At 44.6% G+C, this 286,244-nt stretch overlaps 6 protein-coding genes, 1 long non-coding RNA gene and 3 other non-coding genes across 17 annotated transcripts; 5 read left to right on the plus strand and 5 right to left on the minus strand.

Moving 5' to 3' along the window:
• Nucleotides 1-15,095: 15,095 nt before the first annotated feature.
• LOC141418796 (uncharacterized) lies at nucleotides 15,096-23,721 on the minus strand. 3 transcript variants are annotated; one of them, XR_012443439.1, is made up of 4 exons: nucleotides 23,641-23,721; nucleotides 20,191-20,232; nucleotides 16,757-16,850; nucleotides 15,096-15,732 (listed from the first exon to the last, which is right to left on the minus strand). It is a non-coding gene; the product is annotated as an uncharacterized lncRNA (long non-coding RNA). The 3 variants fall into 3 exon arrangements; XR_012443440.1 differs by having other exon boundaries at nucleotides 15,096-16,659; XR_012443438.1 differs by having other exon boundaries at nucleotides 15,096-16,850.
• Nucleotides 23,722-66,707: 42,986 nt separating this feature from the next.
• Cldn5 (claudin 5) lies at nucleotides 66,708-68,156 on the plus strand. The gene has a single exon (XM_020160632.2). It carries the CDS (start codon nucleotides 66,891-66,893, stop codon nucleotides 67,545-67,547), a length of 657 nt encoding a protein of 218 aa, XP_020016221.1. The 5' UTR covers nucleotides 66,708-66,890; the 3' UTR covers nucleotides 67,548-68,156.
• A 2,424-nt stretch (nucleotides 68,157-70,580) lies between these two features.
• On the minus strand, nucleotides 70,581-102,700 carry Cdc45 (cell division cycle 45). Of its 2 annotated transcripts, XM_020160634.2 has the most exons (20): nucleotides 102,564-102,700; nucleotides 101,771-102,004; nucleotides 101,587-101,646; nucleotides 100,907-100,999; nucleotides 99,550-99,687; nucleotides 97,772-97,915; nucleotides 92,373-92,428; nucleotides 88,894-88,942; nucleotides 86,631-86,692; nucleotides 85,132-85,182; nucleotides 83,673-83,792; nucleotides 82,755-82,886; nucleotides 82,405-82,503; nucleotides 81,614-81,775; nucleotides 76,513-76,651; nucleotides 76,291-76,374; nucleotides 74,443-74,561; nucleotides 74,191-74,267; nucleotides 72,200-72,266; nucleotides 70,581-70,708 (listed from the first exon to the last, which is right to left on the minus strand). In XM_020160634.2, exons 2-19 carry the CDS (start codon nucleotides 101,819-101,821, stop codon nucleotides 72,202-72,204), a joined length of 1,701 nt encoding a protein of 566 aa, XP_020016223.1. In that variant the 5' UTR covers nucleotides 101,822-102,004; nucleotides 102,564-102,700; the 3' UTR covers nucleotides 70,581-70,708; nucleotides 72,200-72,201. The 2 variants fall into 2 exon arrangements, with proteins under 2 accessions (XP_020016223.1, XP_073917316.1); XM_074061215.1 differs by lacking the exon at nucleotides 81,614-81,775.
• Nucleotides 75,504-75,579, minus strand: Trnaa-agc (transfer RNA alanine (anticodon AGC)). The gene has a single exon. It is a non-coding gene; the product is annotated as a tRNA-Ala (tRNA).
• On the plus strand, nucleotides 89,433-89,505 carry Trnaa-agc (transfer RNA alanine (anticodon AGC)). Its single transcript has one exon. It is a non-coding gene; the product is annotated as a tRNA-Ala (tRNA).
• On the plus strand, nucleotides 102,622-123,775 carry Ufd1 (ubiquitin recognition factor in ER associated degradation 1). Of its 3 annotated transcripts, none has more exons than XM_020160699.2 (12): nucleotides 102,622-102,747; nucleotides 105,821-105,953; nucleotides 106,285-106,317; nucleotides 109,101-109,222; nucleotides 112,276-112,406; nucleotides 114,584-114,656; nucleotides 117,715-117,783; nucleotides 118,558-118,623; nucleotides 118,874-118,921; nucleotides 120,400-120,488; nucleotides 121,227-121,308; nucleotides 123,653-123,775. In XM_020160699.2, exons 1-12 carry the CDS (start codon nucleotides 102,745-102,747, stop codon nucleotides 123,725-123,727), a joined length of 924 nt encoding a protein of 307 aa, XP_020016288.1. In that variant the 5' UTR covers nucleotides 102,622-102,744; the 3' UTR covers nucleotides 123,728-123,775. The 3 variants fall into 3 exon arrangements, with proteins under 3 accessions (XP_020016288.1, XP_073917318.1, XP_073917317.1); XM_074061217.1 differs by lacking the exon at nucleotides 102,622-102,747 and adding an exon at nucleotides 108,701-108,757 and having other exon boundaries at nucleotides 105,877-105,927; XM_074061216.1 differs by lacking the exons at nucleotides 102,622-102,747; nucleotides 105,821-105,953 and adding an exon at nucleotides 105,962-106,072.
• On the minus strand, nucleotides 116,647-116,719 carry Trnat-agu (transfer RNA threonine (anticodon AGU)). Its single transcript has one exon. It is a non-coding gene; the product is annotated as a tRNA-Thr (tRNA).
• A 2,098-nt stretch (nucleotides 123,776-125,873) lies between the features above and the next one.
• On the plus strand, nucleotides 125,874-129,925 carry C18H22orf39 (chromosome 18 C22orf39 homolog). The gene is made up of 3 exons (XM_020160702.2): nucleotides 125,874-126,208; nucleotides 126,337-126,504; nucleotides 128,491-129,925. Exons 1-3 carry the CDS (start codon nucleotides 126,185-126,187, stop codon nucleotides 128,617-128,619), a joined length of 321 nt encoding a protein of 106 aa, XP_020016291.1. The 5' UTR covers nucleotides 125,874-126,184; the 3' UTR covers nucleotides 128,620-129,925.
• Hira (histone cell cycle regulator) lies at nucleotides 128,799-231,539 on the plus strand. 3 transcript variants are annotated; one of them, XM_074061213.1, is made up of 26 exons: nucleotides 128,799-128,962; nucleotides 130,261-130,316; nucleotides 167,341-167,403; nucleotides 169,689-169,799; nucleotides 170,988-171,078; nucleotides 172,495-172,589; nucleotides 178,551-178,646; nucleotides 179,829-179,989; nucleotides 181,108-181,275; nucleotides 183,475-183,588; nucleotides 187,015-187,085; nucleotides 187,605-187,710; nucleotides 190,265-190,480; nucleotides 191,940-192,025; nucleotides 198,177-198,371; nucleotides 200,262-200,423; nucleotides 211,493-211,697; nucleotides 212,073-212,177; nucleotides 213,632-213,780; nucleotides 215,663-215,824; nucleotides 216,365-216,423; nucleotides 216,754-216,859; nucleotides 218,830-218,952; nucleotides 219,452-219,615; nucleotides 221,100-221,188; nucleotides 230,740-231,539. In XM_074061213.1, the coding sequence occupies exons 1-26, from the start codon at nucleotides 128,799-128,801 to the stop codon at nucleotides 230,854-230,856; spliced, it is 3,234 nt and encodes a 1,077-aa protein (XP_073917314.1). In that variant the 3' UTR covers nucleotides 230,857-231,539. The 3 variants fall into 3 exon arrangements, with proteins under 3 accessions (XP_073917314.1, XP_020016295.1, XP_073917315.1); XM_074061214.1 differs by lacking the exons at nucleotides 128,799-128,962; nucleotides 130,261-130,316 and adding exons at nucleotides 143,682-143,821; nucleotides 152,921-152,966; XM_020160706.2 differs by lacking the exons at nucleotides 128,799-128,962; nucleotides 130,261-130,316 and adding an exon at nucleotides 143,666-143,821.
• Nucleotides 139,718-142,825, minus strand: Mrpl40 (mitochondrial ribosomal protein L40). The gene is made up of 4 exons (XM_020160700.2): nucleotides 142,614-142,825; nucleotides 142,207-142,287; nucleotides 140,992-141,150; nucleotides 139,718-140,160 (listed from the first exon to the last, which is right to left on the minus strand). The coding sequence occupies exons 1-4, from the start codon at nucleotides 142,664-142,666 to the stop codon at nucleotides 139,836-139,838; spliced, it is 618 nt and encodes a 205-aa protein (XP_020016289.1). The 5' UTR covers nucleotides 142,667-142,825; the 3' UTR covers nucleotides 139,718-139,835.
• Nucleotides 231,540-286,244: the final 54,705 nt, after the last annotated feature.

Consider the following 286,244-nt stretch of genomic DNA (forward strand, 5'->3'; position numbering starts at 1 on the left):
TCTCCTGAGGAAATCACAGCACTACTGAGTGACTATGGTATCCTGTTGAGAACTTCAGTCTTTGGTTGTGGTGGTAAGAGCTTGCCTGTATTTTCCTACATTCCCTCTGTTTATGTATTTTTTTTTATTTTTTGGTGGTACCACCGGAGTTTGAACTCAGGGCCTTGCACTTGCTAGGCAAAAGCTCTATCACTTGAGCCACACCTCCAGCCCTTTTTGCTTTAGTTATTTTTAAAAAAGCATCTTGAGTTTATGCCTAGGGCCAGCTAGATCTCCATTACAATTTCCACATAGCTGGGACAGGCATGCATCACCACACCCAATTTTTTATTGGTTAAGATGGGTTCTCTCAAGCTTTTTGCCTAGAGTGGCCTTGAACCACGATCTTCCTGATATCTAATTGTGAGCCATCTGCCAGCCTCCTTTTGCTCAGTTTTGCTGATTCTGCTTTTTTTTAGGGGGTGGGGGTGGGACTGGGGGGTTTCAGGGCTTCATGCTTGTAAAGCAGACACTTTACCTCTTGAGCCACATCTCCACCCGATTCTGCTTTTGTGTGCATTGCAACGAATCAACTTATTCATAAACTATCTTTGCCTCACTTGACTTGTCATTGAATTAAAGGATAAAAAGACCCACACAGCTTGCAAGCAACATAATCCATGAAGATAAGTTAAGGTTAAATTGTCACCAGCTGTTGGGAAACCGGGCCACCCTAGCCCGGATTTGTCACAAAAGGCCACCAAGGAGGACAATGCGTGACTATTATTCGCCACTTCTTTACCTCCACAAGGCCCCCTGAGCCCTTCTCCAGCCAGGCACAACTTGTGTTGAGAACCTGTCTACCAGCTCCTACTGTGTGCTTATTCACCTGTGGGTAAGCACAAGTGCTCCACCTTTGGGTCCCTCTCCTGTCCCTGTCTCTCTCCCATTGGAACAGAATGCACCCTCTCTGGCTTTCTCCTTCATCCTCCTGTCTGTCTGGGGAAGTTCACGCCTTTCCACAACCTCCACTTCTACCTCTAAGTCAGTGGACCCCTGAAATTGCACTGCTGGGATCCACTGTTTCAAACTCTCTGTTTTTCCAACTATCCCTTAGATACCTTGCAAGAACTCTTAACCCAAAACAACACATTCTGCACTCAGCTGGCTTTTTACCTTGTCCAATATAATTGACCACATTTGTGTGGGGCTGTTTCTGGCCTCTGAATGAACACCGATTTTGCCAGTGATCTATGTGCCTGTCTCTTCTCTGATGCCACCCTATCTGGATGTTGTAGCTCTGCTGGAAGCCTTGAAGTCAGATGGCCTGTGTCCTCCAGCCACATTCTTCCTCCAAGTTGTTTGTCTATACTAGCTTCTTACCTTCCTCTGAGTTTTAGAATTCACTTGTCAATGTCTACAGTAAAGCCTGCTGGGATTTTGAATGGGAACGACTCCCCCAAAGGCCCAAGTGGTAACGGTAAAGCCTTGGCCCCAAAAAGGTATTATTGGGAGGTGAGGCCTAGGGGGAGGTCTTTAGGTCATTGGGGTTTGCCTTGGCAAGGATTGCGGGACCCCAGTCTCCTCTCTCTCTCTCTTCTCCGCAATGAGATGGGGTGAGCCAGTGTGTTCCACCAGGAACCTCCCACCACATATGCTGCCTTACCATAGGCGCAAATGCAATGGGGCCAAACTGGTCATAGACCAGAACCTCCAAAACTATGAGCCGAAATAACTCTTTTCTTGTTTTCTTGTTGTAAGTTGAACATCTCAGGTATTGTTACAGTAATAGAAAATTGACCCACACAAAAGCTCTCTTTTTACTTTTTTTTTATTCATATGTGCATACAAGGCTTGGGTCATTTCTCCCCCCCTCCCCTCACCCCCTCCCTTACCACCCGCCCCACCTCCTCCCTCTCTCCCCCACCACCTCAATACCCAGCAGAAACTATTTTGCCCTTATTTCTAATTTTGTTGAAGAGAGAGTATAAGCAATAATAGGAAGGAACAAGGGTTTTTGCTGGTTGAGATAAGGATAGCTATACAGGGCATTGACTCACATTGATTTCCTGTGCGTGGGTGTTACCTTCTAGGTTAATTCTTTTTGATCTAACCTTTTCTCTAGTACCTGTTCCCCTTCTCCTATTGGCCTCAGTTGCTTTTAAGGTATCTGCTTTAGTTTCTCTGCATTAAGGGCAACAAATGCTAGCTAGTTTTTTAGGTGTCTTACCTATCCTCACCCCTCCCTTGTGTGCTCTCACTTTTATCATGTGCTCATAGTCCAATCCCCTTGTTGTGTTTACCCTTGATCTAATGTCCACATATGAGGGAGAACATACGATTTTTGGTCTTTTGGGCCAGGCTAACCTCACTCAGAATGATGTTCTCCAATTCCATCCATTTACCAGCAAATGGTAACATTTCGTTCTTTTTCATGGTTGCATAAAATTCCATTGTGTATAGATGCCACATTTTCTTAATCCATTCGTCAGTGGTGGGGCATCTTGGCTGTTTCCATAACTTGGCTATTGTGAGTAGTGCCGCAATAAACATGGATGTGCAGGTGCCTCTAGAGTAACCTGTGTCACAGTCTTTTGGGTATATCCCCAAGATGCTATTGATGGATCAAATGGTAGATCAATGTCTAGCTTTTTAAGTAGCCTCCAAATTTTTTTCCAGAGTGGTTGTACTAGTTTACATTCCCACCAGCAGTGTAAGAGGGTTCCTTTTTCCCTGCATCCTTGCCAAAAAGCTCTTTTTCCCTTTTTTCCCTCCTCCTCTTTCTTTCTCTCCTCTCTCTCTCTCTCTCTCTCTCTGTCTCTCTCCCCTTCCCTCCCTCCCCCCCACTCCACCCCTTGCAGGATCTTGCTATGTAGTCCAGGTTGGCCTCAAACTCAGAAAATCTTCTAGCCTCAGCCTCCTGAGTGCTGGGATTATAGGCATCATATTCCCGCCAATTTCTCTCCATTTAAGGGGAATCCCTCAATTTCTTTCATCAGTGTTTTATAGTTTTCAGAATATATTTCTTGCACATATTTTGCAGGATTTATACCCAAATAGTCCATGTTTTTTGGTGCTATTGTAAATAGGAATATTTCTTATTTTAATTTTTAATATTTTTTGCAAACAGTTAAATTCACTTGTGGCTTTTAGTAGCTTCTGTACAGATTTTCCCACAGAGAAAATCATGCCATTTGCAAATAAACATGATTTTGTTCCTTCCTGTCCAATCTGTATGCCTTTGTTTTCTTGCCTTCTGCCCTTGCTGAAATCTCCAGTACAGTAGTAAACAGAAGCAGTGAGGGTGGACATCTTGACTTATTCCAAATCTTAGAGGAAAAGCTTTCAGTATCCCAACATGAAGCAGGGCACTAGCTGTAGGAACTGTGCAGATGCTTTTGTCGGGTTAAGGGATGAAAATGACGTTTATGAAGAAAGCTGAGCAGAGAGCTCCTGAAACACCCAGATACAGTGAGCCCAACAATGTACAACATGCATTATCAGGAGAAAAGTCTAGAAGAAAGTCTGTAGAAATGAAAATGGTAGGAAAATGAGTGCCATTCTTTTCCAGTTTTTCCAAAGTGGCCATAATAAACCTGTATTAATTTAAAAACAACAACAACAAGTTTTAGAGAAACCACCTCTTGCCAGCAGTCTGTACTATTCAACCTTGACAAACAATAATAGACTGAAAGGACCGGGAAGTAGTCCCCCCAGTTCCCACGAGGGCCAAAGCAAAGCCCTTCTTGGCATACTTCCTGTGGACCTGCCAGGCAGGCACAAAGACTGTGACCTCAAAGCAAATGCATTAGGACTGAAGAGCCCTGGGATCATCCACGACACAGCACAGCACAGCACCCATGTTTCTTTTTTATGATTTTCATTTGTGACTTATTGTTTGGGTGCTGGGGATGGAACCCAGAGCTTGGTGCATGCTGGGCATGCAGTCCCCCACCTGACCATATGTTCATAGGAAAATCTCTACTGCTGAGGACTTGGCAGTTTACAGGAACAGCTTCTCTTTGAACAGAGCACAGGGAACAGCACGACATTGAGGACAATGGCACAGGTGCTGTGATGTGGAGATCTTGAGGAATGCAGATTTTCTGTGATGAGACAGCCAGATAAGGACCCAGGCTCAGACACAGGCAGGGACATCTGAGTTTTTGGGGTGCTTGCTCTTGCCCAATTCCACCACTTTGCACACCTCCCGCTGCCTGCAGGGCCTCGGACAGCAGGTGTGAAAGGGAAGGCCATATTGTCACAGGAAGTGAGAGCTCCAGGGCTCTTGCAGCCTCACATTCCTGGTCCCTATGATAAAGGGAATGCCTTGCCGGATGTGATGTCCAAAGCCAGCTGTCTCTGTTATGTGCCCCTGCCACCACGCCTCCCCTTCTGTCAGTCTGCAGTGCTACATGTCTGTCTGTCCTTATCTGCACGGGCTCATCTGACTCAGCCTCAGCTTCTGGCTGCTGTCTATGGCTTTTGCCCTTTGACTACAGCCCAAGGAGCCCAGGGAGACCCTGGTGAGCGGTGTGGGTGGAGAAGTTTGCAGATTTCAGATGTCCTGATTTTCAGAGATTGTGAGGACGGCGAAGGTGATGCCAGCTGGCACTTATTATTACAGCAGTCATGCTCACCAGCCTTGACTCCGAGTTGTTTGTTCATTTAAACTCCACACTCACCCTTCAAGTGACAATACTATTGTCACCTCCATTTTGGAGGCAAGGAAGCAGAGGCACAAAAGCCTAAGTTGCTCACAACTGAAACAGGTAGCCATTGAAATCCACATTCTCTCTCTCTCTCTCTCTCTCCCTCTCTCTCCCTCTCTTTCTTTGACCATGGACTAGAATCTCCAAAACTATGAGTCAAAATAAACCTTGTAACACAAGATCTCCTTTCCTTTTCTTTCTTTCTTTCTTTTTCTCTCTCTCTCTTTCTTTCCTTCCTTCCTTCCTTCCCTCTTTCCCTCCCTCCCTCCCTCCCTTCCTTCTTTCTTTCTTTCTCTCTCTCTGTTTTTGACTTTGTTTCCTTTTTTTATTTTTTTGGACAGGATCTTATTTTGTAGCCCAGACTGGCCTTGAACTCATGATCTTCCAGCCTCAGCCTCCTGAGTGCTGGGATTAAGGTGTGAACTGCCCTGATCCCCCCCACCCCCCCACACATACACACACAGAGTTTAAACCCAAACCCATCACTGTTGCCTATTCGTGCACTGCTTGTGGGGACGTAAAGTGTACAGTCACTGTGGAAAACGTGCATTCTCAAAAATATAAACATGAGTGGACTTGCCCAGCAATTCCACTCCAAAGTGAAAGCAGGGACGCAGACAGATGCTTGTCACACACCGATGTTCATAGTAACATTATTCACAATAGCCAAGAGGTAGAAGCGGTCCAAGTGTCCATCCACAGATGAATGAATAAACAGAATATGCAATGGTACATGCCATGGAATATTACTCAGCTTCAAAAAAGGAAGGAAAATCCCAACACATGCGCAGCAGGGATTAACCCTGAAAACACTGTGCTAAGTGTTTGTTTGGGGCCAGACACGAAAGGACAAATGTTGTATGAGTCCATTTACATAGGTACCTAGAGCAGTCAAATTTGTAGAGATGAAAAGTAGTTTCTCTACAGCGGTTTCGGGGTTGGGGAGAGGGGCCATGGGGAGTTAGTGTGTAATGGGTATGGAGTTTCTGTTTGTGGTGATGACAAAGTCCCCCTTGTCCATAGGGACTGGTTCTAGGATTGTCCCTCAGATACCAAAATGATTATACTTCCATGGTATGAATTACACAGAACCTACAAACATCCTCTACCTCCAGAACTCTTATGATACCTAGTACGACGCCAGAGCTGTGTAAATAGTTGCTATGCTCTATTGTTTAGGGAAAATGACAAGGGAAAAGGCCTCTGGGTGCTCAGCACAGACACGAAAATACTTTCAGCCTGAAGTTGAATCATGAATGCCAAAGCCATGGACGTAAGAGACCAGCTGCACATATGGAGAACGACCGAGGCAGGCTCCGTTCAGTAAGACCATTCTGGTGTGAAGGCCAGAATGGAGATCAAAAAGAAAGAAAAGCTGGGTGTGGTGCCTCACGCCTGTAATCCTAGTTACTCAGGAGACAGAGATCAGGAGGATCGAAGCCAGCTCCGGGTAAGAGCCTATCTTGAAAAAACCCATCACAAAAGAAAGGACTGGTGGAGTGGCTCAAGTGATAAAGTGCCTACCTAGCAAGTGTGAGGCCCTGAGTTCAAATCCCAAAACCAAAAAAACACTGTGAGAAGGTACCAGGCAAGAAATAGAATATAGGGAACAATTCCATTTATAAGAAACTCTAAAAGATAAGTCTAGTTCCCAGAAGCTTGCTGGGTTTCTGTTTGTTTTTGAGATAGGGTTTCACTATGTAGCCCAGACTGCCCTTGAACTCCACATCCTCCTGCCTCAGCCTCTCAAGGGCCGGGATTACAAAAGTGCACCACCACCCCCAGCTCCCTAGTGACAGAAATCTGATCAGTGTTTGCCTGGGGCTGTGAGTGAGGGGAATGAGGGAGACTGGGCTACAAAGAAAGTTCCATTTCGATGGTGATGCAATTACATTGACCTGTTCACTTAAAATGCATTTCCTTGTGTGTGGATTATATTCCAGTAAATTCAATTTTACAAAGTAAAAAGAAGATTAGAATTTTGAAATGGTGGCCTACCCTACAGAGGTTCACAGACACCATCCAGAACAGTTTCATTATCCCAAACTCAAACCCATTAAACTGTTACTTCCCCTCTGCCTTCTTCCAGCCCCTGCTAACCTCTATTCTACTTTCTGTCTCTGTCATTGTGACTTCTCTAGGTGACACAGACAAGTGGAATCAGACAGAGTTTGTCCTGTGTGTCTGCCTTATGTCCCTTAGCATAATGTCTTCAAGATCCATCCATGGTGCAGTGGGTCAGAATTTCCTTCCTTTTTAAGGCTGAATACTATTCCTTTGCAGGTACATGTCACATTTTGCTTATCTATTCATCTGTGGACTTTGGGTTACTTCCGCCTTTTGGCTATTGGGAACCATGGCTAGGAAGACTTGTGTGCATGTATCTGAGTCCTCACTCTAAGTTCTTTGGGGTGTATACTAGGAGCGGCATTTCCGGGTCACATGGTAATTTTACCTGTGCTGGTCCCACTTGGATGTCTGCTGTGCTGTCTTCCACAGTGGCCACACCATTTGGCACTAGTAAAGCACTAAGGTTGCAACTTGTCTACATCCTGTTCACCAATTGCTCTTTTCTGTGTTCCGAGTTTTTGTTTGTTCAATTTTGGGTTTTTTAGACTGTGTTTGAAGCCTTTTTTTTTTTTTGGCAGTACCAGAAGTTGAACTCAGGGCTGGTGCTCTACCACTTGAGCCACACCACCAGCCCTTTTTTGCTTTGGTTATTTTGGAGATGGGGTTTCATTTCATGCCCACGATGCTCCTATTTACGCTTCCTGTGTACCTGGGATGACATGTGTGCATCACTATTCCCAGCCACTGGTTGAGATGGCGTCCTGTGAACTTTTTGCCTGGACTGGCCTTAAACCTTCATCCTCCTGATCTCCAAGTCCTGAGTGGCGAGGATTACAGACTTGAGCCACCTTACTCAGTCTTGGCCTTGCACTCAATCTTCCTGCCTCAGCCTCCTGAGTGCAGGCATTTTAGGAATACACCACCATACCCTGTCTTCTGTTTTGTTTTGAGCTTTAGAAGCAGAAAGAAAAAAAAGTTGTGCTCAAACACATGTTCCTTTTTTCCAGTCCTCTCCATAATTGCTTAACACAATTCTACTTGGGTGAATGAATAAATGGAGATTTCCATTTTTCTCCATAATCCATGAAATACTCCATGGAAAGCCTTTTTCAGCAATTAGCAGTGCAGCAGAGAACAACTTGGGTCTAATCTCCAAATGAAAATCTCCCAGATTCCTTGTACTCTGCCTGCTCTCCTTGACTTACGGGTATCCATCATCTCAGGCCATGCTTCCTTATAAATATATGACATCACCTTTCATGGTAAGTGCACGGTTATCAGATCGAAGACCCTCTCTTCCTCTCAGTTTCAAAACAGGGACAGGAAATGGAAAAAGGGAAAACACCTCAGAGCTGGTGACCATGCCCCTGGCCAGCACGGGAAGGAAATGACTGCTGGGACACCTGTGCAGTGGCCAGAGCCAGGCTGGCCTCATTCGGATGTCATGCAAACAGGGGTGGGTAACTATGACCTCACGCTGAGTACTGTCCCCACCCAGGCCTGGCTGAATGTGGGCCCTAGCGGTTCACCTACTTCTCGGCCTTTTCTTCCAGAGCTTCTTTTTGGATACAAACTGAAATATTTACGAATGGCATGATATCATATCTGGGGTGTGTATCCAGTTCATCCAGGAGTGGGGGCTCCAACCAGACAAAACAAGGTGGTATTGAATGACCTTTTGGGGCTGGGGGATGGGCTAGGGAGGAGGGAGTATCAATATACTCTTCTATTTGTGTCTACATTTGTATTTTTCCATAATAAAGTTGGGTTGTTTTTTTTTTTTCAAAAAGAAGACACATTATCGCGCTGGTGCTCACGCCTGTAATCCTAGCTACTCAGGAGGCAGAGATCAGAAGGATCAAGCCAGCCTGGGCAAATAGTTGGAAAGACCCTATCTTGAAAAACCCTATCACGAAAAAAATAAAAGGGCTGGTAGAGTGGCTCAAAGTGTAGGCTCTGAGTTCAATCCCTCCCCAACCCTCCCCCACCCAAAAAAAGAAAAAAAGTAGCATCTGAGCACTCTTGGAGGAAGTGAACTGGGCCAAACCCATTCCAGAAGGACCAGCCAGTACAAAGGCCCTGAGGCAGGAGTGAGCCTGGTTTTTGGGGACCAAGTGGCCAGTGTGAGTGGGGAAGGAGCAAGAGAAGGGATAATCACTGGGTCTCACGATCCATGGCCACCCTAGGAGTGAATGGGAGCCACAGCAGAGTATGGAGCAGAGGAAAGACATAATCCATTTTTTATCTCAAACACCACTGGGGAGAAGGTCCCTGAATGACAGCTGTGTGACTTTCTCCTATTTCTCACAGGGCTTCCCTGGTGCAGCCCCTGCATGACAAGTCCTAGAGCCCATGCATGACCTCCTCCCCCACTTTGTTTTTTGTGTGGCACTGGGAACCACATGGACCCAGACCTCATGCTTGCTAGGCAAATGCTTTACCACACGAACCACACTGTGATCCCTTTGTTTTTTGTTATTTTTTTTTACTATCTTTTATCAAGCATATATAAACAGTACAAGGGGTTTCTCATTGTGACATTGCCACACATGTGTATGGTGAATCTTGAATAAGTTTACCCCCTGTTTTTGTTTGGTTTTGATTTTTTTTTTTTTGGTTGGTTGGTTGGTTTTGGGCAGAACTAGCATTTGAACTCAGGGCTTTGGACTTACTAGGCAGGTGCTCTACCACTTAAGCTATGCCTTTGATCTTTTTGCTCTTGTCTCTTTTTAGATAGGGTCTCATTTTTTGCCTGGGCTTACCTGGAGCTCCTGTTTATGCTTCCCATAGTACCAGAGATGATAGGCATGCTGCCATGCCCAGGTTTTTCTTTTGAAATGGGGTCTTGCAAACTTTTTCCCAGGCTGGCCCAGAACAGAGATGCTCTTGATCTCTGCCTCCCAAGTAGCTAGGATTGCAGGTGTGACCCATTGGCACTTTGTTTTATTTTGTTTGTGAGATAGGATCTCACTACTTTTTGTCTCCAGGCTAGTCTGGAGATCCTCCTGCCTCCACCTCCTGAGAAACTGGGATTATAGGCTTGTACCACTGTGCCTGGCTTCTCATTATCTATTTTTTTTTTTTTTTGGTGGGACTGGGGTTTGAACTCAGGGCTTCAAACCTGCAAAGCAGGCATTCTACCTCTTGAACTACTCCTCCAGTCCATTTCGCTCTGGTTTATAGATGGGGATCTCACACTATTTGCCTAGGCTGGTCTCATCTCAGCCTCCCAAGTAGGTAGGATTACAGGCGTGAGCCATCAGCACCTGTGCATCTTAACTACCTCTTTTTTTTGGAGGTCCTGGGGCTTGAACTCAGGGCTTTGCACTTGCTAGGCAGGCACTCTACCACTTGAGTCATGCCTCTAGTCCTCTCATTACCTTTTGAGGGAAATTATCAAAAGGAATGTAATTGTGGACTTCCAAGCTTATCAAATCAATGTCTTTGAGTTGTTAAGAATAAAGTACCTGGCTAGGTGTGGTGGTGGATGCTTGTAATCCCAGCAGTCAGAACACAGAAATAGGATTGTGAGTCCAAGGCTAGCCTTAGTCACATCACAGAACCCTGTCTCAAACACCCAAGGGCTGGGGACATGGCTCAGTGGCGGAGCACTTGCTCAAGTTCCAGGTCTCTAGAATACAGGGTCCAGAGCTCCCACACAGCTGTTGCTCTGACCACTGACTACCAGTCTACCCCAGGTCTTGCCCGATCCAGTCTGTGGATGTTCCAACCCCAAGGTGACCATCAAACCACCCAGGATGACTGCGACTCATCAGGGCTCAGCTGGATCCATGTCCTGCCCCGGATGCTTGGCTCTAGAGACTCAGTACTGGGAATTCCTAGCTCATGGCCCCACCCAGGCATGATCCCACCCAGCCCTGACTAAACTGACCTGTGACCAGACTTCACAGTCTGACGTTAAGCTGCCTGGCCTCTGTTCTCCACTTAGAAACCAAAGGACACATTTGTGAATCCACTGAAATGAAATGTCTGCAAAAGGCAAATGGATAGGAACAGAAAGTAGATGAGTGGTTGCTTAAGATTGATTGGTGGTGAGGGTTGCACAACTCTGAAGATACTGAAAAACACTAAGGTCCAGAGTAGAGCTGGGTAAACTAAATGGTGTATAAAGCATCTCTCAATAAAGCTGTCACAAAATAAATAAAACAAGTAGAGAAAGAAGAGAGCAATAGAAAAGGCTGACAGTATCCAGAACCAGGGCCTGAGTGGTTGTGGTATACACCCTGAGAACTAGTGTCAACTATTAAATAATATATTTTTTTCCAAGTAAAGGGAAAGAGGAACCAGGGCAGCCTCCGGTACATCAGAAGAACAAAGGACAGTGAGGTTTTATTGGGCAAAGAGAAAAGCTATGTAACAGCTGGGCCTGGTGGTGCACCCTTGTAATCCCAGCACTCAGAAGGCTGAGGCAGGAGAATCATGAGTTTGAGGACAGTCTCAAAAAAAAACAACTCAAAAATACAAAAAAAGGAAGAAAAGCTATGGAATTTGGTGCCATAGTGTCCCTTCAGGAGTTGGCACTCTCTGATTAGTGGGGCCACTTTACTCTTGAAGCTGTAACAGACTGGTTGAATTGGGCTGACAGACAGTGTTGGGGCATGCGTTCTTGTCTAATGTGCTAGCTGTCTGTGTGTGATTCATGTAGTAAGCTGTGATTGGGAAAAATTTCTTGTGATCCTGTTATCAGTTAAATCACAAATGACAGCCCTCCTTTCATGGCCTTCTCCAACTCCATTTTGCCAAAGTTTGACCTAAGTGACTCCATTTTTGGATCTGACAACTGTCACACAAAAGATGGGAGGGGAGGGCCAATGTCACACTGAGAGGCACAGGGAGGGACAGCCTGGACATCCCCTAGTCCTGGGGCTTCTGGCTAAACACCAGAAGCATGGGGTCCCAAGCAGTGCCTAAGACTTTGGTGATGACCAGGATCATAGACACCTCACCTCCTAACAAAACCCAGAGAGAAGTGACCAGGAGAGAAAACACGCTCAGGAAAATCACTCCCGTTCCTGCTTGTCCTGCCACAGACCTCTATACCAGGAACCTTCCAGAAATGACTCACACCTTCCTGAATCGTCAGACTTCACAACTTCTGTTCAATATGAAAGACTCCCCCAGGGTCTCAAAGCACAGGTGATTGGAATGTCCCCTGTATTCCCCAGAACTGTAGTGTACGTGTTCAAAAGAATGTCTTTGTGAAGTATTGATAGTCATTCTTTTCCATTCATGGTCATATGGGAAAATGAGGAGAGGCCAGGCTTGTGATACCAACATGGAGGTGTCCCCAAATGCTCCCCAGTGTCGGCTCTACATTGACTGCCACATGGTTTGAAACTATTGTATAATCAAAGCCAAGTGATGCCCCTGACTGCTGCCGGGTAGGTCACCTCACATGTCAGGCACCTTGCAGGGCTCTGAAGACACTTCAGAGAGCTGGGCGCCAGTGGCTGATACCTGTAATCCTAGCCACTCCAGAGGATCAAGGTTTGAAGCCAGCCTGGGCAAATAGTTCTTTGAGACCCTATCTTGAAAAACCCATCATGAAAATAGGGCTGATGACACTCCACCTGAAGGTGTAGGCCCTGAGTTCAAACCCTAGCACCACAAAAAAATAAAAAGGATATTTAGTGCAGCATTGTTTTTAACAGCAGAAAATCTATAGACATCCTTCAACAGAGGAATGATTGAATAAGCAATGACGCATCCAGGCGATAAAATAGAGGAAAAATTGAAGAAAGATGGGACTTTTAGGAGCGGACTTACATTAAAACTTTGTATTATGTTCATAAAAAAAATCTTCAAAAGGAAACTAGTTGCTAGGGTGATGGTATGGTCTCATTCATGCAAAATAAAGAACGAGGTATATGCTTGTGTCCATGTGTGTAGCTATATAGAAAAGGTCTGAATCTGTACTTCCTAGCATTGGTTTAAAAACATTACAATGATCAAACTCAAATATAACTTGGCTATTTTTAGTTGTAGGGATTGAACCGTTGGATGTTCTAGGCAAGAACTCCACCACTGAGCTACACCCCCAGCCCTAACTTATTTAATTATTAAAAAAAAAAAAGAGAAGAACCCAAGCTGACTGTGCTGGAGCTATCTGCCAGCTCGTACATCTCCCTAAACAAGCTCCTCCACCTGCTTGTCATCATCTCCATGCTGGGGAGTCCTCCAGGCTCCTGTCCCTCAGCCAGATGTCTCCTGTGAGCTCCAAGCCTGCTTAACCAATCATTTTCGCAATAGCTCCCTCCAGCTGCACCCAAGATACACACAGGACTCCATCCCACTGTTCTAGGGTCGCCTTTCTGCAAATGACCCAACTCCATGCCTTCCACCCATGCATCTTTCTCAAACATGCCTTTATTCCCACCTCTGCCACCACCCCAGGAAGCCTCAGTCTGGGGAGCTGGTATGTCTGATTGGATACCAACCCCTGCTTCTGCCCCCAGCAGTCACATGGCAGCAAAGAACAGGAAAATGATTGGCAGTTAGACACTTCAATGGATGCCCCCACACCCAGGATCAAGGCTAATCCCTCACCAAGACTCAGAAACGCCCTGCTGTGGTTTGGATATAAAATGTCCCCTGAAGGCTCATGTGTCAAAGGCATGGTCCCCAGTGCAATATTGACAGGTAGGGCTTTGGAGGAGTGACTGAGTCATGAGGGCTCTGACTTAATCAATGCATTGATCCGTTGATGGGTTTGTGGTTGAATGAGAGGTGCTGGGAACTGTGAAAGGTGGGGTCTGATTGGAGAAGGGAGGCCACTGGGAGTATGCCTTCGAAGGATCTCATTCCCGGCCCCTTCCTCTGTCTCTCTGCTTCCTGGCAGCTTTCTTCAGCCATGTTCTGCTTCCACAGTTTCCTGCCTTGCCACAGGACTAGAAGCAATGGCATGGATTGAAACCATGAACCAATATAAATCTTTCCTTCTTTAGGTTTTCTCAGGTATTTTGTCATAGTGACCAAAAGATGTAACTAACACACACCCCAAGCCACTTTCTCCTTCCTCTGGGCCCCATCACCCTGACCCCCTCACCCAGGTAGCCAATGACACCCTAGTTGTCCCTCCAACCCCAGCTCAGCCCTCGATTCCAAGGTAAAGCCTACCCTACCCCTCTGATGGCTCCTACCCTTCTGGCATTGCACTCTGTGTGAATTCAGTCCCGGTGTATGTTAAATCAATGCCTATCCCACCCCCAGCTCTAAGAGCATCATCGCTGTGCCTAAATCCTCAGCTCAATGTCTGCACAAAGCAGCAGTGCAATATAGTCAATGAATTATCCATGAATTTATGCAGATAAAAGCTTGCACACTTCTACGGCCTAAATGCTTCCAAATTCACATGTTCATATTTAATCCTTAATATGATTGAAGGTGAAGCCCCCATGAATGAAATTAATGACCTTAAAAAAGGGCTGGAGGGATTTGGCTGGGCCCGTATAGCCATTCAAACCGTCTGCCATGTGTGAACATAGCACTTACTCCTTCTGCCATCTGAAGATGTAGCCAGACGGTCCACATCAGACCTGAAATGCTCACCCCTAACCTCAGGACTGGGATGAAGAAATTTCTGTGGTTTATAAATTACTGCTATAGTTTGGATTTTAAGTGTTCCCCAAAGGCCCATGTGGTAAAGGCTTGCTCCCCAGGGTGGTGCTATTGGGAGGTGGTGGAGCCTGTAGGAGATGGGGCCTAGTGGGAGGTCTTTAGGTCATTGGGTGGGGTGTCCTTGAAAAAGATTGAGTGATGCTGGTCCTTTCCTCTTTCTTTCTCTCTCGCTCTCTGAACTCAGGTACTGAGTTTTGAACTCAGGGCTTCGAGCTTGCTAGGCAGTCACTTACCACCACAGCCACTCCACCAGCCATGAAAGTGAGCTCTTGTCATGATGCTTGGCCTGTCTCAGACACAGAAGCAACAGGGTCAGTTATGGACTGGAACCTCTAAAACTGTGAACCAAGATGAACCTTTTCTCTTTAAAAGTTGATGACCTCAGATATTTGTCCTAGCTAACACAATTACCCAGTCTCAAGAATTTTGTTACAGTGACACAAAAACGGACCTAGACACATCACGCATAATTTCCCTGGTACTGGGACTGAACCCAGAGCTTCAGGCATGCGAGGTAAGCCTCTAACACTTGATCCACGCTTGTCCTCAGCCCTTTTGTTTTTCTTTTGTGCAGTAGGGTTTCACTAACTTTACCCAGGCCTGGCATTGGACTGCCTGTCAAGTCACTGAAATGAAGGTGTGCACCAACCACTTTTTTTTTAAAGCTTTTTATTTTGGAAATGTTCTAATGCACACAAAAGTAATGAGAAGAAAAAAAAAGTGAGAAAGGAAAAAAGAAAGTAGTGAGAAGAGATTAATGAACCTCAATATCTCCATTCCCTGGGTTTGACAGCTATGAAAATTCTGTTGTTTTCTTTGTATATCTGCCTCTTGTTCCTTTTTCTTGTGCTATTCATAAAAAATCTTCAGTATGTAAACAGATATACTTTTGCCATCTGAGTGCATTAACAGGAGGGACTCTGTATGTATCAAAGGCCAAAGGGGTCCCTGAAACACACACAAACAATTGGTCATGCTATGAATCAGGGGTAATTTGTGGAGGGTTCAAGCAGCACTTCTGGAACCCCAAAGGAATGGCAGTGTGAAGGAACTGCCTCATAGCTCAGGTGGTAAAGTTATTTGGCCAGGGGCCGAGTCTCTTCCCACATGCTGTCACACCCTTCCCGGCCTGAACAAACACAAAGAGATGCATCCCACCAAGCCACCCACTTGGCTGAACTGTGCACCTGGTAACCTCCTTGAAAGCTCCCTTTACGGGTATTTTTCTCTCCTATACAAAGTGCCTGTGACATAAATTGAGAATGACAAAAACAGGAAAGTCCATGCTTGCGAACGTCTACGTGGTCACGGGGCCCAAATCCGTCACTCTGACCTGAGAGAAAACAAAGGATGGCCTTTAGTCTGTGTCCACTTTGACATGGAGAAAGGCAGTGAGGAGAGTGTAACACAATTGCAAATTAGAACTTTTAGCACTTGCTGATCAGAAAATGCAAAGGGACAAATACACTTATCTGAAGCAGAATCACAAATCATTTCACAGCTGTTATTTCTGGCATGATCTGGTGGGCTCATGGTATATTACTGTCACCTCCAGCAAAGGCACATTTGTCATCTTCAGGAAAAATATGTTCGAGGGCTAAGACCTTTTTAATAGTAAATATTTAAAAGTACCTGAAAGGTGTAATAAATTCAAAGGTTTATTATACCAACACCTTATCTACTTATCTCTCCAGATCACATGACCATTTCTAATTGCCTTACTCCATTGGACTTACTGATCAGAAAACTGCACAAGAGCCAGCACTGGTGGCTCATGCCTGTAATCCTAGTTACTCAGGAAGCAGAAATCAGGAGGATCGTGGTTCAAAGCCAGCCCAAGCAAATAGTTCTAGAGACCCTACCTCAAAAAAACCCATCACAACAAAGGGCTGGTGGAGTAGCTCAAGGTGTAGACACTGCATTCAAACCTCAGTACCTCAAAAAAAAAAAAAAAGAAAGAAAAGAAAGAAACCTGTACAAAATACTATAAGAGAAAACCAAGGTTGACAGAGTTGAGCCTTTTCCTGCCTCTTTGAGCTCTGCCTATGACGAACTAGCTACCTCCAGCCCTCCCTCTTCCTCTCCCTCATCTCCCTTCTGTAACTCTGTATCTCCCTTCTGTAGACTCTTCCACAATGATCACGTGTGTTCCAGCTGTACCTTCTCAGGTTCCTGAAGGTCAGAGATTCAAACAATAGGAACTCAGTTTGAGAGGGGGAGGAAGTCAGGTGACATCAGCCAGCCTATGCAAAGCCAGAATCTGAGAAACCCAAAGATGCTTAGGTTACCATATCTCATTTTTCAGAAAAGAACTGAATTTAGAAAAGTTATCATCTGCCAGGCATGGTGGCACTCACCTGTAATCCCAGCTACTTGGTAGGTAGAGATAGGAAGATCACAGTCCAAGGCTAGCCCAGGCAAAAGTGCATGAGACTTTATCTGAAAAATAAACTAAAGCAAAAAGGGTTAAGGACACAGCTCAAGTAGTAAAGTGCTTGCATAGCAAGCATGAGAAACTGAGTTCAAACTCCAGTTCCATGCCCCCCACAAAAAGATATCCTCTATGCACATGTCAAATCAGTCTTCAGGAGTGGTGAGATTTGCCTCTGGCCCCCACCCTCTGACACTTGTTCTGCTGCCCTCCTGTGATGCCATCTCAACCATCTCTTGTGCTGTCCTCCCTAGGGCAGAGGCCAAAGCTAACTACTCCCTCAGCACACAGCACAAGTGACACAATTTGTGTGACCTCTCAGCTCCCCCAGTAAACTTTCCATTTCAGAAAATGGAAGAGAAAAGTTGCCCCATACTCAACTCAGATAAGAAGGGTAATAGAAAGTGTGCAAGCACAGTGCTGGTGGCTCACGCCTGTAATCCCAGCTACTCAGGAGGCAGAAATCAGGAGGATTGTGGTTTGAAACCAGCCCAGGCAAACAGTTCACAAGACCCTGTCTCAAAAAAACCCATCACAAAAAAGGGCTGGCAGAGTGACTCACAGGGTAGACTGCCTGCCTAACAAGTGTGAGGTACTGAGTTCAAACCCCAGTACCAGTACTGCGAGAGACAGAGAGAAAGACAGAGAGAGAGAGAGAGAGACAGAAAGAGAGAGAAGGTGTGTGTAAAGACAATCCCAAATCTTAAAAGTTAACAGTTTTGGATGCTGAATTATAGCTGATCCAGTAAGATATCAAAAACAAAGTAAGAGGAAAGATGCCCAGTGGTCAAGAGCTAACCTTCTGGGCCTAAAACTTGCCTCTCAGTCACTGAATGGTCATTACTGGGAGGTGGTAGGAAGTGGGGCCTGGATGGAGCCAGGCCCCGTCCTGTCTCTCTCAGTTCCTGGCTGCCATGAGGTGTTCATCAGCCTTGTCCTTCTGCCATGATGTTCTGCCTCACCGCAGCCCAGAAACAACGGAGCCAGCTGACCATGAGCTAAAACCTCTGAAACTGGGAGCCAAAATAAATCTTTGCTCCTTTTAAGTTGTTTATGTCAGGAGTTTTGTCACAGAGACAAAAGGTTGACCTAAACACCAACATTAGCTGGAGGAGTGGCTCATGTGGGTAGAGGACCTGTCTAGCAAGTTCACCCAGACCTACTGACCTCTCCAACCTGACCACCTAATACCATCTTCCCTCACCTGTTCTACTTCAACTCTGTCCACTTTGCTCTGCCCTGCTCCAAACTTACTCCAGCTGATTGTCATTAATATGGTGCTGCCCATACCTAACTCATTGGAAGTTGTGGGCATTCAATAAGAAAATAGACATAAAGCACTCAATAAATATCAACAACTAAAAAAAAATTTTTGGTGGGACTGGGGTTTGAACTCAGGTCTTTGTGCTTGCAAAGCAGGTGCTCTACCGCTTGAGCCACACCTGCAATCCTTTTAGTTTTTTGTGACAGGGCCTCAATATGTATCTTAGGCTTTTCTTAAACTTATGAACCTCCTGCCTCTTCCTCCTAAGGGCTGGGATTACAAACATGCACTATCATGCCTTGCTCAATATTAACAACTTTTTATTAGCCTTTGAAGATTTTATTTCTTTCTTTATTATTTATTTATTTACTTTTGTGGCCCTGGGGCTTGAACTCAGGGCCTTCACCTTGAGCCACTCTACCAGCCCTTTTTGTGATGGGTTTTTTGAGATAGGGTCTATTTGTCTGGGCTGGATTCGAACCATGATCCTCCTGATCTCTGCCTCCCAAGTAGCTAGAATTACAGATGTGAGCCCGGCACCTGACATCTTTGAAGATTTTAAACTTGGTTAAAAATTGAATAGAATTTCAGATTCAAATGGCCAAATAACACATGAAAAAATGCTCATCATCTCTAGCAATAAAGGAAATGCAAATTAAAACCACACTAAGATTCCACCTCACCCCTGTTAGAATAGCCATCATCAGCAACACCACCACCAACAGGTGTTGGCGAGGATGCGGGGAAAAAGGAACCCTCTTACACTGTTGGTGGGAATGTAGACTAGTACAACCACTCTGGAAAAAAATTTGGAGGCTACTTGAAAAGCTAGACATTGATCTACCATTTGATCCATCAATAGCACTCTTGGGGATATACCCAAAAGACTGTGACACAGGTTACTCCAGAGGCACCTGCACACCCATGTTTATTGCAGCACTATTCACAATAGTCAAGTTATAGAAACAGCCAAGATGCCCCAGCACTGACGAATGGATTAAGAAAATGTGGTATCTATACACAATGGAATTTTATGCAGCCATGAAGAAGAACGAAATGTTATCATTCGCTGGTAAATGGATGGAACTGGAGAACATCATTCTGAGTGAGGTTAGCCTGGCCCAAAAGACCAAAAATCGTATGTTCTCCCTCATATGCGGACATTAGATCAAGGGCAAACACAACAAGGGGATTGGACTTTGAGCACATGATAAAAGTGAGAGCACACAAGGGAGGGGTGAGGATAGGTAAGACACCTAAAAAACTAGCTAGCATTTGTTGCCCTCAACACAGAGAAACTAAAGCAGATACTTTAAAGCAACTGAGGTCAATAGGAGAAGGGGACCAGGAACTAGAGAAAAGGTTAGATCAAAAAGAATTAACCTAGAAGGCAACACACATGCATAGGAAATCAATGCGAGTCAACTCCCTGTATAGCTATCCTTATCTCAACCAGCAAAAACCCTTGTTCCTTCCTATTATTGCTTATACTCTCTCTACAACAAAATTAGAAATAAAGACAAAATAGTTTCTGCCGGGTATTGAGGGGGTGAGGGGGAGAGGGAGGAGGTTGGGGGTAATGGAGGGGGTGGGGGAAGGGGGAAAGAAATGACCCAAGCATTGTATGCATATATGAATAAAATAAAATTTTTTAAAAAATTGAATAGAATTTCAGCTTTATTTACAAATGAATTCAGGGTAAACTATTATTGCTACTTCATTTTTAATAAAATATTAATTTCCCAGGCACAGTGACTCATTCCTATAAGCCCAGCTACTAAGGAGGCAGAGATTGAGAGGATTGTAGTTGAAGGCCAGATGCAGCAAAAAGTTAATGAGACCCTGTCTCAATCAATAAGCTGGACATGGTGGTGCATGCCTGTAATCCCAGCTTCGAAGGAGGCACAGGTTGGAACATCATGGTCTCAGGCCAGCCCAAGCAAAAAGTGAGAACTTATCTGAAAATAACCTAAAAGAAAAAGGGACTGGAGGTATGGATCAAGAAGAGTGCCTGACTATCAAGCACAAGATCCTGAGTTCAAACCCCAGTATCGCCAAAAAAATAATTACAATAAAAACACTAATTTGCTGTTTACCTGGCTCTCCCTGCAGCTGTGAAGTACTTCTGAGACACAGCTCTGTGGAGGAAAAGAAAACATCTTTCATTTAACTGTGTAGCCTGTGGCAAGGCACTTAATCTTATCAGGCCTTCTTTTTTTGTTGTTGTTTATTTTAGTTCTTTAGACAAGGCCTTGCTATATTGCCCAGCCTGGTTCTTAACTCCTAGGTTCAAGTGCTCCTCCTGCCTCAGCCTTCCAGGAGCTGGGAGCACAGGTACATAGCACCATGCCCAGCAAAAACAAAACAAAACAAAACAAAAACCTATTTTGTTTTTGGTGGCACTGTGGTTTGATAGGCAAGTACTCTTACTACTTGAACCACTCCATCAGCCCTTTTTTTGTGATGGGTTTTTCGAAATAGGATCTTGAGAACTATTTGCCTAGGCTGGCTTTGAACTACAATCCTCCTGATCTCTGTCTCCTGAGTAGCTAGGATTCCAGGCGTGAGCCACCAGTGCTCCACCAGACCCTATTCTTCACAACTACAAAATAACTAACCTATTCTCAGAAGCCAGGACATAACATTTATTAAGACGGAACAAAAGGTGCTGCTCTGCCCACACGCAAGTTGCAAATGTACTTCCTTGATGATATTTGCTTTGTGTTGAAAACCACCCAGAAGAGAAGTTGGGAGGTGAGCAGGCCCGTTCCAGACTTGGTCATCCCATGAGACCCCAGACTCTTGGGTCTGTGTGGCTGAACTCTCACAAACTGAGGTATTCAGGGGAGCCCCAGAAGTATGGCAACAGCACAAGGACTTAGAGAGCCCAAACGATCACGTAAAGATGCACCGTGAAGTTCAAAGACTCCCAGGCATGGAAGTGGGATGTAGCTCAGCAGTAGAGCGCTTGCCTAGCATGCACAGGTGTGCGGCCCTGGTTTTGACCCGAAACACTGCCCAAAACAAACCCCAATACAGACACACACAGCCTTTCTGTCTTGCCCTGCAGCTGGGGGATTCGTACCCATGGCTCTGCTCCCCCTTTTCTGGAAGCAACACCGTGAATGACAAATCCGTACCTCTAATTGGCCTCTAGTTAGCTCCACCTGTTTCCTGGGTATTTTCTGCTGCCGCACTCCAGCCTTCATCCCAGCTGCTGAGGAACTAGTTGGGAATCTCTCCATCACTATGAGATAGGTCCTGTCATCCCCATTTTCCATGTCACCACATCACCAAGTTGAATGAAGTGAATGGCACCCAGATCACTTGGCTAGCAAACTGTCACTGTCATTAGGTATCTTCACTAGGATGACGGACCCCCCACACCACTCTTGTCTCCTCCTCGTCCTTCACTTGCCCACCCTGATGCTCCCCACATCACTCTCCTTCCTGGGCTCCCTATGCTGGCTACTGCTCCTACCATCACTCCTCAGTTTACCCCCTCTCTTCCCAGTGCTTCCGCAACCACCTTTCCCTGTGAGCTTCTCCCCCTACAACTGCTCTCTGTGATGCACCAAGTATAAGCCATCCAAATCCCAAATCTGAACAAGCCCTGCTGGCGTAAGGCCTCAGGGATGACTCCCCACCCACTGGAGAATATAACGTAAACTCCTCTTTCACATTCACTCCAGCATCCACGCCTGATCCTTTTAAGCATGTCACAACCTCCCTAGCCTCCCAGTTCACCTGCCTTCTGTGCCATTTCCTTAAAGCTTAGCCTCTCTCCTCCAGGAAGCCCTCCATGCCTTTAACATCACTCTGTCTTTAGCAGGGACACCTGTAATTCTTTGCACCACAAGCATACAATTAGGTAAGTATGTGTCCATCTGTCCTAGTCAACTACAAACGCCTTGAGGACAGAGACTAGCCTTTATCTATTTTGTTTATTTATTTATTTTTGCAGTACTGGGCTTACACGCAAGGCCTACACCTTGAGGCATTCCACCAGCACTATTTTGTGATGGGTTTGTTCGAGATAGGGTCTCCAGAAGTATTTGCCCAGGCTGACTTCGAACTGCAATCCTCCTGATCCTGATCTCTGCCTCCTTAGTAGCTAGGATTATAGGTGTGAGCCACTGGCAGCCAGCTATTTATTTATTTATGCTGGAGACTGAACTCAGTGATTGCTACACTTGAACCAAGCCCCTAGCCCTTTTGTTTTCATTTTTTTTGCAAGACAGGGCCTCCTTATCTTTTTGCCCCAGCTGGTCTCCAACTCAAGATCCTCTTGCCTCTGCCTCCCAACTAGCTGGGATCACAGGCCTGCACACACTACACCCCGTTTATTTTTATTTACTTTTTAATCTTTGGATGCTGAGTGCCTGGGACAAGGGCTGCATTTGGCAGACACGGTTTGTGGGGTTTGGGGGGGAGGGCAATACTGGGGATTGAACTCAGGGCCTCATGCTTGCTAGGCAGGGGCTCTACCACTTGAGTCACGTGGCAGTCCCACTTAAATGTTTTAATGATTGCCAGGAATGTTCAAACATGTGGTAACGCTCTATCTCCCCAACCATGGTGACAAATCATCCCAGACTCCACTTTACCCTGGAGCCACAGAAGCCTGGCAAGCACCATCTCCCAAATCTCTCTGGGATCTTGCTTCCTTCTCTGCCCCACTACATCCCCAAGATGGGGCCTTCATTATTCCCGGAAGTATGAGATTAACCTTCTTCCTCCAACATTCCCTTTGTACGATTATAATTCCTGTCTGCTTCCTGCCAGAGTGACTTTCCTGAAACACACATCTCATGGAAGTTCCACGCCTGAACACTCTCTATGAGCGACATTTTCATAGCCTGCAGGTGAAGGGGATTTCGGAGGTCTCCACTCTCCTTCCCCACCTCCTTCTCCAAGCCCACCTGTATCCTCCCACAGCTGCAAAACCGTTCTAGTAGCCATCCCAGAACTCTCCAGGCACCTCCACGCTCCATGGGAGCACTCCACTCCCACCTCACCCTTCCAGATCAAGCTCAGAGGACATCTCCATGATGAAACCTACTGCTTGATGACTGGTGGCAGCAGAACTTCCCCTCACCTCCCCTATCGCACTGTCAGCACTATTCATGACACCTCTCCCCTAACCCTCCTGGCCCCGGGGCAGCAGCACCCAATGCAAGCGCGTGCAAGGAGTCACTCGAGTGGCCATCCGTTTCCTTCCATTTAATAATTTGCAGCGTTTAACACGTTGCGCGCCCTCCTATTTTAACAATGGGAATCAAGAGCTTCAGGAATATGACGTGCTTGGCCCTGAGCCACACTGGTCCTAGACTTTCCGATTAGAAATCTTATTTGTCCAAAGCACTTAGCGCGTGGGACTGCAAGTGAGGAACCACAGGGGACCCAGGCGGGAGGGGGACAGAGGAGGGCGTGCCAGCTGTTTCCGCCCATCTCCTGAGTATTCAGTCCCCTTCAGCTATTCTCTTTCCACAGCTGCTACAAGAACTCGGGGTGGGGGTGGGGTGGCAGTGGGGGCTGCTGTTTACCATTCTGCATTTGCCAGGAGATGCCTGCGCCAGCCACCGCTCACCTGGGCCAGCTGTTTTCTCTGGCGGCCCCACTTCCCCCGCGCGCGCATGCGCCATCCCGCTGCGCACGCCACCACGCAAGCTATGCGCATGCGCGGCCTCCCCTCGCGCACGTGGCTTGTGACTGACTCTTAGCCTGGGGTCGAGGCGTGGCCGGGTGATGTTCCAAGTGCGTCCTGATGGGGGAAGTGGTGGGATCCCTGGCAGTTGAGATGAGGATTGACTGCGCTGTCCTATTCCCTGCATGTGCCTACTGGGTGTCTTTGAGACCGTGCTGGCAAGGGGGTGCTGGGCAGGCAGCAAGGGGTAGCAGGCTACAGAAGGGGACATCTGCTGAGTGCCAGGAGAGTCACACCACCACCATCACTATTGTTGCAGGACTCTCAAGCTGAGATATGGGGCACTGAGGCTGCTTAGCAGGAAACAACGTTCTATTGTGCTGGCACAGACTCAGTGGACTCGTGTCCAAAGGCTGAGCCTCAAGAACAAAGGGGGTCTCACCTTATATACCCTTGCAAGCAGGTTACAGAGGCAAAAAGCAAAGCTCAACCCACATATGGATGCATGTGACTTCATTGGCTGTTTCATTTTCCCAGTGTTATGTGTCCTTCATGTTTCAATTCTTCAAGTTTTATCCCTCTGCTTTGCCATCCCTTCCACCTGCTACTTTATCAGAACTCGGGCCTGTCTGTTTTTCTTCTAATCCTCCTCCCTGCTACATCATTCCCCCCTTTGGTGCTCAGACCCACGTAGGCTCAAAGAGCATCATCTTGATTTAGGGGTTTATATTTTCATAGCATCATTACATGTGCAGCTGTTTTTCTTTCTATAGTAGCCTTCATAATGGTTCTGACCAGGGGAACCAGGCAGGGTAGTATTAAGCATGCTTCTAGGATAAGGCCCATCGTCCCTATTAGGGTTTTAAATCTGCCCAAGACAGAGAACCAGCCCCCAAACAGGTCACTGGGATCCCATACTCTTCAAGTCTGGATGGGGACATGGGTAAGCTTTCTCATTCTGTCTTGTGATCTCTTCTATGACCTTTCCTGCATCATTAGTCTGCAGGCAGCAGTTGCTCAGGTTAAATTTTCCACAAACTCCTCCCTCAGAGGCCAGCAAATAGTCTAAGGTCAAGTGGTTCTGATAGATGGCATTGCACGTCTTAGTGCTTTGTTTTGCCAGCAAATTGAGAGCTCTTGCAGTTTCATTAGTTATAATTTCGACAACCACCTACAGCCTGATGATGCAGTTGAGCATATATATAGGGCTGCAGTAGCCCCTGGAACCAGTCTTCTGCTCAAGTGGCAGGACCATAGTACTGGATGATTTGTTCAGGAGGCCATTCGTTATCTTTCCAATTGCCAATTTGTGAGGCACCCCGTTTTTGTCTATTTAATTTTTCTTCATATATGGGGACTCCCAGTTTTTCACCTTGTCTGAGGGGAAGCAAGAAGAAGAATGGTCTGATTGAGCCCAGTACACAAGACCCAAACCAGCTGCTAGGCAGCTCCGTATAAGTTTGCTTCCCACAGATCCAATATAACCTCCTGGGTGCAATCTATGTTTGCGGTAAGATTGCCCCAAGATTTTTGAGATTAGAGAAGTTGGCCAGTGGGTGGGGATGGGGCTGAAGCAGATATGCTGGTTACCATGGGAGCACACTGAATAGGTGGTATGGTTGTGAGTGTGTGACCCGATGACAGTGCCTGCACAGGAATAGTAAGAATGGAAAAGCAAAGTCCTAGTGACAACACTTCCTGCCCAAGTAAAATGCATACAAAAGTCACAAGATGAGGCTTCTGGGACCTTGAGGGGAAACCAGATCAGTAACAATAGACAGTAGTTATGCATCCTGGGCAATTGTTGCATCTCCCTTCTGGTGCCCTCAGCCCATGCAGGGTCCAGCAGTTCGAGGATTTCCTGCCCATACTGATACTTTTTCTTCCCGAGTTTGTGCAGCAAGCAGGAGGTCATCTACATACTGGAGGAGCATGCAGCCATGCTGTTTGGCTAAGAAGGTTTTTAGGTTAGATGCCAGTTCCGAAAATAGTGGACAAATTTTTGAAACCTTGTGGCAACCAAGTCCAGGTTAGTTGCTCCTTTTCCTCAGTGTTGGGATTTTCCCATTGGAAGGCAAAAATAGGCTGGCTCTGTGGGGCCAGGCGGATGCAGAAGAATGCATCTTTAAGATCTAGGCAGGTAAAAAACTTTGCCTCAGCTGGGACGAGGCCTAAAAGCATGTATGGATTTGGGACTATGGGGTACAAGGTGACAGTTGCTGAATTTACTGCCTGGAGGTCCTGAACTGGCTTGAAATCCTCAGTCCCCGGTTTCTGGAGTGGTAATAAGGAGGTGTTCCAGGGTGACTGACAAGGTCAGAGGATCCCATATTTTAAGAGTCAATCAAAGTGTTTTTGAATTCCAACCCCAGCTTTGTGGGGAATGAAATACTGATTTTGGCTGACAGGGGTGGTTTCTGTCTTTAGTCCCATCACTACTGGGGGCACATTTCAGGGCCGACCTGGGGGTTATCTTCAGCCCATACACCAGGAATCTTGAAGGGAAGCTCAGGGTTTCAAGAGGCCTCCCTTCAGGGGCTTAGAGCCGCCATTCCTCCTCTTCTGCAATCGTGAGGATTAGAGTCTCTGCCTCAGGTCCTCTCAAATTTAAGGCTGTTATGCCATCCGAATCAAAGGTTATCTGTGCCCTCCGTTTACATAACAAGTCCCTGCCCATCAGGCGCACAGAGCAATCAGGGAGATAGAGGAATTCATGCCTTACTTCATGACTCCCAAGCTTGCATCATCTAGCCATTAAGAAGGGGTGGTGGACCCTGTCCTCTGAAGCCCCAATAATAGTTGTATGCTTGCTGGAAAGAGGACCCACTGGCTGGGTCACAACTGAATGTTTTGCACCTGTGTCCACCATGAGATCAGCGGGATACCCCCGTTTTCATTCAGACCACAGGCTCCTGGGGGCCCAGTAGAATGGAGCCCTGTCTGTCCTAGTCCTCCTCATAGCCTTCCAGGCCTGCCAGTTCAACAGTGTTTTCCTCCCAGGGGCTGGCTCCCCTGCAGTGGGCTGATATTTTCCTTCAACAACTTGTTCTCTGGCTCTGGTCTGGGGGGTGTTTTGGGAGTCTCTGGCCTGTTGAGGACATTCATTCTTCCAGTGCCCTTCCTGATGACAGTAGGTACATTGATTTCACCCTAGTTCCTGCCTGGGGACTGTCCTGGGGGCATTTGTTGCCGTCCTTGGGGATTGCCTTTGCCTCTGCCTGGATTAGCTCATCGGGGCCCATCTGACTGTCCAGCAAGAGCTGCTGCAAGAAGGTCCACTTTCCTTTTCATCTTCCTGTTGGCCTTCCGCCTAGCCTCCTGATCTCGATTGACAAAATTCTTTGTGGCCACCTCCAGAAGCTGGCTGACATTCATTTCAGTGAATCCCTCCAGGTTCTGCAATTTTCACCTTCTGTCTCCCTGAGCCTGGCCAACAAAAGCAGTGTTGATCATCTGCTGGTTTTCAGTGGCTTCCGGGTCAGAGGTGGTGTACAAATGGAAGGCCTCATACAAGTGCTCATAGAACTGGCAGGGACTGTCATCTGGTCCCTGGAGAACTTCTGATGTTTTGCTCATGTTTGTGGCCTTTGTCCCTCCTTCCTTCATGCTTCCCAATAGTGCCTCCTGATACCGTTCAAGTCACTGGTAATCCTGGCTATTATTGGGGTCCCAATGGGGGTCTTTCTTGGAGAAATAGGCCTGAGGATATGCTTGGGTGTTTAGAGTGCTTTCAGGGGCGTGATCTTCTAACCCCTTTAGAGCTGCCAGCATTACACAGCATCACTCTTCAGTATTAAATAGTGTCAGGAGAAGCTGTTGACAGTCTGTCCAGGTAGGTTTGTGAGTCTGGATAATAGACTGCATCAAATCAGTCAGAGCCTGAGGTTTTTCCTTGAGGAGGTCTGTGGTGGTAAAGGGCTGATAGACAAATACCCATCCTCCTCCTTGTATTTGGCCTTCCTGGGCATAATACATGGGGCTCTGGACTTCCCTCAGGGGCATCTGCAAGGAAACAGGAGTCCGAGGAGAAGAGGGGTCCTCACAGAGACTGGTTAGATGTTCCTGATCAAGTGGGGGATGTGGGATGAGCACTGGAGGACTTGGAGTAGGTATGGGGTCCATAGGACTCAGGGAGGTCAGGGGAGTTGAGGCCCCAGATGCTTCCAAACAAGATTTTACAGTTATGACCATCCCTCAAGTTTCCCCATCCGACATTGGAGGTGGGGGTGTGGAACGGGGCACAGGTGGCAGAGGTGGATACAGAGGCACACAGGGCAATGGTACCTCCTCAGGTTCGTCAGCCAGTATAGGTTCCTTTGTTTTTGCCCTTTCTTGGACATTGTGACCACCCTAGCTAACATAACTCTACAGGCCTCTTCCAGACAGGGCCTTAGCCAGGTGGACTGGCTGAGAACAGCATCCTGCCAGCAATCAATATAGGGAAATTGTTCTGGGTGCCCAGGCTTTCCTACAATTACTCCATAAACTTCATCAACCACAGTTTTATGTAGTGATCCTTCCATGGGCCACCCTGCACCAAAAGCAGGCCAATCTACTTCACAAAAGGCCTTAAGTGTGTTAGGAGTTAATTTATCTCCATAATCTCCATTAAATCCCTTTTTAAAGTTTTTAACCATGCACTCCAAGGGAGTGCTTGTACTCTGCTTTCCACCCATCTCCTCCCATTACCAGATGGCAAGACAGACACAGAGGGAGAGGGGTTTTGGAGGAGAGGTAAGGGGTCCTCTTCTTTGACACACAGGGAAGAACAATTACACCCATTATCAATGACCTGGACGTGGTTGCCTGGCCAGGAACTGCACCTACACAGGGTCCTCACTTGCTTCATCCTGTAGCCACTCCCCTCATGGGGATTTAGGCATCTGTTGACTGTAGTGAGTCCATATAAACCCCAGACCAGAGGCCCTGTTATGGCTTACCCTAGACCATATGAGTTCACCACAGACCTGCAGATCGGGACTCTCACTTGCTTTGCAGCTGAGCTGCATCTCAGGCTTGCATTCTCATACACTCCCTGAACCTAAGAGACACTGTTTCACCCTGAAAGGCAGTTACTAGGGTGTCTCATTGACTGGGAGTTGATCAGACTACCCTTCTGCCTCTTGAGGCAGGCCTGAATTCAAGCCTGAGTTCTTATCAGTCTGACAAGCAGTGCTGCCCTCCCCTCACTGGTTCCTGCACTTCACTGGGTTCCATTGTGCATCTGAGTCCTTCACCCCGACTCACCAGGAGGATGAGTCCTTCCTCCAGATCAAACTGTCCATTGGCGCCTGGCAGGATCACTTCTCCTAGCAGTCCAGGGGAATACACCCGAGCAACAAGGTAACAAATTACCATCTCCACTATCCTGGCAGTGAGCCCCCAAGAAATGTTGCAGGAATCTCAAGCTGAGATACAAGACACTGAGGCAGTTTAGCAGGAAGCAACGTTTTATTGTGCCAGCACAGACTCAGCAGATTTGTGTCCAAAGGCTGAGCCTCAAGAACAAAGGGGTCTCACCTTATACACCCTTGAAAGCAGGTTGCAGAAGCAAAAAGCAAAGCTCAACCCACATATGGCTACATGTGACTTTATTGGCTATTTCATTCCCCCAGTGCTCTGTGACTTTCTTTATGTTTAATTCTTTAAGTTTTATCTCTGCTATGCCATCCCTTCCCCCTGCCTCATTATCAGAACACAAACTTGTCTGTTTTTTTTCTGGTCCTTCTCCCTGCTACACTATCACAAACTGGAGGTGTGTGTAGGGAAGGGGTCACTCAGAGATAGAAATGGCTACCTGAGATGTGTACCATCTCCTTGGGCAACAGGCACTTAAACTGCTTTGATGAAAAGTACTGACTCCTTAGTTGGGCCTACAAATTAACTGAAAGCAAGAAAAACTTGGCAGATCTGTATCTATTTTGTATCTTGGTTCTAAGCCATTTCTCTTGCAGTCACCTTTAAATCCAGGAAGAACAGGACTGATTGATAACATAATTAAGAGGAAGGACAGAGAAAACTACTCCTAAGGGTGGGAACTACAGAGTCTCCCCAGGACAGAACACCCTCCAGGCAACAACTTGCTTATTCTGATCAGATTGCTCCCCTCAAATGATGACAATGATAAGAAACCCCTGGCAAAACAAGGACTGAGATGATGATCCATCAGAACAAACCTGTGGACAGAGACACTCAAATTATGCATACCATCCCCTGTCCCCAATCCGTTTTTTTTTTTTTTTTTTTTTTGGTGGTACTGGAGTTTGAAATCAGGGCCTCTCACACTTGGTAGACAAGCACTGTACCACTTGGGCTGCTCCACTAGCCCTTTTTGTGTGTGTGTATATTGGGTATTTTCTTTCTTTCTTTCCCTTTTGCATTACTGGGATTTGAACTAGGGCCTTCACCTTGAACCACTCCACCAGCCCTATTTTTGTGAAGGGTTTTTTGAGATATGTCTTATGGAACTATTTGCCCAGGCTGGCTTCAAACCATGATCCTCCTGATCGCTGCCTCCTGAGTAGCTAGGATTATAGGTGTGAGCCACTAGAGCCTGGCTAATAATGTCTTTGTGGGGTTTTTTTGTGTGTGTGTGGTACTGGGATTTGAACTCAGGACCTTGAGCTTTGCTAGGCAAGCACTCTACCACTTAAGCCATGTCCCCTGTCCTGAGTATTTTCAATACAGGGTCTGTCCAACTTTTGCCCAGGCTGGCCTTAAACCTCAATCCTCCTGATCCCTACCTCAGAAGAATCTAGGCCCAATTCTTTCTCTATTTTATTTACCCCAAAGATGGCTGAAGATGGGCTGAAGGGCTTATTTTGCCTGTCTCACAGCGGGCACAAGCTACTTAATAAATCTTTCACTGCCTTTCACCACTTTATTTGGTGTGATGGAGTGAGTGACTAGACCTGACATGTGCAACCCCTGGAGTTTGGGGCCGAGACCTAAAACTGTAATTTCACTTGCCCCCAGTCATTGCATTCATTATTCCTGCATGGTTTCAAATAAATTTGCAGCCGATGCCAAGGCTGTTAAACACACAGTTTTCCTCTGCACAGTGTGTTTTCTGGCAGGGCAAACTCCAGCCAGACTCCCTGAGTCAGGTTGTAGGGCTCTGACTCACGAGCCCTGTAAATTTGGGCAGGTCACATCCTCTGTGCTCCGTTTCCTTAGCTGCAAAATGTTATGGATCCTACTTCACAGGACAGCTGTTGTGAAGAGAAAATGAGTTAATGTGAGTAGAAAAGGAGATTGTGCCTGGCAAGCACTACCTGAATGGTTTTCATATTATTATTATGGTTTTTATTTGAAGTGTGTGATGAGTTGATGCAGTGGTACACACCTGTATTCCCAGCACTGAGGAGGCTGAAACAGGAGGATGGGGTGTTGGAGGACATCCTGGGCAACAGAAGTGACTTGCCAGATTCTTCTGGCACTCAGTGGATGTCCCCTTCCGCAGCCTGCTACCCCTTGCTGCTGTCTCAAAAAGCAAAAACACACAAATAACAAGAAAAAGAACACAATGTGTAAGTGGAGTGTTTAATGAGCCTTTTCCTGTTACCCTGGAATTGTTGAGTCAGGGCACAAGGGTGAGGACCCAGAGAAATTTAGTACCCACGCTGTAAAGTGAATCCCCAAGGGCTGGGGGAGTGGCTCAAGTGGTAGTATGCCTGCCTAGCAAGCATGAAGCCCTGAGTTCAAATCTCAATATCACCAAAAAAAAAAAAAACCCAAAAAGAGGTCCCCAATGTAGAAGCACCCTGAGATGCTTATTGTAAGGCTTCAGAATCAGCCTTGCCATCCTAACCACACCACCACCCTACCCTCAGCTTACATAACTGGACAGTGGGAAGAAATAAGGCAGGAGGAAGTATAGAAATTTCCCTCAGCAGCCTTGTGAATATAGAATTGAGAGGGTAATGTGTACTATCAAAGCCAAAAGAGTGTTATCTCCAAGAGAGTTACTGTGACGGTCTCAGATGCCTAAAAAAGACAGACTAAGCAGGGAATAGTGGTGTACACCTGTAATCCCAGAACTAGGAAGGCTGAGGCAGGGGGAGCTCAAGTTCCAGGCTAGCCCAGACTACATATAGTGAGACCCTATCTCAAAAAAAAAAAGAAAAGAAAAGGATTTAAAAACTAGGCTGGCATCTATTCCCCGATTGAATGTCTACTCCAGACCATGGGAACTTGCTAGCTTGCCCCTGAACTTGGTTTTGAAGGAGTCTAGTAAAGTTGAGAGGCTAAGCAGAGGGGCTGCAGCAGACAGACCTATCACTGCTGTGTTCTCCAGTGCTAGCATCCCAACCAGTAGGCTATGGGCTCAGGAGCAAGAGGCACAGGGGGTGCCACAGATGACAGGAGCTGCTTGGTATTGGGAGTTCAGTTTCCCATGTCAGAGGACTGTGCACCAAGCACACTACAGGGCCTGGGTAGGACCTCGTATAAGCTTCCATGAAAGAAAGTCAGCATCCAGATAAAGTCCCAGAGATCAGAAGCAGCTAGTTGTAAGACAAGGCTACCTGGTTTCAAGACTTAGCATACAGCTCCAGTAATCTAGACACAGACCAGTGGAAAAGAATAGAATCCAGAAAGGCCCACACATATATGGTCAACTGATTTTTTTAATGAAGGTGCCAAGGAAAGGTTAGTCTTTGTAGTGAATGGGGTCGGAAAACGTCCCCGCACTCATAAGTCTCCATCCTTACTGCAAACCGTAATAGAAAATTTTGAAACAGATCATAGACATAAATGCAAAAGTGAAAACTATAAAATCTCTAGGGGAAAAATCATCATGACCATGTATTTAGCAAAGATTACTCAGCTACTTCTACACAAGCCGTAATGCTATGATTTGAATGCTATGAGTTTCTCCAAAATTCTGTGTTTAATTATAATCACCAATGTGACAGTGTTAAGAGGTGGGGCCTTTAAAAGGTGACTTGTCACTGGGGACTAAGGTAGAAAAGAGAAAAATGGAGGGGATGAACCAATTCAGGATATAATAAATAAATAAATAAATAAATATGCATATATATATATAGTCATAATGAAACTCTCTGCATAGATATCTCAAACAAACAAAACGTCTTTTTTTTTTCAAAAATGGAGGACAGGACAGGAGGTGTGGCTCAAGTGGTGGAGAGCTTGCTTTGCAAGCATGAAGCCCTGAGTTTGAACCTCAGTCTCAACAAAAAACAGGGAAAAGAACAAAAATCATACTGAAAAAGAAGTACCTATGGCAATAATAAAAAATCCTCAAAAATTAAAAAAAAAAAAAAGAAAAAAACAAAGAACAATGCCAGGCACCAGTGGCTCACGCCTGTAATCCTAGTTACTAAGGAGACAGAGATCAGGAAGATCACAGCTCGAAGCCAGCCCGGGCAAGTAGTTTGAAAGACCATATCTCAAAAAAACCCTTCACAAAAATAGGACTGGTGGAGTGGCTCAAGGTGAAGGCCCTGAGTTCAAGCCCCAATACACCAAAAAAAAGACAGAGGACAGGAAGGTAAAACAGGTTCTGTTTGGAAGTTGGTATCAGTGGAAGCAGGGGAGGATATAAGGAAAGGGTGTAGGAAGGTGAATATGGTGGAAATATGTACTCATGTATGAAAATGGAAAAATGAGACCTGTTAAACTATTCTAAGAACGGGGATGGGGGATAAAGGAGAATGATGGAGAGGGATGAATTTAACTAAGATATAGTGTAAGCACTGTTGTAAATGTCACAATGCACACCCTGTACAACAGTATGACCATAAAAATTCTTTTTAAAAAGGTGATTTGTCATGAGGGCTTCTCTCGTGAGTGGAAGCAGGAGTCCTTATAAAAGAACTTGAGTTGGCTGGGGTGCAGCTCAGTGGTACAGCAGTTGCTTACTATGCACAAGATCCTGGATTCAATCTCCAGCACCACATAAAAGAAGAATTTTTTAAAAAGGACTTGAGAAAACTAGTTATCCCCTTTTCCCTTCTATCCCTGTCCGCCATGTGAGGACACAGAACCTGTCTCCTCCAGACAATGCAATAGCGAGGCACCATCCTGGAGGCAAAGCCTGGGCCCTCACCAGACAAATAAGCCTGCTGGCTTCCCAGCCTCCAGAACTATGAGAAACAAACTTCTGTTGTTTATAAATTGCTTAGTCTCAGGTATTTTGTTATAACAGCACAAACAGACTAAGACACATGATAAAGAATATATTGATTAATTGGACTGCATCAAATTTTAAAACTTTGCACTTCAAAAAACTGTTAGACCAGGGGTGGGATAGGGGATTGACTAGGGAAGGGTGTGGGCAATTTGGGGAGCAAGCAGATCTGTTCTATATGTTGATTATAGTGGTAGAATTCACAGAACTACACCTAAAAGAAGATAAATGTTAATTATACTCCAATAAACCTAAAGAAAATTAATTTTAAAGACCCCAGTAAGGACATGAAATGCAAAGCACAGACTGGGAGAAAAATCAAAACACATATCTGATAAAAAGACTTCTAACCAGAATACGTGAAGAACTCATTCAAACCTATAATAAAATTAACAAACAGAATAGATACTTGGCTGGTGGAGTGGCTCAAGTGCTAGAGCACCTGCCTAGCAAGCGTGAGGCCCTGAGTTCAAATCCCAGTACTGCCATAAGTAAATAAATTAATAAGTAAAATGAATCAAAAATAAAGTGTCTGCTCTAATTTGGATTTTGAGTTTCCCCAGACACCCATGTGTTGAAGACTTGCTTCTCAGCCTGTGGTGCTGTTGGAAGATGGTGGAACCTTTAGGATGTAGAGCCTAGGGAGAGAAAGTTAGGTCACTGGGGGCTTGCCCTTGTGGAGGATATAGGGATTCCAGCTCCTTCCTTACCCTCTTTTGCTTCCCAGTCACCACGTGAATAGGTGGAGACCACCACACACTCCAATCGTGATATACTATGCCACCACAGGCCCAAAACAACAAGGCCAAGTGACCATAGACTGAAACCGCTAAAACAATAAGCCAAAGCGAACCTTTCCTCCTTTTAAGTTGATTGTCTCAGGTATTTTATTATAGTAATACAAAGCTGAATAGCACAGTGTCCTAATCCATATATCAGCTGGTGAGGGGAGTGGACAAAGCTTTACCTTATATTTGATTTTTTTTTTGTACTGGGTTTTGAACTCAGGGCTTTGAGCCTGCTAGACAGGTACTCTACATTTTTGTTTTTTAAGACACTCACCTATTGCTCAGGTTAGTCTCAAACTCCTGGCTCAAGCAGTCTCCCCACCTCAGCCTCCCAAGTAGCTGGTACTACAAGCCTTTGCCACAATGCCAGGCTTTACCTTGTGTTTAAGATTGAACTGCCTGGACTTTGAGTAAGGGCTATGCCTTGGAAATGTATGGGATCTGCCCGAAGTGCAGTTAAGGAGCATATGGGAAATTTGACAGAGATCGATGAAGGCAGCCTTTAAGGGAAAGTACTTTGTATCTCCTGAGATGAGATAGCTCAGCAATTTACATTTGTCATTCAAGTAGCAAATAAACCTTGCACGCAGCATATGCACTCATTCCTCAGCGTCCATGGGAGGCTGGTGCCAGGAACCCCTATGGATACCAAAATCCATGGATACTCAAGTCCCGTACATAGAAAGTGGCAAATAACCTATATGCACCCTGCTCTGTCGTTATTTATTTATTTGGTGGTACTGGGGTGTGGACTCGGGGTCCTGTGGACTATTTTACCTGGGCTGGCCTCGAACCACAAGCCTCCTGAGTAACTAGCATTACAGGTGTGAGCCACTGGTACCAGCTGGTTACTTTGTTTGTTTGCTTATTATTTTTGCAGTGCTAGGGATGGAACCCAGGGCCTCAGGCATGTCAGTCAAGTGGTCTACCAGTGAACTTCATCACCAGCCCTTCCTGTACACTTTCAATCGTCTATAGACGATTTATTGAACCTAACACGATGCAAATGTGACCTAGAGTTCTATATTGTATTGTTTAGGGAATCCTGACAAGGAAAAGTATGTACATATTTAATACAGACACAATTTAGTGATTCTATGAGCTGACAGATATGGAGTCTAACTAGACTGTATCCCTCAGGCAGGATACAGAAGCCATAATGGCCTTTTGTTATTATGTATTTTCTTTGTTTTTATTTGTTTGGTTTGGTTTGGTTTTTTGAGACAGGGTCTCACTATGTAGCCCAGGCTGACCTCGAACTTGTGTTTCTCCTACCTCAGCCTCCCTGGTGCCGGGAATACAAATGTGCACATTACACATGGCTTGTTCCTATGTGTTTTCTTCATGAGCAGTTCCTGAAAGTTTAATGCCTCTCTGTGGATGTCCCCAAATTTTTGCCTGTGAAAAGGAATTGGAGCTAGGCATCAGTTGCTCACACCTGTAATCCTAGCTACTTAGGAGGCAGAGATCAGGAGGATCGAGGTGTGAAGGCAGCCCAGGAAAATAGGTCTCAAGACCCTGTCTTGAAAAAAAGGGCTGGTGGAGTGGTTCAAGGTGAAGGCCTTGAGTTCAAGCCCCAGTACCACAAAAAAAAAGGAGAAAGGAATGGGATGGAGCTGCTGGAGATTGGAAGACATAAAACAGGACGGGAGAACCAGGATAAGGGCTGGGATTTGCACACTACAAATGAAGGGCTTTTTGAGAAATAAGGAATTAGAGAAACTGGCTCTAACTCTAAGCACAGCCTGACCTGCTGCCCTTGTGGGCCCCAAATGGACCGACCAGCTTCTCATCTGGCACAAACCTGGGCAGGCAGAGCAGCAGGATAGCTCCAGACAGCCACCCCTCCCCTCTTCACTTACACCTGTTACTTCCTTATGAGTAAGCTGGGCCAGATCTATGACTGCAGACTCCGGGTGACAGTGGAGGTGTGAATACATTTTGTTCCTTTCCAAAATTCCCCTAATGACTGAAAGTCACAGGTGTGGGGATTGAAGTAGCAGCCAGCCACCCGACACTCTGACACCCAGCAGCAGACAAGAGATTACTGACAGTCTCTGAATTAATCAAGGTAGAAAAAACGGCAAGAGATGCTGCCAGACCTCAAACTCAGACGATCAGCAGGAATGAAGCAGTGTGTGAAATACTGAAAAAGAGCAAATCTCAACTCTGTGTGCAGCCCAAAAGTGAGGCCTCACTCAGGGAGGCATTGCTCCTGTGCTCCTGCGGCCTGCTCCAGCCTCACCAGGTCACAGCCTGATCGGTCTGATTAGAGCCCACTGTGGATCCCACTGCCATGGCAGGCAGAGGTCCACACCTGTGGCTTCTTTGTGACCTACGGGGAGTAGTAGCATTTCACTAGTCCTGAGCACAGAGGCCATCACCCCCTGCCTTCCCCAGCAGCAGGCCCTACCCATGTGTCAAGCCACAAGGAAAAAGTCAAATGGTCATCTCTTCATTTGCCATCACCCCCAAGCTGCACCAAGCCTTCCCTGGAGAAATGGCTATTTAGAAACTTTTTGAGAGAAAATACAGAGCCCAGATGTGACCAGTGCTGGTGCATCTGTCATCAAAAGACTTCCAAATTCTTTGTGTCCCACAGGGAAGACTCCAACACAGGACACGTGGGTATATAAATGGAGTTTATAAAAAGTTAGGAAGGGAAATACAAAAGGGAGCATGGTGGGCACAGATGGAATCTGGAGGCAGAGTGTGATTCTCTTCTCCAGGTGCTTTTAAAACCTATGTGAGCTGGGTGCCAGGGGCTCATGCCAGTAATCATAGCTACTGAGAAGGCAGAGATCATGAGGATTGTGGTACAAAGCCAGCCCCAGGATAATAGTTCACAAGAACCTATCTTGAAAATACCTAACACAAAAAGGGCTGGTGGAGTGGCTCAAGGTGTAGGACCTGAGTTCAAGTCCGAGTACCAAAAAAAAAAAAAAGAAAGAAAGAAGGAAGGAGAGAAAGGTAAGAAGGAGAAGAAGGAAGGAGAAGAGAGGAGGGAAGGAAGGAAGGAAGGAAGGAAAAGGAAAACCTACACTAACCTATGGGAAGGGAGGAACCAGGTGATTCCATCCAATACTCAATGAGTGGATGGAAGGCATGCTTGGTTTCTGCCCAGGTGAGGGTGGTCCTTGAGTCAAACATGGTTAATCTGAGATGTAATATTTTTCTATGAGTCCCTAACTTTTCCTAATTTTAGCCTGCCTCACAGGGACTCCCATCTGCCTTCTACACCTCACTCCTTAATGGACATAAAATTTTCCTGTGAAGTAGTAGCTAGAGATATGGCTGATGGAATACAGAGAGGTCAATGTCACTGAGAAAACTGATGTCTGACATTTCCCAAGAGAAGGGGACATATCAAGCCACACAGTGGCAACAGGAGAAACATCAAGGCCAGGAGGCAAGGACAAGAGCAAGGAGAAAGCTCAAATAGAAAAAACAAATTTTTTTCTTTTTTTGCAGTCCTGGGCTTTGAACTCAGGGCCTACACCTTGAGCCACCCCACCAGCCCTTTTTTTTTTTCTCAAGATAGGGTCTTGAGAACTATTTTCCCAGGGCTGGATTTGAACCACGATCTTCCTGGTCTTTGCTTCCTGAGTAGCTAGGATTACAGGTGTGAGCCACCGGCGCCCAGCAAGAAAAAAATTTTGAATAGGCTTGATTGAACAATTCTAGCGGGCTTTGAGATTTGGGGTGGTTTCTAGTTGCCATGTACCTGACTCTTAGATGGTTCAGGACAGAAGGGAATTAGCAAGAGGTAAGGAGGCAGTCATGGGTACAGACAATGGATCCTTTCATTCACATGTGAAAGGTGTGTTGCCCGAAAGTTGATATTTCTCTGGAATTAACTAGCCCTAGGAAAGGCTCTCTCTCCCTGGTCAGAAAGCCCTCAAGTACCAGAGCATCAAGCATATAGAAAATAAAAAAATACATGGCTGTCTTGGTGGCTCAAGTCTGTAATCCCAGCTACTTGGGAAGCTGAGTTCAGGAGGAACACAGTTTGTGGCCAGTCCAGGCAAAAAATTTAGCAAGGCCCTGTCTCAGAAAACAAACCAGGCATAATGATTCAGACTGCACAGGAAGCACAGGTAGGAGACCAGCTCAAGCAAAAAGCAAGAGACACATCTGAAAAATCACAAGTTGCCAGTTACTGAAACCCCAAATTCCCAATCTTTGTCTTCAAGTAAGATCTCTCTTGTCTGCAAAATCCTTGCCAGAACTTAGTAGTTTCACTGTCACCATGCCCAACACTGGGGTCCCAGCCTTTGTACAAGTAGGTGTGACAGACCCATTACCCACACCACTCCCTGCAAAACTGAAATTTTGAGTGGTTCCTGGGGCACTCCGAGGACAGAGTCCAAAGCTTCTAGCTGGACATTGATGGGCAGGTCCAGTGCTGGCCTCCAGGGAGTCTTCAGTCTTCCTCTTTCTGGCCTCCAGCTCAGGTTTTACCCTGCCACAGTCCAGCTGAATCTCCGGCACCCACTGCACCCTCTACACATTTGTTGGGTGAATCACTTCAATGTTATGAGAAAGGTACTGTCACTTCATTTTGCATAGAAAGAGACAAATTCAATTGCACTTAGCTAGTAAGCATTGTAATTGTGTATGTGACATGTGTGTGTCCCTAAGATTACAAGCACTGTGCTCAAAGCCTCTGAAACATGCAGATGGCCCAAATCAGAAGTAGGATGCAGTGTGTCTGCCGGATGTGGAGATGTGCTTAGAAGGCAGAGTAGCAAAAGCAGGGAGGAAGGGAGGGATCCTTTAAGCCCAGCTCCTGGCAGGAAGCCACAAGGTAATGGCATGTCTTGGCCATGATACAGGAAAAGAAAGCAGCCTGCACCACTGCCAGGGCCACAGACAAGCTTGCAAGGGAAGGGAACATACAATTCTTAGTGTCCAAGACTGCAGGGCAGCTGCAGGCCAGGCCCTAACAGGACACCAAGGACTCCAAAGGGAGATCCAGGCTCTATGCCTACTGACCCAGTGCAGGGCAGAGGCTGGCTCATCCTCTGTGCCAGGAGGTCCAGCTCCCCAGCCAGACTCAGCTCCCCCTGCCACAGGAGAGCCACTCACCTGCCTGTAAACATAAATCAATCCACCTTTTCAAATCCGGTGGAAAATTCAGTCATGACCATGGTCGTGCCGAGGTGTAACGGTTTGTAGGATGTTTATCCTAAACACACCCAGACATATTCTTTAAAAGACTCATATTTGGGGCTGGGTACAGTGCTTGCCTATAAAGTGCAAAGCTCTGGTTTGGTCCCCACCACTGCCAAAAGAAAGAAAGAAAGACTCATATTTGAAAAAACAAAAACAGGCAATTATAAAAGCACATTTTTTTAAACTTCTGCTTTCTTTACTGATTTCCCAAAAACATGGTGTATAGTTTTTCTGAAATTTAAGAGTTAATAAATTAAGACTCTCCAGATTATAACATTCAGGAAGAAAGACCTTGAGCCTGAGAACATTCTCTACTTTGTCACTGTGAGAAGGACCTGTCATTGTTTTGCGAGCATATTGATGTTGGAGGGGTCACCCCACACCCTGGCTCCATGTGTTGATCACATGCACCCCAGGAACACCGTGTGCTCTTCTGTTGTTATGAAAGACCAGCTTTTTGGCCAGATCTGGGCTTCCTTTTTTAAGTGGGCAGTAGTCTGTTTATTGCTGATAGCTCTCTCTGCATTAGCATCCTTAAAAAATTACTATTCACTGAGCCTAATTTCTAAACCACAGCAGTAGGTAGAACACTAAAGCTGACCCCCCGGCCCCAATATTCTGTCCCCTGCATTCAAACACTAATCTTGGTACTGCTGAGAAGGTACTTTGAATATAGCAGCTGACCTTAAATTGGAGAAAGCATCTTGGTTCACCTGGGTGGACCCAATGGAATCACATGAGCCTGTAGTCAGCTTTCTGTTGCTACAATAAAATACCTGAGGTAACTAATTTTACAAAGAGAAAAGTTTTGTTCAGTTCACCATTGGGAAGACTCAAAGTACAAGATGAAGCAACTCCATTGACTTGAGATTTGGTGAAGGAAGTAGACAGCCTCATGGTGAGAGTATGTATAGGAGCAGAACAGTCCATGTGGAATGAGAGAGAGAGAGAGAGAGAAAGAAAGAAGGAGAGAGAAAGGTTGAGAGGAGAAAGAGAGGGCAGGAGGGAGGGAGGGTGAAGAAGGAAGGGAGGAAGGGAAAGACAGTCTCACTTCAAGTTCCCACATTCTCCTTCAAGGGCACATGCCCAATAACCTAAAAACCTCCCACTGGGCCCCATCTCCTAAAGGTTCCATGACTTCCCAGTAGCACCACCTGGGAACCCAGCCTTTAACACATGGGCTTTGGGGGAACGTTTAACATCTAAACCATAGTGAGTCTTTCAAAGTAGAAGCTGAGCTAGGTGCTGGTAGCTCACACCTATAATCCCAGCTACTCAGGAGGCAGAGATCAGGAGGATCATGGTTCTAAGCCAACCCCAGGCAAATAGTTTGCGAGACCCTATCTCGAAAATATCCATCAGAAAAAAGGGCTAGTGCATGGCTCAAGGTGTAGGCCCTGAGTTCAAATCCCAGTACTGAAAAAAAAAAAAAAGAAACCTAACTACTGTAAATACATATTTCTAGGTCCCACCACAAATTCCAAAATTTTTTCCCAGGGCCAGGGAATCTGTATTTTCAGCAGGTGATCATAGTTCCTTTTTGACCCTGGATTAGCAGAACTAAAAGTAATAAGCAGGGGCTAGGAATATAGTTAGTGGCAAAACACTTACATACATGTGCAAGGCCCTGGGTTCCATCCCCAGCACTGCAAAATAATAATAAATTTTTAAAAAGAAATGAAAGTAACAAACCAGTTGGGAGGGTGAAAGGAGAGGAGTTGCATTAATGTATGCATTTCTCATTTTTCATAGAATCAGCCAAGAGAAACTGTACACTGTGGGTGAACTGAAGATGTGGAGTGTATGTTTGAGTTAGAGAGTTACCCACAGAAACTGCTAGAAACACAAGGAGGCCATTTCCAGAGCCAAGATGGCCTGAGACAGGCAAACTTGTACTTTTTTCTTTTTTCTTTACAGTTTGAACTTCTTCAAATGCAACTTTCTTTTTCCTTCCTTCCTTCCTTCCTTCCTTCCTTCCTTCCTTCCTTCCTTCCTTCCTTCCTTCCTTCCTTCCTTTCTTTGTCTCTCCCTCCCTTCTCCTCTCTCTCTTGCCCTCTCTCTCTTCCCTTTCTCTCCTCTCTCTCTCTTTCTCTCTCTCTCTCTCTCTCTCTCTCTCTCTCTCTCTCTCTCTTCCCCCCGCCTTCCAAAAGTTTCGCCACCCCACTGTGTACCTGCTGCAGAGTTGGCATCTGTGGCCATTGGGGATGGATCAGAATGTTGTTCAAAAGAAAGCAAGCCAGACCCAAAATTTAACCGCCTGGTGCCAACACACTTTTGTTCATACAATTTCGTGTTTTCGTGTTTCTTATGTATTCAATCTCCCAGCATGCATTAGAATGCATAAATTTGTATTCTAACAATTTGATATGACAATATGAAAAGGACGTGAGGAAGGACATGACCCGAGGAAGAGAAAAGGGAGAACCCTTACCACAGTGAAAATAAATACACTCGTCCTCAACCGTGTAAGACAGAATCCATTTAAGGTTCCTCCTCCTGAAAGCTCCCCTCAGAGAGGGACAACAGGAAATAGTTTAACTGTGGTCCACCTATCTGTTAGCTTAAGGACAGTCACACTGCACACAATCGTTCAAAAACACATGTAAATTAAAAAATACACTCATTTGTTACTTCATTCTAAAACTGGCATCACTGTTCTGTCATTCTCTCCTTTTCAACCTGGGAACCCTCTGTTGGTTTGGTTTCTAAAATCCTCAGCACCTTCGTGATCCTTCCTGGCAGCCTCAGCAGCATCTGCTTAGGCAGGCTTTCTCTCTTTTCAGCTCGTGATGTCAGGAGTGACATGACCCATGTCTGCTTCTAGAAGCTGAGTTTGTACTTCTGCTGCATCTGATTTACTTGTTCAACACGTTGCAGGTGCCAGTGGATAGCTACTTGGGAAACTGAGATTTGGAAGATGGTGGTTTGAGGCCAGCCTGGGCAAAATAGTTCATGAGACCCCCATCTCCAAAAGAACCAGTGCAAAATGGACTGGAGGTGTGGCTCAAGCGGTAAAGCACCTGCTTTGCAAGTACAAAATCTTGAGTTCAAATCCCAGTCCCACCAAAAAAAAAATCATGTATGGATCTCTTCCAAATGTCCTTGTCCAGTGTAAATTTGACCCACTTCTAGATAACTCAATTGGTCCTGCTCTGGAAGCTCACTAACAGGTGACTCGTGCTCTTAGCCATCCTTGAGCAGTCGCTTGTGCCAAATCCACCTGGACCTGAAGCAATGCCACCATGTGTGCCTTCCCAACTTGTTCTGTGCTGATCATTGATGTCACTGAGTCACTTTGCACATGTGTGTCTCCTAAAAGGACTTCTTCAGTTACTAGATGCTCTGAAATATTGTGATCATTCTCCATTCATTTCTTTGCGTGGTAACCATAGTGACATAGCGAAGGGACACTGTTCAAAGTGAAATGAGTTGGATCACATAGCTGTTTTGAGGCTCCAAGGATCAATAACAAGGTGGGATCATCAGTTCAAGGTCGGACAGGCAGGTGAGAAGTTTTTTGGGGTAAAGTTGCGGTAGCCTTTGTGCAAGGTCAGGGTCTGGCAGTCTTTGGTGAGGTTTAAGTTGTCAGTCATGCACAAGATCTCCTCCTTCACCACTTCCTGGCTATGTTTTAAAAATTTTTTTAATTAGGGTTTGACAAAGTGACTCCATTTTGATTCTGACATCTCTCATGGGGTATGGGAAGGCAGTGACACATTTCTGCTTTGCTCCAATAGACAGGAAGAGGCAGTGATGTGACACGCCCTACTCAGGCCAGTCTTGCCATCCCTTTAGGAGGCACCACCCCCAGTTAACACCAGTACTGAACACACCTAGAGGCCCCCATGAGGTCACCATTTAAAAACAGCCTATGTCTTTGTTGATGTTACTTCTTCTGTTCAGAGACAGGGGTGAGAAGCAGCTTTGCCTCCTCACTTGTTCCGGTCCAGATGTGAGGCAGCTCCTCCACATTCAGCTTCTTTCCACAGGTTAGTTCTTATGTCCACTGAAGTTCAAGTGTCGCCATCTTCATACTTTCCTTTGTAACTAAAGTTCTCGTCTTTTGGGATGTTTTTCTGTTCAATCAGAAACCCACTGAGTGATATCAGTGAAAATGGAGGAGTAAGGAAATTCAAATGCCATCTCTCCATAAAAGCAATGAAAAATATTGACAAAATCAACTTTTCTAGGACTTTGGAGATTAAGCAAAGGCCTGCAGTAAACTGGGGAAAACATTTTTTAAAAATGGCTGATTCTCAGTAAGTAATTGTGGATTAAATTTTCCCAAAGTTGATGAATTTTTGTTAGTAGTAAAGAAAAGCCCAGGACCAGATATGCTGGTGAATTCTACCAAATGTGTCTAGAAGGTTTATTATTAACACTTTCAAATACTTCCAAAAAATAGAAGAGAAATGAATAGTTCTACCTCATGTTTTGAAGCCAGTGTTAGCCTACACCAAAGAAAGGCACAACAAGAAAAATATAGGCCAATATCCCATATAAATAAGGATGCAAAAATGCTCAAAAACCCAGGTACCCTCATATCTGTAATCCTAGCTACTCAGGAAGCAGAAATCAGGAGGATTGCAGTTCAAAGCCAGCCTGGGGAAATAGTTCTGGAGACCCTATCTTGAAAATACCCTTCATAAAAAAGGGCTGGCAGTAACTCAAGTGGTGGAGTGCCTGCCTAGGGAGCATGAGGCTCTGAGTTCAAATCCCAGTACCACTAAAAAAAACCCATAGAAATAAATATAACCAAAGATGTATAAGGCTTATACGCTAAAAACTATTGAAAGAAAATGGAAAGACACCCTGCATTCATAGACTGAAAGACTTGGTATTAAAGTCTTCACATATAACGCAATCCATGTCCAAATTCCAACTGCTTTGTTTTCTTTTTTAAAAAGAAACTGATAAGCTTATTCTAAAATGTGCATGGAATTCAAGGGACCCAGAACAACCAAAACACTTGTTTTGGAAATGCTCGCTTCCTGATGTCACAAATTACTACAAAATTGCACTAATCAAGACTAAATGAGGCCGGGCATCAGTGACTCATGCCTGTAATCCCAGCTATTCAGGAGGCAGAGATCAGGAGGATCGTGGTTTGAAGCCAGCCCAGGCAAATAGTTCTAGAGATGAGACCTTATCTCAAAAAACCCTTCACAAAAAAAGGGCTTGGTGGAGTGGCTCAAGGTGAAGGCTCTGAGTTCAAGCCCCAGCACTGAAAGGAGACTAAATGACTCTTATCTGAGTATAGATATACAGACCCATGGAGTAGAATTGAAAGTCCAGAAATGAATCTATACATTTTTGTTTAATTAATTTTGACGAGGTTGCCAGGGACATTCAATGGGGAAAGAATAGTGTTTTCCACAAAGAGTTCTGGGAAAACTAGATATCCACATGCCAAGAAATAAACCCCTACCTCGAACCATATAGGAAAATTAACTCAAAGTGGACTAGATACCTAAATGTAAGAAGCAAACACTGCAAAACTCTTAGAAGAAGACATAGGTGGACATCTGTTGAGTTTAGATCAGATGATAGTTTCTAAGAGTAGATAAATTAGACCCAATCAGAATTCAAAACCTTGCCTTACCTGTAATCCTAGCTACGCAGGAGGCAGAGATGAGGAGGATCAAAGGTTCAAGACAACCCATGCAAATAGTTCATGAAATGCTATTTCAAAAAAAAAAAAAATCCATGACAAAAAAAGGGTTAGCAGAGTGACTCAAGTGGTAGAGCACCTACCTAGCAAGTGTGAGACCTTGAGTTCAAACCCCAGTAACATCAAAAAAAAAAAAAATCAAAACCACTAATGCAGGATAGTACACTACAAACCAGTGATAGGTGTCATTTTCACAGAGGAATTTATGTGTCTCTACCCTCAGGGAATTCCATCCACCACTTGACTTACACCTTGAGCCACTCCACTTAATATCACCACACTGTGGACCAAGCTTCCAACACACGGACCCTTGGAGAACCCACTCAAACTGTAGCACTTGGACACCCAGCCGAAGATTACAGTTCACCTTTCGTGACAGTTTTTGGGAAACTTTAACTTCATGATAACCTGGGACCTCAGCCTTGAACCTGTGAGCTCTCTCCCTGGCTACCACCCAGACTCTTCCCAGTGACACCAGCGCCCTCAACATTGTTCTGTTGTTGTCCCACCCCCACCTCCCAGTGTTTGCTACTGGTCTAATCCAAGGTCTCCCCTTTCCTGGAAGCCTACTCCAACCATTGCCTTGGTGAACTCCTATTCAGTCCTCAGAACCCACTGTGAGGGGCAGCTAGGCCATGTTCCCTAGCTTGCATCTCTTTTCCAGTAGGAAGCAAACAGGGGGGAGTTGGGGAGCAATGGACAAATATGTGCTCTCCAGAGTGCAAGCAGGCAGGGAGTTACACCACACCCTTCCAGGGTAGCTTGGCTGCCCAAGAGCAAATCCTGGGAAGGGCCACAAGCCTGAGAGAGCGTCCTTCTCTTCTTGGCATGGTCTGGCCTCGCCCTGATGGCCAGCTCTGGCTTGCTCCTTGTTTGGGCAAATGCTGACCCAAGCCAGGTCTGAATGCCAAGTCCTGATAGCTGGACAAAGGCAGGGGAGAGCCAGATAGGATCTGAGGACCAGCTCCTGGGAACAGTGTGGGTGCCCGCCCTGTGTTTACAACAGCTTCCTGCTCCTGGGCTCTCTGTCTGGCAAGCTGGGTGCGGCCCCAGACTGAGGCAGGCAAGGAGGTCGGGGGAAGAGAGAGCACCTTCTCCCAGGCCTCCTGCTGAACTCTGCACACCAGGCCCAGCTAAGGCAGCACTGGGCAGCAACAGTGTACGATAGGATTAAACCCCCCGAGCTTCTGATATCGGGTGGGAAGAGGGCAAAGATATTCAATTCAGATCCACTCACCTTAGAGGATGGCCACTGAACTACACACAGGACATGCAATTGGCAAAAGGGTAGAAGGGAAAACAGGGAATAAGAAAAAGACATGTTCAAAAGATGTAAAGGAGGGGTGAATATAAGATATTACAAATAATGGGCTCGAGTGGTACAGCAACTGCCTTGCAAACATGAAGCCCTGGGTTCAAACCCCAGTACCACACACGTACACAAGAAAACGATTACAAATAAATAATATATACTTGATAAATATAATAAATAAATAAATAATATAATATACTTGATAAGGTACTTTTATATACGATTACAAATAAATAATATATACTTGATAAATATAATAAATAAATAAATAATATAATATACTTGATAAGGTACTTTTAACTGGACCAAGTGCTCCAGGTCAAGAAAAAGATTGTCACATTGTATGCAAGGGGTATAACTAGCTGTATGCAATATACTTGGTTCATTTCGTGTTGCCAGAATAGAACACCCGACACTGGGTAATTTATAAAGAAAAGAGGTTTATTTTGGTTCATGGTTCTGGAAGCCCAAAGAGCACAGCATCAGCATGTGCTTGCCTTCTTGGGAAGGCTTTATGTGGCTTTAATTCGTAGCAGAAAGAGGAAGGGCGATGTGTGCATGCACAAGGACAAACACGAGGGGTGACCTTGCTTTATGCTGCCTCGTGGTGACCAATCCAGTCCTAAGAGAGTGAGTGCGCACTGCTTCCTGAGACGGTCCAAAAACATTTTTAAAAGTTAAAGGTCAGAGCCAGGTGCTGGTGGCTCACGCCTGTAATCCTAACTACTTGAGAGGCAGAGATCAGGTGGATTGTGGTTCTAAGCCAGCCAGGGAAAATAGTTCGGGAGACCCTATCTCAAAAAAAAAAAAAAATCCAACACAAACCAGGCACCAGTGGCTCACACCTGCAATCCTAAATACTCAGGAGGCAGCGATCAGGAAGATCACTGTTCAAAGCCAGCCCGGGGAAATAATTAGTGAGCCCCTATCTCAAAAAATAGGGCTGGTGGAGTGGCTCAAGGTGAAGACCCTGAGTTCAAGCCCCAGTACCTCAAAAAAAAATTGAATGTCAAAGGAGAGAAAGATATACCATGAAAATACTGGCTAAGAGAAAACATGGTAGCATCTGTCAATATCAGATTAAACAAACTGTAAGGCAGTAAGAATATTATATTGACTTGTTGGAAATACAAATATAACACCAAGTTTCTGGAAGTATTAATAAGAAAAAGAGAAGGCACAAATTTTTTTGTGGTACTGGGGCTTGAACTCAGGGCTTACACCTTGAGCCACTCCACCAGCCCTTTTTGTTTTTTTGGGTTTTTTTCTCCCCCCTGCCCCCACCCCCTCCCTTACCCCCCACTCCGCCCCCTCCTTCTCCCCCCTCAATACCCAGCAGAAACTATTTTGCCCTTATCTCTAATTTTGTTGAAGAGAGAGTATAAGCAATAATAGGAAGGAACAAGTGTTTTTGCTGGTTGAGATAAGGATAGCTATACAGGGAGTTGACTCACATTAATTTCCTGTGCGTGGGTGTTACCTTCTAGGTTAATTCTTTTTGATCTAACCTTTTCTCTAGTTTCTGGTCCCCTTTTCCTGTTGGCCTCAGTTGCTTTTAAGGTATCTGCTTTAGTTTCTCTGCGTTGAGGGCAACAAATGCTAGCTAGTTTTTTAGGTGTCTTACCTATCCTCACCCCTCCCTTGTGTGCTCTCGCTTTTATCATATGATCAAAGTCCAATCCCCTTGTGTTTGCCCTTGATCTAATGTCCACATATGAGGGAGAACATACGATTTTTGGTCTTTTGGGTCAGACAAACCTCACTCAGAATGATGTTCTCCAATTCCATCCATTTACCAGCGAATGATAACATTTCGTTCTTCTTCATGGCTGCATAAAATTCCATTGTGTATAGATACCACATTTTCTTAATCCATTCGTCAGTGGTGGGGCATCTTGGCTGTTTCCATAACTTGGCTATTGTGAATCGTGCTGCAATAAACATGGGTGTGCAGGTGCCTCTGGAGTAACCTGTGTCACAGTCTTTTGGGTATATCCCCGAGGGTGGTATTGACCAGCCCTTTTTGTGATGGGTTTTTTCCTAACTGTTTGCCTGGGCTGGCTTCAAACCAAGATCACCTGATCTCTGCCACCCAGGTAGCTAGGATTACAGGCTTGAGCCACTGGCACCTGCCTTGAGTTTTTTTGAGATGGGAGACTCACTATGTTGACCTTGAACTCCTGTGCTAAAGTAATTCTTCTCCCTCAGCCTGTGGAGTAGCTGGGACTCGTAGAGTTATACAATGCTCTTTTATTTTTCTTTCTTTCTTTTTCTTTCTTTCTTCTTTCTTTCTCTTTCTTCTTTCTTTCTCTCTCTCTCTCTCTCTCTCTCTTTCTTTCCCTTCCTTCCTCCCTCTCTCCCTCCCTTCCTTCCTTTCTTTTGCAGTACTGGGGCTTGAACTCAGGGCCTACACCTTGAGCCACTCCACCAGCCCTTTTTTGTGTTGGGTATTTTTGAGATAGGATCTCACGAACTCTGTGCTGGCTTTGAGCCTTGATCCTCCTGATCGCTGCCTCTTGAGTAGCTAGGATTACCGGCATGAGCCACAGGTGCCTGACAGTGCACCCCCGCTCTTTAAGAAGATTTAACCACAGATGCATAAGTGAACTGAAATGCAAGAAACTATTATGTTAGCCAGGCGCCCGTGGCTCATACCTGTAATCCTAGCTACTTGGAAAGCTTGAGATCACGAGGATCGCAGTTCCAGGCCAGCTCAGGTCAATAGTTTTTAAGATCCCATCCCCCCCAAAATAACCAGAACAAAATGGATCAGAGGTTTGGCTTAAGCAGTAGAACACCTGCTTTGCAAACTCAAAGCCCAGAGTTCAAACCCCAGTCTCAACAAAAGCAAGCAAACAATTATCATTTCAACTTTTTGCCAACAAATTTGAAAAGTAGATGAACAGGATTTCTTGGAAAACATGATTTTCAAGAACAGGATCAATCTAACATAATTTTTCAAGATGTGATTGTTTTATAATTATAGAAATATAATCAATGATTTCTATGCTCCACCACAGATACCACACAAAATATTTAAGTAACTTTATAAGCAAATTCCGCCTTTTAAGAAACTGGCAATTCCAAACTTGTTCAAATTAATTCAGAAAATAGAAATGTAGGAAATTCTCTCATTTCATGTTTGAAAGCTAACATGCTTTCACAGGCAAACTGAACAAGAAAAAAACAAAAACTAAATTTTTTGGTAAATCTCACAAGCAGAGATGCAAACTGAACCCAACAGTGTATAAACACTGTCGAGGTGGATTTATCCCAAAAAAATGCAAGGTTGGTATTAGCATTATAGAATTATATAATTCAAACTGCTATGTTAACAAAATAAAAGAGAACCAGCGGTATGGCTCATATGGTAAAGAGCTTGCTAAACAAGAGTGAGGTCCTGAGTTCAAACCCTGGCACTGCAAAAAACAAAAACAAAAAAAAAAAACTAATCCAAAACAAAATAAAAGAGAAAAACTACACGAGGACTTCAATAGATGCAGAAAACCCACCTAATGAAATTAACACTCATCTATATTAAATAAATAATGAAAAAGGGAATAGAAGCTAATAGAATCTACTAAGAAATAATGAAAGCTGTCTTTCAGAGGCCTGAAATTTGATGGAAATGCCCGCTATCAAGAGTACTGTAGAATGGGCTACAAGAGATTCTAGCCAGTACAATTAAATAAGAAAAGGAAATAAAGATACAAGGACTTAGAAAGGAAAAACCTCCAAAACTTTCATTCTTTGCAGATGATATAATTATCTACATGAGGAACCCAAAGGTTTTATAAATAATATTTTATAAATAAAATATTAGAATGAGATAAACTTGCTGGATTCCAAATTAAATTTGTTTTCACTTCCATACAAAAAAAAGGTATTATGTAAAATGCAGATTGAACACACCTTCTCCAAAATCCAAATTCTTAAAAGTATAGAAACCCATCATTGTGATGCTCAAGAAGTTTTGGATTTCACGGGGCTGACAGCTTAGCTCAAGTGGTTGAGTAGCAAGTGCAAGGCCCTGAGTGCTGCAAAAAACAATGTAAATAAAACAAACAAAAATTTTTGGGTATCAGATTTTCAGATTAGGGATAGTTAACCAATTATGTCTATGCAAATATTCCAAAACCAAAACAAATAAACCTGATTATTAATATATATACTAATAAAAACAAATCTGAAGCTGGGCACCAATGGCTCATGCCTGTAATCCTAGCTACTGGGGAGGCAAAGATCAGGAGGATCATAGTTTGAGGCCAACTCAAGCAAATAGTTCACAAGACCCCCATCTCCAAAATAACCAGAGCAAAATGGACTGGAGTTGTGGCTCAAGTGGTAGAGCTCCTTCTTTGCACATATGAAGCCCTGAGTTCAAATCCCAGTCCCCCCCCCACACAAAGACACAATAGCACAAAGTAAATAGCATTTCCATTCCAAAAGGGAGAAACAAGATCATAGAAAGGAGGGACAGACTGGGGTGTAGATCAAGTGGTAGAGCTCGCCCAGCAGGTGGGAGGCCCTGAGTTCAACCTCCAGTACAGGAAAGATAAAGAGAGAAAGAGAGAGACAGAGACACAGAAAGGAACAGAGAGATGACAGAAAGAAGAAGGGAAGAAGGGAGCAAGGAAGGAAGACCAAACCTCAGCAGCTCGACATTAAATCCTGTAGCTCCTGGTCCTACATCTGAGGCACACTATGGCCTTGCTGGTTGCAGCCCACACGGCCTCTCTCTTGAGCTGGTTCTACTCATCACCTGTGACTTTCAGCAGATGTTCCACGTTCCTGGTATCTGCAATATTTTGGGGTCTGCCTTGTAGCTCAGATTTCACACTAACAGCTTCACTCAATGCTCTTTCAAGGGCTGCCTCCAGGGACTCCTACCCTGTCACACATTGCCTGGCCTCCCAGGCTTTCCTTTGAAATCTGGGTGGAAGCCTCCATAATTCTTACCTTTTGTATGTCTGCAAAGCCAGCATCACGTGGATGACACCAATGTCTATTGCTAGGCCAAGTGATAGTGTGGTCTCTTGGACCATAGCCACATTGACCTCTGAGTACCTGGGCAGCTAAGCATGGTGAAATGAATCCTGAGGAAACAACTTCCTAGGAGCTCTGTGCAAACAGAGTGACTTGGAGATGTTCTCTTCTCAAAAGAAAGTCTTTCAAATTAATTTAGTCTTTTAAGCCTGGCACTGGTAGCTCATGCCTGTAATCCCAGCTACTTAGGAGGCAGAGATCAGGAGGATCTCAGTTCAAAACCAGCCTGGGCAAATAATTCATGAGACCCTATCTTGAAAAACTCCTCACAAAAATAGGACAGGGGGAGTAGCTCAAGTTGAAGGCCCTGAGTTCAAGCCCTAGTACCTCAAAAAAGATGAATTTAATATTTTATATCCTTGAGCCTGTGTTGGGTGAGGTGTGACCAATTCCTGAGATGCCCCTAAGGCATCCTTCCTATTGTGCCAGTGCAAAGTGTGTGGTTTCTTTTTAATGACACCGATCTCTCAGAAACCACACCTTCCTCACCCCCGCTGTACACTGACTTTTGTGATCAAATTGCAAGTGTTTCAAATTTCTCTGCTCTGCCCTTTTCTGTCATTTCTCACTATAAACGTGACTAAAAGCAGCCAGCAATAACCATGCTATATCCTGAATAACTGGACTGCCTTGAATTTTCCAATGCCAGATAAATTAGTCCACCATCTTTGTGTGTGTGTGTGTGTGTGTGTGTGTGTGTGTGTGTATGTGTGTGTGTGTGTGTGTGGTAGGACTGGGGTTTGAACCCATGGCTTTGTGATCACAAAGCAGGCACTTTACCACTTGAGCCACACTTCCAGTCCATTTCACTCTGGTTATTTTGGAGATGGGGTCTCTCAAACTATCAGCTCAGTCTGACCTCGAATCACACACTTCTCCCAATCTCAGCCTCCCGAGTAGCTAGGATTATAGGCGTGATCCACCAGCACTTAGCTTTTTAAAACACTTTAAGTATACAGTTCAATAGCATTAAGTCATTCCTGCTGCTACACTGCCATCACCACCCTCCATCTCCAGGACTCGTAATCATCTCTCACTGGAACTCTGTTCCCATTAAACACTTAACTCCTCATTCCCTCTCCTGCCACCATCCTACCTTCTGTCTCTATGAATTTATGTAACTGCAATTCTGCAATATTTGTCTTTGTGTTTGCTTCTTTCGTTAGCACTATGTCCTCAGGTTTCACCCATGTTGTAGCATGGATCAGATTTTCCTTCTTTTTAAAAGCCAAATAATGTCCTGTTGCAAGGACAGATGGCTGTTATATTGATTTATTTATCTGTTCATCCATCACTGAGCCTGTGGGTCGTTCCACCTTGTGACTGCTATGAACAAATAGTTGTTTGAGCTCCAGCTTCCATTTTTTTTTGGTCACTGATTTGCTTTTGCAACTATCTCAAAAAGCCCTTTACAAAAAAGGGGAGTGTCACAAAAAGGGGAGGGGGTCTGGTAGAATGGCTCAAGGTATAGACCCTGAGTTTAAACATCAGTACTGAAAACTAATTTTAAAAAAAGAAGTGACCATTGATTTTTGTACAGTGATCTCAAATCCTGTATGGTGCTAAATTCGGTTATTGGTTGCAAGGCTTTTAGAAAAAGATTCCATAGGAAATGCTACATAAACAACCATGCCATCTGTAAGTAGCTCTTCCTTTCTGATTGGTATCTCTTTTGTTTCCTTTTCTTGTCTTTTTGCATAGCTGGAACTTCCAACAGGATACTGAGTAGGAGTGGTGAAAGACTTGTCCCTGTCCTTGGAGGAAAGGATTCAGTCTTTCACCAGTAGGTATTCTGTTAGCTATAGGTGTTTTGTAGGAGTCCTTTATCAGGTTGGGAAGGTGTCTCTCTGTTCCTAGTTACAAATTTAATATGAATGGGTGTTGAATTTTGCTAAATGCTTCTTCTGTGTCAAGGTAAAATCAGGTCATTTTTCTTCTTTAGCTTACATTGATTTTTCAATGTTGAACTAGTTTTGTATACATGAAATAAATCTCATTTGATCATGGTGTCTAATGATTTTATATATTGCTGAGTCTATTTTACACATTTTTGTTATGAACGTTTTCTGCGAGCAGTGGCTCACACCTGTAATCCTATGTACTTGGGAAGCTGAACTCTGGAAGATCAAGCCAGCTGGGGAAAATAGTTCACGAGACCCCCCCCCCCCGCCCATTTCCAAAATAACCAAGACTGGTGACAGAGCAAATGATTTGCAAGTGTGAAGCCCTGAGTTCAAAACTCCCTAGTTCCACACACACACACACAAAATCTTTGTGTCATGCTAGATGTGGTGGTGTGTGCCTGTAATCCCAGCACCTGGGAGGCTAACACTGGGGGATCATGAGTTTGAGGCTAGCCTGGGCTACATTGTGTGCCAGCTAAAAAAAAAAAAACAGAAAAGGTTATACAGAATTAGTGTTAATTCTTCTTTAAATGTTTTGTAGAATTTTAGGAAAATGGTCTGGACCAGGTTTCTTTTCTGAGAATTTTTTGGGGTTTTTTAATGATTGTGACTTGACTATCTTTTTGTTTTTAAATGTGCTAAATTACACAGAGCAGAACATCTACTGTCTTAAGCATCTTTAAGTGTACAGTTAGGTAGTTTACGTATATTGCTACCATTGTGCAACAGATTTCCAGAGCTTGGACGTCTTGCAAAAGTGAAACTGTATCTGTTAAACAACTCCCACTTTCCTCTCTCCTAGTGCCTGGCAACCACTCTTTTTTTTTTTCAGTACTGGGATTTGAACTCAGGGCCTTCACCTTGAGCCACTCCACCAGTCCTGTTTTTGTGATGGCTTTTTTCAAGATAGGGTCTCATAAACTATTTTGTTCAGGCTGGATCTTCCTGATCTCTGCCTCCAGAGTAGCTAGGATTACAGGCGTGAGCCACCGAACACCCTGCTACTTTTTATTTCTATGACTCTGACTGCTCTTAAGCACCTCAAATCAGTGGAACCATAGTATCTGTCCTTTTGTGACTGAGTCATTTCATGAGCCTAAAGTCCTCAGGTTCATGATGTGCCAGAATTTCATACCTTGGCATTGTGTTCATCTGTTCATCCATCGACAGACATGTGGGTTGTTTCTACCTCCCGGTTAACCCGGTGTATGAATCTCTTGGAGACACTGCTTCCAGTTCCTTTCGAACTACACTCAGAATTGGAATTGCTGGATCACATGGTAATTAACTCTTTCCTTTTCTCAAAAGCCATCCTACTTTTTTCCATAGTGACAGCAGCATTTTACATTTCCTCCAGAAGGGCCACAAGGTCCAATTTCTCTATGTTTTCTGTATTTTTTTCCCCAAAAGATTATTTTAATTGTTTGTCCAGGATTTACAATATACATCTTTACAGAGACCATCTTCAAACAATATTATACTAGTATCCAGGTAGAATAAGGATCTCCGTGCTTTCCCTGCTCCTCCTTCCCTTTCTTTGAGCATTTATCATACAGTGTTTTGTTACTTTTATTTATTTATTTATTTTTATTAACTTATATTACAAAAGGCTTTCATTCTGATCCTTCCACACACACATACAAGTACCTTGATCAAACTCAACCCCTCTACCCCTCCCCTCCCCCTTTCCCCACGATCTTCTGGTTTTTTGAAAGCGGCCATCCTGGTGGCTTTGAGGGGACATTGTGACTTTGATTGGTATCTTTCTAGTGGTTAATGTATTCATTACTTTTGTGTTGCCAGGACCAAAACACCCAACAGAAGGGCTGGTAGAGTGGCTCAAATGGTAGAGCGCCTGCTTAGCAAGCGTGGGGCCCTGAGTTCAAACCTCAGTACCACCAAAAACAAAACAAAACAAAACAAAAAAACACAGAACAAAAACAAGCTAAGGAGGGAGGACTTATTTTTGCTCATGATGATAGAGAGGTGATGGTGTGCCAGGCACGAAGCCCAGAAAAGAAATATAAAAAGGCATGGAGTGTGAACAAGATATGACTGCCCAACTCCCGCCCCCTCCAGTGACCTACTTCCTCCAGCTAAGGCCTCACCTCCTAAAGTTTCTAGAACCTCCCAAAATAGGGCCACCAAGTTTTGAGCACATGAGTCTGTGGAGGACATTTCAAATTCAAATTATAACAATAACATTTAACATTTTTTCATGTTTGTTTGGCATTTGCACATCGTATTAGAGATGTCTATTCGAGTCCTGTGCCCAGTTTTTTTGTAATTTTGTTTGTTTTCAATATTTATTTATTTATTGTGGGGCTGGGGTTTGAACCCGGGGCTTTACACTTGCAAAGCAGACGCTCTACCACTTGAGCCACACCTTCAGTCCACTTTGCTCTGGTTATTTTGGAGATGGAGTCTCTTGATCTGTGGGCCTGGACTGGCTTCAAACTTCAGTCCTCCTGATTTCAGTCTCCCAAGTAACTAGGATTACAGACGTGAGCCACTGGTGCCTGGCTCTGTGTTTCTTTTTAGCTGACACAGTGTGACATTGCAATCAATGTGTGACACCAGGCCAAGGTAACTGGCTTTTCATCTCAGATATTTATCATTTCTTTCTGCTGCCTTTGCTTACTTTTAGTTGGGTTATATATTTGTTGTTGATCTGTTTGTTTGTTTGTTTAATTATCATTTCAAGGGCTGGCAGAGGGGCTCAAGTGGTAGAACACCTGCTTTAGCAAGTATGAGGCCCTGAGTTCAAATCCCAGTACTTCTAAAACAATTATGATTTCAATTGCCTTAATTGGTATTAGGCTATTCAAATTAGTTATTTCATGATGTGGAGTTGTGTTTTTGAGATGTTCCACTTTTTTCACAGGCCACACACAGATCTGTGTGTGCAGTGCTGTTCTCAGTGTTTATTCCCTATTCCCTCATTGTTCTTTTTTTTTTCTGTACTGAGGTTTGAACTTAGGACCTACACTTCGAGCCACTCCACCAGCCCTTTTTTGTGATGGGTTTTTTCTAGAGTCTCAGGAACTCTTTGCCCAGGCTGACTTTGAGCCACGATCCTCCTGATCTCTGCCTCCTGAGTAGCTAGGATTACAGGCATGAGCCACTGGCACCAGCCCTCATTGCTCTTTTGATAGATGCATGCTATGATAGCTCACTCTCTTTCTAATTTTGGTAACTTGTGTGTTTTCTCTATCTGTGTCAGTATTACTAGAGGTTTGCCAATTTTACTAGCCATTCAAAGGCCCAGTGTTTTGTTTCTCTCATTTCTATGCTCATTGATTTCTGCTTTTTATTATTCCCTGAATTGTACTTGTTTTGTGTTTATTTGTTCTCCTTTCCTACTTTCTTTACATGAGCATTTAGGCTAATAATGTTAGACTTTTTTCTTCTTTGCTAATGTCAACATCTAATGCTATAAATTTACCTCTTAGCAGCTGGTGGTTCATGTCTGTAATCACAGCTACTCAGAGATTGGGAGGATCTCCAGGGCAAATAGTTTGGGAGACCCTATCTTGAAAAAAAGCCCATCCAAAAACGGGCTGGTGGAGTGGCTCAAGGTGTAGGCCCTGAGTTCAAACCCCAATGCCTCAAAAAAAAAAATTTACCCCTTAGTATTGCTGGAATTTTGTCCCACAGCTTTTCCCTTCCCTCCCCTCCCCTCCCCTCTCCTCTCTATTTTCTTTTTTCTTCCTTTCTTCCTTCCCCTCCTTCCTTCCTTCCTTCCTTCCTTCCTTCCTCTCTCTCTCTCTGTCTCTCTCTCTCTCTCTCAGCAGGTCTTGCTATGTAGCTCAGGCTGGCCTTGAACTCATGATTCTTTGCTTCTGTCTCCTTAGTGCTGGGATTATAGGTGTGTACTTCCATACTTAGCTATTTCTGTAATTTCTATCATTCTTCTAGTTTCAATGTCATTGATGTCTACCCTTTATTATTTCCTGCCTACCACTTGTTTGGTGTTTATTTTTTAGTTTCTTTAGGTGAGAATCATGACTCCATCATGGTTAGAAAAGAGATCTGTATAATTAAATTTCTTTTAAATTTGTTGAGGAATTTTTCATGATTAAAAATTACATGTTCTAAGCCAGGACCTAATGGCTCATGACTGTAATCCTAGCTAATTGAGAGGCTGAGATCAGGAGGATTATGTTTTGAGGTCAGTCCAGGCAAATAGCTCACTAGACCCCACCTCCAAAATAACCAGAGCAAAATGGACTGGAGTCTCACTCAAGCATCAAGCAATACAGCACCTACTTTGCAAACCTTGGGTTCAAACCCCAGTCTCACCTCCCCCAAAAAACATTTGCTTGCTTTATTCTACTCTTTTGCAAACAGTATCCCAGACATAAAGCTCACATATCTTGTAATTCACCTATTTAAAATAGATTTGGGAGCCAGGCATGGTGGTACATGTCTGTAATCCCAGCGCTCAACAGACTGAGAGGCAGGAAGATCAAGAGTTCCAAGCCAGCCTGAGCTACATAGTGTCTTAAAGAAAAGTAGACAATTTGGTTGATTTTAGCCTATTCCCAACAGAATTGTGCCACAATTTTAGAATATTTTTATTACTCCAAGTGAAACTATGGTACCCATTAATGTTACTTTTCAATGGGTCCCCATTCCCACCTGGCTCTCTCTGTTATACTTTCTTTATACATATAGATTAGTGACATTTCATGTAAATGGTATCACAGAATCTATGAGCCTTTGGGCCTAACTTCTTCCACTTCCCATGTTTTCAAGGCTCATTCATGCTGTACCTATGTGTCTCATTCCTTTTTATGATTGAATGGTTGATGTTCTGTTGTTTGGTGCATACACGTTTACGATTGTTATGTCTCCTTGGTGAATTGGCCCTTTTATCCTTATGTAATGACTTTCTCTGTCCCTGGCAATTTTCTTAATGAATTCTATTTGATATAAAAGGAGCCACTGCCAAGCGCCGGTGGCTCACGCCTAGAATCCCAGCTACTCAGGAGGCAGAGATCAGGAGGATTGCTGTTTGAAGCCAGCCTGGGCAAATAGTTCTCGAAACCCTACTCAAAAAAAAAAAAAAAACCATCACAAAAAAGGGCCTGGTGGAGTGGCTCAAGGTGTAGGCCCTGCGTTCAAACCCCAGTACCACAAAATAATATAACAACAATAATAATAAAAGTAGCCACTTTTTTATTCATTTGGTTAATGTTGGTATGATGTATTTTTTTCATCCTTTTTGCTTCCAATCTACATATTTCATTACATTTGAAGTGAGTTTCTTTTAAATAGCATATTTGGGTCAGATGATTTGGTCTACCAGCCTCTGTCATTAATTATTGCATGTAGATAATTTACAATTTTTAAATTTATTTTTATTTTTGGCAGTACTGGGGTTTGAACTCTACCTCACTCTTGCTAGGCAGGTGTTCTACCACTTGAGCTTGTCTGCCAGCCCTGTTTTGTGTTGGTTTTTTTCAAGATAAGGTCTTATGAACTGTTTGCCAGGGCTGGCTTGTAACCTCGATTCTCCTGATCTTTACCTCTTAAGTAGCTAGGATTACAGGCATGAGTCACAAGTGCCCTGCTTATATCATTTACATTTAATGTAATTACTGATATGGTGAGACTTACGTTTGCCAGTTTATTTTTTTATTGTATATTCTCTCTCCTACCCTCCCTCCCCCTCTTAGCCTACCTGTCTCTCTATGCCTCTCTCTCTCTCTCTCTCTCTCTCTCTCTCTTGCTTTCTGCTTACTTTGGTCTACCTTCCTGTGGTTTACTTGAACATTTTCTAAAATTCCATTTTGAATTATCTGAAGTATGTAGAGTGTATCTCTGTAAAGCTTTTTAGTGGTTACTCTAGGATTGCACTCTGTACACATAACTCAGCAGAATTTCTTGGTGTAGACATCTTATTAGTTACAACCAAGTATAAAAACTTTATTTCCATTTATCCTTCCCTATAATTACCTTACTTTTTTTAATTTTAATTTTTTGCTGGTAGTGGGGTTTGAACTCAGGGCCTCCTGCTTGCTAGGCAGGTGCTCTACCACTTGAGCCACTCCACCAGTCCCTATAATTATCTTAGATATTTCCTCTGCATACATTGAGAAGCACTTTAGGCAGTGTATTCATTTTTTTTTGATTCAATCATCAAACATAATTTAGAAAACAAAAAAAAAGGAAAGTCTATAGTTTTTAACCAATATTTTCTTTTTTTTTTTTGCTCCTGATATTTGAAGATTCCTTCTTTTATCATTTCCTTTCTGTTTAAGGAATGTTCTTTAGCCATTCTTCTAGGTTATATCTGTTAGTGGCAAATTGGTTTTCCTTTTTTCTAAGCATATATATTTCCCCCTTCATTTTTTTTTTTGAACTAGGAATTGAAACCAGGGTCTTGCATTGCTAGACAATTGCTCCACCACTTGAAATATATCCCCTGTCCCTCCCCACTTCAATCCTACAGAATGTATTAAATAGACATAGAATTTCTGGCTGACAGTGTCTTTTTCTTTTAGAACTCTTAAAAAACTATGCTACCTTCTTCTGGTCTCTATGGTTTCTGGTGAGAAATTCTCTATCATTCATTAGTTTTTCCCCTATAGCTGAGATGTCATTTTTCTCTGGTTACATTCAATATTTTTCTTTAGTTCAGAAGTTTAACTACAATATCTTGGTGTGGATTTGGGGGCAGAATTATTATGATTGAGAGTCACTTATTCTTTTTGCTAAGTTTAGGAAATTCCTTGCTATTATTTGAGCTTTTTGTTTTTTGTGGTACTGGGGTTTGAACTCAGGGCCTATACCTTGAGCTACCCCACCAGTCCTTTTTTGTGATTTTTTTTGAGATAGTGTTGTGGGGTATAGGGGGGCTGCTCCAGGGGCCTTGTCCTTGCTGGGCTTAGGAATAAGCTCATGAGACACGGATAACGCACACCCAGGTAGATTTACTAGAGAAAGAAAAGGCTGCAGCTGGAGCAGTGCAGCGGAGCCCAGAAACTGGTGGCTCCCCACTGAGGTGAAGGCTGGGGCTTTTTATGTACACTTTAACTCTGGGTTAGGGTAAGGGTTAGGAGGGTTTTTTCCATTGGCTATGGATTCACATGTGTGGGCTCTCTTCCATGAGCTGGTCTGTTTGCCCTTTATTGTGGGGTAACAACCTTGAGAGCCTTCTGTTTATCAGTCCTGTGGCAGATTTATGAGACCATGTAACTTCCTCTCAGGGTGCAGGGCTCATAGTGCTCTCTGGGGGGGATGGGATACTGACTTACCCATCTGTTCTTTAGGTTCCCACACCCAACAATTCCCCCCTCTGAGACGAGTACCCAACTGCTGTTGGGGAGATGGGAGATGACTCTTCCAGCTGCTTCTTGCTGACAATGGGGAGATAGGGGTAAGTGTGGTGGTACTTGTCTCAGGGGTTGACCCTTGTACTCTCCAGAGGCCCCCGATAGAACTGGATGGAAGGCTCATGCAAGGGCAGAGGTGAGTATTCCTTGACTAAGAGCTGGAATTTGATCTATTGGACCTGTTGAGATATGAATCTGGAGAGAGCATTTATTATACAAGGCCCAAATAGGAATATTAGAAGGAGCATAAAAAGGGGCCAGCCAGAGGTAGTGCCCAAGGAGCCCAGCTCCATACGTTGTTCCAGAAGGACCATAAGCTGGCTAGCTCTTGTCTCCTTTTTGTAATGCATTCTCTTAACTGTCAGCCCACATCTCTGACCACCCCAGATTTGTTAGTATAAAAGCAACATTCCTCATTTAGGAAGAGGCACATTCCACCCTTTTCAGCAGTTAATAGGTCAAGTGCATGTCAATTTTGAAGCACTACTGACACAAGTGAATCTACCTGGTGTTGTAAAGCCTCTAGGACTGTGTGACCTGTTCTATGTCATTAGAAAATTCTCTTGACAGCTTTTGATAAGCATGGACAGATGAGGAGATGCCTCCGATACCGGTACCTATTCCAGCAGTGATCCTCATGGCTATCAGTAGGGGAATGACTTGGATAGTTCTCTTTGATTAAGTGTAGGCTGCTAGAGGAATAAGAAGAAACTGGTTACCAGGGACAACACCAGTTTGTGGGGTTATGAGAGCCTTAGTACAGATTCCCTTCCAGCCGGGAGGTAGGCAAGTGTAGGTGGCAGTTCCACAAACAAAGTAAGTTCCAGGAGAAAACAAGCATTGAGTGTTGTTCCTTGACTGTGTGATATTGACTCAAAGGCTCTTGGAGACTTCCCCCAGTGGAATTGACCCTTATAAATTTTGGAGGCATTGGGGAGCAGGATGGGTTAGTTTTATATTGGTATTTGAATCAGGAGGGCTGTTTTTGCTCGCCCTACAGTCATTCTAACAGTCTACACTGTGGGATCTACTTGTTCCCAAAGAAGGGGGCATCAGGGATAGTCCCCTGGTGGGGGGGGGCGGAATTTGAGCTGTTAGTTGAGATAACAAATCCTGTCCCAGAAGGGGCACTGGAGGCTCAGGGACTATGAGAAAAGAATGACAGAAGTGGAGGTCTCCCCAAGAGCAGGCCAGAGGCTGAGTAAAATAGTGTTCTAGGGGTTTACCAGATATGCCCCGAGTGATAATCTTGTTATTGGACTGGGGACCAGGAGAGAATGGTAAGACAGGGTAATGGGCTAGGAAGAAGATGACCTTTTACTTCTCTACAATTATGGCTACCTCAACATTGATGTTAAGAAATGGAGCCTGGACAGGAGGCCCCAGGACCCATAAAACCCTTTCTGTGAAGGTTTTTTTCGAGATAGGGTCTCTCAAACTGTTTGCCCTGGCTGGTTTCGAACTGCGATCCTCCTGATCGCTGCCTTCTGAGTTGCTAGGATTACACTTGGGAGCCACTGGTGCCCTGCAAAGGCTTATATTTTAGCAGGCCTCCTCTGAAACCATTCTGCTGAGTGGAGGAGGACACTTTTTTTTTTTTGGTGGTGGGGGGATTTGAACTCTGGGCCTTGAAGTTGCTAGGCAAGCACTATACCAAGGCTGGGCACGCCTCAGTGCTCCTCACAGCTCTGCAAGTGCTTGTGGCCCTTCCACACTGGCCTCCTGACCCCACAGGCAGCAACATAGGCTGCTGCCCTTGATCCTCCAGTAGCATAGGCTCTCAGCTCCCAAGAATGGGCTCTGGCCAGCAAGGGCTCTGTTCAGTAAACATCTGCTTACTTAGAGGGAAACAGCCTCAACTGCTTCAAAGCCAAAAGATAGAAGGAATGTTGTTTTTTCACTTCCCCTGAAACAAATCTCTGTACTAGGAGCTTCCCAAACTCCAAGCCCCAGGAACCTGGAGGTCAGATTTAGATTGCCCTTCCAAGGTCAACGGATCCCCCACCTGGGGCAGGGTCAGCCAGCAGCTGCTCAAGATAAACTTTGCTTTTCTGCAAACTCAGGCCTTTCTCTCACACAATTCATGAGATCCTGTGGCACTTCCCCTGGGAAAGCAGAACAATAGCTGTGAATGAGCAGGTGGCCTTGGCCAGGCCTGCCTGGCACGCCCCTTACCAGAGATCAGGGATTTGTGTACCTATGCAGCCCAGGCTACTCTCACATCCTGGCCGACTGGGGATGAGCCTTGTTCCACATCTAGGAATTAATTAATTTATTATTACCGAGCTACATCTACATTCCTAGCACAAAATGCACTCTTCAATTCTAGGATCTCTTTTTTTTTTTGCCAGTACTGGGGCTTGAACTCAGGGCCTTCACCTTGAGCCACTTCACCTTGAGCCACTCCACCAACCCTATTTTTGTGAAGGGTTTTTTGACGTAGGGTCTCGCATCTCACGGAACTATTTGTCCAAGCTGATCTCTGCCTCCTGAGTAGCTAGGATTACAAGCGTGAACCACTGGTGCTGGACCAGGATCTTTTTTTATAAGTAAAATTTTTAGGGCTGGCGGAGTGGCTCAAGAGGTAGAGTGCCTGCCAAACAAGTGTGAGGCCCTGAGTTCAAACCCCAGTACGGCAAAAAAAAAAAAAAGGCTTTTTTCTTTTTTTTATAAAATTGGATACCGGTGTCCCACACCTGCTGCTGCTTGGAAGGCTGACAGTGTGAGGATTGTGGTTCGAGGCCAGCTTGAATCACGTTTGTTCAGATAGTTAGTTTGTGAGCCCCCCAATCTCTGAAATAACCAGAGCAAAATAGACTTGGAGGTGTGGCTTGAGTGATAGAGCTCCTGCTTCAACCCCAGTCTCACCAAAAAAATCTAAATAAATAATAACATACACATATCTGCATATATATTTTAAATTTTATTTATTATTTACTTTGCAGTACTGGGGATTGAACTCAAGGCCTTCAGCTGTGAAACCATGCTTCCAGTTCTTTGGTTTTTCATTTATTCCTTAGTTAGAGTCTTACACTTTTGCCAAGAGCCAGCCTCTGACCACAATCCTCCTACCTCTGCCTCCCTAATAGTGCCCAGCCTCCCATCTGCAGGATCTTCCACCAGCATTTCCTTCTGCTCTGCTGATCCTTCTTTCCTGCATCCTGCTGAATGTCACCTCTTCAGAGAGTGTCACTGTCTTCAGCGTGGCTGATGGCTTATCATGAACCCTTTAAGCTTCCTGTGCTGTGTGTTCCGGTGGAAGCCACTCCTAGTGCACAGTAGATGGTTAGATGGTCAAGAAAGACAAGGTGCCCCTCTTGGATCTGGGCTGGGCCACTTGGAGCCACCCTCAATCTGGGGTGGGTTCTAAGTGGCCTGGATCAGCCCTGGCTGCTCTCTTCGGGCTCTGGTTACACTGCTGGCTGAACCACATGAAGTCTAAGATTCTACCACAAGGTCCCCGGGATACTCTGAGGTTATCGTTAAAGAGACATAAGCTCACCAGGCCACCCTGGGATGTCAGGCTTGGGATGGACCCAAAGTGGTGAAGGGATGGAGGTCAGGTGGGCAGGTAAATGGGGACAGCTTTGTGTTGGTTGCAGCCCAAGCTGTCTGGAGGGGCAGCAAGCAACCTAACATGTGGGGCAGATAATGACAATCACTGCATTGAGGCTCCTCCCTGGATACCAGTGGGGAAAACAATAAGCAAAGATCACCCTAGTTTTGACCTGTGGGAGCTATGCTGGGCAATAGGTACAGAGAGGTGTCATGGGATGTATCCAGCAATGCAACTTAGCAAGCAACCAGAACCTAAGCACAGAGAGGAGGCTGTAGGTGGAAAATGGACCAGTTCAAAGCCTAGAGGAAAGTGAGTGTGGTCAGAGTGTATGCCCGTGGCCATGCCAAGCCTAGCAGCGGGACTGGCCAGTTCTGCTGAGGAGGCTGCAGCAGTCATCCCAGGAAAATGGTGATATGGGGTGGGGGAGTTGGGGAAGGTCCTTGGATGGGGCTGTTTGTGGGGGTGCTGGATTGAGAGGGCTGGCCCCTGGAATGGATGGTGATGGAATGGGGAAAGGCCTATGGAGAATCCAAGCAAACTTGCCCCTTGCACCTTCTTGTGTGAGATGAACAGCCACCAGCCTTACTGCCTTTATCTCCGTCAAAGCCATGTCAAGAGGGAGAAGCCTTGAAAGGAGAGGTTCACCAAATCTCCCATGTCTGTGACTGGCCTGAACAACACCACACTTTCTGGAGGCCCCAGCACTCTGGACCAGAGTGGGGGGGGAAAAAAAACCAACCTGGTGGCTTTATTCCAGGGCTGGGAATTCAGATTTAGCTGGAAACAAAGGGGTTGTAGGCGAATGGGGAGGAAGGGACTGGTGCCCTTATGGGGTTGTGGGCTGAGGGGCTTGGTGCCCCCCACCAGAGCCTCAGGGGGCCCAGAGCGTCCACCCCTGTGGACCTTTCAAGAAATGGCTGGGCCATTGTGCAGAAGAATGTCCGGAAATCCCGTGCCTCCCTCCTCCAGTGAGGATGGGGGCTCTTCCTCCTGGCCAGGAAACTCCAAGTTGGCTTCCGGAGGGCAGCCTGGGGGCTGGGGTGGCAGGGCACCACTGCCACTGATGGGAGGGCAGGGTACAGTCCCTTTGTGTCTCTCTTGTCTAAAGACCAGAGTAGGCTGCGCAGTCTGGAACCATCACTAGCAGGTGACAGTGGAGCACAGCCTGAGTTGGGTCACTGGCGAACACTGGGGCCTTCCAGAAGCCCTTTCTCCTGACACCACTGGGCCTCTGAGTATGGGGGATGGACAGCATCACCACGGGAAGAGGAGCAGACCAGACTGAGGGGTCTGGGAAGCACCGCCCCCAAAAGAAACAACCAAACAGCAACAGGGCTGTTGTGCGGTCACCTAGGAAAGCTCTTGTGCTGCCCACGTTGTGCCAGGGCCCGAGGCTCCGGGGAGGCGGTGCGTCATGTAGTGCTGGTGTTGGACAGGACCATGGCTGAGGTTGGGATCCTGGCCTGACCCCCACAAGGCATCTCTGCTTGGTCCTTCTCAGGACTCGAGGGGCACTGAGGAGAGGATGAGCCTGGGCTTGGACTCCAGGGTAGGAGGATTTCTGAAGGGAGGCCTTAGGTGTTTGTCTCACCTGAGCAAAAGGGCTGCGAGACACCCCATCCCCCACTCCAGGCCTCTTTACGCGGGAATGTTGCGGGGGGGTGGGGGGGTGCTTGGTCCAGGATCCTAATGTAGGGAGGCTGGGGGGCGGGAGGGGGGTCATAACTCATAAAGAGGAGGAGGCCTGGAGAGTGCGCGCACCCGCCCCATGTCGGCCCAGAATGCGCTCAGCCGCGATTACAACAACCGGCTGATGGGGACTCGGTGAGTGCGCCTGGCTGCAATAGATCCCCGCGCCCTCCTCTACCTCAAAGCGCTGTTGTTTCCCTAACTCAGCTGCCAGGGAATGGGATAGGGTGGGTGGGGCTGAGGGCCTTTGGCGCGTGGATTGGCTGCTCTAGCCCGGGGGGGCTGGGTTCGAGGGGTAGAGTCCGCCCCCCGAGACTTCAAATATGAAGCCCCCAAGAAGCGCGGGTAGATCGGAGGTAGGGCAGCTGTCCCTCGGGGGGCTGAGTGGACTGCTGGTGGTGAGTGGGACGAGCGGACGCAAAGGCACCAGGAGCAGCTGAGTCGCCCAGCTAAAGCACCGCCGCGCGCGCCGGGAGGCCCAAGGGGCCATCGGGCGCGCATCTCCGCGTTCAGCTATGGGGTCAGCAGCGTTGGAAATCCTGGGTCTGGTGCTGTGCCTGGTGGGTTGGGTGGGCCTGATCCTGGCGTGCGGGCTGCCCATGTGGCAGGTGACCGCCTTTCTGGACCACAACATCGTGACAGCGCAGACCACCTGGAAGGGGCTGTGGATGTCGTGCGTGGTACAGAGCACCGGGCACATGCAATGCAAGGTGTATGAGTCAGTGCTGGCGCTGAGCGCCGAGGTGCAGGCGGCGCGGGCGCTCACCGTGGGCGCCGTGCTCTTGGCGCTGGTTGCGCTCTTTGTGACCCTGACCGGCGCGCAGTGCACAACCTGCGTGGCCCCGGGCCCGGCTAAGGCGCGCGTGGCCCTCACTGGCGGCGCGCTTTATGCGCTCTGCGGGCTGCTGGCACTCGTGCCGCTCTGCTGGTTCGCCAACATCGTCGTCCGCGAGTTCTACGACCCCGCGGTGCCAGTGTCTCAGAAGTACGAGCTAGGCGCAGCGCTGTACATCGGCTGGGCGGCCTCCGCGCTGCTCATGTGCGGCGGCGGCCTCGTGTGCTGCGGCGCCTGGGTCTGTGCGGGTCGCCCGGACCTCAGTTTCCCCGTCAAGTACTCGGCACCGCGGCGGCCCACGACTAGTGGCGACTACGATAAGAAGAACTATGTCTAAAGGGCGCGGGGCACAGCGGGGTCGCTCCCGGCAGCCAAGCCCGGGAGCCGGAGAATCGGCCTGAGAAGCCGCTCGTGGATGGCGGCCACCGCTGTGTCACGCAGCGCAGACTCCGAGGAACACTGGGCTAAGAGAACTGACCAGACCTGCCCGCGCCGGCAGCCCGGCTTCTCTGACCACCGCCAGCCATACTTAGGAGGACTCGATTGGTTTTCTTTTCTGTGCGCAGCACTGGCCAGGACGCGGGTGGGACTCTCGAATTCTCTCACGCGTGGGCACCAGATCGCACGTGCCAACTCTTACCCTGACCCTGGATGAATCCTGAATGCTGCCTTACTTTCACGGTGGTTCCTGATGACCTAGGAGGGACAGACGGAGAGCTTAGGGGCCCCAACTTGAGATGCTGGAGAGATGAGGATAAACCGCCATTTCCTTCTCAGCAGGGCCAGAGCCCAAACCAAGACTTGGTCTGGGCTTCCTTGTCTCACCCACCAGCTCCCAGGGGAGTCGTTTGGCCATCAGAGCCGAACATAGGGCTGGGGCGCTGCCCTCCTCGCAGGTTGGGGGTGGGGAGGTTAAGAATTTGCTTAGTAAAGGGTTTGAGCACTCCCACGGTGTCCTGTCCTCTGTTCACTCGTCCCTGTGTCCAGCAATGCTACTTCCACCTGCCAACCCTTCCCGGAAGGCTCCTGTGGGGCTCTCAGGGCTGGCCTTGTCCCATGAACAGTGGGAGAGGCTCAGCCACAGCTAGCTGCAAGCCAGGAAAGTGGGAAGAAAAGCCCCAGACTGAGGGATAAGTGGGAGGGGTGGAGGCAGACCCCAGCAGAGGCTCCGGTTGGGGCTGCCAGTAGAATATCAGCATGCGGGAAGAGCTGAGGGGTGAGCAGCCAAGCTGCTGGCTTCTCCCGAAAAGGGCCAGGCAGGTGATGTTTCCACTAAACTTGGAGTACCATCAAGTGGTCGCAGAGCAGACCCTCCACAATAGTGGGGTGGAGCAGGGGTGAATTCAGGATGTGTGCCCCGTCCAGCAGGGCTTGGTTCAGTCCACAACAGCGTTGCCATGGGGAGGAGAGGCTGGTTGCCCAGAGTGCCTTGGCTCTGCTCTAGCCCCTTGTCCTGGTTCCTCTGTCAGTCATGGTGTGGTTCTCCACAGGGTTTGTGCCCACCCTGCTGGCCTGGCAGCCAGCCCACACTGGTGCTGACCATCAGCACCTCTGTACTGACACCTACTGGGGGCAGCTGGTGTGAGAATCCTGCGAGGGAGAAGGGTAGCAGGGTTGGGAGGGGGCTCCCTCTAGGTGGACAGGAAACAGAGTAGGGAAGAGCTCATTGTTTCCAGACCTGTCCTAGACACTTGAAATTAGCACATTTCTATCTTTTGCCAAAAGGCCAGGAGCAGAAGAGTAGTGGATGGGGGAGGGGGCTGCAAATAGGTATGCAAGCCCAGTCAGCAGGAAGACTTGGCATCTGCCCCCAACCCTGACCTCCAGAGCTCTGCTCAGAACTGAGCCACATCCAGTAGCAGGGAGTGTCCTAGGCCTGGCCAAGTTCCCCACCGCGTGGAAGGGGGAGAACCCTGAGGAGGTGGGCTCAGATGGGCTTAGGATAGATTCTGGTGGGTCACAGGGGAGCCAGCAGGTGGGACTTCCAGGAAGGCTCACCTTTCAGGTAGTCCAAGATTCCAACAATGGAATGAGCTACAGCAACCAAGGACCCCAACATGGAGAGGTCTTCAGCAGGGCTTGCACTTGTAGCCCTGCCTGGGCTGTGCAACAGCGACCAAGAACAGCTGAGCTTGGAAGCTTGTGATCCTACAGCTGTGGCCCAGGGCAGGGCTGAAGCGAGGGTCCTTAATACTAGTACACCTGTTGGCTGGGGCTAGACAGAGCCAGAGCCCAGGGTTCAGCCAGAAGCTGAGCCCAGATTGCACCTGGGGGGCGTCTCATTCCACATAGATCCTTTTCCCAAGTGCAGAGCACAGAAAGACAGCTGCATTTGAGTTTTCCCAAATGGCTAGGGTGGGGAGGTTGAGGGCCCCGGGGAGCCAGTCACCACCTGCCTGATCCACGCTGTTTTAGTGTTTGCAGGGGCAAACACTAACTCTGTGGCACACTGGAAGCCAGGGCAGAAGAGCCGGCCTCCAATTTAGCTCCAAACCCACAGTGCTCTCCCCTTTCCCAAGGGCCTCCCCAGTCACTTGGGTACTCTTTTCCAAGCCACTTTCTGGGCTTTCCCTGCATGGATTCAAAACCTACCACCTGCAACCAGGAGGCCACGGCAGAAGGATCGTGAATTTAAGTCCAGATTAGGCTACATAGTGAGACTTTGTCTCAAAAACCTACCCAGACTACTTCTGTCTTCAAGGACTATGTCCAACACTGCCTCCCCCAGGAGTCCAGCCTTTACAGGTGGACACCACCATCCTCACCTTCCAACACTCACTGCATTCAGGAAACATCTGGGAGGGGTGGGACTGCTGACCACCTTCCCCCACCCCCCAACTAGAAAGGCTGCACTTCTCTGAAGCCTGGGAAGTTGCTGAGGTTCAAACGACGTGGACCTTCTATGACCAGGATATGGGTGACGCTGACAGCAGGGTCTAGTGCCTCCACCTGCTCAGCTAGCCAGGCTCTTGCCCACCTAAGCCCTTCTCCTTGCTGTTTTTCTCTTTGGCAGAGCACGGTGCTCACTGTGTGTGGAGAGACAGGGACACCTGGACAGGTGCTGAATGGTGAGATGAGGGCCAGGGGGGGTGTGGGGGGAAGCAGTCAAGGCCAGAAGGAAGTGGTAGGCAGGCAGAGGTCAGCACAGGTGCTATAGGGAGACCCAGGGTTGAAGGGTTTAGCCTCTGTCCACTTCCACTGGGAGCCTGGAGGCAGGGTGGGGAGACTTTGTCCTTAGGGCTGAACAGTGGCCACACCCCTGTGCTTCCTGTCTGGCCTGGAGGATGCCAGAGGCATGCGGGACCCAGGGAAGGCTCAGAGTACACCCAGTGCTCACCCCAAGAGCAGAGGCATCATGGGGAACAGAACCTAAAACAAGCACTTTATTCCAGTAAAAGCCAGTTTCTGCATTTCAAACTTTGCCCATAACTTACAATCTAAATAAAAGCCAGTCAATATAAATAAGGAGAAGGAGGTCATTTCTGAAGAAATCAAGTTCTGCAAAAGAAAAAAAGTTGTAAACAATCTGATGTCTCCCTAAATGTAGCAAACTGAAGCAAGACCTTTCCTCTGCTGCTGCTAAGCAGCTTCAACCTTGGGGTGAGGGGTGGGCACCCACTGTCCTCACTATGTCCCCTGCTGGGGTCCGAGCTGTCCACAAGAATCCCCAATGCTCTTGCTATTCCTAGAATCTATCCACTCAAGAGGAACTTGCCCAGCTGCTTGTCCTGCCAGAGTCGCTCCCCTTCCTTTCCTGGACAGTCTCTACCTCTGTCACTCAGCATGCAGTTCCTCCCCCTCCTACCAGGCTGCCTCCACCACTGCTTGGGTGACTGACACAAGCAGTGGTACTGGCATCAGACTGCAGGGGAGAGGTTTATCTCCAATGCAGCCTCACTGCCTGAGATCCCTAGCATTACCTTACACCTCTGTCCACCTGAGGGGCCCAGTGTTGACATCCACAGTGACACACCTGCTGTCTGAGGATGGTATTGACCCCATTTTTAGAATCAGACTCGACTCTATTTGGTACCTGGCCCTAGGTCACTGCTTAAGACTCAAAGCATCCAACCTAGAGCCCCTTGCCTAACATGGCTCTGTGCACCCAGGTCACCCTGAAAGATGGGCTACGAGGTCCTTGAGGCCCCCTAGGCTATTCTGGTGCCTATTACCCTGTAGCTTGAAGATCATCCTGCATGGGGCAGTGGGAGAGGTGGCCATGGCCTAAGGGGACCCCTGCACCAGAGCCTTGGCAGGACTGCCTGTCAAAGCAATGGCCTCCAGCCTAGGCCTCAGGGAGAGGCAAGGCTGGGCGTGCCCACTCACTGTGGCACCCTGGGCTGAGGTAGTCACACAGACACAAGGCAGGCCCCCTATCTCCATTTCTTAATGGTCCCTCAAGAAAGAGGCAGGTTAGTGGGAAGGGTCTGGTTGAGGAGGTTTTCTGGCTCACAATGGGCCTCCCAGGACAGCCACACTGGTAAAAGCTCAGGCAGAGCTGACATTTTGTGATTTGCAGCTGGGTAGCTGCCAACTGTTTTGCTTTCTCAAAGGTCGGGCAGACAAAAGCCCAGAGAGTTGGTTTAGCGGCTCCAGCCTGAAGCCTGACATGAAGGCTGTGGGGGCAGGAGGCTCCCAGGTAGCCTCTGAAGGAAGCGCCAGGGAGTCTGTGTGTCACACGCATCACACACACGATGCCCAGCCCCACAGTGTGGTCAGTGGAGGGTGAATGCCAAGTCTTTCTGAGGGGATCAAAGGGGCTTAATGAAATTAGCTTCCTCAAAAACTCCCCATTGTGGCCCTGCTGGCAGGCTCAGGACAGACATTCTTGGGAAAAATGCGTTGTCCCCAAATCTCCTTAAGACTCTGCTCTGATCTGAAACCTGAGTAAAAGCCTCTGTTGAGGGAGGACAATGGTCAGAGTCAAGGTCAGGATGGGAGGAGGCAGGCCGGCAGGCCACCCGCAAACCCCGCCCTCCCCCAGCTCACCCTCAGGACAGCAGGGATACGAGGGCATCCAGGAACTTGCTCCGGTCCTCAGCTTTCAGTTCAATTACTAAAGTAATGAAAGACAAACATCTTGTGAGAAGGGAGGAGTGAGAAAAACAAGGCAGAGCACATGAACTCCTTCGTCCTGACCCCCTAACTGGATCAACCCTCTACTGCATTCCAAACCACACAGGACTTTTACAGCCTGGAATCCTCTGGAATATTTGTTATCATCTCTCTGTCCCACTGTATTGAATCCTCAGATCTGTTGGCTACACTGTGGAGAGGCCAAAGCCTCTGGGCCAGATGCTCTGGGCAGTCAGGAACCAGCAATGACATCCGGTAGAGGGGATACAGGGGATGTGAAAACTCACAGAGATACAGTCTTGGAGGGGAACAGGCCTTCCCATCCTGCCTGGCATAGACACTCCCACAGTGGGTATGGGAAGCATGAGGCAGAGGCCACTTCAGCCCTGTTCTGCCCAGTGCCTCAGCTTCAGTGTCCTCTTCTGAAAGAGGGGACATGATATAAACTGCCTGGATCTTAGACAGCCATCAGGTTCAACCAGGCACATGGATTCTCACTAGATGGAGCAAAACGAGGTCCTCCAACAGGGCCGAGCTGGCCTGGCCTTGGGAGCCGGTCATGCTGCTGTCGCCTCCACAGCTTCCTTGCTGTGTAACTAAGGTGGGGTGTTCTACGAGCACCTGGAGTCAACCTTCCCACATCCTGGGTGTGCAAAGGGAAGCCGGGGCTGCTGCTCAGGGTCCAGCACCTCAGAGTGCCACAGCCATGACAGTCCTGGCACTAGGAGGCCCGCCTTGAGCCAGCCAAGCAACCTGAATACAGACTGGGTCTCTCTGGACAGACTTGTTAGGGAATCAGTGGTGCCGATGTCCTTTCTAAGAGATGCAGATGAAATACTGAGAGGTGTTATGGGCCAAACTATACTCTCTCACATTTCTATGTTGAAACCCTAACCCCAGCACCTCAGAATGGGACTGTATTTGGAGTTGGGACCTCCAAAAACGTGAATAAGGTAAACTAGGCTGTCAGGGTGAGTCCTAATCCAGTGGACTGGTGTCCTTCTAAGAGGAGATCAGGACCCAGATGGAAAGGAAAGACCATGTGAGGTTTCAGGGAAATGATGGCCAACTAGCCAAGGAGAGAGGCCACAGAAGGGCCAACCCTGCTGAAACCTTGATCTCAGGCTTTCAGCCAGAGGACTGGGAGGAAATAACTTTCAATCCATGCTGTTTTCCCCCAGCAAATCAGTGGGGGAAGAGCATTGATAAGTTTGTTTTACTTTAAAAAATGTCAACAAGAGTAAAAACGGTAGACTGGGCATGGTAGTACCCATCTGCAATCCCAGCACTTGGAGGCTGAGGGCAGGAAGAGGCAGAGTTGGAGGCCGGCCTGAGTTACATATGATACCCTGTCTCAAAACCAACCAACCAAAAAACCCCTAAAAGAATGAAAAAGATAAATACAGCTAAACATGAAGCATACTCTGTGCTGGTGTCTGGTGAAGATGCTACTGGGCAGAACCCTTCAACTCTCTGAGCTCATCCAGCACGTAAGCAGGGCCAGTGTCAAGCTGCAACACAGGAGGCTGTGGCCTCAGGCAGGACTCTCTATGATAATGCAGGTTTTGGCCTGGGGTGGTGGTATTCCTACTCTTTGGGTCATCATGGCCCTGTTTTTTCTTCTCCCACACTGGAGAGAGGACCTTGACTGGTGGGGCTGAGGTCTTTGAGGCATCAGCTGACATTCCTCTGGGTCTGGTGGGAGAATGAGCTCCATGGTGGGACCCTCAGGCCAAGGCCAGGGCTCCAGCTGCCCAAGCTACAGAGAGCAGCTTTGCCTGGGGCTGCTCCAAGAGGACAAAAGGGCTGCTGGCCCCAGGCACCTCAGCTTGTCTCATTCTGGGGCCAGTGCTGACCTCGAGGGTCAGAGAACAGAACTGTGGCCAAATGTCAAGGACTCTTACCTGAAAGGTCAAAGTGGTTGTGCAGGGTCCGGGAACTGGTGCTTTCTGCCGCCTTCTCAAAGGCCCTCCCAAAAAAGCTGTGGACACAGGACAGACACATTGGGACCAGGATACCTGTAATGGACCCTTCTCATCCTGGCCCGTGATAGATACTGGAGGGTGAATGTCACTTGACTCAGTGGACCAACATGCTGATTGATACCCCCAAGGCTTCCCTCCCACACTGTCCCAGGACAAGTGGAAGCCACTCACTTCTTTCTATCTGAGCTGTCAGTCTCTGGAGGAATGCCCACCATGGTCACCGTGCCCTGCTCCACACTCAGGGGGGCAGCCATCACCAGGGGCAGCAGCTTGCAGCGCCGGTTCTTAGTCTGTGAAGACAAGGATGCTCTTTAGTCCTGGTAGAAACACTACTCACTGCTCACAAGCCCCAGTAGCCAGGACACTCCCCCCAAAACCTGCAAGGACTGTCATCAGAGTATATGCTAGAGTTCCAGCATGACACTTTGGCTCCCTGTTCCTTGGCTGTTCCCATCACCTCCTTCAGGTCCTGCTGCAGCTGGCATCTTCTCTAGGAGCCCCCAGCATTCTAGCCTTATCCTTTCTTTCTGTGGTACGTGCCTCTAAATTAAACCGCATGCATTCACTCCTCATGTGGTCCACTCCTGCAGGCACACTGCCTCAGGATGGAGTCCCTGAGGGTTTCCCTTAATGCTGTACCCACATCCCCACACCCTGCAACTGTGGGTATAAAGCTGTGCTTTATACACAGCTGAGGGGTGTGCCAGTGGGTGAAAGGGGACAGCTGATCACTATGAAAACAGGCCCTGGTGGATGGTGGGTGTTCAATCAATGTTTGATAATTAAGTGGGTCCTGAAGTGGCTGCTCATTCATCCATTCTACAAATGAGCAAAGAGGCTGAGATCCAAAATTCTACCTCACATCATACACATGATAAATGAGGTTGAGATGTGAACAAAGCCTAGAGGACTTCAATGCTCATGTTTGGTCCCTAGTTTATCTTTTGACATTTTAGTCACTCCTAGGTATCCACAGGGCATTGGTCCCAGGACTCCCCATGGATACCAAAACCCGAGGATGCTTAAGTCCCTTAATGAAATAGTACAGTATTTGCATAGAATCTTTTCAATCCTCTCAAATACTTCATCTTAGACTACTATTATACCTAACACAATGCCTACACATCATTTCATATGCACAGATTCAGTATAGTACTCAGTGTACAACAAATTCAAGTTTTACTTGTTGGAACTTTCTGGAATTTTTTATCTGAAAAAAAAAATAGGTTTTTTGGCTATGCTGGGGATGGAACCCAGGGCCTCTTGCATGCTAGACAAGTGCTCTACCACTGAGCTACATCTCCAGCCTTTCTAAAATTATTTTTGATTCCAAGGTGGTTGAATCCAAAGTAGCAGAATCCACAGACACAGAGCTGTACTTGATCAGCTTCAGAACACTCAGGTGATCGTTTTACTGGTTAGTTCATAGCATAAGTAAATCTTAAGCTCCTGTTCCACATTTTGTGTAGAATAGCCCCTGACATGAACCTTATCTTGAAGAGATTAAGACTTGATTACTGACATATGCAGGGACCATTCTCTGTGCAGTCACACCTTGGAGGAGTCAGGTGGGTAAGGACCCCTGCCTGAATAACAGCTAAGTTAGAAATGTGCGCCAAACCAAAGCAAAGAAGGGTGTTAGGTCACAAATCCACTTAAGAAAAGTTAGCCTATAAGACAAACTTTTGCAGAGAAGCAAGTCTGTACTCCTTTTCCTTCTTTGCCTGATTTGCCATAGCTGAATATGAACCCCAGTCCTACTGCTGCGTGTGCCCCTCCCCTCTACTTGTCTGAGCGATTTGGACAGCAAGTCATCACTTGATTCAGCAACCAGAGCTTGGGGGAAGTGAAAGGTTCCTAGAGGTCAGCTGAGTAAAATGCAGCCCAGAAAAGCAAGGGATCTGCCCAGGCCCAAAGCTGGTGAATAGCCATGGGTACCCCGCCATCGTCTCGCACTTAGTCCACAACATGGATCGTCTGTCCTCCTGCACCCAGGGCCCTGCCCACCCAGCTCCTCACCGAACACACAAAGGACTTGAGCAGGTGTCTGCTGAGCAGGCTCAGAGATGCAGGCTTGGAAAACAGCATGACATCTGGAGTGCCCTAGGGGAGGGGACAGTCAGAGAAATATTAGCAGGCATGGTCTACACTGTGCCTTGGGCCCTAGCGGGGGGACAGATGGTCAGAGGAGGCACAGACAGGGGTGGCCTAATGCTGACCATTAAGGGAAGCCTGCCTGACCTCCATGAGGGAGCAGTAGAGGAAAGGTCCCTGGGAGATGACGAGGTTGGTGCAGAGACAACTAGCAATGGTCTGCTGGGTGGCTCTCAGCTGCTTCTTGGCAAGTTCCAGGCCCAGGTACAGCTTGTCCAGGTTACTCCTGAAACAGGGTGAACACTTGGTTTTCTTGTCAGGAGCTCTTGATAAAATGCCGATCATAGACAGATTGCTTGATTCCTGGTTCAGAATGGGGTCTACGGATAAGAGTTGATCTTTTTTCCTTCCTGAGGTCCCCTTCACATGAAGGAAGGCATAAAAACCATATAAACCCACAACAACAGAGGGAGAGGTGGGAAAGGGTGCTTGTGTCAGAAGACGGGAAACTAAAGATACCATAAAGAAAGTCCCAAGAAGGTGCCTGGAGGGTTCCCCTGACAAGAGGGGAGGCTTGGACAAGGGCTGGGGGGAAGCATGGGGACTTCCCCTCTGAATACATGAAATGAACTTTCTGAAGAAACAGACATTCAAGCACAGCCTCTATGTCCATCAAGTAGGAAGCCTAAAGTGTCACAGTCAATTCCCTGCCTGCCATGCTATGCCTAGACATTCCTGGCTCAGTCAAGATTCCATAACCTCCTTCCTAAATACAAAAGACACCAGACCATTTTGAGAAACACTTATGGCTCCTGGAGTAAATAGATAATTGGAGAAGAAATGAAATTTAAAATGAAACCTAGTATCTTTAGAGAGATTTGACAGCAATTACATTCCTAAACCAAGAACAGGATACTATGAAGAAAAGAACAGAAATCAGAAAGTGTTGGTGGAAATTAAAATAATTAGAAGAAAGAAAATATTCACTCAAAGGCTAGAGGATAAAGTCAAGGAAAATATCGATCACTAAAAAGGGCTGGTGGAATGGCTCAAGTGGTAGAGCGCTGCCTGGCAAGTGTAAAGCTCTGAGTTCAAACCCCAGTACCACCAAACAAACAAACAAAAAAAACAGAAAATGGGTTCCATCATCAGGAAATGACCTTCAACTCTGAGTTCCATATAAGCTAAACCAGAAATCATATGAGGGTAAAAAAAAAAAGAAACTGTCAAACACAGAACTCAGAATGTTTATCACATATACACCCTTTTTTGAAAATTGAGAATTGTGCTCTAAGGGTAGACAAGGAACATCTATGATGACTGTGGGCAACAGGCTTAAAAAAGCTACAGGTCCAGACTCAGGAAGTAAGACAGAGCCCTAGGTTCTCTCAGGAAAATGGACTAAGAGAGTCCTGCTGGGAAGAGAACTGGGGGGGACGTTAAAATGGATATGATAAAGGAAGCAAATCTGGGTGTGGTGGTACATGCCTGTAATCCTAGCTACTCAGGAAGCAGAGCAAGAGGATCATGAGTTCAAGGCCAGCCTGGGCAAAGGTATTGGTGAGATCCTATCTCAAAAACAAAATAAGCTGGGCGCCAGTGGCTCATGCCTATAATCCCAGCTACTCAGGAGGCAGAGATCAGGAGGCTCATGGCTCGAAGCCAATCTGGGCTAATAGTTCATGAGACCCTATCTCGAAAAAACCCATCACAGAAAAGGGCTGGTGGTGTGGCTCAAGGTATAGTTCAAGCCCCAGTACCGCAAAAAAAGCATAAATAAAGGGCTGGGGCGTAGCTGAAGTGGTAGGGTGCTCCCCTAGCATAGGGAAAGCCCTGAGTATTATCCACAGCACCACAAACAAACAAACGCAAACAACAAAAAGGAGGCAATTAAAAATCCCAAGAAAAACAAAGAGCTGTGCCAGAAAGTAATATATCTCTGTACATTATTGCTGCTGGAATAGATGACTAGTATAATAAGGTAAAACTACTCATTGACTTTCATCTTATAAAAAACAACCTAAAGCCAAAAAATGAGATAACTCACATGCTTTCTTGTGAAATACTTAAGTCTAAGTATTATCAACCTTGAAAATAAAAAAGCATAGACTTCAGAAATTAGTATTATGGCCCAGGAAAGCAAAAGAGCAAAGTAGGGATATTAACATCCTTTTCTTACAAAGTAGGGAGACAATGGTGATAGATAAAGATTGAGGTATTTTAAAGTATGAAAGAGTTAAAAACGGTATAACTGTACTGACAGGAGGGGAAGCAGGACAAGAAAGGAATAAATGCTCTTTTGTCCTAACAGAAAGTTAGTAGACAGTATCTAAAACTGGTCCATAAGTGCTGGGAAGATGGCAGCAGTAGTGGGAGGATAGATTTTTAATCTTCCCATTCATAGATAAAAACATATCAAGTAGATTGTAAAACCAAAATCTTAGGATCCACACTTGCAAGAAAACAAAGGAATAAGGGACCAGTACAAACCCCAAAATACAGCAGGTAGGAAGGGACCATTAAAAGCCACAAGACTGTCACATTGCCAAGATCAGTATGGAAAAAACAAGAGAGGTAGCAAGACTTAAGAACAATGAAAAGAGTCAGGGATGGTGGTGCATGCCTGTAATTCTAACACTGGAGAGGCTGAAGCATGATGTGAGTTTGAGATTAGCTTGGGCTATACAGCAAGACCCTGTCTCAAAAAAAAGGTAGGGAGGGGAGGGGGAAGGAACAATGAAAACTCCAGGCAACAGAAAAACAGTGGCCAAAACTCAGAGAGGGTTTTGGCCCATTCAAGAGCAGGTGAGTGCAATAGGCCAAGACAATATGCAAGCAGCAGAGGTAAAACGCAAGGGACCATGGTAAAGTATAAGGAACCAGAGCAGTCCAGTTCCTAGGGATACCACCCAAGCTTCTTCCCACAGTCCCCTCACTAAGGAGAAACTGCCAAGAATGGAGTACCAACAGAGCAGAAGGGGGATGGACAATAAAGAAAGGGAAGTGATAGAGATGTGGCTCAAGTGGTAGAGCGCCTACCTAGCAAGTGCTAAGTCCCAAACCCCAGTACTGCTTAAAAAAAAAAAAAAGGAAAGAAAGATGGAAGGAAGGAAGAAGAAAATAAAGGAGAGAAAAGAAAACAAAAGAGTGGGGTTGGGGTATAGCTCAGTGACAAAGCATATGCTTAGTATACATAAGGCTTTGGGTTTGTACTGGAGGTTCCAGCCAGGGCAGCTGGGCCAGAAAATTCAATAAAAGGGACTCCAGATTGGAAAGCAAGAAGTAAAATTATATTTGTAGATTATATGATCTTAAATATACAAAGGTTTAAGGAATCCACTCTAAATACTATTAGAACTGATCAACGAATTCAGCAAGTTTGCAGGTGTAGGATACACACTCAATACACAAAAATCTCATTGCGGTAGCAATGAGAAAACTAAATGTGAAATTAAGAAAACAAGTCCAACTATTTAGGAATAAAGTAAATATTAAGAATAAATCTAACAAAAGAAGTATTAAGTATATAGTCTCTTAAAATGGCAATAGTTCCCCAATTCAACCCAGGAATTGACTTCTTTATAGGAACTGAGGAGCTGATCTGAAAATTTATGTGGACATTCAAGTTACCTAGAATAGGTAAAGCACTCTTGGAAAAGATGAAAATTGGAGGGGTCATATTTTCCAGTTTCAAAACTTGCCACAAAGCTACAGTAAAGCATGACAATGTGGTACTGTCAGAAAGATAGACACATAGATGAATGGAAGAGAATTGAGAGTCTAGAAATAAATCTTTGAATTTATGTTGAATTGATTCTGAACATGAGTTTCAAAATACTTTCAGTAGGGAAACAGTTTTTTCATGTGCCAGAGAATAAAGTTGGATCTCTTCATTATACTAAACAAAAACTAACCTCAAATGAATCATACATCTAATGCAAGAGCTAGAATTACAAAATTCTACCAGAACTTTGCAAAACATCACACATCCTGTGAAATCTAGAATTAGGCAATGGTTTCTTACAAATGGCAGAAGTAAAAGAAAAAAACAGATAATCTAGACATCATCAAAATTACAAACTTTTGTGCTTCAAAGGACACAAAGTGAAAAGTCAACCCACAGGATGGGAGAAAATAAGAAGCAGAATAAGATCCTTCTCTGACAAAGAAAGAACACTACGCACTGACGCCAACACCTCCGCACTACAAGCAATCCTATACAACCGAATCGGAGACATTGGATTCATCCTATCAATAGCATGATTCTTAATTTACTCCAACTCATGGGACCTACAACAACTATTCATAGACCCTAAAATAACAATCCCCCTACTAGGCAGAAAGACATGTCCTCAAAGATCAAAGCCAGCACCTTCTATCTCAAGATACAGGACATTTCTTCCCAGAAGTGAGAAGATAGGATTACAAATAAAATAACTGCGAAATGAAGACTGAATTAGAAGAACAACAAGAATGAGGGCTGCAGACATGGGTCAAGTGGTAGGCACTAGCAAGTGCAAGGCACTGAGCTCAAACCCCATTACCATCAGAGGGGGAGAAAAAAAGAAAATCAAGAATGAATGAATGAAAAACCACAACAAATAATACCTTAAGAGGTATAGAAGGTCAGTGGGCACTGGTGACTCACACCTGTACGCCTACCTACTTGGGAGGCAGAAGTCAGAAGGATCACAGTTTGAAGCCAGCCCAGGCAAATAGCTGCAAAACCCTATCTTGAAAATACCCAACACAAAAAAGGGCTGGCAGAGTGGCTCAAGAGGTAGAGTGCCTGCCTAGGAAGTGCAAGGCCCTGATTTCAAGCCCTAGTGCCACCAAAATAAAAAAGAGAAAGAGAAAGGAAGGGAGGGAAGGAGAGAGAGAGAGAAAAGAAAAAAATTTAAATTGGAAAGAAAAAAGAAGGGATGAAAAGGACTCAAGATAGCTGGGTGTGGCAGTGCATGTCTGCAATCACAGAACTCTGGAGGCTAAGGCAGGAGGATCATAAGTTCCTAGTCAGTCTGGATTACATAGTGAGACCTGGTCTCAGAATGATGAATGGAGATGGGTCAGCAGTATGTCAGGTACACCCTGCTCCAGTGATTATGATTCTGATTCACACTTTCAGTTTCTGCAAGACACAGTCATTTGCAAATCCAAGGAGTCCTGGCAACTGGCCTCCCTGTACAGTGTGAAGCTGAGGACTAGAGGCAGGTCTCAAAGAGAAAGCTGCCCTGGCCACACCCACTACCTGGAGAGACTGTCCAGAGCCTGGATGAAGTGATCCGTCCCTGAGCTGTCCTTCTCAGGGCTCTCCATCAGAGACATGGTAGCAAAGACCACGTCACTGGCCAGGAACTTATGCTTGAACCCAAAATGGATGCTGAAGGTCTGAACACGCATGCCCTTCATCCTGTCACGGTAGGAAGCAATGCAACTATTACTCTCGCATCACAGGAAAGCACTGGCAGTCAGACCAGGCCAGAAGATATCCTAATGTTTCTCCTGGGTCCCCAATAATACTCTCACTATGACCACTCTGCTTAAAGGATGTGGCAGTCAGCCACAGACATGCCAGCCCCGCAGCCCAGAGCAGGTCATCACCTTGTCCACAGTTGCTTGGTCGGGGCAGAGCAATAAGAAGTCAGTGGGCTTGGGCGTGTGCAGGGCCCTCTTCAATGTCCCTGAAGGCCAGCTGGCCAAGGCAGGAGATGCCAGACACAGGGTTCCAAGGATCTGGTAGAGCACAGCTCACCTGAACCTATTCCTGGAGGCCCATTTCCTATCTCCAGTGAGGAAGGAGTTCGGTCAGTCTTTCAGGTCTGTACCACAGCCTCAGATTAAGGGGCTAAACATCGTGGGCATGCTAAGAAGGTGCGTTTTTACTCAAAAAGAGAAATCAAAACCTCAGGAATGGCCAGACTAAAGTCATGCTTGCTTGTACCTTCTTGGGGTTATTTACTTAATTTTTACATTATTTTAGGAGCATGGGTAAAGCAGAAGCCCAAACTTTAAAGCAGCTTAATCCAAAGATTTGTTTACCCAAATTTATTTGCAGACTCTTCAATCATTTCCCGCAAGTTCTCCTTCAAGGAGATGTCCATGGACTGAAACTTCTGCTTCACTTGTTTCAGGGGAAGCCTAGAAAGAGCAAGCCCAAGTCACATGAATGAGATGGCTGCGACACAAGCAGGATAACAAGAAGTGTGCAACGAAGTCACTGTAGAGACTTCGCTGTGACTCAGTAGTAAAATGCAGCTGTCGCCCGTTCCACCAGGAGTTCCTCCCTTTAGATACTAGAATGTCCTGCCAGGACATCCCTGGCTGACCTGCACAGTGACTGGGAGGGAGGACAGGATGGTGGGGGGCTGCAGACCAAGATGGCCACTCACCCCATGTCTGCGAGGAACTCCTGAAGCTGCTTCTGCCCGTGCACAGACCAGAGCTTGAATCTGGCTGCGGTGTAGCTGGTATTGCATAGGCTGTCATGGAGGGACCAGTGCTGGTAGAGTGCCAGGCAGAGGCTGGGCCAAGGTCAAGGAGCACATGTGCCTGCTGCCTATCACCTGCCTAGAACTGCACAAGGCCTTGGCAGTGCATGGCCCTACCCACAATTCACATTTGGCCACTCTGCTCATAGAGCTTTCCGTTGCTGGGGCCTGTCTACACAGCCAGATAAGGGCTACCTGGACAAAAGTGTAGGGAGCCTGAGGTCCTGGGCATACACCATTATCCCCCTTTGATCAACCAAGACAGTGAGGTGCAGGGGCTTTGCAGAACCCTAAACTGGTCACAGAGAGCAGACTAGCCACACAGACATGGGAGGCTGAGTATTACCAGCCCAGACTGCCAACCCATCCTGCCCTCCAGTGGCCAACCAAGCTCAGCCCATCCACTCCCAATCCTTGAAGTTCCCCATTCTCACCCCTCTTCTTAAAATGACTGTGGCCCCTTGGGTATGACTATGACAATGGATGGTCCCCTCCACAGGCCTCTCCTCCATAAGATTCAGGCTGGCACTACTTGCTGCCTATGGACAAACTGGCACCTTGCCACCACTCTGCTGAACACTCAGTAGCTCCTGTTTTCACTGCCCTCCTAAGCCCTGAGGACTGCTGTCCTCCTTCCTCACCAGCTTCTCAAACAGCCCAGACAACTCTGTGGCTGGTGAACATGCCATGGGCACACCATCCACAGGGGACATGGGCAGGAGCCTCATACACAGTGACTGAGTGAACAGCACCTGCTGAGCAACACACTGGAGGCGGGGGCGGCTGCTTGCATCCCGAGGGCCTGAGCTGCAAGGATACTCATACTCAAAGGAGATCCGGGTGCAGTCCACAGAAAGGGTGTTCTCCTCATCCTCATTTCGGTGGTTGTGTCGGGACACATGGCGTTGCAGGATGCCAACATCAGTCACGTACTTCATTCTGGAAAGAAAATACCACAGGCTGGGCTCCCTCTTACCCTTGTCCTTGTATAAGGACTGAGGAAGCTTGGATGCTTCTGCATAGAAACCAAGTAGCCAGGAGAATGACAGAGGCAGAGATGGGCAGGGTGGGCTCTGGCCTAGCCACTTTCCCATCCTTAGTATTTGACCCTCTTTAAAGCAGCACCTCAGAGGCATGGCCAGGCCTACCAGTCCACACAGTCAAGTAGCCAGCCCCCATAAGTGACAGGAATCTACAGTAGAGTGTAAAGACCTGCAGAGAAACTGCCAGCAAGTGCAATGGGGTTGTAGGGAGGGAAGGTCCCACTCCAGGTTCCAAAGGACCACCAACCAGGATAGTGACAGCAGGGTCTCACATGAGGCCACAGATCAGGGATAGGGCCCAGCACCACATGTCCTGTTGTGTTTCTAGACTCCATGTTACCCCTGAACATGCCGGGTGCTATCCTAAACAGAGGGACTGGTAGGCTGTGCCATGCAGCAGTCCAGGCAGCAGCCCCAAGTCTGAGGCTTGAACCCTTCAAATTCCCTGGGCTACTCAGCAGGACCCAGATGGGATGGCAGGAGAGGCAGGACACAGGGGGCACATGGGCCTCTGAAAACTGCATGAGGAATGTGGTACCAAGTGGAAGCTATGCTAGGTGACGACAGCTTAGGGACATCTGTGTCGGTCCCCTGTGAGAGGATTAGCACTTCAGAGTTGTCTTAGATATCCCACTTATGGTCAGAGGAGGTAAACTGCCTCATGAGGGAGAGGGGATGAGAGAAGATGCTACTCGATGCCATTCAAGGCTCTGCCCTCACCAGTCCCCACCATAGGCAGGCAGCCTTTCAGCTCAGTCAGAGTGCAAGAGAAGAGGAGCCTGCCAAAGGCACTGAGGGACAAAAAGAAACAACTTCATACCAGTTCCTTCTTAGTCTTCTTACCTCTGTGATCAAACCCACACTCCCTGGCAGGCACCCAGGGTCCTCACTCCCCTCCCCACCCCATCTGCATCTGTGTTTCCTCCTCAGCCCCCACCACTAGGCACAGGCTAGTGGATCAGCTTCTAAGCTCCAGCATGAGAAAAGGAGACTGAGCCACTCCTCTCACAACTGGCTCCATCTAGTGGACTTCTTGGGGTGATGAAGAGGCTGGCAGAGGTCCTGTTATTACCCTTGGTGACAAGAGCCCAGCCCATGGTAGAGAGCCACTCCTCTGCCTTTCTCCATAGGATCCTACAGTGACACTGCTTCCCATCTTCCTGCTACAAACTCAGGGAATGTCACGTGCACATGGCACAGGGCTGACCCCAGGAAGTAAGGGAGCACATCCTTACTGGGTAATCTTGTCTTGAACCCACTGGTCTGTCAGTCCAACGATGGCCCACCTGGAAGGAAAAAAGGAAATGGACCAGCTACAGACCACCTGGGCTTGGCAGGGCCTGTAGTGTGAAGTCAGGTGATAGGACAGGCAGCCCAGGCTCAACACTCCCGGGAATATCCCACTAGCGTGGCCTCCTGACTCATTGAGTCCTCCCTGGCCACTATCTGTAAGTAATAATCTTGAAACTTCTTTTCTGTTGCAATGACAACATTTTGAATTTGCACCTTTTACCTAAAGAATCAGGGGCTACTAAGGCCAAGTAACCCCCGGGTATTGGGGGAAACACAAGATTGGTCTCCCAGCACCAGAGCAATATTTGGGCAGGCATAAACTAGATAGACATGGGTCAGACAACAGTTACCAGGGCATCTGCCAGTATAAAAAAGTTTCCTGTGTAAGGAACCTATAGTCATGGGTAGGACTTTAAGGCATTAGGCCAAAGTATTTCACGAAAGGCATATTGCAAGCATGTCTAGATCCCCGTCATTTCCCATTAGGGCTAGGTTGCTAGTGATTCTGGTTAGGGACCCCAACTTGGCTTGAATCTCAAAATAACATGGCAGTCAGGTACCAGGTCATCACTACAGGGCTCCTACCTGACCTTACTGCAGGTCCCTCCATGTTAGACTCCAATCTCAGTCCCAGGCAGTAGGATTTACTACTTCAGGACTGAGCCATCTGACCGAGGACAATTGCTGGACACATGGCTGCGTGCTGGCTCACAGTACAGGGATGAAAGCTGAGGACTGGCAGAAGCCTACAGGCTAGCACATCCAGGCAATGACAGAGAACCCTTGTGGCCAGTGGAGACCCTGCACAGCCCCCTAGCTGTCCTGAAGCTGTGATTCCATGAAGATCAATTTAGTTACCACTGTGGGTAGTCAGAGCTGGGAGGGGTCTTGGCATCTTGCAGAGGAGAAAACAAGGACCCCAATCAGAAGGCCAAGTAGCTGGAGCCAGGCCAGATCTACTTCCTCTCACTTAGGAAGACTATATTTTCTTTCTAGATCAAACCAAACTGGCAGTGACTGACATTGCCTACTGGTCTGTGTGCTGAAGGCCCTGCCTACAACCTACCTAGAAAAGTGAGAAGTGGGGACCGTTTCTCTATATCAGATTTTACCATGTGCCAGAGTTGCAAGGATGCCTGCAAAGGGCTGTCATGTTGAAATCTCACACTGCTTTGGCTGTCTGAATTTACTGGGTACAGAGTGAAGTGTCATGAGTGGGAAGAGGGGAGCTGCACTTGAGGCCACCATTCATGCCATGACTTTGTGTGAAGCACCCAGAGCCTCACACCTGACCTTAGGAAGACCAGGGTCATGCATAATTCCAGACAGGGACTGCATCAGATATTCCTGGAAGAGACAAGGAGTGCCCATGTGGCAGTGACCTTAGCTGGTGGCAGGACTCCCAACATGGAGGACTCAGTGAGGGGTGGGGACTACATACCACAGCATGTCATTCAGGTCCTTCGACATCATCCACGCTAGGTCAAACATTACCATGGCTGACTGAAAGGAAGAAGAGGGACCTGAGGTCAAAGGCAGCTTATGCTCATGGGAGAGGCAATATAGTTGGGCAGCCCTGAGCCAGGGTGGATTCCAGCCTGACATGAGAAGCAAGCCCACACTAAGGCAAGTGGAGGAAGACCAAGAGAATGCAGTTGACCTGCATGTTCTCCTCCACTATCTAAAGTCATTTCTATCTTTGTACTTTATCGTGTGGTAACAGGAAAAAAATGTTGCCTGAGGGGGCAGTCCAGGTGCAGCACTGGGCAGGGACCTCTATACATCTCACAGGGTGGTGTCCAAGGCAGGCATTGATGCCTGGAGGTCAGGACACCCAGCTGTCTACCTGTCCTGCCATCTGGGCTCCTCTTGCTTGACTGGCAGCCTCAAACACATTCCTAGGAAATCTAGGTGAGGCAGGGCTCCAGTTCCAGTTATCTGGGTATTAAGGAAGGAGGGGCTTCAGAACCACCATGAGGAAGGTCTTTCCAACAGAGCTGTCCATGGACAGAAGCATTTAGCAAAGGGGTTGGTAGGAGACTGCAAGGGGGATCAGTGTCTCACCAGAAGACTCTAAAGTACTCTTAGCCATGAGATGCTGGGCTTCCTCCTCAGGGAGGATTTCTAAGGGAACCATCCACATATCTGGAGGGAGATAGGCATCATCTCTGAGCAAACATCAATACCCTTCATACCCACTGCTTAGAATTTTCCATTTGCAAGGCTTGAGCAGAGAGGGCCAAAGGAAGATGAATCTTGATGACAAAAAGGTCATGGGAAACATGCCAAGGTCAAAGGGTCAAAGTCTAAGATTGAATACTACTAGATGTTTTAGTGAAAACTTACTTTCCAACTTTCCAGGGCTGGTTAAGGCCCTGAGTTCTGCTCAACACAAAAGAGTTGACATAGTAAGTTTTCCTTACTAAATTCTGTTTTATCACACACACACACACACACACACACACACACACACGCGCGCGCGCGCAGAGTATCAGTTGTTTCTTGTGACCTCCTGACTGACCAGGAGCTTCAGGCTGCTGTGCTGCCCAGCATGGTCAGAGTATCACTAGCCTGGGAAAGATCAAAATTCAAAATTTAAAGTACCAGAAACACACACTCTATTTTATGGATGAAGCTTGCTTGTTCTAGATTTAAAAATAATTAAAAATGGGGCTTGGGGTGTAGCTCAGTGGTAGTACATAAGGCCTGGTGTTCCATCCCCATGACCATGCCAAAAAAAAAAAAAAAATCAAACTCAATTGTGATTTTTATTTTTTGGCGGTACTAGGGTTTGAAGTCAGGCCCTCATCCTTGCTAGGCAGCACTCTAACACTTGAGCCACTCTGTCAGCCCTTTTTGATTGGGTACTTTTCCAGATGGGGTCTCGAGAACTATTTGTCTAGGGTAGCCTTGAACCGGGATCCTCCTGATCTCTGCCCTGAATAGCTAAGATTATAGCTGTAAGCCACCAGCACCCGGCTGCCAATTATTATCTTAAAAAAAAAAAAAAAAGTGCCAGGCACAGAGGTATATAACTATAGCCCCAGCTACTCAGGAAGCAGGAAGATCACCTGAGCTCAGGAGTTCCAGGCCAGCCAGGGCAGCATAATAAATCCTTGTCTTAAAAAAATAAAAACAAAAAAAATTCAGTTTTCTCTGAACATGTATCACTTTTACACCATCACATCAAAAAATCATACAACACATGCCTGTAATCTCAGCCACTTAAGAGGCAGAAGCAGAAGGATCAAGGTTCAAGGCTGATCAGGGCAAAAATTAAGGAGACCCTATCTTAAAAATAAGCCAGGTATACTGGTTCACACTTGTGGTCCCAGCTACTCAGGAGGTGGTAGGATCATAGTTAGAGGCCAGCACCAACAAAGTTAACCAGACCCTGTCAGAAAAATGAAGGACAAACAAAAAACAAGAATTGGAGGCACGGCTCAAGTAAGTAATAAGCGTGCTTGCCTAGCAAGTGTGAGACCGAGTTTAAGTCCTAGTGCTCCACCCTCCCCACTCCAGAAAAAGTCAAGGAGGCTCAGAGAGGCTATACCACCTGCCCAAGATCACACAGTGGGAAAGTGTGGACCTCTGGTTCAAGCCAGGTTTTCGTGGCTATAAAGCCTTTGTTCCTTCCTCGTGTTTTAGGACACTGACCTCCTAGAGTGAGAAGTTCATGATGAATCAAACCTATTTGAACTTACCGATGTCCCGTGATATTCATACTGCTCGTAGTCAAACAGGATGTCTCTTCTGTAAAGACAGAAAATGTGGGGTTTCAACTGGAAACAGCAGGACAGGAAGCATTTAGAAAAATGCTAAAACCTTACCATTTTACTGAAAGTAAAATTAAATCGTGGTACCATCTGTTCTCATTTAATCATTCTTTAGCAGAATGTGTGCACACAACCCTGGGAAGGGAGTGAAAGCCCTATGAATTGCTTGTGACAATGCATGAAGTAAAATGCTCAGGCCTTAGAATCTCACTTCTGAGAAATTATCTCAAAAACAATTGAAAGGAAAAGCCAGGCAAAACTTGCAGTGTACGCAAAGTTGTTAATTGCAACAAGAAGACACTGGAAATAAACTGCAGTGCAAGCCGGGTGCTGGTGGCTTACGCCTATAATCCTAACTACTCAGGAGGCAGAGATCAGGAGGATCGAGGTTCAAAGCCAGCAAGAGTTCGTGAGATCCTATCTTGAAAATATCCAACACAAAAAAGGCTTGGCAGAGTGGCTCAAGCGGTAGAGTGGCTCAAGCGGTAGAGTGCCTGCCTAGCAAGCAAGAGGCCCTGAGTTCAAACCTCAGTGCTACCAAAAACACAAAATTTCAGTTCAAAAAGGAGTAAAAAGGGCTGGGCATGGTGGTACATGTTCCAGCACTCCAAAGGCTGAAATGGAGTGAGCTTTCTCTCGCTCCTGGTTATTACTGAACCTAACTGGGGCTAACTGGGGGTGAATGGAGATGCAGAAAGAACAAAGGATAAACAGATAGACAGAAAGTTGGGGCTAGGTGTGTTGGGCGCTTCAGTAGAGACACACAATCCTCATTGCTTCTTTTCTCTATTCCTTTCTTCACTTACTCTGCTTCTTTTCTCTATCTTTATTCTTTAAGGCCTTACTCCACTACAGTTCTTTAAAACCTTGCTTTAAAGTCTTCTTTAAAACTTTGCTTCACTATTCTCTAAAACCTCTTTTCTTAGACTCACACTGTCCCATGTTTTCTCTTAGCTTTTCTTTAGCATAATCTCTCTTAAAGTCTTTGCCCCCAGACTTGCAGTGTCCCATGTTCTCTCTTTAGGTTTCTTGAAGTCTCAGTGCTCAGATTTGCACTGTCCCATGTTCTCTTTAGCTTTTCTTTAGCTTAGCTTTTCTAAAGCCTATGTATAAAGTTCTCGGTGCAGACTTTCTATCAACCCCTCTTTAGCAATTCTTTTCACTTCAGCAATCTCCCTCCAGCACTTTCCCTTCAGCACTACTTCTTTTCCCTTCCAAAGCCTCCCACATCAAAAAGCCTTCCTTCAACCAAAAGCCAAAAGCCTCCCTTCACCCAAAAAGCAAAAGCCTCGTGTCCTCCTTCAGTGAGTCTTTTATATCCAGTGGTAAACAGGGTGGAGCAACGGTTCTCTGAGAGGGGCATGACATTGTAACAGGAGAAACCTGCGTTCCTGCTTCTCTGAACATAAACAATTTAGGAGAAGCAGCTGTGCTGCATTTTCCTCTTCTGTGGCTGGGGTTGTGCCAATCTCAGCCTACAGGTAAACATCTTAAGAAAAGCAGTTGAGCTGCATCTCGCCTTGCTTATGTCCAGTTCTCATAGGCATCTCATAATCCACTCTCCACACTGAAGCAGAAAGATTGCAAGCCAGCCTGGGTTACAGACAGACCATGTCTCAAAAAAACCCAAAAGAAACCACAAGAGAGATACCTGAATACCCACGTTTATTGAGCTCTGTTCACTATATCTAAGCTGTGAAATTAGCTGATGTGCCCAACAACTGATGAATGGATAAAGAAAATATGGTATATGTTTACCATGTAGTACTCAGTTATAAAGAAAAATGGAATTATGTCATTTTCAAAATGGTCCTCAGATCATCATATCGGGTGAGATAAGCTAATATCAAAAAGGCAAACATTGCATGTGCTCATTACTTGTGGAACCTAGACCTAAAATGATGATGAGGGTAATAAAAATAATAATGGGACATGAATGGGGGCAGTCTGAGGGGAGATCACCAGGACGGGGAAGGGGAATGGAAAGGATACTGAAGAGGGAAGGGTATCAAAATATATTAATGTGTATGCATATTTTATTCAAAGACAGCATAATGAAACCCAGGAAATACTGTTTAAAAAAGCAGGGAGGAGAAAGGAAGGAATGGGAGTATAATGGAGGAGGAAAATTTGTTCAAGTACACTGTATGCATGTATGGAATCACCAAAATGAAACTCCCTCATATCACTAATGTATACTAATTCAAAAGTATAGTAAAAGTATTTTTAAAAAGGCAAATCCTTATTTTCAGCCAAAAAAGCAAAACTACATATATACATATGTATATACATATATATGTGTGTGTGTGTATATACATATACACACACTTGGAGGGGGCAGGACTGGGGGTTGAACTCAGGACTTTGTGCTTACAGGGCAGGTGCTCTACCATTTGAGACATGCCTCCAGCTCCTATCTATGCATATTTTGATTATGTGAAATGTGTAGAACTCAAGCAGAGAAACCCAAATCCAGAACCTCTCTGAACTAGGTGGTGAGCTTATGGATTATTTCCCCTTGTCTTTCCTTACACTTCCAGAAATTGTTTCACATTGTCTTTTTATAGGAGAGAAGTGCATGCTCTCAGCTGGAGAACAGCAGCTGAAAGGCCCAGTGAGGCCTTTAATGAGGGATCCAGCAAGGACTGCTGTGCCCACTTCAACAGCACAGCTGTGTGTTCACCTTCCAATATTTCCACCTTAAAACACTAACAGTTTTTCTTACTCTTGCAACAAGAAGAGGAATTATGGATAATTTAGTTTTTGTTCACACTTTTTTCTATTAAAAGTTTTACACAACTGGCATTTACTGTTTACGAAGATTTTTACAAATGCAAGTATTTACATCTGAAAAATCTGATAAAAGTAAAGAACCAGGCAGACACTGGTGGCTTACACTTGTAATCCTAGCTACTCGGGAGGCAGAGATCAGGAGGATCTTGGTTTGAAACCAGCCTGTGCAAATAGTTCGAGACCCTATTTCAAAAAAAAAACCCATCACAAAAAAGGGCTGGTGGCGTGGCTCAAGATGTAGGCCCTAAGTTCAAACCCCAGTACCACAAAAAAAAAAAAAAAGGTGCTGGGGGACATCATCCTAACAGATGCCATGGATTTGGGAGACCTTTGGGTCTGTCCTGTCACTCTTGGAACCAGAGGGCAAAAGATAAGGTGACTCAGGCAGTCACCTTATCTGACTTTCTGAGGCAGTGGTCACATGTTCACTCCCGGAGCTGCTAGCCCTGAGATTCTAAACTAAAGGCATTTTCCTAAGATGGAAAACAAAACAAACAAGCAAAAACCAAAAGAATATCATGCAGCATTCAAGAAACACAAAAGGTATCATTGGTACCACGGAGCCTAGGGAGAATGGGCTTCTGGCACAGGGAGCTGCTCAACTTAAGACTCACCTCCGGGCCTCCCACTCTCTCCGCTGCCTCCTCTTCATGGTTTGCTCCACTATCTCCTGACATAGGGAAAAGAGAGCAAAAGGCTAAGTGAATGTAGGAATAACCCATCCCCACAGCCTGAGAAGCTTCCAGCTCAGACCCCTGAGGGAGAATGAGGGCCATCTTGGTGCCTTGAGCACAGCCTACTTTTGGAGAAGGGAGAAGCTGAGGCAAGGGATGGCTGGGTTCCTTCTGGCCTTCTGGCACTGTGGATGGCAGGGACATGGTGCTGTCTGATACCCACAGCACCATGGGATCCAGGATAAACCCACATTGTAGTCCACCTGTCTCCATCAGATGAATGTTTCTTATATCCCCCCATGGGCCAGCAACAATTCTAATTTTATATGCACAATTTCATTTAATCCTTACTACAAAAGCATGGGGTAGTGTGGGATTTTTTAAACACCATGGTCCTTAGACTTCTATTTCCAGGAAGACAGATGTCTTTCCCCCAGTATGTCTGCTAGGTATACCTAAAACACCTGGACATTATAGAGAAAGTAAGATTCTGAAAGGTGGGACAGAAGGCAGAGTAGGCAGCAACCAGCATGGCACCCTGGGTTTTCCTTCTCACTCACATATTCAAAAATACAGAGCTCAAGAAGCTGACAACTTGGAAAACTGAGAGAGGCAGAACAAAAAGGCCCCAACAAAAGCTGCCCTCTTGAGCCAAAGGACCAGGAAAGAACAACTCTGGCAAGGCAGAAAACTCTCAGACAATAACCACTCTACCCTAGCCAACACTACCAAACACATCCCATCGTCTCTCTCAAAGGCTAACTAGGGGCCTAGACAATAACCCTTGGAAAGCTGATACAAGGCACCCGACCTCTCTGCTGGGGGGATGTCAGAGAAGCCAAGGAAGAAGCCAAGACTGCCACCCCTCCCCGCTGACTAGCAATAAGCCCACATCCTGTCCACCCCCCACCAAAGGTAGGTTAACTAGGACTTTCACCCTCACCTGCCAGCAGGGAGGCCCCTTCCCACTCCCTGCTGAAGGGTGACAGAAGAGGCAAAGCAGGATGCCTGAACCTTCATTACCCAGTAGTAAGAAGGAGCCATTCCTATCTATGTTTTGGAGGTCAAGTGTGAAACCTGAATTATCTGTTTGGTGTCACTCAGTCCCTATATGCCAGAGAAGCATCAGAGAAAGCCAGCTAAAACAGGAGCTTTAAATAGGACCAAGAACCTCGTAACAAAATGTCAACGTGTCCAGGCTTCACCTGAAACTCACTCATTATACCAAGAATATGAAAAGTGACAACCCACAGTCTCCAGCACCAACATAACAGAGGTGCTAGAAATGTCTGACAAAGATTTTAAGGCAGTTATCATAAAATGCCTTGAAAAGTGATTGTAAACACAACTGAAATAAAGGAAAAATAGGAAGTCTCAACAAAGAAACAGAAGACAGAAAGAACCTAATGGAAAATTTAGAACCAAAAATACAATTACTGGAATGTTAACTCAGTGAATGGGCCTGAAAGGAGGAAAGGGCCAGAGGAAGAATTGGTGAAGTGGAGTACAGAGATTACCTAGTCTGAACAAGAAAGATAAAACACACACACACAAAAAAAAACCCACAAACAATTAACAGAGCTGCAGAAACCTGTTTTTAAAAATCCAACATCTTTGTTGTCCTAGAAGAAAAACTAGGTGGACTGAATAGATACTTGAAGAAATAATGTTGAAAATTTAGCAAAAGACACAATATACAGACTCAAGAAGCTGTGTGAGCTGGACATGGTGTGCACGCCTATAATTCCAACTACTCCAGAAAAAAAAAGGGCTGAAGTGGCTCAAGGTGTAGGATCTGAGTACAAACCCCAGAACCACCAAAAAAAAAAAAAAAAAAGATTATTTGTAATCTGTCATTTCTAAACCCCTTTGAGTGCTAATATGGTTTAGATATGAAGCCAAAAGGCTCATGTGTTGAAGGGTTGGTCCCCAACACTGTCTGCCAGAGGTGGGGCTTTTGGGAAGTGAGTGGATCATGAAGGCACTGACCTAACCGATGGACCAGTCCACTGATAGATTCATAATTGAATGGACTGTTCAGGGAGGGTGGCAACTGTGGACCCTGGAACCTGACTAGAAGAAGACTGCTAGCGGGTGCCTTGGAAGGAAACATCTCATCCCCTTCTCTTCCTGGTGTCTCTCTGCTTCCTGGCAGCCATGAGGTGAGCAGCTTTCCTCCATCATTCCTTCAGCCATGTTTCTGTCTTCCCACAGGTCTAAAAGCAACAGAGCCAGCCAACCATGGACTAAAACCATGAGCCAAAATAAATCCTTTTTCTTTTCAGTTGTTTTCTCTGGTATTTTGTCACAGTGAAGAAAAGCAAAACAAGTATGCACCCCTATTACTAAAAATATACCTCTATTACACTTATACTTACTTATAAATCAAGCACGATTTTATTTTATTTTTTAACTTTTATTTATTTTGAGACAGTGTTTCATTATATAGTCCAGGATGGCCTTGAACTCTTGATTTTCCTGTCCTAGACTCCTGAGTACTAGGATTACATGTATTTGTCACTACCCTACCAAGCACAGATTTTGACTACATAGAAGTATTTTTCTCAAAAATGCTTAATCTTAATAAAATCAAGCCTCTAGACTTATCTTACAGATTCTAGAAAATGCAGAGATAGAGGAGCAAGTTAAATTGCTCCACAAAGAAACAAGTGATAGCCAGGTATAGTGGCACATGCCAGGAGCCCAGCACTTAGGAGGCTGGGGCAAAGGATCATGAGTTCAAGACCAGCCAGGGCTACTAGGCTACATAAATTTCTCTCTCTCTTTCTCTCTCTCTCTCTCTCTCTCTCTCTCTCTCTCTCTCACACACACACACACACACACACACGCACACACAAAGTAATAATAATAAAACAATGCCTAGTATTTATGTATAGCCTAGGTTCGATCCCCAGACTGCCAAAAACAGTAACAACAAAAACAGGACCAGCTTCCAATGTCATTTTAAAAAATGGGATAATGTTGTAGATTAAAAGACTATAAAGAGAAATAATAATGTGTCAGCCTTGATGGGAGGATGGTTTAGAAATAAACAGGGCCACAAATGTATTTTTGTGATCATCTAAAAAACTTAATACAGGAATAGTAGATGAAAAAGGACACAAATATGGCAAAATGTGAGTAGTCGGTGACTCGACAGACGGCATAAAATGGTTGCTATAATGTCACTTTTCTTTTTTGGTGGTCTTGGGATGGAACCCAGATCCTCACACGTTAGACAAGTGTTCTACCACTGAGCCACATCCCCAGCCCCACAACACTATCACTCCAAACACTCTATGAGTTTCAAAAAAATTTCAAAATAAAAAGTGAGTGTGGTGCACACCATGAGGGCATGCCAGCACTCATGAGGCTGAGGCAGAAGAATTGCAAGTTCGAGGCCAGACTTGGCTTCATAGCCAGACCTTGTCTCAAAAAGAAAAAACAGAGTCAGTGGGAAATGATGCTTCTTATATATCATGAGTATCATGAAAAGCATTTACAAACAAGATTCCAATAGATGTATGATGCACGTAGACGGAAGCTCTATGTTCTCATATCTCATCAAGAATCTTACATCTCTTTGTTGCCAAACCTACTGGTGTTAGTTCTTATTTGCCCATAGGTCTCACGCTGATAACCAAGATCCCCTCAAAACCTGTCTTCCCACCTCAGTGTCTTGTGTCTGTAGATGTCTTTGCCTGGCCATCTTCCTCATTCAGTCTCTGCACATGAGACCAGCTACCCGTTTTCTAACTAGCCCTTTACCTTGTTTTTATACCTGAAACTATTCACTAATTGTACTCATTTACCTATTTATGATTAGTGTCCTCCACTGGAAAGTAACCTTCCCAAAGACAGGACTTGGTTTTCCCCTCATGCCCTAGGGCTTATCTGATAACTGGCACATGTTAGCAGGTGCTTTTAAGAATATGTTTTTTTGGTGGAGTAGCTCAAGTGGTAGCATGACTGTCTAGTAAGCATGAGGCCCTGAGTTTAAACCCCAGTACTGTCAAAGAAAAAAGAAATTTAAGAATGTTTAGACTAGAGCTGTAGCTCAGTGGTAAAGCACAGGCTTAACATGAGGAAGAAGACCCTGGGTTCAATCCCCAGCCACTGCCAAAGAAAAACAAAACAAAATAAACAAAAGAACTCATACTCACACATACATATACACATACATATATGTATTAGAGTGGAGAATTCCAAATCTCTTAGCTTCAGAGCATGGCTATTTCCAAGGAAAATCCCACTGGACACTGTTTTTTGGGACCCAGTGAAAAGCAGCTCATCAAGATAAAGGGATGCTGTTGGGCATATTGGTACAGACTTATAATCCCAGCTACTTAGTAGGATGAGGCAGGAGGATAACCTGAGCTCAGGAGTTTGAGGCCAGTCTGGGCAATACAGGAAGACACTGTGTCAAAAAAACAAAAAAAAGTTAAAAGAATGCTGTAAAAAAGGAGCGTTCAGAACAGAAAAGAGCTATTAGAAAATAAAGACCGAATAGTCTGCAAGAAAGTAGAACAGATGAGCTGAATTTGAAGGGCACGGACCCTACCCCAGCCAGAGAGCATGTTCGGAATGTCCCAAATGTGGCTGGAAAGGGGTTCATTAAAGCCCATGTCAGGCCAAGGATGAAGGGAGACCCTAAGACATTCCAGAGGCAAATTCCAAGTTGCACAGCAAGGACCAGGAGCCAGAGGGCATTGGCTTCCTCAATAGCAATGCTGAACACTAGGACAAAAATGGCCCTCTGTGCTAGAGGGATAGCCATCTCCCACCATTCTGTTTCTAGCAGAAATCAGTGCTGGGCAGACCCGTTACGTTGGCCAAGCCCTAGACCACAAAGCAGCTCAGACCCAAGCCCCACACAGCAAAAGCCACTCATGTCTTCATACACAGATGCCTATCCTGGAATGAGTGTGCAGGACCATGCCTGGCCAAGGATTGCAAACCCACAGGACACCTCCCTGGTGCCGACCCCATGAGTAGTGCTGTGAGGGGAGTGGAGAGGGAAAGAATGTTTGTACTATTTAATGTTTCCCATATCATTTTTTTTTTAAATGTTTGCTACCCTTACCATTAGGGCTGAGCTGTCCTAAGTTTCATTTTATCTGACAGGCTCCTGCTGTGCAGGTAAAGAAGTTGTAACTCAGAGAGAGGTCTAGTAGTAATAATCTGTCTGAGGCCACAAAGCCAGAAGATCCCAGAACTCAGGGTCTATACCTACATCTGCTAACTCCCCCACTTTTCAGTCCCACTATGCCTGGATCCTGCAGGCTCTGACCTCTGGGAATGCAAGTTTCCCGAGAATGCCTCGATAGGCCCAAACACACCTCTTCTAGCCGTGTGCGCTTCTCAGAAGGCTCTGACCCATCGCTGTCATTTCCCGAATGGTCTTCATCCTCTTCTTCATCCCTAAAGATGTCATCATAGGCAGGAACTTCAAGGTCATCATCTTGTTTAATGAGTAATTTGATCTGAGTTTAGGACAAAAAGCAATCAAGTCTCTCAACAGAAAACTATGAATCATGATGTGTTTTTCTCCTATAGAATCTTATCATTTCCTAATTAGCAGACTCATAAGTTTCCTACACAGACAAATAGCCACCTGTCTGAGTTCCAGATTTCTCATACATTTTCTTGTTTTTCGTTGCCTCTCTATGAGGCAATAGAGGTGCCACATGGTATGCAGAAATTCTGAAAATCTGAAAGCAATTTTTGCTTGAGCCACTCTACCAGCCCTTGAAAGCAATTTTTGAAAACCACCTATAGGCTACTGCAACTTTGGAAAAAGAGTTTCCTCTTATGCTACATATCGACAAAACGAATGTCCCACAACTCGGCTTCTGACAGAAGATGTGAAAATGCTGCTGTGGTTTGTCTCCCAAAGGTTCATATGCTAACAGCTTGCTCCCCTTTATGGTGGTGTTGAGGTGGTAGACCCATTAAGAGGTGGGGCTTAGTGGAAGGTGACTCATTCATTAGGAGCTCCACCTTGCCAGTGAATAATACTTACTTCTATCAGAAGTAAGTCAGGTTTCCTAGGGCTGGATTAGTTCCTGTGAGCTTGGGCTGTTACAAAGCTTCCTTAGCTTGCTGTCTTGCTTTCTGTCTCGTCATGGGATCTGTCTCTTCCTCTGCTCTCACACGTACTCCTGCCGTTGTGAGTATGTGTAATCACACATACCGACTCTGAGGACCTTACTAGAGTCAAGATGTTACCACCATGCTCTTGAATTTTCAAAACAGTGACTCAAACAAAACTCTTTTCTTTATAAGGTACCCAGTCTCACATATTTTCTTTCTTTTTTTTGTTTTTTTTCCAGTGCTGGGGTTTGAACGTGGGGCCTACACTTTGGGCCATCAGCCCTATTTTTGTGATGGCTTTTTTCAAGATAGGGTCTAGTGAACTATTTGCCAGGGCTGGCTTTGAACCATGATCCTCTTGATCTCTGCCTCTTGAATAGCTAGGATTATAGGTGTGAGCCATCGGTGCCCAGCTTCACTTATTTTCTTATAGCAACACAAAACAGACTCAGACAGATGTGAACCCCTAAAATGAATACAATTCCTGGCTTTAAAAAAAGCATTTGCAGGCTGATTGCTGTTGGAGAGATTCCTCCAATGAGAATTTCAGGGCCTGACATCTTGAGGATAAGAGATCAAATCAAAGAATGCTTAGGTGACTGCTCTGAGCCAGTATACATGCTTAATGCTCAGGGGTTCAAGTACAGTTACAGCCACTTTTGGCTATAAAGTTCTGATCCCTATACTTTCAGGGCTAAGCAAATTCCACAAATGCATTCTGCCCATGTCCAAGGGATAGATGCCACACTTCTCATCAAAGATGGACAAGAACAGGCTCTTTACTGAGGCTACTCCCAATGCCACAAGGGAGTTGGACACACCTTGCCAAGATCAGGTATAATGTTGTGACATAAAAAAGGTGCAGACAAGGCCAGCAAGAGTGGCTCAAATGCTAGAGTGGCTGCCTAGTTAGCCTGAGGCCCTAAGTTTGAACCCCAATACTGCCAAGGGGGATGAGGGGGAAGAGGTGCAGACAATTTGAGAGCAAAGCACATAGGAGGGGAGGCCCAAAAGGCCTGGGTACCTGTGTGTCATTGTACACATTTACGACGTTGACTGGCCTGTGGGTATCACATACAAAGAATACAGTATCTTCATCAGGTTGAAGGATATCCAATAGGTCTACATTAGCTCCACAGTTTATGAGAACAAAATAACGGAACTGAAAAAAGAGGAGACACACAGTAATGTAACTGCATCAAGTAAGTCCCTTCCTTTTTACCCCCTAGGACGCTGAGCCCTTCTGCTGAGACATATTGAGCCCTTGACATATAGCAAGTTCCAGAAGGAACGGCCCAGGGCTTGAAAACTGGCCATGGCTGGCTTGTGCTAAGTGCTTTATACGCTACAGGTGATTTCTTTTCCAAGATGGCACTGTGAGGTAGGCTCTGAGGCTCTTCTCGCTTTCCAAGGAGCACACTGGGGCTGAGCAAATCGAGTCTCCTGCACAGGTCAAGGAGCTAAGGAGGAGCAGACTGAGACATCAAACAAATAACAGGGTCTCGCCACATCTTGGTGCTCTGTACTGTGCTGCCTCACCACGCTAACAGTGTTGGAAAAGTTTAGCTTTTTAGCAAATCTTGGGCAGTCCACATTTTATGATCATGTAAATATTAAGTCCTTTATCTCACTCTGTCACTATGGCAAAACCTTTCCTTAATATCCAACTGGCACAGGTCCCTCAGGTTATGTCCAAAACTCCAAGGGAGGATTTATCTCTGCCAAAACCATCCTAGAAGTGGTCAAGGCACTCCAAAGACCCTCTTCCATGCTCCAGCTCCATGCCTGAGGGACCCACAATGTCCCATTGCTCATTTGGCTCCATGCAGAGGTGGGAGGTGTGGTGACCTCTACTTTTTAAATTCAAATGGGAAAATATGTGTTCATAAATTTCAAGCCTGAAGGATCTTACAGAATTCATCTTCTTGGGGAGAAAACAGAAAATAGTGGTATATTCTATAATTGTATTAATAAGGCTCTATTAAAGGAACTTACAATCAAATTTCTGCAAAATATGTTCAAACAGGTGCTGTCAACATTCAGTGATTGTTTTTAAGGTATCAAAAGGCCACTTCACTGAAGCCAGCTATAGAGCCCAGGCTGCCCTCAAACTTGAGATCCTCCTGTCCCAGCTTCCTGAGTACTGGGATTACAGGTGTGCACCACAATACCTGGCTGCATTATTTTTTTTAAGTGATTCTGCCTCTACAACTTGAAGCTAAGTCACCAATATACATAGCATGTTTTTCTGTTTCATGTTGCCTGACAAGGTTGACACTTAAATATGCACCCAACTTATTTTGGAACTAGGAAGAATGGTAAGTGTTAAGAAACTTTGATTGTGTAAACAGCCCAATTAGTCTAAAACGCATCTTTCAAACCTGTTCTTTATGCTCAAGAAAAGCAGTTTCAAGTTCTTGCCACCCAGAAACTGGAACTAGCGTGTACTGCACGTGGTCACACTGAAACAGGGCCTGGAGAGAGAGGATTTTCGAAGCCTTATTTAGCATTTTTCAAATTACCTTGAAATACACCAGGAAAAAAAGCTAGCTGGGTGGAGACAAAAGACTGGGCTACGAGAAGGTTAGTAATACATTCACGGGAGAAGCTAAGTGGTAGAGATGAGTTTTCAAGGTATGACGTTATCAATTTTGCAGAATTTGTAAAAATTGCCAAAGTAAAACTGGGAGAAAAACTGATCTAACTTCCAGGCATTATGAAAAGTTCCTGATCCCAGTTCATTAAAAAACTGCACTATAATCAAAATCAAACTAATGGTCTCCCCCAGTAGACTAGGGGTTCCTGTACTTCCAGCACTGACGATGACACCACTCTCTCGGTTGTCACAGATCCTCCCTCTCCCCAAACCCCATGTCCCCCACCAAGGGAAACCACCTTCCCACTAATCACTCTCCTCGCCCTTTACCCGATCCTTTCTGAACCCCAACACCGTGCAGACAGGTGACCCGCGAGTGTCCCCGCCCCCGCCCCCTCCCGGCCACCTCCGCCTCCACCTCCTGCGGGTTCCGCGCCGGCCCGCCCTCCCAGGGTCCGCAGTCACCTGAAGGATCTTGCAAGCGCACAGAGCGTCCACGTCCGAGGCCACGAAGAGCAGGACCCTCTGCGGGGGAAAGCGCGGGCGGACTGAGCCCGGGGGCTCCCGCCCTCCCAACCCACCCACCGCCGCTCGCCCAAATTCCTCCCCTCAGATCAGGATGCGACCAGAGTCCCGCACTGGGCGTCACCTGGCTCTGGACCAGCTCGTAGAACTCCCTGCGGAAATCCGACACGAACATAGCCACGGCGGTCGGACACCTAGCGCGAGCGCTGAGACACCAATCGCCCCCGCGGCGGTCAAGACTCCCGCCAAATCACGGCCCTTCCGATTGGTTCTGACCTCCAACCAATAGATCGCTGTCTTTCCTCTTTTCTGATTGGGTCATATTGGGGGCGGAGCAATAGCGCTCCGCCCTTCCCGACTGGAAAAGTCCAATCAAAAAGAAGCATCATCTTTGCAGCAGGACGCAAACACAGTGGCACCCTTCAACTTTGACTCCCATTTACCCAGAATCCCTCACTCTCGGTGGACATTTTTACCTTGGGAAGAGACGCCTACCTACACCGGGGCCCCAGGCAAAAAAACTTCAAAGCATAAATTTAATTCAGTTACACATCGATTAGAAGGGCTGGGGGCGTGGCTAAAAAGTAGGGCGTCTACCTAGCGCGCACAACGATTGAATATGGCAGTCACGTTTTCAATAGGCAATTGGTCGGGTTGGAAGGCGGATTATGCAGTTTACTTCCGCCCGAGTTTAAGATGGCTGAAGCACAGGCCGGAAGTTCTAAGAATGCATTCTGGATATCGTAGTCAGTAAGGAGAATAGACCTAACCAAATGTGTTTGGAGGGGAGTCCAATCAAAACATAATTTAAAACGATTTAAAAATTATCTCCAAACGGAAAATAAATTACGAAATCATATTTAATATGTCTTTAATAAAATTTAGATCCCAGAGGCTTTATATGGCTTTTTTTTTACCTTTTGCAGCTGATTCTCGGACTCTACATCCCCCCCCCGCCGCATGTGAGATCCGACACTTCCGGTGAGCCTGACGGAGGGATTCTGGGTTTCAGTGCGGCGGCCTCCGTGAAGACAAGTAGCCGAGGGCTTCAAACGTAACGTTCTTGAGAGAAGCGGCGTCTAAAAAGCGGTGTCCATCATGGTAAGCTGGGTCAGGGTCGGGAGCTGGGGCTGAAGGCAGGGCTCAAGCTGAAGCCCGGCGGGGCGGGACCGGAGCGGACGGCGGCGGAGATGCCGAGTCACCCGGGCCTGAGTCCGTCCCGTCTGCCCATCCGGGGCGAGTCGGACCTTGGACTGTGCCGTGCGTGCCTCTGTGCGGGTCCGCTTGGCACGGGCACGGTTCGCATTCCTCCCAGCTGCACTTGAGCCCATTGAGGGTAAAAAGGAACGTCTACTTTTGTGCCCATGGGTCTCCCAAGTGCTCGATACGCAACAGGTCTCCATAAACTTGGAGTTAATTTGGAAAGTTCTTGGGGATGGGGAGTAGAATCAGGCGCCCTCCATGGGGGATCCCGGGGGACAGTGCCCTAGGCGGGGATGCCTGGCTGTTTGCCCAAGTTCCGTGAGCTCTGTGCAAATGGGCTCACGCCTTCCGATCTATGCAGTGATGCTGTGTTGGTTACACAGTTTTTCTTTAACGGCTACAGTCCCTAACACACCCATCCCCTTCGATTCCTACAAAGGTGGTAATTATCATTTTAACCGTGAGGGAACTAAGGTTTAGAAAGAGGACACAAAAGTGAGGCGTGGAGATTTGAAGCCAAGTCCACGTGGCTGCAAAGCTGTCGTATTACCACTGTAAATAGCACTGCTTCTGCGTTAAAAACAAGGGATGGGCCGGGCGCCGGTGACTCACGCCTGGAATCCTAGCTAGTTAGGAGGCAGAGATCAGGAGGATCGTGGCTCAGAGCCACCCCGGGCAAAGAAATCTCCAGACCCTATCTCGAAAAAACTCATCACAACAAGGGGGTGGGGCCTAGTGGAGTGGCTCAAGGTGTAGGCCTTGAGTTCAAACCCCAGTACCACAAAAAAAAAAAAAAAAAAACAAGGAATGGTTATTAGATTTTATCCCAGTGTGTCACTGTCGAATCATATTTCTGTTTCCAAGTTCATCCATGAAACAGACACCCAATACCTGATCTATGCCATGCGATGTGCTGGGCATGGAGATTAATAAAGGGAAAAGACACGGGGGGGGGGGCAGAAGTTCATGTTCATGGGTGAGTGAATTAGAGGCAGGTTTTAAGGGCTTTGCATACTTTGTGCTCAGATGAGGTGGCATAGTGGGGAGGAGTTTGAGGATGCCCCCACTCCTGGCTTCCATCATAAAGGGTTTCCTTCCTGTGCGTCTAACCAAAACTAAGTTAAACAGAATTCTAGTGCTTAAAAGAAGAAAGAGACGAAAGATTGAAAACTACTGGGCTAGAGTTCTGTAGACTAAAGAACCATCTAATAGTTTAAGCAGGATTGTGCTATATCTGCATTTTAGGAAGATAGTTGATTTAGTTTGCTACTTTTGGAATTCCTAGTAAACTACCAGTAGGTGGCTTTCCTACTACTTAATGCATTTTTGGAATCAAGTCAAGTAATATTTGCTATAATACCTTACTGTGGTGAAGAACATCCAAATTTTACCATCTTAACCATTTTTAAGTGGACAGTTCAGTAGTGTTAACCGTATTCACATTGTTTTATAATAGATGTCCAAAATATTTTTTATCCCGAAAAAGAAAAAAAAAAGTGAAATGCTATTACCACTAAATGATAATTCTCCATTTCCCCTTCCCCACTGTCCCTTTGGTAAACACCATTCCACTTTATGAATTTGATTACTACAGGTACCTCATTTAAGTGAAATCATATTGTTAAGTCCTTTTGTAACTGGCTTATTTCTCTTAGCATAATGTTCTCAAGGTTCATCCATGTTGTAGCATATGACAGGATTTCCTATTAAGGCTGAACAATGTAATATGCATTATATACATTATATGTATATGCCACATTTTGTTCAGTCATCTGTCAACGGACATTGGGTTGCTTCCCTTATGGCTATTTTAATAATTCTGCTGGGAGCCCAGGATCTTTTCAAGATCCTGCTTTCAGTATTTTTGCATATATACCCCTTATGAAACTTAATATTCTCTTTTTAAACATCCTAGTGATTGCAATATTTTGAGAAGTCCTCAAATTATCTCTAACATGTTGCTAAAGCCTCATCTAGCATAAGAGCTGGGATCTTACTTTTTTATTGACACCATGTCTTGACTTTGCCTATGATGTGAGAAAGAACCATGGTGTAGTGAAATATGCATGCCTACTCTGTGCTGTGAGAGTCCCCACCCATGGTGGAGCAAGGGACAGGATGGTAACTAGAAGCCAGGAGAGGGAGTACACACACCTGGGCACCTACTCCTCCTGCTGCCTAGAATGCCTCATCTGGTTTCCTACCTGGTTTTCTCATGCAGAGAGTCCCTTCCTGAAGACTTGTTTAAAATATATTGCCAGGAGCGTTCTGTCCCCTTGTCCCTCTTGTCTGTAAAACTACTGGATACACAGGTGTTTTCTTTTGAATATCTCTCTTGTCTTAAAAATCAGATCCACCAGCGCAGCAGGTTTCATTAGTGAACAAACACCACAAAAGTGATGTTACCTAGTTGAGATCAGATCCTGGATGGTACTGAATAGCAGAAATTTTTATTATCAATTAACAAGTATCTTTGAATTCAGAGTAGCAGGAATTGGGTTCCAGGTAAAGGAACTAGTGTAGGCGTGAAATAGCAGGTTAGGAGACTGGGGCTATCAGTAGCAAGTCTCTGAGGTGTATGGAAAGTCCATCCTTGATCCTGAGGATGGGGGCACCCTTGTAAAACATTAGGGCGGGTTTGAGGTGGCCAGTTTTATATTTTAGTAAGATCATGCTGTGTAAAATGGTGGAGACTAGATCTCAGGGGTGAACCTGTGTGAGACATAGGATTTGAGGTTCACCGTGCTGACCAGGAAGTCAAAACCTTCTGGCTGATGGAGATTCCAGCGTACTGTGTTCTTCAAGCGCTTTTAGCAGCATTAATGAGCCTGACCTGTTTTGTCTCTGGCATGAAGAAATGTGCCCTTGAGCCCAAGAATTTGAGATCATCCTGGGCAGCACAGCAAGAGTCTTGTCTCCAAAAGAGAAAAAAAGTGCCTTTGTTCTAATATCGGCCTCTCTTTCCTTCTAGTTCTCCTTCAACATGTTTGACCACCCAGTCCCCCGGGTCTTCCAGAACCGGTTCTCCACGCAGTACCGCTGCTTCTCTGTGTCCATGCTCGCAGGGCCTAATGACAGGTCAGATGTGGAGAAAGGAGGGAAGAGTATGTGCTTGTTTCTACTTTGAACAGCAGCCTTTCCGCCGAGCCCGCGAAGCCTGTAGCCTCCCAGCCCTTACTGAAGCCAGCACTGCACTAAAACCCACCCGTCCCACACTTGCCAAGCGCGTAGTGCTGGGAGCGGGATTGGGATTGAGTTTACGACTGGGAGCCATCCAGTCCCAAATGCATTACATCAAATAAGAGTCTTTATGAAGTCTGGCCACCCTGAAAATACTGCTTAAACCTTTTTAAAAATAGCAGACAGTACAGCTTGCCTTTGGTCACTGTTTTCTGTTTTTATTTTCTTAATATTTCTTAAATATTCTTTCCACAGTAATTATGCCGCCCTCAGCCCTTGATCAACTCAGTAAGTACAATTTGACACCTTAAGGAATATGAGTGTGGACACTAAGAATTATCATAAGCTCTTTCTTACGCTGGACATACGTGTGTCCAGGCACAGCTGACTTTTGGTAACATTTGGTTAGGAATTGTCTCTGGAAGGTGCATGCCTGAAAACCAGGACCACAAATGCCCAGAGCAAGGTGATGTGTGGTGGTGGCCCTCTGTACAGGCCAGAGCTCATGAACATTTGGTTTTCCCATTTCCCCCTGTAAAAGGAGTACCCCTCCCTGTCCTTCCACCTCAGCTCATCTCAGGAATCTGTCAGGATTAAATAAAGGTACAAAGATGAAGTGCTTCGCACAGTGCCATTGGATGGGCTTACTAGATTGTCTCCTGTAGGAAGAAATGGTTCGTCACAGGAGGACGATGTGAGGCAGGTTCCCCATCTCCCCTCCAATCTCTTTCTTGAGCCCTAGGTCCCTGCATTTTTCTCTCCAAGTGTGCTGTTGCCTCCTAAGCATGTCAAAGATTGAACTATCATCTTCTCTCCTCTTGTTGGGGTGGATAAGGCCACTGTAAGAGCGCCTTGCTCTTCCTTTTTCTGCCAACCCCTTATCTCAAGACCGCAACCTAAAGATCTCATGACCCAGACACTGAAAACTCTGATCATGGGGAGTCTTTCCTTTTAAGATTTGGGAGTATTTCCACTTTGAGTTCCTCTTTTGGAGGAGGAGCCTGGAGACTGGTCATGGGGACATGGTAGTAGCTTGCAGAAAACAGGTGTCAGCTCTGGTGTTGCTGTATTCTGGCTCTATACCTTTCCTGACTTGATGCTAGACTAGTGGTTTACCTTCTCTGGAGCTCAGTGTCATCTTCCTTATCCAGGGACAGTCCACAGCTCCTGCATTGGAATTTCCACAGTGTGTGTGTGAACAACTGAAGTCTGACTGATTTCAGCCAGTAGGAGGAGGCTCTAGCTGAAGCCATACCCAATGGAGGCCTCTACTCACCCAGCGGGTGATTTGATTACTGACACAAGTAATGTTCACAGACCTATCACTACAGAGGGAATAGGCCCCCAAAGAGGCCTTGCTTTGGGGGTGAACTGACTCAGGAGCCAGGCACCAAGTGTGACCCTGAGTACAGTTGTGCAAGAAGATATTCAGGGATTTGGGTCGATGGGATTTAGGTCAGATCAGTGTTGTTCAGACTTTACTTTTTGTTTTGAAACAGCCTCTCAGTGTGTAGCCCAGGCTGGTCTTGAACTCAGGATCCTCTGGCCTCTCTAGAGTGCTGGAATCACAGGCATGCACCACCACAACCAGCTTTTCAGACCTCTTAGGTAGGGGAGGAAACTCAGTTATGTCCAGCTAAATTGTGTAGGATGGCCAGGTGTGATGGTACATACCTGTGGTCTCATCTACTGGTTCAAGGCCAGCCTTAGCAAAATTAGTGCAAGAACTTTTCTGAAAAGCAAATTAAAAGCCAAAGGACGTGACTCAAGAGATAGAGTGCATGAAGCCCTGAGTCCAATTCCCAATGCCGTAAAAAAAAGAAAGAAAAGAAAAATTGTAGCGGGAGTCCTAATTTTCAAAATACAGGGTCACTGCTGCAATTGAAGAAGGTGAGGGGCACAGAGAACTTGGGGGCCCCAAGGTGCTCCTCTAAATGACAAATTACAGTCTGTGAGTCAGTGGACCGAGGAACATTGGAGTCATTCCCAGCTGTAGCTGTCTTGGATCCATGGCCGGAGCCTGGTCCAGATCATCCCAGACCAGCTGTGGGTTAACTTCTGGCTTCCATGTCTCGAGGTGCTTTGGAGACAGCAGGCTTGGCCTCTGGGATGCCACCCAGTCACCCTTGTGATAGTAGGGACACCCCTTCCCTGTCCCCTATACCTCTGTGGTAAGATGCTGAATTCCTGCCCAAACCTCTTCACTTGATTGGCTTTATTAGACTTTTTAGGGAGAGCCCAGAGGCCTGTTTTACCTCCTAGTGCTAAATGAATTTCTGTTAATATGTTTGCCTGATCTGATGGGCTCTTGCTATCCCAAGAGCTGAGTCCCCAGATTTCAGCCAGCAGCCTAGGTTTGGACCCAGCATGACCACTCCTGAGCTGTGTGATCCAGGGCATGTTATATCACCCATGTGCCTCAGTTTCCTCATGTGGATTTCTTCACCTGTTCTGGGAAGATTGGCAAACACCGTCAGTACCTTCTTAGCCCTCTTCTCAGGACCTTGAACTCCTGGTCTTCCCTATCATGTGGCCAGCCCCTCCTTTCTGTGCCCCCTGTGTCTCCGGAGTCATTGGGCCAGCAGTCCTGTTTGCTGGTTGCTGGCCTGGAGAGCTGGGTCTACAGGAGCCTGTCCACCAGCCCTTCTCCTTCCACCCTCCCTCTCTGCAGCATCCGGTTATTCACGTTTGTTTGCTTTCTCACCTTTCTAAATGGAAAACTTTGAAGGTAAGGATTTTTGTCACATGGTTGGCACTTAAATTATTGATGAATAAATGGATGAACTTGTCACTTTTTAAAATTGTGATTTCCGAAAATTACAAATCTCTGCTGGTGCCACATGACTAAGTCACCAGACATTCCCAAGCTCCTCCTCTGGGCCACATGCTGTACTCAAGCAGTAGGAGGCTAGTGGGGTCCAGGCACTCAGGTCCAGGGGACAGGGCCACAATGAGTGACAGAGAGGCTTCTTCTAGGGGAAGACGTTGAGTGACTAGTTCTCTCCCTTTATAGGATCTGTACCTTGTGGTACTTACCGATTCCTGCCTCATGGCCTGTTTCTTCTTCTTAGGCCGACTTAACATTACCTATCCCATGCTGTTCAAGCTGACCAATAAGAATTCGGACCGCATGACGCACTGTGGTGTGCTGGAGTTTGTGGCTGATGAAGGCATCTGCTACCTCCCCCACTGGGTAAGTGGGACCAGCAGGGTCTCTGGTGAGGCCCATGTGTGTGCATGCTTGAGAGTTCTGCCTCCAAGCAGAGTGACCCAGTAGGGGGTCCAAAACACTATGCCATGCTGTGCCATGCCTTAAACATTGTGCTTGATTATGTACATACAGGTCAAGTTGACTTGAAGGATGTCACCAGGCATCAAGGACACAAGAGCTTCCAGAGCTTGCCCTGGGGCTGGACACCTCAAAGGCCAACAGAACTTAGTGTTGTAGGAAGAAGCCCAAGGTGGCAAGCACTGTGCCTGGGTGGCTCCTCCTTGCCCCTACCCTCCCCCCTTCCTTTCCACCCTTAGTCTGACCCTCTCTCCAGTTCTGACATGCTTAGCTTTGGGAAGTTCACAGAGAGAAGTGTGTGTCTTTCTCTTTGTGCTTTAGTTATATCAGGTGTACTAAATCCCCTGGGTGGACTGTCAGCGGGGCTGGGAACACAACAGCTGTGTACCTTGAGGCTCTGCTGTCATCAGGCCAATGTTCTGAAGCTCAGCCCACCTCCTGCTGGTTTCTATCATGTTGGTGATGTGCTAATGGTGGAGTTCTTGGTAATTGTCATAATTCAAAGAGGTGGCCTTTCCTCTTTCTGAGGTTACATGTGAGTACAAGTTCAGAAGGCCCCTTCCCTCTTACAGAGGGCAACTTTGCCCATGCCACTATAGGGGTGGCTGTCCTCTTCAGGTGGGTCAGGCCCAGCTCTCTGATGGCCTTTGCTCACTGCTCCCCCACAGGAGTCCTGTGCTTGCACCTCCTGCTGCCTGGCTTTTCTGTACTGTCTGCTTGCCCAGACTTACTGGGCTTCAGGTCTGTGAGAGCTCTTGTCTCAAAGCCAAGACCCAGCTTGCTTCCCTCCTCATTTGCCCTTCTGAGCATTTGCCACTCAACTTACTGTCATATGTGTCTGCAGGTGCACAAGTCCATGTCTCCTCTGGTAGAGCAACTGGTCACCGAAGCCACTCTGGGTGACTGAAGTGTCTCTCAGTGACTTACTCTCTGGTCTTTTGTTCCTACAGAGGCCCTTCTGTGGCTCATTGTAGAGATAAAAGTGGAGGTGGTGGCACGGGAGGAGACGCTACCCTGAAGGTTCTCTTCCATCCCATACTTGGGAGTTTTGGTGGCCACTTGTCCAAGCTCTTTGACCACTTTGGACCAATTTAATGCCTTTCTCTGAGTAGCCTTGTGGTCTTGTGTGGCTGCCGGGCCTACCTCTTCCTGGACTGGCCTTTCAGCTCCTGATGTGAGCAGGCAGTGTCTCTCTGCTCTATCAGGCAGTGGAGTACATGAGCAAGTGCTTTCCTTTGGCTAATTGGTGGATTTCATCCTACCCAGAGCTATGAGGTTTTTCAGGGGGAGTCAGTTTGGAACAAGTGCTGACCTGTCTTCTAGCTGCCAGGCCTCATCTGCTGATCTAGACTTTGGTCCTTGCATGGGTCTGTTTGCGAGCGCTGGGATATGCATTATCAGGCTACCTATGCACCACAGTACCCACTGGCAGACTGGGCATAGGGCAAGATCTCAGTTCCTCCTGCCTCCTCATTGCCCTCAGCGCTCTTCCAATAGTCCATTTGATCCTGACTCCTGTTTCTCCTTATGCTGCCTATGGCTTGTGCTGCCTCTGGCTGAGGAAGCTGCCCCTTCCTTTCCCCACACACATACCAGGCTTCTCTCAGGCCGGTGGTGGAAACCTTGCTCTGTGTGCTGCAAGACTTCACACCACAATTATCCTCCTTCACCTCACTGACACGTTTCTCAAAAACTCTGCCTGGGGGACTGCCATGGTATTCAGCAGGCCGACTTTGTCCCATGGAGCACTTCTATCCATAGGGTCATAGAGCCCTCAGTTGCCAAAGCCAGCTGCCTCACCAGCCTGCTGTGCTGTGTGTGGCTTTTAGAGGAGCATCCTCCCTTCTGTTTCTATCATTCCCTAGCCCAATGAGCACCTTTCAGCACAAGTGTGCTAGTACCTCTGCAAGCTTATCCAGTGCCTACTCATGTTCTAGTTATAGCCGTGCCTCTTGGCATGCCTTTCTTGCCACTGAGCTCCCCTTTTACCTGCACCAAGGCCCTCTTCCCCCTCTTCTTGAGGTATTAGAGTCATCTCCTAATTACTGCCCTTGGTGAAGCATTCTTGAAAGGATGGAATACCTGGGAATCATTTTAGGGGCAATTGAGTAGGGGGTAGACTGGGGAGTGGGGCACTGATAGATAAGACAAGCAGCATCATATCTTGATTACTATTGAACTGTCAGGGCAGGGTATACAGAGACTTGCTCTGCTGTTCTCTTTACTCATGCATATGTCCGACAGTATCTTCAAAAGGTTTGAAATAAGAAAAGCAAAAAATCCATTCCAGGACACACAGGATCCCTTTCCTGGCTATTTCTAACTGCCTTGCTTCTGACCTGAGTCTCAACTACACTGTGACATCCTGGCTCCCCGCATGCCAGATTCTCACAGATTTTGGTTAGGTCTTTATGTTTCTGTTCTCAGCCATTGTCTGCCTTGCTGGCATAGGAGTGTGTGTGTGTGTGGGGGGGGGGGGTGCCTCTCAGTGTTTATAACTCTGTAGCAGACATCTCTGGGGCTTCATCACAACCTCATAGCCTTCAGCCATGGTGGGCTGCTCCTTGGAGGTTAGCCTCACCTTCTGCTATCATCATTCTACCTGAAGTGTGGCCCTATTTGCCCAGGGCCTTGTAAGCTGCTTGTCGGACAGCTTGGAAGCCTGGAGGAGAACATCCTAGGGAAATGCCGTTCAGGAGCCTTCAAGCTAGTGCCCCATGCAGATGTCCTGGCAGAGACACATCACATTGCCAGATGTAGCTGCCTCAGTTATGCTCCTCTCTTGTCCTTTTTCCTTCCATCTATTTCCCTCAATTGATTTTCCCTCCTTTGTGACATTGTATCTTCATCTCAGGGGACATAAGTACGACTTTGGCCTGTCCAGTGTACTGGTAATGGCAGCTGTGGTGGTCACTTAATTTCCAAGGAGCCTCACACACCCTCCTTCTTCCTTTTAGATGATGCAGAATTTGCTGTTGGAAGAAGGGGGCCTGGTTCAGGTGGAGAGCGTCAACCTTCAAGTGGCTACATATTCCAAATTCCAGCCTCAGAGCCCAGATTTCCTGGATATCACCAACCCCAAAGCAGTGTATCCTTTTGAAATAAGTTACCTCTGGCCAGCTGCTGGTGGCTCACACCTATAATCCTAGCTATTCAAGAGGCAGAGATCAGAAAGATTGAAGTTCACAGCTAGACCCTATCTCAAAAATACCTAACACAGAAAAGGGCTAGTGGAGTGGCTCAAGTGGTAGAGTGCCTGCCTAGCAAGTGTGAGGCCCTGAGTTCAAACCCCAGTACCACCAAAGAAAAAATAAAAAATGAAGGGTTCCTCTGTAAGAGAAGGCTGCTTGGTGGTCATTAAACAGCAGGTGCTTTGTTAAACCTGTACCTGTTCTGGGGACCACACATTTTTTTTGTCGTTGAAGTTGTAATCTGTGAACCACAGCATTTAGCCAGCACTTCCTCCTGACTCCTGGCCTTGACCAAGTGCACTGAGTGTGGCCCTCCTCTTCCAGATACTTCCTGGAGTCCAAAGTAGACCCTTCTTTCATTTGGACTATGCCACCTAGCAAAAACCCCAGGGTATGCAGTGTGTCCAGCAGAAGAAGGTGATCACTCATCTTCCAGTCTTTCTGTGGCTGCTTGGCCCCCTAACTCAGCCACATGAACTAGTCAGTTGGACCTACTTGGTGCTCAGGTTTAGAGGGCTCATTCACTCTAAGCCAGTGGGTAATGTTGACTAAGTACATTTTCTGTCTCTCAGCAAACAGAAAGCAAGTGGTTTAGGTTCTAGTGATTTTTTTTTTTTTCGTGGTGCTGGGGCTTGTACTCAGGGCCTACACCTTGAGCCACTCCACCAGCCTTTTTTTGGGATGGGGTTTTTTTGAGATAGGGTCTCATGAACTGTTTGCCCAGGCTGGCTTCAAACAGCAATCCTTCTCATCTCTGCCTCCTGAGTAGCTAGGATTACAGGCATGAGCCACCATCGCTTGGCTTTTTTTTTTTTTTTTCTTTTAAATGTTTGCCTCTGAGCTTAAGCCAGGCGTATGTGTTTATAATATAAAGGAGTGTTCACTGTGGTTGAGGGACATTCTGTGTGTGGGCTGTGATGAAAATCTCTACAAGATCTCTAGCTTAATGGCCCCAGTTGGTTGGTTAAGACCATAATGCAGCTGGGCGCCAATGGCTGACACCTGTAGTCCTAGCTACTGAGGAGGCAAGAGATCAGGAGGATCATGTTCAAAGCTAACCCAGGGCAAGAAGTTCATGAGACCCTATCTTGAAAATAACCAACACAAAACTAGGCTGATGGAATGAATGAAGTGGTAGAGCACCAGCCTAGCAAGCATGAGGCCCTGAGTTCAAATCCCAGTACCAATAACAACGACAACAACAAAGACCGTAGTACATAAGGGTGTCCACTTCATTTTGGGATTTTTGTTTGTTTGGTTGGTTGGTTTTTAGTTTTGTTTTTTTGCCATGCTGGGGGATCAAACTCAGTGTCTTATATCTAATAAACAAGTGCTCTACCATTGAACTACATCCCCAGACCTATTTATTTTTTAAAATGCATGCTTAAAAGAAAACCCAAACAAGCAAAAGAACAGATCCATCGCTTCCTTTTCCATCTGCTCACTCTCTTCAGGCTCATTTTCAGTAACTATTGGTTATGTCCTGCATGCAAATGAGACATGTTAAGTCCTTTGCTAACTGTATTCTGGACACAGTGGTCATATTGAGCCCCCTTACTGGTTAGTGATGGACTAGGGGGCAGTGTTGAACACTGCCCACAGCTCAGTCAGTGGTGAATGCGCATTATGCAAACTGAACATGGGATTGCTTTCTAAGGCTGTTCCTGTAGTTAACTTGTTAGTGGGGAGGAAAGGGTGTCACTTTTGTCAGCTAAGAGTCAGCTTGGTATTCCCAGGTCTGACTGATGGTTAGGATGAAGATAGTCTTAGCACAGAACAGGGAAGGTGGAGATCTGGCCACAGCATGTGCCGGCTGCACAGAGCCGATGCAGGGAGCCAGCAGTGCGCTTAGAGGCCAAATGGCCCTGGACTCAGTGCTCAGCTCAGGACAGCTCTTCCATCTGTTTAAGTGAAAGTCACTCCCTCACGAGGTCACTGGAGTAATACTCCATTGTACTAAAGCTGTGAGGTTTTAGTCCCAGCATGCCACTCTGTCTTCCAGTTCCTCACATACACTTGTTTCAGATTGAAGGTATGTGCTTTGCCATGTTGCCTTGACTGTATGTGTCTGCAGACTGGAAAACGCATTGAGAAACTTTGCCTGTCTGACCACTGGGGATGTGATCGCCATCAACTACAATGAGAAGGTAGGTGAGCCCAGCATAGCCTACATCGTATCTAAAGAGCACCAGCATTGCCCATTCTGGTGTTTACATGAGGCTTCTTTTTTAAGCAGGGTCTGCCTGGATCGAATGCCCTGATCACTGCCTGCTTTTTGCTTTATAAAATCTTTATGGGTTCACATTTACAGCCCTACTTCACTCAGCAACTCTGCGTTAAGGATTGATTGCATTTATAGTTGAAGAAACTTAATGTTATTTACTTATTAATCATACCTCTGTGTATGGTGGCAACAAGGCTGTCAGTTCTGCCTTTGTTGAAAATGTCTTCACTGGCTGGGCACGGTGGCACTTTTCTATACTACCAGCACCTTTAAGAGGCTAAGGCAGCAGAATTGCAAGTTTGAGGCCAGCTTGGGATACATGCAAGATCCTGTCTCAAAAAAAAAAAAACTGGTCTTTACTGTACCTGTTATTTAAGAAAGCTAAAGTTAAGACCTTTGCTGCTAATGCTGAGAGGAACTGGAAACAACCTATCTGTGTCCTTGTCCTTGTCCTTGCCCTTGTGATGCCCTCCCCTAGAAGCAGGCAGGTCTTTGATAAGCTGTTCCTGCAGAGGTCTGAAAGCTGTGGTTGTTGCTCACCTTGAAAGCAGAGGTTGGCTCTGCCTGAGGACAGTGCCTCCTGGGATTACTTCTTCTCCTCACAGGAGCCCACCTTTTATTTTCCCCTGTGGGACTGCTATTGAACTCAGGACTGCACTTTCAGAGCAGGTGCTCTACTGTTTGAACCCTATCTCCGGTCCATCTTGCTCTGGTTAATTTGGAGATGGAGTCTCAGGAACTATTTTCCCAGTCTGGCCTCAGAATTGCATTCCTGCAGATCACAGGCCTCCCAAGTAGCTAGGATTACAGGCGTGAGCCACTGGTGCCCAGCTCACATTTTCTTTAACTTCAGTTTTCCTTTAAGCGGCTTCTCTGGGCTTGACCCTGCCTGATAGGTCTTTGAGAGTGAATGCCTCTGATGTTCATCCATGATACTGTGCTTCGTAGGTGTCTGAGTCCTAACAATTTAGCTATAAAGTGAAATGACAAATGAGTTCCCGAAAAATTCAAGAAGGCGTTCACTTTCCCATTTTCCAAGGAAGCATGTCTAAAGGAGAATGTGATTGGAAATCTTGCTGCTAAACTGCCATACCCATAAGTGGAGCACAGCAGTGTGGGTGCCTCTCATCTACTATGATAGTAGATGATTGACCCTCATGGTGCTGCTGCCAAGGCTGACCTCCAGTGTTCAGGAGTGACTCCAGCCTGGCTTGGCCTGGCTTTCTGAGACCAATACTCAGTTTCTCACGACACATTGGTCCCTTTAGACTGGAGTCCCCACACCTGGTGTCATAGAAGCTTGTGGGTCACTTAGTTCCTCCCTTGCAGAATCTAGAGGCCAGTTACTCACTCAGAGTTGGTATAGGGATCCAGTCTCTGACAGTTTCTTTACATTTGAGGCACCCGATGTTGATAATCCTTACTTTCTTCCTCTTTTGTGGGTTTCAGATCACACTTTTTCTTTTTTTAACAGTACTGGGATTTGAACTGAAAGCTTCTTGTTTGCCAGGCAAGCACTTTTACCACTTGAGCCATGTGCCCAGCCCACTTTTTCTTTGTATAAGCTAAGAAATGTTTTTGTATTTAGTATCATGGAGAATATTCTAGGTATTACCTACTTTAAATATTTTAAACTTTTATAATTTATAGGGAGGCAAGATGCCAATGGCCCACTCCTGTAATCCTAGCTGCTCAGTAGGCATAGATCAGGATTGCAGTTCAAAGCCAGCCCCAGACAAATAGTTTACGAGACCCTATCTCAAAAATGCCCAACACAAAAAGGGCTTGTGGAGTGGCTCAAGTAGTAAGAGCACCTGCCTAGCAAGTGTGAAGCCCTGAGTTCAAACCCCAGTGCTACCAGAAACAATAATGATTTATAGGCAACTTTTTGGTTTGTTTTTTATTGTTGTTTTTGGCAGTACTGGGGTTTGAACTCAGGGCCTCATGCTTACTAGGCAGGTACTCTACCACTTGAGCTACTCTGCCAGCCATTTCTTGTGTATTTTTGAGATAGGGTCTTACAAATCATTTGCCTGGGCTGGCTTTGAACTGCAATCTTCCAGCTTTCAGCTGTTCATTTTTTTCTTTTTATGGTGCTGGGATTTGAACTCAGGGTCTACACCTTGAGCCACCCTTCCAGCCCTTTTTTGTGATAGGTCTTTTCGAGATAGGGTCTCGTGAACTGTTTGCCTGGGCTGGCTTCGAACCACAATCCTCCTGATCCCTGCCTCCTGAATAGCTAGGATTGTAGGTATGAGCCACTGGCGCCTGGCTGTTCACTTGTTTTGATGCAGGTTCTTTCTATGTAGCCCAGACTGGCCTCAAAAAAATTGGTTTTTTTTTTTGGTTTTTTTTGGGTTTTTGTTTTTTTTTTTTTGGTTATATTGGGGTTTAAACTGAAGGTCTTACACTTACTAGACAGGCACTCTAATGCTTGAGTCAGTTCCCAGCCCTTTTGTGTTGGGTATTTTCAAGATAGGGTCTCACAAACTATTTGCCCAGGGCTGGTTTTGATCCACCATCCTTCTGATTTCTGCCTCCTGAGTAGCTAGGATGACAGGCATGAGCCTGGTGTGGCCTCAGACTCTTAATCTCTCTGAACCCACCTCCCAAGTGAGGTGCTGCCATGCCTGGCCCAATTTTTTAGATATATAAATAAGTTCAGTTACCTAACTTATCTGTTGATAGGCATGTTGAGTATACACAATTGTTAGCAATGTTGGAGTATACATTCTTAAAGGTACTTAGCTAATTATTTACTTAGAGCTCCCTGAACCAAACATGATGAGTCTTCAACATAACAGTATCACTTGAGCAATGATCATAAAGGCAGCCTACCCTGCAGCAGCATTGTGGATGTTGAGAGATGGTATGGAGGTTGTAGCCACAGGAGTCAGGTAGAGAGCCACAGAAACAGGGATGGTGCCAGCCCTCAGTACTGCCTCAAAACTGTCCAGTTGATTTCTGTGTTCTTTCCACAGATCTACGAACTTCGGGTGATGGAGACCAAACCCGACAAGGCTGTGTCCATCATCGAGTGTGACATGAATGTGAGTGGGTTTTGGTTTTTTTGTTTGTTTGTTTGTTTTTTCAGTTTTAGTGAGGTCAGGCCAGGATTCCAGGAGGGTGTCACAACCCCTGGCACTATTTGGGTGAAGAGAACGATGCTGTCGGGACATCGTGAGGAAGCCGTTCACATTGTGATCCATTGCATGGAGTGGTGGTAGACTTTGCTGCCAGCACTGAGGTGGCTGAATCCACGGTCATCTCAGCCCTGCCAAGGAATGGAATAACTGTTCATAAGAGCCGAGGAGACCTTCTCAGTTCTCTGAGTAGGAGCATACTATTAATACACACAGCTTTCTGGATGCCAAGCAAAAAAGCTAAAAAAATTAGTCTGCTTTCATCTATATGACATTCTTGCTGTGTTTCAACTTTAGAAACAAGACAAATTAGTGGTTGCCGCAAACACAGGGGATCCTTATGGTGTTGGGACTGTTTAGTACCTCAGCTGTGGTGATGGATACACAGACCTCCATGGTAATGACACAGTATAGAACCAATTCTTTACACACAGAAATAAGTACACATAGAACCTGGGAGCTCTGTGTAAGAGCAGGGTGTCTGTCAATGCCGATATTCTGGCAGTTATGCCACATAATTTCTAAAGTGTTGCCATTAGGAAAACTGGGCAAAGTACAAGGCATATCTTTCAGTATAATTTCTTAAAAATATATGAATCTATAGTTGTCTCAATTTAAACAGATAAGGAAGTTGAGTTATTGCCATGTCTCAGAATTTTACCTTTCATCTTGGAAACACAGGTGGACTTTGATGCTCCCCTGGGCTACAAAGAACCTGAAAGACAAGTCCAGCATGAAGAGTCAACGGTAAGTGGGTTTTCCCCACCTCCCTTCCAAGCCATCACATGCTTGCTCTTTCTTTGTACTGGTGCTTCTTTGTGTAGGGTCTCTGCTGGGGCTGGCCCAGTCACATTCTGCTTCTCTTCCACCCCACCTCCTGGAGGAACAGAATTTCCTAGCTAAAGGGACTGGGGGCAGCAGTAGAAATGGGAGGCTCAGGAAAAAGCTGGCACTCCTGCTGAATAGCTCACTTCCTGTTTCTCTGTCTCCCTGTCAGGAGGGCGAAGCTGACCACAGTGGCTATGCTGGAGAGCTGGGTTTCCGCGTGAGTATCAGGCAATATGTCTTAACTCCCTGCTCCTTCAAACTATTCCCTCCATGACAAGCTGGTCTCTGTGACACTCTGCAGAGGTTAGACTCTGGGTATCTGTGCACATATAAATCAAGCACTTGCTCAGTTACTATATACCCTTTTATATTCACTTGTTTGGGAATCCTAACAATCCAGTAAGGTGACCAACTTTTGCACTTTTCAAAACTTACTAATCTAGGGCTGGGATGTAGCTCAGTGGTAGAGCACTTGCCTAGCATGTGCAAGGCCCTGGGCATGATCCCCACCACTAAAAAACAAAAACAAAAAGCAAAAACCATTTCTAACCTCCCACAAAGTCAAAGTACAATACACACATACATCCCACATACTCTCTTTCTTTAGGTTCACCTGTTACGACATTTTCTTGATCTCTCTCTGAAAGCAGAACCCATTTTTCTTTGCCTGTATGATGTAAAGTAAGCTACAGACTGAGGATGTCACAGAAGTGGTAGAGTCCTTGCCCAGCAAGCATGTGACCCTGTGTTCAATCCCTAGTACCCCCACCAAAAAAAAACAACAAAACTTTGGAGCTGAGCAAGGTGAAGCATGTCTGTAATGCTACTGGGGCAAGAGGATCATGAATTCAAGGCCAGTCTAGGATATATAACAAGACTCTGTCTTTCAAAAAAAAAAAAAAAACACAAAACAAAGCAGATAAAAACCCAGGCACCAGTGGCTCATGCCTGTAATTCTAGTTTTACTTGGGAGGGGGAGGAGAACCATAATTTGTGGCCAGCCTGGGTAAATTGTTCACAAGACCCTATCTGTAAAAAAACAACCAAAACAAAATGGGGCGTAGCTCAAGCGTAGAATGCCTGTTATAAGTTCAAAGTCCTGAGTTCAAACCCTAGTTTCATCAAAAGAAAAAAAGGGGAGGAAGTTGGTAGGACAGATGATGGGGGCATTGAAACTAATGTATAATAGAAACCTAATTGGAATTGTCATTATGAATCCCCTGCTGTATAATGAATATATCATGATAACAAATAAAATAAAAATTTAAAAGAAAAAAGAGAAAGAAAGTTAAGTAGCGAGGCTCCCTGGAAAATAGGTAGAAATGGTTCATGTGTGGGCACTGAGATGCCATGAGGCAGTGGAGACACGACTGTACATTTAGGAAGCTGGGCCTAGAGGGCAGTTGTAACACGGACTTTAGCCATCCACAGGGTTTGAGCTGGGTGATGCCCGCAGAGATTCCTCAGAGGTCAACCCATCACTGGCTGCTGGCTGTCCCTAGGTCATGTAGCTCTTGTGGCTCCCAGTAGTCCCTTACCTGGCTAAGCAGAGAGATTGTAGCTGCCAGCACTCCAGTAGCTGGGAAGGGGTCCGGGGAGCACCACCAGTTCAAATCTCCACAGCAGTCTCTGAGTAAAGGGCACATGTGTTCACTCTCAAAACTTTGCATACAACCCTCCTGCTTGCATGTCTAGGCCTTCTCTGGCTCCGGGAATAGACTGGATGGAAAGAAGAAAGGGGTAGAGCCCAGTCCCTCCCCAATCAAGCCTGGAGATATTAAAAGGTAGGTCTGTTCTTGGCTGTGCCCCTGCTGGGTATTTTGTCTTTGTCCAAGAAGGGTATGTATCAGCCTTTTGAGGTGGGACAGCCTCCCTCTAACCCTGGGCTAGTCTGGCCATGAGGTAGACTCAAACTCCTGCTTGCTCTCCTGAAGTGGTGGAGCATGACATTGTTGGGTTCAGAGACTCTCATAGCAGATACTATGGCCATCGCAGCAGGGGCAAGGATGGGATGTGTCAGCTGTCTCCTCTGTGTGACCAGAAAGAGAATGCTGGAGATGAGTTCTTCTACCCAGTCAAAGAGTGAAGTGAGGGCTCAGGGCATAGCTGAAGTGGTAGAACAATTACCTTATGAGGCCCTGTGTTCCAACTCCAGTACCTCAAGGGAAAAGGGAAAAAAAAAAAATTGAGTAAAGTTTAGAGTTTAGGGGGATCTGAGAGGCTTAGAATAGAGGTCTTGGGGTGACCCCTTATCAGAGGCCAGGACCAGAGTCTACACCCCCTTGCTCCATACCCAGTCTTTCTGGTAAGCCAGGAAACCATTTGCTTCCTGGTTCCCTGATAGAAGGATACTGGGAGCTCTCAAAGGCTGGGCAAAGACCCAAGTAAAGTGCAGCAGAATACTCCAGAGAGTCAACAAAAGGACACTCCTTTTTTCTGCTTTTGCTTTCCCTCTTCTTTATTGTTAAAAGCAAATTACAGTCCTTTCTTCTTGGAACTAACATTTCTCCTCTACTTCACAGAGGAATTCCCAATTATGAATTTAAACTTGGTAAGATCACTTTCATCAGAAATTCACGTCCACAGGTCAAAAAGGTTGAAGAGGTGAGTTTATTTAATTGGTTGTGAGTTATTTTACTTATTAGTGATTACTGGTATTCTTACCATTCAAAATAGGGGAACTCTGTCAAACTTTAACCATTTCTGGGTCTGTCTTGATGGTCTGATTATTTGGTAGAACTGTCATGGGTCTGTTATAGGCTGAGGCTTGGCGGCCCAGGGGTCAAGAACCAATTCTAGTCTCTTTCTAAAGAGGTGGTGGCTTAAGTGAGTCTCATCTTCTGTTTGCTTACTTTTTGTTCCTGATGGTGGGGATTGAGCTCTACCACCTAGTCTCTGTTCCTCACTCCTACCAGAGACCTTGAGCCTCTTGTCTCTGGACAGCATCTTCTAGCTGAGTGGGACAGTTGTAAGAACAAATGAAATTGATGAGTTCCTGCCATGATCAAATGGGTGGAGGATAGAGAAGCTAGGTGCCTTGTTGATTCCAGGACAGAGGCTGCACAGGAAAGGAAGACTATATGGCTTAGCTATGGCTTGCATTTACATGGTTGTCATCACGTAAACACTGAATGGCCCTGTTAGAGATAAAGCAGAGGTGGGGTACCAGGTATGAGTGTGTGTATTGAAAATTGCAGAATTCTTTTTTTCAGAGGAAATCAAAAGACAGTGTCCTGTTGGGCACCTATGGGTCACAACTGTAATCCTAGATACTCAAGAGGCAGAGATCAGGAGGATCATGGATTGAAGTCAGCAAGGATGGTGGAGTGGTTCAAGGTGTAGGCACTGAGTTCAAGTCCCAGTATCGCCAAAAAGAAAAAGGGGGCAGGCTCAAGTCGTAGAGTACCTGCCTATCAAGTGTGAGGTACTGAGTTCAAACAAAAACAATTCCTCAAAGCGACTAGCAATTAAAAGTATATGAAAGTCGGACACCTGTAGCTCAGTCCTTAATCCTAGCTACTCAGGACCACAGCCAGCCCCAGGCAAATAGTTCTTGAGACCCTATCTCAGAAAAATCCATCACAAAAAAAAGGGCTGGCAAGTGGCTCAAGCAGTAAGAGTGCCTGCCTAGCCATTGTGAAGCCTTGAATTCAAACCCCAATGCTGCCAAAAAAAAAAAAGCATACAGAAAAAACAAGCCCTCTTTCTGCTGATGAGAGAATAGCTTGGATAGAATATTTCTGAGGACTGGTTGGTCTGTATATTAAAAGTTTTTCAGACAGGTGCTCATGGCTCAAGCCTGTAATCCTAGTTACTCAGGAGGATCAAAGTCCAGAGCTAGCACCGGCAAATAGTTTGTGAAACCCTATCTCAAAAAACTCTTCACAAAAAAAAGGCTAGTGGGGTGGCTCAAACCCTTAATACCTAAGTTCAAACCCTAGTACCACAAAAAAAGTTTAAAAAATATGTACCCTTTTATCCAGGAATTTCACTTCTAGGAAAATTGAGAGCTCTGTGTAAACACAATACTGCTTACCACAGTACTGCAGTGTTTACAATACTGTAATCCAGTGGAAGACTGGCTCTTCCATATGATGTAATTCTCTGTAGTCTTTGAAGTATGCCAGATAAATTCATTGACTTGAGACTTCAGAGTTAAGTGAGAACGCTGTTTATATAAACATGCAGAAAAATGACTGTAAATGTTACTTTTAGGTGTTGAAGTTATGAGTGGTTTTTCTTTTGGGGGACTGTTTCATATCTTTGCATTGAAAATGATTATTATGTAAAACTATATACAAATGGTCCCCAACTTATAGTTCGGCATAGGATTGTTTGACTGTACAATGACATGAAAGTGATGCACATTCAATAGAAATCGTACTTCGGGAGGAGGTATGGCTCAAGTGGTAGAGTGCCTGCTTTACAAGCACAAAGCCCTGAGTTCAAAACTCAGTCCCACCAAAAATAAAAAGGCATACATCACATTTTGAATTTTGATCTTTTCCTGGGCTAGTGAAGTGTGGTATGATTCTCTCACAATGCTGGACAGCAGCAGCGAGTCACAGCTCCAGTCAGTCACACAACTGAAATGAGGGCAAGCAACCAGTACTCCATGGTGTTTCCTGTTGTTAAGCTAGAATGTTTGGTAGGTTAGGTATACTAAATGCATTTTTTCTTTATAACAGGTTTACCAGTATATAACCTCTCCGTAAGTTGAGGGAGGTGTTAACAAAGGTGACAACCTGGAAACAAGGTGTTTCCAGGTGGTTTTGTGATTGTTTCTCAGTGCAATAAATTATGATTTGTATCTGTATTTCAGAGACATTTCTTATTGCAAATCATGAGGAAGTAAGGAAAATGGGTGGATTATCAATGAATCCACAAAATAAGGCAATTGTAAACCTTCAAGGAGTTTCTGATAACAGTATCTTGTCTTCACACCTAGGATGAAGCTGGAGGCAGATTCGTTGCGTTCTCTGGAGAAGGACAGTCATTACGTAAGAAGGGAAGAAAGCCATAAGTCAGGACTGTTGACTGATTGGAAAATAAAAGAATCCATTGCAACACACTGGCTTTTAATTACTGGCTCTGACAAGGATGAGACTCTCATCAGAGAATACTCTGTTACTTATGGTTTTTAGAGTTACCTAAGAATTATCAAGTTTGACCAGGACATGGAGCAGCTGGACTTCATGGTTGTTTGCTTGATTTTGGGAAAGAGAAGGAGCTGTCTCTGAGGTCCCGTAGATGGCCATCTCCTCTACATGCTTTAAGCTCAAGGGCTCTCCCACTGCTTCAGGGAAGCAATGGTCCCTAATCTGTGACAAAACTAGTGGAGGGATTGAATTGCTCTTAACTTGAGGTGTTCTTTCTCTTTCTTTGTTTTTTTTCCTTTCCCAAGGTTTTTGGCCTATAAAAATGTGGTTTAAGTAGATAATGTGCTCCATAAGAAGTGGTTCTCCCACTGTAGGCCCTGCAGTTTAAGTATATGAAAGAGGGTATTTCTGTTTTTATTTTATGTATTAGGAAAACCTAATGCAAAGGAGTTCACACTTTTTTATTTCATATGGAAATAACTGGCTCCTTGGTGAGCCTGTTCTATAGTAAAAACTCCATGATGAAGCCAAATGTGAAATTATCCCAGGTGCTGCTGGCCTGCCTTTATTTTTGATAGATATATTAAGTGCTGAAATTAAGTTCAGAGTCTTGTGATTACTAAGCATGAGCTCTGTCACTGAGCTGCACCTCCCACCCCAATTTTTTTATTAGTTTTAATCTGGCCTCAGATCTTTACTTTCTATAATGTGAAATTTTTTGACATTCTAATCCAATTATTTTAAATTTGTTCCTTAAGACTAATTCTAAGTCAAGAATTTCAAATAAAAACAGGCAATGATTAAAACTTGAATCGCCTCTAGGTGTTTAACATGGATTGGTGGTTGGGCCACTAACCAAAAGTTTGAGGAAAGCCAACTAATTTGTGCCCTATGTGCCATGCTGCTTAGAAAAGTGTTCCTCTGGGACTTTTCCTGGAGAATGTAGGGACCAAAGAAGCTTTCTAACACCTGGCGTGAGGATGGTCAGGCCCTGCAAGGTCCTACCAGAGTTCACCCTCTCATATAGGCAGAAGGGACTTACTCTGGACAGGGCTCGTCTTCAGCCCCAGAGTTCCTCCAAATATCCTGATTGAGGAAGGAGTGTCATGTTGTAGAGGGCTGGCATTGTGACACAAAGCATCATTGCTGACACAAACATGGTTTCAGAAGGCACAAAGCACTGTGGTGACATACCAGACCTATCATTTAGGAGTTCTTGTAAAAGTCTTCCTTGGAAAGAAGGCAGCCTCCATTTGCAGGATCACAGTGACTAAAAAATTGTTTAATGCGTTGTGAAGACTATTACTGTAGGCCCTAGCTCTGGGGTTTTGTCCTCCCCAAGCAACACCTGCTGGGTATATGTGAAACTACTCCTGTTCCTTTGCTGGATGCATACTTCCCTATTTGGGCCATGCTTCCATGACAAAGTATGGTCACCTGGCATATCGGGCCTGGTGGTTACTGCTTGCACCCTGGTCTGCAACCTCATACAGTGTCTTCACTGGGCTAGGTACCTCACCAGCAAGGTTCCTGGTAACACTGCAGTTTTCTTACCCACCTCCTGGGAGCCTGACCCAGTGTTACTCCTGGGCCAGCTCGGCAACTGCATTGTAAGACACTCTCCAGCAGATGAGTCCATTCCAATCGGAGAAAAATTGCACAGGCATTGCAGGGCATTTCCCCAGGCCCACCAACTGCCTCTTTGCCTTTATTACTTCTCTGTGCTGGAAATGCCCTTTTCTCAACCTGGGCTCTGGGAAGGTTAACTCTCCCCTTGATACCCTCACCTCTCAGCACACATTTCATGCCTTACTAACTCGGATTGCTTTGTCAGTTAACTTCTGAGTGGACACACAGATCACTGTAGCCGACGACCTGGCATGTTCGCTGCCAGTGGTTGGTGCTCAGTATGTACTTAAAAATGAATCAGATCTTGAAGATCAAAAGTAACAGTACTGGTGGAATGGCCAAAGTGGTAAGAGTGCCTGCCTAGCAAGCATGAGGCCCTGAGTTCAACCCCAATGCTGCCAAAAAATAATAAAAGCTGATGGAAAGAACTGTCCTGAACCATGGTGTTTCAGAGAGACTGAATCTGGCTGCGCAGCACCAGGTGGCAGCTAGGCACTAGGTGGAAGGCATCTGTCATCTCCCGTGCCAGCTGGCGGGACTCCCTGTCGTCTACGCGCGGTGCTATCTCGGGCTGTTATTGGCTGCTCAACTCAAGTGTGTTTATTGGTGCTTCTCAAAGAGGTGGGCGGGCATTTTGTTGCTGAGTCTTGGGATTCATTGGTTATTGTTTCTGTCCATCACGCGGTGTCAGCTTTCCCCTGGTTTTTGTTGGCTGAAAGGATTTGAAGGCGTAGTTTGGCGGTCGCCTTGACATGGCAGACGCCGGAAGCTGGCGGGTGAGTGTCGTGGTTACTTGGGGTCTGCAGCATCTGGTCCGACCAGGTGCCGAGATTGAACCGGTCCTCTCTTGGGGAGCGAGATCGAGTGCGTGGGCCCTGCCTAGACTCATTTTCTGTCGCTGCAGCCGCCGCGGGCCTGCGAGACCTACCGCGCGGAGTGGAAGCTCTGCAGCAGCGCCAGGCACTTCCTGCATCACTACTACGTCTACGGCGAGCGGCCGGCCTGCGAGCAGTGGCTGCGCGACCTGGCGAGCTGTCGCGACTGGGAAGAGCGCCGGAGCGCCCAGGCTCAGGTGCGATCGGAGGGAGGCCGGGCGCAGGTCCAGCGAGGTCCCTCCTCTGGTGTTTCCCTTCTTTTGAGAAACACCCAGCGTTAGCACACTGACAGTACTTTCAGGCACCGTTGTGGACAGAGGGAGACAGAAAGGAGAGTGATTTGAAGAGAAAGGCCTGATTTTCAACCGGCCCACGGAGGATGTGAATAATGCTGGTCGAACAACCATAACCGGGAGCCAGTCTCCACCACCCTCACTCAGCCCTGGGGACCCTCAGAGGAAAAAAGGCCCAGGTGCCCGTAACAGAAGTTTGATAGGCTGTAGAGGGTAGTGGGGGTGAGGTTTCTGAGGTATCAAGGACCTGATGGGCTTAAAAAGGTTATGGTGGTTGCTGGGGAGTGGTAGAGCGCCTGCCTAGCAAGTGTGGGACCCTGAGTTCAAGCCCCAGTACAAAAGATAATGGTCTAGCCTAAAAGAGTGCAGGGATGCACAACTTGGCTTAGACCCTTAAAAGATTGGTCTGAGCCAGGTTCCAGTGACTCATGCCTGTAATCCTAGCTACTGAGGAGGCAGGGATTAGGAGGATCGAGGTCCCAAGCCAGCCCAGCCAAATAGTTTGCCAGACTATCTTGAAAAAGCCCATCATGAGAAAGGGCTGGAGGCCCTGAGTTCAAACCCCAGTACTGAAGAAAATAAAATAAAATAAAATAAAATAAAATAAAGACAAACTGGGTATGGCCCAGCAGAAAGTCTGAAGTGTTGAGGGGTTTGTAGAGTCCAAAGTGTTCCATGCAGTGTTTGGTGGGAATGTCAGCTGTTCTGATTATCTAAAGATCAAATGTACACCTATCAACCCCAGAGTTTTCTTCTGGAAGTTTATCCTAAGGAAGTAATAACAATGCATAGTTACAGAGTTCAAAATGTTCATTGTGTCACTATTTATGATAGTGCAAAAAGTGAAAGCAACCTAAATTTCACTAACAGAAATTTGACCAAATAACTTTTTCCACACAGAGGGGTATGTAGCAATTAAAAAGAATAGGTAGGCACATATGAATAAAAAAAAAATAGTAATCTACCTAGGCATGGAAGGTTGCCTACAGTATTTAGTTTAGTGAAAAAAGCTGGAAGTAGGTTAGGCCACAGAGAATTATTCCACCTTTAGGAAAACATGTGACAGCTCTAAAATTTGTGTCTAAGAAGATGTTGAGAAGCTACTAGCTGCCACAGCAGGGATGGAGATGTGGAGGGGGGAAAGGGGTAATCTTTCATATTCTATTTTTGCATTTCTAATTGCTTTTTAAACATGATTAAAAAACATTTTATGGGCTGGAGATGTAGCTTAGTCAGTATAGTGCACTTGCCTACCATACCCAAGGTCCTGGGTTCGATCCCCAGCATTGCACAAAAAAAAAAAAAATTGAGACAACATATAGAGCTTAAACACAGACAGATAGGTAAACAGATTAAATTATATGTGCAAAGAGGCCTGCAAAGCACCTAGCACTTACCAAGGTTAAGTGGGTCTGCCCTGTGCTGCCTTGTGTCTATGTTGGGGTCAGTGACTAAGAGAAGCTGGTGAATTTAGGGACATCTGTTGTACACAGCCCTGTGCAGGTGGTCTGGCCTCCTTTTCTTCCTCCCAGCTACAACTCAAGACTGTTGCCTGCCCCCTACTCAGTCCTCCCAGCCTCAGGCTTGGCAGACGAGCCTGCCCCAGACTCACCAGGCCATCCAAAGTGAACGCCCAAGACGTGCTTTTAAATTCCTGAAATTATGGTGGCCTACACAGTTTTCTATAGTAACTTGTGAGAAAGATGACCTAGATCTGTGTGCTAATATGGAACAATCATCAAGGTATATTAAGTGCACCATATGCTACCATTTGTCTACCTGTGTTCAGGAAGGTGCTAATGAGGAGGTGGTCTAGGGGCTATGAGACAGTCCTGGGGGCCCTGGGATCCAGCTGTGAAGCAGTAAGTGATCAGAATCTCATTTGCACAGCAATCCCTCTGTGAGAGCGAGCGGGCACGCATCCAGGCTGCACTGAAGCACCCTCTGGTGTGGACCCTGAGGCAGAAGCCCCCCGAAGACTGGCACCACCCTCTACCACAGGAGGAGAAGGATGAGTGACAAAGGACCAGCACCCCTGTCCTTGCCTGTGTGGCTTCCTTGAGTCTGTTTCTTGTGGGACCAATACACAGCCCTAAAGACTGTAACTAGCCTCAAACACTGAGGTCCCTCTGAGCTTCCACCCAACCTGGAACACAGAGCAGGACATCTCCAGCCCTACCTGCACACCCCTCACCTACATGGGGGCATCCCTCCTCTGCAGTGCTCTGAAATGCCCACGATTACAGAAAGCCAAGCATTGTGGCAGTACCTGTGAGCAGCTAGGTCAGGCTGGCTCAATCCCATACCCCACCCCAGGAACAACAGCACCAGATATGGTAGTTCAGAGAGGTAGGATTCTCAGGTAAACTCTCTTTTTATTTTTTTCTGTGCTGGGGTACTGCAAAAAAAGAAAAAAAAAGAATGATGGAACAGTGTCTTTCAAACTTTTTGGACAACAGTCCATAGTAACAGGTATTGTGTGTTCTAATCTAGTACATACTATTACTTACAGCATATTACTATTGAAACAAGCTTGACAAAACAAGCTGGTGCCAGTGACTCACACATGTAATCCTAGCTACTCAGAAGGCAGAGATCAGGAGGATCTCAGTTCAAAGCCAGCACTGGGCAAATAGTTTTTGAGATCCTATCTTGAAAAAAACCCATCACACACACACACACACACACACACACACACACACACACAAAGGGCTGGTGGAGTGGCTCAGGGTGTAGGCCCTGAGTTCAAACCTTGGTATCTCAAAAAAAAATGCTTATTTATACTGTGCAGGATATATTGCCATTTTCAAGAAACTGCTATGCACTCAGGATGAAACCTCTTACTATGTACAATTTAATATATAGCAATTAAAAAAAAACTACAAATATAGTAATTTGGGTGAGAATCAAGGAAATTATTCTGAGTTTTAAAGTGAATCTTAAAAGGATATATGTGACATGATTCCATTTATGTAACACTGGTGAAATAATGTCATTGTAGAATACAGCTTAGTAGTTGCTGGGGAGTTGGGGTGGGAGGACAGGTGTCACTCAAGGAGGTTCTGTGGTGAAAAAAATCCACACAACCGTGGTTTCACAGGGCTCTGTGTCTGGTAAAATTGTATATAGCCAGACATATATACAAGTGAGTGTAGATATAAGTGGTGGGATTGAAGATGCTTTGTGGAACACCAAGGTTAATTTCTGGGTCCTGACATTACTGTAGTGTGTAAGGTATTGACCTGGGGGAGACAAGAACAAGATTATCCTATGTAACCTCTCGTGAATCTATAATCACATCAAAATAAAACAATTAACAAATCCAGGTGAGATGCTACACACCTGTAATTCAGCACATGGGAGGCTGAGGCAGGAGGATCCCAAGTTCAAGGCCAGCCAGGCCTCCACAGCTAGATCCTGCCTCAAAATATCAAACAAAACAAGTCAAAAGCACTAAGGTAAAGCCCCTGAACTAGGCCTTTGCTTTGGCAGGGGGGTGTAGAAGGCCTCAGTGTAAGCCTGGATTTGGATGGGAAGGTCCAGCCGTGCCAGGGAGAGAAAGAGGCCCATAGAGGTGGAGGGACCCGGCACCATGTGTTGGCAGAGATCTGGGTAGGATTCGTGGGATGGCTGGTATCTGACATGACTTTTGTTCTACAGAAACATCTGGCTGCTTCCCAGAGGCGGGCTGGAGTGGACTCGCCTAGCATGGACAGGTCAGTTGGCCAATCCAGTAGAACAAGCAAAAGGTGACAATGACTTGGATCTCAGCACTGCTGAGGTCAGGGACATTGGTTACATTCAGTCATTGACTCAGACAGAGGTGCAGTAAAAGCCCTTGGAATCCTATGCTACATTTTTATGCAGGACTGGTAAGTGGGGTTTGAATTCAGGGCTTCATGCTTGCTAGGCCAGCACTGTACCACTTGAGCAACTCCACCAGCCCTTTTTTCTGTTGGGTATTTTCGAGACGGGGTCTCATGAACTATTTGCCCAAGTCTGGCCTGGAACCAAGACCCTCGTGATCTCTGTCCCTGAGTAGCTAGGATCACAGGTGTGAGCTGTCTAGCCAAAGGAGTTTTGTTGTTGCTTTTTAAGACAGGGTCTTTTTTTATGGTTTTAATTTGCATTTCTTTAACTGTAGGCTTTTCATTCACACTTTGTCTTTGTGTTTTCTTTTGAATGTTGCTTGTGTCTTTTATTTATTAGTGTATATTCGCTGTACGGAGGGGGGTCACTGTGATTTTAAATACGGGCTCACAATGAACCTTAATTAGATCACCTCTCCATCATTGTCCAACATCTTCTCCCTTCTTAGCTTGTTCTATTTTCATTCATGCATACACACTACATCCACTGTATTTGCCTCCTTCATCCTGTTTACCCTCTCCCTTCCCACTAGGACAGAACCTCAGACAGAACCTTCCTGTCCTTCATTGTTTAAAGTGTATATTGATTGTTCAGTGGAGTTTTGCCTTGGTATTTCACACATGTATATATCATATTTTAATCAGATTAACCCTCCCTACTACTTACTGTTTCTCTATCGTGCTGCTGTATTACAGCTTTCAGCTCATTTTGTTATTTTATCTTCATACACAGATACAAAATTTTTCAACATTATTCTCTCTTTCTCTTTTCCTATCTCCTCTCCCCCCGATAGTACCCTCAGACAGACCCATGATTACAATCATGCTCTCTCTCTCTCTCTCTTTCTCTCTCTCTCTCTGTAGCCCTGGCTGACTTAAAACTCTCTATGTACCCTAAGCTGGCCTGGAACTTGCAATCCTCCTGCCTCAGCTAGGATTGTAAGAATCTGCCACTACACCCAGAGGAAAGGACAGTTTTTAAAAAAAGTGGTTGATGCTGGTAACGAAGGCTATCCACATTCAAAAGAATGAAGCTGGTTGGACCTTTGCTAAACACTACATACAAAACTAACTCAAAATAGATCAAAGACCTAAATGTAAGACCTGAAACAATAAAACTCAGAACATAGGAGAATAATTTCTTGCCTGTGACACCAAAGTCACTGACATTAAAAATAAAAATAATTGGGGGTATGGCTCAAGTGGTAGAGTGCCTGCCTACCAAGCATGAGGCTCTAAATTCAAACTCCAGTACCAGAATAAAAGAAAGAAAAAAGAAACAAATTGGGCTTCATAAAAATTTTAAAACTTTGTGCCTCAAAAGGCTATTAACAGGGCTGGAGTCATGCAGTGGTGCAAGTGGAAGAGCACGTGCCTAGCTTGCATAAGCAAGGCCCTAGGTTCAATCCCTAGCCCTGTAATAGAATCACAGAGACAAACAGAATGGTGGTGTTGCGGAAATCTCAAGCACAGATACGGGACACAGAGGCAGTTTAGCAGGAAGCAACGTTCTATTGTGCTGGCACAGACCCAGCGGACTCGTGTCCAAAGGCTGAGCCCTGAGAACAAAGGGGTCTCACCTTAGACACCCTTGCAAGCAGGTTAGAGGCAAAAAGCAAACCTCAACCCACATATGGCTGCATGTGACTTCATTGGCTATTTCATTCCCCTAGTGCTTGTGACCTTCTTCATGTTTCAATTCTGAAAGTTTTATCTCTCTGCTTTGCCATTCCTTCTCCCTACCTCATTATCAGAACACAGCCTGTCTGTTTCTCTTCTGGTCCTCTTCCCTGCTACATCATTCCCCCCTTTGATGCTCGGACCCACCTAGGGTCAAAGAGCATCATCTTGATCTGGGGGTTTGTATTTCCATAGCATCATTACATGCGTGGCCATTTTTCTTTTTATAGTGGCCTCCATAATGGTCCTGATAGACCACAATACTAGGGGGACCAGGCAGTGTAATACTAAGCATGCTTCTAGGGTAAGACCCATTGCCTGCTTTTATGACAAATATTCTGTGTTGTTTTCTTTACTCTGGGACACTTACCAGTAACCTCATTAACCTGGTAGTATATAAGCCAATTTAACATGGGACCTCTTGGTGGGTGTGTGATACAAAGTATGGCTGTGCGGAGGTCCCAACAACGGCTCTCTTATAACATTTAGTACATGGGAGAAACCTTGTAAGGGCCAGCCCAAAAGGTAAGAGTCCAGGTGTGTAGAGGAGAGCAGGGGTGCATCCCATGTTTGAGCTTCCTCCATGTTTAGACTAGTTAGCTTTCGGAGTGACTAGAGCGGGGCTGTCATCCTGTTGTTTGTGGTCCCCTGTTGTCTCCTGGAAAGGGGAGTCCTGCCGAGAAAGGGTGCAGGTGTTCCCGAGAGTGATCTTGGATGGTAAGGCTGAGTCAGAGACACACTCTCACTTGGGACAGGCTGGCTTTACTCGGCTGTGATGGATCCAGGGAGCAATTTTTGTTATTTTTAACTATAGTGGGGACAGACAAGACAACAACAAAAGGGCCACTCCAATGGGGTTTTAATGGTTGGATATATTTTTTTTTTTACCCACAGTATCTTTCAGGTTTTTTTTTAACTGAGTAGAATTACCATGGCAACAGTATACTATCAGTATACTGATAACTCATGTTCAAGAAAACTCATTGTTTAAAAAAGTTAAAACTACTATCTTTAAGTATCAAAGGACATGTTTAGAGCCAGTAAAAATAGTCATTTTGTCTCTAACTAGAAGACCCTGTCTAAAAACATGAGTTTGTGTCTGGAAGGGCTTTAATGCCAGATGTCCACACATGTTTAAAAACCACTTCCTCACTATCCTTTTGGCCTTGGTTATTTTTGAGAGGTCTGGCATGAGTGACTCCATTTGAAATTTGACAGCATTCCCTGCTGGTCTCCAAACAGTTTGTCTCCAAGCAGTCTTTTCTGAAGATTTGTCTCCTATCCAAGTATTAATCAGGCCTGACCCTGCTTAGCTTTTGAGACCAGCCAGGACTGGGCACGTTTAGGGTGGTATGGCCATTGACTGAAGATCTTTTTTGATTGGTCATTTTCTTTCCTTATGAGGATTTACTCTTTCCTGGATTTTGTTTGGTTGGTTGGTTTTGGGCCTATGTCAGGGAGGGCGGGAGGTGGGGAATAACGAGCAGATCAGGTGGGAGTCGGTACCAACTAGACCTTTTTGGTCAAATTTAAGCAACAAAGAGGCTTAGAAGGAGTGGCACTTAGGCTTCTAGAAAAGAACAATAAATAACAAAATCCAACAAAAGCAGATGTCTAAAAAGCTAACCTGGTTGACACATAAACACTTATTAGAGTCATTTTTTTATGAACTTGGTTGTAAATGTCCCAGAAGGATCAGAACAGTAATGACGAAAACTTAAAAGAGCCATGGTTAAAATTTTGATGGACAATTTAGCAACTAACAAACAATATATCAGTACCAGTAACTTTTTGTTACTGTTTTTATCTAAATTTTGTATTTTCGAAGGCTTGATATACTTGAAAAACATAAATATATTTAATATATAGGAACCAGCAACAGCATCACAGCTCTATAGAGGTTATAATATACATATTAGTTTAGCTGTTGTTCTTGAAGTAAAACCTTAAATTTTTTTCATCAATGGTGGGGGGAAGAGAACAGTTTTAATAAACCCAAATAGACCAGTCACAGACACATATAGGGTACCAACCATATTAGAATCACCCAAGAGAACAGTTGTTTAACCATGAGATCATTGCAAAAATTTTACATAAACTTAGAAAATAAGAGGCATGGAAGAGGCAGAGAGACAGCTAAAACACCAGCACAGGGTTTATTGTTCAAGCAAGAGCCCTGTGCAGGAAGACCCCAGCAAAAAAGCTAGAGCCCATTGCCACACACAAGCTTGGGCTAGATAGAGGTGGCTCGTGGAAAAGTACCAGGAAGGTCACTAAGAGATACTGTTGCTGGGCAACCAAGAAAGATAAGTTGTAGTTAGGTCACTGTCTGCTCAACTGTCCTTGGTATCCATCTAGGGAGATAAAGGTCAACAATTGTCTCTTTGTCAGTCTTTGGGGTTGAGTGGGGAGTTTTTACGTCATCTGCAAGGGGAAAGGGGTTCTGGTCCTAACATGGCTGTCCTCATTGTTAATCCCAACATAAACCAACTCTTTAATGACCATGACTCAGGTACCTCAGTAGTTACCCTGACAAAGATCACCAGAGAACACAGGTAAATATTTATGGGGTCTAAATGTGGAGTTAGGAAATCTAATGGCCAAGAATCGTGGCTCAGATGTTGATAAGGGATCGAATCCCAGGTTGTTGACATTAACACATGGCTCATGATATACAGCAGGATCCCACCAACCTGTAGTCAATGGAGCGCCCCCCCCAACCTAAAATAACAGGCCCAATCTGGTCATCCCAGGCCAAAAATTCCTTCTGCCTGCCATGTGGAAGGAGTAGGACTAACATCTCCACTCTGTTGACTCCAATAAAAACTGGAGGTCTTGACCTCCAGTGTAGTTCTCCTTTCTGAGTTGCTATTTCTTTATCCTATCTGAAGGGTGTACTTTGGCTTTTTTTTTTTTTTTTTACTTTGCTTTACGTAAGTAAATTTGTCTCAACCTCTTATCAGTGCAGCAGTACTCCTTTTGCTCAGTGCCTCTTGCCTCTCTGTGTTTTCATAAACTCTTGTTGTCTTGACAAATTTGTGGATTAACCCGTAGCACAAAAAATTTCTGACAGTTATCTTGACAAAACAAAAACCATTTTTTAGACACTTTGTAAATGTTATTAAGAACAATATATTTTTAAGGTAGTCTTGTTACGAGCTTAGAGAATTAAGTTTTAGTTCAATATTAGTACATTAAATTTTGACCTTACAAAACATTTAATGTAACTGCATTTTAGTCAAGTCAATCACTTACATAAGCACTTATAAGCTCCATCTCTTTATGACAACTTACTCTGTACCTTTATGATAACTTATTTTGTATCCCCTGGGGGAGCTTGTCTTTATCTTTTTTTTATTTAAAAGTATTTTTAACCTTTTATTTTTAAAACCCATATCCTTAATATCTTAAATGTATATATTTGCTACTTGTTGAAAATAACTCATAAAATCTTTTAGAGTCATATATTTGTATAAAAAAAAACAGAAAGCAACCTTAAAATTATTTTTTGTGTAAAAACAATTTATAGAAAGCCCATTTGTTAATAGACCCATGTATTATAAGAGAGAATTAAATCCCAGATTTTATTATGACAGAATGAAACAGGCTAGGTCATTTTTAACTACCCAAATTTTAAGATTCCTGCTATAGACTGTCTCCTTCCCACCCTTATTTTTCTTTTTCTCCTCTGGTCTGATCCAGAGTGTTAACTCCTGAACGCCTGCATCCTAGTGAGACCTGATTGAAGCAAGTTGGAAAACCTGTTTTCTTAAAAGTAGCCGTAGAACAGAGTAATGATTTTTTTATATTGACTCTATAATAAGAACCATTCTCAAGATGTTTACATATTTATATGCAAAAGGCTTAAGCAGTTTATAACAGAGTTCTTTAAAACAAAAACCATGGTTTTTTGATACCTTGACTATCACATTAACCTTAGAACAGCAGTTTAAGAACCATTTTGAAGATGCTTACATATACGCACATACATACACACACACAAAAGTTTTATAAATTAAGTATGCCAGAAAAAAATGTCAACTTAAGCACACATAAGATAAGCTGGAATTCCAGAAGCAAATTAAATTTTGTCCCGTGCTTAAAACAAATTGACACACACACAAAATTAGAGTCCACTGTCAAAAAAAGAAAATGCTGTTAAATTATACCCAAAGGGCTATCCAGTAAAAAGATGGATGAGGCACCTGTTCTCTTGTGAGTCTCCCTCTTTGGAACTGAATTTTTGTTACCTATCCCTTAATCTCAGTTGTGGCTATTTCCTGGGAAGAGCTCAATACCTCCCTAACTCTTGGAGGTGTCTCACACACTTTTACACAACACAGTAATTTTGCCCCACTCCCTGAACCTGGGAGACATGGTTTCACCCCAAAAGGTGGTTACTAGAGGTCTCTAGGAGGTGATCAATCTTCCCTTCTGCCTCCTGAGGCAGGCCTGAATTTGAACCCGGGTTCTTGCCAGTCTGACAAACGGTGCTCTCGTCCCCTTGCTGGTTCCTGTGCCTCGCCGGGGTTCCGTTGTGCATCAGAGGCCTTCACCCCAACTCACTTGAAGGATGAGTCCCCTCCTCCAGATCCAGCTGTCCGTTAGTGCCTGATGGGATCTTCTCCTGGTAGGTCCAGAGGGCGTACTCTGGCAACAAGGGAGGTGACAAATCACCATCTTCTCAGTCCCGGCAGGAGTCCACGAGAAATGATGCAGGAATCTCAAGCTAAGATGCAGTTTAGCAGGAAGCAACTCTTTATTGTGCCGGCACAGACTCAGTGTCCAAAGGCTGAGCCCTGAGAACGAAGAGGTCTCACCTTATATACCCTTGTAAGCAGGTTACAGAGGCAAAAAGCAAAGCTCAGCCCACATATGGCTGTATGTGACTTCATTGGCTATTTCATCTCCCCAGTGCTATGTGACCTTCTTCAGGTTTCAATTCTTTAAGTTTTATCTGTTTTGCCATCCCTTCCTGGAGTGAGCTTTCTCTCGCTCCCTTGTTCTCCTGATCTAACTGGCCTAACTGGGGGGGACAGGACATGCAGAAAGGACAAACAATATACAAACAGACATGCAGAAAGTTGGGGCCAGGTGTGTTGGGCACTCAGATGGAGACACACAACAGCCTTGTTGCTTCTTTTACTTCTCTTTACTCTGCTTCTTTATCTTTATTCTTGAAGGCCTTACTCCTTTACAGTTCTTTAAAAAACTTGCTTCTTTTCTATTCTTTAAAGTCTCTTTCCTTAGACTCGCTCTGTCCCATGTTTTCCTTAGCTTTCTTAAAGTCTCAGTGCTCAGACTTGCACACAAACAACAGCAGCCACTTCTAGAAACCGCATTAGCATAACTCTTAAAGTCTCTCTCCTTAGACATGCACTGTCCCATGTTCTCTTTAGCTTTTCTTTAGCTTAGCTTTTCTAAAACCTATGTATATAGTTCCAGGTGCAGACTTGCACTGTCCCATATTCCCTTTAATCTCTAGCATAACTCAGCAGTCCACCAGCAGCGTCATTCTCTCAAGCAGCCCACCAACCAATCCACCCCCATCAAAAAACTTTCCATCTCCTTCAGCCAGTCTGTTACATCCAGTGGTAAACAAGGAGGTGGAGCAACAATTCTCAGGGAGGGGCGTGACACTGTAACAAGAGAAACCTGCATACTGCTTCTCTAAACATGAACAACTTAGGAAAAAGCAGCTGTGCTGCATTCTGCTTCTCACTCTCTTCAAGTTCTCATAAGCTTCTCGTAATCCACTCCCTACACCTCACCCCACCTGTTATCAGAACAATTTATCTGTTTCTCTCCTGGTCCTCCTCCTGCTACAGTGGGTGTCAGGGGCTAGAAGGGGAAAGGGGAAATTGGAATTTGGTTTTGACTTTTTGAGACAGGGTCTCACTATGTACTTCAAGCTGGCCCACAGCTGGAGATAGTCCTGCCTCAGCCTCTGGAGTGCAGGGACTGCAGACGTGTACTGCCACACTGGGCAGTAATTATTATTTAATGGGTACATATTTCAGTTTCATATCGGAGAATCCTAGAGATACATGGGTGGTGATGACATACAATAATATAAATGTACTCTCAATACACAATATAAATGTATATAGTGCTGAACTACAGTTAGACGTTGCCAAGATAGCATTTTTTATGTTTTACCAACAAAAAAAGGTAAAGGGCTGGAGGAATGGCTCAGGCAGTACAGAACCTGCCTGGACAGTGAGAAACCCTGAGTTCAAACCCAAGTGCCACCAAAAAGTTAAATAAGATAAAAGAAACCTACACACTTTGGGGCTGGAGCATGGCTCAAGTGGTAGAACACTGGCCAAGCAAGCACAAGGCCAAGTTCAACCCCCACTACCACCAAAAAAAGACAAAACACTTTTTTTTTTTGGTGCTGCTGGGAGTCAAACCCAAGGCCTCACATTTACTACCAAGCATCTACCAGTTACATCTCAGCCTCCAGCAATCTAACTTTTTATTCAAATGAAATGTTTCCCTGAAATATCTGCACTGAGGTGGTAAAGAAATCAAAGTCTTTTTGAGGCTGTGACACAAGCGTCTAGGAAAAATGGCACTATACTCACACTGAACCTTTTACCGTTAAAGGCTAAGTTGTCCTCACCAAAATTCCTGTTGAAGTCCTACCTCCCAACACCTCAGAATATGGCTGTCCTGGAAGCAGGGTGTTTAAAGAGGCAACTAAGTTAAAAGGAGGTTATTAGCATGGGCCCTGTACCAATGTAACTGGTGCCCTAAGAAGAGAACATAACACAGATTGAGAAACAACCATATGAAGACACAGAGAAGCAGAGTGCTGGTGGCTCACAACTGTAATCCCAGTTACTTAGGAGGCAGCGATCGGGAGGATCAGGGTTCAAAGCCAGCCTGTGCAAATAGCTCATGAGACCCTATCTCAAAAGAACCCATCACAAAAAGGGCTGGTGGAGTGGCTCAAGGTGTAGGCCCTGAGGTATAAGCCCTAGTATCACAAAACAACAAAAAATAAAAAACAAGGAGAGGAGCGAGGTCTTAGAAGAAATCAAACTTGCCAATAACTCGATTTTGGTAGCTCTAGAAAATCAATTTCTGTTTAAGGCACCCACCCTATAGTCTTTTTTATGGTAGCCTGAGCAGACTAAAACATTTACCATTAATAGCAGCAAATAAAACACTGTGAGCCCTCTACTTCAACCAGGCTTCACATACTCCTGGGATACAAAGCAGCTTTAACTAGTGTGTCCCTGGCTTGCTCAACTCTCTAAGACCTCTCTGAGTAGCTCTCCCATCTGTCTGCACTGGGAAGGTTGCTTCTCCTGGCCAATACCTTCCCAGCTTGCAAAATCCTGCACACCTTTCACCTCCACTTCTGTGTTACTTTGTGCCTCCTACAAATGGTTTTCTCACTTCACAATTGGAACCTTCCTTTTTACCCGTATTGTTTCCCAGTAGAGTAGGGGGTTGATGTCTTTGTCATTTATTTCCCAGGACCTGGCAGAGGGGCAGCATTTCTTACCCCCATCCATCCTTGGGTAAATTAATTTTGATTGCAACACAAGACAAAGAGACACTTTTGGTTATACTTTTATTCATTACCAGCATGCTTTATCTTGTGAAAAGCAGACTTCAGCCCTGGTCATTCTGACTCCTAAGGGCAGTACGTTCTGAGGACAGCTGCCTTCATCTCTATTTCTTGAATTCTTGCTGTGCGTACACCTTGGTGATGTCATTGTACCTGCCTTCAGGGGGCTGGTAACTAGAGATTGGTGGAGTGTAATGTGGCCCTTCCTTCTCAAAGGGAAATAGGCTGGAGTCCCGTTTGATGGCCTCGGTGTAGAGCTCTGGGGACTCGAGTCTCAGTTCTTGGAGAGCTTCCTGCTGTGTCTCCAGCATGGACTTGATGGCGTTCCTCTCCATTGCATGCTCTTGCTGCTTATACAGTGACCACCTCTTCAGAAGCAGAGCTCTCCGCTCACTCTCCTCAAAGGGGAGTGCCACGTGAGGCCGCTGTCTGTGAACACAGAGGCATGAGCCTGGGAGTACTGATCCTGCCTGCAAAGGAGCCTGTGTGACTGCACGTGACCCAAGAACCCCTCTGCCAGGCACAGCCAGGACTCAGGAAAAAAAAGTAGAAGTTTGGGACAAATTAAGGAAGGAATGTTTACTGTGGGGGCAGTTGCATCTAACATAGGAAGCCAAGACCATTTGCTTTCCACCTTCTCTGCTAAGGGGAATACTCCTTTGGTGAGAGGTGATGCTGGAGAAAAGTGAAATAAACACCAAAATCCTAGGGAGACAGAGCCTATTTCAGCCCTGAAGCACCAAAAAATACCTGTTTCCCACTTGTGTGGCAAGGTGCTGCTTTATGGACCATGCAAACTTTTTCAAGAAAGCAGCAAGAGCTGCTAATCCTGCGCATAGGACACAATCACAATACACATTGTATATGAGCATTTACACCAAGAGGCCAAGGGTTTCTACTTTGGGGATGGGGTGAGGAATGGTGAACCCAAGGCCCATGCCACAAGCCAAAGCCAAGACTCTTCATGGTCATTTGAGCAACAACATAAACTTCAGAGCAAGTTCATCCAAATTTGCTTGAGCATATGGCCCAGAGTTATCAAAATAGTTGTCTAGTTTCTTTTCCACCATCAGCTGTTCAAGGGTACTATCCAGGAAAACTCTGTCCAACTCTCAAAAAGGCATAATCAAGCAGAAAAAGACTCAGACCAGAGCCAAGTCCTTCCCATCACTATCACAGGCATGAACTTCAGCTTGAACTGCCTGAAGTTGATGGAACTCTTCTGCCCTAAGGACTTCAAGCCCAGAAGATAACTCTTACCTTGATTTATCCAAGAACCGCACAGGGGTAATAAAATCTTCAATGGGAATTAACTCTTGGCCACCCTTTTCCAGTTTTCGGATCTTCTTTTTCAAACGTTCCTTTGCTGCTTGATCTTTTTTAGGATCTACCTTCTTCTTCTTTCGTAGAGGTTCTCCTCTAATGAATAAATAGCAAACATTAAGTGTTTTCCTCTTCAATCTCATAAGAGATGGCACTAAGTGAAGTGCCCCATACTGAATTCTTTACTGGGGGAAAGAGCCATACGCAGTCCTGACCCCATGAGCATAGTGTGACAGGAAGATAGGTAGCTTCCATCCCATGTCATGGTGAGAACTGTGTGGGTGCTATCAACTCCAGGGAGGAGAACAAAAGCACAAAGGAGTGGGACATAAACTAGGTGTTATCTTCAGAGCTGGTACTGTGTGCCTTGGAACTGTCCTGGAAAATGAACAATACAAAACTGATGGATTAGAAACTCATTTGCATTTTAAGTGGATTTGTGATTTATAAAAAAAACGCTTTAAGACTAAAAGAAACAGGGCTGGTGGAGTGACTCAAGCGTTAAGAGTGCCTGCCTAGTAAGTGTGAGGCCCTGAGTTAAAATTCCAGGGCTGCCAAAAAAAAGGCTAAAAGAAACAATATAGTAAAAGTGACTGGCATGTCTTTATTTACTTGTCAGAACTCTTAAAGAATTTCCCCCATCCTAGAGCAAAAGTCTGGTTTTCTATTAGGAGTACATCTCCCAGTTATAATTTACTATTAAGAATAACCAAGCTGGGCAATGGTGGATCATGCCTGTAATACTAGCGATTTGGGAAGCTGAGATCTGGAGGATGGAGGTTCCACCTCCATCAAAAAGTTCGAGAGACCCCATCTCCAAAAAATAATCCGAGCAAAATGGAGATGTGGCTCAAGTGGTTGAAGTCCTGAGTTCAAACCTTAGTCCCACCACCCCCAAAAAAGAATAAATCTTTTAACCTTAAAATTGACTACATCAAATCCTAGAAAGCATCCAGAATTCCAGATGGAAATAACTCCAGTCTTCGAACCTCATCCCACCCAGGGAGTTAGAATGAGTAGGGAAGAGAAAGGTCTACGGAGAAAGAGAAATTAAGCTGTGCCTTTTAAAATACACAAGACTCTCTTTTTTTTCATCTGCACATCAGTGTTGCTCACACCCTCAGAGGTGTCAAGGCCACAACTGAGTTTTACCTCAGGGGAATGAGTTCCCAGAAGGAGAACAGTGAAGCTCGCTGGTGGGTGTCCCTGATCTGCGTCCAAGTTCCAGGAAGCCTGAAGGAGACAAGGCTACGTGTAAGTATCGGTTTCTTCCCCACTTACACGAAACGGCACACGCACACACTTTAAAACGACAGTGTTCGCCAAACCTAGGGCATTGGTAAGTTACTGGACATGAGGGCAAGGGCAAGGTGGAAATTTTTCAAAACCTCCCGTACTCGCTAGGGTCCTAGAATCTGCATCCACAACAGACAAGAACAGAATCTGCAGGCTCCTCCCTGAGATAACAGTGGACAGGGGAGGGGGAGAGCTCGGGAGAAGCCCCGGGCGGCAGAGATGCCGCCGAGCCCTGCGCATCCCACGACCGCGTCCACACTCACCCACTTGGCGGACGCAGAGCCCGAGCAGCAGATAGTAATGCCGCAACGGCCATAGTTTGGGTTTTATTTTTCCTTCGCGGACCGGTAGGCAGCTTCCGGGAGCGCGCAACTTGGCGGTCCGGCCCGCGGTGTCCAGGGAGAGGTCCGGCTTGGCGTGCAGCCCCGTACTCCCGCGTTCCGGCCTCAGAGGGCAGAGCCGATCCTGGGCCCGCCCCCGACGCAGCCACGCCCCGGGCGTCTCTGCCGCGCGCCGCACGCTGTAAGCGCGTCTCACCTACCAGTGCGCAGGGTCCTCCCTCCGCCTCCACCACGCTCGGTGAGCCCGCCCTACGGCGGGCATTGCCTTGCTAGCCTCCGCCTAGGTTTGGCCTGTTCTTCCCGCAGTGCCTCCTGAGTGGCTGAGGGGTTGTCCCTTTGCTCCACCCGGCCCAAGTGTCCACTTCCATGAAACCACCCCCATCTTCCAATAAATGCGCCAGTCCCAGCCTCCCGCGCAACCCTCCCCATGCTGGCTCGTTTCCCACATTCGTGCGAGCTTGGGGCGGCGGCTGCCCGCCAGTTGCGGCGTCCAGTCGCCTGCACGTGGCTGCCGCCCCATAGCACGTGTTGATGAATGACAGAAGCTAGTCAGTAAGTCGGACTCGGAACCAGCAAGGTAGAGCTAGTGACAGGATGTCCACGACACCCACGTCCAGCCTGCTCTCGGGACAGCCCTTCCGGCGTGGCTACAACTAGACGTTCTGCTAGCCCGTCGCGGTCCCGGCCACCCAGTCTCTCGTCAGGGGCCACACCCACGCCCTCCCCAAAGTGGAGTCGCCCTACTCAGCCCCTGCCTGCCCAAAGAGCCCGGGCGGCCCCGTCCGCGTAGGGAGCGGTTTCCCGCCGGGGAGATTTGGCAGGTGCGCGCCGTGACTTCCGGCGTTGCCCGGGAGCCGCCGGAGGAGGAGCGGCGCAGGGGATGCGGCTGTGGTGGCGGCGGCGGCGGCCGGGCGCGGGGGGCGGCTGTGGCGGCGGCTGGGGTCGTGGGCCGGCAATGGCGCGGCGGCGCTGAAAGCGCGGGGAGGGCGGCGGCCGGAGGGCGGGCGGCGTGGGAGGAAGCGGCGGCGGCAGCTCCATGGCCCGGGCGCGTTGAGATACGCGGCTCTCGCCTCAGCCCGGCGGCGGCCGAACAATGAAGCTCCTGAAGCCAACCTGGGTCAACCACAATGGTGAGTGCGCGCAGAGGTCGCGGGAGGTAGAGCCTAGAGTGAGGTCGGCATCTGCAGTCCGGTTGGGGTCGCGCTTAGGCCCTGCCTGGTCCCCCGGTGCCCGGTGCCTGAGCTGCTCAGCCGGCGGGAGCGGACTTTGTCCTCCGCACCGGCAGGCCGGCGAGCCCGGGCACGTGCTTCCCTGCGAAGTCCGCCTTGGCTCCAGGCACTGGCGCCGAGTCCTGCGCCGCCCACCCGTAGTCCTCGGAGGGGCCTCGGCCTGGCTTCTGAGCGCGAGCCTGGACGCCAGCCAGGTACTGCCACCCTTTTGCACTGTCCAGAATGTGCTCAGATGGTCCCGAGTGTGAAATCGGGGCGGCATCCCCCTTGTAGCCTTTCAGTGGCCCGGAGGAGAACTAGAATCTGCAGGAGGGACTGTTACTACCCTTGCTGAGGCCTGGAGCTGGTGACAGTGCCCCCACTCGGGGACTGTCGTCCCGGAATAGGAAGGCTCAGGCTGAGGTCCTGTAGAGAAGCCACGTTTAATGCTGAGCTGTGGCATCAGGGTGACTAGGATTGGGAATGAGAGGGCACAGGCATATTCTAGAAGAGAGCAGAGGCGCTCCCTTAGCTCCTGGTAGTGACCTCAAAGAATACTCCAGGGGAAAGTGCTCATCCACCATGGTTGAGACTTGACTCTGGTACAGAGAGGGCAGTAGTAACCAGTATGTCTTAGTTCTGTCTACTGTTGGAGTTGATCTTTGCTCCCCGGGGAAAGGTAGGGACAGAGTCCCCTCCTCTACTGACCGTACTGGAATACCAGGATGCATGCCCAAAAGGCACCTCCAAGGCAAAGGGTCACCTCCACCCTTCTGCTCTGCTGACAGGCAAAGGGTCACCCTGATGCTGTCTTGTTCCTCATTTCTACTTTGTAGTGCAACTAGAGGGAGCTACAGTTTTCTTTTGACGCAAGAAGAGTAGATACCCTTTTGCTTTTATTTTTTTCTAAATGTGGCTTTTTTATTTTGAACTTGGCCCCAGGATGCTCTACTTCTACAATCAAACCAAATTCAACATCTTGCCTTATGTTTTTTCCTTCCTTTCTTTTGGCTAGAATTGCTCTCTTCCATCTTTTTGTATAACATCTTCCATTTTTCAGGGCCCAGGTGAAATCACCTTTTATTTTTGAAACCATTCCTGTGGAGTTATCCCAGCATATATGCTGTGTTGCTGTGCTTTGCCATATGGAAGTTGTAGCTGTATTTTCCACAGCCCCAGAGCAAAGACTGCCTCACTTTCCTTTGTATTCCTTGCTGAACTCAGCAACACCTTCCATATAATGAGTATATGATAAATGTTGGCTACAACTAAGAAAGCTGGAGTTTCTCTTAATTTACAAAGATGCAACTAGGTTTACTGAACATGAAGCAAAAGCCTAGAGCCTTAGTTTCATTTCTCCTGTTGATAGTCAAAAGAGCATTTCCTGATATATTCAGTGCATATCTTTCCATGGAGATTGTACATGTTATGATTCTAAATTATGGTGTTTGGGATCAGGAAAGGAAACATTTTATTATGAACTAATTTGCTGCGTAAGTGAAAGTCTGAAGGAATTTTTGTGTTAATGTAATTTGTCTAAATCCATTTGTGTGTGTAGCCAGCTTTCTCCAGCCTCTACCTTCTGTCAAATAATTTCTTCCTTTGCTGGATACTGGTGGCTCACGCCTGTAATCCTAGCTGCTCAAAAGGCAGAGAGCAAGAAGATTTTGGTTTGAAGCCAGCCCCGAGCAAATAGTTGTGAGACCCTAGCCCAACTGGGATTTACTTTTGGAATGTGAGGGTTGTTCAACATGTAAAAATCAATCAATGTGTTCAATCCCCAGCACCTTCCCTCCCCCCCCCAAAAAAGAATCAGCATAATATACCACATTAACAAAATTAAGGGGGCCGGGGGCTCACACCTGTAATCCTAGCTACTCAGGAGGCAGAGATCAGGATGATCGAGGTTCAAAGCCAGCTTGGGCAAATAGTTTTCTAGACCCTATCTTGAAAATACTCAACAAAAAACAGGGCTAACAGAGTGTAGGAAAGAAGTTTTATGCTGTGTAAGTATGTCAAGAGGCTTAAGCAATTGCATGGCACAAATGATTGAGAGTCCACAACCAGGTCAGCAGCCAAATACACCAGCCTGCAAAAGCAAGGAGAATGGTAGGCCTGGATCCTCTGCACTGGCCTAGAATGGAACATAATACCTGCTCTGTGTGCTTCACAGTATGATTGTGAAGTTCAGCTGGGTACAAAGACATAACTCATCCCAGACTGTGAAGTGCTTTAGAAATCTAAGAGATAACAGTAAAAGATATTGAGACTTTGTATGGGATTTACCTTCTTTAGACTTGTTCTTTATCAGATTTCCTTCCATTTATATTTATTTATGGAGATACTGGAGTTTGAACTCAGTGCCTCAAGCTTGCTAGACAGGTGCTTTATTGCTTGAGCTATTCCACCACCTCACATTTCCTTCTTTTTAAAATCTAAAAATATAACTTTGGTCTCATGGAATGGTTAGGAAGACTGTTGGAGGTAAATTACCATTATCCTAGAGGAAATGATGTTGTTGTAAATCACTAGGAACAGACCTTTCAGGATGGTAGTGAGTAGTGGAAACTGCTTCCTGGCCAGAGCCTAAATGGTAGTTAGTGGCCAGTAAAATAGTGCTTCCTTTGGATTGAAAAAAGCTGTGGTGCTTCGGAGAGTGTTGTCATCGCACTTTCTGGCTTCCTCACTCTGCAGTCATGTTTCCTGTCTCCTTATGTAGTATGAACATACAGACATAACTTTGTCACTGAGAGTCCAAAGGGGAAGGAAAAGAGAGCTCAGTGTTTTTCCCCAGGGTGGTAGGGAATTCATTCAGACAAGGTGGAGAGAACAGCTAAAATAGAGGGAGAAGTGTTGAATTATAGGCATACTTTGATCTTTATTTTCATGACTGATAATGAAAAGCCTCTAAGATAGGGTTTCTCAGCCTCAGCACAATTGGACATTTTCCACCAGTTTTAGGGACTGCCCTGTTGGTTGTGGGGGATGCGTCTACCTACTAGATGCCAGGAGTACCCACTACCATCACCCATTTGTCACAATCAAAACTATTCCGGATGTTCCCCCAGTGTCTGTCAGTAGCCCAAATCACCCCTAGTTAAGAGGTTCTGGTCTTAAGTTATTGGTATGCTAATAAATCTTGACATCATATTGTAGTGAGATTTATCTTCTATGTGAAATGAGATTAGGGTCATCATTTACTAGCTGTGGCCTTGGTAAAATTGTATAGCTGGAAAGACTCATCTCTTTCAACTTGCCCTGTACCCAGTGTAAAAGACTATCTTAAATTAAGATGTAAAATAATAGCTAATAACATGTCATTTATATAGAACATATATGCCAAAGCACTTTCCACCCCCCCCAATCCCTGCCTTTCACTCTATTTTTTGGTTATAGTGTTCTTTAAAAAAAATTTTTTTTTCATTAGTGCATATTCATTGTATGAGTTGTGGGGGGATTTGTCTGAGTAGTCTTACATTGTACAATGTACAATCATTGTCAAGTGTTCTTGACTTAATGTATTGTGTTTTAGGCTTGGCCAAAATAAGCTTCATTTCTGAGTTAGGGTAAGATTATATATTGGGCCCAGTGTGGTGGTACATGTCTATAATCCCAGCACTCAGGAGGCAAGAGGATCAGGAATTCTAGGCCAGCCTGTGTACACAACAAGATTACATATTGGGCACTGGGTGTGGGGGCCCATGACTGTAATACCACTACTCAGGAGGCTGAGGCAGGAGGGTTATGAGTTCGAGGTCAACCAGGACCATTTAAGAAGACTCTTCCTGAAGAGTAAAGAAAGAAAAAAGATTAAACAAGGCGAGGGGTGTGAAAGTAACTGGATTTTTTATTTTAACATTTGTATGGTAGTTTAGATACAAATGTAATACATACATATGGTAGTTCACATTCTCTTACCAGGAAATTTCATTGAGATTGGCTGTTCCCATCACTGGGCCATTGCTCCTGAGAGTTTTTTCTGGAGTTCTTACTCACCTCTTGAGTGAAGCCCTTCTAACCAGGGGGGCCAGGACTGAAAGAATTCTTGTCTATACTTTGCCCCTGCTTTATGCTTTCATGGCACTGTTGTGAAAAGGCATTCAGCAAATAATAGGCTAATTTGACAGTTAACCACATTATTTTATGGTACGTGTTTTATTTTTTTTCCTGTTTTGTGATTTTCGCCCTGGACTTAGTCTCATTCTGAAAAAGATGTTAAGGCATCCTGCTGAGACAAGTTAACTTGAAAGGGAAATGTGGATTAAATGGAAGGATAAGGAAGTCAGGAGTGGATGTGGTAAAGGATGGCACTGCTGCTGGAGAGTGCTAAGGTTCTGTGTCTGAGAGTGGACTTGGAGGGAATCCTAATGGACTTGGAGGGCATATATGATTGCAGTGGTGAGATAAACCTGGCAGTTGCTCTAGATCAGTGGTTCTCAAGCAGGGCAATGTCAGGATATGGTGGGGATGGGGTCCTACTGGCATCTAATTGGTAGAGGATAAGCCTGCTGCTATGCATCCAGTAGTGTAGAGGACAGCCCTCTTACCACTCCGCTGCCTACCCGCCCCCCCCCCCCACCCCAAGCATTATCCAGCCCCATTTCAATAATGCCGGTGTCATGGAATGAGGGATTTGCCACTTTCCATGGTAAATCACAGGTACGTGAGATGCTCACATGAAAAGCATTTCAAGGTGTCTCACAACAAGGACTCACAAGTGGAAGTTTTAGCAAGGACTTATTTTAGTATAACAGGGTAAAGTAGGGAGAAGTGGGGGAAAAACATTTTCTGCTCCTCATGCAGGATATGGGAGTAAAGACTCAAAATAATGGTTTTTATTTATGGTTTTTATACTTTCTGAGCTGGAAGAATACACATGATCATGTCATCTAGCAACCCCTAATAATTTAACAGTGGATCTGGGGACCAAGGTGGGTGCTCTTTATTATTTAAAAACATGGAGATGTGGTTTAGACCTTCCCCTAACACAGAAACAGTAGGTGACTTCCATTTTTCTGACTTGCTACTCCTTCAAAGAGCCTTATACCTTTTTTTTTTCTTTTTCTTTTTCTTTCTCTTTTTTTTTTTTTTTTTGTGGTTTGAACTCAGGCCCTACACCTTGAGCCACTCCACCAGCCCTTTTTTGTGATGTTTTTTTTTTTCGAGATAGGAAACCATTTCCCTGGGCTGGCTTCGAACTGCAATCCTCCTGATCTCTGCCTCCTCAGTAGCTAGGATTATAGGTAAGAGCCACCAGTGTCCAGTACCTTACAGCTTCTTAATGTCTCAAGGGGGAAGGCAGATGCAGATAGGCAATGGGGTTTTCTTAAACATTTACTTTAATCCAAGAAATGATCTAAAAAAATTCTCATTTTATAAAAATAATCACAGTTCAATAACCGAGAGGTACCTCTGGGAAGCAACTGTCATTGACACCAAGGTCAAGTAGGGGACCTGGTGCCATTATGTGGATCTTGGGACTTGTGGGAGAGGATTCTCTGTGTCTGCCTTGACCCTACCCTTTCCTTAGATGTTACTAGCCTGACCTAATCATCTAGGGTGTTTGCTTTTAGACTGCAGAGATATCTAGCAAAAGAAACAGAGATCTGGAGTAAGTCCTGAGGTGTAAAAATTGATGGAAGCACATTTTTCATCCTGCCAAGATCAGCAGCAACACCTAGAGGAATGAGTGGGGCTGTTGACAAAATCCACATTGTTAAATACCAGGAAAAGGAGTAGTGATGCTGTGGGTTGCCTCACCTCTTCTTCCTTACTAGTTTGCCCTCTTCTGCAGGCCAAGCTGTAAAGAGCATGCTGAAAGCCCTAAACTGGTATGCAGGTGAACGAATGTCAGGGATTTGTTAAGGAACTGCCATGTGATACCACTTCTAGCCTGCAAGAGTGAGAATGGACATCTACTGGAGACTTCTGGGGAATCACAAAAGAGATTCTTGAAAGGCCAGACCACTGTGTCTGCTTGTGGCCACTAGCTTGTAACCATGAGGACAGGCTTACACTGAGGACATCAGGAAAGGAAGATGAAAGAATTTGGCTCTTTAAGCTGCTAAATTAATAGTGAACACTGAAGCAGATCTATTTCAGGACTTGTTACATGAGTTAAATTTCTCTGTGACTTGCAGAAGCAGCACATCTGTATTTGTATAATTTGCTGATGGAAACTGAGGCTGAATTGAGGTGAACCTCGCCTCCATGGTGATACTTGATATAAAGGAAATTAATTGGAAGTCACACTTAAGAGTCTGGGCTTCCTCTTTCTAATTTGCCAAGTAAGTGGTCTCATGTTGAGACCTCTATCCTTTTCCCAGAGAGCTCAAGGATACTTTTCCTCCTAAGGACAGCTTTTAGAAACCACATGGCACAACCTGGTTCCAGGAATACCCTTGTGCTTTGATACTGTTGTTCTATGGCCACTTCTACAGTCATTCATTATTTTGGGGCTTCTAACCTAGTAGATTTCTCTTGAGGTGCTTAGAGAATCTTCTTTGGCATTTGGACTTTGAGAATTCACTTATCATAGGGCATCAAAAGAATGCTTTCAGGGAGGAGCGGGGATAGGGAAGAACCTGTGCCCCAGCCTTGAGTCTTTCCTGTTGGCCTGGTTGGGCCAGCTAGCTCATATACCTACTCTGTACCATCACCATTGCCTACTGGCTTACTTGGGAGAGGGATAGATAATTGGAATGCTATTGAAGACCTCCCCAATGCAAGTTAGCTCCCAGAACCCAGAGACTTTGTCTTTGGTCATGCTCTGTTCCCAGAGCCAAGGACAGTGCCTGGCACATAACATACTAGTCACTTAGTAAATGGTGATGAGTGCTGGATGCTGGAAGAAGGTGATGAAAAGTGGCTGGTGGGTGGGTGGCTAACAGTGTCTGCTATTCTTGGCTGGTAGAATTAATTTGCTTCAAAAAAACTTAATGTTTATCCTAGTTGGCTCTTCTAATAGAGAAAACTTTCTGGTAGATGCCACTGGAGATTCCAAAGATGAGGGAAGTACTTGTGCGCAAGCCTCTATCTAAGGAGTTCACTTACATGATTGCGGACTATGTCTTTGGAGCTGTTTCAGGAAGGAAAGTAGATGAAACAGAACAGATAGCATATGGTTTAGAAACAACCTCCCCTCACACACACAGAAAGAGAGAGAGAGAACCCATTTAGGCAAAAACTTGTTGCTTCTAAAAGTAATATATTTGGGTTTTGGTGGTTTTTTGGTGGTACTGGGGTTTGAACTAAGGGTCTCACACTTGTTAGGCAGGCACTCTACCACTTGAGCCACTCCACCAGCCCTTTTTGGTTGGGTATTTTTCAAGATAGGGTTGTGTGAACTATTTACCCTGGCTGGCTTCAAACCATGATCCTCCTGCTCTCTGCCTCCTGAGTAGCCAGGATTACAGGCATGAGCCACCAGTGCCTGACTAAAAGCAACATTTGTCTTGATGCATTAACCAACCTAATCAGGACAAATCACAGGGGGGCTGCCCTAGCAAAAGCCACTGTGATGATGGACAAATAGAAGGGACAACAAGCCTCCTTTGAGGACCAAGGATAGACCTTTGTTGGAGCAGACACCAGATCTGTAGCATTCTCCAACAGAATTACAGAGCCAGACTTTGGTGGCTCAACACTGGTAATCCTAGCTAAGGAAACAGATCAGGAGGCTCATGGTTCAAAGCCAGCCCCGTGCAAATAGTTCTCGAGACCCTATCTTGAAAAAACCCATTACAAAACAAGAGCTGGTGGAGTGGCTCAAGTGGTAAGAGCACCAGCAAGCATGAGACCCTGAGTTCAAAATGTAGTGCCACCAAAAGAAATGTTCCTACATAGAGAAAATAATAAATTCACTCATTCATCAAATAACAAGGATGGACCTGTGTGCCAATGACTGAGAGCTGGAAAAGCAGTGAGCCAAGCAGCATGCCAGGCTTTATTGCATAGAGATATGTAATACATTGTAGCTAGAGAGACTAGAGTGGCCATCTGCATCTGCTGGGGGTGTCTTGTCTGCACAGAAAAGAGTAAATACAGGAAGAGAGCTTCTTCAGTAGTCTCTAAGTGTTGATGAGTGCTGGATACTGGAAGAAGGTGGTGGAGGGTGGCCGGGAGATGGGCAGCTGACAGTATCTGCTTGGCAAGTTTAAGGAATAGCAAGGATGCCATTATTGTCTGAGTAATGGTAAGGGCTAGAGTACCTAGATGTGAGACCAGAGAACAGTGGACTGTCTGGGAAAACTTTGTGGGCTGCTGGAGGCTTTGATTTTTTCACTGGATTGGACTACCATAATCTGACTTGGAACTTGAAGGTCTTTTTGGCCTGGTGCACTGAGACTAGACTAGACTAGACTGGGGTCAGGGAGAGGACTGGGAGACCAATTTTGAGGCCGTTACAGTGGTCTTGGCAGGAGATGATCAGTTTATTGATTGAAATGGAGTCTTTTTTGGCCAGCCTGGCTTCAAACTGCAGTCCTTCCAGTCTCTGCCTCCTCAGTAGCTGAGATTAAGGCATGATCCAGTATACCCAGTTAAATGGTCAATTTTTCTGTGGGTATATATTTATATACCCAGGCTGAATGTCTCTAATCCAAATCTGCAATGCTCCAAAATCCCAAACATTTTGAGTGCCAACATGATGCTACAAGTGGAAAATCCCACACCACAAAACTTTGTCTTTTGCACAAACTGTATACAATTACCTTTGGGCTATATGTATAGTATGTATATGAGACATAAATGAATTACTTATTTTGACAAGGATCCCACCCCAAGTTATCTCCTTATATATATAAAATGTAGACTCCAAAACACTATGGTCCCAAATATTCAGATAAGGAACACTCAACCTATATTATGTATTTTATATATGATATGTTTTATATTATTACATGCTACATTCTGAATAGTGTATAGAGTGTTATGTAACTGATACAATGTCAGTGTAATATGATGCATCATATATATTATATATACACATACATAGGCAATTTTTTTTTTTTTTTTTTGCAGTGCTGGGCCTCCCAACTCAGAACTTTACTCATGCTCTTTGCCGTAGGTAAATTCTGTTTGTTTTGACATACTGGGGGTTGAACTTGGGACCTCATCTTTGCTAAGTAGATGCTCTATCACTTGAGCCAAGCCTGCAGCTCTGGTTTTTTTGAGACACAGTCTAGTCTCATTATGTAGCCCAAACTGGCCTTAAACTCTTGATCTTCCTGTCTCAGCATCCTGAGTGCTGGTATTACAAGTGTGTACCATCATGTCCAGCTATAAATAATTTGGGAGGGGCAGTACTAGGGTTTAAACTCAGGACCTCATGCTTTGCTAAGCAGATGCTCTGCTACTTGAGCAACATCCCCAGCCAAGATAAATTCCTTTTAGGTACAGTTTATATAATGAAATACCCAGACTTTAAGTGTCCAATTTTATGAATTTTGACAAGAGAATATACTGCATAACCTATCCCTTGATCAAGATACGGAACTTTTGCATCACCCTAGAAAGACTGGGTTATGAGTATATTGGGAACGTAGAGTCAGTAGGGTGGAAAGTAGAGTGTAGGATAAGAAGGGTGACTTCTGTGAAAAGGGAGTTGCTGTCAGCTGACCTCAGTAAGACTGAAAGGAGCAGATTTGAGATGGAAGCTCCCAGGTTCAAATGTGGACAGGGTCAGGGGCAATCCAGTAGCCATTTAATGAGTGTGGCCTTGCTTACCTTCCCCTTGTGAAGACACTAGAGCTCCATTCTAAAACTGTTGTTAAGGAACAGGACAAATCTGAATTTTTGGCTAGTGACAGGTATATTATTTATATAGTTATACTAGATACTACTTAGGAACTACTTTAGACACAAGCATTTTATGATTTGGTGTTTTTAACTTAAAAATTGAGAATATTTTTCCTTATGATAAAAGTAATATGTATTTAATTTAGGAAAAGGAAACATGTTGTTAAAACTATTTTTGGTCTGGACATGGTGGTACATGCCTGTAATCCCAGTTACTTGAAAGGCAAAGGGACGAGAATTGCACCCCAAAATACTACTAAAGCAAAAATGGCTAGGGGTGTGGTTCAAGTGCAAAGCTCTTGACTAGTAAGTAAAGTAAGTACAAGGCCCTGAATTCAAACCCCAGTACTGCCAGTAATAATAATAATAAATAAAAATCAACTATTTTAATGTGGTCTTTCAGGCCATTTGGAAATCATTGGGTGATCTGCTTGGTGCTTTTTAAAAACACATTTTATTTTAGTATGTATCCCACATTATAAGTGTCTTTTTTTTTTTTTCTGGTGGTATTGGGGGTTGAACTCAGGGCCTCATGCTTGCTTGGTAGGCACTCTGACAGCCCTTTATTTATTTATTTATTATTGGTGGGACTGGGGTCTGAACTCAGGTGGCCTGAGCCACAACTCCTGCCCATTTTGCTCTGGTTAATTTTGAAGAGGGGTCTCTTGAAATATCTTTCCAGGCTGGCCTTGATCCTCAGTCCTCCCAGTCTTAGCCTCCCACCGAGCGAGGTCTGAGCTACTGGCACCCAGCCATGTTCTGAATTTTTTTAAGCCCTTAGCCAAATCTTCATCAGTCACAATAGCAAAGCCACTGTTTTCAATGTGTAGCTTCCCTTACAGATCATGCATTGTACATATAACTTGAATAGCTAAAAGTGTGGCTGTGTATTTTTCACTTAGATGATATCTTGGCTTTGTTGTTTCCTTAATTTTGATCATTGTCAAGCTAACAGGTTTCCACACACCCCCCCCCACTTACATGGTAATGTAGGGTTACCCCCCTATGTTATCCCCCTACATAGTAACCCCCATTATTTTTCTAATGAAAGTAAGAGGAGATACTGGATTTTTTTTTTATTATTCATATGTGCACACAAGGCTTGGTTCATTTCTCCCCCCTGCCCCCACCCCCTCCCTTACCACCCACTCTGCCCCCTCCCTCTCTCCCCCACCCCCTCAATACCCAGCAGAAACTATTTTGCCCTTATTTCTAATTTTGTTAAAGAGAGAGTATAGGCGATAATAGGAAGGAACAAGGGTTTTTGCTAGTTGAGATAAGGATAGCTATACAGGGAGTTGACTCACATTAATTTCCTGTGCGTGTGTGTTACCTTCTAGGTTAATTCTTTTTGATCTCACCTTTTCTCTAGTTTCTGGTCCCCTTTTCCTATTGGCCTCAGTTGCTTTTAAGGTATCTGCTTTAGTTTCTCTGCGTTAAGGGCAACAAATGCTAGCTAATTTTTTAGGTGTCTTACCTATCCTCACCCCTCCCTTGTGTGCTCTCGCTTTTATCTTTGATCAAAGTCCAATCCCCTTGTTGTGTTTGCCCTTGATCTAATGTCCACATATGAGGGAGAACATACGATTTTTGGTCTTTTGGGTCAGGCTAACCTCACTCAGAATGATGTTCTCCAATTCCATCCATTTACCAGCGAATGATAACATTTCGTTCTTCTTCATGGCTGCATAAAATTCCATTGTGTATAGATACCACATTTTCTTAATCCATTTGTCAGTGGTGGGGCATCTTGGTTGTTTCCATAACTTGGCTATTGTGAATAGTGCTGCAATAAACATGGGTGTGCAGGTGCCTCTGGAGTAACCTGTGTCACAGTCTTTTGGAAATATCCCCAAGAGTGGTATTGCTGGAAGATACTGGATTTATAGGATTTGTTTTGCAGATAACTTTTTTTTTTGTGTACTGGGGTTTGAACTCAGGGCCTACACCTTGAGCCACTCCGCCAGCCCTTTTTTGTGATTTTTTTTTTTTTTTTGAGATGGGGCTCTCAAACTATTTGTCTGGTCTGGCTTCAAACAGCAGTCCTCCTGATCTCTGCCTTCTGAGTAGCTAGGATTGCAGGCATGAGCCACCAGCACCCAGCTGTTTTGCAGATAACTTAAGTAATATCTCTCTTCTACAAAATTGGGGGTGGGGGGAAGAAGAAACACAGACTATTACCAAAACTTTATTATGTTAGGAAATGTTGCAGAAACGATTAAGGGCTGTAAATAACATACCTGTTGTTCTACTTTAGTTCGATTCCAAAGAAAGCAACAATAAAACAGTTATATGATTGCTACATTTTCCTTCCTATGTTGAATGCCTTTAATCTCCCAGCCATCTGACACCTATGAGATATCATTGTGTAGTGCTTGCTAAGGAAGATGGGAATTTTTGTGGTTGAGAATGGTAGAAATAATAACAGCAGGTGGCTTTTTGAGCCAGCCAAAAGTGTGCTTCCCACCTGTGGTGGGCAGTTGGTGAAATATCAGGTACTTGCCTTCCCAGGATTGGGGTACAGGTGACTAATGCTGAAGAGGATTTGAATTTAGCACCTCTACTGTGGGCTTTCTTTAAACATCAAAAACTGTTCTTGAGTGCCTGATATGTGTCAAGCTACAGGTCTAGGATACTGAGGATGAATCAGTGACTAAAACAAAAAATGCTGATCCCTTGAGGTTTACATTCTGGTGTGTGGTGTAGACAGACATACAATAAAGGAAATTTCATAGTATGTAAAAAATATATGTGGTGGCATATGCCTGTAATCCCAGCTTCAGGAGGCAGAGGCAGGAATATTGTGAGTTCAAGACAAGCCTGGGCTACATATCTAGACCCTGCCTGGGAGGAGGAGGATGACAAAGAAAAAAACAGAAATAGCTAGGAAAAAATAGGTAATTTATAGGTTGATTGTTTATGCCAGGTTGAGGAAATAATATAGTACTTTTTTTTTTTTTTTTTGGCAGGGGTGGGGGTGGAGACAGGGTCTTGCTGTGTAGGCCAGGTTGGCCTTAAACTTGGAATCTTGCTTCCTCAGCCTCCTAAGTGCTGGGACTAGGAAACAGTACTTTCCAGTATTCAGGATAGTATAAGTAGTAAGATAGTATAAGGCATACTTGAAAATATGAGAGGGTGACATTGAGCAAAGACTTGAAGGAGGTATAGAAAGGAGCTAGTTTATGCATCTGGACCACAGAAAGAATCAGTCTAAAGCTAACAGGGTCGAGTGTGCCTGGTGTAGTCCAGCACCAGAGCAGAGGAGTAGTGGGTAGGTACCAAGGTCAGAAAAGGCCATGGTGGGTGGGTGGGTGGGTGGGTATGTGTGTGTGTGTGTGTGTATTATGCAAGGCCTGTTGGTTTCTCCTTTCTAGGGTTGGCCATAACTGTGATGGGCAGATGGCAGGTAGAGCAGGATTGCATGGCCAAAATGATCAGGAGTCAGCTATGGGAATTACGTGCATATCAGTCATGTTAGTGTGCTTAAGAGACAAGTTTCTCCAAAGAGGTTGCTTATTGTAAAGTATGCACATTGTCAACTGCACAAGAAAAGAATTTTTATTGTGGGTTTTTTATTTGTTAATTTTTTTGGTGGTACTGGGGTTTAAACTCAGGGCCTCAAGCTTGCTAGGCAGGCACTCTGCCACTTGAGCCACTCTGTCAGCCCTGTTTTTTTGTGTTTGGTGTTTTTGAGATTGAATCTCACAAACTATTTGCCCAAGCTGACTTCAAACCTGGATCTCCCTGATTTCTGCCTCCAGAGTAGCTACGATTATAAGTATGAGCCAGCAGCATTCAGCTAGGAATTTTAGTTTAATTGTGACCTAACTACTGGTGTTTTGATACTTACCTTTATTACCTTCATGTATTAATACACACGCTTATGTATAGTATAAGAAACAGGTCTTATATGTGTATTTGTTCCTGTTGAGATCATTGGAGATTCATATGCAATTGTGTGACATACAAAGAGACTAAGATGCCTTTGGTGCACTTTGTCCTTTTTCTCTTGGTTGTAATATTGACAATGTTACATTGACATTGATATAATCTATCTGTCTTACTCAGATTTGCCTAGTTTTATTTGTACTCATTTGTGTGTGTGTCTAATACTAATTTTATCACCTATGTAAATGCCCATATCCACCACCAGTCAAAATAGTGAACAGTTCTAAAACTTTTATAACTACATCCACTTCTCTCCCACATTCCTTCAACTGATTGATAGTTAGATTGATTTTTGTTTTGTTTTGGTTAGCATTTTTACAGTTATGGTAAAATACATATAGCATAAAACTATACTGTCCTGATCACTTTTTAAGCGTGCAATTAGGTAGCCATTACAAAATACATTGTCATGCAACCAATAGCTAGAACATTTCTTCTTATAAAACTGTATCCAGTTCTTGGCAACTACCATTCTACTTTATGTTACTATGAATTCTAGATACTTTGTATAAATGAAATCTTTCATTTGTTTTTCTTGTGACTGCCCTATTTCATTTAGCATAATGTCTTGCCTTTGAGGGTCATCCACATTGTAGCATTGTGAGAGCTTCCTTCCTTTATAAGGTTGAATAATACTGAGTCTCATGGATGAAGTGCATTTTGTTCAGGTGTGCATCTTCAGTTGCTTCTAATCTTTGGCTATTGTGAATGCTACTGCTATGAACCTGGATGTATAAAAATTTCTTCAAGACCCATTCTCAGCTTATCTGGATATGTACTCAGAAAGTGGAATTGCTGTTCATTGTAGTATTTGTATTTCTAAAAAAAAATTTTTTTTGGTAATATTAGGGTTTGAACTCAGGGCCTACACCTTGAGCCACTCCACCAGCATACTTTTTTTGTTATGGGTTTTTTTTGAGATAGGATCTCACGAACTGTTTGCCTGGGCTGACTTCAAACCGTGGTCCCCCTGATCTCTGCCTCCTGAGTAGCTGGGATTATAGGCGTGAGCCCCCACGCCTGACTTATTTCTGATTTTTTGAGGAACTGCCATACACTGTTTTCCATAATAGATGCACTATTGTATGTTCCAAACCCCAGTAGCATACAAGGACTCTAATTTCTCCACACTCTTGCCAACATTGTCATTTTATAGTGCAGTTGGTAATAGCCTACCTAATGGCTATGAGGTGATATCACATTACCCCATTTATCCTTCTTTTTTTTTCCTGGATTTTGAGCTCAGAGCCTTACGTTTGCTAGGCAAGTGCTCTACCACTTGAGCCACTCCACCAGCCTGCATCTTTTCATATGCTTCTTGGCCATTTGTATATCTTCTTCAGATATATTTCTATTCAAGTCCTGTGTCCACTTTTGAATTGGGATTTTTATTCTTATTGTTGTTGAATTTTAGCATTTCTCTATTCTGGATATCAGAATATATCATTTGCAAACATTTTCTCCCATTCTGTGGAGTTTCCTTTTTTTTAATAGAATCCTTTGATGTACAAATTTTTGATTAAGTTCAATTTATCTTTTTTTTTAATTGCCTGGGCCTTTGGTATTATCTTAAGAAATCACTGCCAAATTCAATATCACCAAACTTCTCCACTGTTTTTTTTTATTTTAATTTCTTAGGTTTTTTTTTTTTTAATTATTCATTTATTCACATGTGCATACATTGTTTGGGTCATTTCTCCCCCCCCCCCGCCCCCATCCCCCATTTCTGAGAGGTTTATGGGTTTTTTGTTTGTTTGTTTTGGTGACACTGGGATTTGAGCTCAGGACTTCATGCTTCATGCTTGCTAGTCAGGTGCTCTAACACTTGAGCCACTCCACAAGCACACATTTATAATTTTTTTATTTTATTGTTTTTACATTTACGCACATGTGTATGCATTATTTGGGCCACCTTCACCCCCAGCTCCTGGGCAGAACCTGTTCTGCCCTTGTTCTCCGATTTTGTTGAAGACAAAACAAGAGATAATAAGAAAGAACTAGCATTTTTGCTTGTTTGAGATAATGATAGCTGTACAGAGAGATTCCTAGCATTGATTCCATGCACATGTGTATTACAAACCACACTGGTTCATCTCTACCAGACCTCTTCACTGCTTCCTATTCCCCTTCCCATAGTGGTCTCTGCCAGTTTAAAATTACTTTATTTGCTCCTCTACAGTGAGCATATCAACCACATTCAAATTTTAGGTTTCCTTCCCTTTCCCTGTTCCTCCCATGTGCGTTTTCCCCTTAGTGTGTGACCCATGTCCAGTAATATTACAGCATTTGTGTTAGGTCTATAGTCCACATATGAGGAGAACATGCAATTTTTGCTCTTCTGGGCCTGACTAACTTCACTTAAGATGACGTTCTCCATTTCCATCCATTTACTTGCACATGACAAAATTTCATCCTTTTTTGTGGCTAAATAAAATTCCATTGTGTACTGGGACTTCATGCTCGCTAGGTGGGTGCCCTACTACGTGAGCCACTCCACCAGCACACATTTATAATTTTAAGTCTTATATTTACATTCTTGACACATTTTGAGCTATTTTTTTTTTCTTTTTTGGCTGTACTCAGGTTTAAACTCGGCCTCACGCTTACTAGGTAGGTGCTCTACCACTTGAGCCACTCCACAGCATGTGTGTGTGTGGTGTGTTTTTGAGATAAGGTGTTGCTTTTTGCCCAGGCTGGCCTCAAACTGTGACCTTCCAGTCTCTGCCTCCTGAGTAGCTAGGATTACAGGTGTCATCCAGCCTTGAGTTAATTTTTGTACATGGTATTAGATAGGAAACCAGCTGCAGTCTTTGTTGAGTCAGTCCTTTCTCCATTAAGTGGTTTTGGCACGATTGTCAGCAGTCATTTGATAAAACTGGGGGTGTACTGCAGTGGTAGAGTCTCCTCCCTCATGTTTAGCATGAGTGAGGCTCTGGGTTCAATCTCTATTACCAACAATAAAAACAAATTTTAAAAAGTCTATTAACCAGCCAGGCAATTGTGGATCAAAGCAGACCCTATCTCAAAAAAAAAAAAAAAAAAAAAAACCATCACAAAGAAGGTGTAGGACTTGAGTTCAAGCCCCAGTACCTCAAGGAAAAAAAAAAAAAATCAATTGACCATTTACACAAGAGTTTTATTTCTAAGCTCCCTATTCTGTTGCATTGGTCTGTATGTCTTATCTTTATGCCAGTCCCACCCTGTTTTGATCACTGAAGCTTTTTTATAAGTTTTTAAATCAAGAAGTGTGCAATCTTGCCGTGTCCCAGTGGCTTATGCCTGTAATCTAGTTCCTCAGGAGGCAGAAATCAGGAGGATCACGGTTCAAAGCCAGTTTGGGCAAATAATTCTAGAGACCCTATCTCAAAAATGCTCAGCAGAAAACAGGGCTGGCAGAGTGACTCAAGTGTTAGAGCACCTGCCTCACAAGCATGAAGCACTGAGTTCAAACCCCAGTACCACCAAAAAAAGGAAAAAAAAAGTGTACAAGCTCCAACTTTGTTCATTTTTAAGATTATTTGAGCTATTCAGGGTTCCTTAAGATTTTGCATGAATTTTAGGATGGGTTTTTTTGGGGGGAGTTGTGGGTGGAGTACTGGGGTTTGAACTCAGGGCTTCATGCTTTGCGAAGAATGTGCTCTACTGCTTGAACCATGCCTCCAGTCCATTTTGTTGTTACTTTGGAGATGGGATTTCACAAACTATTTGTCTGGGCTGGCCTCAAACCATGATCCTCCTGACCTAGGATTGCAGCGTGAACCACCCATGCCTGGCAAGTGCAACTTATTTGTGTTTATCCTTCCAACACTGTTGAATTTGTTTGTTTGTTTATTTTGGCAATAGTGGGGTTTGAACTCAGGGCCTCAGCTTGCTAGGCAGGCACTATATCCCTTGAACCACTCTGCCAATCCTTTTTTTGTGTTGGGTATTTTCGAGACAGGGTTTTGTGAACTATTTAGCCTGGCTGATCTTGATCTGTAGTCCTCCTGATCACTGCCTCCTGAATAGGATTACAGGCACGAGCCACCAGCACCTGGCTAAGTTCATATATTGATTATTAATAGGCATGGGTTTTTTTTTGGGGGGGGTTGGGTATTGAACACAGGTCCTTCCACAAGATAAGCACATGTTCTACCACTGAGTTAATCCCCCAGCAGTATTAGCATAATTTTGTGGAATGGGTTTTCTACGTATTAAGATCATGTCATCTACACTCACCTTGTATTTTAATATTGTCCTGTAATTTTTTTCTTTTAATAAATGCTTTAAACATTTACCTACGTGTGTGGCTTTGTTTTGTTTTTGAGATAGGGTCTTGCTATGTAGCCTAGGTTAACCTGAAACTTACAGACCTCTTGCTGCTTCTTCCCAAGTTCACCACCACACTTTTACCTACCTTTAATTCTAAATATACCAATAATTGTTAAACCAAGTTCTGTTAGGCAGTTCCCAAGAACAGGGCACAATGGACAAAGGCCTTAAACTTCCCAAGCTCATTATAGCAGGCCATTTGCAGCATGTTTCAGTCTGATCTAGCCAGCGAGTATAAAAGCCCAGAGAATTGTTTGAGGCCAGTCTCAAAAAAAAAAAAAACAAGGCCAGAAGATTTTTTTTTTTTAAGCCCAAAGCAAAGGACTGCAGAACCTCTTGAGAGTGAGGGGCTGGCAGTTATAGATTGGGCTTCTGACTTCTCTGGCTAGCTTCCCTCTGCTCAGAATAAAGTTCGGCATTTGTCATTTTATTACTCTAGGAATCTTTCCCATACAAAAAAAGGAAATGATTTTCATCCTCTCTCTTTGCTTAATATAAATCTATTCCTTGCCAGATGGAAAGCTTTTGTGCTTCTATTGTCAAATCAGCAAATCCCCAAACAGTAGACAGACCAATTGAGGCAGCTCCATAGTAATTGCAGGCTGAGGAGGGATCCAGGAGGAGTGCCTTGGAGACAGAACCTTGGAGAAGAAATGAGCTTTGTAGTTATGCAGGGACAATGTTCTGGTCTAGAGTTGAATTGAAAAGAGAAGATCGCTAGAGTCTAGGATGTGTGTTAATTTGTCTTTTGTCTCTCTCAGAGAAAGGCCAGAAGTTGGAAGTAGTTGGGAACTTACTATGCCACAGGAAAAAGTTCTCTACCAGTCAAGTTTACTCTGTCCTTTCGAAAAGGCCTCTTACTGACAGGATGAGTGACTGTTCACCTTAGGCTGAAGGTATAGAGCTGTGAAGAAGTAGGGAGCCAGCACTGTGCTGGTGGCTTTATGTAGATTCGCTACTGGATTTCGTCTACTCAGCTGTGCATGACTAAGAAAGGAAATGTGATGTCCGTTAACCAATCATACCTCTCACCAGGGCTCATCTCAGACTGCAAGCAGATGCATTTTAGAAACAATGTGGCACAGCATTTTAATCTGCCTCACAAGGTTCTCCTAAGGGTGAATATGACCTGACCTCTTTTGAAGATTAGGAAACTGATTTGGGGGAGATTAAATAATTTTTTAAAGGCTGTGTAGCTGGCAGTGGTCAAGGCTGAGGATTCAGCCCAGAGAGGTTTAATACTAAAACCCACACCTGTTCCCAGCCCTCATTTTCACCTTGCCCCGGAACCTTGAGTTCCTCCCTGTCCCTCTCCCCACCCAGTCTTCCACACAGTGGTTGTAGAGCCAGAATGTGAACCTGACCTTGGCATTCGCCACTGCAAAGGTACCTTTAGATGAAAGTCTGAACTCCTTAGTGGGGCCTAGGCAGGGCCTACCATCTCTCTAGAACTCTGCTTAAAATTGCCACCCCCACTCTTCTGGTTGACTTCCTCTTAACCTTTGGGGCTCAGTTCAGTTGTTTCTGCACAGAGCCCTAGGTTGAGTTAGGTGGCTTTCTCCTGTGTAGCTGTCCATCATTTGACATCCTACCAGTGAGGTTCATGTGATATTCTGTAATTCTGGGAGCTTCCTGAGGGCAGGGGCTGTGCCATGTGTGTCTTATGTTCTAATAGTCTAGCCAAATATCAAGCATATTGTAGACATTCACAAATATGGGATGAGTGAGAAAACATCTGGTTTGATGCTACAAATGAATTGGTACCTGTGCAGCTGACCTCTTGGCATGACTTGGCACAACCTATGTGTGCTCTTGGATAGTCAGGATAGTAGCTTGTAACATGCAAGTAAATGTTTCTGACATGCTTCCTGAGAAGGCCAATATAATACAATGTCTCACAGGTTTATAGGAGTAAAATGCTCTTGAGAGCCAGAAGGATGCTCCTTCTTGATGCCTGTCATGACACATGCTTTGTCACATAGAACTGTTTTGGCTAAATGACATATGTCCTCTTCAAGTTCGCTGAAGTAGAAAAGTGAATTGGGTTGTCTCTTGTATGACAAACTACCCTAAACACTACTGGCTTAAAACAATAACCATCTTTATGTATTTGCTCACGAGTGGGTTCAGCTCACCTTAGATTTCTTGAATCTGCTGGGATGTCTTGAGCGGCTCATGGCTAGAATGCCTCCCCTTGCCTATGCCTAGGGCCTGATTCTCACTGTTTTCTGGGATCATTGATAATCTACATGTAGCCAACTTGGGCCTCCCCAAACTGTGGTGGTCTCAGGGTAGTTGGACTTCTCATATGGAAGCTGGATTTCTACAGAGAACAAAAGTAGAACTGTAGATCTTTAGGCTTAAACTTGGTACCAGAGCAGCACTGCATCTGTCACATCCTCTTGGTTAAAGCAGGTCACAGGGTCAATCCCAATTCTAGGCAAGGGAAACACATAAAGACAGGAGTCCTAGGGAGATGTGGCTCACTGGGGTCTGCTGAAGTAGCAAAGCAGTCATCTCCATGCAGCTTGCTAGACTGAAGGGTCCAGCACAACAGATCCAGTAGCACACACCAGATCATCCGGACTTGCACACTCACATGCTCTCTTTCCACTGTGGCTTCACTCCAGGTAGAGTCATCCCTCACAGCAGCACTACATTATGTTATTTAACCAGGCTGCATAACATATTTGAAGCCTCAGGCTCTAGAGTTGGATGCATAGATTCTATCAGCAGCTGTGTGGCTTCGGACAACTTTCTGAACAGAGAGAAAGCTCTGTGACTGTTTCCTCCTCCTCCTCGCATGTAAAATGAGAATGTAAGAAGTGTCTACCCCAAAGGTGGTGTGAGATTTAGAAGATGCCTGGATTGTGCCTCTTGCAGAGTTTGAGGGACAATCAGATGCTCAAGAGCACATCTTGGACCAGGGAGGGTTGATTCAGGTCTTAGAAAGGTAACACTTCATGGGATGTACTCTGGCTTGGCTCTGGCTCTTCTAGAAGGCACCTCTAGGGTCTGGTTTGCTGCAGCTTCTTCAGGAAGCCCCTAGTAGAGGTGGCTAAGTGGCTGAATCTCCCACCTTCTACTGCTACCCTTACCGTACTTGGAAAAAAATCTCTTCTGAATTTTGCAGGACTTTTAGTGGTAGTACTTTGTCATTGCCTCCTGGTGCCTGGCAGGACTCAGCCTAGGTCAAGGTGCTGGGTGCCATGGTTGGTCTCATAGCTCTTTACAGCCATTGGAGCAGCAGCATGTGATGTATGGCTCAAGACTGGGCCCTCAATCTTAGGTTTTCCCATGAAGAACTTCTCTTAGCCTTAGCCCAGGTGGGCAAGAAAGCCATTGTCTTGTAGTGTCTTTACTCCTATCCCCTCAAACTATGGGAAAATGCCAGCATGGATCTGGGTGTAGAGACAAAGTACCGGGTAGAGTCCTTCTCCTTCTCATCTGTGCTCTCAGGACCTATCTTTTATCCCATTGTGTGTAGTTTTCTGAAATCTTCCTTGAAGATTAAGATAAAACTAATTAGGATCTGTCTTGTCCAGACTCTGAAGGCAGATTTGACTTGTAGTCTCTCTTTCCTCCCCTTTAAGGGTATCCACTTCCAGAGCTGCTGCTTTGAAGTTGGACAGAATGCGAGCAGTCTGGCAGCTTGTCTCACGAGCCCAACAAAAGCTCAGAGCAGATCAGGACTGAGTCACCTGTGTTTGGGACATCTTTGAGCACATGTGTTCCAAGAAGGCAGTGAGTAGCTGCTTGACTCAACTTGACCAGTTTCCATAGAGCTTTGGCTCTTTGAATATGGGCCTGAAGGTCACTGAGGAGACTCAGGAACCAGGCTGGGCCCGCCAACATGATGATAGGGCCCTGTCCTGGTAGCTTTTGTTGTTTTGGAATTCAATAAAATTAGAGATGATAGAAGGTGTAGTGTGATTTCCAAATTACCCAGGGTTTCTACTGGTCCTCTGAGACAAAATAAGGTGCTTGTATTTGTACGCTTGCACACTAGTAGCCTTGTACTGCTCTTCCCTCACTACCACAAACTGACCCAAGAAGGAAAGTTTAATTTTATTGTCTTGTGGAGGCTTATGTTTGATTGAACTGCACAGGTGTATGTCTGGAAGGTGTCATCTGGGACCTGTGCTGGGCATTGCCTGCCAGCATTGGAGTTTCCACACTTGCACAGGAGCCCTGGTAGAATTTTACATCTCTCAAGCAGCTACCACTTGCCCCCACCCTACCTACACTGGCCATGTGATTCTACAGTTGGCGACTCTCATCCCAGTGTCCATGTTGCCTGCTCTTGAGCTATAGAGACCAAACATCCTCAATTAAGTGATGCTTAATAACAGCCCCTGTGTAACAGCAATTGCTGATACTCAGCTTGCTCTCATGCTGCACCACTTAACAAGTATCACTGAACTACTGTTCACCAGGCACTGAGCTAGAAACTCAGGATGTAGTTATGAACTCAGTAGCAACTAATGTGCTACTTGCAGCTCTTGTACCCTTGGACTTAGCAATAGACCAGGGAGCTTAGACAAATGCCCACCAGGCACAGGGTCCCTAGATTACCTTCCCTCAGCTGCTTGGTTTCAAACTTTTATGGCACTCTTCCCCAGTCTAATGTACCTGCCAGCCATGGGCTCCTCAGGCAGACCTGGGCCCAGAGTGGGCCCCATGTATCGTCCAAGAAACAACCATAGCCTTTACTCCTCCGGACATCTAATCTAACATCTAGTTATATTATGATGGAGGTTCAGCCAAAGGAGATGCCGAGCCAAAGTCTACTTTCTGTAGATTTTGATGCAGTATAGACTTAAATGATGGCTTTTTGGAAGCAGAAACCTGATAAGGGAAGTGAGGACCCTGTGCTGTAGCCAACCACTGGTCCTGCTCAGCTTTAGATAACCAGTCGGAAAGGATGGAGAGTGTCCTTCTATTCAGATTGTCAGCCAAGTGCAGACCCATGTAATAGGGGAATGTCTACAGGTGCTTCATTACTGTGTGTTTCACTAAGATCTTGTGCTCAGAACTTTTATTACAAGCAGCTTATAGCCTTTACAAACATAGGACCCTGGAAGGTAGCAGACAAATGCCCAGAAGTTCTGTGGGCTGTCTTTCTCAATGACAGAATGCTTTGTCTTACTGTTGGGCTTTCAGCTATCTAATGTTACTCAAAGAGTGTCGCAACAGTATAGACTAACTGAAACTCCCTCCACTCCTACCCACTGGTAGTTTTATCTGGAGCCTGTTATTTTGTTCTAGGTACAGCATTAGCGATATTACTTGAATGATCAATATTTTAAATTCTTGAGCCAGTTGCTCTTCCCCAGTGAATAAAAGCCAAGTTAAATGTGTGGGTTTTTCTTTTTTGTTTCCAGGCAAGCCAATTTTTTCAGTTGATATTCACCCTGACGGGACCAAGTTCGCAACTGGAGGACAAGGTATGTTTATGGAGTAAGTGAAGGAAAGCATCACTTTCCTGCCTCCCTGATCTGCTTCTCCTGCTTGTCCATGGTTAATTGTAAAGAAAAAACTTAATGGTTTTCAATATGAATGTGACTAGGTTTTAAATGTACACTTATGACCTGTCATCTGCATAGGTTAAATCAAAACCCTTTTTTGAGCTAGGCATGAATGGTGCATGCCTGTTATCCCAATGCTCGGGCAGCAGAACAGTCATGAGTTTGAGGCCAACCTGGGCTACATAGAAATACCCTGTCTCGAAACCAAGAAAAAGTCTTTTTGGTCAGGTGAGGTGGCTCAAGCCTATAATCCTAGCTACTTTACTTAGGATACAAAGATCAGGAGATCAGCCAAGACCCCATCTCTACCAATAAGCTGGGTGTGGTGGCACACACCTGTCACCCCCAGCTATAGCAGGTAAATAGGTGGATCCCAGACCAGTCCAGCATAGCCCAGACCTGATATGAAAAGTAAGCAAAAAGGGCTGGGGACTTGGCTTAAAGTGATAGAGCAATTGCCTGGCAAACATAGTCCTGAGTTCAAACCCCAGTATTGCCAAAAAACCTTTTTTGGCTTGTAGTGTGATCTGTATAAATATTTTTATAGTAGACTTATGATTCTAATAAGTATTTATTGAGTTTAAAGTAAAATGAGTTTTTGTCTCCACACCCACTCATTGAATGTTGAGAGTGGCCAGTGATCCCTAGACAAAGCCCATCCCTAGAGGGGCTTTCTCATCTGTCAGCATTTTTTCTCATCTGAAAAGGGGAAGGGATGATTAAAATACTGTCACGTAATTATTAGGCCCATTTTCTGAGCAGAGAAATTCAACTAGATTGAAGAGAAAGTACTCTGTGAGAAAATAAGAATACCCACAACATTTGAAAAGAGGATCTAGCCAGGCACTGGTGGCTCACACATATAATCCTACCTACTTAGGATGCAGAAATCAGGAGGATCTCGGTTTAAAGCCATCATGGGCAAATAGTTCAGCAAGATCCTATCTTGAAAATACCCATCACAAAAAAGGGCTGGTGGAGTGGTACCACAAAAAAAAAAAAAGGAAAATATGATCCATAGTATTAGCTTGCTTCCCAGCATATATTGCAGTATTGTAACATGGTTCTGTTTGGAAAGACAAAATCATTTTTCATGACAGGAAGCCAAGGTTATGTCTTGGTACATAGAAAGTAGCATTCCCATAGCTACTGCCCCTCAGCAGCTTTGCCTCAGAGGCCTCCCCTAGCCAGGCCTCACTGGACAGCACCTGATAGTACCTTTATGAGTGCATTCTCAGACCAGGTGCCTGAGGACAGGATAGCCGCAGAACCCTCTGCCCAAAGGCAGTGAATAGGAAAGGAATGCAAGGAAGCTATGGGTGGGGAGGCCTTTCTCTTCTTGTGAATAGGGGAATGGAGATTGCTTCCTCATTCACAGGATAGGCACACCCTCCACCTTACTCAGGACAGTAAGGTTTAGGGAAGATGTTTAGGAAATATTTTTACATAGGGGCCAAGAGGAAATTTCAAGCATTATATCATCACTTTGGCATGTCCACTTCCAGGCATTCATTATTGTTGTTTTTTAATCACTTTTTAAAGTTATTAGTGATGAAAACTTAAGAAATCATTAATAAAATGCACAAATAAATTTTTCAGCAGAGCTGTGCATTAGCTTATAACTATCCCCTCTTTTGATTGATCTCCCATCTATAGGTTGACCGCAAAGGGCAGGCCCTATGTTCAGGGCACATTTCAAATCTGGGTCTCAAAGCATTCAGTCAGTTCTGGAAACAGCCATGGATCCAGGCAGCACCTTGAAGGGGAGGGAAACCCTGGTAGGGATTGTGCTTTTCTCCTTGCTTCTTAGGTTGCTCACGTACAAACCTGGAAGGGTCCTGAGACATTGACTTTCCATTCTCTTCTGTTTATAGGTGAAGAATCTATATCCTCGACAGGGATGAGGATATTCTAGGGGCCCCTGGGAGATAAGAGAGCAGGCCAGTCCCTTCCTCATGTCTAGTCCAGGGTTCTTTTCATAAAGTGAGATGGGCATCAGCTACTATTAAATCTGCCCTCTTTTGAGTCCTTATGAGTTCTCATTTTTCTTCACCTTTTCTGTTCTATACATTATTAATTCAAGTTCAGTCTCCTTAAATCTAGTCAATTATGATTTATGGAATCTCCGTGAGGACTTATAGTTAATATTAATGTCAATATCAAATTTCTACTCCTTGCACATTGAGCTATTTCTCCTATTCCAGGGCAGGATTCTGGGAAGGTTGTGATCTGGAATATGTCTCCAGTCCTCCAGGAGGATGACGAGAAGGATGAAAATATTCCCAAGATGCTTTGCCAGATGGACAATCACTTAGGTATTACAGAGTGGCCTTTTGCAGGCTTTGCGTGTTGGCAGAGTGCCCAAGGTTAGCACATGTGTTTGTAATTAGAAAGATAAGGCCCCGTGCGGCGGTAACTCCCCTCGGCCTGCTGTCTGAAGGCACAGATGTTGGCTGCACACCTGGGTGAGTTATTCGGCAGAAGACTCGGCCCGCTCACAGAACCATCTTTGGACAGTCTGCAGGTACCTCTGGTGATTTCCTGCTCATGAGTCGTTACTGCCTGATTACATGGGGCTTTGGGGCCAGCAACCTGGACACAGTAGGGTTCTGGGGAAGGGTACATAAGAGACAACTTGCTCACTACAGTGTCTCAAATTGGCTCTGTGTCACTCCAAGGCCCTCTGCCAGAATTTTTTAGACTGTTAAACAGTGTCATGGTTTCCTTTCCTGCTGTAGTGTCTTAGTGGCCCACCCTTGAGATGCTCCATTAATAGTTACTGGCCTTTGGATGTCAGCCCCTTTCTCTGCTTTGTGTGTTCTTGTCTTCCCAATATGCCTCTCAGAGTCCTTGGGCCTGGAACACAAGTTACTCACAGCTATATATTGGCTACAACTTTGTCACTGTCTCTTGTATTTCACATCTTCCAAAGACTGAGCTGTGTATGCTCAAGGAGGCTCCGACCCCGCAGAAGTCTAGGGGATTTCTGCTGGTTTTATTTTATAAGTACAAAAATCAATCCATCTGTCATGCTGACAAGTTTGGAAAATCCACATTTTAAAGGGCTGGCTCTGACAAGTGAGATTAAGTCAGAGTTTTACATGTAGAGTATAAAAGTTCCGGAAAAGGCATCTTGGCATTTTTAGCACATGCTTTCGTTTTGAGAATAATCCATATTCAGAAACACATCTCTTCAATGGGCAACCCTTTTGAAATAATGAGATTTATCACTTTTCATGGAAATAAGCCTCCTGTTGTCTGTTTCATTTAGTACTAACAATTCTCAGATTATGCATATTTTTCCCCTCCAGAACGTTCTGATAATTTGTTATAGCACAAGTAGGTTAGTGCTTCAACTGAATTATTTCTCTGGGACTTTCACACAGGAGATGCCTTAAATAGATTGTATAGATTTTATAAACCCTTTACACTTGCCAAACTCTGCATAAAGCAAATGGGCGTGACTATTGGATTTTCATCACCCTATTTTTTTTTCTTCCCAGCATGTGTGAACTGTGTGCGGTGGTCAAACAGTGGGATGTATTTAGCTTCTGGGGGAGATGACAAACTGATTATGGTGTGGAAGCGGGCTACGTAAGCATCATTTTCCTTTCTTCACATTTATTTTTAGAAGCTTCTTTGCTGGTCTTTATCAGTCTCCTTTCCCACCCTGGTGCTAAAATCCCCAGAGCTCCAACTTCTTAGGTAGCAGGAAGCGCTCATAGGTCAGGGGCAGATGGGGCTGACCAGGAAATCAGGAGGCCATTGACCTGCCTGATGACCTGGTCAGCTGCCCCCTTACAAGGATGCAGGGCTTCCACCTAAAAAGGAACCATTGATCATTTTGGGTGTTGACCTGGTAGCTTCATTTTTTTCATTCTCCAAATGAAATTTCACATGGAACCCTAGCACGCAAAATGACTAAAGATGTTCTGAAGGGGCAGGGGATTCAGAACCTCCCCTTTCTGCCACTCATAACATTCTGTGGCATCCTCAACCTGTGCCAGGTTCTGCTCTGAACCCAAAATGAGCTAAGCATCACATGGAAAAATATTTTCCTTTACCTCTATGCAGAGTTTTTCAGGGTGGGTCCTGAGACTATTCCACAGTAAGTTCCAGGCCACTCAGGCTGAGTCCTCAGACCCAGCGTCATTGTCAGCCAGAATGGCTCTGTGGCCATGGCTTTCAGAGCAGAGGTGTGCTGTCTCCTGAGCCCATTTGGCTGCCTTTTGAGCTCTCTGTGGTTTGGTGTAGCATTTTATAAAAGCAAAGAATATTCACAGAAGCTCTGAGCATTGATGGTGGCCACCTTCCCATGACTGCTTATCTAGAAGGAGTTAGTACCCAAGACTCTGCCTCCTTGGGTGTTAATGCAGGGCCATTTGATTCATTATGAGGCGACTTAAAAACACTGTTGACTTTTGAACTGTGCATGGTAGTACACACCTGTAATCCCTGCTATTTAAGAGACTGACGCAGGAGGAGTACTTGAATCCAGGAGTTTGAAACTAGCTAGGGCAACATAGTGAGACCCCCAATCTCAAAAAGAAAAAAAGAAAAGAATATTGATTTTGGTACTTTAACTAGCCAGCAAATAACTGGTACACAATGTGGGAAAGAAAAGAAAAATATCTCTTACAATCCCACCACCAAAAGAAAGCCAGGGCTAATATTTTGGTGTGTATCCCTGTGCTCTATTCCATGTGTAGATGATGTTCATATTACATGTATTTTTCATTTTGCATAAGTGGTGTCAATATTGTATATTGCATCTTGTGGTTTGCTTCTCAATTTATTGTGAACATTTTTCTGTGCAAGATTGTAATGGCTCTGTAGCGTTTCATCAAGTGCATGGATCATAAGTTACCTATTCAGCCTCTTGTTGAACAACCCAGTGCTTTCCAGCCATTGCTTTGTTCTGTCTGCCACGATAAGCCATGCTACAGGGAGTCTCTCTCTGCAATGTCCAGACCACTCCACGAGTGCCCATCTGACTCCTCTTTCACACAGGTACATCGGGCCCAGCACTGTGTTTGGCTCCAGTGGTAAGCTTGCCAATGTGGAGCAGTGGCGGTGTGTCTCCATCCTCCGGAATCACTCAGGTGGTGAGTGCGACTGTCAGTTGGGTTAGCTGGGTGGGTGGCTGGTAGCTGTCTGACATGAGCAGCAGCACCTCCGTGTCCTTGTGCTATGACTTTGGTCCTTAGAGAAGCCCTATATCCGGGCTATCCCTCCCTATCACCATTGGTCATCTGCTTGTTCCTCAAGGTTTGTGCAGTCACTGGCTCCACTGCCTACTTCCTGCTGCATTCAGTACCCCCACTTCTACCTTTTAATGTAGAACTTTCTGCTATTTATCCTGCTGAACTGAATCAGTGCCTTCATCAGTGGGTCATTAAGGCCATAAGTATACTTTATTTATTCCTGAGAAATCAGGCTGCCAGAGCCTGATAAAGTTTCTTAACTTGACCTTAAATGTGTTTATAAAACGTCTTAAATAGAGTTAGTTTGGAAAGAGGCACATTTTGCAGATTTAAGTTGAAGATGAGGAAGGTTAGTGTATAACAATCTAAAGCCCACCCTTTAGGTACCCGATATGGGATACCAGATGATTACAATTTAGGCTTATTTCAGTAAGCCTGTTGATCTACTCACAGTGGAAACTAATTGGGCTTTTCTGGAAGAAAAAGACACAATTGGAAGTGAACATGTAGAAAAATATTTAACTAGATGGGAAAAAAAGTCATTAAGGAGCACATTGTAATTCTTACATTATTAAGCTAAAACAAAACAAATTCTCAAAATTGATACCACAGGGTAAGGAAAATCTGAACAGAATAATAGCCAATGCAGAAGTTGAAAATTACCTTAAAAAATGGGTTCTGAGGCTGGGCATGATGGCTCACATCTATAATCCCAGCTACTCAGAAGGCAAAGATCAGGAGGATTGCTAGGCGCAGGTGGCTCACGCCTGTAATCCTGGCTGCTCAGGAGCCAGAGATCAGGAGGATCACGATTTGAAGCTAGCCCAAGCAAATAGTTCATGAGACCCTATCTCAGGACAAAAAAAACAAAAATCACAAAAAGGGGCTGGTAGAGTGGCTAAAGGTGTAGGCCCTGAGTTCAAGTCCCAGTACCACAAAAAAAAAGAAAGAAAAAGATCAGGAGGATCACAGTTTGAGGCTAGCCCAGGTAAACAGTTTAGAGACCCCATCTCAGCCAATAAGCTGGGCAAGGTGATACACGTCTGCATTGCAGCTTCTTGGAAGGCATAGATAGGATCATATCCAGACCAGCCCTGAAAAAACATGAGACTCTTATTTAAAAAACAACTAAAGCAAAAAGGACTGGGGATATAGGTGAAGTAGTGACATGTCTGCTCGGCAAGTGTGAGACCCTGAGTTCAAACCCCAATACACTTTAAAAAAAAAAAAAGGAAAAAAGTTTCTGGTCCTAAATTATTTGTTGATGCATCTTTTCAAGCTTTTAAGGAAAATTACAAGAACTAGAAATATTTATTTCAAAAGAAGATACTACCTGAATAAAGGTAGAAAAAAATCAATGACAATACTAGTTAATATATTTGAAAATAGTGATTATCATTAAATATGATTCACATTGGAAAAATTTTCTGCACAAGGAAACTTATTATTATAACTTACTAGGAGGTTAAATGATTTCGGTCACAGAGTCACTTTAGGAGATATTCCAAAAGAGATACTAGATACAAGCTGGATGTGTGGCTCAAGTAGTAGGGCACCTGCCTAGCAAGCACGAGGCCCTGTGTTCAAACCCCAGTACTGCCCAGTACCTCTCTAAGCCAGGCACTAGTGGCTCATGCCTATAATCCTAGCTACTTGGGAGGCTGAGATGGGAAAATCATGATTCAAAGCCAGCCTGGGCAAAAAATTACCAAGACCCTCATCTCAACTAGTAGCTGCGCACAGTGGCATGCACCTGTCTTCCCAAGTTGTGCAGGAGACTAAGATCAAGAGGATTGTGGGTCCAGTCTAGACCAGGCAAAAAAGTTTGTGAGACTCCATCTCAATGGAAAAAAGCTAGGTGTGGTGGCATATGCCTATCATCCCAGTGACAGCAGAAAGTGTAAAATAGGAGGATCACAGTCCAGGCTGGCCTGGCCAAAAAAGCAAGACCATCTCTAAAAATCAGAGCCAAGAGGGTAGAGCATGGGTCAAAAAAAAAAAAAAATTAGGCCTCATTCTGAGAAGGTGACATCCAAGACAAACCAGTCAGAGGCAAGGGGATAGACATGTAGCCATTTAGGTGGAATAGCCAGGGCAGAGGTTCTGGAGCATGGGCGTATGCTTGGCATGCTCAGGAAACCACCAAGGGTGGCAGGGGCAGTGATGGGAGGCCTGCGAGACCATTGAGAGGGCTCCTCTCCCAACAAGATGGGAAGGCTCAGGAGTGTGGGCAGAGAAGTTGAAGAGGACTATGGCAGTCTCTATGGTGGAGGCTATGAAGCACTAGGTTGGCCATTGATTTGGCTGCTGCCATAGTCCAGATGAAAGGCAGTGGTAGCTTAACCTGGGGCATAACACCAAAGTGGATCCAACATAGGGTGTGAAATAAGACAGGTTCACACCCAGTGGCCTGGACAACGGAAAGGATGCAGTTCTGTAACTGTGTTTGTTAGGGGAAATGTTTTGAAGTCTGATTGTAGACATGATAAATTTGCAGCTTAAGTGGACATGTTACATTGGCATTTGGAAATAGGAGTCTTAGAGTACAGGAGAGGGTTCTGGATGAAACCAAGGTTTGGAGAAAGAAACCAGCAAGAGAAGCTGAAAAAGATAGGCCAGTTAATTCCAGGCACTGGTGGTTCACGCCTATAATCCTAGCTACTCAGGAGGCAGGGATCAGGAGGATCAGGGTTTGAAGTCAGCCCCAGGCAAATAATTCCCAAGATGATATCTCCAAAACCTATCACAAGCATTAGGAGCACCCGCCTAGTGAGCACATGAAGCCCAGTGCTGCAAAAATAAATAAGTAAACAAAAAAGGCCAGTTAAGATAGTGAAGAGAATACTTAAAGGTAAGATGAATGAATATTTTCACTGTTGTAAAGTGAGAGTTAAGGATTGACTTTTGAATTTGACAGCATGGAGTTCACTGATGGCCTTGACAAGTGTAACTTATGTTGGTGGTATTGGGTCAAAGCCTGTTGGAGGTATTCAAAAAAGACTAGAGCTAGATTGGACCAGGCTGGGCTTGTCAGGCACCTATGAAACACAGAAGAAGGAAAAATACAACAATGGTGGCATCTCAGCTGGAGAAGGAAAGAGGTGATGATGTGAGCAGGGGTGGCAGACAGAGGAAGGAATGAAGACTTGGGGCAATGGCTCACCAGTATTAAGGTGCTGTTGGAATTCAGAGTAAGCTCAAATTGATGGTTGGAGTGTGAGAGGGATGAAACTGAAACCCGAGAGGAGGGTGTTGAGGTAATCCGTCATGGAAGGTCTATGGGTATGACCATGGCATAAATGTGGTAGAAGCCAAGGTTATTGAAGATGAACAAGGAGTTTAAGGAACCCAAGGTCGTGACTGTTAAGAGAATCATCCTCTTGGAATTTCATGTGAATGATTGTGAAAATAGGGACTAGAAGTTGAACTCAGGTGAGGGAGAGTCTCAGCTGTGTGTCAGTCTACATGTCAGATGGGTGGTATATATACTTTGAAGACAAGGCCCAAGCCTGGAGTTCAGAGAAAATTGTCACAGGTATAGATTTACTATAAAACTGGATAGACTCTGAAGGGCTGGGTGGATAAGAAGTGTTAAGATGAAAATACTCAAAAGTGCCGTGTTAGAAACGGTATGGATTATGGGTCAAACTAACAATGCTGAAGGAGGCTACAGTGTGCCTAAGAACTCGGCATATTACATGGAGTCCTCACTTAACCAAAAAGGGAAAGAATTCTCCCCACAGTTGACGTAGTAACCATTAAGCAGTTTGTGAGTAAGGAGAAATTACTTTAAATCTGAGATATTAAAAAGATAAGCTGTAAATAATTAAACTAGGAGAAGATAGAATTGAATATTTATCAGACCTCTAGCAGAGGAAATGTTTTTCAGTGTTAAAAGGCAGCAGGAGAAATCACAAAGGAGAATAACAAACCCTACTACATTAGAACTCCAGTAAAGGAAAATGAGCAAGTGAAATTTGCAACTAATGTCTGTCATAAATAGTCTGTGGAAGTTACTAAGAAAATCACATCTGCTTTCTGGGTTCCATCAGTCCATATTTTGTCTGTTCTAGGACTTGGGTACTAGAGTAAAATAACTGGATTTTACACGCCTGCTGCTGCAGGACTCTGAACTCAAAGAGAAAGTTCCTGGTTTTTTTGTTTTTTTTTTTTAATTCTGTAGACAGTGCATTCATGTATGTTACACCCACTGCTCAGAAAGTCTTCCCGGTAGACAGTCATAAGACATGAGCAATTTAGTCCAAAAAGACTACTTTAGATAATAGACAGATACTTTCCCTAATAATCAAAATTAAAAACTATAACAAGATATTAAATTAGTCAGAAGGAAAAAAATATAATCCTCATTTCTAATAAGGGAGTTTCAAAGCAGACATTCTGTGTGCAGAAAAGTAAAGGCATAGAGGTGTTTGAAAAGCGATCTAAAGTGTTACAAGTATTCAGATATTTGAAAATATTTGGTATTCTGTCCAGGGTTTCCACTCTGGGATATCAGTCTCAGAAATAATCCAGAGTGTGGAGAGAGTTATGCATATAGTAGCATGAAACACTGTTAAATTAGTGTTAAATTAGCTATATTCATAGTAATGAATACTGTCACAATATAGAATATAAAGCAAAACAAAAGAAACCATAAAGATCTCACAGACAATTAGACTATGAAATGTAGCATATTAGTGTAAGGACAGCCACAAAGTATGATGCAATGCAGGAGAAAAATTCATCAAGCTGCACTAAAGGTTTTAAAAATACTGAAAAATAGTGCAATAGTGCAAAGAGGGATAGTGCTTATCCCTCTTTTATAAAAATGCTGTAGGGAACTAGGTTGCTGTTAACTGCACCAGCCACTGAGGTTAGAAAAATAAGATCATACCCTTCACACCAGGACTGCAGATAGGCATGGTCACTGTCACCATCACAACTGACCTTAATTGGTTCCTTGGTCTGTGCCTGGCACTATGCCACAGAAATTTCTTATACGTAGTCCTCAAAGTAATCTAGGAAGGTAGAATTTTGTAATCTTCACTTGACAAATGAGAAGTCTGAGCACAAAGAATTGAGTGTAAGGGTGGGGAGGGGGTTGAGGGGGAGAGATGATGGGAACAATGTAAATATATACAATTTAAGTCTAATCAGCATTGTCACTACGAATTCCCCTCGGTATAATGAATATATATATATCCTAATAAAACATTTATTGACAAAAAAAAAGGAAGGAAATAAATGTTAGTATAATGATTAATTCTTTCTTGGGACTCAATAGGGAAGAGGTGTTCCTGGTAACATCTCAGAAGTGAGATTCAGGACAAGAGCAGGAGCAGGAGCAGGAGCAGGGCCTGAAGATAACTTCATTCAGGAAGTCAGTGGCTCTTGATCTAATTGAATGCCAGGCATTCTGCTAAGTGCTTTTTCTACCATGTCTTGCTCAGAAGGCTCTCTGAGGAAGGCCCAGTTAGCACTGAAGAAGCAAGTTGTCAGGGTGAGGAATAGGCCCAGGGCAAGGAAGAGTCAGGTTGTGGTTCAAATACATGGGTGTGATGCCACATGGCCCACAAAGCTCTCAGCTATGCTCTTGGTTGCTTTATCTATAAAAAGAATCGGATACTGGTCAGTTGGGTGCTTTAAATTTTATAACTACTGTGAAAAACCCTAGTGGAAAAAATTTTTCAGATTTGCTTTAAAAAAAAAAAAGTAGTTATGATCCCACATCAAGTGTCTTCCAACTTGACAACCCAAATGATGGCTGGCCTACCTTACAGGCAGAGCTGCTGCTGAATGCCCACTGTTACCAAAGTGCATGCCAAATAAGAGATCTCACCACAGCCCCCTGTCTTCTTCTAGATGTGATGGATGTAGCATGGTCTCCCCATGATGCCTGGCTAGCCTCCTGCAGCGTGGATAACACTGTTGTCATCTGGAATGCTGTGAAGTTCCCAGGTCTGGGATCCCCCTGCTGGCTGATGGCAGAAATGGGCTGCTGCCCTCAGTACCGCCCATTGGTTGTATAGAGCAGGATGTGGGTGTGGGGAGTGGGCTGTCCATCTCCTTAATCTTACATGTGTCTTGTTAGTAACCCAGTTTGGGGTTTTTGGGTTTTTTTTGTCAATTAATTGGTTTAAGGTTTAAAAAGAGATTTATGTTAAAGAAAAAGAGTAGCTGACTGCTGGCATGAGGGTGCCATAGATCATGAGGGTGCTATGTAGACAATTGGTGTTGAGAACCGTGGCGCTCCTGCCATGCTATGTGTACCCCCATACCACCAGGGGTTCTGGCCTCAGCTCAGTTGCCATCTCTGTGAAGCCTTGAGCAAATGAAGTCTAACTAGTTCTGCAAAAGATTAGCTTTTCTTATTCATGGGGTTTAAAGTCAGTAGAAATTGTATAATCTGGCATAATATTAAACAATTTTTATCTAGTAAAATACATCTATTACCACTCAATATCTCAAGTATGTTTTCCTCATGGGCTAAAATGCATCATCGTTGGATTGGATCCAAGTCATTTTAATTCCCTTTGAAAGCCACCACCAGCATATGTGGGAACATTTGTTCTGGCCACAGAGGGGCAGTTTTGGAGACTGGTATAGCATTTTGATTATAGATCTGCAGAAGGTGCTCTTGTGCACATCTTCATCTGCAGCAGTGACTTGCAAAAGACACACTCAGCTGAGTGCCCACCCCTTTGAGCTGCTGCCTGTCAAGGAGGTTCACATTTTAGAAGTGCTCAAGTCACAGCCCAGGTTGGCACAGACTTCCATCTGCTGGCTATAGATGAGATGTAGGGGCAGAATTGGCAGTTCTGGCCCAGGCTATGCCCCCTTTCTGCCTGTCTTTTTGGGAGCATGTGTGACCCCTTGAGTGTTACTGTTGTGAAGGAAAATCCATGGTACCTGCCTACTTAATACAGTCATTTTTTTCAGGTTGCTTTTTGCCTTGGTAGAAGTCACATTAGTGGTTCTTCTCCACCCTGGGGTTGGAGGCTGGCCAAAGAGGATTGCTTAAGTCCTCTATCTTAGATGTCCATTCCTTGGCCCATTGCAGCTCATGTTTTCTATATAGAGCCATTGTTGTTTTCACCTATGTAATACCTGATCAAATTTGTTTTATTTTTTTCTTCACAGAAATTCTTGCTACTCTGAGAGGTCATTCTGGCTTGGTGAAAGGGTTAACTTGGGACCCTGTTGGTAAATATATTGCCTCTCAAGCTGATGATCGCAGCCTGAAGGTGTGGAGGACACTGGACTGGCAGCTAGAGACCAGCATTACCAAGCCTTTTGACGAGGTAACTGGGGACAACCCAGAGCTTGGCCCCATTCTTGCCTCATCTCCATGCACAGAGGAAGCTAGCCATGCTCCAGACTATGTGGGTGAATGCCAAGAGTGAGGGGGCCTAAGAAAGCCAGTCCTTGATCTCTGAGGTGGGCACTCAGGTGAAAAATATCTTTCCTTTCTGAGAAGGCATTAAATGCCCAACTTTGAAGTGAAAAAAAATTTATAGATTTTTAAAGCTAGAGAACTTCAGTTCCATCTGTACAGCGCTGGGTACCCAGCTCATGACAGAGACACAAATATTATTATTTCTTATTCTGGGGAGTTTACATTGAGTTGTCCTACTGAGCGGCTTGTTGATGGAAGGGGGTGTTTGAAGAGACCATCTCTTACATTACTGTCTGTACTTGTGCTTTCCTTATTGATATCTACTCTGCAGGTTGCCTGACTTCTTTCTTAGGTGGATTTAGAACAATTTGCAAAATATGTGGACATCAGACTGCAGTGACTTCTGTCCTCATTTTGCAGGAGGAATAACATAAAGGGATGCCTGCCTTGGCCCTTAGGCCAAGCCAGAGAAATAGTGCCTTTCTGCTATACCTTTTACAGTTAGTAAGGAGTGTACAAACCTCTTTTCCTTTACAGTGTCCTCAGGTGAAGTGACAGGCTGATGGGAGTTGTGGTGCCTCACTGTCACTTACCCTAGCATAGACCCAGGCTCCCACTGCGCTCTGAGGGTAAATAGGGTGCTCTCTCCTACAACATTTCTTGTGGATGCACTGTAGACACCCTGTGCTAGGGTTCACAGGTGCTGTGCAAAAGCAGTAGGTTAGTGGCCTGATAGATTTGGCCCACACAGGGTTGATGGTTTTAAAGGAAGGCCTTCCTATAGATCCCTTTTGGGTGTATACTTCTGTACTGTTATTTTGTGTTCAGTCCTGTGGTGGGGTGGAGGGTGCCACAGTTTCCATATTCATTTGACAAGAGAGCCTTTTATGTTTGTACCATCTGGGGAGACTGGAGTGCAGCCACAAGCTTGAATAAATGCCTCATCATCATATGTTTGTAAATTACAGTTCAACTTTATCCTTGAGGTCAGAGTTTTGGCCTCAGCACAGACGTTTTTTTCAGTGTGGAGGGACAACCCATGTTTTACGGCTCAGCTGGTCACCTGATGGGCATTACCTGGTGTCTGCTCATGCCATGAACAACTCTGGCCCCACTGCCCAGATCATTGAGCGGGAGGGCTGGAAGACCAACATGGACTTCGTGGGGCACCGGAAAGCTGTGACTGTCGTGGTAAGTGTGCCTTGCTTCAGAAGTTCTGGCAGCCTTGAGTAGCCTACCACATCAGCTTTTACGTTCCTCAGAGCCTGGGGAGTTTGGAGCCCTCCAGGAAGCTCTGAGGACTGGTCACATGGGGATTGGGATGATGGGCTCTTAGAGTCAAGTCAGTACATGTTGGTGCTTATTTCATTTTAAATATTTACTGTTTAAATATTTTAAAGAATATATTTGTGCTTTTTGGCAAACTGTAGAATGGTGAATATCACCTATTTACACATTCAGGTCTACCCACAGGTACTCCAGTACAGTGCCCCCTCACCTAGCTCCAGCAAACACAGAACAGTTTGGGAAACCCTGGAGCCGTGTGCGTGTTCCCATGCCTAGTAAAAATAGTCATAGCTGACAGCCTATGCTGGTGGGTGGGTCACTGGCATGTGCACCCTGTCTCTTTCTTTTGGCTATACTGGGGTGTGAATTCAGGACTTCATGCTTGCTAGGCAGGCTCTCTGCCACTTGAGCCACTCCATCAGCCCTGTTTTGTGTTTGGTATTTTTGAGATAGGGTCTTGCAAATAGCCTGGGCTAGCTTCAAACTGCAATCCTTCTGATCTCTGCCTCCTGAGTAGGTAGGATTGCAAGGGTAAGCCACTGGGGCCCAGCATTGATGTGGAAATTATAGAGGGCCAGAGAGAAGCTGCTTATCTTTCATGCTTGAGAGAATGTCAGTCTGGGTGACTATAAGTAAAGAGTGTCTTGAGATTAACCAAGGCAATCTATTAAGCAGTTGCAAATAACCTGAGAGAACCAAGATTTTCTCAACAATGGGCAACTAAACAAAACAAATAGATAGGCAGGCTCAGATTGATGACAGTGGAGAATCATGTAAGACCTGATCAAAATGAGCTGTCATTGCCTGTGTTTAAACTGGCAATAAATAAATATAGTATCTTGTACCTTAAAATACTGCTTCTTTAATTATTTTGGAATTCATGTTGAATTTTGTTTGAAACTAGGACCTTGTTACTTAAATGTTTGAAATCACTGACTCATAGTTAGCATGGTACCTCTGTGATTCTCTTGTGTTTGTTCTTGTGGCTCTGTACGAAAACAACACCTGCCTTGCTGAGGCCCTACAGTCTACTCAGTGGTAGTGGGGATTTGAGCCCAGGGTTCCATGTTCTCCACCTATGTGCACCACTGGCAATTTCTGCCAGCCCTCTGGAGTGAAAACCCTTCTATGCTACCTGACACCAGGGTCTAAGGAGCCATCCTTCCTCCACTCTCAGATGTCCTAGCTTGTGATTCCAGGAGCTCCCATCCCCTCTCAATTCAAGAAGGTGTCATGGAACTCAGCATGTGTATCTGGCCTTTGCTAATGTGACATCCAGGTTACCTATGAGGTCAGCTCCCTGGACTGAGCAGGACACCATTGTCTCTGACCTACTGAGATCATGAGAGCCTCTTGAGCAAAGCAGATCTCTGCTAGGTAATTATAAGTGAATAACAAATATAGTGAGGGAGAAGGAATTAAATGGATCAGATCTTTCCTGCCAGTCCCTTTGTCCTCCTTTTAGAGATGGGCAGTGAGTATGTCATAGACCCCGAAGTCCCCTTGTAGGCTTAGTGTCTCCCCAGGTCCTAGGGCCTGACCCTGCCAGGCCAGGAGGAATTGAGGGGGTCTGTTCCAGTAGTTCTCATCCCCTCAACCTGGCTTCTGGATCCAGAAACGGGGTGCTTGGTAGCACTAATTTCATATCCTTATTTCTTCACTTACTCATTTAGTGACTCCGTACATGTTTTCTTTTTTTTTTTTTTTTTTTTTCACGACTGCTTCAAGTTTAATGAAAACTGATTCCCATGACAATAGAGTAACAGGTGCGCTGGGTTTTTGTTCTACTTAATTTTAAATTCCTGAAATGGGGGAGAAAGGAGGGAGTTTAGGAATTCGTTTCTATTAAAATATAGAAGTTATTGCAAAACCCTAACTGTAAAAACGCACCAATATAATCGGACATCCCCGAGCCTCCATTGCATTGTAAGCTAATGCCTCTTAGTTTTGAAGATGAAATCACAACATGCCGAGTGCCAAGCTCAGAGGCTTGTGGGAGACTCCCTCCAGTGGGCTGGGACTTTGGTGTGTTTCTAATGCTTGGGCACAAGGTACATGCTTGGCACTTAATTAATTATTTTAACTTTTGTTATTTGGCTTTAGAAATTCAACCCAAAAATCTTCAAAAAGAAACAGAAGAATGGGAGTTCTGCGAAGCCCAGCTGCCCATACTGCTGCTGTGCTGTTGGCAGCAAGGACCGCTCGCTGTCTGTCTGGGTGAGCCACCTGAGTTTTTTTTTGCAGGGTGGAAAGTGTGGACTGGGAAGGTGGTGAGCCCAGTGTCCTTGAAGGGAGGAGAGACCCTCTACTTTTGATGATACTCAGTGTGTACTTCCACCTTGAACCTGGGGTCAGCTCCTTCTCAGAAACTTGAAGGCTCTTCTGCTATGTAGAAGGAAGCACTAAAGACTGAACTTGGTCCTAGTCAGGAGCGGCCATCCTGACCTCCAGTCAACAGCTTTGTATCCAGATTCAGGCAGCATCCTCAGCAGTCAGTGCCGTAGTTGGCATATTGTGTTTGCTTCTTGTTAGAAGTTCTTTGTATTGCATATAACATAGAGTGTATTCATTTGAAAGTACACTTCAGTCAATTGTATGTTTCTGCCAGTGTAGCCACTGCCTGGAACACTTCTTCCTACCCAGGCAAGATCTCACCCAATCCCCTACCCTACCAAGGCATCCTCTCTAACAGCCTCTCTCACACTGATAAGTTTTGCCTTGTCTTGAACTTCATATAAAATGTAGTTGTGCAGTGTTTGCTTTTTTATGTCTTGCATTTCTTTCATTGAGCATGATGTTTTTGAGATTTATGTGTGTTGTTGCATTTAACAATAGTTTATTCCTATTAATGCTCTATGGTATTCAACTGTATGAACATAACACGTTCTCCTGCTGGTGAACATTAGTGTTGTTCCAGTTGTAAGACATTATGACTAAAGCTGATAAGACAATTTTTATATTAAGTATTTTTGTGGACATATGTTTTCATTTCTTCAAATTTCTTTTTTTCTTTTTTTTCAGTGCTGGGGATCAAACCCAGGGCTGCCTTGCACATGCTAGGCAACTGAGCTATATCTCCGGCCTTGTTTTTTGGTTTTTTTTTTTTCTTTTTTTGATGGAGGGCGTTTTTTGTATTTGTTTTGAGACAGTCTTGCTATTGAGCCCTCAAACTTGTGATCCTTCTGCCTCCCCACTTCCCTGCATCTCCCAGAGTAGAGATTACAGCTATCATCACCATGCCTGTTTGTTTTCATTTCTTTTTGAGTACATATGTAGGAGTAGAATGACTAAAGTTTAACAAAAAAGGGAGGCCTGCATGTATAGCTCAGAGCCTGTGTTCAATCCCCAGCACAAGAAAACAAAATAAGAGGCAGACAGTACCAAGTGTTGGCAAGGTTATGGTAAACTGGAAGTAATACATTACTGATGGATATTTAAATTGTACAAGCACTTTCAAAAAGTATTTGGCAGTTTCTGCTAAAGCTAAACACATGACCTAGTAGTTCTACTCTCAGTCTACACCAAAACAAATAAAAGCTTGTGTCCAAACAGATATGAAGAAGGTTCCCAGTGTGGCCTTTTTTATTTTTTTGGTGGGACTGGGGTTTGAACTCAGGGTTTTGTGCTTGCACAGCAGGTGCTCTACCACTTGAACCACACCTCCAGTCCATTTTGGTGTGGTTATTTTTGAAGATGGGGGTCTCAAAAATTATTTGCCCAGGCTGGCCATAAACCTTAATCCTCCTGAGCTCAGCCTCCCAAGTAGCTAAGATTACAGGCATGAGCCACCAATACCTGGATGACTTTTTTTTTTTAATTAATTAAGTTAAATGGAGGCAAGGTTTTACTGTCTACCCTTGGCTGGTCTCAAATTCACTATGTAGCCCAGGCTGACCTTGAACTCACTGTGCAAATCAGACTGGCCTTGAACTCTTGATCCTTCTGTCTCAGACTCCTGAGTGCTGGAATTGCAGACATGCAGTGCCACTATTGACTTTGTATAATTACTTGGCATCTTTGTTTACTGGTCCATTTAACCCTTTAGGTGACACTGATGAATGAGACTGACTCATGTACTCCTTACTAGATAGCAGCCCCTGAGAAGAGGCTCTGTGTCTTAAACTCCTGTATCTCTTCCCTTCCTAACTCTGTGCCCTATATTGAGCAGGTTCTTAGCAATTATTCAGTGACAGCCTGAAGGATGAGAACCAAAGGATAAGAACTGTAACAGTTTCTAAGTTAGGGTCCTGAAGGGTTAATTTCCTTAACACCAGAGATTTAAACAAACCTTCCAGTTTGTTTGAAGTCTGACAAAGAAAGTCCACATGCATTAATTTAAAAATTTTTAGCACTTCATAAGCAGAATGAATCTGAGGTTATTTATTACAGAGAATTCCATTGCTGGATATATTGTGATTTTTTTTTTTTTTTAAGACCTAGCATCTATTTAACATCTACCCTGGAACTTGAACCACAGTCAGTGCCACAATGCACATTTAAGGGTGTGCTCTTCACAGGGCCCATTCATGATTCTGCTCACGTTTCTTAGAATGTTGAAGTCAAGTTAGCACAGCTCCAGAATTCTGAGAAGTTTTGTACACACATTCATGGGAGGAGGGGTAAATGGAAATGGAATTTGGGTGTGAGTAAGATTCCTGGTAGCTCAGACTCTAGCCTTCCCTAAGACTTGGTGTCTGTAGATCCTCCTTCCCTATACACCAGTCTCAGACTGGTCAACCTCCTGGATTCTGCAGCAGCACCTATGGGAGCCTACTGTCATGTGAAGAAGTGTGTTCCCACTTAGCTTAGGAATCTGTCTCAGAGCAGCCAGACTGTTGGGTGTAAGAGGTTGACCTCACTGTTCTTGTGGGAAGGTCAAATCAGGGTTCCAACAACATTAGAGTGAGTAGCTACTGAGCTTGCATATGCTTCATATTAGGCAGTTATCAAAAAAAGTTTTCACGGGATATTCAGTGACATGCTCATTGTGTGTTAAATGAAAAGGCAGGGGAAAAAAGAAAGAAAAAGCAGACATAAAGATGTACCTTATTTTGAAGAATAAAATAAATATTTCCAAAAGATAGACCAAAATGCAGTTCTTCAAAGTTTTAATGGTAATTAACTTTGGGTCTGGATTAAGGACAAATTTTACTATTGTGTGTTGGTGAACTACCTGACTCATTGTAGAGTAAGCCCATATCACTTACATAACTGGTTACACCAAACCTTGGGTAATGTGTGCCAGAGCTCCATAGGCCCAGAGAAAATAAGCTGGGTTCTCTTTGAGGCTACCTCATCCAGTGCTCCAGAGATCCTTTCTGAGCTCCCCACTGGTGCCAGCCCCCTGCTCCAATGGCAGTCCTTCAGATCTCCTTCTATTCTGCCTTCTCTGTTGCTGACTATGTGTATAAAGCAAGGGACTGCCAGACTACAACAAGCCTTATGGCAGTGACTACTCTAGTATGCATATTTCTGGCAGGCTTTGGTTTCCGTGGCTTGGGGTATCAGCAGTTGCTGTCTGAATTGAGTTGCCATATATGTCAGCAGAAACTGACCAGTGTTTCTGAACTGATAGAGTTAACGGAGTTGAGTGCACAAACCAGTTCTCAGTAATTCCATTAACTTTTGATTCTTTTTTTCTAGCTCACATGTTTGAAACGGCCTCTGGTTGTCATCCATGAGCTGTTTGACAAATCCATCATGGATATTTCCTGGTAAGGTGGATTCTTGTTATGGTACATAGGCTACAAAAGGACATGAGATATCCTGGATGTGATTAGGGCCAGGCGGCCAGTGCCCCCTTTCCAGTCATGCTACTTGCACATGATTCAGGACCCAGCAGCTCCATGCCTGCTGTAAGAATGGGCTGCCTTGGATAGTGTTTGTGGCTGGAAAATGCATTCTCAGACAAACTGGCATCCATGTAGGCTTGCAGCAGACACATTTCTCAGGGTTTTTTTAAAAATTATTTCAAAAATAAGATAAAATTGAAAACTCACAAAATATGCTAAGAGATACTTTGTACATGTTCCTAGAACTAAAAGGACGCCAGAGACATCTGGGATGTAATTATTACCCCTTCTCCCTATACCTATTCTCAGGCCACAGAAGGGAACCAGAGGATTCCAGGATCTATTGAGAGTACTGTCCAACCACCTTCATGGGCTAGCCACTGTGACATGGTGTCTACCTCAAGTGATTGCTCCCAGGCTGCTGACACCTATCTCTTTCAGGACTCTGAACGGACTTGGCATCCTTGTGTGTTCCATGGACGGCTCTGTGGCATTCCTTGATTTCTCCCAGGATGAGCTTGGAGACCCCCTGAGTGAGGAGGAAAAGGTAGGCTGGTGGCCTGTGCTGTATGCTTTTTGGCCACAGAAATAGCCACTGAGAGACCCTTTAGATTGGACCTTCTTTTTGTGGGATATAAAGACACAATTTCTTTAGGTATAGTAAGGTGTTTGCTTTTTATAGATTATATTCCTTAATAGATTAATCTAGTAATAAGTCTCTGTTCATGTCAGAAACAAGTTCTGGAATTACTGCTTTGGGTGTTTCTGCTTGAGCTGATAATAGGCCACCCACTGGGGGCTTTCAACCTGGGAAAGAGAACTGGAGGGTCTCCCAGGGCTCCCTTTCATATCACTTTCCCCACCCTATTGTCTTGTGCTGACATAGTCATTCTTAACATGTACTGGGTGGTAGACTCTAAGGCATGTGCCTTGCATATATTATTTCATTTAAACTACGCAGCATCCTTAAATTAGGGCTTATGGGTACTGGGGATTGAATCCAGGGCCTCATACATGATAGCCATGTGCTCTACCAACTGAGCCATATCTCTAGCCTCAGCAACTTGTTCTAAAACAAGCCCGTAAAGTATTCCTGAGACCCACCAAAACCGAAGAACCATTGGTATAGACTAGACTCAGTTATTAGAAAATAGGAATTGGAAGGAGCAAATGATTCCATGAAGATTTGTATGTTATTTCCTTTGTTTCTTTCATTGTGTTTGTATGTGACATTTTAGTATTACGCCCTCTTTTTCTGGTTCATGTTTTTTTATTCTTTCCCCTATTCAACTTATTTCTGCAACCCTTTTTCTCCCTAAATGCCATAATAAAGAATTGAGGTTTTGGGTTTTTGTTTGTTTGTTTTAAAGTGGGTTTCATCTGTTTCATTGGTGAGCTAGTTAAGACTCAGAAAGTAGCATGGCTCTTCGCCAGTACTGTACATGACCCTCAAGTACAAGAACAGAAGTGTGAACGAGACCTTCTGCCTTTGAGCCTTGTCTCCGCTCCACTGTGCTCTGTCTGTGGCATGGGGCCCATGTGCCTTTTGCAAGGGCTTTGAGAAAGGTTCTGCCTTACCTATCATGGACACAGAAACCTGTGGTTTCTACCTGCAGACTTTTGTCAACCTTTAATGGTGTGTTTTATTCATTTATTTGAAAGGAATTCTGTGAAAGCCCAGAGAAGTTCAGCATCTCTCCCCTTAGTTATACTATGCATGGAGGAAGCTCCCCCTTTTTTTTTTTTTTTTTTTTTTCTGCTGTATTGGGGTTTGAACTCAGGGCCTATACCTTGAAACACTCCACCAGCCCTTTTTTCTTAATTGGTTTTCCAAGATAGGGTCTCATGAACTATTTGCCCAGACTGGCTTCTAACTGTGATCCACCTGATCTCTGCCTCCTGAGTAGCTAGGATTACAGGCGTGAGCCACTAGTGGAAGTTCTCTCTTACCTACTGTAAAACCTCCCTCAAAAGATGTAAACCCCTTGAGCAGGGGTAGAGGTATGCCTCTGTGCCCTGTACCTAGAACAGTGTTTGGTACCCTGTCAGTCATTTTTTAATCAACCAAATGTCTCAGTGGCTAGGGTCTTCTTTCTACCTTGTCACTGTCATCAGGTGACCCAAGTTTGACTTTGTACCCCTTTGGAGAGTCACTGTGGGAGTCTACTGATAATCCCATCTAGTTTGCCATTTCCCAGATCACTGAGGAGCCCTGTGTCTAAGGAGCACTTGGAAGATCTTGGCAAACTCTAAATTCTGGCTTGAGATTTGAGGGGTTGGATTCAAGGGAGAGAAAAGGGTGACAGGAGGAAGGTTTCTGGCTACACCCAGATCCCATAGGAATGAATCCCAAAGTTCTGCTCCTGGGAAGTTTCTCCTCCCCACAAAACATACACCTGGCATTTTCTGATGTGAGACAAACACCCATTAACTATAATTCCTATTCCTGGGCAGGATACAGCTACAGGTCATTTGCACATCCTTGGGTTAATCTGCTCCCTGTCATGCTTTTATGAGCACTGTTGACTACAGTGTATTAGGAACACTTTCCCTTCTTTTCTGGGTTTCTTCCCTAGCTCGTTATGGTGCAGGACTAATAGGGCCTAGGAGGATCAGAACATGTTAGAAGGGATCTTGGCACAGCAGAACTGGGGAGACCAGTTCTGCTGTGCCAAGCCTCCATTGCTTTTTAGAGTCACTGAGAGTCTTGTGGGGACCTCCTGCCATGGTGGCTGACATCTGCTGGCAAGAGCAGACTGGTTCCATGAGAGTGTTGAGGGTCTTTGGAGTGGCTTAAGAGCCTTAAGTTAGCAATGTGGGCATTTCAGTTGAGATAGTGTCTATTGCCATTTGTTCTGTACCATATTATGTAGTAGGTGTTTTCTTGTCAGTATTTCACCATTCCTAGCTTTAGATACATACCTTAACAAAGCCATCTAATCAGAGACAGGCAGAGTTGGGTGGGAGGTGATGGAGAGCTGGTGTCCCAAGTCCTTCTCTCAGAATCAGGAGAGTCCACATTATAGTGCACACACTGGTGAATAGCATCAGCCATGGTGATACTCACACTGGTATGTTAAACCTCTCCCTGCTTCCTGCAGAGCCGCATTCACCAGTCCACCTATGGCAAGAGCCTGGCAATCATGACCGAGGCTCAGCTCTCCACAGCTGTCATTGAAAACCCAGAAATGCTCAAATACCAGCGGAGACAGCAACAGCAGCAGCTGGACCAGAAGAGTGCCACTGCCAGGGAGACAGGCTCAGCTTCTTCAGTTGCAGGTGTTGTCAACGGGGAGAGTCTGGAAGACATCAGGAAGGTAAGGGCTTGACTCAGAAGTACTGAAGATTTGGGCACATGCCCAGGGACTGGGCAAAAGAAACAGGTAGAGTGTGGCTTAAGCAGCCTGGACAGGGCACAAAGATGGGGCCACGGGCAGGAGTGGTGATACAAGATTATGTGTGTTAAACCTAGGGCAATATCCACAGTCAACTAGCTGGTGCCACTTGGTCCATTGCCTGTAGCTACAAGGGACACTAATAGGGCCCAAAGTACTTTTATCAAAGTCCTCTGTACTGGTAATAGTGGTTTTCAGGCTCTGACCTCAGGAGACTTCTTAGGGTTCCCCTTCTTTATCTGGAAGCTCACATTTTACTGTTGGGGAGGGGGAATTGGAAATGGGTCAAGAGCAGAGAAGAAAATGTTGAGCTTACTGGGAAATTTAAACTATATAGGAGCTTGTGTTGGTTGACAGACCTCTCCCGAGTGATTCAGACAGAATGTGTGGCTCAGAACCCTTGGTTGAGTCTCTTTTTTTTTTGTGGTACTGGGGCTTGAACTCAGGCCACTCTACCAGCCCTTTTTGTTGTTGGTATTTTTGAGATTGGGTCTCATAAACTATTTGTCCGGGCTGGCTTTGAACCACGATCCTCCTGATCTCTGCCTCCTGAGTTGCTAGGATTACAGGCATGAGCCATCAGCACCCAGCAGTTATGAGTCTTTCATGAAGAAAGGGCTCCATGATAAAAGTCAGTTTGAAAGTCATTAATTTGATGACAAGAGTGTGGTTCACAGATACAGATCTTAGTACTTTGGGTTCCCCATTGCACTCTAGGCTGTTAGGTGGGTTGGCCAGCCTAGCGTGTGCTTGCAGCACTGGGTGTCTGGCCATGTCTCTGGTACTAATGACAGGGACTAAGGTTCTTGGAGCTAGTTCAGCTGGGAGCTTTCTGAACTTGCTTCTTTACTGTGAAAGAAGTCACACATATACCCTGATAAAGGTGCTTGTGCTTTGATTAGCTGGCTTAATTTCATTGTTCCAAAAAGACTATAAAAAGGTGAGTTCGAATATATTTCCTTTTAGAAGCCTTAGTTTTTCAGTCCACCATAGAGAGGTATAATTGACATACAAAAAGCTATCCATATTTTATGTTTACAACTTAGTAAATTAGATACAGAAACACATATGTGACATGGTACCACTTATAAGAGAAATCTAATAGTCACATGCACAGAAGCAGAGAGTAGAATCGTAGGTGCCAGGGACTGTGAAGAGGGGAAGTGGGAAGGTATTAATCAAAGGCCACAGCATCTGTTCCTCAGCCCTGGAGCTCTGTGCAGAGTGCCTGCAGTTCACAGCACTGTATCACATACTTTGTGAAGAGGGTAGAGCTTGTGCTATGTTCTTATCACAGAGAGAGAAAAGGAACTTACTTTTTTATATTTGAAGATAGTTGGCAGAAACTTTTCCATTCATTTATGTGACTTTACTTTGCCAGAATCTTTTGAAGAAACAAGTTGAAACTCGGACAGCAGATGGCCGGAGAAGAATCACACCTCTCTGCATAGCACAGCTGGACACTGGGTACTCATTCATTCACCGAACTTTCTGTGACCTTATCTGGGGAAGTCTTCCTCTCTCCTTTCGCCAGTTAGCACTTTTCTAGTTAGGATCTTCAGACTCTTGGGCCAACATGACTTATAGAATTTGGAAGCGAGAGAGTCGAGCCCAGCCTCCCACCTCCCACCAGCCTCAAAGCCCATGTTGGTCACAGAGCTCTGTGCACACTTGACACCTGTGGAAGGGTGGGGGCCTGAGACTGCCCTCAGGCCAGCACATCTGCTTCGCCTCACTGCTGCAGGGCACTAGAGGACACACAGGAAAAGAAGCCACACTGATTTTTTTTCCTTTTATCTACTTTTTCTGATTTTGAAAGGTATATTCATTGTTGAAAATTCAAAAAATAGTAAAAGCCCAAAGAGTATAAATATTATCTATAACTCAGTCTCTGTTAATATTTTGATATCTGTATTTCCAGTCTTTTATCCCACTTGTTACTGTATTTTGACCTTTCTTCCACTTAAATAAATAGTCCTATGAAGCATTTTCTTGCTGATTATCCAGGTTCTTGTCCTATGAATGCACCATGATTTACTAAAACAGCTCCTTAACTGTGGACTTGTAGTTTGTGTTCAGTTTTTTAAATTATTATTGTTACTGTAAATGAATCTTTGAGCATACCCATGTCTATTTCCTTGGAATAATTCCTAGAAGTGCAACTGGGCAGAGGGTAGGGCTCTGAGACACATTTCCCTGTAAGGGCAAAGAGGGGATATGTGGACTTCTTCACCATTTGTTGTTGTCTCCATGTCTATAATTAGGCTTGTTTTTGTATTAGTTGTTCTCCAGAAATGACATATGTTGACTCAAAGGATTGTAAGCCCCTTGTGAAAGTAGATGTCAGGGTGTCTCACTCTGTCTTGTTTGGGGTTTTTTGTTTGTTTTTCTTGTGTGTGTGTGTGTGTGTGTGTGTGTGTGTGTGTGTGTGTATGTGTATGTTAAGCCACATATCCAGCCCTCAATCTGGGTTTTATACTCACACAGCAAGTGATCTGCTCAGAGCATCAGGAAGTCCTTCTCAGAGACCATGCACAGTAGTCCTTTGCACTTTGCGTTGCCCATGCATGAGCTGTTCCAAGTCTCCTTTGAAAGCTGAAGAGACCTTCATTCATAGGTTGTGCTAACTCCATCTCAGGTTAAATATGCAGGCACTGAGGCTCCAGGGTCAGGTACCTGGCCAGAAACAAGTTTCCTAACTCCTCTTATATCAGTACTTTTCTTTTGGCTAGACCTTTTTCCTGTTGGCAGCCTACAGGGGATAAGGCCACCTGCCTAGCTTTTATTAGCATCTTGTGAGACCAAGTGTGTGAATGTGCTTTGAGTACTGCCCAGCCTGTGGTAGTGAGGGAGGTAGTGGTAGTGATGGTGGCACTTTTGTTCTGGGAGTTCTTCCAGGCCTCGCATGGGGAGGAGGCAGAGGAGAAAGGTGCTTCCTAACTGGCCTGAAGCCAGCTTTCTTCCAGTGGGCACTTATTTCTGAGACCAAAACTTAATTCCTTTTGTTTTAAAGGCTTTTTCACCTTCTATTTCCATATTCAAATAAGTAGGAAATTATTAAGAAAGAAAAGAAAAAATACTCGAAATAATCATAGATAAGGAATAAACCAAAAGAATGAGAGACTTCTTTACTGAACCTCACAAATAAGTAGAATTTTGATTTTTTTTTTTTTCCCCCTTTGGACAGAGACTCACTGTGTAGCCCAGGCTGATCCAAATTCATGATCCTCTTGCCTCAGCTTCCTAGGTGCTGGGATGTATCACCAGGCCTAGCTCCAAGTTGATGATTTATGACAAAAATAAAATTACTAAAAGTGAAGAATTGTTGTAGAAGAAATAGAGGATGATGTCAAAAAGTTAACCCCACCAAAAGCCACCACCTAAGAAGGCTTCACAGGGAAATTGTTTGTTTTTTGTTTTTTTACGTTTTAGCAAGAATTTATTTTAGTATAGCAGGATAAAGTAAGGAGAAAAGGGGGGTTTGTGGGGGGGAACATTTCCTGCTCCCCACCCGGGAAATGGAAGTAAAGACTCAAAATGGTCATTCTTATCTGTGGCCTTTATACTTCTTCTGCTTGAGAATATCCCTGGTCATTGGCCTAGCAGCTCCCAGCCATTAGACATTGGTCTGGGTGGCCAAGGTGGGTGCTGCTTATTATTCTAATATGGAGATGTGATCAAGGCCTACCAAAGCATAGGTGACCTTTGGGACTTTTTGCCAAGCATGTCTTTCATTCTGTCAGTCTTTCTACCCCTTCATGGAGCTTGGTGGCTTTTTTTTTTTTTTTTTTTTTTTACTTTCTGGTTCTAAGTTTGGTGCTTTTAACTCTAATACTATTTTACGTATTCTAGTGCATAAACAAAGAAAACTTGCAGATCCTTTTTTATTTTAAGAGCAGAATATTTACATCAAAATGTAATAGAACTAGTCAGGCACCTTCATATGTCTCAGCTATTCAGGAGGCTGAGGTAGGAAGATCTCTTAAGCCCAGGAGTTCAAGACTAGTGAGACCCTGTCTCAAACAAACAAAAAAGTAAAGTAAAAAAGATAGACTGTAATCAATTCCAGGTATATCTGGTCCAATATAAAATTGTAAATGAACTAGTAACAAGTATACCCTTACAGCATGTTAAGACTCATGTTCATTTCAAGGAAGCAAGAAGGTTCAAATTTGTGGGAACCATTAGTTTAAGTCTGCATGTCAATCGATCAAAAGAAGTAAGTGGTCTATGAACAATGGAGGGGGTAAATTCAATTAAGATAGATTGTAAGCACAAATGTAAATATCACAGTGTATCCCCCTGTACAGCTATTACATGCTAATAAAATTATTTGTAAAAAAGGCAAAAAAAAGTAAAAAAGAAAGAAGTGATGTGATCATCTCCATAGATGCTTAAGAAACATTTTTTATAAAATTCAACGTTGTTCTGACTTAAAACCCAATTAAATGGGAGTAGATGGATGCTTCCTTAACTCTATAAATTGTCTTATTTCAAATCAAGTTCAGAAACTAAACATCTTTTTACTGTTTTGACTATAATTGAACATTGCTCTAGTTGTCCTAATCTGTGCTATTAGGCAAGAATAAGTTGGAAAGGAGAATATAAAATGTACTGTCATTTAAAGATGATGTGATATATAAGAGAATCAACTGGGAAATCTGCCACCCACAATAAAAGAAGATAGTAGAGCTGTTTGTGGTGGTACACACCTGTGATTATAGCATATTGGAGGTGGAGACAGGAGGATTGAGAATTTGAGGATAGCCTGGGCTATGTATTGAGACCCTGTCTCAAACAAAACAAAGCAAAAAGGACAGTAATAGCTAGATATAATCAACATGTGATCACGTCTTCTGCCTTTAGAAGACACAAATGAAATAGCTAAACTGCAATAAGAAATGTTTTGTTTTTGTTTTGACACAGGTTCTCACTGTGTTGCTTAGGCTACTCTTGAACTTGGGGGCTCAAGCAATTCTCCCACTTCAGCCTCCTAAGTAGCTAGAGCCACAAGTGCACACCACTACTGGATCCAGCTAATAGATGTAAAGCTTTATGAAGAAAAACTTAAGAACCCTAATGAGAGACCAAAAAAAAAAGAAAAGAAAATTAGAAAACCATACTATATATTTAGTTAGGATAACTCAATATCATAAAAGATGTCAGTTCTCCCTAAACCTATAAATTTAACATGAACCAATACAAATAACCATAGTTTTCAGGATCAGAAAGGTAATTCTGAAGTTCTTTGAAAAAAAACAAAAAGGAATAGCTGAAATAAATTTGAAAAAAATTTAATCAGGGAACATTGTTCTCACCAGTAATTAAAGCTTAGGAACTATTATAATTTAAACAGTGAGGTACTGACACATGAATAGAGCAGTGGAACATAATAGAATTTCCAGGAAAAGGCCCAGATATTCAAGGGAATTTTAAAAGTAGCATTTCATACCAGTAATGAAACATTAGTTAATCCAACAGATGAGAATAAGGAACTACCTGTCACTCTAGAAACCAAGTTGAATCCAACCTCGGAACTTACAACTTGAAACATACTGAACAGCTCAGAGATTATTTATGTATGTTAGTGTTTAATTTTATTGTTGTCTAAATTATTTTTGCTTAAGATTTTAGAAGATTCCATGGGAAAATATTTTTATAATCTCAAGAGGTTAAAAAAGGTTTCTGTCTCAGAAAAAGAAAACAGGCTGGACGCTGGTGGCTCACGCCTGTAATCCTAGCTACTCAAGAGGCAGAGAGCAGGAGGATCGAGGTTTGAAATCAGCCTGGGCAAATAGTTCACAAGACCCTATCTCAAAAAAGCCCATCACAAAAAAGACTGGTGGAGTGGCTCAAGGTGTAAACCCTGAGTTCAAACCCCAGGGCCACACACACATACACACACCAGGGCCACGCATACACACACACACATACACACACCAGGGCCACACGCATACACACACACATACACCAGGGCCACACGCATACACGCACACACACACACCAGGGCCACACGCATACACACACACGCACACCAGGGCCACACGCATACACACATACACACACCAGGGCCACGCATACACACACACACACACACACACACACCAGGGCCACACACACACATACACCAGGGCCACACACACACACACACCAGGGCCACACGCATACACACACACACTACACACACACACACACACACACGCATACACACACACACCAGGGCCACATGCATACACACACACACCAAACCAGAAACAATAGCAGCAACAAAAACCCACTACTTTTGGCAAGAAAAAAATGTACCATATGGAGTAAAAACAGCATACTGGAGAAATAGTTCTTATTCATAAAGGAATGCTGGGTATTTTTTTATTATGTAAATATTTCTTATAAATTGATACTAAAGACCAGTAATAAAATACAGTAATAGATGAGGAATATAAACAAAGAGTTGGCCAAAAAACACACACAAAAAAAAGAAAATATGTTTCTATGTGAAAAATTTTAATGTTATATCAAAATAACTGCATCCATCAAATTGACAAGTATCAAGAAATTTAGGGGGCTAATGGAGTGGATCAACAGTAAGAGCGCAAGCCTAGTAAGCATGAACTCCTGAGTTCAAACCCCAGTGCCACCAAAAAAAAAAAAAGAAATTTAGGTTGTGGGGAAATAAGCACTCATAAATGGCTTATAATTTAAATCTCTAAGAAGGGAACTTTAGAGACACATCACAAATCATGAACTAACACACTTGCTACTCCAACTCCACTTCTAAAAATTTATACCATGTAAGGGCTAGTGCAAGCTGTACAGCACCTGCCTAGCAATTGTGAGGCCCTGAGTTCAAACCCCAATACTGCCAAAAAATGATTAAAATGATTACATTTACTCATGTAATATGTGAATCAACAAGGTATAAGTGACAATCATTACAATTCCAGGCATCTTTGAAAAACTAAAATGTGCCCTAACTATGTGCCACAGAAATTTCTTTAGTCCTAACAGCAGCCCCGTGGGGAGGGTCCCAGACAGAAACTTGAGACACAATAGAAGTGACTGAAATGTGCAAGGTCATGAGCTTGAGAATCCAGAGGAGTCATCCCTGGTTGGTCTAGCCAGTTCCCTCAGTCTTAACGGTGCAGTATCTTGGTTTCTGATGCAGTAATACCTTTCATAAAAGAAGCTGGGAGCTAGCCCTATTCCTCAGTAGAAGCTGGGATAGGTAAATTATGGCATGTCCATCCAGTGGGAAAGCCTGCAGCTCTTAATGAAAGGGAGGCTCTTTTAGTATACTGCATTCCTTTCACTCCAGGATATACATTATAGTTTAATACCTCTGAGATCAGGGTGCATCATATGGGTCAATGGTATCTGACAATTAGAAATAGGAGCGTTGTCTTTCTTAGTGATACATGTAGTGCTAGTGCATCTTAGCTTTAATTAAATATAGTATATTGAATGCTTTTCATTTTCTTTTTTATTTTCTATAACTTTCCAAGTTATCTACCATGAAACTATATTGCCTCTAAGCCCAGAAAAATGTTATTTAAAAGGTATAAAGTAATTGGTGTGGCATCTTATTTTCATGCTGACTTTTGTTCTTACTTGACAACAGGGACTTCTCCACGGCATTCTTTAACAGCATCCCACTCTCTGGCTCCCTGGCGGGCACCATGCTCTCCTCTCCCAGCAGTCAGCAGCTACTGCCACTGGACTCCAGTACCCCCTCCTTCGGCGCCTCGAAGCCTTGCACAGAGCCTGTGACCGCCGCTGGCGCCCGGCCTACAGGCGAGTCTGTCAGTAAGGACAGGTTAGTGGGTGCCAAACCTTGCTTGATCCTGTCCCTGGGGAACATTCAGGTTCAGACATGGTTGAAAGGATGAGAATTTCATTCTATTCTCACTTCATATCCCCTTCAGTTACAAAAAGGAAGAAATGCTTGATTTCAAACGAGCTCTTCCTCAGAAGGGAAGACTTGTTCGGGTGAGTCTTTGACACATAGGGCTGTGAGGACTTCACAGAGAAGCTGTCCTGACTGACTGAGGATCAGACTATGAAGCTTGAGGACCTGTCAGTAAAATGCCACCTATCACAGGGTCAGCCCCACCTTTTGGCAGATCCACACTGAAGGTAGCCTCACCTTACTGTGTTGTGAGCCTCACTGTTCATCCCAGCACAGTGCTCCCCAGCACATGGACTCCTTCACACTCAGAATCATACTCACTCTGAGGCCCATGTCTTCACCGACCATTACACTTGATCAGAAGGGCTATGGGGAGCATGAGTAAGAGCCAAGTGAACCTTTGCCCCGTGCCTGCTCAGAGTTACATACTGCAGGGACCAGGCATCTACAGGGGATTGACTGGTGGGTCCTCGTCCTCAAGGAGTATGTAGGCTAGTGGGGAAGAGGTAGCCACGGGGTTGCAGGGTCACTCCTGGGGTTCCTTGGCAGAAGTAGCTAGCCATCAGAAGGGGTTGGTGGGCAGGTCTCTGAGAGACTTTTCAGAAAGTGTTCTTCTTCAGGGCTCACACAAGCCAACCAGGGGGATAGAGGTTGGCAGTAAGGCAATGGCAAGAGCAGAGCTCTGAGGCTCTGAAAAGGGACCAGAAAGAGAATAGAAAGGCTGGATTCCTGTTCTGAACCAGGTAGGCTGGGTTTTTCCCAAAGTGGAGATACACAAAACTTTGAGACTTGCATTTTAGGAAGATGGCTCTAGTAGGCAGTGGTGCCCAATTTAGACACCCCCTAGCCCGTACAGCTGATACTGTGAAAGTGAGTCCTCATTGTTCGGGATGGCGTCTTCTATTATCATAGCCTTCCCTTTTGGGTTCTGGCATCGGGGCTGTGCAAGCACAAAGAGCATCAAGTATCATTGCTCTTGGGAAACTGAGGACAAATCAGAAGAGACAGTGCAACAAGGCCAGTCAGGAAGCAAAGCTTCCAGGGAAGAAGGGTGTCTTAAAAGGACAGATGCCACCAAAGCTGAGAAATGTTTAAGGGTTTGGACCTACATGTCATGGAGGAGGAGAAAAGCGCTGTCCTGGAGGATTCCAGGCATGTGGTGCAGGTGGTAGGAGGTGTTAACCTGCATGAGATTAGCAGGAAGCCCAGTGGCTTTGGACCCAGAAGTGCGGGGTTGGATTAGGCAGAAGGAAACCTAGGCAGGATTATGCCTGGGTCTCCTCTCTCCATAGAGTAGAAGATGAGCGCCATAGGGCGAGCACCTGGAGGAGGCTGCCACGAATTTTTTTATTGTCGCAATGAGAGATGGAAGGGGCCACCCAGGACAGTGGGATGCAGGCCAGGAAAGGACTGTGGCTTTAGGGCCCCAAGTGGGGGCTTTTCTTGTCAGCTCCATTGTGGGGATGACAAAAGCCGATGGTTGCAGTGGTTTGTTAGACAAGCTGCATTGAAGCTGTGGAGACCCAGCTTTTGTGGTTAGCCATCCACAGAAGTCTCAGGGCAGTGCGGAGTGGAGCCCATGAAAGCATTTGCTCACCCTCTTGGGTACTGAGACTTCCGAGGTCTTTACTCATGAGACATTTTAAAGAAATAGGACAGTGGACTACATTTTGAAAGTTTCGTGTTCATAAAAGTTTGATACTTGTACTCCTTTCAATAGGCTCTAAGTTACACAAGTTCTAGGCCCCAAATTCTCTAGGGATTGTGCTTGATGTGCCTCTTCATCTTCTTCCCCAGTATGAATGCTACCTCTACTCCTGCTGCATTGTCCCCTTCTGTGTTAACAACCCCATCCAAGATTGAGCCCATGAAAGCATTTGACTCCCGATTCACAGAGCGGTCCAAAGCCACGCCTGGTGCTCCTTCCTTGACCAGTGTGACTCCCACATCTGTGGAAAGGTAGGTTTTGGGTCTGCAGAACTCCTACAGACCCAGGTACAGTATCTTCCCAGATCTCCCACCGTGTATCCTGCTTTCCTTAGGGGAGCAAGACTGAAGATGCCCGAGTGAGCCACCATGTGTCAGGAGAAAGATGTTGCTGCCAAAAATAGGGAGGTGGCTGGAAGAAGCTGTGGGGGAGGATACTGTGGGCAAAAGAACAATGAGAGCAGAAACACAAGGTCTGACCCATTGAGGCTATGCTGAGAGTATTGTCATCCTTTGAATGGATTCCAGAGTTTACCAAGAAGAAAACTAAGGGTGGTTGGGGAAATAAAGGCTCTGATTTTGTTGTACCAGGCAAATGATGGCCTTCTGCTCAGAAAAAGATACGAGGAAAGGAGCCAAGACCCCAGTGATATAGGTGAGCTCTTGCAAGCTCATTGAGACTTGTTTATTCCTTGTAGTTCCCCTAGCATACTGCAGCCAAGAAACAAAATTATAGTTCTTCATTTCTTAGAGTTGCAGGAGAGCATCCTTCTGAGGCAGTCAGAGCAAGTGTGTGCAGCCTAGGTTGTTGACACTGAGCTTTGCTGTCTCCTGTGAAGGTCTCCTTCCAAGCCTGCCATGGCAGGGAACTTGACATTCCAGTGAGTTGGGGGTTAGGGGAATTATGCATGGACTGGGCTACCTTACTCCTCAGGAGCAAGGGAGCTGTCCTCTTGGGGTTGCATCCCACTGTGAGGCAAGTAGGGTTTGGCAGCCTGGGACCACCAGAGCTGAGGTGGAATATTTCGTATCTGAATTTTCCGACTCCTGAAAGAGGAAATCAGAGTTAAAGTTCTGGGTGATTTAGGTGCCTGTGTCCTGGCAGTTTCTAGCCCTTGTCCCAGTTTTTATCCCCCTAACCTACTGCTCACACTCATCAACACCAAAATCTTAGTAATTTTTTTCCCTATTGCTGGGGATTGAACCCAAGGGCAGCTTTGTGCATGCTAGCCAAGGACTCTACCATGAGTCAAACCCCAATCCTTTACAATGGCAACCTTCTAGACATACAGATTTGGAGTTGGGGTGCCTCACCTCAGAGACCAATTTATCAAAACTACCAGAGAAAATTCAGAATCAGATATTCTGAGCACAATTCCCAACTGCCTCTAGCTTTCCCACTTGGTTCTTTCTGTCCCAGGCACTAGAAAACAAAGCTAGGTAAGACAGTTAATATAAGAACTATTTAATTGGTACCTACCTCATACTCCTTACTGCTTCAGAGGTTGGAGACACCGCAATAAACAAAAACAAAGAGCCTGGCTGGAGGTGCTCACGATGTGAGGAAACAGGACTGTGCAATGAATTACAGCCAGGTAATGTAGCAGTTAAGCGCCTGGCACAGATGTGGATTTAAACCACTTACTGGCTCTGCTCCTTAAAAGATTATTTAAATTCTTTGAGGCCCAGTTTACAAGTGCAGGGATACTGGTCAGAGGTTCTTGGAATAGCCACACAGCCAATAAGTGTCCAGTAAGACGGACATTTGTATGAGACCTGTCCTTAGAACAGACAGTGTCTCCCAGCTAACATGAGAGTGTGCTGTCCCTAGGGATTTGCTTATGGTCTCAAAACTGCTTGTCTGGGAATGATTTGTTCTCCTTAGAGAACAGTACCTGGAGGACAGCATGGAAGGCCTCTCTCTTTAAGTCTTCTGATCTGTCTGTAAAGTTGTATTCTACTCTAATCATGCTTGCATTAGTATAAAAAAATTCCGTGTGATCTTTTTATCTAGTATATCTGAAAACCTTCCTGCTACTAAACGCTTTGAATTGCTGGATCAAATGTATCTCATATCCCTAAAATGCATAACCCCAAGAACTAAAATATATGTGTGAACAACAACAACAACAAAAAAAAGCAATGGGCAAGACCACCCTGTGGATGCTGAGCTAAATAAAGGGCTACCAAACTGATGATCAAGAACCTTGACTTTTAATGGCTGCACTGATTCAGGACAAGGTCTTTGGCCTGAACTATGTAGGGGTTGGAGCTAAATCATCAGCATAAAGTCAAACCACTTGGAAAAAACACAGCTACCTTGAGAGGTGGGTGTTAGAGAAAAAAAAATTGACTGGCAGCCTAGAACACGGCAGAGGAGAATTTAGAATGTCTCAGCCTGTCCTTTGGGCTAGGAAAACAATCTTCACTTGACACTATTGCCATAGTTCTATGCTTTTGTGGATTTTGTGTCAGTTTAGAATTTAGTTTGTATTTGAGGAGTGGCTCTTCTATTGACTGGTTTTTTTTGTTTTGTTTTGTTTTGTTTTTTTGTTTTGAGACAGGGTCTCATGTAGCTCAGGCTGGCCTGGAACTCACAATCCTCCCACTTCAGCCTCCTTAGTGCTGGGATTACAGGTGTGCACCATTATGCCAAGCTCTGGGATCAATTTAACACTGCCTGTGTCATTTAGAAATCACCGAATGAAGAAATGAACACAGATGAGGATTCCAGAGGCACTTGGCAAAGATGCACATCTACCCTGCAGGAACATTCCCTCTCCCCAGGGTGTATAGCATTCGTACCATTAGAGCATCACCTAGATGAACTTAAGAACTTAAGATCCAAAATAACTAAACACATGAAGAAACAGTCTATTATGTAGAAATATCAGGGACTCTGATAAATCTCTCATCATAGAATTGTTGGAAAAGACTGTAAAATAAATACCTTTAAAATAATGAAAGATTAAACAAAGTATAAGGCAAAATTAATATTCTACTCTGTATGTAAAAATTAGTTCAATATGGATCAGAAAACTACATGTGAGAGCTTAAATGATAAAACTCTTATGAGAAAACATAAAAATCAACTGGGCACCAGTAGCTGGTTTCAGGCCAGCCCAGGAAGAAAAGTTTACAAGACCTCATCTCAATAGAAAAAAGATGAGCATGGTGGCAAATGTAAAATAGGAGTATCTTGGTCCATACTGGCCTGGGCGAAAAGCAAAACCGTATCTCCAAAATAACTAAAGCAAAGAGGGCTGGAGCCATGGTTCAAGCAGTAGAGTGTGCCTCCTTAGCAAGCGCAAAGCCCTGAATTCAAACCCCAGTACCGTAAGAAAAAAAACCTTAAGCAACTAAAAAAAAAGAAAGAATGTTAAGTGGCATTTCATCAGAATTTAAAACTTATGCTTCGTGGGGCACTATCTGAGTGAAAAGACAAACTACAAAGTGGGAGAAAATATTTGCAAATCACATCCGATTAAGATCTAGGATCCAGTCTTCAAAACACCCAGCATAGACTGTGTTCCTCTAACTTTGGACAGAATGCTGCCTTTCCAGTTGAGTCTTGGATATGGCTCAACTGTAGTTAGGGGTAATGTCTGGAAAATGTAAGTCCTTAAACACTAGAATCATATTTGGTTCACAGGACATGGGCTATTTATAGCTTTCAACCTGGGTTCACTCAGGTATGTACTTTTGGAGTGGAACAGAGTTGGGGGGTATAGGGAGCCCACCTGCACTACCGAAATAAAGTTCCTTCTTGCTTAAAACAAACAAACAAAAAGATCTAGGATCCAAAGTAAGTAAAGAACTCTTAGAACTCAAGACTAATAATATACTTTAAAAATAGGCAGAATTTAAATAGAAATTTCTTCAAAGAAGATACACAAATGGCCCACAAACACATAAAAGACACTCAATATCATTAGGCATCATGCTGAAATGTAAATTAAAAGTATAACGAAGCCAGATGCTGATGGCTCACACCTATAATCCTAGCTACTCAGGAGGCAGAGATCGGGAGGATAGCAATTCAAATCCAGCCCAGGCAAATAGTTTGCAAGACTCTATCTTAAAAATACCCAACACAAAAAAAGACTGACAAAGTGGCCCAAGTGGTAGCATGGCTGCCTAGCAAGTGTGAGGCCCTGAGTTCAAACCTCACTACCACCCCCTCCCCCAAAAATATATAGTGATACTTAGCTTAATGTCTCCAAGGCTTATCCCTGTAGCATCTGTAAGTACTCCATTCCTTTTTGTTGAGGAGTAACAATCTATTATATGGCTATTCCACATTTGCGTTATCAGTTACCTATTAATTAATAGATGTTTGAGTTATTTTCACTTTTTGGTCCTTGTGAGTAGTAATGATAGGAACATTTTTGTACAAATTATTGCATGAACACATGCTTTCAGTTCTGTAGGGTGTATGTACTATGTATGTACCTATGCATAGTATTGCTCGTGTCATGTGGTAACAGTTTAGCCATTTGAGAAATTGCTAGGATGCCTTCCAAAGAGAATGAATGACTTTTATATTCCCACCATCAGTGTGTGAGGGTTCCAGTTTCTCCCCAGTCTCACCCAGAATTATTATCTGACCATCTGACTTTCGATTGCATCCATCCTAGTGGGTATGAAGTGACATATCATCGTGCTTTTGATTTGCATTTCACCATTAGGACCTTCTGGAATTATAAACATGCTCTGGAATTAGGTGGCAGTGATGGTTGCATGACATTATTCTAAACACTACTGAATTCTATGCTTCCAAATGCATTTTTATGATATAAATTTTTAAAGGGGAAAAATAAAACTAATAATGCACCATCAAAAAGACGACACAGATTTAGAAATGAGCCAGAGGTACTTTTAGCAAAGCAAAATAGGGCTGGGGATGTAGTTCAGTGACAGGGAGACTGCCTACCGTGCACAAGGCCCTGGGTTCAATGCCCAGCACTGAAAATAGCAGCAGCAGCAATTGTAATTAAAAGTCATTAGAGGACAGGACACTGTGGTGTTTTCCTGAAATCCAAGCTCCTCAGGAGGTGGAATAGGCAAAAGTTAACAAGACCCTATCTCAAGAAGCAAGCTGGGCATGTGCCTGTAATCCCAGCTACTTGAGTGGCAGAGATGGGAGAATCACAGTCTGAGGGCGGCCCAGGCAAAAGTGCGAGGCCCTATCTAAAAACCAAACCAAAAGCAAGAGGACTGGGATGTGACTCAAGTGGTAGAGTGCTTGTCTAGCAAGTACAAGGCCTTGAGTGCAAGCCCCAGTACTTTCATTGTTATTTAGATAAGGTCTGGCACTTTTGCCTGGGACTGGCCTTGGACCTTGATCCTCCTACCTATGCTTCCCAAGTAGCTAGGATTATAGGCAAGTGCCACCTCATCCAGCTAATAGATTTAATTTGTTTAGAGTAGTTTTAGATTCAGAACAAAATTGAGCAGAAAGTTCCTGTATACCCCCTCTTCCACACATACATAGCTTCCTTCCTTGTCAACATCTGAGTTGGGATACATCTTTTATCACCCAAAACCCATAGTTTACATTATGGTTCACTTTTGATGTATATTTTACGGATTTGGTTCAAAAAATTTGTAGTGGAATATATCTACTATTGTAATACCTTATTATAGAATAGTTTCACTGCCCTAAATCCTCTGTGCTCCACCTACTCAACTTTCCCTCCCCTGACTCCCTTGCAACCACTGATACTTTTACTATTTCCGTAGTCTTGTCTGTTCTAGAATGTCATATAGATGTAATCATCTCTTTTTTACCTGGGGCCTCTTGCATGTTCTCTACCACTGAACTATAGCCCCTTAACCCCCACCCTTTACTTTTAGTCTGTATGGGTAAAATGTTTCTTAGAAAGCTGGATTTGGGGCTGGCAGAGTGGCTCAAGTGGTACAGTGCCTGCCTAGCAAGTGCAAGACCCTGAGTTCAAGCCCAGTACTGCAAAAAAAAGAAAGCTGTGTTTGATGGTACATGCCTGTAATGCCAGCTGCTTGGGAGGGAAGTTGAGGCAGAAGGATCATGAGTTGGAGTCTGGAGTTTATCTTGGACAACATAACAGAACCCTATCTGATTTTCTATATATATAAATACATAATTTTACATAATATTTATATCTTATATAAATAATATTTATATCTTATATAAATATTATATATATAAAAAATCTTTTAAAATATAAACCCTTTTTAAAAATATTATGTGTTTTTAATCTGGCACTGTGCTCACTCTGTAATCCTAGCTACGGGGGAGGCTAAGAACAGAAGGATCAAGGCTCCTGAACAGATAATTTGAGAGACCCCCACCTCCAAAATAACCAGAGCAAAATGAACTAGAGGTGTGGCTCATGCACTAGTATTCCTGCTTTGCAAGCACAAAGCCCTGAGTTCAAACCCCAGTCCCACCAAAAAAAAAAAAAAAAAAAAAGTTTTCTGACCTATTCTGTTCAATTCCATCTAATTGGTGTAGTTAAATTGGCTATTGATATAGTTGGATTTGTATCTACTATGTGTGTAACTTTTCTATTCATTGCACTTGTCCTCTTTTATTTATCTTCCTCTTTTTCTGGGGTTTTAATTGAACATTTTATATTCCATTTTCTCTCCTTTGTTAGTATTATCAATTTACATCTTTTAAAGAAGTTTTTAATAGGTAAAGAAACTGTCAAAATATCCCTATTTGCAGACGACATGATCCTGTACCTTAAAGACCCAAAAAACTCTACTCAGAAGCTTCTAGACATCATCAATAGCTATAGCAAGGTAGCAGGATATAAAATCAACCTAGAAAAATCATTAGCATTTCTATACACTAATAATGAGCAAACTGAAAAAGAATACATGAAAATAATTCCATTTACAATAGCCTCAAAAAAAATCAAATACCTAGGTGTAAACCTAACAAAAGATGTGAAAGACCTCTACAAGGAAAACGATACACTTCTGAAGAAAGAGATTGAGGAAGACTATAGAAAGTGGAGAGATCTCCCATGCTCATGGATTGGTAGAATCAACATAGTAAAAATGTCGATACTCCCTTAAGTAATCTACATATTTAATGCAATTCCCATCAAAATTCCAATGACATTCATTAAAGAGATCGAAAAATCTACCGTTGAAATTTATATGGAAACACAGGAAGCTACAAATAGCCAAGGCAATACTCAGTCAAAAGAACAATGCATAAGGTATCACAATACCTGACTTCAAACTATATTACAAAGCAGTAGCAATAAAAACAGCATGGTACTGGCACAAAAACAGACATGAAGACCAGTGGAACTGAATAGAGGACCCAGATATGAAGCCACAAAACTATAACCAACTTGTCTTTGACAGCGGAGCTAAAAATATACAATGGAGAAATAGCAGCCTCTTCAACAAAACTGCTGGGAAAACTGGTTAGCAGTCTGCAAAAAACTGAAACTAGATCCATGTATATCACCCTATACCAAGATTAACTCAAAATGGATCAAGGATCTTAATATCAGACCACAACTCTAAAGTTGATACAGGAAAGAGTAGGAAATACTCTGGAATTAGTAGGTATAGGTAAGAACTTTCTCAACGAAACCCCAGCAGCACAGCAACTAAGAGATAGCATAGATAAATGGGACCTCATAAAACTAAAAAGCTTCTGTTCATCAAAAGAAATGGTCTCTAAACTGAAGAGAACACCCACAGAGTGGGAGAAAATATTTGCCAGCTATACATCAAAGGACTGATAACCAGAATATATAGGGAACTTAAAAAAGTAAATTCTCCCAAAACTAATGAACCAATAAAGAAATGGGCAGTGAACTAAACAGAACTTTCTCAAAAGAAGAAATTCAAATGGCCAGAAAACACATGAAAAAATGCTCACCATCTCTAGCAATAAAGGAAATGCAAATTAAAACCACGCTAAGATTCCACCTCACCCCTGTTAGAATAGCCATCATCAGCAACACCACCATCAACAGGTGTTGGTGAGGATGCGGGGGAAAAGGGACCCTCTTACACTGTTGGTGGGAATGTAAACTAGTACAACCACTCTGGAAAAAAATTTGGAGGCTACTTAAAAAGCTAGACATTGATCTACCATTTGATCCAGCAATAGCACTCTTGGGGATATACCCAAAAGACTGTGACACAGGTTACTCCAGAGGCACCTGCACACCCGTGTTTATTGCGGCACTATTCACAATAGCCAAGTTATGGAAACAGCCAAGATGCCCCACCACTGACAAATGGATTAAGAAAATGTGGTATCTATACACAATGGAATTCTATGCAGCCATGAAGAAGAATGAAATGTTATCATTCGCTGGTAAATGGATGGAATTGGAGAACATCATTCTGAGTGAGGTTAGCCTGGCCCAAAAGACCAAAAATCGTATGTTCTCCCTCATATGTGGACATTAGATCAAGGGCAAACACAACAAGGGGATTGGACTTTGAGCACATGATAAAAGCTTTAGCACACAAGGGAGGGTGAGGATAGGTAAGACACCTAAAAAACTAGCTAGCATTTGTTGCCCTTAACACAGAGAAACTAAAGCAGATACCTTAAAGCAACTGAGGCCAATAGGAAAAGGGGACCAGGACCTAGAGAAAAGGTTAGATCAAAAAGAATTAACCTAGAAGGTAACACACACGTACAGGAAATCAATGTGAGTCAATGCCCTGTATAGCTATCCTTATCTCAACCAGCAAAACCCCTTGTTCCTTCCTATTATTGCTTATACTCTCTCTACAACAAAATTAGAAATAAGGGCAAAATAGTTTCTGCTGGGTATTGAGGGGGTGCGGAGGGAGAGGGAGGGGGTGGAGTGGGTGGTAAGGGAGGGGGTGGGGGCAGGGGGGAGAAATGACCCAAGCCTTGTATGCACATATGAATAATAAAAGAAAAAAAAAAAGGGTTGGGGTATGGCTCAAGTGGTAGATAGAGTGCTTGCTTAGCAAGTATGAGGCCTGGCGTTCAATCCCGAGTACTGCTAAAAAGAAGTTTCTGATGAGTTCCCTAGAGTTTGTAGTGAACAATTACAAGTCCACTGTCAAATACTGTTATTCTGCTTCCTGAGTGGTATTGGTTCCTTATTTCAGAGTATTCCTATTTCCTCCCTTCCATGCCATATTGTTAGCTCATACTTCCCTTTTTTGGTAAGACTGGGATTTGAACTCAGAGCTTTGCACTTGCAAAGCAGGAGCTCTTTCACTTGAGCTACACCTCCTGTCCATTTTGCTCTGGTTATTTTGGAGATGGGATCTTGCAAGCTATTTGCCTAGGCTGACCTCAAACCACAATCTCAGCACTCCAAGCAGGCTTCCTGGTGTCACCTATTTCCCTTATTTATAAGCTGGAATTCTACAGTACATTGTTGCTATTAGCATAAGCAAAAAGTTACCTGTTAGTTCAATTGAGAATATAAAAAGCAAAAAAAAATAATAATGATAATGTTTATTTATTCCTTCTCTAACCATTCTTCCTCTCTTCATGTGAATAGGAGTTTCCAAGTTCCGTCATTTTCCTTCTTTGAAGAAGTTTTAACATAGGAGTTTCCAAGTTCCGTCATTTTCCTTCTTTGAAGAAGTTTTAACATTGTTTGTAAGGCAGATGTACTAGCAATACATTTCCTTGAGTGTTCATTTTTGTCTAAGAAACTAATTCATTCTCTCTCTCTCTCTCTCTCTCTCTCTCTCTCTCTCTCTCTCTCTCTCTCTCTCTCTCTCTCCCCCTCTCCCTCTCTCCCTCTCTCTCCCTCCCTTCCCCCCTCCCCCTCACCGCCCCCACTCCCCAGGAGTCTCACTATGTAGCCCAGGCTGCCTCAACCTCCCAGGTAGCTGGGACTACAGATATGTACGGTCATGCCTTCTCTTCTTTCTCTTCTTTCTCTCCTTTCTGAACACTTCAGATATTTCACTTCACCCAAGAAGCTTGAATGGGCAGTGTAATGTAATTCTAAAAACTTCTTTTTCTTTAGATGATGACATTTTTCCCCCCGTCTTTTTTTCAAAATTTCCCTTGTCTTTGGTTTTCTACAGTTTGGGTATGTTGTGCCTAGAGTGTATACTTGGCATTTATCTTGTTTGGTGTTCGCTGAGCTTCTTGGATCTGTGGTTTGGTATCTTTCATTAATTTTATAAATTGATTCTGCTATTCTTAATCCTTAGCTGTTGTGGTCATTGCATTGTTGAATGATCTGTGTTGCTGCCTGCCTCTTCAGCATTCCCATTAAAGCCCTGAGCATCTATTCACAGTTACTTAGAATCTTGATTAGTGCAAAATTTCTGCAATATCTGAGTTTGCTTCTGACATCTACTTCGTTTCTAGGGAGAGAGAGAGTGTGTGTGTGTGTGTGTGTTTGTGTGTGTGTTTATTTTTGCTTTTGGTTTTTTTTCATTTGGTTTTATTTATCATGCCTTGTAATATTGAAAGCAGGGCATATTGTATTGAGTAATTGGAAATGAGGTATATAGGCCTTTTAGTGTAGGATTTGTTTATTTGGCTAGGTGTTAGGCTGTTCTCTGTTTCATATAATAACTGTGACAGAAGATTTTCTTTGTATTTCCCTAGAAACTCCTTATATAGAGTCTATATCTCACAGGTTTCTCAGTCTAACCTACTGTTACTATATGGAAACTCTGTTGCTGTGGTAGTGAGGAGACACTTTTTATACTCTCATGATTAACTTTCCCTTTTTAGTTGTTGTTGTTGGACCAGAATCCCTGGGCTTTAGTACAATCCCTGTACTCTTCTTTCAAAAGAGTTTCTCAGCCTGGGGGAGGTGGTGTTATAGAGGGGTGTGGAGTTGGCTAATTGCCTGCCTTTCCCCCAGGTGAGATAAGGCCCTAATAAAGTAGTTTCTCTTGAGGGCATGGTTTGGTATGGAAAACTAAAGAAAGGATTTGGTCATGTTTCAAAATGGTTGCCCCTCTTCTAAGCCCAGAGAACACAGGGAATTTTCTCATCCTAGATTTTCACCCTGAAAACCTAGAGGGCCCCCAGAGGTAAAAATAAGGAATATGTGGGTCCCCAGGAGTTTTAACTTGAGCTTGTCCACATTCAGCCTCCAGCAACATGACAGTTACCTTAATTCTCTAATGGATCTAAGAGAAGTTGTTGTGTTTTTGGTCTTTCAGCTTTCTTATTGTGAAGACGTGAGTCTCAACTTCTAAGCTCTTCTCATGCTGGAGAAGAAACCAGAAAAATCTCTGTACTTTTTAACTTAAGATTTTGGAAAGAGTTTGAACTTTTTTTCAATTATAAAAGTAGTAGTTGCATGGACAGAATCATGGGTGTGTCTGTGTTTGTTCAGGTTGAAAGAGCAGAACCTTGTGAAAGAGCTGAGGCCCCGAGACCTCCTAGAGAGCAGCAGTGACAGTGATGAAAAGGTCCCTTTGGCCAAGCCTTCCTCACTATCCAAACGAAAACTTGAGCTTGAGGTAGAGACAGTGGAGAAGAAGAAGAAAGGACGCCCTCGAAAAGACTCCCGTCTCCTACCTGTGTCTTTGTCTGTCCAGGTGAGGTCAATAGACCATTCTCCGTACCCCCACACTACCTCCCTGGGCTCAGCACTGAGAGGCTTATGTGCTGTGGTGCACCTCATTAGTGTGGGATGCCACAGAAACCAGCTGACTTAAGGACGCATACGGTACTTTGTGACGCAGAGGCCAGGTTCCCTCATACATGCCCTCCACCTACTCAGAGCCCTTGAGCAGGTCCCCTGGTGTCAGCCCTCTTGTCCATAAAGTGAGGATCCTTGTAGCATTCCCTCCAGCTTTGCTCCTTCCAGAGAAGGTAAGAATGCCTGGGGAGCAGACCCAGAAGGGAGGCTTTTGCCTAACTCTATCCTGTATTGTTGGGGTAGGGCTCAGGAACATTTCTGACTTTTCCAGTCTCCAGCTGCCCTCACTGCAGAGAAGGAGGCCATGTGTCTGTCTGCACCAGCGCTTGCACTGAAGCTGCCGATTCCAAACCCCCAGAGAGCATTCACCCTCCAGGTGAGTGCTGGAACCCTCTACCAACTCCCTTACTGACATGCACATAGTCCCTCCCCTCTCCGCACCCTTTCTTGTCACTACCTTGGGGACTGGTTTCCAGTGGCTCTCTACCCTTTCTGGAAGAAGTCATTGCTGATCAGGGAACCCCTCCAAATCTTAACAAGAGTGCTAGCCTCCTGTACCCCCACCCACATGCTTCTTCCTCTCTATGGCTTTGCCCTTAAACTCTCAGCCACAAGGACTGCCCTTACCATCACATGTTATAAATAGCCAGCTCCTTCAAGACTCATATCATGTGTCCTTCAAGACTTGTCTCATGCAAGCCTCCTGCATCTCCCCCCTCACCCCTGGTAGCCTCAGGCTTGCTGCCTATGGGACTGTGTGGTTGTAATCTGTCTCCCGATGGTCCCACTGACCTGTCTGTTGGAGTAGAGGAAGCTTATAACAATGAACTTATTCAAACATAGCTCTAGAACAAATAATTCCTTATACCCAGATACTCTCTGGCCACATGGCCCAGCACCAGTGTCACCCCTCTCCCGCCATGACTGCTTTGCACACAGTCACCTCTCTGCACCTTCTTTGTACCTAGCTCAGGTGCATGTGTATGCGTTAATCCTGCAGACCACACATGGCTCCAGGCTCAGGCTGGTCTTCTTAGGGAATTGAAGAGCAGGCACCAGCTCTTCCCAGCCATATGTCCTTCTGGCTGTGGAGCAGGTAGCACTGAAGGAAACTCATGTGCTTTGCTCTTGTTGCTGGTATGAGCAGAGGCAGGGGGCACCTCCAGCAGCCAGCAGCTCAGAATTCGCCTCTCAAACTCTACTAGCCCTTCCCTGGTTGTCTTCACCACTGCATGCCACTTGGAGCTGACCTTAGGTTTTGGGTATCTGTGATTCCTGGGCACAGCCTCCCCTCTGCTCCAGCTTACCCACTCATATGGCCAAATGATGCAAACTGAGCAGCTGTTCTGCCTGGGTTTCCACATGGAACATGTTAGTCAGCTCTCCAGACATGTGTAAGGCTGAGCCTATTTGGTGCTAGGCCCTTACCACTCATGTTGAGGACATCTCACTAACACAGTCACAGGTGAGCAGAGCAAGGCGCACTGCCACAGACACTGGAGAAACCTTGCAGGTTTCTAGTCTTGCCTCATAGAACTACCAGAGCTCTCTTCTCACTAAATACTGTAGTCTTTGGATTCTTCAGATAAGAGGCTAGAAAGACAAGTCTCACTCCCAGCTTTGTCCCAGGTTTGCTGCAGTCCTTACAGTGTGTTCTTGGACAAGTCACTCCCCTGTGGTGGCCTGCTCTGCTCTTCCTTACCCTCTCCCTTGGCCACTTCTGTGTCTCTACCATGCTGCAGAGCCCCTGAGCATCGAAACTGTCCTGTGATCACTACCTGCACAGGCCTACTGTCACCTGAAAAGATGTGTTTTCCTTCCTCTGTCCAGGTGAGCTCTGACCCTTCCATGTACATTGAGGTGGAGAACGAAGTGACAACTGTAGGGGGTGTGAGGCTGAGCCGCCTGAAGTGCAACCGGGAAGGGAAGGAGTGGGAGACGGTGCTCACTAGCCGTATCCTCACTGCTGCCGGCAGCTGGTAAGGGCGGGTGTGTAGAGCAGGCCCATGTGCATTCTGGAATGCATTCTGGAATGCTGCCTTACAGAGGCTTCTGCTGGGGCTTCCTTGAGGCCAAACATGTATGTTTATCATCTCAGTCCCTGCAATACTCAGTGACATCAGCATCACTATTTCCATAGAATAGATGGGGAACCTGAGCCCTTGAGAGTTATCCAAGTCAGACTTTGAACCTGGTGGTTTCATTCCCTTGTCTCACCAGATCCCTGAAGTCTCAACTTCCAAACTGAAACTTCCAGACTGACCTAGGCAGGTTCTTTCCCTGGACCCCAGGTTTTCATTCAAGGCTGAATTGAATTGATTGTCTCCCTAATCCCTAGTCCTTCTCTCCCCAAATTCTGCACTTTGGGGAGGATCTTTCAGTGGTTAATTGTCCAGGATCTTCCCATGGGCTCCTGGCACTGCACATGCGCTCCATCCCTCCTCACTTAATCTGGAAAGATGACCAACATTTTCCTCAGGTGACTGCAGGCATAGGGTCCAGTCAGGCAGTGTGACAGACTCTTACCAGGGTTTTACATGGTGATCAGTCAGAAACAGTCATTTTAATTAGACCCTTAGCTGTTTGTCATGAGGTCCTATGTGAGTGCCTTCACACACATCTGCAAACCATGACCTTAGGTTAGATTCCCATAGGCCTGAGTGAGTTCATGTCTTTAGGCGCAGAAGGACCTCACCATTCTCTTTCTCCCTCAAGTTCTCTCGCAGGACAAGCATGCTAAGCTCCAAATACCTGTGTGTTAGATGCTTTTGTGAGCTATCAGACTCCATCTTTGGTCCTATAGTACGTGGCATGCCCCAGCTGGGGGCAAGGATGTCAGCAATTTCCCCTCTAGCAATATCAAAGCTAGCAAGGCTCCCTGCTAGTTTACTGTGACTTTTCTCCTTTGCAGTTTGATCAACCCAGATGCAGCCTGCAGACCTGCCTCATGCTAAACTGCAGAGCAACAGCTGCCTTTGCTTAGGGAGCCCCTGACCATCACACATGAGCAGACAGAGCCCAGTCCTAGTGCCACAGAGCTCCCTACTATCTGGCCCTGCTCAAAGTTTTATTTGATTCATGCTTCCAAAACAGACATTTGGGAATACAAGTGTCTTACTTGGCCTTTCCCTCCTAAGACGCCAGTAATGTGCCTCATTAGGCACATTAGAAATTGGCAGAACTCTTTCCTTCTTGCTGTGTTTGGGGTGACCTCACCAATGCAGAACACAGCCCTAGCTCAGCAGGGGCTCTATATGGTCTGCTGTGGCCAGGACCTCACTGTGTTTACTATATACCTGTGCCTGTGGCTGGATCTCAGGAGGGTCCTCACTGAGAAGCCAGTAGCCTCTTTGTGCCAGGCCAGCCTGAGGGCCTTGTGGTCACTCAGGGAAGGCAGTGTCCAGACATATGTTTTCCTTTGAAGCATTCCTTGCTAAGGGAATGATGTGCCCCACCTAGCCTACCTCAGCAGAGACCTGTCTGGACTACTCTGGTTAGTCATAGCCAAGAGACTGCCCACAGGCATTCTGTGCCCTGATCTGATGAGTGAGGCACACTTCCTGGGTGACCATCAAGTGCATTGACTCTGCACAGCTCCTGCACCCTGCAGTCAGTGTCTGTGTGAGCTCAGGAAGACACATGTATCCTGTGGGTAGGAGGAGGATAGAAATCTCCTTCATATGAGATCTTGCCATCCCACCCTGTCCCTTTCTCACCCAGGCCTTCCTTGCCATTCCCCTCTGGCTGCACCTGCTTAGTAGAGGGCTGTATTGGGCTCAGATAGGGCATAGGTGAAGGAAGGCTCTGCATCTCCCAGCACTTCAGCTAGCTGTGATGCCTGCCCCTCTTCTGCCTTTACAGTGATGTGGTGTGTGTTGCCTGTGAAAAGAGGACGCTGTCGGTGTTCTCCACCTGTGGTCGCCGCCTCCTCCCTCCCATTCTCCTGCCGTCCCCCATCTCTACTTTGCACTGCACAGGTTCCTACGTCATGGCACTCACCGCTGCTGCCACGCTGTCTGTCTGGTGAGAGGCAGGCACAGGGTGGGGTGGTCTCCAGGCTGGGCAGCGTAGGGCTGTTCAGGCCTTCTTCATTGCAGGGCAGGGGCTGGGGACACAGCAAAGCAAATGACCATCAGGCCCAGGAGGAGGCTCTGAGCAATCAGTAGCATTGCTTGTGTTGCTGCCCTATGGCCTGAGGGCTGAGGAGGCTTTGCAAGGGGAAGTGAGTCAGCCCCTGCCCTGCTGTCATCCTGATAGGAGCCAGCCACATGGAAAATCATACTGCCTGATGGCATGTGCCAGGGTCCTTCTTAGGTGGGTCCATCAGCAGTGAGGCCTTGGCTGGCAGAGGGCAGCCCCATTCCTGGTGTGACTGCCTGGCCTGCTTCTCCCAGAGTGGGTGTGGGTATTAGGATGGCCCTGTGGCTCTGTTGCTCCTGACCTCTTCTCTAGTCTTGGGCAGAGGGCTGGGGCACATGTGGGGACAAGGGTGTCTGAGCAGCTAAGACACTCTGATACATTTACCTCAGGTGGAGAGTAAGCTGTTCCCTGTCTCCCTCTTAGGGATGTTCACAGGCAAGTGGTTGTGGTGAAAGAAGAGTCTCTACACTCCATCTTGGCAGGTAAGCCCTGCAGTGGGTACCCCTCCTTCCCTGGAGCCTGAGTAACACAGATGGGTCCTTTCATCCAGACTCAGACTAAGGCTTCTGGAGGCAGGGTTTGTGCTTATGTAGCAGGGAGTCATGCTCTTTGCATAAACTAAATGAGTCCCTTGGAGGTAACAAAGATCGTGGTGGATTGAGAATGGCTCCTCCAGAGCACCTAGGAGCCATGTCAGCATTAAGGGGCTTTATTGTTGGGGTTGTGTGTGTCAGGGTTCAGAGTTCCCTTGTTGAGTATATAAACACTTGCTGACCAGAGCACACCAGAACTGATTCCTGTGGTCTTCCCAGGAAGTGATATGACGGTGTCACAGATCTTGTTGACGCAGCATGGAATCCCAGTGATGAACTTGTCTGATGGGAAGGCGTACTGCTTTAATCCGTCACTCTCTACATGGTAAGACGCCGACTCCCTCCCCTGTTCTTCAGGAGTGTCAGTCTACACTAGACAGCAGAGTGAAGGCTCTGGGTCCTGCTGGTCAGGTCTACCCTGCCCTGCTTCTTCTGGAGTTAGGTCCAGCCAATATATACCCTACAATCTCCATAGGATGCTGCTATGCTGTGGCCTTCCTGCCCTCAGAGCCTGTGCATAGAGCCTCTGTCCTGCATTATTTTCTGGAGCCAGTTTTATTGGAATAGCCATTTGAACATCTTCATGGTTCTTGACAGGTATTTTGAGACTGGCTTCCTTAGCCATCATCAACGTAAGAGAGTCAGCTCCATCGTAGCCTTGCCAGTGTTAGCCAATTTTGTGCGCAGGACCGAAGCAGCCCTTTAGTCTTCCTTAGTAAATTAGTAAAGGTGTACACTCACCTGGGTGTTAGGACTTTTTCTCTGCCCAGTATAGAATTTGGAGCACTTTCTGTATTTGTAAAATCTTCTTATACATCAAAGATCTTTATGTATGTATGTATATATGTATGTATCTACTTTTGGCAGTACTGGAGGAGTTGAACTGAGAGCCTCGCACTCAGGTGGTATCTAGGTAGGTGCCACTCCGCCACTCCGCCAGCCCCTTTTGCTTTGGTTATTTTGAGATAGGGTTCCACTTTACGCCCAGGCTGCCTAGACTGAAATCCTCCTGTTTGTCCTTCCCCGCATAGCTGGAATAACAAGCATGAATGCCCTCACCCATCCACTGGTTGAGATAGGGTTTCATGAGCTTTTCCCCAGGCTGTCCTCGAGCCTCAGTCCTCCTGATCTCTACCTTCTGAGTAGCCAGGATTACAGACTTGAGCCACTACACTCGGCTACATCAGAGATCTTAACCCAGACTTACAAAATATGCAGATTGTATACCTGACTCTCCAAGAAATTCTTTCTCTGCCTAAACCTTTGATCCTTCCAACCCAATGCTTGCTACCTTCTAGCCCCTTTCCTGTTAGGAGTTGCCAAGCCCAAGTTCATACTCACACTGAGGTTTCAGTATTCTTCATTTAAAAAAAGAAATCTCTGCCACCTACTCTCTCAAATTGCAAAAAGTTGCATATTATGTATGATTACCATAATGATAGAAGCAAATTGATGAAGACAAGCTGGGTGTGGTGGGACATGCCTTTAATCCCAGCACTTGGGAGGCTAAGACAGGAGAAGTGAGAGTTCAAGGCCAACTTGGACTTGAACAAAGGGAGACCATGTTTCAAAAAAACAAAAAATTCTTTATTTTGGACACATTTACAAAGGTGCTCAGCTGTTTCATGGAGAATTGTGTGTGTGTGTGTGTTTGTGTGTGTGTGTGTGTGTAAGTGTGAGTGTGAGTGATACTGGGGTTTGAAATCAGGGCCCCCACCTTTAGCCACTCCACCAGCCCTTTTTTGTGATGGGTTTTCTTGAGATAGGATCTCGCAAACTATTTGAATCACAGTCTTTCTGATCTCTGCCTCCTGAGTAGCTAGGATTATAGGTGTGAGCCACTGGCTCCCGGCAAGAATGTTTTCTTAACAACATGTGAAGGGATGTTGCCTGTCAGAGTAGCTGTCCCAGATGTTGGAGAGGCACAGGAAAGCTAGAGGCCTGGCATTCTCCAGCAGCTACAGCAGGCTCAGAGCACACAGGGCCCTGGGCAGCCACAGCAGTGTGTGAGCCAGGCCTCCAGAACAGACTTTACACACAGGGCCCCTCAGACATTAGGAAGCAAGACCATGGAGCTGAAGTGTTTACAGTGAGAGCCCTGTCAGTGACCTTTCCTTAGGAACAGTCATTTATCAGGCCCATGACTAGGAAACCTGCCAGTGATGGACACCTGTGCTGGAGGGCAGTGGTTCTCAGCCTCTGCTGACTTGTTGCCAGTGCATTGGCTTCCTTTGCTAGCCTCCTCTGGCAGGTCTCCTGGTTTTTCTGACCTCTACTTCTACCTTTGCCTCCTAGGAACCTGGTTTCTGACAAGCAGGACTCACTGGCCCAGTGTGCGGATTTTAGGAACAGCCTGCCATCCCAGGACGCCATGCTGTGCTCAGGACCGTTAGCCATAATCCAGGGCCGCACCTCCAAGTACGTGAGTTGAGAGCGCTGGCCAGTGTCAGCAGTGCTGCCCTAGGAAGTGGCCAGACCTGGTCTCTGGTTGTCTGTCCCCTCTATCCCAACAGCTACTCAACACAAGCAGCGGTGTCCAAAATCTGTGGGCCCACATCAAATAATATCTCAGGGGTGACTGAAACAGGCCTTGTCACTTCAGGCCTAGCTGACAGTCTATAGGTGCTAAGGATCATAGGTCCCCATGTGAGGCAGTTATTTGGGGTGGGGAATGGGCTTACCGTCTTGTCATCTCAGGAAACTGGATGGCACATGCAGGGTAGGATACTTCTGGAGCCAGGTGGCCTGGATGGGATGAGGGATGGTCAGGTAGGCAGGTTGACAGGAGTCTATGGTACTTTCCAAGACTGGCTAGTAGGTGCCCACCACCCCACCATCTCCTTGGTGGTACCCAGGGCACATGGGAGCAGCCTCCCTGACCTCTCCCTCATTGAGTCTACACTGCCAATCTCTGCAGCTCTGGAAGGCAAGCTGCCCGGCTCTTCTCCGTGCCTCACGTGGTGCAGCAGGAGACCACATTGGCCTACCTAGAGAACCAGGTCGCAGCAGCACTTATCTTGCAATCCAGCCATGAGTACCGCCATTGGCTCCTCCTCTACGCACGGTACCTTGTGAATGAAGGTGAGGTCACCCTAGAAAAGGATATCTTCTGACAACATTTCTCTTCCTTCTCTGAGTCCCTCTTTTCCTGACCTCAGCTGCAGCCCAGTGCCTCCCCTATGACCTTCTAGCCTCAGCATGTTTGCCCCCCTTGGCAGCATCCTCCATAGAAAGCAAGGTGTGCTGGAAGAGGCAGCTGTAATGTCCTTGGAGTGACCTCCAACAGTCTCTCATGCCTCTCTGGTCAAGCCTTCTGTCCTGCCTTATCAGTCCTTCCTCCCACTTGAACTCTGCCTCCAGGGTCTGTGACACAGGACTGGCCCTCCCAGAGCTCTCCTGTGACCCACCCAGCTCCACGCCTAGTTCCAGAGAATTCTCCACAGCTTTTCCTGGCCCTTTTGCTTTGTTCTTGTTACCTTCCCCATTTTGATTTATGGGTTAAAGAAAAAAAGTACAGAAAAGACAGAGAAAAATGTACCAAATGCCTACAAATGTAACTTCCAGAACTAACATGCCATACCCGCCTCCTACTGTAAATCTGAGAATGTGTTTATATGCCCTTGTAATCACAACAGACATGCTGATCCCACCTCACTCCTCAATGACTAATTGCTCTCCCACCTGGTCTGTGAGGCTGTTCCATATGTGTGGTCACTAGCTTTCCTAAATATTCTAGGTCCTCAGACCTGGAGTACTCCAGTCATATCTTGAGCCTCGCACCCAATTTCCCCCATAATCACCTCTTCTCTGGCTTGTCTTTTCCTGGGGGTTGAGCAGGACTACCCTTGGTGCCCACATATAGGCCCTGCCTCCTTAGGCTCCACCAACTATTGCTTCTGACAGGAGGAATCAAGTGTTACAGTGAGATCCCATTTGCTTCCCAAATTCGTCAGCTTCTAACTTCATCCCTCCTGTTCTCTGCCTCCATTCTGCCCATTCCCTATCACTTCAGCTGCCCTTAAGCACAGCCTAACCCCCGGACTCTGCCTTCTGCCTTTCTGGAAGCTCCACCCACACTGCAATGCTCAGAACCCTTGATTCCTCTGCATGCAGTCATCACTATATAGTTGACCTTCACCATCTACTCCTTCCTGCAGTCTACCTCTGACTCTCCTGATCTCTTCTCACACCAGCTGCTGGCCTGTCTTCTGTTAAACAGGTCTCACCAGCCCACACCCCTCCTACCATAGTTTGCCATGTTTTCCCACCACCTTGAGGAGTTCATCATAGAACTGTCCATGTCTCATTTCTCCTGTGGGACCAGCCCACAGAGAGGTGCTGCATACACTGTCAGGTGTGCAGAATCTGTGATCATAGAGCTCTGTGCCCCAAACTGAAAAATACAGAAGTGTTTTGCCCATGGAAGGCAATGAAATGTGTTCATTCTGTTTTGATATACACAACTACCTAGCATATTCTTGATTTTTATTTCTTTTTATAATGTGTTCCTATTTCTGTTTTTGTTTGTTTGTTTTTGTTTTTGTTGTTTTGTTTTCTATAATTAGGGTTTGAATACCGACTCCGAGAAATATGCAAGGACTTACTGGGTCCGGTTCACTGCTCCACTGGAAGCCAGTGGGAGTCAACAGTAGTGGTAGGTGCTTCTTTCATTCTTGCCACAAGAATTCTGTCTTGACACATGGAGGTAGAGATTTTTTTTTAAGTCAAAGTGCTCCGAAGGTCCTCCCCAGGAGACTTGCAGTATTTTGCCCTGGGTCCCAGCGTCAATGACAGGCCAGCATGCTGGCAATCCAAGACTGGGCAGGAGCTGGGCTCTGGGCATGGGGAGCCTGGAGAGTTCCTTTCCACACCTGCACAAAGGAAGCTGCCTCACGATGTTCTGGGTTTAGAAGTAAGAATGAAAAGTAATTCCCTGCCTTCATGGATTCGTAGTCTGGTATATAGAGGCACATATAAGCATTTAGAACAACAAGATGCTTTGAGACTGAATTGGCACAAAGAAGGAAATAAGCAGGGTGGAAAGATGAGAGTGTCCAGCGAAGAGCTCAGAAGAGGGTATTTCTGATGAAACCCAAAGGATGAGAGGGAGCCAGCAGAGACCTAAGGTGAACATCTCCTGGTGGAGGTAATAGTGATGGTAAGGAGGGTTTGGTGTACTTGAGGCCACTGTCCCTGGCACAGAAGAAACAGGAGGAGGGAGTGGTGTGAGAAAAGGTGGGAGGCATGTGCAGGAAGTAGACCGTGGAGATCTCCTGAGGACCCAATATGGTTTAGGGCCTCTGGAGTTGGCACAGAGGTGATGTGAGCTGAAACAGAAAACCAGCCAAGGAATGTCTTTGCAACAGTCCTAGGGATAGATAGTCAGTGCGGTGCCATGGACAGGGGCAAGGAGACAGATTCAAGGTGTATTTTGAAGATACAACCAATAAGACTTGGTAGGTGGATATGAAAGGAAAGAACTAATTAACTTATTGTCAGCTCCATATTTTTTTTTTTTGGTGGGGGGATGGAGTTGGCAAAGGTGGATGCTAGTACCATTGAGTAATCAAAAAAAGGAACAGGTTAGCAAGGGATGGGAAAAGCTGTGAATCCAAGAGTCAGTGCAAAGCTTCATTCAGTCATTCACCAATGACTGCTGGAACACTTGATCTGGCCAGGCATGTTCTAGGCATGGTACAACCTCAGTATACAAGGCCTACTGAGTTCCTCCACCCCCTCCCCTATAATAACCGGTTAATTGTGGAAGTAGACTTTCCAGTGGTGTTGAGTAATATGGAAAACAAACAAAGTGGTCAGGGAGATACAGAGTATTATTTTATACTGAGTGATCAAAAAGGTCTAACTGAGCAGAAACCAGAAAAGGGAAGGGACAGAGTCACATTTGGGAGAAAAATATCCAGGCAGAGGGAAGAGCAGGTGCAAAGGCCTTGAGCTTAGAGTGTAAAAAGAAGAGCTGTGCAGAGTAGCAATGGGAGGGTAAAAAGAATTGAGATCAGAAAGGTTGGAATGTCTGTTCTCATAAGACTTGAAGGTCTTGCTGTGTACAGTGGCCTCCTCCATTTCTTAACTCAGTTTTTTAGTTTTTGTAGGACTTTTGGCTGGGTTCAGAATTATTCCCCTCAGATCAAGTGCTGTTATTAGAAAATCTGGCAGAAATCTACTTTCCATTGCTTTGTTTGGGGTCCTGTCTTTGTTGGTTTTCCTGTTGTCTGTTTGAGACATGGTCTCACTATGTTGTCCAAACTGGCCTCCATCTCATGATCTTCCTACCCCAAACTCCTGAGTGCTGGGATGCACCACCCCCTATCTTGGTGTTTTGAAGATTCCTAAGTCTATGTCTTTCATTCATTCTGTGGAAACAGAGACCCATGATTTTCTTTAACTGTCTTTTTTGTCTTCCCTTCCATTTTCCCTATCATCTGAGCGACATAATGCCCTCTTTAAAAAAAAAAAAAGAAGTCTGCCTTACCATATTTATAGTTCCAATACTCTGCTAAATTTTAAATTTAGTCTTTATTTCTTCGTGCATAGTAAACTTAGGTTAACATTTTATGCCTGATAGTTTTGGTATTGGGAGCCCCAGTGGATATTTGTGTTGCCTATAAGTGTTTCTGCTGTATCTCATTCATATTGTCTTATCTCCTTTGCTCCTGGATATTTTTGACTGCCTGCTGGACATGGTATCTGAAAAGCTAGAGGCCTGAAGAGATACTACCTTCTTCCATAAAGCACTTTTAGTTGTACTTGCAACTGCTGAAGGCACCCACAGGGTACACAGTCCAGGTCAGGGATCAAGGTTTTCTGGGCTGCCTAGGACTAGAAGGTGGGTTAGTGCAAAAGCCAGTTTGCTTCCAGTTGACCTCATTCTGTGGTACAGGCATTTAGGGCACCAGCACAAGGAGTGGGGGTGGGTTAGCGGGGATTCCCCCTTCTAGTCTGCTGCTTCTTAAACCCCAGCCCTGGCTTTGGTCCCTGTAGGCCCTCAAATCTGTAGAAGCTGCTGCCTCTTTTCGCCAGCTACAAGCAGGACATGTTACTGATGCTTTGCCCGGGAGAATGTGGGTCCCCTCCCAGAGTCACTCCTCATTGTGGCCTCACCTGCTTTCTACCTTCTACAAACTGCCTAAAATCACTGGTCTGTTCATTGTCCTTTGAATCCATGACAGATGCTTTCAGGCACAGGTACAGGTAAATAATAACTCATCTAATGGTGGCTAAATAGATTTTTTTTTTTTTCCTCTCCTCCAAAACCAGTCAATCTGGAGGCAGTTGGTATCCTGTATATTTGATTCTTCTAACTTTTTCTTTGTGGTCACAAAGGAGCTTTCACATGCAAATTCAAGCAAGAACTGAAGGAAGTTAGTACTAGTCACATCTTCTTCACTGTCAGGAAAAGAGAAACTTTCCTAGAAACTAGCCTGTGCCTCACAGTCAACCGTGAAATCATTCGGACCCCGTATTACAAGGGAGGCTGGGAAAGTAAACAGCTTTTCTGTCTCTGTAAGAATACATAGGAGAAAAGCTCTTTGAGTCCTTCCACAGTGAACGGGGACACCACCAACTCCTCATGTGTTAAGTGTGACCCCAGCACTCTCTTGTTGCTGGGGTTCACTTCTTTGTGAACGCTTGCGGTGAGAACTGGTCATCCAGGTGAGAACTGAGACTAGTCCTTGAGATAACTGGAAAAGCCGAGCCATGGATGGAGGGTGGACTTCTGGCCAGCAATGCTGACTTAGCAGCCCTCTCGAGGGCTGTTAGGAGAACATCATTTCACGTTTAAGAGCCGTTTGTAGACTGTTTCCTTTTCTTTGAACTATCTGTTGGAATGTCATTTGTTTTTCTTACTGGTTTGTAGGAACTTTTCATATATTGTTGTAACTCATACTATATGTGATTTGAGCTGCCGGTGCACCTCAGAAGCCCCAAAGGTCCAGGTTTCTTTTAACTTCAAGGATACTGGCTCAGTGTACACAAAAAGACAGGAAGCAGGGGGTTGGGACACTTAGGTGCCTGGGCTTTGCAATGGCCACCCTTGCAAGTGTAGGAATAAATCCCAGTTTATTAATCCCAATTGGTTTAATGTGCAGCTAAACTCTGTTTGCTAAAATTTTGTCAAGGATTTTTGCATCATTGTTCATAAGGGATGGATATTAATCTGTCATTTTCTTGTAGTATCTGTCTGGCTTGAGTTACCCTGGCCTCGTAGAATCAATTAGGTGGTGTTCAGTTGCTTTAAAGTTTTGGAAGAGTATGTAGAAAATGAATGCTAGTTTTTTAAATGTTTGATAGAACAGGCCAGAGATGCCTTATGTAGTGGGAGTTTTTTGATTATTGACTCAGTTTCCTTCCTAGTTAGAGATCTGTTCAGATTTTTTATTTCTTCATGATTCAATCTTGGTAGATTGTTTATTTCCATTTCATCTAATTTGCCAAATTTGTGTATATGATTGTTCATAGTATTCTCTTATTTATAATTTTTTGTGGGGTTGTCTAGGGTCTGAACCTAGGACCTAAGTATGTGCTGTAGCACTAAGCTACACCCCCAGTCCCATTTTATTTTTGTGGCATTGGTTGTAATTTTGCCTCTTTCATTTCTGGTTTTCATTGAGCTTTTTCTCTCTCTCTTTTTTAGTCTACCTAAGGTTTGTCAGTCTTTTCAATTTTGTTGGTCTTTTCAAAGAACCAACTCTTGGTTTTGTTTATTATCTCAATGATTTTTCTACTTTATCTCTGCTCTAATTTTTATTGTTTTCTTCTTTCACTTGCTTTGGTTTTAATTTGTTCTTTTTCTAGTTCCTTAAGGTGTAAAGTTAGATTGGTGATATGAGATCTTTCTTTTCGAATGCGGGAATTTACAACTAGGGATTTCCCTCTTAGCACTACTTTCACTGCATTCCAGAAATTTCAGTGTTTGTACTTTCCTTTTCATTTGTTTCAATAAGTTTTCTATTTTCCCTTGTGGTTTCTTCTTTGAATCATTGGTTTTTAACAGCGTGCTTTTTAATTCCAATGGCTTTTCCCATTTTACTTCGGCTATTGATATCTGGTTTCATTATTCCATTGTGACCAGAAAAGATAGTTTGTACAACTTCAGTCTTTTAAATGTATTAAGGCTTATTTTGTGGCCCAACATATATTCTGTCCTGGAGAATGTTACACATACACTTGGGAAGCACACGTATGGTGTTTGGTAGTGTGTCCTGTATATATTCATTGGGTCTAGTTGGGCTCAAGTAATGTTTATATCTTCTTGGTGAAGTGACTCTTTTATCATATAATGTCCTGATTTGTCTGTTATAAAAACTTTTGGCGTTAACAATCTTGTAACTCTCCATTTCATCTGATATTAGTACAGGTTGAACATTCTTAATCCACAAATACAAAATGTGAAATGCCCACAGTTGGAAACTTTTTGAATGCCATCATGACTCCACAAGTAGAAAAATTTCAAACTCTGGCCTTAAGCAGTCCTCTTCCCTCAAGTCTCCTGAGTAGCTGGGACTATAGGCACATATCACCCTACCCAGCAATAGCCTTTTTTGCCCCTCATTTCATTCCTTACTGTCTTCTATGTAGTTGCTTTTTTTTTTTACTGACATGTTTTGATTCTCTTCTCATTTCCTTTTATCTATATTCTATAGATATTTTCTTTGTGATTACTGTGGGGATTATATAAAACATCTGAAGTTTTTAACAGCCTATTTTTAAGCTGATAGCAACTTAATTTCATTTGCATGCAATAATTATACGCCCTTATCTTTATGTATTGTGTACTTGCTAGCAGATTTATAATTATTTTTATGCTTTGGTCTATGTAAATGCTGTGATAAGAAAGTTAAAAGTGGAGTTACTAATCAAAATGACAATGCAGGGTTTTGGGAATTTGTTTTTGTTTTGTCTAAGATAGGGTCTCACTGTATAGCCCAGAGTAGTCTTGAACTCTTGATCTTCCTGAGTGCTACCATGCCTGGCTACAATAATACAGTACAGATTTTTATATTTGTCTATTACTCTTTACTGGGAGAATTTTATGTGTTAACTGTTCTTTTGTTTCAACTTGAAGGAATCTATTTAGCATTTCTCACAGAGCTGGTGTGAATGTAATGAACTCCCTTGGGTTTTGTTTATCTTTGGAAGTGTCTTGATTTCTCTCTCATTTTTTGAATGGCAGTTTTGCTTACTATAGTATTCTTGGTTGTAAGGTTTTTCTTTCAGTGATTTAGACATTTTATCCCACTGACTGCACTGATAATCTTATTATATATCCCTTTTACATGTGAGTCACTTTTTCTCTTGCTGCTGTCAAGATTCTGTCTTTGACTTTCCAGGGTTTAATTATGATGTGTTCCTTTGGGGGTTTCCTATACTTTGGGGTTCATGGGGGGTTTTGTATTTGTAGATCCATGTCTTTCTTCAGATTAACTCTGCTCCTTTCTTCTGGAATTCCCGTAATGTGTGTATTGGTTACTCCCTGGCATATCCCATCAGTCACTTAGGCTGCTTACTTTTTCTTAATTCTGTTCTCTTTTGCTCCTCAGACTTGATGATTTCACATGATAATTTCACTACTTCTTTCTCTTACTTGTTTGAGTCTACCATTAAACCCTCTAGTGAATTTTTCAGTTCAGTTATTGTTCTTCAACTCTAGAATTTTTGTTTGGTTCTTTTTTATAATAGCTTTCTTTTTAACTGATATTCTAACTAGTTTTCCTGGCTTTATTTAGTTGTCTGTGTTCTTGAGAATATTTAAGACATTTGTTTTCAAGTCTTATGTCATGTCAGTCTCAGGCCTTTTTATATTTTAGGGTCAGTTTCTCAAGATTTATTTTGTTCCTTTGAATGGGCCATATCTTCCTATTTCATTGTATGCTTGTGAATTTTTTTTTAATATTAAGTATTTGAAGGGGAGAGGGAGAGCCACCTCTCCCAATCTTGGTAGGTCATCTCCATACAGGGGAAGCTAATAATTTATAGGGATTCATACATCTAGTTTCATAGGTGAAACAGGCCTAGAATTTTTCATTCCTTGGTCAGTTTTAGAATCAAAATTATATTTACATCATAGAATGGGTCAGAGGTGGCTCTTCATTTTTTTTTGTTGTTGTGTTCTCTAAATTTGTATAAGATTGGAAAAATGTGATCATTGAAAGTATCTTAGAAAAAAAATATATAAAACAAATCTCTTTCAAGCTGGCCGAGTGGCTCAAGCGGTAAAAGTGCCTGCCTAGCTAGAGTTGAGGCACTGAGTTAAACCCCAGTGCCTCCAAAAAGAAAAAACAGAAAGAAAGAAAGTGTCTTAGAAGCCACTTTAAAAAACCTAGTATGCTTGATATTTTCTTGGTGGTAAAAAAGAGTTATCCTTTTCAAGTCAGTTTGTATAAATTATGTTTTTCTTGGAACTTGTCCATTTTCTCAGAATTTTCAAGTTTGTTGGCATAAAGCTATCGAGAGTGCTCTTATCTTCTATATCTGTAGTTATGTCCCTTTTTTATTTTACTGTCATTTCTTTGAGCTTTCTCTCTTTTAGGGGGTTTGGTAGAGGGTCAATACTAAGGTTTAAACTCAGGGCCTCACTTGCTAGGCAAGAGCTCTCCCACATGAGCCACTCTGCTAGCCCAAGCTTTCTCCTTTCTTGATTAATCTTACTGGAGTTTGTCCTATAAGTTTTTGTCTTTATTCATCTTCTGTATTGAGTCTTTACTTTTCCTTTTTTTTTCTAAAATGTCTTTCCAGTGTTGCTTTTTCCCCCGATTCCTTAGGTTTGACTCTTGGCTTATCATTTTTTCATGTTCTCTATTATAATCTGCTTATTTTATTTATTATTTGTTTATTGGTATGTTTATTGAGAGGCAGAGATCTTACTTTGTTGCCTGGGCTTGTCTTGAACTCCTAAGCTCAAAGAATCCTCCCACTTCAACCTCCTGAGTGCTAAAACTGCAGGCATGTACCACCATGGCTGGCTCATAAGCTGTTTAATTTTGTAAATACTTCTAAAAGCCCCACTTTTTGCTGAATTGTACTAGTTTTGGAGATTTAGTGTTTTTATTGCTATTCTCTTGCACTATAAGACATTTTTTATTTTAGATAATTAAAGTGAATTTTCTATTTGACCTATGAATTTTTGTTTTGTTGGTATTCAAAGAATGTAATTTATGTCATGGTTGGGCAAACTTTCTATCTAAAGACAAGGTTGTTAACATTTTAAGCTTTGCAAACTCATCCAGCCTTTTCCAACTACCTCAGCACCTGAGGTTGTAGCTGTAGCATGATACACACAAACAGGTGTGGCTACATTTGGATAAAACTGTTTACCAAAATAGATGGTGGCTGGATTTGGCTCATGTTGAACCATCTTTGTGATGCTTATTATTTTGATAAGGTTTTGAATATTTCATGTGTGCCTAAGAAGAATATGTGTTCTGTGGGGCTAAGGGGTAGAACACATACCTAGTATGCATAGGACCCTGGGTTCAATCCCAGCACCCCTTTGCATCCCCCCCCCCGCCCCAAATAAGAAGAGTATGTATTCTTTAAAACTGTGGTGCATCCTTTGTATGTCTGTTAGGTCATGTCTACTAAATGCTGTGTTTGTATTACTTTAACCTGAACACTTTTGCCTTTCTGACTAATCATTAATTAATTAATTCATTAATTGTGTATTAAAATCTCCAAGGGTGGTTTGTTCCTCTGTTTTGACTCTTTCCCTAATGATGTTTTTTTGTTAGTTAGTTTGTTTTGTTTTGTTTTTATCTACTTTGATAATGGTAAAATGAGTGGGTGTTTTTGTTTAGCTTTTGTGACATCCCTCTTGCTGTCTTTAATTTTCAACTTCCTGTATCCACATTTATTGGCTTTTTGTTTGCTTATTTGTTTTCATGATGCCGGGGTTGGAATAACATAGCCTTGCTCCTGCTATACAAGTGCTTTACCACTGAGCCATACTCCAGCCCCAAGAATATTTTTATATTTATCATATATAAATAATAGTTTGGCTAGATTAAAAAATGAGATTATAAGGGTTAGACTTTTTTTTTTTTTTTTTTTAAAGACAAGGTCTTTGTACCCCAGGCTGGCCTCAAACTCATCCTCCTGAGTGCTGGAATTACAGGCATACACCATCACGCCTAGTGAGATTTCTTCTAATATATTAAAAAGACTCCTTTTTGTGAATCTTGGTATCTTTTTCTTAGTAGGTGATACATTCTTGTTCTTTAGAAATTTCCAGGATTTTTCTTTTTATTGTACATTTCCTCTGTTCTGATGTTATCTAGATGGCACATTTTCCATATTTTATTTGATCAGTCTAAACTGTTCACTTTTCTTTAATTGTATGATGTCTTCTGGTACTGTTTCTTCACCTCCTTCCTTCTCTCTCCTGTGGAATCCTGTCTTGTGGATGGCGGACTCCTCTGCCACTCTGTCTGCTTTCACTTTCCCCATTCAGCTTTTCCCTCCTCCCTACCTGTCAGAGCCTGGGCTGCTGCTGAGTCTGATTGGGTCTCCAGCAGCACCCATTCTCCTGCTGATCCCATCAGTGCCGCATGTCTCTAAACCTAATATCTACACTGGATTCTTTAATGTCATTCCTAGTTGTGTTACAGGTTTGTTGTCATGCTTATTTTAAAAATCCTGGGACTTCTCTTGCTGTTATAAGTGTCATCTGGTTGACTGTTTTTCCTTTGAGGCAGCTGTCCTCAGGATCTGCTTTTTTGGCCTACGCAATAGAGAACCTACCTAGCAGTGCATAGTACAGCCTGTAGTGCAAGTGTGCACTGAGGGAGGCATGGGCAAGGGCCAAGAGCAGAGACTAATATCAAACTAACATCAAAGCTAATACCAAGCACCACCTCACCCCATGCCTAACCTCCCATGCCTGGAGAGCCTTAGCATAAAGAGCATCCTCTCCCAAACATCCACTCTCCTTACCTCAGCTTTTCTGTGCCACCTCCCTATAAGGTCAAGCTCCATTGCCCAGTCAGTACAAGGTCAGCTGCTACTGCCACATTGTCTTACACTTGTGCCTGCCCAGTCTTTCAGCTCTGTGAGGGTTATTGCATGTAAAATCATTCTTTCTCTCTTTGATTTCTTCAGTGGCTGACATAGGTCCCTACCAAGACAGGGAAGTCGCTCATGATCTAGGTCTTCTCCCTGACATTTCACTCAGCTGCCACTCTGTGTCCACAGGGTCTGCGGAAGAGGGAGCTGCTGAAGGAGCTGCTACCAGTCATTGGGCAGAACCTCCGATTCCAGCGCCTCTTCACCGAGTGTCAGGAACAGCTCGATATCCTGAGGGACAAGTAGCCTACCCTGGCCTGCCCTGGCTACAGCATGGGCAGGGCCACACTCTCGCCACTAACAGATGCCCAGGGCCAGCCCCTTCCTGGCTGGGCTGCAGAGGGAGGAGGAGACACTGGCAGGAGATGTGCTGTCCTGCACCAGCGCTGGCCCAGATCCCTGGGCAGACGTGCCCTGCATCCTGGGCCTAATATTGCCTCAGAAGAGGGAAACTTGTCCCTCCCTCCAGGGCCCCCAACAGAGGGGGCTCTGCCCGGCTGCCCTGGGGCCAGCAAGGCACTCCCAGGCCTGCCATCTCCAGCTCAGTCCCGAGGTGGACACTAGCCCTTGCCGCTGCAGGTGCCGTGCTGCTTCAGCTATGACAAATGAGCCATTTGTGAGAGCGAGAATCCAGAAACATTAGGTATCATGCAGTCAGCAGACTGACCTGAGACCTATGTAAAAGGAAAGCTGTTCCAACACACGGACTATTTTTGTACTAGAATTTGCTAACTTGTAATATGAAATTTTCTTTTGGCCAATAATCAGGATATCCCTATAAGTTACTTGGACATTGGTCACTTGTAGGAAATTTAAACTCTAATTATGACACTGAAAAATAATTGTACTGAAATTAATTTGTCTATCTTCATTTGGTTTAATTTTTAAATTGTTTGTAAAAAGAAGTTTTGGGGGGGCGCGGGGAAGAGGGGAGGGGAATTTCTTTTGTAAGTGTAAAATAAATGAACATGCATTGGATACCAAACCATGTGGCCTCCCCTGCCTTTTCCTTCTAACATCCACTGTCCTCCCCCTCTTTGGATCTTGCTCCTAAAGTGGACACTGACAGACCATCAGAGCCCGAAAGGACCTTTTGATGTCATCTGCTCCCACCCTGTCTCCATGCAGAGAAGTTCATCTCTTGATGTGAGGATCATTCTGGTATTGCAGCACCTCTGGGCTGGCCTAGGGCTAGCAGGTAGGTATCATGGCCCAACCTAGACCTGGGACTAGCAGGCAAGTATTATGGTCCCAGCCTCGCTAGGCTATAGCTGGCTGTTCAGCCGATTTCATGAAAGGAAATCCAGTAAGTACAGGCTTGATGTACTAAATTTCCAGAGACCAAGTGTGGGGGTGCATATCTATAATCCCAGCACTTCAGTTGCACATGGCCTCAAGACCAGCAGGCCTGTCTCGGGTCCAAATCAGCAAACATCTGAGCCCCGTTTTTTTTTTTCAGCTATCAAATGGAGATGAGGGTAAGAAAGACTGCATAGCTATAAGGACAAACAGATCATGTAGACAAAGTCCTGGCACCTAGATGATGCTTCTATGAAGGAAAACATTGGCAATTGTTTTTACCACTACTGTTGGGAGAAGAAGGAGAAACAAGAAGTATAAAATCTGGAACTTCCATTTCCAGCTAAGGTGGAATATCAGGGACCAGATTTACCCTTCTGTCTGAAACAATCTGTGAGCCTGTCCAAAGCTGGTTTCAAGACACTGGATCTCAGAAACAGAGATAGGGATGAAGGTGTAGCTCGGCAGTAGAGTGCTTGCCTAGGAAGGAAAGGAGGGGAGAGAAGGGAAGGAAGGTCCCATCTACTACCTGGAGAAAGTAGAGACCAGCAGAATTAGAATTCATTTAACGAAAAACCCCAGAGAATAAAGAGCCCACTAGATACTTGCAGGGGACCCCTTGAGTATTCAGCTGAGCATTGACTGACAGTGAATGCACTTTTCTGAGGCCAGGCAAAGAACCATGTGAAAGGAACAGAGTGAAAATTACATGGCTAGCAGCCTCTTCAACAAAAACTGCTGGGAAAACTGGTTAGCAGTCTGCAAAAAACTGAAACTAGATCCATGTATATCACCCTATACCAAGATTAACTCAAAATGGATCAAGGATCTTAATATCAGACCCCAAACTCTTAAGTTGATACAAGAAAGAGTAGGAAATACTCTGGAGTTAGTAGGTATAGGTAAGAACTTTCTCAACAAAACCCCAGCAGCACAGCAACTAAGAGATAGCATAGATAAATGGGACCTCATAAAACTAAAAAGCTTCTGTTCATCAAAAGAAATGGTCTCTAAACTGAAGAGAACACCCACAGAGTGGGAGAAAATATTTGCCAACTATACATCAGACAAAGGACTGATAACCAGAATATATAGGGAACTTAAAAAACTAAATTCTCCCAAAACTAATGAACCAATAAAGAAATGGGCACGTGAACTAAACAGAACTTTCTCAAAAGAAGAAATTCAAATGCCCAGAAAACACATGAAAAAATGCTCACCATCTCTAGCAATAAAGGAAATGCAAATTAAAACCACGCTAAGATTCCACCTCACCCCTGTTAGAATAGCCATCATCAGCAACACCACCATCAACAGGTGTTGGCGAGGATGCGGGGAAAAAGGGACCCTCTTACACTGTTGGTGGGAATGTAGACTAGTACAACCACTCTGGAAAAAAATTTGGAGGCTACTTAAAAAGCTGGACATCGATCTACCATTTGATCCAGCAATACCACTCTTGGGGATATACCCAAAAGACTGTTACTCCAGAGGCACCTGCACATCCATGTTTATTGCGGCACTATTCACATTAGCCAAGTTATGGAAACAGCCAAGATGCCCCAGCACTGACGAATGGATTAAGAAAATATGGTATCTATACACAATGGAATTTTATGCAGCCATGAAGAAGAACGAAATGTTATCATTCGCTGGTAAATGGATGGAATTGGAGAACATCATTCTGAGTGAGGTTAGCCTGGCCCAAAAGACCAAAAATCGTATGTTCTCCCTCATATGTGGACATTAGATCAAGGGCAAACACAACAAGGGGATTGGACTATGAGCACATGATAAAAGCGAGAGCACACAAGGGAGGGGTGAGGATAGGTAAAACACCTAAAAAACTAGCTAGCATTTGTTGCCCTTAACGCAGAGAAACTAAAGCAGATACCTTAAAGCAACTGAGGCCAATAGGAAAAGGGGACCAGGAACTAGAGAAAAGGTTAGATCAAAAAGAATTAACTTAGAAGGTAACACCCACGCACAGGAAATCAATGTGAGTCAATGCCCTGTATAGCTATCCTTATCTCAACCAGCAAAAACCCTTGTCCCTTCCTATTATTGCTTATACTCTCTCTACAACAAAATTAGAAATAAGGGCAAAATAGTTTCTGCTGGGTATTGGGGGGGGGGGAGGGAGGGGGTGGGGGCAGGGGGGAGAAATGAACCAAGCCTTGTATGCACATATGAATAATAAAAGAAAAATGAAAAAAAAATTACATGGCTCTTACTGAGGTGGGAATAGTGCGTGTTCCTTTTTACCAGACTGAAAAGAGTGATAACTCCCAGGCTTGGAATAGATAACTCAGTCTTGCCTCATCTCTTGTGAGGGTAGCTTGATAGCAGTGGAAAGTTGGAGAATCATGAGAGTGCTGCACCTAACAAAAAACTATAAAAGTAAAACCCAAAAGGATCCACAACTTAATTACATTGTAAAGTCCAAGAAGAATACAAATATGCAACAACCAACAAGTTTACATGTTAACAAGTTAACCATGCCCAGCATCCAAACAAATACAAGAAGGCATACAAAAAAGCAGGGAGTGGTCCCAAATATAACTTAGTCCAAATTGACCCAGAATTTACACCCAGCAGTAGCGCTAGCAGGGAAGGACATTAAGTAGTTAATTATAACACTATTCCTATGTTCAAAAAGTTAAGTAGAGACATGGAAGATCACAAAATCGTAACAAGATGTGAAAACTACAGCATCAAGATGAAAAAAATACATAGAATAGGATTAGTAGCACATTGGCCATTGCAGAAGAAAAGATTAGTGAACTTGAAGACCTAGTGATAGAAATGCTTCCAAAGGAATGCTTTCAAAGGAAGAAACAAAAACAGCATCGGAAAGCCACACGACAACTGCCAAGTAGCCTAATATACAAAGAATTGAATTCGTCAGGGAAGAGGAGGTTTGGTGTGACAGAAAAATTATTTCCAGGGACAAAAACGTGTCCTCTTCTAACTGACCCTTGTGTCCCTGTAACTGCCCCTTGTGCAGCTGTTTTCCCCTCTCCTGTACCCCTAGTGGCCACATCCACACCTGCTGGCCCTCCTACCCCTTCCAGTAATTCCTCCACCTTCCTACTGACTCCCACACCCCTTGTCACTGCCTCCACCACTGTCCTTATTTCCAGGCAGAGCCCGGGGAGGGGTGAGGGACCTATATTTTCCTGTCCTGAGACTCTGCCTCTCTCAAAGTTCTAACTTGATCTCCTTGAGTACCTCCCAACTTAACAGCTCCCGATCACATGTGAGGAGTCACACAGACCTTTATAAAGCAGCCTGATGGCAGTGGAAAATTGTATATCTACACACATGCCAGGTGCACTCAAAAGGGAAAGCCAGTTCGTGTGTCTTCCCATATTCGACTTACTATCTCTGTCATCTCATATACATGGCAAGTATTTTGTACAGATTTTTTTCACCCTTATTGTATTTGTGTACTGACTTAAGTTTCTAATTTTTGCAAAATTTATTTTTGTTCTTTTACCATTTCTTTATTTAAAATTTAGAGCACTTTACCAAAGATACACGACTGCAAATAAAATGAGCATATAGAAAAAAAGATGTTTGGGCTGGTGGAGTGGCTCAAGTGGTAAGACATCTGCCTAGCAAGCATGAGGCCCTGGGTTCAAACTCCAGTGCCACACAAAAAAAAAAAAATCATTTGTCATTCAGAAAATGCAAATTAAAACCACAAAGATTCCTATTAAAAGGAAGGAAGGCAATATTGAGTATTAGGATATAGAGCAAGTGCAACTTTAATTGCTAGTAAGAAGATGAAATAGTATAGTTGTTTTGATAAACAGTTTTGACAATTCCTTATAAAGATACCCTTCCTGGGCTATCCAGGTATTCTACTCCTAAGTTTGTTTTGTTTTCAAGATGGAGTGCATTAACCATCATCACAAGGATTCCTCATGTTGCCTTTTTTAAAAGAAATAACTTTATTGAGCTATAATTAGCATGCAACTTATTTAAAATATCCAATTCAGTGATTTTTCTACTACAGTCATATATATAAGCAACCATCACCACAGTCATAAGAGCATTTTCATCACCTCAAAAAGAAACTCCACACTATCCATCATACCCCATCCTCATCATCCCAAGGCAGCCACAAACCTATTCTCCATCTCTATAGATTTGCCTATTCAGGACATTTCATATAAATGGATTCACAGAATAAGTGATCTCTTGTGACTGGCTTCTTTGATTTAGCATAATCTTCAAGGTTTATCCAAATTGTAGCATATTCCTTTGTATGGTCAAATTCTATTCCACTGTCTGGATATACTACCTTTTGCTTATTTAGTAATATGTCGATGGATGTTAGGATTCTTTCAATCTTTGGGCAGTTATCTGTAGTGGCACTATTCCAGTTTTTGTGGGAACTTGTTTTCTTTTCTCTTATGGGGTGACTCTATAATTAACTATTAGATAACGACCATTTTGCCTTCCAGTGTGGCTGCACTGTTATAGGTTTGTAGCAGTAGTGTATGAGAGTTGCAAGTCCTTGTCTGTGCCAGCATTTCTTATTATTAGAATATTTTTTGTTATTTGCACTGGGTTTGCACTCAGGGTTTCACACTTGCTAGGCAGGTAGTCCACCACTTAAGCCTCACCCTCCAGCCCCTTTTGCTTTCATTATTTTTAGAATAGGGCCTCATGTTTTTGTCCAAGCTGGCCCTGGACCACCGTCCTTATATTTATACCTCCTGCATAGCTGGGATGACAGGCTGTTGGCATCACATCCGGATTGGATCTGGTTAGCTTTTTGCCCAGGGTGACCGCAAACTGCAATCTTCCTGATCTCTGCCTCCCAAGTACCTGGGATTCTAGGTATGAACCACCACACCCACCTCTCTGTGCTTTAATGGAAGTGTCCTTTGAAGCATAATTTTTTTTTTTTGAGATAGGGTCTCACTCTGTAGCCCAGGCTGCCCTTGAAATGAAGATCCTTCTGCCTTAGCCTCTGAGTGCTAGGATTACAGGCGTGTACCATCACACCCTGCTCTGGACTTTCACTTCTATCTATTGAAATACATGTCTGTCTTTATGCCAACACCACACTGTCCTGATTACTGTTGATTTACAGTAAATTTTAAAATCAGGAAACCTGATTTCTTCAACCTAGTATTCTTTTTCAAGATTATTTTGTCTATTCAGGGTCCTCTGAGTTTCCATATGAAAATTTGGATCAACATATCAGTTTCTACAAAGAAGCTAGCTGCAAATTCTGATGGGATTATAGTGACTCAATCAATTTGGGGAGGAGTGCCATCTTAAAATCGGGTCCTCCAATCAATGAACGTGAGCGTCTTTCCACTTACTTCTGACCTTCTTTAACTTCTTTCAGCAATATTTTGTAATTTCTAGGGTAAAAGTTTTTAAGTTCATAAACTCTCACAAATATTCTTTTCTTTTTTATGCTATTTATTGTAAGTAGAAGCGTTTTCAAATTTTCTATTTCAGTTTGTTCGTTGCAAGTGTATAAAAATGATTATTTTGTGTATTAAGCTTGTATCCTGAAACCCTGCTGAGTTTATTAATTCAAATAGTTCCCCCACCTTGGACTCTTAAGAATTTTGTGTTCAAGATCATATTTTTTATAAATAGAGATAGCTTTACTTCTTTTCCTATGTGATGTCTTTTCTTTTACTTACCTAATTGTTGTGGACAGAACTTCTGTTAAAATGTTGAATAGAAGTGGTAAAAATGGACATCCTTGTCCTATTACTGATTTTAGGGGGGAATAGGTAGTTTTTCACCATTAAGTATTGTACTAATTTGAGGCTACCCACAGATGTACTTTATCAGGTTGAAGAAGTTCCCTTCTAATGAGTTGATTTTTATATATTAACCAGCCTTTCTGAGGTAAGTCCCATTCAGTTATGGAATAGAATCCTTTTTTTTTTTTTTGGTGGAATGGGATTTGAACTCAGGGCAGGCACTCTACCACAAACCACACCTCTAGCCCATTTTGCTCTAGTTGTGTGTTGGAGATGGGGGTCTCATGAGCTATTTGGCTGGCTGGCTTTGAACCATAATCCTCTAGATCTCAGCCTCCCAAGTAGCTAGGATTATAGGTGTGAGCATCCCTACTTTTCAGGATTCTCTGTCCATACTTATAAAATATATTGGTCTGCGGTTCCCTTGTGAAAAGGGTCAGAGTGATAGTGACTGCGCAGAATTAGTGAATGAGTTGAAAAACATTCCCTCCAGTTCTTCTGTTTCTTTGGAGAACATGTGAAAATTGTTATTAGTGTTTCCTTTTCAATATTCGGTAAAAAGCAGTAGTAATGTCATCTGAGCTGCACTTTTTTCATGGATAGTTTTTTTTAATTACTAATGCAATCTCCTTAGTCATTGCCAGTATTTTGGATTGTTACTTCTTGTGTCAGTTATGGTAGTTTATATCTGTCTAGAAATTTGTCCATTTCCCCCATTATCTGACTTATTTGCATACCACTACCCATAGTATTCCTTTGTAATCATTATTTCTGTTGGATTGATATCATTGTCCCCTCTTTCATATCAAATCCTAATCATTTGAGTCTTCTGTTTATTTAGTTAATATAGCTCATAGTTTGTCGTTTGGGTTGATCTTTTCAAAGAGAGCCAGTTTTTGCTTTCCTTTGTTTTCTCTACTGTATTCCCCTCATTCATTTTACAAACGCACCTGCTCTTCATTATTTCCTTCCTCCTGCTTGCTTTGGGTTTAGCTTGCCCTTTTCCTCCCCGTCTTCAGTTAGAAGACGTAATGCTGGAAACTCACCTTTGCTTTTGCATTGCTTTAGCAGTAGCTTATGAGATTTGATATATTGTGTTTTATTTTCATTCATCCCAAAGTAACTTTCTACTTTCCCTTTTTATTTCTTCTTTGACCCCATTGGTTATGAAGAGTATGTTGTTTAATTTCCACTTATTTGTGATTTTCCTAACTTTCTGTTATTGATATGATTTCATTCTTTGTGTTTAAAATATTTTGTATTATTTCTGCCTTTTATTTTTATTTTTATTATCATTATTATTGTTGTGCTGGGGTACGTTGTGACATTTACAAAAGTGCTTCTAATACATCTAAGTAAAATTCACCCCTTCTATCATTCTCCTTCATCCTCCCTCCCTCCATTCTTAGAATAGTTTAACAGGTCTCATTTTTCCATTTTCATACATGAGTACATATTTCCACCATATTCACCTTCCTACACCCTTTTCTTTATATCTTCCCCCCGCCACTGGTACCAACACCCAGACAGGAGCTGTTTTACCTTCCTGTCCTTTGGTTTTGAAAAAAAGACACTTTTCATTTGTTTAAGATAATTTACTGAAGTTTGTTTTATGGTCTGTCCTGGAGAATGCCCCATATAACCCGTGGGGTAGAAGCCTGTGTCTTCTACTGTAATTAAGTGGAAGCACATCGCTCTTTCACTAGTATGTTCTCCATGTCTATGATTTTATCGTTTCAACAGTGTAATATAAATGGAATCAAGTAGCTTGTAGCACTGGAATATGTTGCCAGGCTGGCCTTGAACTCAGGCTCAAGTGATCCTCCTACCTTAAACTCCCAAGGAGCTGTGACTACAGGTGTGCACCACTGCACCCACCAATTACATCTAATGTTGTATTTGAATTTCACTGTCCACATGTTCATTGCAAGTACATAGAAATACAACCGAGTTTTCCATTTTGATCGTGAACCCGCAGCCTTGCTGGATTCCCTTTCTAGTTCCAGTTTTTGGTGGTAGTGGTTTTATTTTGGTTTAGTTTTTCATTTCTCTGCAGTTTACATGTAATTCATCATGTCTCTGAAAATAAGGATAATTCTATTTCTTTCTTTCTGATCAGTATGCATTTTATCTCTTTTTGCAGTGGCTAGAACTTCCAGCATTTTGCTGAGCAGCAATGATTGGTAAGTGCATTCTTCCTGTTCTTGGGGAAAAACATTCTGTCTTTTACCATTAAGTGTAGTATTTGCTGTAAGATTTTTGTAATGTGGTTTTTGTTTGTTTGGATTTTTTTTCTTTTTCTTTTTCTTTTTTACTGGTACTAGAGTTTGGACTCAGGGCAGGCACTCTACCACTTGAGCCACTCTGCTAGCCCTGTAGATGGTTTTTATTTTATTTTTTTTAAATCAAGTTGAGGAAATTACCCTCTATTCCTACCTTATTTCTACTTTTTCTGAGATTTTATCATGAATGGGTATTGCACCTTGCTAAATGCTTTTTCTGCACCAATTCATGGATTTTTATTTATCTTTAATCCAATGGATTCTATTAGCTGATATTTGAACATTGTACCAGCATTACATCCTGGAATAAACTGAGGGAGGTGTGGCTCAAGTGGTGGAGTGCCTGCTTTGCAAGCACAAAGCCCTGAGTTCAAATCCCAGTCCCACAAAAAAAATTGAAGTTATTAGCAGTTTGTCTATGTCCGTACCACTCCAAATGTGCCCGATCTTGTCTGGAATGAACTGAGTGAGGGTATATAATTCTTTTTTTTTTTAAGCTACAGTCCACTCTCCTCACCCACACTGGATTTTCTGGTGACTCATCTGGAGTAACTTCTCTCTCTGCACAACATGCAAAAACAGTCCTCTTTCACAACAAACTGCAGTGAAAGCTGTTGAACAAAGCAGAGTTGGGGAAAAGGGGTAATTAAGAGTAATGGAGGGGTCAGACTTATTAAAAGTACAATATATTGCTGCATACCAGTGGCTCATGCCTATAATCCAAGCTACTTGGGAGGCAGAGATCAGGAGGTTCACAGTGTGAGGCCAGCCCAGACAACAAAAGCAAGACCCTACCTCAAAAATACCCAACACAAAAAAGGGTTGGTGGAATAGTTCAAGTGGTAGAATGCCCACCTAACAAGCATGAGGCCCTGAGTTCAAACTCCAGTACCACAAAAACACACCAAAAAAGGTACAAAACCTCACTGAACAATGAAGGGCAGGAATGTAAAAAAAGTCATGCTAGGCATAGGGTACTAGTGGAAGGAGGAGGGTAAATGAAGAGGGTAAAAAATATGGCCAATGAATTTTCTATACATGTATGTAATTCTTTTTTTTTTTTTAATTTGAGGTGGGATCTCACTATATTGCCCAGGCTGGCCCCTTTAACTCCTTGGCTCAAGCAGTGGTACTGCTTCAGCTTCCTTAGTAGCTGGGACTACAAGCAGCACTACCACAGCCTTTCTCAGAGATCTGGGTCCCCTCCCACATGACTCCTCTTCTGAGCCCAGAGATCCCACCCTGGCAGGCCAACATCCCTCCTGAAATCTGAACTTCAGGTGTTCAGAGCCTTTCCCCTAAGTTCTAACAGTTCCAGCTTCTTCCCTTTCACCCCTGAGCCCCAGGGGTAATAGCATCTTCTTACATTTGTATGTCAGTCATAACTTCAAGTTCCTCTTTTTATTGTTCTGCCACCTAGTTAACAACTTTTATTTCCTGTTAACTATTGTTTATGTTCAATTCTTTCTGTTCAAATAGCTCGTGTGACTCTGTCTCTGTTATGGTTTGAATACTGGTGCCCCTCCAAAATTTGTGTTCAAACTTCATGAACTTGTGGGCCTTTAGCAGGTAACAAGATCATGAGGGGTCTGCCCTTGTGGATGGGATTAGAACTTTATAAAAAGGCAAGTTCATCTCTCCCACTGTTTCCACATGTGAGGATGTCACAAGGAAAGACCAGCTCATGAAACAGGACCTCACTGGACAATGAATCTGCTCGTGCCATCATCTGGGAGCTCCCAGTCTCCAGAACTGTCAGAAATAACTTTTTATACTTTATAAACTGCACAGGGGTTGAGGATTTAGCTCAATTGAAGAGAAGTTGCCTAGTAAGTAGTGCAAGGCCTTGAGTTCAGTCCAGCAATCCAGCGCCCAGAATTGCCCAGCCTACAGCATTTTGTTACATATAGCAACAGACTAAGACTGTCTGACTGGATGCTCCTGACCAAGTTCCCATCCTTGCCTTTCCTCTATTCTCATTTTATTGACTCTAGGATGTGCTTCCATAGTTAGAACCCACTTACACTACTAAGCCAAGGCTTTGCTGTATTTTATGGGGTTTTTTTTCTCCACATGATTTTTAAGATTGTCATTTAACCTTTTACACATATTAAATATAGGAATTTAAAGTCTATTTCTGGGCTGGCTTTGTAGCTCAAGTGGTAGAGCACCTGCCTAACAAGCATGAGGTCCTGAGTTCAAACCCCAGTATACTATAAAAAAATTTTTTTTTAAATCTGTTTCTGATAATTTCATTATCTCAATCTTCTTGGTTCTACTGGTTCTTGCTTTTGGTGTCTTACTTCCTTGAAAGGTTACTTATTTTTTCGGCAGTACTGGGGTGTGATCTCAGGGCCTCATGCTTGCTAGGCAGGTGCTCTACTACTTGACCTCTTGCGTCACTCTGCCAGCCCTTTTTTCTGTGATGGGTTTTTCTTTGTTTTTGGTTTTTTGGTTTTTGCGGTACTGGGTTTTGAACTCAGGACCTACACCTCGAGCCACTCCACCAGCCCTTTTTTGTGAAGGGTCTTTTTTTCCTGATAGGGTCTTTCCAACTATTTGCTGGGCTGGCTTGGAACTGTGATGCTTCTGATCTCTACCTCCTGAGTAGCTGGGATTACACACTGGTGCCCAGCTAAGAGGTTACTTTGTTCCTTAGAATTTTATTGGTAGGATGGAAGTCTGCAGGAATAATTGTAGTTTAAATACCTAGGTAGAACACTAAAGTGTATATGCACAGATATCACCCAATCGCCCTCCTCACACAGCATTATAGTTTTTGACTTTTACTGAGCTGATAAATAAAAAGTAAAAAGATAGGTACGATCTATGTATCTATAACATATAATTAATTTTATTTTGCCTTTTGCTTAAGAGTTGGTCTTTTTTTTTTATGTTTAAGAATCAGCTAGGTGGAGCACAGTTGGCCCACCCTGTAATCCTAACTACTTAGGAGTCAGAGGTGGGAAAGGATCACAATTTGAGGCCAGCACAGGGAGAAGCAGCAAGGAAGAGTTCTCAATGGGGGAAAAAAAAAAAAAGCTGAGCGGCGCTGGTCGCAGGTGGCTCCCGCCTGTAATCCTAGCTACTCAGGAGGCAGAGATCAGGAGGATCGAGGTTCGAAGCCAGCCCGTGCAAATAGTTCAGGAGACCCTATCTCAAAAAATACCCAACACAAAAAGGGCTGTGGAGTGACTTAAGGTGCAGGCCCTGAGTTCAAACCCCAGTACTGCAAAAAAAAACATTGCAAAGGAACGCAGCAGTAACACGTTATTCCCGGGCACATGGTGCCTGCCCAAAAAGTGGCCCAGAATTCCACAGCTCAGAGTTTGAGGCAGAGCTACTGCCTCTGCCCCTTCACCCCTGGCCCCGGGAAGGGCAGCCAGATGACTTCGTTCAGGAGACTTGCAGAGGACGGCCAGTCCCCAGCCTACCTTGTCGCGCCCACCTGCGCTGCGCCCCAACCCAAGGCGCTCGCTCGGGGACACCGGGGGTGCCATGGCGGATGCTCCGGATCCGCTTCACGGAGCCCTGCCAGGTGAGGCCTGGCCCGCGCCCCCCACGTGCCTGACCCCCAGAGTGCAGGGGAGTGGGTCCTCTGCCTGCAGAAAGCCTTCCCGTGCTCCCGTCCCAAGCTCTGTGACCCTCTCCTTCTCTCCCTCTGTTTCTGTCTCTTGCTGTCTCTCTGTGTCTGTCTCTCTGTGTCTCTGTCTCTTTCTGACTCTCTCTCTGTCTCTCCCTGTCTCTCTCTGTCTCTTTCTGTCTCTGTCTCTGTTTCTGTCTGTTTCTGTCTCTTGCTGTCTCTATCTCTATCTCTCTCTGTGTCTCTCTCTGTCTTTGTCTCTGTCTCTGCCTTTCTGTCTCTATCTCTCTGTCTCTCTGTCTCTGTCTCTCCCTGTCTCTGTCTGTCTCTGTCTCTTGCTGTCTCTCTGTCTCTCTCTCTGTGTCTCTCTGTGTCTCTCTGTCTCTGTCTCGCTGTCTCTCTCTCTTTCTGTCTGTGTCTCTCCCTGTCTCTCTATCTGTCTATCTCTCTGTCTCTGTCTCTCTCTCTCTCTCTGTCTCTGTCTCTCTCTCTCTCTCTGTCTCTGTCTCTCTGTTTCTGTCTCTTGCTGTCTCTCTGTCTCTGTCTCTCTCTTTTTTTGCAGTACTGGGGTTTGAACTCAGGGACTACACTTTGAGCCACTCCACCATCCCTTTTTGTGATGATTTGTTCCAGATAGAGTCTCTTGAACTATTTTCACGGTCTGGCTTTGAACTGCGATCCTCCTGATCTCTGCCTCCTGAGTAGCTAGGATTACAGGCGGGAGCCACCAGTGCCAGACTAGCTTTGTAACTCTTAAATTGCCTGTCCAACCCTCAATGTCACTTCTTGCATTTTGGGATTTTTACACCTGCGTTTGTGTCTGTGGACCATCCTGGTCCTCAGAGTGGCTTTGTTTTTGTTTTTGTTTTTTTTTGTGAAAATTATTTTATTAGCATGTAATAGTTTTACAGGGGGATACATTGTGATATTTACATATGTGCTTACAATATATCTTTGTTAGATTTACCCCCTCCATTGTTCTCCTTCTTCCCATCTCCCCCCTTTCTTAGAACAATTTCAACAAGTTTCATTATTCTATTTTCATATATGGATACAAAATACACCACCATATTCACTCTCATTCCCCTTTTCCTTATGCCCACTTCCTCCCACTGGTATCCACCCCTGGAAAAGACCTATTTTTCCCTCCTGCCCTTCACTTTTTAAAGTGTATACTGATAGTCCAAGGGGGTTTCACCTTGATACTTCACACCTATATACATTGTGCTTTAATCAAATCAACCCCCCTGTTATTTATTCTCTATCACCATAATACCCTAGTATTCAACAATTTACAGTACAGTGCATTATAGTATACCCATATATAGATGGGTTGTTTCAATATTTTTCATTCTCTAACATTTTCTTTACCTCTCCCACCTCCTATAGTCCCCTCAGACAGACTAATAAAATCTTGTTCTCTTTCTCACTATATATGTATGTGTATATATCTACATATATGATCATGTATGTATCTATATATACATTTAACTTATAGGTCTAGCTTCCATATATGAGGGAAAACATGTGACCTTTGACTTTTTGAGCTTGGCTTACTTCGCTTAGCATGTAGTTCTCCAGTCCACTCATTTACCTGCAAACAACATAATTTCATTCTTCTTTATGGCTGAATAAAACTCCAGTGTTTATATATACCACATTTTCTTAATCCATTCATCAGTCGTGGGGCAATCTGGGCTGCTTACAAAGCTTAGCTATTGTAAATAGTGCTGCAATAAACATGGCTGAGAACACCTACTTTGCAAGTGTGAAGCCCTGAGTTCAAACCCCAGTCCCACCAAAATAATAATAATGATGATGATGATGATAGCAATAATAATGATGGAATATGTTACTTTTCTTTCTTATGAAGGCCCTTTATACCTGAGTTACTGTCAGTGTATGTAAAACATTGAATAGACAATTGCATAAGACCTAAAACATTAGCTCAGAGTGGCTTTGTAGGGGAGCTTTAGCAAAGGGAAAATCAGGTTTTAAAAAGAACCTTTGAGGACTGGTGGAGTGGCTCAAGTGGTAAAGCGCCTGTCTAGCAAACATAAAACCCTGAGTTCAAACCTCAGTACCACCAAAAAAAAACCCAAAACAAAACAAAATGAATTCAGTGCCACTTCCAAAGTTTGGCTTTTCCACTTGGTCCCAATTTGTTCTAGTATATTCATGCTTGGAGAGAACAAGAATTGACCCCCTGTGGGTGAACGGGGTTCAATATGAGCACTCCCACAGTGTCGCTCTCCTGTCACCCCCGGGGAGGGGCGATGGAGGAAGAAGAGCTAAGGCTCCATCTGGCACTTTTTGTCGAATAATTCCAATCCACAAGTTAGGTGTGGTTTCCTGTTTCGTGCATGAGAAACCATGCCTCAAAGATGTCAAATAACTCAGCTTCCTTTAGTAAGAACGGGATTCAGACTCGAGTCCTGTTGATTGTAAGCTGTAGCACAATGGATGTGGCCAATGTCTATAGATTGGAAAGGTGATTTGACAGCTAGAGTGTCCTGCCAGGGTCACCTATGTAGTGACCACAACTGAGGTTGTGTGACGGCAGAAGTGTCCTGAACAGTTGTCCTCTGCAGGCTCCATTCTATTTTCTTTTATTTTTTTCACAGCACTGGGGTTTGAACTCAGGGCTTCACCTTGAGCCACTCCACCAGCCCTTTTTTGTGTTGGGTTTTTTCAAGATAGGGTCCATGCACTATTTGTCTGGGCTGGCTTCAAACCATGATCCTCCTGATCTCTGCCTCCTCAGTAGCTAAGGTTACAGGCGTGAGCCACTGGTGCCTGGTGTCCATTCCATCACTAAGCTGGGCAGATATCAGTCAGTAACATGAGGTAGCAAAAGATTGTCACTTCTAATAATAATATGGTATGATACAGTGTGCCTTACTAAGTCATTCCTTTCACCACTCATACACTAATTTTTATATGTAAATCTCATTTGATTTAACCCTCATGACAACAGACAGGTGGTAATGTCCCATTTAACAACAGATTACTGAGAGTAGTTAACACAGATACAATTACACAGCTATACGGCCTTTGGGGTTCCCCTTAGGATGGCCCTCGTCCTATGGTGTTGTCTGTTTCCCTGCTAGATGGTGAGTTCAAGCAGGTACCATCAACTTTCTTCTTATATTCAAATATCAGATTTGGAAGATTATTGCTCTTTGTGATTTCAAGCACCAAAAAAAGCCCAAGGGCTGAGAACTCTCCCCACCTTGGTTCAGAGAGTGGCTGAGTGATCCTTTGGCATGGTTTGCAAGCTATGTCAGAAAACAGAAGCATGTTCCCTTCAAGTCTTGGTTTATAGCATCTCTCTCTTTTTTCTTGATGTTCCAAACAAGTACAGAGCTTGTGAGCTGTGTAACATGGTAATGGCTCTTCATCTATGCTTCTTGACCAGGCTGCATGTGACAACACCTGGGAGCTTTAAAAACACCTGTGGGACAAAATGGAGCATTATTCAGCCATGTGGTTTGAAGGTAAGTGGATGCAATTGGAGGACATCATGTTAAGTGAAGTAAGCCAGGCTCAGAAACACAAAAGCCGTATGTTTTCTCTCATGTGGGGAAGATAGAGCCAAAGATAAACATATACATAAAAACAAGCATGATCATACACAAACTCAGATGAAGAACATGTTTGTAACAGTGGAACTACTCTAGGAACTTGGGGAAAGAGGAAGGAAAAGAGAATGACAGAGCATCAGTAGTATCACATACCATAAGATGTGAAGGTAGAGGATAGAAGGATGTGTACTGAAAGCTGGTGAAAATGGGGGGTGGGAGGTAAAGGAGTAAGGGAGAGTAATGGAAGGGATTGAACAGACCAAAGTAAAGTATACCCACAGTGGGCATACACTGAGTGTGAACATCAACTTAAGTATTAATAACAAAAACCAGGACTGTAAAATAGGTACAGTGTGTGGGGGTGTACTTGTGGGAGGGGGCAGGTGAGTGAAGGAGATTATGGTGAGTGTATATGGTTGATGGACTTCATATACTTATATGAAAGCGTATTCTCTTGCAATTGCTTTAAGTGGGGTGGGCTGGGGGTTGAGAAAGAGAGACGGTAGGGGTGATTGAACTAATGCACAACATAAGCCTATTTGGAATTGTCACTATGAATCCACCCCCTCCAAACAACAAATATATACTAATAAAAAATTTTATAATTAAAAAGAAAATACCTGTGGTGACTGGGAGCAGTGGCTCAGGCCTGTAATCCTAGCTACTTGGGAGGCCAACCAGGCACGTAGTTCAAGAGCCCTCATCTCTAAAATAACCAGAGCAAAATGGACTGAGGAGTGGCTCAAGTGGTAGAGTGCCTGCTTTGCAAGTGTGAAGCCCTGAGTTCAAATCCCAGTCCAAAAAACAAAAACAAAACCCAGCCACTTGTCTGTGGGCACATAATGAGAATCTCTGAATCTCCGAGAGGCAGGCTCCAGCTTGGCATTAATGCCAGGTGATTCTCACAGCCAGTTGGACCAATCTTCTTCTTCTTTTTTTTTTTTTTTGGTGGTGCTGGGGTTTGAACTCAAGCCTCACACTTGTTAGGCAGGCACTCTACTACTTGAGCCACTCCACCAGCCCTGGACCAATTCTTCTCTAGTCGTTAGTATAAGGCAAGAGGCTGATGTTTGAAGCTTCTGACACATAGGGAAGGGCAGAAGTACAAAGAAGTAGACTGGGCTTTAACTGGAAACAGTTCCCCATGCACCCAGCACCTGTCTGGAGAGACTTCTGGGGTGTCACTCTCGAAGAGGACCCTGTCCTTGATTTATGTTGCTGTTATGTAGCTATCTCACTTTTTGAAATAATTCTCAAATATTTGGTTCATTGCGTCCTAAAATTTTTGCACACCCGTGTAAATTTTTTTTTTGAGGTATTGTGTGAGCTGGTAAATTTTGCCAATTAGTGGACTGCTTGCTCCTCCTTCCTGTATTGGAAGTATGCACCATCTAGTCATTCATCTTCTGACTTTCTTACTTCCAGAGGAAGGAGAGTTGGCACTGCCTTGCTGGGATCTGAGGGGTGAGCCTTGGGAAGGTGCCTGTCATCATGATGTCATGATCAAATAGTAAATGAACTTGAACAGATTGTCATCATGGAACACATTTAAACATTCTGAATCTCTAAACTGCACGAGATTCACAGAACATTTTGAGTTTATTGGGTTGAAAGAGTTACTAAGCTCTGGGAAGATCTTAGGTAGTTCAGCTTCCGACAGTGTCTAGAACAAACACTAAAGTCATGCATGGGGCCTGGCTCAGTGGCTCATGCCTGTAATCTCAGCTACTCCAGAGGCAGAGATCGCGGGGATCTCAGTTTGAGACAAGCCTGGGCAAAAAGTTAGCAGATCCCCCCTCTATCTCAACCAGTAAACTGAACTGGATGATACATTGCCCATAATCCAGCTACATGGAAACTGTAGGTAGGAAGGTCTCAGTCTGAGGCCTGAGGCTGATCCTAGGCAAAAATGTGAAACCTTCCCTGAAAGACAATTAAAGCAAAAAAGGGCTAGGGGTGTGGTTCAAGTGGTAGAGTGCCTGCCTAGCAAGTGCAAAGCTCTGAGTTCAAACCCTAGCACTGCCAATAAATAAATAAACAGTCATGCACAGGGGAGAAGAGCTCCAAGGAGAAAGTTTAACCTCTGGCTTCCTCTCCCCAGAGGAAACCACTATTAAGGAAGCCAAAAATGACAAAGAATCCCACTTATTAATATGCTTCTGCATGAAGATCACACACCGACCACAGTGCTGATTCCTACTATGACCCCTGTGCAGTCTCTGGGCAGCTGTCATCCTCCAAGTAGCTCTTTGCGTGGCCCCGGGCTCCCTGATTGCTCCTGCTCCATGTCTGCCCTGAGTCTGCCTCTTTTTCTCTTCTCCCACATTTTCTTCTGCTTCTCCAGCTCAAGGCCTCCTGGTGTCTCCTTGAAGGGAGATTATCATCGCTCTTGGCGGGCTGACAAAGGATGCCACAAAGCCAGCATAGCAAAACCCAGTGATAAAATTAGAATCCAAAAAGATCTTGACAGGCTAGAATCCAACCCGCTGACATTTAACAAGGATAAATTTAGAGTCTTCTTCATTCATTTTAAAATAGAGAAAACCCTGCAGGGATGTAACTTGAAAGAGGAGCTGTAAAGCACTACACAAATGTCATTATTTAACTGTTCCCCACACGAACCAACTCATAGAATTAAGTTCTTGAAAAGACCTAATGTCATCATCCATTTACTAGGAAACGCTTGCTGGTAAGTTTGAAATCTGAAAGGTATTTTCTTAAACTGCAGATGAGCTAAATCTGACAGTAACTTCTCTAGTAATTACTTATCATCCATGTGCAAGGGAGGAGGATAAAGCAATGAAGGAGGTTGGAAGGTGACAGACAAGGAAGGAAAAAGGGCTGGCGTCTTCAGAGGCTGAGCCTGAGAACTCTGGCGTGTTCTGGACGCCCTGCACACCCTGGCTCCTGTGATACAGGCAGTTGACGTTTTCACCACAATCTGGTAGAAACACAGCTGCGCCCCTCCCTGGCAGAGGAGGGTGCCTGAGCCCTTCCAACAGAAACCACAGGCCAGGCCTGGCAGGCCAGCAGATTCCTCCCCAGGATCAGAGTTGACTTAAGGTAAATGTGATGGCAGGTTTTGAGAACTGAGAAGGTTGTCAGTGCTTGGTTAACTCATCTTATATGATGCCATATCAAATGCATAGCTAGTTTACCTATCTGGATCATGGTATGTTAGGGACAGAAGACCTTTCTTTTTCACTAACTCGCTTCTCTGGGGTTCTGTCTCTGCTTATGGAGAGAAAGGTCCTTTTTTGTGGAATTGTGTTGAGCATTCCTGGCCCCAGGTCAGCTAATAGTCTTTAGTTATTGTCCAGTTAAATAAAGCCTGTTCTTTTCTTTTCACTTTATTTTTCTGTGGTACTGGGAATTGAGTCCAGGACCTTGTGTATCTTAGGCAAATGCTCTGTCACTGAGCCAAACCTCCAGCCCATTTTTCTTTCTTCTTTTTCTTTTTTTTTTTTGGCAGTACTGGGGCTTGAACTCAGAACCTCACAGCTTGTTAGGTAGGCACTCTACCAATTGAGCCACTTTGCCAGCCCTTTTTATGTTGGGTATTTTTGAAATAGGATCTGGCAAACTATTTGCCTGGGCTGGCTTTGAACCGTGATCCTTCTGATTTGTACCTCCTGAGTAGTTAGGATTGCAGGTGTAAACCACTGGTGCCCAGCAAGGCATTGTCTGGCTTCTGATCTTTTCTGATAGTGGGGATTAAACCCAGGGTCTCATGCTTGGGAGCACGCTACGTCTTTAGCCAGCTCCCAGCCCTTTTCTTGTATTTTGTTTCTGAGAAAGGGGGCTGCCCTTGAACTCATGATCCTCCTGCCTGTGCCTCCTAAGTAACTGTGATGGATACTGCTATGCCCAGCTCCCTGCCTCTTTTCAAAGACTGCAAGATTCCACTCCTGGTTGAGAACTGCTGTCTCCATTTCTTCTGGTTCCAATAGACTCTATGTTATTTTTGTATCCAGAGTTCTAAGGTGTTAAAACATTGTCTTCTTTTTTTGCCTTTTCCACATGTATGTACGTGCTATTAAATGAGGAACATAAGTCAACTACTAGCATTTAAGAACCTAATAAATTTAAGAGATTGAATGATGGGCCCAGTAGCTCATGTTTATAATCCTAGGTAATCCAGAGGCAGAAATGGGAAAGATTGCAACTTGAGGACACCCCAGGCAAAAAGTTCACAAGACCCCCTTGTTTATTCAACCAATAAACACACACCTGTCCTCCCCAGCGAAGCCAACCCAGGCAAAACCACAAGACCCTATCCCAAAACCAAAGCAGAAAGGGCTGGGGGCATGGCTCAAGTGCAGGCCCTTCCCAGTACTGCCAAAAGAAAAAAAAAAAGTATATGTGAACAGATAATACAAGGCAAACTTCCCTACACCACAGGAGTGCTGTGGCTTGGGATAGGGCTTTATCGTGCATGGAAATTATTTCCAGCACCTCAGCAGAGCAAAGTCAGAAACGCTTCATTCACTTGGCTTCAAGAAAACAAGGCTGATTTGACCTCACTGACATCACTTTTTTTTTTTTTTTTTGTAGTCCTGCTTCACCACTTGAGCCATGCCCCAGTCATTTTGCTTTTAGCTTGTTTTTTTCTTTTTTTTCCAGATAGGGTCTTACACTTTTACCTGGAACAGCCTCAGACCATGATCCTCCTGCTCTCTGCCTCCAACACTACAGCCACGTTGGGATTGCAGGCGTGCACCTGCACGCCCAGCTTGCTGTCATTTCTTAGCGAACCCATGCAGGTATGCATGAATTTTTTTCCTTTTTTATTAGTGTATATTAATTATACATGGTAAGGGGGTCTCACGACATTTTCATACATGTGTATAATGTACTTAGATCATACCCTTTATATGTATACCCCCCTTTCATATTCCTGATAGTCTTCCTTTTTTTTTTTGGTGGCACTTGGGTTTGAACTCAGGACTTCACACTTGCTAGGCAGGTCCTCTTACCACTTGAGCCACTCCACCAGTCATTTTTTTGTGTTGGGTTTTTTAAGATAGGGTCTCATGAACTACTTGCCCAGGCTGGCTTTGAACCATGATCCTCCTGATCTCTGTCTCCTGGGTAGCTAGGATTACAGGCGGGAGCCACTGGCTCCCAGCCCCCTTTTAATTTCATGTGACTTTTTTCCTCTGAGTTCCACATGTGAGACAAAACATCCAATACTTGTCTTTGTGAGACTGGACTGTTTTGCTTACTGTGATGATCTCTAAGTCTACCTGTTTTCCTGCATACAATATAATTTCATTTTTCTTTATGATGGAATAAAACCCCACAGTGTATGCACACACCACATTTGCTTTATCAGTTCATTGGGTAGTGGGTTATGGAATCATAGGCTGATTCCATAACCTGGCTACTATGAATAGTGCTATGATAAACATGGGTGTATAAAAAACTAGCTAGCATTTGTTGCCCTCAACGCAGAGAAACTAAAGCAGATACCTTAAAAGCAACTGAGGCCAATAGGAAAAGGGGACCAGGAACTAGAGAAAAGGTTAGATCAAAAAGAATTAACCTAGAAGGTAACACACACGCACAGGAAATTAATGTGAGTCAACTCTCTGTATAGCTATCCTATCTCAACCAGCAAAAACCCTTGATCCTTCCTATTATTGCTTATACTCTCTCTTCAACAAAATTAGAGATAAGGGCAAAATAGTTTCCTCCGGGTATCGAAGGGGTGAGGGGGAGAGGGAGGGGGCGGAGTGGGTGGTAAGGGAGGGGGTGGGGCAGGGGGGAGAAATGACCCAAGCATTGTATGCACATATGAATAATAAAAAATAAATAAATAAATAACCCATTACAAAAAAAATAAATAAAAATAAATAAACGTGGGTGTGCAGGTGTCTATTGTAAACTGACTTTGATTCCTTTGGGTGTACCCAGGAGTGGTATAGCAGGATCATGTGGACCTTCTATTTTTAATTTTTTTGAGGAAACTCCATAATTATTTCCATAATGCTCACAGATCACCTGATGGCTAATGTGGACTTGATGGCTGGGATGATACCTTTTTTTTGGTGGCACTGGGGTTTGAACTCAGGGCCTCATGCTTGCTAGGCAGGTGCTCTACCACTTGAGCCACTCCGCCAGCCCCAGCTACAGCAGTCTTATCTTCTAGAATCCCACTGTCCTCTATCTTAAATATTATAATATTGATAACATTCCATTTTCCAGAACTTTTTAGTCAACTGTAAACAGAGTTAGTAACAGTATTCTGATCTCTATCCTCCATGGACTTGTCTTAGACATCCTTACAGAGGGCAGCAGGGGACCAAGCAAGGAGAAAGTGATGGAATGGGTGCCCGGCTGGAACATGAGAAGGTGGAAGGACTGGGAGGTTTCCTTGTGATACCTTGGTGTCTCCTAAGTTACCAAGCATTGGTGGCTTCTGACTATGGAACTTCTGTTATTTCTTATTCTTGGTTTAATTATGTATGTTAACTTGTTTAGATAGATGTTAACTTGCTTAGAAGATCATGGACTGATCTTCTAAGACATGACACTTGCTGGGTCTGTGCTTTGAGCTTCCTGTCCCATTTGTCTTCCTTTTCATGGTCTCTCTTAGTGAGAGAAACTTCAGGGCTTCACCTATCTATACATAGATATGGTGGTACCTCATGGCTCCCAGCCAGGTAAGGTGGTGACCAGCTATAATCCCAACTAGCCAGGAGTGGAGATCAAAAGGATCATGGTTCAAGGCCAGCCCAGGCAAAAAGTTGGTGAGATTCCATCTCAAACAATAAGCTTGGTGTTGTGGTGTATGCTTATAATCCTAGCCATGTGGGAAGCCATAGGTAGGGTTGTCATCTGAGGTCAGCCCCCAGGCAAAAATTTGAGACCCTATCTGAGAAATAACTAAAACAAAAAAAGGACTGTGGTGTGGCTCAAGTAATAGAGAACCTTCTTAGCAATCATGAAGCCCGAGTTCAAACCCCAGTATCACCAAAAAAAAAGTGTGTATATAAATGTGTGTAGATAATGTGTATATATATATATATATATATATATATATATACATACACATACATATGAATATTTTGTGTGTAAAGTCCTATCATTTTTTTCTTTTTCTTTTTTGTTTTTGGCAGTACTGGACCTTGAACTCAGGGCCTCATGCTTGCTGTACCACTTGAGCCACTCCACCAGTTCTATTTTTTGTGATAGGTATTTTCGAGATAGGGTCTTGTGAACTACTTGCTGGGGCTGGCTTTGAACCTCGATCCTCTGCCCCTCAAGTAGCTAGGATTACAGGCATGAGCCACCAGTGCCAGCTCCATGGTTTCTCTTTTAGGGCCTGAAATTTCCCTTTAGATTTAAACAAAAATTAATGCCTAAGAAAATTCTGGAAGTAACTAGTGCTAAGAAGGGCAAAACCTGCCAAATGTTAAAAAACAGCCTAAAACCTCAATAAGTAAAACAGCATGAAATTGATGTGTAGGTAGACAGTTTAAGGAAAATGACTAGAAAAGTCACAAATAGACACACAACTGCCCATAAATACATTTGGGAATTTGGTGCAAGATGAAGGGAGTATTTCAAATTAGTGATTTAAAAATTATTAAGTGATCCTAAGAAAACTGATAACCATTCAGAAAAAGATAAATGCTGCAACTTCATTCCACAATAAATCCCCAGTGATCAGAAACTCAAACATAAAAAAAAACAAAGTGCTACATGTTAGAATAAGCCTGGCATCTGTAATCCTCACTACTCAGGAAGCAGAGATCAGGAGGATTGTGGTTCGAAACCAGCCTGGGCAAATAGTTCACGAGACCCTATCTCAAAAATGCCCATCACAAAAATAGAACTGGTAGAGTGGCTCAAGGTGTAAGCCCCAAGTTCAAACCCCAGTGCTGAAAAAGAAAATATATATATATATATATATTTATACATTAGAAGGAAAGTGGGAAAGGCGTTTCTGACACTAAACTCCAAAATCATGCACATTCATACATGAACTCAGGACTGATGAGTGAGACCACACAACAATCTTTGCTTGCATGAACAGAATCAAAACATTTGCTGCTCACTGCAGAGTAACTTAATTAATATGTAAAAAGCTCCTTCCAAGCAATAAAAGACTTTAATATTCAAGTAAAAAAAATAGAAATTCAAGTGATATTTCATAGGAAAAGATATAGGAATGGCACTTAAACATAGGAAAAGGCTATAATCTACCCCCACCTAGCACAACAATAACAAAAAGAAATAAAAAATCAGAAAAGGAAAAAAAACCATAGGGAAAGGTATTTAAATTTTGCATGTGATAGGCACAGATTAAAATTTCTCATCTATTAAAGCCACATGCCAACAGGTCTGATAAGGAGGTAGAAAATAGGTATACCAACTTTGTGATTTTTTTATTTTGGCAGAATCTATTCCCTTATCTTGTTCTATAATTATAGAATTATAGAATTCTGTTACATATTCATTATATCATTCTATTGCTAGAAATTTATTCCACAGATTTTCTAGTATGCATGCCAATCTCAGTGTCTGTGCATACAGTGATTTACTGCAGAGCTCAGTGATTGTGGACAAACGTCGGAATATGCCATCTATCACTAGGAAGTGACACACTGTGGTACACTAAGCACCAAGACAGTAAAACACAAAATAAAGAACGTGTGGTACAGCCAAGCACCAGTGGTTCACACCTGTGATCCTCGCTACTCAGGAGGCAGAGATCAGGAGGATTGAGGTTCGAAGCCAGTCTGGACAAATAATTTGAGAGATCCTATCTTGAAAAACCCTTCACAAAATAAATGGCTGGTGGGGTGGCTCAACAGCCAGGTGAGCCAGGTGTTAGGCCCTGAGTTCAAACTCCAGCACTTAAAAAAAAAAAAGAAAGAAAATACAGTACAGATGATGTATTTAGTAGGCTAGCAATACAGGAACCTATATAATACTAGCTAAATCCAAAATAGATTCAGATTTTTTTTAAAAAGTATTTTAGGCATTTTTGGGCCTTAGGAATCCTGCAGACTCCTGCAGCTTATTTTTGTCCTTAAAGAGGTCACATAGTAGCTGCCCCTTCAGATCTTTTTTTTTTTTTTTTATGGTACTGGGGCTTGAACTTGGGGCCTACATCTTGAGCCACCACACCAGCCCTATTTTTGTAAAGGATTTTTTCAAGATGGAGTCTTTCAAATTATTTGCTCAGGCTGGCTTCAAACCTCAATCCTCCTGATCTCCGCCTCCTGAGTAGCTAGGATTACAGACGTCAGCCACCGGCACCTGGCTGTGATGTTTTAATTTTTTTTCCTGGTGCTGGATATTGAACCTGGGGCTTTGCACACACTGGGGATGTGCTCTACCTCTGAGCTACTTTCTCATTTATAACACAGCAGGAAATTGTGGAAGTCCTGACAGAGCTGGGTATTGAATGCTGAGAATCAGGGCACTCTCCAAAGTTTCCTATGCACTTACACCAGTTCATAACAGAAAAGGACTCCACTTAGGTTTCTTAGGAGCTTTCCTTTACCTCCTTTCCTCACTCCTCATGACAGTGCTGGGACTGTCCCATAGTCACATGTGTCTACAATTTTGTAACCCTTTGTGGAGCCATATAAGATTGCTGATTTGTAGTTAAAGTGAGCAGTTACTGGTAACTTCTCGTGGTCTAGCCTAATGTTAATTGTTCATTGCTTGGAGCCTGGAGGGTGTGACCATGTTTTATTTATCTTACTATTTTCAGAGTCTTGCATGGTGGCTGGTGGTGTTCAGTACTTGTGGAATGAATGTATGAATATTACTTGCTTTGGGAAAATCGCAACTTTCGTTTACTAAACTATAATATTGAATTTTTGCATTAACCTGCTCCTTCAGATCGCTTTGTGTGACTTTGTGACAGTTCTCAAACATCGGCCTAAGTTCACACAGATATTAGAGAGAGGTGACATTGGAAAGAGAAAGATGAGACCAGGAAAATCACATGGAAAATAGGTCAAATGCACAAATGACCATCCACAATGAATATGGGACCCAGCTCAGGGCACCTTCGCACCCTCTCCTTACGTCTAAAGTAGCTCCATTTCCCTGGAACTCTGTGAGTTCTCCGTCTGTATTCCATCACAGCAATGATCTCAGCTGTAACAATTGTTACTGGAATGTGAGCTAGGGTAGGATCTTATACAGCCTTGATGTCTGTTGTGTTTCTAATGCCTGGCTTAGTCTCTGTTGGGGCCCTCTATCAGAATAGTACAGATGGGGTCATTTATAAAGAACAGAAATTTATTTCCTGACAGTTCTGGAGGATGGGAGGTTCTGGCATATGATGAGGACCTTCTTGCTGTGTTGTCTCAAGGCAGAAGGCAGAAGAGTAAGAGCAGGATGAAGCAAGAAGGGGAGGTGGTGAGAGAGGGGAGAGGACTCCCAGGTAACCTGCTCCTGCAACAGCAGCATTTTTTTTATATCAAATTTATTCAGATATAGTTTTCATACAATGCACAGATTTTAAGTGTACAAATTGTTCAGTTTGTGTGTGTGAGAGACAGAGAGAGAGAGAGACTGGGGTTCTACTGCTTGAGCTACAGCTCCTGTCCATTTTTGTTCTGGTTATTTTGGAGATGGGAGTCTCGTGAACTATTTGCCTGTGCTGGCCTTGATCCTTGATCCTCCAGATCTCAGCCTCCCAAGTAGCTAGGATTACAGACGTGAGCCATTGGTGCCTGGCTTGCAATGGTAGCATTAACCTATTCATGAGGACAGAGCCCTTGTGTCCTTTTCACCTCTTTAAAGGCTCTTATTTTCCTCCTCCTCTTCTTCCTCCTCCATCTTTATTAGCATCATCATCATTCTATGTAGCCCAGGCTGGGATTACAGGCGTGCACCAGCATGCTCAGTGTAGTCCTTTTTTTTTTTTTCTGGTAGTACTGGAGTTTGAAATCAGGGTCTCATACTACCACTTGAGCTGCACCCCCGAGTCCCAGTAGGCTTACCTAGTTTCCAAGAGGCCCTGGGTTAGAGCTCCACTATGGCAAAAAAAAAAAAAATGTGAAATAAAACAAAACAAATACAAGGAAAAGCTAGGCATGGTGCCATGTGCCTGTAGTTCCAACTGCTTGAGAAACTGAGGTGGGAGGATCACTTCAGTCCAGGAGTTCAAGGCCAGCCTAAGCAGCATAGCAAGACCCTGTCTGAAAAAATCAAGTAAATAAAAATAAAGATACCTTGTAAATTTGTTAGGTTAGGGGAATTTATAGAGGGATTTTTTTTGGGGGGGGAAGGGCCTGGAATTCACCAGCTTCCCTGGGATTACAGGTGTGTACCACTGTACCTAGCAGCATCCTTCATTATACACGTGAAGTACTTCTCCTGATTTTCATTGACGTTCCATTTGCAAGTCTTTATTTAGTTCATGCCCTCTGTATAAGATGGCCTTTGACTAACGGTGCCTGATTTCAAACCGGGTGCTGGTGGCTCCCGCCTGTAATTCTAGCTACTCAGGAGGCAGAAATCAGGAGGATCAGATTAAGGATCGGAGCCAGCCAGGGCAAATAGTTTGTGAGACCCTGTCTTGAAAAAGCCTTCACAAAAAAGGGCTGGTGGAGTGAATCTGTTATGGGAATCGCGAACTGAGATACGGGACACTGAGGGAATTCAGCAGGAAGCAATGTCTTACTATGCTGGCACAGACCCAGCGGACTCGTGTCCAAAGGCTGAGCCTCAAGAACAAAGGGGTCTCACCTTATATACCCTTGCAAGCAGGTTACAGAAGCAAAAACCAAACATATGGTTATATACAACTCTATAGGCTACATTACCCTAGTGCCACGTGACTTTCTCCTCCAGTGCTATGTGACCGTCCTTAAGTTTTATCTCTCTGCTTTGCCATCCCATCCCCCTGCCTCATTATCAGAACACAGCCTGTCTGTTTCTCTTCTGGTCCTCTTCCCTGCTACATCATTCCCCACTTTGATGCTCAGACCCACCTAGGCTCAAAGAGCATCATCTTGATCTAGGGGTTTGTTTTTCCACAGTGTCATTACATGTGTGACCATTTTCCTTCTATAATGGCCTCCATAATAGCCCTGATAGGTCACAATACCAGGGGACCCAGGCAGGGCAGTATTAAGCATGCTCCCAGGAGTAGGCTGATTGCCCCATTAGGGTTTTAAATCCGTCCAAGGCAGAGAACCATCCTCCAAACTGGTCATTGGGATCCCATCCTCTCCAAGTCTGGATGGGGACATGGGCAAGCTTTCTCATTCTGTCTGTGATCTCTTCTTTGACCTTTCCTTCATCATCAATCTGTAAGCAGCAGTTGCTCAGGTTAAATTTTCCACAAACTCCTCCCTCAGAGGCCAGCAAATAGTCTAAGGTCAAGCAGCTCTGATAGATGGCATTGCACATCTTAGTGCTTTGTCTTGTCAGTAAATTGAGAGCTCTTGTAGTTTCATTAGTTATAATTTCAACAACCACCTGCAGCCTGATGATGCGGTTGAGCATATATATAGGGCTGCAGTAGCCCTGGAACCAGTCTTCTGCCCAAGTAGCAGGACCATATTACTGGACGATATGCTCAGGAGGCCATTCGTTATCTTTCCAATTGCCAATTTGTGAGGCACCCTGTTTTTGTCTACTTAATCTTTCTTCATATGTGGGGACTCCAGTTTTTCACCTTGTCTGAGGGGAAGTAAGAAGAAAGATGGTCCGATTGAGCCTAGCACGTAAGACCCAAACCAGCTGCTAGGTAGCACCGTATAAACTTGCTTCCCACAGATCTAGATAGCCCCCTAGGCGCCTGCCAATCTGTTTGCGGTAAGATTGTTCCAAGTTTTTGGAGATTAGAAAAGTTGGCCAGTGGGTGGGGCTGGGGTTCTGTGTGGTTTGAAGCTCCCTATCATTCGGTCTCTTGGGCAGTGCCATTGTAAAACTTATGTCCTTAACAAGTAAAATCCCCTACCAAGGTGGAGAACTGGCCTCTTGGGCAGAAGATACAGTAATTCCCAATGACAGAAGTTTTTAGGAGCCAGACACCTTTCCTGTGGTTTGGGAAGGCGGTCTCATTAAAGTGCACCCATGGGTCTGACTCCCTTGCTTCCCATGGCAGTCACCTCCCATGTTGGTTCCTCCACAAACACAGCATGAAGTAACATTCAGTGCCTGGGCTGTAGACTCAGCCAATGAGAGGAACAAGTTTTTGTCTTTTCAGATATAGGGAACTCACTTTTCATTTCCTCAGAGAAGGAATGAAGGACTTGGTAAGAGGAACTCTCGTGATTGATAGTTACTAACTTGAGGTGCAGTAGGATCCTGGGATCGTACCCCTTTCCATTTATCGTTATGCCGACTGCACATCCCTGTTCCCAATCTGAGGGCTTAAGAATAGTAAAATTTCCAGGATTCCAATTGCCAAGGGTACAGTCAGGTATAGGTGTTCCCTTCTGGAGGACAGCAGAGTGTCCTTCTGTGCCAAGTAGCTTATGACACAACTCGTGCCACCGTGTGACTTGCCACATGGGTATGGGCACATGTATTATCATTTAACACATAGGCTCGTTGTTCATGGTCCCTGTTGTTTCCTGGGAAGCGGGGTCCTGCCGAGGAAGGACGCACATACATCAATCCCGAGGGTGATCTTACATGACAAAGCCAGATGAGGGGTGCGTTCCCACTCGAGAGAAGCTGTCTTGACTCGGCTGCGGTGGGTTCAAGGAGAAATCTCTGCTACTTTGACTATGGTGGGGTAGAAAAATGACAGCAGAAGGGCCTCTCCAATGAGGCTTTAGTGTTTGGACATTTCATTCCTTTGCCCAGATGGCATCCCCTGGCCTGTAAGAGTGTGTGGGAATTGTCAGGCTGACAGGAAGTCTCTCCCAGACCCAGTCATTGATCTTTGAGAGAGGCAACCTGAGGGCCTGCATCTGCTGCCTCAAGGTGAGGTCACCTATTTCCTTAAGGCCCCCCCCATATGCCCTTAAGGGGGATGGGTGTCCATAAAGGACTTCAAAGGGTGAGAGCCCTGTCTGCTTCTTGGGACAAGACGTGATCCTTAGTAATGCTATGGGCAGTAATTGATATCACTGCAGATTGGTCTCCTGACACAGTTTTCCTAACTGATTTTGGGGTTCTGTTCATGCACTCCACTTTTCCTGAGGGCAGTAGGCCTCAGGAAATCCAGGTGTTTCCTAAGCCCTTAGCCATTAGCTGTACTACCTCTGCTACAAAGACTGGCCCATTATCTGACCCAATTGACACAGGTATTCCAAACAGAGGGATGATTTCCTTTAACAGACATCAGGCCACCTCCCGGGCCTTTTCAGTCCATGTGGGGAAGGCTTCCACCCATCCTGAGGAGGTACAAACAAACACCAACAGGTATTTGCATCCTCGAACTCTTGGCATCTCAGTGAAGTCCACATCAAGTTTTCAAGTAGTTCCACCAACACTCTGCACCTGGGGAGGTGCTCTTAGCCCTTGTCTGGGGTTATTTTTAGCACATAGGTTATATCTCTCACATACTGCCTTACTTATGCTGAAGAGCTTGGGGACATAAAAATGCTGAGCCAGGGTGGTCTCAAGGGCTGTTCAACCTGAATGAGTTCCTTCATGGAACTGCTTGACAAATGTAGGGGCCAGCAACTCAGGTATGGCAATGCTGCCAAAAACCAAACTTCCACCATCCATTTGGTAGAAAATTTCCCTCCTCAGTCTTAAACCAAGCCTGTTCTTGTGGTGTGTACCATGTGTCCCATTCAGCTAAGAGGCATGGGAACAAGGCAGCTGTCAGAACAGTTGGGGATGGTCCCTTGTGAGGGCCACTTGTTTGGTCTCTGTCAGCTTTCTGGTTTCCCCAGGTAATTGTTCCATCTCCTTTTTCATGCCCTTGGCGGTATATAACTGCCAGTATAACTGCCACCCATTTAGGGGCCCACATGGCATCTAGCAGCTCAAGGATTTCCTGCCCATACTTGATACTTTTTCCTCCCGAGTGAATGAGTTCCCTCTCTTTATATAAGGCCCCATGGACATGAATGGTTGTGAAGGCATATTTAGAGTCAGTGTAGATGTTTACCTGTACTCGTGCAGCAAGGTGGAGTGCCCGTGTGAGGGTGACAAGTTCAGCCTTTTGTGCAGAAGTCCCTACTGGCAGCAAATGAGCTTCAGTAACTGAGTCCAAAGTCACCACTGCATAACCAGCAAAGCATGTGCCATCCCAGCCAAAGCTTCTGCTATCTGTGAAATATTCAATGTCCAGATTGCCAATTGGTTGATTGGTTAGATCTGGCTGGCTCAAGAAAACCTCATCCATAACCTCTAGGGAGTCATGCTTCTGGGGACCCAATTGGCAATAGAGAGACCGGGTTTAGAGTCTTAGCAACCTCCAGCCAGACGTGTGGGTTTTCACATAGCGTGCTTGGTATTTGACCATCTGAGAGTTAGTCAGCCAATAATTTCCCTTATACTCTGTGAGTGTTGGGACAGAGTGGGGAACTCAGTGAGTTCTTGCCCTAGGGTGAGCTTGTCTGCTTCTCTCACCAGGGCAGCAGTGGTTGCCAGAGCACGCAGCCAAGGCAGTCAGCCTTGGGAAATGGCATTAAGTTGTTTTGACAATAAGCCACTGGATGGTGCCAGGAGCCCAGTAATAAGTCAGAATCCCAGTAGCTGTTCCCTTTCACTCATGTACATACAAGAAAAAGGGCTTTAGTCCAGGCTTTCTGGACTGGTAATAAGGGGATATTCCAGGATGACTGACAAGGTTGGAGGATTCCATATTTTAAGAGTCTGTCAAAATGTCTTTGAATTCCAACCCGGGCCTTGCAAGGAATGAAGTACTGTTTTTGGCTGACAGGGTGGCTCCTGGCTTTAGTTCCACCACTACTGGGGGTACATTTTGGGCCTGTCCTGGGGGTTATCTTCAGCCCATACAACAGGAATCTTGAAGGGACGCTCAGGGATTTCAAGAGGCCTCCCTTCAGAGGCTTAGAGCTGCCATTCCTCTTCTTGTGTAATCGTAAGGATTAGAGTCTCTGCCTCAGGTCCTCTCAAATTTAAGTCTGTTATGCCATCCGAATCAAAGGTTATCTGTGTCCTCCGTTTGCATAATAAGTCCCTGCCCATCAGGCACACAGAACAATGAGGGAGATAGAGGAATTCATGCCTTACTTCATGACTCCCAAGATTGCATTGTCTAGCCATAAAGAAGGGGTGATGGACCTGGTCCCCTGTAGCCCAATAACAGTTGTATGCCTTTTGGAAAGAGGGCTGACTGGTTGGGTCATGACTGAATGTTCTGCACCTGTATCCACCATGAGGTCAACGGGATGCCCCGTTTTCATTCAGACCACAGGCTCCTGGGGGCCCAGTAGAATGGAGGCCTGTCTGTCCTAGTCCTCCTCATAGCTTTCCAGGCCTGCCAGACCAAAAATGCTTTCCTCCCAGGGGCTGGCTCCCCTGCAGTGGGCTGATATTTTCCTTTGACAACTTGGCCTCTGCCTCTGGTCTGGGGAGCCCTTTGGAGTCCCTGGCCTGTTGGGGACATTCGTTCTTCCAGTGCCCTTCCTGACGACAGTAGGTACATTGATTTACCCTAGTTCTCCCTGGGGACTGACCTGGGGACATTTGTTGCCATCCTTGGGGATTGCCTCTGCCTCTGCCTGGATTGGCTCACCAGGGCCCATCTGACTGTCCAGCAAGAGCTGCTGCAAGGAGGTCCACTTTCCTTTTCATCTTCCTGTTGGCCTCCCATCTATCCTCCTGATCTCGATTGACAAAAACCTTGTGGCCACCTCCAGAAGCTGTCTGGCATTCATTCTAGCAAATCCCTCCAGCTTCTTCAACTTTCACCTTATGTCCCCCTGGGCCTGGCCAACAAAAGCAGCATTGGTCATCTGCTGGTTTTCAGTGGCATCTGGGTTGAAGGGGGTGTATAAATGGAAGGCCTCATACAAGTGCTCATAGAACTGGCTGGGACTCTCATCTGGTCATTGGAGAACTTCTGATGTTTTGCTTGTGTTTATGGCCTTTTCCCCTCCTTCCTTATGCCTCCCAATAATGCCTCCTGATACCGTTCAAGTCACTGGTAGCCTCAGTCATCATTAGGGTCCCAATGGGGGTCTTCCTCAGGGAAATAGGCCTTAGGATATGCCTGGGGGTGCCCTTAGGGGCATGACCTTCTAACCACTTTAGAGCTGCCAAAAGTACACAGCTCTGCTCTTCAGTATTGAAAAGAGTCAGGAGAAGCTGTTGACAGTCTGTCCAGGTGGGTTTGTGAATTTTGGATGATAGATTGCATCAAATCAATCAGAGCCTGAGGTTTTTCCATGAAGGAGGGGGTACAGTGTTTCCAGTTGAGAAGGTCTGTGGTGGTAAAAGGCTGATAGACAAATACCCATCCTCCTCCTTGTATTTGGCCTTCCTGCATAATACATGGGGCTCTGGGCTTCCCTCAGGGGCATCTGCATAGCAGCAGGAGTCTGAGGAGAGGAGGGGTCCTCATGGAGACTAGATGTCCCTGATTGAGTGCACGAACACTGGCGGACTTGGAGTGGATATAAAGTCCTTAGGACTCAGGGAGGTCAGGGGAGTCAGGTCCCTAGAGGCTTCCAAACCAGATTTTACAAGTGTGACTGTTCCTTGATCTTCCCCATCCAATGTTGGAGGCAGGGGTGCGGAACTGGGTGCCGGTGGCAGAGGTGAATAGAGTGGCAATAGGGTGGTGGTACTTCCTCAGGTTTCTCAGCCAGTATAGTCTCCTTTGTTTTCTCTCTACACTTGGAAGTTACAGCTACCCTAGCTACCATAATTCTACAGGCCTCTTCCAGGTAAGGCCTTAGCCATGTGGACCTACTGAGGACAGTAGCCTGCAAACAATCAGTATAGGGAAATTGACCTGGGTGCCCAGGTCTCCCTACAATTATCCTATAAACTTCATTAACCAGTTTTATCTACTGACCCTTCCAGGGGCTATCCTACACCAAGAGCAGGCCAATCTACTTCACATAGGGCCTTAAGCTTGTTAGGAGTTAACTTAACTCCACAGTCTCCATTAAATCCTGTTTTAAAGTGTTTAACCATACACTCCAAGGGAGTGTTTTTACTCTGATGTCCACATTACCAGATGTCAAGACAGACATAAAGGGTACAGGTTTTGGAAGAGAGGTAAGGGGCCCTCTTCTCTGACACACAAGGGAGAACAATATGCACCCTTTATTGGGGACCTAGACATGGTTGCCCAGCCAGGAACTGCACCTACACATGGTCCTCACTTGCTTTGTCCATCTCTGGCCACTCCCCTCATGGGGATTTAGGCGTCTCTTGGCCGTAGTGAGTCCATGTAAACCCCAGACCAGAGGCCCTGTTAGGGCTCACCCTAGACCATATGGGCTCAATATGGACCCATGGTTTGGGACTCTGCACTCATTTCACAGCTAGCCTGGGCTGCATCTCACACACTGTCACAGAGCACAGTACTTCCACTCTGCTTCCTGAACCTGAGAGACATGAATTCACCCCAAAAGGCAGTTATCAGAGTGTCTCTCTGGGAGTTGATCAGACTCCCCTCCTGCGTCCTGAAGCAGGCCTGAATTCGAACCTGGGTTCATACCAGTCTGATGGGCGGCGCTCCCCTCATTGGTTCCTGCACCTCACCGGTTCCATTGTGTCCGAGGCCCTCACCCTGACTTGTCTGTTGGCATCTGATGGGACCACTTCTCCCAGCGGTCTGGGGACACACCCCAGCAACAAGGGAGATGAAAAGCACCGTCTCTGCAATCCCGGAAGCGAGCCCCCAGAAATGTTATGGGAATCTAAAAATGAGATGCAGGACACTGAAGCAGTTCAACAGGAAGCAACATTTTATTGTGCCAGCACAGACTCAGTGGGCTCCTATCACCTTATATACTCTTGCAAGCAAGTTACAGAAGCAAGAAGCAAGGTTTAACCCATATATGGGTCTAGAGTCTATATATGAGCAAAACATGTGATGTTTATCTTTCTGGGCTTTGCTTGGCTTGTTCAACATGATCTCCAGTTCCATCCATTTTCTTGCAAATGACATAATTTCACTCTGATGAAAGAAGACCTTGAAGGCTTGGATGAATATTCTCAGCAATTCTCTTCCCCTCTATTTATTTATTTATTTATTTATTTATTTATTTTTGTGATACTGGGGCCTGAACTCAGGGGCCTTCACCTTGAGCCACTCCACCAGCTCAATTCTTTGTGATAGGGTTTTTTTGAGATAGGGTCTCGTGAACTATTTACCCAGGCTGACTTTGAACCGTGATCCTCCTGATCTCTGCCTCCTGAGTAGCTAGGATTACAGGTGTGAGCCACTGGTGCCTGGCATTTCTCTTCACCTCTTAAGCAGCTAATGAATTAAAACCTAAAACTCTTTGAGCAATCGGAAGGAAGGAAGGAAGGAAGGAAGGAAGGAGTAAGTCAGGGAGCAGTTGCACATGGTGGTAAGTGACATGAGAGTGGTTCACATCAGAAGATGGTTCTACCTCTGCAAAGTGCTGTCTTGAATCCTGCCTTTTGTGTGATAGCTCTAAGAGGCAAGCAGGTAGGTTTTTAATTTTTTTTTTTTTTGTGGTTTGAACTAGGGTTTGAACTCAGGGCTTCTCACTTGCAGAACAGGTGCTCTACTGTTTGAGCCACACCTTGATCCATTTTGGAAATGGAGGTCTCTCAAACTACTTGCCCAGACTGGCCTCAAACCATCCCAATCTCAGCCTCCCAACTAGCTAGGACTACCAGTGTAAGCCACCAGCACCCAGCTCAGATGGGTTTTTCGAAAGGAATTTTATCGCACTATAGCTGTGTTTTACCATAAATATTGGATAAATGTCACTAAACTTATAGCAAAGTATCACCGGTCATGTGTGACAATACCAAAAGTATATTTAGTGTGCCTTAATAAGCACCAGCACTGCTTCCTAATGTCACCCATGGTGCCAGACACACCAGAAAGAACAAACCTGTAGGACCTGTCCTCGTGAATCTGGAAGTGTGCCCATCAGGAAGGCTGTGTGGCACTCTCAAGTCAGGACCTGGTGTAGGCTGCTCCAGGCATCCCAGGATACAAGTTCAGAAGCCTCCCTCTCGTGAAACTCAGTGAGGACAGAGAGCTGACCATCAATTCAATAGGGTGTCACTTGCCAGAACCCAGGGAACCTTGGGTCCATGAAACTCTCTAGTTAAGTTGAAAAATATAGAATCTTTTCATGTTGCCTTGATTTGGAAGTGAAGGACTTACATACACAGTGGAATTGTCACCGTTTTACATGAATGTTTTATCACTTACCTTGAAAAATGAAAACTGACTTTGGTCCTAAAATTTATGAATGATAGATATTTGCTATATCCAGGTGTGGAGGATGCATGCCTTGTAGACCTAGCTACTCAGGAGGTTGAGGTGGGGGAATCACTTGAGTCCAGGAGTTCAAGACCAGCCTGGGCAGCATTGACCCCATCTCAAAAAAAAAAAAATTAGCTTTGCCTCTGCTTCTATATTGTTAAAGAAATAGGGTCTGACTGGTGGAGTGGTTCAAACCACTCCACCATGCCTAGCAAGCATGAGGCCCCGAGTTCAAACTCCAGTACTACCAAAAAAAGAAAAAGAGTCTGTTTTGTCATGTCAGTAGACATAGGCATATTTGTAAGTTAACACCTTTCTATTTAAACAGAACTAGCTGAAGGGTTTTTACTATTATTATTATTCAAAAGAATCTTTGTTCTGTTACCAATCTCCCATTTCCTTGTAATCTTGAGGAAGTATTTTTTTGAGCATGTAATGTAAGAAGTATGAACTGTTCCAATTTTAACTGAGTTATTAAAATTTAGGAATTCTTAGTAATTGTTTGTTTCTCTTATTCCTTGACTGGTTATTTGGGGTTTTTTGTTTGTTTGTTTGCTTGCAGTACTAGGAACCAAGCCCTTGTGCACACTAGACAAGTGATCTACCACTGAGTTACATCCTAGCCCTTGTTTTTTTGTGACTGGGTCTTGCCCAGGCTGTCCTCCTGCCTCTGCCTCTAGAGTGCTGGGATTACAGGCATGCACCACCAAACCCAGCTGACTTGGCTGTTTTTGATGGAATTCTCAAGTTGTGGTGCTTTTTTTCCCCTCTGCATTTTATATTGTTGAAATACTTTGGAGAGACATTATCTAGCATGCTGTTTACTATTTGGTATTCTCAGAAAGTCTTAGAAGTGACCCATGGTTTAGCCTTCTTGGTTCCTTGTTATAGTTTTCTTTTTATAATGTGTAATGTGGATCTCTGAGAGACAGACAGAGAGAGAGAGAGAGATTTGGGAGTGGAAGGGGAGTAAAGAGAATGCAGTATTTAGATAATGTCATTGGGTTATTTTATTTTATTTTGGTTGTACTGGGGTTTGAACTCGGGGCCTGCACCTTGAGCCACTCCAACATCCCTTTTTTGTGATGGTTTTTTTTTGAGATAGGGTTTGCCAGACTATTTGCCTGGGGCTGGCTTTGAACCAAAATCCTCCTGCTCTCTGCCTCTTGAGTAGCTAGGATTACAGGCGTGAGCCACTGACACCTGCCTACAAGTTGGGTTATTACTAGCTGCAGTAAGAGTGAAGACATGCCTTGAGGGACTGGGGTATCTTAGTAAGAGGAAATTAGAAAGCACCTTTTATGCAATTCAGACTTTGGTGTAAGGAAGCAGGGATTTGCTGTCAATCGGATGCTGTTGGAGAGTATAATTTTGTGGTCAGGTGTCTCAAATCTTATCTGTGAGAGGGAGGATCAGAGCAATAAAGTCCTCCCTTGTAAGAAGGCAACAGTCACTCATTTTAGCTACGAGAGAGGGTCTAGTGTGTGATTGCACAGTTGCTTTGTTTTTGTCTGTGTCTAGACAAAATTCTAAAGCAGCCTTGCTTTGTCTCACTTTATCTTGGTCACAGAGGGGTCTCGTCTGACGTTGGCATCCTCTGAGATGGTTTCTGTGCAGCAGGAGAGCAGAGCGGTGTGGCCTGTGAGTGCCAGGCCAGCCTCTGGGTGCCAGGGCTTCAATCTCTCTCTCTCTCTCTCTCTCTCTCTTTCTCCCTCTCTCTCGCTCTCTCTTCTTATGAATTGCTTAACTTTTACAATGTTGAGTGCTGTTTTCTTTTGCATAGACAAGTGTGCAGTTCAGCAATTAAAGATATAATTTTAAGGCTTTATCCTGGTTTTATTGCAGTCCTGTGGGCATAAGGATGATTCCAGATTCTTATAACACTTGTTGACAAGTGGAAGATGTACAGTATGTTTTGAAGGCTCTAGACCAAAATGAGCGAAACTGTTTTTTAAAAAGGAAGAATTGCCAGGTGCCGGTAGCTCACACCGGTAATCCTAGCTACTTGGGAGGCTGAGATCAGGAGGATTGTGGTTCAAGGCCAGCCCGGGGAAATAGTTCAAGACCCCACCTCCAAAATAACCAGAACAAAATGGAGCAGAGGTGTGGCTCAAGTGGTAGAGCACCTGCTCTACAAGTGTGAAGCCCTGAGTTCAAACCCTAATCCCATGGGGAAAAAAAAAAAGGAAGATACTGGGCTAGGATCTAGCTCAGTGAAGGAGCACTTAACTAGTATGCATGAGGCCCTGGGTTTAATCCCCAGCACTGTCTGTCTGTCTGTCTCTCTCCCTCTCTCTCTCACACACACATACTCACTCACAAAGGTATTTGTACAGTAACTGGATTGCATTATAGAGATGACTGAATTACAGATGTGCTCTGGAGCACTTCTCTCACTTCTGGTTCTGGAGACTCTAGTGTGAGTGTAGGGAAGTGAAGGAGCTTCATCTTGTACTTCATAAACTTCCTGCTTGGGTGGTGATGGCTTATTGGAAAGGGCTCTTCACTGTGTGTGTGGGGGGGGTTCTTTTTCAGAAAGGTTCACCTTCACAGTCTGTCCTTGCACCTGGGTTTGGCCATGAACCCCCCAGAATGCCCAGACATTGTGGTTGCCAGGCCTTCTGCAGAATCCTGGTACAAATTTGCTCACCCATTCCCTCTTCAGACTTTCTCTGCTGATGGGCTCATGGTGAAGACTTTTAAACCAGAGATACCAATTTTGCCCTTGACAAAGATCGTGAAGTAGTTGTAGAATTCTTCAGCTGCTGCTTATCATCTTTACCTTAACTGAGGGACTGGCAAGTGGCCTGCTTTGTGTATAGACTCTGAGCTAAGAATGAGTTTTAAGTCCATGTACTGTGGCTCAGGCCTAGAACCCCAACTACTCTGGAGACCGAGACCAGGAGGATCACAGTTTGAGGCCAGCCCAGACAAAAAGCTAGCAAGACCCCATCTCAATCAATAAAGCCAGGCTTAGTTGTATGTGCCTGTCATCCCAGCTACATGAGAGGCCATAGGAAGGAGGAGGAGACTCTATGTCCAGGCACTGAGCAAAAACTCAAGCCCCTACCTGAGAAATAATTAATAAATAAAATGAAATAAAAAGAAGAGCATGAGGCCCTGAGTTCAAACCCCAATACAAGAAGTGAACTGAGTGCTGGCTGAAGGACAGCCATTGTCACAATCAGCAGTCTGGTGGAGGGGAAGAGTGGTGGCACAGCTCCCTCTTGTGGTGGCCCTCGCTTGATGACCTCACTATGGCTCTTTCTGAGTTAATTTTACAAACAGGGTGAGGTATGGGTTACCATCTTTTCTTCTTCAATGTTCCAGTACCATTTGTTGAAAACACTATTCTTCCCCATTAAATTTTCTTGCTACTTTTAGTGAAAACTAATTACCCACAATGTAAAGATTAACTTTTGGACTCTGCATTCTGTTCCATTCGTTTACGTGACATCCTTATTGCAATTACTTGATTTTTGTGGCTTACTAGGAAGTCTGAACTCAGGCAGTATTAGTATTTCTACTTTGCATTTTTCAAAATAGGTTTGGTTTTTGTTTTTGTTTTTGCAATACAGGGGGTTGAACTCAGGGCTTCACACTTGCTAGGCAGGCACTCAGCTCTTTTGCATTGATTATTTTTAAGGTAGGGTCTACCTTTCTCAACCAGAGTTTTAAAAGGAGGAAAATATGTGCTTTTAAAAAATGGAGAGGAAAAATTGTCAGTTATAACCAAACACATCATTTTGCACAGCCCTGGATACACTACAATGGTCAGTACCCATGTCACTTTCCATTTCTCTCACCTGACATTTTCTTTCTTTCTTTCTTTTGGTGGGACTGGGATTTGAACTCAGGGCTTTTGTGCTTGTAAAGCTGGTGCTCTAGTGCTTGCAACACACCCCAGTCCATTTTGCTCTGATTATTTTGGAGATGGAGTTCTTCGAACTATGTACCCAGGCTGGCCTCAAACCATGATCCTCCCAATGTCAGCCACCCAAGTAGCTAGGATTACAGGTGTAAGCCACTGGCACCTGGCTTTCATAATCTTTTAAACAGATGTGTAGATTCCCCCATGATTGTGCTGTGCTAGGTGGTTCTACCTTGTTACCAGTGGGCCACATCTCCTTTGTGTCCTTTATCTCTCAGGACCAGCGTCACATGCACGGGGACTCCAGTGACATTGCAGAGTGGTGAAGGTCATGGAGGAGCATCTGCATGGAGCACTCTCTGGAGTGGTGCTGGGCTCACCTGGTGGGTCCTAAACGGGAACCCCAGAAAACATTGAGTTACACAACCATTGCTTAAGAATCCAGATCTGGGTCTGCATGTGGCCATCTGTAGAGTCTTGCTGGAGCAAAAGATTTAAACCTGAGAAAATTCAGCATCTGTCTGAACAGGAGAACTTGCTGAGGCCACAGATGCTCCAGAGGCAATGAGACTTGAACTCTGTGCCCCATTCTGAAGGTTCAGGACTCAACCTTGAGAGCAGAAAAGCATTTCACTTACTAATATTGGCACGCAGTAGTGTTCTGTCAGTGTCAGTGTGCTTTGTCTTTTCTAGGTTTAAATTTGTGTACCAACAACACAGCAATAGTGGAAACCAAAAAAAAAAAAAAAAAAGCACTGTCTTACTACACTGAAAAATTTTCCCTTCTTCATCGTCTTCCTGTTGTCAGTCAGTGTGTATCAACATTTCTTACCCAGTATTTTAGCTTCGGCTTGCCTTCTCCTGACTTGATTCTTCCTCTTCTGCTATCTAACTGTTAAATATATAGCTACATATATCAGGTGACTGTATTCATTTAGTGACAGTCCTACTCTGTTCTTTTCCTGCTCTTCTGGAGAATAACAGTTCTGCTTATGGCTTTTTCTTTGTCTTATTTCATTAGGACAAATTGCCCTGTTGCTGAGTGGGTAAGGACTTTCAAACTGTTTCTTCTTGAATGAATTTTTCCTGTCTTTCAAGTAATGGTTTTAAACAAACCATTCTTAGTACTCATGCAGGATTCTGAGTATTTTGTTCTTTTTTTTTTTTTCGGTACTGGGGTTTGAACTCAGGAGTGACCTTGAGTCACTCCCCCAGCCCTTTTTTGTGATGGGTTTTTTTTTCAAGACACAGTCTCACAAATTATTTACCTGGGCTGGCTTCAAACCTTGATCCTCCTGATCTGTGTCTCCTGAGTAGCTAGGATTATAGGCATGAGCCACCAGCGCCCAGCGGACTTTTAGTCCCTGTCAAGTCAGTGTAGAATCCCATTGATCATTTTAACCAATGAACAAAGCAAAATGACCTTCGTACTAAGGACGCAATCCGGAAGTTCCAGGCTGTGCCCCAACCCTACCAAGTCTCCCCTTTGCTCCAGTACTTTGGAATCCCTGCTTGATCAGGCTGGCTCCTCAGAAAGTACCCTCTCTCTTCCTCCTCTCCCTCTCATCCTGCTCTCCCCACCATCCTTCCCCTCCTCCCCCTCCTCTGGTCCTAAGTTACCTTGTACTTTAGCATGCACAGCTGGAGAATTCAGAAGACCTGGGGGATTTGATCAAAACACTAACCCTAGACTAGCTCTGAGTATGTACCTTCGAGAAAATGTACCAGTTTTCCAGTGTTTTGCAGAAATGCCAATTCCAGCAAACTGTGCCCTGGGTCAAAAAGGTGATGTCTGTTTAACCACACATAACTCTTTTTTGGGTGGGAGGTTGCCAATCATGGAGTTTATAAAATACTTGTTTTGGTTGCAGTGCTACAGAGGGAACCCAGGGTCTTGCACGTGCTAGGTAAGTGCTCTTTCACTAAGCCTCTTCCCCAGCCCTGATAAAGTGCCTTTTAGGTGAGTACTCCAGTGTGTAAGAGTTGTCAGTGATACCTGGGCAGGTAGCTCAAGCCTATAATCCAAGCTACTTTGGAGGCAGAAATCAGGAGGATCACAGTTTGAGGCCAGTCCAGGCAAAAAGCTTGCAAGACCCTATCTCAACAAATGGCTCTGTGCAGTGGTGCATGCCTGTCATCCCAGGTGCATAGGGAAGCACAAATAGGAGTCTCCTGATCCAGATGGGCCCAGGCATAAAGAAAAGACTCTATTTGAAAAATAACCAAAGGTTAAAAAAAAAAAAAAGGAAAAGAGCTGACAGAGTGGCTTAACTGGTAGAGCACCTGCCTTGCAAATGACAATCAATAAATATATAAAAAAAAGAGTTGTCAGTGCTGCTGCTAGCATCTGCCATTCTTTGATACTGATCATCAGATTTTACTCTGATTTTTCCTGTTTGATTTTTTTTTTTTTTACTTTTAAGATGGGTCTTAAGTAACCCAAGCTGGCCTGGAATTCACCATCCTCCAGCCTCAGCTTCCTGAGTACTGGGATCCCAGCCTGCATCACCACCCTCGGCTCCTGCCTAATATTTACATTTCCATGTGGAAAAGAGATGGAAGATTATTTTTATCTTTCTCCCCCTTCCTCCACACCCCCCCAGTACCTACCCTCTGCATGTTAATTTGGTATTGGGGGCGTCAGCTCCTATCCCATGTGCCTGCACTGGAGTGACTTCTGTATGATCTGTGCTGTCTGGACAGTTAATTGTACCTCAGTTACCTGCAATCAGTTAATTTAATTGAACATTATAGCTGAGCACCGTTGGCTCATGCCTGTAATACTCACTACTCAGGAGGCAGAGATCAGAAGGATTGCAGTTCAAAGCCAGCCCAGGCAAATAGATCGTGAGACCCTATCTTGAAAATATCCAATGCAAAAAAAAAAAGTACTGGAGGAGCTGCTCATGTGGTAGAGCGCCTGCCTAGCAAGCATGAGGCCCTGAGTTCAAACCCCAGTACCACCCCCAAAAAATGAAACGAGAAATAGTTGGACATCATGGTTTGGAAGAGGGCTGGTACATGCACATGCTAATGATACTACATGTTCAAAACAGGGTAGAAACTTCTTTTTTCAATACCTGGGAATCTACCTTCCCTCCCTCCTCCCTCCCTCCTTCCTCCTCCCTCCCTCCTTCCTCCCTCCTTCCTCCTCCCTCCCTCCCTCTCTCCTTCCCTCCTTTCTTCTCTCTCTCCCTTCTTTCCCTCATTCCTCCCTTCCTTCCCTCCTTCCTCCTTTATTTCCCTTCCTCCCCACCTTCTTTCTTTTGTGGTATTGGGGTTTGAACCCAGGGCCTCTCACATACAAGGCAAGCACTGTACCACTAATCTACATCCCAGTCTTTTCATTTTGAGACACGGCCTTGCTAAGTAGCCCAGGCTACTTTTAATTTTAGTTAATTTTCTCAGTCATATACTGCCTTCTACGTGCTCAGGAGCTTCCTCCGGCTAGTGGTTAGTCAGATAGCACAGGACAGACAGCATATCCATCATCATGGAAGGTTCCACTGACCAGAGTTATGTCACTTCTCAGAATCACAGCAGACTTAGAAAGGAGTCTTTGGGGCTGGGCACGGTGGCATGCCTACAATTCCAGCTACATGGGAGACCATGGGTAAAAAGATTATGGTCTGAGGTAGGGCCCAGGTAAGAACTCAAGATCCTACCTGAAAAATAACTAAAGCAAAAAAGGGTTTGGAAGCATGCCTCAAGTGGTAGAGCACCTGCCTAGCAAGCATGAAGCCCTGAGTTCAAACCCCAGTACTGCCAAAAAAAAAAAAAAAAAAAAAAAAGAGAAGCATTTTGAGGTGCTGCCACCCTCTGAGGAGCTTGGGATAAACTCAGTGGGATGCTGCTTGCCACTTGACACAGCAGATGTCTTCCCCCACAAGTAGCTTCCAGTGGCTGCTTGTGTTACGCACACAAGTGTGCTCATTTAAGGTTTGCAATGAGAATTCTCTGTGCAAAAGCAAAACCTAGTGCTCAGAAGAATCTAGAGCTCTGGGCTCCTGTCCTTGAGCAGAGCAACCCAGGCAGGTCGACCTGGTGAGACAAGAGAGGGTGGTGTGTACAAGCCTGTACTCAGCTGCTATTCGTCCTGCTCAAGGTTTATTGTTATATTTAAACATTTTGTAGCTTTTATAAGTGATCTTCCTGCAGAAGTACCTTGGCTCCCAAGTGTGAACTGTCTCAGAACTGTTGATTGCCTGGGGCAGAGTTGCCTTGTCAAGCAGGAATAGATGCGCATTAGTTGATGGCATGCTTTTTGATGCGTGCCACATTTTTAAGTGCTTTTCCAGCTGGGCCCCCCATTGACAGAAGTTAAGTCGCTCTCAATATGTCTCAGCTGACTTCCCTTGTCTAGTCACACCTTGTGCCCTCATGACTGTTGGGCACCTCCTTGGAGCTGGAGTGGGGTGCTGGGGCCAGAATGGTGTGCAGATGTGGCTGGCAGGTAGAGATCTACCTTGGTTTCTGGGTAGTTCCACGCAGCTCTGGAAGAGGCCTGTCATCAGAGCTTCGCAGACATTAGCAAATGGTGCCTCTGCTGTCCTCAGTGCTACCCCCAAGGCTGCCAGGCATTGTATTTAGGGATAACCAAGACCAGTGTGTGAACAAAACCCTGATCTGACTAGTGGCCTCAGCCTTGATCAGTTCCTACCTCCCTCATGCACCTCGCCAACCTGCTTGGGTTGGGGTGGAGGAGCTGCTTTTCACCTTGATCTCTACTAAAGTTCCCTTCCTTCAAGCCTATGTCATTATTTTTTAACAAAGCTTTTTTTTTTTTTCTGAACTGGGGTTTGATCTCAGGGTCTATACCTTGAGCCACTTCACCAGTCTTTTTTATGATTTTTTTTTTCAAAATAGGTTTTCTCCAACTATTTGCCCCCACTGGCTTTGAACCACAGTCCTCCCGATCTCTGCCTCCTAACTAGCTAGGATTACAGGTGTGAGCCACCGGCACCCAGCTTAAAAACTTTTTAGTCTGAAATACTTTAAGATTTTCAGAAGCTCATGTTTTGAATCTTTGATCAACTTCAGTCTTACCTGTCTTGAGGATTTGCCTGAAGGTTTAAAACACACTTCTTCCAAATCTCCTAAAAATATTGAACAACAAAGAGCCAGAGACAGAGTCCATTTAGATTCTGTAGTTATCTACAGCCAAATTCACAGGCATCAGATATTTCTCTGGTCATCCAGCCACTGGATATGCCATGTAGGTGACCTTGTGTCGCCTCTGGAGAAGGCGACTTTACCACTGATCTCAGCTAGCTACAGCCAGCGAGGCCTCTGGACTCCTGTTTCTGTGTGGCAATTCTGGGCCGGTCCTTATGTTTGCTCTAATTATCTGTAGCCACCTCCTGCTGGGACGCTCATCTGCAGTGCCTGCTCTGATTGCGAGCTCTAATGACAGAGGCCAGGTACTTTCAGAGTCTGGAGTAGAATCTTATTAAAGTTTCCTTAGAAGAAGCTTTCTTAGAGGCCACCTGAGGTTGGGCCTCCTATCTTGTGTTGACTCAAACATAAGATGGAAACTTATTTTTAAGCCTACCTATACATAGGCTCTAAGATTTTCAAGAACAGTTGAAATGCCAAGAAGTGAGTCGACTCCTTTAAGTGACAAAGTATGCTGCTGAGGCAGGCTAAATTAGGGACTCAGAGGAAAAAAAAATCACAGATTAACCAGGCTTTGGCTCAGGAATGGTCCTCACCTGGCCGGGAACCTCCCATGCTCTCCCCACTCGATTATTAGCTGGGAATCACCTGGTTCTCCCCTTCCCATAGGTTATCATAGGTTTTAAAAGCACCTGAAGAGCAGAACGCACCCTCTCTCGGCTTCCAGGTTCCACCTGGGCCTCGCCATGCTCCCTTTTGTATTTTCCTTTCCTAACCATTAACACCCACGTGTCCTGCCATGGATTCTTTCCTGCAGGACAAGAATTTGGAAGTGTTCTGATCACAGACTCCACCAGCTCCGTTAGCACTGCCACGGTCACGTTGCTTAGCTGTGCGATGGTCCCTTCCTCTCACTCTTTACCATGACTGTCATGATGGTTATAAACTGTGCAGAGGTAGAACTTCTGTGTCCTACAGTGCCACTGGGTCCACAGAGGCCACGTGGGCTGCATTCAATCCTGGGCTCCTTTTAGGTCCCAAAAGCTATCAGGGTGAAAGTTCACAACCAGAGGTACATGTCAGCAGGGCAAGATGGCCTCAGAGTCACCATGTAAGAGGTGCTCAAATTGCTTCTGCTGAAAAGCACTGACTCCTTCTTGGGTCCACGAATTAACTAACGGCAGGAGAAGAACATGGTATCTGTCCTCTTTCTTTGCTCTAAGCCATTCTCTTTGCAGTCACTTTGCAATCACCTTGGATTCCACAAAGGACAGAAATTATAACATCTTCACGATAAGGAATCAGAGCCACCTGAAGCTGCCACCCTCCCAGTGGTCCAAAAGTCTGGTTTCAAACACACTGCTGCTGCCTAACCTTGAGGAACACCCGCAACTGTGGGCTCAGTGGCACTCTAAGACACAGAAGTTCCACCTCTGCACAGTTTATAACAATCATGACAGTCATGGCAAAGGTCCCCAAAGTTACTGAAGGCCACCAGTGCAAAGTGCAAAGAGAACAGAGCTGGTCTTCCACCCTGCTATTTACTGGGGACACTTGCTCTTTGGAAAACTGTCTTTTCACCTATTTGTGAGTAATTTGGTAGGTGAGTCACCTGTGACTGGATGAGTGGCAGCCTGGCTGATCTTCTGTTGGTCTTTCTTCAGTGTGGTTCTCAGTGCCTCCTGCCATGAAGGCTCCATAACTCTCATGGTACTTGATGTGGTCACTAAAAGGGCTCCTTGTATCCTGTGCTAGCAAGCAGCTGCTGATGGCCCCTGCAGTGTCTTTGTTAGAGAAATGCAGGTCGTGTTTACTGCGAATGGTGGTTTTGCAGAGCACAGATAACACCAGCATGCACTCCAGACACCAATTCAGTGTCCTGTGGCACTTGTTTGGAGTTCAGTTAGACAATACGGTGCTTGGAGCAGAGATTAGAGTCTATAGCCTTTTCAATTGAGAGAAAAACTAATTGTCAAAGTAGAGCAAATGGAATTCCTGGAAGTTGACTCTCTCAGGCAGAGAAAAATCTCCCATTTTCTCTGTGTCTGTGCCACTATTTCAGAAGAATCCTCCACTTCTGTTTAACTTTAAAGATGTAGTCATGCAGAAAGCCTCCCTACCAAGTGAAAGGCCCTGATTTCAACCCCCAGTACCACACACACAAAAATGTACTTATAAACTGACTGTGTAGTACATACTTATAATCCCAGCACTCAAGAGGCCATCCTGTGCTACGTATCAAGAGCCTTTCTCAAAATAATAATAATAATGATAATAATCAGATATAGAGACAGCCTTGAATTGACTTGTAATCAAGTTCTTTCAACTGTTTCTTAAAACCAGGTTATAGCCGGACACTGGTGGCTCATACCTGTAATCCTAGCTGCTCAGGAGGCAGAAATCCACGGTGGCCATGGTTTGGTTCAGATATCTACTTGACATTTGCCTTCCTAAGTAATCTTGCTTGCTTCCCCCAGCCTCCTCACTGGCTGCTTCCCCGACCTCCTGTGTCCCTCAGCTCAGCACCCCCCTTCTCTTATCCAGACCTGCCTGGCTTGACTCTCAGGGTGTAGCCTGAACTCTGCCCTCTCCAGGATGACTTCCTTGCTCTGTTGCTGGAGCCACTGTGCTGAGAGGAGCACCAGCAGTTGATGAGTGTCTCCTGTGTCCCCAGCAGGCACTAAATGTGAAATGATGGTGAACCCAGCTTGTGAAAAAGTGGCAGAAGAGCCAGATCTGGGCATGCAGCCAGGGAGACTTTCTGGATGAGTAGGAGCTGCAGGAGGGAGGTGTGCACCAGACAGAAGCAGCCACAGGAGCTGCTTGGAGGCTGGAAAGCAACTTTACTGTGGTGTCACCTTATATGTTGCCACTTTGAAATACATCCTCTGTGAGTCTCTGCCAGGTTATGGTGTGTTCACATCATAAATCCTGCTGTAAAGTTTTAATTCGGAGATTTATTTTGTAGGCTTTGGAGGGCTGTAGAAAGAAGTGTGTGCAGTTTTGTTTTTAAACTTGGAACTGCTGCAAGGTAAATTATGTGACATTCATGTTTTAATAGAATTGAAAACAAGATTGGTGATAGAGGCAAAGGTGGAGGTGCTCAAGTGGTAAGGATATTCCACTGTGCCATCTGACCCTCTTCTGTGATAGGGGTTAGCTGGTGGACACACTTCCAGATGATTCTGTCTTTGCAGTCCCCTTGAACACAGCTGCTTCTGATACATGAAACGGACCTTCCCATTCTCTTTCTTCTTTCTGTAACTATTTCACCAGATGTAGTTTCATGGGCAGGTGAAAACGGCCTGGGTTGCTAGTATGCGCCTAGAGATCTGGACAGAGCCTAGTGCTGGAAAAAACCTCCAAATTTTGGATGAATTACAAACTGTCTTGGGTTTTTGGTGGTACTGGGTATTGAACTCAGAGCCTTATTCTTGCTAGGCAGGTGCTGTACGACTTGAGTCATACCCCAAGTCCTTTTTTGCTTTAGTTATTTTACAGATAGGGTCTCATAATTTAGCCTGGGACTGGCCTTGGTCTGTGATCCTCTCATAGTTGGAATTATAGATACAGGCCACCATCCCAGACTTGGTTGTTTTTGTTTTTTTTCTTGCAGCATTCAGGTTTGAACTCAGGGCCTTATGCTTGCTAGAGAGGCGCTCTTAAGTCACTCTGTCAGCCCCCAGACTTGTTTTTGAGACAGGGTCTTGTTAACTATTTTTTGCCTAGGTTAGTCTAAAGCCATGACCCTCCCATCTCTGCCTCTCAGATAGCTGGGATTATAGGTGTGATCCACCATGATTAGCTCCATAAACCATCTTTTAAAATGAATCAGTGAGCTAGCAAGTAAATAAGAAGTCTGAGATTAGAAAATAATGATAATGATGAGAGAAAAACCCCAGAGAACAACACAGTCTGACTTTTGCTAAAGCCTGTTGGACCCAAACTGTCGTCCTCACATACCGAGGATAGGGGACAGTCCTACAAAAGGTGTTCCATCAACTAAGAAATGTTTCCTACATACAAAGATAAACTCAGAATTGCTTAGCTCTCTGCTAGAGACCAGCCCCAACACAACAGAAATAATTTCTTCTAAGTCACCATGTAGATAATGGGGACAAAAGTGGTCCTGATCAGCTGGGCCTCTGATGGGTTTTAGCACAAATTTGTGTTCACTGACAGAGTGTTAAACATCCTCCTGTCAGGAGTAAAACTTTGAAATGATTGTTAGCAGGAAGTGCCCTCAGACTTCTGTCAGACAAGCACAAATCATCTACCAAGGCTTCAAAGAATTCTGACAGATAACATTCCAAGAAATAACAATCTCATAATAAAAAACATTGCAAATCGCTGACAGAGACAAGGTGCTTCTGGGCAGCTGGGTGCTCACTCCTGTAATCTCAGCTACTCAGGAGGCAGAGATCAGGAGGATCACAGTTTGAAGCCAACCCTGGGAAAATATTTAGAGCGATCCTATCTCAAAAATACCCATTACAAAAAAGTGGTGGTGGAGTGGCTCAAAATAAAGGCTCTGAGTTCAAGGCCCAGTACTGAAAAAAAAAAAAAAAAAAGAAACAAGGTGTTTTTACTTAGTAAAAGTCTTCAGTAATGGTAAAATCAGACCTGCAGAAACTGTGAATATTGGAATTATCAGGCATAAAATTACATGTATTTTTTTAATGAGACTCAGGTCCTGAGTTCAAACCCCAGTACCACAAAAAAAAAAAAAAAAAAAAAAAAACAGAAGACAAGGGCTAGCAGAGTGACTCAAATGGTAGAGTACCTGTAAGGAAATGTGGGCCCCAACGTGACCACGTGGAGAGGAGTGATCTGGCCAAGAGATTCTTTATTGCCGGGTGGGAGAGGGAGAGAGCAGAGAGCCAAGAGAGAGAGGGAGAGAGGGGCAGGGGCTTAAATACCCCTCAGTGGGACTTAGCATGATCTGGTTGGTTAGGATCTTATGGCTCATGCTGATTGGAGGTTGGGGCAGAAGGAGGGTTCAAGCTAGACTTGAGGCTGGACTGTGACCCTGGAAAACAGGAGCTTAAGGGTGCAGTAAGAACTGAAACCTATCGGCGCCATTATTGCCAACATTCCTCCCTTTTTTGTTTGTTAAGGAAGGGGGGTGTTGTGTTCCCTCTGGCTTCTTCGAGCTGGCAAGGGGCAGCGTAGGGGAAGGGAGGGTCAGTTGGCAAACACTGTTGGGGTGCTGAGCCTCATGATGGCGTACACCCAGGCTCCAAAAATGAAGATTTCCTCTTCCCTGAAGTTGATGAAGGTCCCCTGCAGCCACAGGTCATAAAGAGTCTCGAGCCAATCCTCCGACCTCCGCATGGTGGGTATCAGCCAACTATCCTGGCGTTTTGGAGAGATTGGTGTCCCTGGAGGTACAACTGGTTACACTTTTGGTTAGCAATAGCAGACATGTAGTGTGATACAAGGGAGGGAGATTAAGAATAGGAGAGCAAGAACACAGGCATTAGGATGGGCATTGGCCAGGAGAACCACTGTGAAATGTTCCCTAGACAATTTCAAGAGTCCGCCAATGCCCTTCTCCATTTTTCTAATTGTTTCTTGAGAGGTGCCGCCATTGGGGGAGCCCATTGAGCTTGACAGCAGTGGGTGTCATGAGAATGACCAGATGCGGGCTGGTCCACCGAAGTCACAGTGGAGAGGGTAGAAGATCCTTTTTGGAGAACAAGATGCCCTGGTTTAATAGAAATTGTTATAGGGTGGGGCAGGATCTGGTTTGTATGCTCTCTGAGAAGTTCCCTGAGAAGGCAGGTAGTCAGCCAGAGGAGCAGAGTCTGTTGGAGGCAAGTTTTCTAAGAGAAATGGGTGGCCATACGTTATCTAAGACCCAAATAGGAATACTACGAGGAACATAAAAAGGTGTCTGCTCAGGGACTACATACCTAGGAATCTAAATTCTGCAAAATCCTATAACTGCCAGGAAAACTGTAAGCTGTCTTATGGTATGGGGGTTGGGAAATGGAAGATTGGGTTGATGCATTTAAGACTCAGGGAGTGAGTCTGTCCCTTTAAGGCCACACCTAGGTAGGTAACCTATGGGAGGCAGGGGCTGTCAGGATTTAAATGTAACACTCTTGGATAAAAGAAAGCTTTAGCTCATTATTTTATATAAATTGACACTTTTAACCTTTTAAATATCTGTACCATATTTAGATAAATTATAACATAACACTGTTACAAGGTGGTCATTTAAGACACATAAGCAAATATGTAAATGAACTCTGATTTAGTAGTACTTAAAGCTTGACAAGATCAGCAGAAAACACAAATAATTTCTTTGATAAAATCTTTCTCTGTAATGGTTTTTTGTAGATGTTACTCAGAGCAGAACAATATTAAGATAACCCTGTTATTTCATAGACATAGAGGATTTGATTTTAGTTTGACACGACCCTAAAAATCTTTTAGGCAGCTCTTAGATTATATTGAACCTTAACTTTATCACACACCCGAAGCTTTTTATTATACACTTTTAAACTTACTCAGACCTTCATACAACATACTAAACCCTTTGATAGTTTGTCCTCATCTTTCCAATTTGAAACAATCTTTAGGACAAACCCTTCTTTACAAAATCCTTTCTCATCCAAAAAACCATTCCTTTTCTCTTTAACTTCCCCAAAAATACATTTATTACCTATCTATATCCTTTCCAGTTGTTTACTTTGTAACTTGTATTTTAAAATTAACTTTTATAAGAATTTTAAATTTATTGTAGGGGCTGGAGCAATTAACTAGTAGCCCTTGTTGTTTTAAGGGATTTATGATAGGCATAAGAACTCATCATCCCTCAGGTTTGAGGGGATATTGTTTTGGGTGTGGAAACTGTGAGGGATTTTTGAGTTTTATTTTATAGGGAGGGCTGTCCTGGCTCACCCTACACTCATCTCATCAGTCCACACTGTGGGATCTTTTTGTTCCTGAAGGAGGGGGCAGCAGAGATAGCTGCCTGGGGAGAGGAGAATTTGAGCTTTTAATTGAGATAGTAAATCCTGTCCCAATAGGGACACTGGAGTTTCAGGTACTATGGGGAAAGAGTGACAGAGGAGGAGGTCTCCCCAAGAGCTGGCCAGAGGCCAGGTAAACTAGTGCTCTAGGGGCTGACCAGATTTGCCCCGAATGATAACTTTTGTCATTGGACCGGGGACCAGGAGAAAAAGGTAAAACAGAGAAACGGGCTCCACTGCCTAGGAGGAAAATGGCCTTTTTCTCCCTGCCATTATGGCTCCACAACACTGATGCCAAGAAGTGGAATGTGGACAGGAGGCTTGGACCCATCAATCCATAGAAGGTGGCACCTCGCCTTCCATCAGGTGACAGGGGCACTTAGACCTCCAGTGGTTACCCTTGCAGAGGGCAGGGTCCCGGTTGGGGGTGGGGCTGTCTCCCGGGCTTTCCCCCCTTAAGCATTCTCTGCAGAAGTGCCCCTCCTGTCCACCACGGTAGCAAGTTCAGGATACAGGTCCCAGTCGGGTGGGGCCCTCTCTGAGAGCAGCAATGAGGCCATGGTGTCTCTTATCTTTTTCTCTCCTGTTAGTAAGGTCCCGGACATACAGACGTAGCCGTAAATACAGACATGGCTGCTGTGTTACTTGGTTCAGTGACTTTTCCCTTCAGCCACAGTCTGAGTTTTTTACGAATATCTGGGACTGACTGTTAGAAATTTATCTTTGAGGAGAACCTCTCTCACCTGTGACTCTGAGTCCACCGTGGTATGCTTCCTGATAGGTTGTTGCTGTAAAGTAAAGTTGTTATTTTACATTGACACTTGACACTCTGGAGAGCAAGTCTCTGAACTGTTCTGGGCCTGTTTCCTCACTTGAAGAATGAGGAATCTGATCTAAGTTAAACTACGTTTTTCCACTATGAGATGGCTGAAGTGACATTAATGCCACTTATCTTCTTTACTTTTTTTTTTTTTTTTTCAGTAATGCTGGGGAATTGAACCCAGGGCTTTGCACATGCTGGGCAGACATTCTCCCATTGAGCTACTTCCACAGCCCCAAATATTATAATTTCTTACTTTGGCTGTACTGGGCTTGAACTCAGGACTTTATGCTTGTAAAGCTGCACTCTACTGCTTGAGTCATATAATCATTTCCAACCTGAGTGGCCTGGGCCCAAACCCATTCCTTTTCTAATGAGATAAGAGTCTGGTCTAGTAGAAGCAAAATATCCTTTCATGTCAGTTGAAAGGTTTGGATCACAGAGTTAAAGGCTTGAATGTATTTGTCTGGGCATCAGTACAGCTGTTTGATGTTTTTAAATTTCCCTTAGATCTGATAACTGGAAGGGGACATACGATTTGTCCTCTTCCTACCATTGCCTGTTGGAGAGGGAAGCACTCATTAAGAGGTTCTGAGTACTGGGGTGGCTTAGAAGGTAGAAATTTGTATGGGGGACCTCAGTTTACTTTTTTTACTTTTATAGAAAAGGTCTAATTGGAGTGTGGTATTGTAATTTAAGGAACCCTGTGAAGGCCACTTCCCCTGGTCACCCAAGGCATAGTGAGGCCAGGCTTCAGTACAAAGCTTCCAACATCTACCAGCCAGAAGACTGGAAGATGCAGGTCCCATCTAGAAAGAACAAAACGTTAGGATCCTGTCTTTTAGCTAAGAGCAGGCAGCCTCTTTAATAAATGCTACCTTTTTAACAAAGAAATCATTTGTAAAGTCAGAGAAGGGCATTCAGAGGGCATTTCAGGCCAAGAACAGTGCCATACGGGACAACTAGTGTTAATATTTGGAGGGAAAAATTTATGCCAAGGCCAAAGATACAGAAAATTCTAAATGAGAAATTTAGAGACCACAGTAATGTCTATTTTGTTATTTCTGGAACTATAACCTTGAGCTAACAATTGGCTTACAAGGGCTGGGTCTGATGCCCTGAGGTGTGAGGTGGGGCTAGGAGCAAGACTTGTGCAAGGTGCCACTCCCTCCACACACACCTGGGACAAATGATCCTGACTGCCTAGGCCTGATGCTGCGGCCCGTCGCCCCTCCCCCCTTCCTGTGTACTCTGCACGCGTTTATTCTGGGGGAAGTGGCGGTGGGCCACAGCCATCGCCACGTGTGGCTGGCGGCCAGGATTTGCTGGGTCCTCTCTATGGATTTTCCTAGCTATGGCAGGCGTTTTTGCTGTGTCCAGAAGCCGGCATCCTGTGCACAGCACCTGTTTGCTTTCCCTCCTCCCCTTGTCAGGGCGGAGTTAGAGCGTAAGCGTGGTAGCTGCAGGTTTTTGTGAGCGCTTTTGTAAAGTGGCTGATTTAAAGTTACGTTAGACTGAGAGGCCTGGTAAACTAGTTGGAATAGCTTAAGTCATAAGGTACCATGCTACAGGTTCTTCATGGGAGGCAGGGTCCCAGTAAGCCCAGGGAGGGGAAGGCAGACAGAGACAGAGGACATGTGGTGAGACAATGATGGAGGCAGAAAGGTGTCCAGACATCTTAGGTAAGGGAGGGGAAGGCAGCGCCTGGAGGCATGATAAACGCTTAAGGGATTAGGCATCACCTGTGTCTCCAGGTTGCTCCCATTGATTGGTACTGGCAGGCTTTCAGGAAACAAAACCTCCATTCTCCGGTCACCGAATAAAGCATGAGCTATCTCAGAGCTGGAATCGCCTCGAGGTCAGAATTGGCAAGGAGTGGCTTGCTTAACTCCATGATGGGGAAAGTTTTTCAGGAAGATAGGAGATAGCTATGGTAAGCAGTGCAAGAAGTCTGCTTACATGGGGAAGGAGGAGGTTTGGAGAAGAATTGGCTGATTTAGAAACTGGTTTACAGGCTGATA

The sequence above is a fragment of the Castor canadensis genome, chromosome 18, assembly GCF_047511655.1.
Source record: "Castor canadensis chromosome 18, mCasCan1.hap1v2, whole genome shotgun sequence".
NCBI lineage: Eukaryota > Metazoa > Chordata > Mammalia > Rodentia > Castoridae > Castor > Castor canadensis.

Excerpts from the sequence above, each read along its gene's own strand:
- Mrpl40 (XM_020160700.2), bottom strand. The coding sequence starts at position 142,666 with ATGGCCGTTGCGGCATTACTATCTGCTGCTCGGGCTCTGCGTCCGCCA. Across the intron at positions 142,288-142,613 it reads GCTCTGCGTCCGCCAAGTGG|GCTTCCTGGAACTTGGACGC; the intron begins GTGAGTGTGGAC and ends TGTCTCCTTCAG. Across the intron at positions 141,151-142,206 it reads TGGGAACTCATTCCCCTGAG|AGGAGAACCTCTACGAAAGA; the intron begins GTAAAACTCAGT and ends TTTATTCATTAG.
- Hira (XM_074061213.1), top strand. The coding sequence starts at position 128,799 with ATGGGGGCATCCCTCCTCTGCAGTGCTCTGAAATGCCCACGATTACAG. Across the intron at positions 187,086-187,604 it reads TCCATCATGGATATTTCCTG|GACTCTGAACGGACTTGGCA; the intron begins GTAAGGTGGATT and ends TATCTCTTTCAG. Across the intron at positions 200,424-211,492 it reads ACTCCCACATCTGTGGAAAG|GTTGAAAGAGCAGAACCTTG; the intron begins GTAGGTTTTGGG and ends GTGTTTGTTCAG.
- Cldn5 (XM_020160632.2), top strand. The coding sequence starts at position 66,891 with ATGGGGTCAGCAGCGTTGGAAATCCTGGGTCTGGTGCTGTGCCTGGTG.
- Ufd1 (XM_020160699.2), top strand. Across the intron at positions 105,954-106,284 it reads TGTGGAGAAAGGAGGGAAGA|TAATTATGCCGCCCTCAGCC; the intron begins GTATGTGCTTGT and ends TTCTTTCCACAG. Across the intron at positions 106,318-109,100 it reads CTCAGCCCTTGATCAACTCA|GCCGACTTAACATTACCTAT; the intron begins GTAAGTACAATT and ends TCTTCTTCTTAG.
- C18H22orf39 (XM_020160702.2), top strand. The coding sequence starts at position 126,185 with ATGGCAGACGCCGGAAGCTGGCGG. Across the intron at positions 126,209-126,336 it reads CAGACGCCGGAAGCTGGCGG|CCGCCGCGGGCCTGCGAGAC; the intron begins GTGAGTGTCGTG and ends CTGTCGCTGCAG. Across the intron at positions 126,505-128,490 it reads GCCGGAGCGCCCAGGCTCAG|CAATCCCTCTGTGAGAGCGA; the intron begins GTGCGATCGGAG and ends TCATTTGCACAG.
- Cdc45 (XM_020160634.2), bottom strand. The coding sequence starts at position 101,821 with ATGTTCGTGTCGGATTTCCGCAGGGAGTTCTACGAGCTGGTCCAGAGC. Across the intron at positions 85,183-86,630 it reads GACCTGAATGACATGCTGTG|GTGGGCCATCGTTGGACTGA; the intron begins GTATGTAGTCCC and ends TTTTCCTTCCAG. Across the intron at positions 74,268-74,442 it reads GACAGCTCAGATAGAAAGAA|CTTTTTTGGGAGGGCCTTTG; the intron begins GTGAGTGGCTTC and ends CTGTGTCCACAG.